We start from the raw sequence: 288,358 nt of genomic DNA, 5'->3' as shown, positions 1-288,358 counted from the left end.
GACCTGCTGGTCAGGAGATTGTCCTCTGAAGAGGACCGTGACATGCCAACAGCTCCTCCTTCATTTTCTTCCACACCTGTGGCTGCGAGGAAAAAGCTGAGCTTTCCTAAACGACCCGCTGGCGGGGATGCTGAGAACATCTGGTTCGGACTGAAGGACCTACCAACCATTGCAGACATGTCTACTGTCGCTGCATTGGATGCTGTCACCATTGAAAAAATGGTGGAGGATTACTTTGCTGACACCATCCAAGTAGACATGTCAGACAGTCCTTATTTTTACTGGCAGGAAAAAAAGGCAGTTTGGAAGCCCCTGTACAAACTGGCTCTATTTTACCTGAGTTGTCCCCCCTCCAGTGTGTACTCGGAAAGAGTTTTTAGTGCAGCGGGGAACCTGGTCAGTGAGCGGCGTAGGAGGTTGCTTCCGCAAAATGTTGAAAAAATGATGTTCATAAAAAATGAATTATCAATTCTTTAATCAAGACCAGCACTGACCTCCAGAGACTACAGAGGGACCTGTGGTTGTGGAGTCCAGCGGGGACAAATTGATAATGTGTGAGGATGAGGAAGTACACACTGAAGGGGGCGAGGAATCAGAGGATGAGGATGAGGACGACATCTTGCCTCAGTAGAGCCAGTTTAGTTTGTACAGGGAGAGATGAATAGCTTTTTTGGTGTGGGAGCCCAAACAAACCAATCATTTCAGCCACAGTAGTTTGGTAGGCCCTGTCGCTAAAATGATTGGTTTGTTAAAGTGTGCATGTCCTTATTCAAACAACATAAGGGTGGGTGGGAGGGCCCAAGGACAATTCCATCTTGCACCTCTTTTTTTTCTTTGCCAGCTCGTTTTGTGGGGGTCCAAGCAAAACAATCATTTCAGCCACAGTTTTGTAGGCCCTGTCGCTGAAATGATTGTTTGTTAAAGTGCGCATGTCCTATTTCAACAACATCAGGGTGGGTGGGAGGGCCCAAGGACAATTCCAGCTTGCACCTGTTTTTTGGCCATTATGTGCTCTTTGGGGCCTAGTTTTTCAAACTGCCATCCTGTCTGCCACTGCAGTGCCACTCCTAGATGAGCCACGTGTTTGTGCCGCCCACTTGTGTCGCTTAGCTTAGACATCAAGCTACCTCGGTGCAACCTTTTGGACTGAAAACAATATTGTGAGGTGTGAGGTGTTCAGAAAAGACTGGAAATTAGTGGAAATGAATGTTATTGAGGTTAATAATAGTGTAGGAGTGAAAAAAAACCAAAAATATGGATTTTAGCAGTTTTTATGCTTTTTTAAACGAAAATCAGACCCCAAAACCCAAAATCAGAACCAAAACCTTTCGTGGGGTGTTTTGGCAAAACAAATCAGAACCCAAAACCTCAAGCTAATCAGAACCCAAAACCCAAAACCCAGAACACCAAAAGTGGCCGGTGCACACCCCTAATAAAGACATATGAATTTTGATTCCTGCACAGCTTGTCTATTTAACATATTAACACTGGTGCAATACTTGTGATGACGATACTAGTAACGGCAATACTAGTAATATTAAAGCTGACACTCACTCACAGGATAGTGAAATCAATCAGCAGTTGCATGATTGTGGAACTACTTACTCAACTGATATCAGTGTTTTCAATTGGGCCTACATGTGTGTAAGTGTACCTTATTTTTAACAAAACATACACAGTTGAGGCACTGAATATTTTTGCTGATTTAATTTATGCTACACAATAAATATTATTTAAGAATTAATATCTGTCTTGTTTCTTTCCACTAACAGTGTGATTTAGCACAGAAAAATGGAAGAATAAGGCTTTTAAGTTGGAATGACAGTAGGTTATACATGTATTTCATAAGGTCTTAATGTGCACATTTATATTTAGTACATGGTAATGTCACATGACATTCACAAAGTACAAAACTATGGAAAAATTCATAACAATTAAACATACTTGCCAACTCTCCCGGAATGTCCGGGAGACTCCCGCATTTCGCGAGAGTCTCACGGACTCCCGGGAGAGTGTGGCAATCTCCCACATCTGGCAGAATTCTGCCTACTTATTGTGAAGTGGGCAGAATTAGATGAAAAAACGCAGTGATTCACCGGGAATTGCGGCGTCTGGCCCTGCCCCCTGTTGTCAAATGACGCATGTGCGCCATTCCGTCACAGGGGCAAGGCCAAAATTACGCGAATTTTGGAGCCCCGTCCCCATCACGCCCACCACTCCCGGAAGCCAACTTTAGCAAGTTGGCAAGTATGCAATTAAAACATAAGTAAACTGTTCTTTATTAAGAAACTATACAATTCTCCATGTACAAGTGAAATGACACAAAAAAACAACAATTTAATCACAGGCTTAAGGAGATAGATGGTAGAACATAGCAGCACAAGGAACACTTAGTAAGATAAGATAGCTGTGGCTGATGTAATGGTAATCTAATTAGACAAATTAAAAATTAATCATATTCAGACTGGGATAAAGTTGTTAACACCAGATTTTTCAATATTTTAGCAATTAGCTATAAGGCATGGGGTGGTCTGCTGAGATAATACCGTGAAGGGTTAATGGCGCACACTATGTAGGCGGAGGAATACCACAAATTAAGTGTTTGTAAAATCTCTTCAGAGATAAATTCTTATCTATAAAGATATATGTACAGAAAAGGGATAATACCAATCTCCGCTGCTGCACTGTCGTGGCTTATTGCACAACAACCACAAAAATACATAAATGTATATTAACCAGAACAGACAAGACAGGTTGCGCTGCGGAGATTAAATGTTGGTATAACTGAATAATTCAACTTTGAGGATCCATCCAAAGCAATAAGGAATATAATAGTTAATATCACACAGGTATATGTTTAATCGCAAACAATATAATAAGATAAATCGTAGGTATTACATATCACAATTTAAAAGTTTGTATAGCTGGCCAGCATATATTAAAGGGTACCGTAAATAGATAAATAAATCACCTAGGTGAAGATCCAATGCAATGATCGTACTTCTCACAGTTGATTGATATTATTGATCAAGAGCTCTTAGAAAACGAGCTTGTGTATATTCAATGTCACAAATAGGTCAATGATAATCACAAGATTCTCTTTCACTTCAAGTTGTGTTTAATAGTTTCCAATATATAACGATCAGCTTACCACTCGGCGTCTTCAACCCTTCGGAGGGATTTATAGTCAAATGGAAATACAGGGATTTCAGACCTACTATAATCACTGGTTGATAGTTCTTGTAGTCGGCACACCCAAAACAGGGTTCAAATGTTGCCCGCTCGTCAGCGGTAATGGATCAGGTTGCAATATAGAAACTCTTTCTTTGGCGCTGAATCGCGCTCGTCCAGTGAGGATTTAGTTGAAATAATCTCAAAATTATTGCACCAGTATATCCACGGTCCAAAAAAGGATCAAACTGTAGCCGACTATAGTAGGAGCATTATCTCCGTATTAGTAAGATGAAATCACAGACCTCAATCGCTGACGCGTTTCGTGCCCGCTGGTCTGCACTGAAATAAGATATTAGAACTGAGCTAACTATGATGTTCATCTATAGAAACCCATTTTCCAATAGAACTCAGCTGCCCCCAGGACTTAAACACATAGTAGCAGTATTTTATCTACAATGCAACCCCGTGGCACAACAAAGTGTAATATTGGAGACACAATAAACTAGACAACTAGGGAATGCTGAGAGATGTGATGGTTGGACAGAGAATATCAACCAGTGTAAACAGATCAAAACACAATGTAAGAGGTAAGTCGCAGACAGGTAGCATTGTTAGGTTCAAACACAGGTTCAGTGGCAGGTGGTAGGCAAATAAGCACAGTGAACAAACTAAAACACAGCAGACACCAAGTACAAAACCTATTAACAGAATTGAAAGCCGTTAGAGGCAGAATTATAATGCCATGGCACATGTGCACTCATGACTGGCTGGAGGATGATGCATTGCTGCAAAAACTGGCACACAATGACACCTCAGGTGGGAGTATGTTACGCCACCAATAGTGCAGATTTACAGAGGATGGGACTTTTAAGTTTTGACATTAGCTTGTACATTGCATAGAAACTAAAGGCCTGAGTCATTAAGGAAAGTAAGGCAAAAAAAGAGTGGATGTCCTCCGGGACAAACCATGTTACAATGCAAGAGGTATGTGATGTTAAATACTTTTGTGTCAAAAAAGACAAAAGTATTATAGAGTGATACCTTTATTGGCTAACCCAAAAAAATATTATTATATTTGCTAGCTCTCAGAGCACAGAGGCCCCTTCATCAGGCACCTTTACAAACAGTAAACACGAAAGTATTTAACATCACATAGATTTTTCTGGCTAACAACGTACTGCAATAATAATTATTTTTAAAATACAAATTATTTAAATATTGGCTGTTTTTTCACATAGCACACACATTTTTTAACTGAAATTTAAAGTTCATCTAAGATGTGTCCTATCCCAACTATAAATCTGTCCGCACATTTTAAATTTACCTCCCCCTCCAATACAACATGGTTTTGCCCAGGTGCAAAGTTACTCCTTTTTATGCTTTGCTCGCCTTAATGAGTGAGACCCTAGGTGTCCATATTTAACACTAAACTGTGCTGGATTATATACACAGAATAAGTTTGTTAGTGAATCTTATTATGCAGATTCTACCAATGTATTCTCATATCAGGATGCACGCTCATTTGCTAGAATAATTACCTTAACATTGCCACCTTAAGATGTCAATATTACAGTTAATATACTGTATATGTCAATATACAGTTCTGGGTATGAAAAGTTTATTAAGCTAATCATTATATTGTGATTGAATGTATTTATAATCCTAATTTGGCCATGTCTAAGACACCCCTTTTCTAGTGTAAACAACCCAATTTTTCAGGCTTTCTGTGCAACACAACCCTTCCATTCCTTCTATTAATGAGGCTGGTTTCCTTTGAAACTTCTTTAATGCTCTTCTTAAAGATAGGTGCTCAAAACTACACACCATATTTGAGATATGGTTTGACTAGAGACTTGTGACTTTTTATAAATTACAGCATAGTATTAGCCGTTGCAACAACTGCTTGGCATTGAGTGCTTCTGTTTCTGCCTATTAATATTCCTAAATCCTTTCTGACTCATATTCCCATTTAATATGTAAATTAAATATTTGTAACCACAGCCTACGTGATTACATTTATCTACATTAAACTTCACCTGTCATTTCCCTGCACACCATGCCATTTTACGTATATGTTTTTAGGTATAGGATTAATGTTAGAGCTAATTAGTGTGAGCTTATTGGTCATTTAGGACTTGACAGTAGAATAGGGGTTAAGGTTTCGGGTGAAAAACAAATATGATACTGGAGGTGAAAAGGTGATGTCAGATGGAATTTGTTTACTGCAAGAAGCTTCACCAGAGCAGCTGACATGTAGGCCAGAGGTAGTGGGGGATGGAACATAAGTGAGATCAGAGATCTGATAGCTGTTCTTTACAAGCAATTTATAGGTGAGCTATTTTTTCTTGATCTCATGACCAATAACCAAATGACTGCAATAATTTATCTGTATACCTATATCATCATCATTTATTTATATAGCACGAGCAAATTCCATAGCGCTTTACAATTGGGAACAAACATTAATAAAACAATACTGGGTAATACATACAGAGAGGTAAGAGAACCCTGCTCGCAAGCTTACAATCTATGTATATATATTTGCTATGTACTTAATGCACTGAAAATCAAAATCTTAATACAGATGCTGTTCAGCATTAACCCTACATTCCACTGCAGCCATGTTAAAAAGTTAAGTATCTCCACACTAAATATACACAGCTAAAGCCCCAAACACAGATTTTATCTAGCACAGGGCCCTAATGGTTATACAGGTAAAGAAGTGCTGACTACAGCCACTTCAGCTGTGGTAACATAACTGCCCCTATCCCTGGGTATGAATTTCCCAATATACTCTGTACATATCTACTGAGCAAGTTTGAAAGCCTGTCACTCAAAACTCTACCTACCCAGTGAGAGAAGCACCTCCTTCCTAACATGGCAACCTGTTGCAGATGGGGCATAGAGAATATGATGGAGCTGTTTAGTTTATTAGAAACACTTCAGTCATTTCATATCTATTATTCATCTCACTAATACACAGCCCTTGATATTTATTAATGTCAAATAGTGATTTTACCAGCTCTTTAAAAAAGCTAATGAAGAAAATTTTATGTCAAATGTAATGTAAAGAAAATAAGCTAAAATAAAACACTACAGACATATTGTTTGTTTCAAGTAAAAGTTTTCTTTTGGATTGGCAGGTGCTAAACTGTCATTTTGTAAATGGAGAAGGTCAATGCCCAAGATAACTGTACATGCTTCAAGAGATCCAAGTCATCTATTACTTCGTAAATTGCATATCAAATGCATTTATTGCAGAACATTTAAACATAGCACATTTGTTCTATAACAGTGCACCAAATTAGACATTTGATGTTAAAAACCCATTAACTTGAAACAATGGGTGAAAAAAAACAAATTCTATATTACATATATTCCATATGACAATCAAAAATATCTACAAACCTGACATACTCATAGTATTGCTTATATAAAGAAGTTGTAAGTTAGTATTAAATGACATGAAGGAAATGACTAAGTGCCCTCATGCCATTTTAGTGTACTCTCTGAGTCACTCCATTACTGACATGTGACTTCCTAGCATTGCTTTACAGCGGAAATAGAGGTGCTAAGCATCAGGGATCTCCTGCTATGCCCTGGATGCAGAAATGTCAATCGACAAAGAGGAAATCTCTCTATTTTTTGGTGTGAAAAGATGTCTCAAAAGTTGCACAAAAAGCATCAAAGAGAACTATACAATTATTATTTCTTTCTAAATTGTGATGTCTTGCATATTTTGCATGTTGTAAACAAGAAAACTTCTGGATTATTGTGGTATTATTTCATAAATAATGAAACCTGTTTCTGTTCCTTATCATTGGCAGAGTTAGCCAGGACATAGGTGGATCGGGCTGTTCCTAGTAGAAAGTAGGATATACTTATAAAAGCTCCCAATTGTACACACGGTTTTTGGAGGCATACCCAATTTAACAGTAGTCTCCAGAGCATTTTAGAAGCGCAAAACAGCCAAATACTTACATCACTTCAGTAATATTGGTAACCGGACCTCATCCACCACTTTCTGCTAAATGCATGTTACATAATATGGGGAAGTGCATTGATATGCTAAAAAAAACTACTGAGGTCAAACTGATAAGTATAAAGTTGTGACACCTGAAATAAAACAAAAGCAGTCTGAAACAGATCCAACCTGCAGGACATTAGACTTGCCTACACTCAGGGAAATCACTGATAAAAAGAACATCTAATAGTCAATGACTTGACAGATTTAAGGTGTCTTATTCTTAGAGGATAGTGGTGAAGGTTGCTGTTTGCAAATCCTATCTCTCTGAGTTATTTTTGTCAGGCCTGACTACTGACCCACAACCAGTCAGGTAACATTTCTTTGTAACCCAAATCTTACCCATCACTCATTTCAAGTTAAAACATTTCAAACATTTCAAAAAAGCAAAAGTATTTGTGGCATTGTCACACCTGTCTAAACTCCTGAAATATTTCACTTGGGGTAAATGAACCATATAAAAAATGACTCACAAAAATCCCCCTGAGAAATTTTGTGTCACCCAGATCTTTAATACAGCCCCCAGGCACCTCTTGGATAGGATAGATGATCTAACCCACATATTTTACAGTGGATCTCTGGTATATTTATAATAATAATAATAATAATTGTATTTATACAACACTTTTTTCTCAATTGGACTCAAACTGTACAATTGTAGAATAAAACACAAATGATACAAAAACATAAAAGTAGAGAGGCACATGAGCATGTAAAGGAGATAGCCAATGTGAGTGTACTAAAGTTTTGCAAAAATGGAAAACTTAATTAACGACTCAGACAAGACTAGACATATGAGTGAGACAAGGGGCTATGGGTGAGGCAGCCATCTTTGGCGCCTTTAGTTATGCAGAAAGAGCATAGAGGACAGGTTCCTTACCAAATGGACAAATCCAGTAACAGACATGAGACAGAATGTAAAGATTGACCTGTGTTGCAAAGTTGCAAGTTTACAATCTACAAGGGTGGTAATTGTTCACATATGTGGCGCTTGTGTCACTGGGAATGTAGATTATGGTGAAATCTGGTAGGCCTATGTGGTGCAGAGATCTAGATAAAAACTATGCCTTTTTATGTTTCTGAAAGCCGCAATGAGATAGCTCCTTGTAGGGTGGGCTCAGATGAGGAGAAGTGGCTGTATCCAGAAGAGGTTGATTTGGCTTAATATTCTTCTGGTAGTGGGTGTGGGTTCGCCCACAAAGCTGTAGGCCTCAAACACTGGCGGACCCTGGAGCAGGGTTGAGGAGTCTCAACAGGGGTCTACATCAGTGAAGGGGATGTGGAGGGCTCTGATGGCACCTGGTTCTGTAAGGATGGCTGAGCAGTGGATATAGGGTGCGTATGGACCATGAGGGAGGAGGTAGCAGTTGGTCTTGCAAAGAAACATACCAGCAAGCGGAAGAGGAAAGAGACGTTGTTTTTGTGCCAGATGTAGCTAAAACAACTACATATATATATATATATACACACACACACATATGCATCAATACAAACTACATTGCCAGATATATATGGACACTCCTTCTAATTAAGATTTGGCCACACCAATTACTGACGGATGCTTAAAGTAAAGCATAGAGCAATGAAATCTCCACAGTCAAACATTAGCAGTAGATTGGATCATACTGAAGAGCTCAGTGACTTTCACCATTTCTCTAAAAGGCAGGCCAATTTCAATCTTCAAATGGAATGAGTCCCCAAAACACAAACAGCATTTCCCAATCCAATAGATAATCCAAAATAAAAGAAATCTAGTGCAGCATCAGTTAATGAACTCCACCTGAAGGATATTATACTGGATTTTACCATTCTAGGTCAGTGTACCAAATTGAAATTCCGCCCAATTTCTTAACTAAGTCACCTACATGTTTATTTAGCTTAATATGAACCTTATTAAAAGCTATATATTTCCATAGCGTCTCTTAGGGGCATATTCAATTGTGTGCGGAGTGCCTCCAGACCGGGAGCGAAGGCACTCTGCGTTACTGCAACATTGTGGATTTCCCTTCGCCCCCTTAGGTCATACGAAAGGAGATACGCAATGTTGCAGTACCGTATTACCATAGAAAATGCCCAGCTGATCATCGCGTCTAATTGAATATGGCCTTTAATGTTAACATAGGAACAATTTTAAACCACACAATAATTGAATAAACAAATAGCAAACATTTTTTTCCAAGATCTCTTTATATATTTATAATTCCGCAGACCTGAGGCACCAACATGAAATAATATAATATTTGGACTTTTTCTAGATGTATTTCAAACCAATAATAAAAATATACATTGTGACTAAATTATGCCACAAATACTAAACCAGGTAACTATCTATTCTAAGTGTCCAATTTTGAAATTCTGAATGTCAATTCCACCACCAGCACATATTTTTTTTAATAACTTGATTCCCACATATCAGTTTTCGTAATTAGAATACCATTAATTCACATGCAAGCAGCCTCAGTGGCGGCATCTATCCAAAAATAATGTGAATATATATTAAATATTTCAGTACCAATTACCAAATTAATACATATTTTAAACATCTTAGCTAACTGGAGTCTTGTAAGGGATGATATGTCGGAATAATTAAGTAATGGTCCAGACAGGTTGGGTCTTATATTAAAAAAAGTTTTTGCAATGAAAATTAAAATAATTTTGAGCCTTTTAAAGAACAGATGGAAAACCATACACCATTACGTTTACTGTTAGTTTTGGATTTTCTGATTAGAAGTTTTAAATTATTTGAATCATGTCTTTAAATAAAAAGCATCAGGTTTATGCTTTGACTGGCTACTTGTTAACTAGTCTTAAAGGCTCCAAAATTGGGCCAATGCAAAGGCAGCTTTAACAAGTCATGACTCATTTTTAGCGAAGACAAATAATATTAAAGTAAATATTTTACTAACCATAAAATGAGCAACAAATATCCTCAAACATTTAACTATATACTATTTAGTGAAATCTGGATTGGAATTTAGATGAAAAAATACATACCTGTCAGTAGCAGCTCTACCTGGTTACCTGTTTACTCCCTGTTTACAGTTCAAAGTACATACCATGATGTCAATAGATGCTGTAAAATCCATTAAAGCTTTAGAATAGTATTTAAAAATATTTTAATTTAATTCTGAAAACGAAACGTTAAAACATCAGTTCCTAAAGGTTAGATGTTAAAGGTTACAATACCTCTACTTTGGCTTCCAGAAATAGCTGATGAAAAAGCTAAGATATCCTCTCAATAAAGCATCAGCAAAGGAGTTGCATTTACCTAGAATCTGAGCTGGTATAAATCATACAACAAGATCCACACATATCAATACCAAGTGGTATATAATTACTAAAGCTTCTAAAATGGAAAAGTGGATGTGTTACCCGTAGCAACCAATCATATTCTATGGCGTAAATGTAACAAGGAGCGATTTTTGCAAATTGCGGATGTTCAGCGACTTTGACAGCTAAATTTAAAACGGCAATGTGTTTAAAGGCAAGATTTGCCTTGCTGGTGTCTTTTATTGTAAACTGTTTGGGCTTTTTCCCTCTCTCTGATTAAACAGGCCCTCCATGACATCCACTTTCAATATGTTAAGGCCACCCCACGGTCTGGGGAGTACTCCTCTGGTGCTTCCTGGTAGATCCTATTGGAATCATGTACTCCTGGGGACCCCAGACCACACACCTACCTTCCCAGGTCCCAGATTAACAATGGCTGCTCTCCTAATATGCGGGGGAAACAAGGGTATTTATAGACACTCATCTCCCATGTGAGCCAGCTGCCAATTTTGTGCTACATGATTAAGCTCCGCAATCTACTATGTGAGGCACTAAACTCATTAAACTAGAATGTAACGCCCGGAGACCTCGCCTGCTGTCACCGGTTTAGGGGGAGGGCTAATGAGATAACGCATTACATATGCAAAGAGTTATGTCCCCCCAAAAATGCCAATACCAGCACTAGGTTATGCCAGCCTTACTGTACTTAGGCTATATTAGCATGCCCCTTCCCTCCCCCAAACAACCTTTCTAAGATACTTTCTGTTTTAAAATCAGTAACATTCTGTTTGGAAGAAACAGAAACCAAATTCTTTCATGTGTGAGACAGGTTTTTGCAATGTCAACCATATAAGACACATAATAATCTCACCTGATTTGCAATTTTGCAAAGGGAGCACTGAGTTATAGGAGGAAGTCCTGAAAAAATGATTTCATTCTTTTGAGCTTCAGGAGCAATGGTAATCACTTTGCATGCAGCAAATTAGTAGTCACAGAATTTTTATTAAATTATTCACAAAGCATGAATCCTGGGTAGAATGAATCAATCCCCCTTCTGATACAGGGATACAATAGAACGTCTGGTGTTATAAAAGTGTTATGTCTATATTTTTAGAATGCATTTAAATTTGCAACACCATGTGTAATTGTGACTCGAACACTGTTGACCACAAATCACTTTTGGTTTGCACCAGTGTGCTTACATGGTCCAAAAATGAAATCTTACTTATTCACTGCTCTGCAAAACTAGACGCCTCGGTGCCCTTACTTCTTAGTTAGCATAGAACACCCTTGCTTTGTCCAAGGATTCATTACGCGTTGCAAACTTCTGGCCTTCTGGAAATGCCAACATCTTGCTTCACAAACATATCCACTTAGGTGGAGGTGCGTTATGTCAAAGAGGATTTTGAGTATCTGGACCATTGCGCATTATAAAAATAAGACCGGGGGAATTATTTGGACAACTGACCTTTTTATTTCTGCAATTGACTGGACTCTGACAAACTATCCTTTCTCTGATTCCTGGCTATACGATTTTAAATTGAATGTTCATTGTATCCATGTGCATAAATCCTTATTCCCGGTGGAATTAACTGGGGATAGGGTCATAGCTATTAGGAAAATATTGGGGCTAGCACAATTTGTGAAGTTTTGGGATGACCATCATTTTGATTGACACATACATTTTTGAATGAATGCAAAAATACAATGACTGGCATGCTTTTATTTTGCAACTAAGGGAAGAAATTTGGGTAAAGTCATATTTATTTTTTCAAAGTTGCAATTGCATCTACATAACACTAGATTGAATACTGTTGGTGTCTGGATCATGCCTACGCTCTTACAGAACCAACCCCCTTTCACCCTACATCTTAAGAAATCTCAGGGATGTTATAGTGATATTACTGGGTTTCCTAGCAACTTCCCAGCACTGAATTCAAGTCTCATTGAGTATTGTGTTCATACAAACGAGAGGGTAGGAACTGAATATCACTCACCAGACTCTTGGACTTTTACTGACAGCCCAGGTCCGTTAGTGGTCACCACTGCTACTCCCAGTTTATCTATGTAAAATTATAAACTGATTAAAGCAGCATTTCAGTCTGGACCAAATAAAAACACATACTTATATGCACAAACTAAATCTCATCTTGTTAATTTGGACACCTTCCAATACTTGTGACAATGCCCAAAAAAAAAAGTTAGTGGTCTAAGACAGTATGACATCAGTAACCCTGCAGGTTTACAGCTGATGGAGGATCACATTACTTCTCTTCTATGGACAAAAGTCCTTAATAGCTAGAGTTTTAAAGGCATCCACGAATAGTACAGATTGTTACATTGGCTGCTAGAAAAGCATTAGCCTACTGGCTGAAACCTTATCCTCCTCCTCTGACATCAGTCTAAATAGTATTATATGACATGCTTTGATAGAAAGAAATTCTGCTTTTGTTAACAGGAGAACAATTGAAAAGATTAATGTAGTACCTGCTGCTGGTTTCAGTAAGCCAATGACTATGCTCTTTTTTAATAAACTAAGCAGTTTCTGGTGAGCCCAGTGAAGGTAGGGCAGGTAATTCACAACCTAGAGTCTGATAAAAAAATAAAACAATATATGGACATCAGAATAAAGAGATCAATTTCTGATGCTTTGCTGTTTAATAGTGTATACATGTATTATGTGAGCCTATTCGATTTTAAAACTGATAAAATACAGATCATAAAAAAATACCAGCAGCAAAGCCTGCATAAAGACCTATAACTAGATATGGACATATATCTAAATATGAAGAGTTTGTAAACACATGTACCATTGAGCAACTGACTCATATTATCTAAGGACTTTATTCGTAGTTAAAGAGAACAGATTGCCCTGTTCTTATATTAGACCTCTCGATTTGTGCAAAAATTTAGCAGCAATGATTTTAGCAATCAACCAGAAAATATGCTTGCTTTGCAAATACCCTTTGAAGCATAACATCACAGAAACATATTTCAAAGTACTTACATTATCACAAGCAAGTGTACAAACTGTCAAAACTGTTGGCCATGTAAACAATACGTTCATCAAAGGTTCATGCAAATATACATACACTCATACTTAAGTAGGACAGATTCATGTTATAAAGCACATATGATGATGTCATATATCTCAATGAATTTATTGTATCTTAATGAGACATTACATAAAGGTAGTGGGCCTCATATAGAGGTTTAAGTAAGTGCATTTTTTTGCATACAATAAACCTTCCTGTATCGTGCATGTGCATGAAAAATGCATAAGTTCCTTTGCAGATTCAAGCACTTATTATTCTGTCTATTACAAAGGTGGAACGGGGGAGGGAAGGGGCGTTTCAATATAGGGCAAGTACAGTAAAGGTGTGTTTATGTACTTGCTGCCGATGTTGAGTTTGAGACAGACGCAGATATGCCTGTCAAGAGGCGTATCCGTTGCAGGTGCTAGGCCCCTGGTGCAAGATATGTGCTGATGATGATGACTATCTGCACAGACATTGCAAGTGTTTTAGAAAACTCTCCCAAAAGTGATACCAGTTCTAGCACTCATAACCTAGAGTGGTAGAGGCAATTTCTAGTAGGGAAATTCTCCTGGGAGAGAGCATTTAATAAAGTGCTCTCTACGTGCTGTTCTCTCCCCCAAGTTCCTTAATTACACAGGTTTTCAACTACTGGCCAATCAAAATATTCAAACTTGGATAATTCTAACAGGGATTCCGCAACACTTTAGTATGCACCAAATTGTATATCTTCAATTTTTATATCATTGAAGTTTGCAAACAAAAGTTTTAAAACACCCCTTCCTACCATGTGATAAAGTCCGCACTTGTTATGCAAAAAGTCCATTGAAAGTACATTTTGCTGGTGGTCTACATGAGTGCAATTAGTCATTGCTATGGTGGAGGGCTGTTTAAAAGTTTTTGGGGGTGTTGGGTACATAGCTCTGCCTACATGGCAACCTCTGGCTATCACAGAGTTGTGGAACTACAAGTCTCAGCATGTCATGACCTTCAATGGTTGGCTGGGCATGCAGGTACTTACAGGTCTGCAACATGAGACACCTATAACTCATTGGCAGAATGGCTTTTTTCAAAATCTAAGAAAATGATGCTTCAGAACATGTGTGGACTGGAGGGGACAATAAAATAAAAGTCCAAAAAATAAAATAAAAATAATTACTTAATTAAAAACTAAATAAGCAATGCATCCAGATGCTGCTCCAACAACAAACACACACACACAAACACACACACACATATAACATATTTATAGGGCTAACACTTCACCAGGAAAGCCTAGCTATTAGACACCTGACACTCAGCATAGTCAATATTGTTATACTCTAGATATTCTGACCTTTTGCACTTTCAACTGGTTTTAACTACCATCAAACTTAAGACAATTTTTTTTTTACTATAACTTTTGACATGATTTGAAATTCAAATGAACTGAGATTGTAATGGAACTCTGAGCTTAAAAATATATTTACACATAAAGGGGATCATAGACATACATCAGTTTTTCTCTAAGTACTGTAAGGGCCTATTCATGGAAATGCAACTGCGGTTTTCCTGGGCACATATGAATATATGACTATTATTATATGGAGTCATCATGGATACTTCCAGTTGGACTATAACAGGAAAGGATATTTCCATTTGATTATATAAAGGACACTGTTCTCTCTTGTGTATATGATACGTCATTACATTAGTATAATATGTACAAATAGGTTAATGCATAACACTGTGAAGCCACATCTCTAAGCTACCTCAATGCTATCCCTACATTTTCTTTACGCTATCATGGGGCATAAGTATACACATTGTTACTCTTGATGTAAACCTGTCATATATGCTAATGATGTACAGTTAGATGCATCTTGAGATGCACCCAACTAAGAATATGTATGTAATGCGCTTTTCAATTACTATATAATTTCCCGCTTATGTTCGGGGCAAAAATACGTCCAAGTGTATATGAGCCTCAATGTGTAACATGTAATTCAATTCATTAAAAGAGCTAAGATAGAATGTAGTTCAGGAAAGGAAACTAAGTTAATGAAAGCAAATTAAATCATTTTTTTAGCAATGGAATATGACAGAACAAGAATCTTTTTATGATTGCATTCCAGGTATGATAACTTTATTATGTACACATGAAATATTACAGACCCAAGTTACCACAGTATCTAATAAACAAAAATAATGATAATATGTGAACAGTTTAATAAAAGAACTGAAAAAAAACATTCATCAGCCTTTGTCCACTTTAATTCTCTGTTCCCTGGGGTGAGACCACCAAATGATTATACCTCCATTTATGAATTGGCCCCAAAAATGTAATTTAGCATGTCTTCATAATCCCAGTTTGGAACCAGATTCCCAAGGTATCCCTGTTAATTAAATATGCAAGTAGGTGTTACTTTAGCTAGAGAGGCCAGTGAGTATTACAACAACTAATAAGCAAAACTCTCTCTGCAGATATAAATTTAGGAAAATATTTCCCAACTAAACCATATAATGATAATTGTATATTCAATTTTTGAAACCTAATTTGAAAAATATTTCCAGGCAAATAGTGCATTTAATCAACACCCCACCTCACAACAACTGGCATAACTGTCCCATTTAAGGGACCACCGCAGTTCAGAAGAACTAACCCCCACCAGCATTGCGCCAAGTCCTTCTGAGTTAACATCTCAGGAGATTTAAATTCCAAAAATTGCTGTTAGTTTCCATCACAGTATTGCTTCCATCTGCCTTTTGTTTTATTGTCGATACAGGCACAGAATCTGGTTCAGCATGGCGGGCATGAGATCTCCAGCACCGCAGGAGTACTTGGCATTTTACTATTTGGCTGGAGTTTCTTTTAACAGCTCTTTACATGCCAAACATTTGCCATCATGTATACATATCACTGTTCTGATATCTCTTAAATTTTCATATTGAGTTATAACCCCATTACATCAACTAAGAAGACTTAATTCACTAATATCAGATATATACAAATTGTACATGGAAAAGGCTGTTTTTGCCAGTGGAATTAAGGTACATGATGTCTTTGGACTTATAGTTTGACGGCGATGGACATGTAATGAACAATATTATGCCCCTTTTAGTAACACGTGAATAAAAAGATTTGTGTTCCCAGACCTTATTATTAATATGTGTCCTGATTACCCTTAAATATTATCTTTAAAACAGTACCAGGAACGTCTGACTCTTTCACACCTTGATTTGCAGTCCTATTATACATGCATTGCTGAGCTTATAAGTGGCTGTTTATTAACATGTGGTCCAGTTTTCCCCAAGACACCTCTCACTTTTGCCAATGGAAACCTATAACTTCCAGTGTTATTTTTCCTAGAATGCAGATTCTGGGTGCAATTGGCTTAACAGAGTCATTGCACTTAAGATCCAACACTTTTATGTTACATTTGTGTCCCAGTTTTCTTCTTTACAACTATGAGGCATAATTGAGTGCCTTGATACCAGCACTTGCACTTACTGTCCTTCCTTCTAGGAAAACCAGCCTGTGCTGAAAGCACTAGGGTTCTTCCCAAAAACCCCGGGGCGATGGTTGTGGGATTATACATTTTAAATAGTTAAATCAGTATTTTTTTTGCTGGTGCATTACACGTCCTACTAAGTGCCAGCATACCCATGGCTGCCACAGCATTCTGGCACTTGTAGGACTACAAGCGTGCGAATGGTAAACATGATGTCAGCGATTCCTTACTGCTCCTCAAGTTGATACACATCATTTGGAGCCCCACTATTTCTAGAAGAGAAATTTTTTTATTTTTTTTTATCATTAATGGCTCATTGTTTTGAATATTACATTGCTATTTTGAATTGTATTATTAAATGAGTCTTTATATGTATAAACAATAAGACAAAATTACTATTTACTAATCAGTAATAAGATTTTAAGTCATAAACATGCTTATTTTTATTGTAATGAAATGTGAGAAATATTAATATAAAACTAGGGGGGGCAATGGATTACTATCCATTTTGATTGATTTTGTTCTTGGATTGTACATTTCATTTTCCTCTTTCTAAATAATATAGGTAGTAGACATGAGAGAGGCATAGAAGTGGTGCTTGAAGGATCAGTTTGCATCACCAAGCAATTTTACTTCTGCTTAAATATCAATGCCTACTCCTCCCTTGTAGTTGTGTATAAGGATATACACTATTGTGTGTTTTTTGTATTATGTATTTTGTATGAAATGTTTTCTCTAATTTTCTCAAACCCTGACTAAGAACACTATAGGCGAATTTGATTTACACATCACTTATAATTATTGCCCTTGGTTACAGTTCTATGTTTAGTAAAAGAAAAAATTTGAGCACTTCCCTTGCAGGACTAATCAAAAACCCCATCACTCAAGTCTGATCCTCACCTAAATAAGGCGAGGCTTCATGATTATTTTATTTGTTCACCACATACAGTACGGTATTCTTTTTACTTCTATTTATCTTTTCTGTCGTACTATACCACTTAGATTAAGAGATTCACATCAATACAGAATCAAAATACCTGAGATAGTGATCCCCATCACATATACATTTCTCTCTTGAAGAGATGAGTATGGTTTCACTATATTTTTTTAATTCACCAATCACAGAGTATACTATTTTGTGTCTTTTCATTTTTAAGTAAATGCTCCTCTATTTGGGTTTGAATGATCCACTTTAATACATTATTGAAGCACTTGCAATAGTAGTCTGTCTGTGCCAGATTAGTTGTTTTTCACTCAGTTACAGGGCCGGATTGGCATTCTGGAAGTTCTGGCAAATGCCAGAAGGGCCGATTTGCTAGATAGTCTGGTTATAAACTGGCTGGCCCCATTACTCGGTGCACATACTGTCATGCCGGATTCCAGCATGACATTCTGTGTGCCTAGTAATGGGGCCGGCCCTACATTGACTTCCTGGTGGCCGCACGTCTCCCGTCCCATGTGTGAAGAGAGACTACAGAGCGTGCCTTGGATCAAACAAGGTAAGGGGAGGTTAGTTTGTGTGTGTGTGTGTGTGTGACAGGGTATAACTATAGTGTGTGTGTGACAGGGTATAACTATAGTATGTGTGTGTGGGGGCCAGTGTATGACTATAGTGTGTGTTTGACAATGTATGACTATAGTGTGTGTGTGACAGTATATGACTATAATTTGTGAGTGTGAGGGGGACAGTAAATTAATATAATGTGTGAGTGTGAGGGGGACAGTATATGAATATAATGTGCAAGGGAAGGGGGGGTCTTAATATAATGTGGGAGCTAGGCTATTAATCTAATGGGGAATTGCAGGTGGGAGTAATTATTGGGTGCTATTTTATTTGTGGGGTGATGGTGGGGCAATTTAATTTAATAGTGGGGGCCTATCAATTTAAGATGGGGTGATTGGATTTTTAATTTGAGGAAAATGGTTATATTTATTAAACGTAAATGCTATTTAATTTCTTGCTGGGGTTGTTTGGAGGGAGGGAAATAGGTTTATTTATTAAATGGGAATACTATTAATTTAATGTCAGGGCTAGTTGTAGGGAAATAGATGTATTTATCAAATGTGAATACTATTATTTTAATGTTGGGGCTGAAGGGAGGCCTAATTTTAAAACGTGGGTGCTATATTGATTTAACACAGAGGCTGGTTGGAGTTTTCTAAATTTCATGTACTCATTTTTTTTTCCAAATAGGGCCCCCAAAATTCCAGGATCCAGACAAGCAGCAACTGATCTAAAGACACCAGCAGTCACAAGTAATGAAAGTGACAAGACACGTAGGAGAGACTAGGACAGTCTTGCTTAGTCAGGATTTGGTCGGACTGCAAGGACAGTTGAGAGATATGTCTCGCTTCACAATGTACTGCTTGTAAAGGCAGAACTGCGTGCACGTAACAGTAGTGCACACAGTATTGACTGTGTATTTGTCAAATATGTGTCTAATACCCAAATTACATCATAGAAGCCCACCCAGTCTTAAGTGCCCTGGGCCCCCCGAGCCTTAATCCAGCTCTGGTTAGCAGGAGGAATCTGATAGTTGCTCCCAGCCCTGGACAGGACACAGCCTGCAGAGCAAGTCGAGGAGCTCTAAGTCTCATGAGATTTATTAATCTGGTGAGACAAAGAGCTTCCCTGCTCACTATACAGGAAGTTGCCACCCTGACGGATGTCAGCAGCATCAGAGCATAGATAAGTACAGTGGACTGGGGGTGTCGTAATGTGTCTGAGGGAGGGTGGCGTGATGGGGAGGGCCTGATAAATGTAAGGGGTTATTATAATGTATGTATCAACGCACCATGTTGACCATGCCCCCAACATAATGTGGCCACCCCTTGGCGGCACACAGGGTTTTTCCTACTCATCAACAGAGGTGGGCCCGTGTGCTTTAAATACCAGGGCTGATTTTTAGTCCCAGTCTGGCCCTGCTCAGTTATCTACATTGGAAGCCCCTTACTCTTGCTTGCAGCAATAAGACCAGTCCACATATTCAACCATAAAACCTAGGATTGTTCACACTAACATCAGACTGGCTCTGGCCTTCTTGAGTTTTCAAATTACATTTTATTCTGAGAAGGTTGCAGCTATATAGTTAACATTTGCTAATAGTATTAAGATTAAATGATTGTATCTGTGAGACATATTTGATAACACCTTTCCATTATCTCAAAAGAGGTATAGCCCACAGCAACAATTCAGATATTGTCTTCAACCATCCAGGGCAAATTAGATTAAAGAGATACTATGATTATTTGTTAATGTTTCATGTTTTTAATTGTATGACATTGTTCTATTATCAATGTCACAAAATGAAATGTTTTCATTTTTTACTGTTTTATTCCTTTGAAATCTCTGTATGCACAAGACCACTGGGTTTTTTTTTAATAAGAAACTGGCACAGCAGAGGGGTTCTTTTATTATATGTCTTGCTTCATTCATTTGGCTACACAGCATACAAATAATAATATCAGTTAAAGCAAATTAAGTATCTTTTAAGCCTGCAAATGTCATTTTTCTTAGCTATGCTCCTACAAATCATTACCTCCTTTTCAAAAGCTCTCTGGCAAATGCAAATGGCTGCCAGACACAGACTTTCAGCGTGTAATGGGATGGCAGAGGGGGGAAATGGATGATGTCACACTGCAGACAGTAATCAGAGGGACGTTCTAAAACTAGAGATGGTCACTGACCCCCGTGTTTTGGTTTTGGATTCGGTTTTGGATCTGGATTACCGTCGTGTTTTGGTTTTGGTTTTGGTTTTGCAAAACCTCCATTGCGTGTTTTGGTTTTGGTTTTGGTTTTGTTTGGTTTTGTTTTGCTATTTTTTGGGAAAATCCATGTTTTTGGGCCTAAATTAACCCAATTTAGTGCTCCAACTGTTTTAGAGACAAGTAATCTAATTGTTGAGGTAATAAATCATCCCAAAAAACAGTTTAATTCTTCGTTGGTAGGCCTATTCTACACACAAAACAGATTGTCTTCCTCTCCATCTATGCATATTGGCAATGCAGCCATCGTCTTTGAATGTATATTACACCCTACACTTATAGTTAAATATGTAAAGAAATGGAAAAAGCCAGTTTGGTTTCTGTCTCTCAAGGCCCCCCTCCACTTGTATAAAATACCAAAAAATTCAGCCATTATAGACTGTACAATATTAATTGACATGGAGAAAGCCAGTTTGGTTTCTGTCTCTCAAGGCCCCCCTCCACTTGTATAAAATACCCAAAAATTCAGCCATTATAGACTGTACAATATTAATTGACATGGAGAAAGCCAGTTTGGTTTCTGTCTCTCTAGGCCCCCCTCCACTTGTATAAAATACTAAAAAATTCAGCCATTATAGACTGTACAATATTAATTGACATGGAGAAAGCCAGTTTGGTTTCTGTCTCTCTAGGCCCCCCTCCACTTGTATAAAATACTAAAAAATTCAGCCATTATAGACTGTACAATATTAATTGACATGGAGAAAGCCAGTTTGGTTTCTGTCTCTCTAGGCCCCCCTCCACTTGTATAAAATACTAAAAAATTCAGCCATTATAGACTGTACAATATTAATTGACATGGAGAAAGCCAGTTTGGTTTCTGTCTCTCTAGGCCCCCCTCCACTTGTATAAAATACTAAAAAATTCAGCCATTATAGACTGTACAATATTATGAAAAATGGACAAAGCCAGTTTAGGGTCACTCTGTCTATGACACCCTACCCTTAAGGATAAATTGCCCTAACAGCAGCCTTTCAAGATGGTATGTGATATGGAAATGCCACAAGTCCCTTTCCTCTTTGGGGGTAGATTGCACCCTACACTTACATAGAAAGTTTTAAAAAGATGTTATCGGCATCATCTTCAGCTTCATCCTCACCCTCATCAGTGTTATCGTCATCATCACAGACTATCAATTCATCGCCGCTTGAATCCGCCATTAGAGAACAGTCAGTGCTTGCATGTCTTGGATGGTGAAGGCCTTCCTCGTGGAAGATGTAGTTCATTTTTATAAACATCATTTTCTCCACATTTTTGGGAAGTAACCTTCTACGGCGATCACTGACTAAGTTCCCTGCTGTGCTGAACACTCGTTCAGAGTACACACTGGAGGGTGGGCAGCTTAGGTATTGCAAAGCAAGTTTGTACATGGGTTTCCAAATAGCTTGCTTTTCTTCCCAGTAAGGAAAGGGACTGTCTGACATTTCCATATCAACTACCTCTTGAAAGTAATCCTCCACCATCCTTTGCATGTTTATACTCATATTGGATGGACTTATGGGCAAAGTGACACTTTTTTTTGAAAAATCCTTCAAACCAGCCCAGATGTTAAATTGTTCTCGTCTGCCCCCTGTGTCTTCCCTGCTTCTTTTTTGGAAATTTAATTTTTTACGAGCAACAGCTTGAGAAAGTGAAGGAGGACACGTCGTCAAGCCGAGGCCCAGTTCAGCGGCCAACTTGCTGAGCAATAGCTCCTTGCAAAAGTTCACATCTCGCTCATTTACAAGTAAAGACTCAATGTAGGTTTTAAACCTTGGATCAAGCACAGTGGCCAAAACGTACTGATCCGAGTTCAAGATCTTAATAACTCGAGGATCATTGTGAAGCGAATTAAGTACTTGATCGACAAGGCCAACATACTTTGCTGAATTGCTTGCTTTCAGCTCCTCCTTCATTTTCTCAAGCTGCTTTTCCAATAGTCTAATTAAAGGAATGACTTGGCTCAAACTAGCAGAGTCTGCACTGACCTCACATGTCACAACTTCAAATGGTTTCAGCACCTTGCACAGCACTGAAAGGATTCCCCACTGTGCAAGAGTGAAATACATCCCCCCTCCTTTCCCAATGTCATGACTTGTGCAATATGCTTGGATGGCTTTGCGCTGTTCCTCCATCCTCTGAAGCATGTACAGGGTGGAATTCCACCGAGTTACCACCTCTTGCTTAAGTTGGTGGCAGGGCAAGTTAAACTGCTCTTGGAGCTGCTGTAATCTCCTACATGCTGTGGCTGAATGCCTGAAATGGCCTGAAATTTTACGGGCCACCGAAAGCATCTCCTGCACCTCACGGTTGTTTCGTAGGAAGCTCTGCACCACCAAGTTGATGGTGTGAGCAAAACAGGGAATATGTTGGAAATCACCCAGCTGTAATGCTCGCACTATATTGTTGGCGTTATCTGAAATGACATACCCTGGGGAGAGTCCGAGTGGTATAAGCCATGCATCAATCACATCTCTCAGTTTGCGTAACAAATTGTCAGCCGTATGCCTGTTAGTGAAGCCGGTGATACAAAGAGTGGCCTGCCTGTGACAAATGTTACGTAGTGGTGTACATGCTGCTGCTGTTCCTGCTGGTGAAGGTGAATGACCAACCCAGTGGGCTGTCACAGTCATATAGTCTTTGGTTTGGCCACTTCCACTTGTCCACATATCTGTGGTTAAGTGAACAGTGGGCAGAATGGCATTTTTCAGCGCAATCTCTACATTTTTACACACTTTTTGGTATAGTTGTGGAATAGCTTTACGGGAGAAATGGTGTCGCGATGGAATTCTGTAACGCGGACACAAAACCTCAATTAACTGTGAAAAACCAGCTGCGTTTATGGTGGAGATTGGACGCAGATCTAACACTAACATTGCAGCCATGGCGTCTGTGATTCGCTTGGCGACTGGGTGACTGCTGTCATATTTGCTTCCCCTCGCAAAGGATTGTTTCACAGTTAATTGCTGAAATGTAGGACTGCTCATTTTATTCACCTGCCTCTGGGATGACGATTCACCCCCAGCAGCAGCAACAGCAGCAGCAGGACTAACGCTTTCTTCAGAGGAATCAATAATAGTGCCGGAGTCATCCAGCCTTAAGTGGGATGCCGGGCTAACTCCGAGCGCTACTGAGGATATTGATGAGGATGGTGTGGTGGGTGTATTTTGTGGCCGTCGGTATGTCGGTGAGCGGAGGGTCTTAGCTGATGAGGGAGTGCTTGTATTCTTTTGGGAAGAACTTTCAGCTTTTCCCAACACTTTGCCATGAACTCTCGTTAAATGGCGTAACATAGACGAGGTTCCAAGATGGTTAAGGTCCCTCCCTCGACTGACTGTGGCTTCACATACACTACAAATGGCTATACAATTGTTGTCTGGATTTGGGTAGAAATAATTCCACACATAAGAAGTGGATTTTTTTGTTTTATGCCCAGGCATGACAATGGCCTTTTTCTTGTCACGTGCCAGAACTGCTGCCACTGGTGCAGGACTTACACAAACAACCTCATCCTCATCAACATCCTCATTAGCGCCCTCGTCGCCTACACAAATCTCCCCCTCATCCTCTTCTAATTCCAAAGTGGCATCCTCAATTTGGGTATCACCGGCTACACTCGGGCTATTAAGGCACACATCAGCAGAATGCTCACGATTAGACATCCCACTGTTGGATGGACTCTCCACAGGGATTGTTGTCATTTGTGAATCAGAGCAAATATTCTCCTGTAATGCCTCACTGGTATCTTGCAGCTCAGCTTTGACGCGTAACAGTAGTTGTGCACCAATTGTAGGCTGGGTAACTTTTTGGGATCTGCCACTAATAGCCAAAGGTGAAGGCCTCATTCTCTCTTTGCCACTGCGTGTGTAGAATGGCATGCTTGCAATTTTTTTTTTATCGTCACTTAACTTTTGCTCAGTTACACTTCGTTTTCGCTTCAATACAGTAAATTTTTTTTTGGTTTTTGTTTTTTGCACTAATTTGAAAACACTCTGTTGTTTGACATCGCCTTGGCCAGATGACGTACTGGGAACACTAACATCAGGACTGGTGACAGAACCTGGTTGCTCATTTAGATCATATGTGGACTGCTTTGAATCCATTGCGTAGATACTGCTGACAGATATGACTTTTGACAGCCAGAAATATTAATGCACAATTAGGGAGGACACCCCAAAAACACTGAGGAGTGCTAAAATTTATTGAGTAGATACTGCTGACAGATATGACTTTTGACAGCCAGAAATATTAATGCACAATTAGAGAGGACACCCCAAAAACACTGAGGAGTGCTTAAAATTATTGAGTAGATACTGCTGACAGATATGACTTTTGACAGCCAGAAATATTAATGCACAATTAGAGAGGACACCCCAAAAACACTGAGGAGTGCTTAAAATTATTGAGTAGATACTGCTGACAGATATGACTTTTGACAGCCAGAAATATTAATGCACAATTAGAGAGGACACCCCAAAAACACTGAGGAGTGCTAACATTTATTGAGTAGATACTGCTGACAGATATGACTTTTGACAGCCAGAAATATTAATGCACAATTAGGGAGGACACCCCAAAAACACAGAGGAGTGCTAAAATTTATTGAGTAGATACTGCTGACAGATATGACTTTTGACAGCCAGAAATATTAATGCACAATTAGAGAGGACACCCCAAAAACACTGAGGAGTGCTTAAAATTATTGAGTAGATACTGCTGACAGATATGACTTTTGACAGCCAGAAATATTAATGCACAATTAGAGAGGACACCCCAAAAACACTGAGGAGTGCTTAAAATTATTGAGTAGATACTGCTGACAGATATGACTTTTGACAGCCAGAAATATTAATGCACAATTAGAGAGGACACCCCAAAAACACTGAGGAGTGCTAACATTTATTGAGTAGATACTGCTGACAGATATGACTTTTGACAGCCAGAAATATTAATGCACAATTAGAGAGGACACCCCAAAAACACTGAGGAGTGCTAACATTTATTGAGTAGATACTGCTGACAGATATGACTTTTGACAGCCAGAAATATTAATGCACAATTAGGGAGGACACCCCAAAAACACAGAGGAGTGCTAAAATTTATTGAGTAGATACTGCTGACAGATATGACTTTTGACAGCCAGAAATATTAATGCACAATTAGAGAGGACACCCCAAAAACACTGAGGAGTGCTTAAAATTATTGAGTAGATACTGCTGACAGATATGACTTTTGACAGCCAGAAATATTAATGCACAATTAGAGAGGACACCCCAAAAACACTGAGGAGTGCTTAAAATTATTGAGTAGATACTGCTGACAGATATGACTTTTGACAGCCAGAAATATTAATGCACAATTAGAGAGGACACCCCAAAAACACTGAGGAGTGCTAACATTTATTGAGTAGATACTGCTGACAGATATGACTTTTGACAGCCAGAAATATTAATGCACAATTATGGGGGACAACCCAAAAGCGCTGGGGAGTGCCAAATATGAAGAAAAAATAATAAACCTCTATCCTCCTCTCTGCACTAGCGATTTTGGTTAGAGCAATTGCAAGAACAATATTGTATTCTTTCTCTGTCCCTGCTCTAATTAGCCTATGACTACACCCTGCTCTCTCCCTCTGTCAAATGGCGATGGATTGCTGTGGAGGCGTGTATTTATAAAGTTGAAGTATCGCGAGAACCGAGTCCCGAGATCCGACGACGTCACAATGACGTTCGGCCTCGATTTGGATTCGGAATTGGCGGGAGAGTACCGAGCTGCTCAGCTCGGTACTCGGATACCCAAAGTTCGGGTGGGTTCGGTTCTCGGAGAACCGGACCCGCCCATCTCTATCTAAAACATCTCTGCTCACTAAACCATGTGCCATGTGGTTGCTTTGGTAGCCAATAAAGCATTTATCTTTAATAGCAGCCTAAAAAAAAAAAAAGGGTGAATGGTAAATGCCAACATTCTCATTATAGCCTGCCACAGTGATTTATGCAAATAAAATAAAAAATACACCTGAGTTTTTCATTGAATTGCTGTTTAATGCTTGATAATAATAAGAACCTCTTGTTTGCAATATAGTGAAACATTTTAGGCAATTGACAGTGAGTGAGAGATGCATCAGTTAAAACCAATACAGGTCAAGCAATAAAACAAAAATAATTGAGAATTTTGTACAGAATAAGCTACCAATGTTATGTTTAACCCTAAAATTAAATTATAAATAATTTAAACAACAGTAATTTCCTTTTATTGAATACAGTACAACTAGTTTAGCATGTATGTGCCTACATCGTGCATCACAAGATACCCACCCACTTCCCAGTTGGAGAATTTCCCACATAAAAATGCTGATGGGCCAAATGTGTAAAGCTTCACTGGCCTGCCTATTACCACTCTAAAGAGATATTAGTAAAGTCTTTACTACCCTGACACATATCTAAATGTATGTAATTATAACTTTGGGATTCATATGCATAAAATGCTCCTGGAAGGTGCAGGTGGGGAGACAAAAATCTGCAACCCACCACCACACAGGAAATGCCCCATAAGTCTGCACTTTCCATCCCCTGAAACTGCTTTGTTGAACATGGGTTTAATATTAGGCAAATTCCTGCACCAAGCCAGTAAAGCTAGTATTTGTCAGGGAATGCCTTGATCTGCCCATTTTCTTCCACCAGAAGGAGCTAGTATTTGCATCCCTGCATTTGCCGGCATCTTGATATTGACACCCAATCTACATGAAATCAATATCATACTTGCCTACTTTTCAAACTTCACTTCCGGGAGATCCCGGAAGAGAAGTAGTGTGGCAGGGGATAGGAGGGGGCATGGTGACCAGTATAGCTCTGCCCCTGTTAGGAAATGCGAAATTCACGGAATTTCATAGCAGGGGTCGAAGCTTAATGATGTGAAATCTCATCATTAAGCCCCACCTCCATCACATCCAGGAGGTTGCCTGCTCTTCTGGGAGTCTGGGAGGATTCCCTGAAATTTGGGAGCCTCCCAGAAATTCCAGGAAAGTAGGCAAGTATGATCTATATTAGTCAAAAGAAGCATATGATGTCACAAATCAGCATTTGCACTACTGGGCCACATCTTTGAAACTTCGTAAATTAGTCTTTCTGTTCATTTACTGAAAGCAAATATCTGCTTGTTTGCTACAGTTTATGTCATGTTTGTGCTACTTGCACCAATGTTTAAATACTTCCACTTCTACTGCAGGGATTTTTAACCTGTGGTAAACTCAGCAAGACCTCAGGCACATCTTAAGGCTATTTTAATCTCTTAAATGTAACTCAAAGTAATTGTACTATATTAATAAAGAGTACAGTATACATAATAGTCAGAAGATGTATTTCTGGGAAGGAAAAGGTTCTGTTTAACTTATTTAGGTTATTATAAATACATATTTTTATGTTTTTTCTACTGGAGATTTCAAAACCATCAATATCAGGTCATCAGAATCTTGGTGTATACAGAGGTCTGCAATTTAGGCAGAGACTACTCTTTTGCAAAACTTACATTGTTAAATATATTTTTGGAATAAAAAGTTGTCACAAAACCATTTCTTTGATACTCCTGCATGTAGCATAGAAGCGTCACGGAGATGTCAGGTTTTTGCTGACCTCTCCTTTTCTTACTAATGCATGAACATTTCACTACAATAAGTACAACTATAAGTACATTTACAGAGGGATGACAACCCTGAAGTTCCTTTCTATTTGTTATCATTAGTTATATAACACTCTCTGACAGTGCTAGTACCTGATGACTGCTCTCTTAACGGTAAAGGACGCATGCAGTCAGGGACCTTTAAGTCACCTACGTGAAAAGTTATTTATGAGAGTAATTTCACACCAGTTAACAATGGGTATGTGACATTGACATAAAGCACATAGTCTTCAGATAAAGGTGCTGTAAGCAGTGGCGGATCCAGGGGGGGGCAATCGGGGCATTCGCCCCCCTAGCAGCAAAAAGCTAGGTCCCAACCGCCGATCAAAACGGGAGGGGCGAAGCTAAGCGCGAGCGGGGGGCGGGGCTAAATGTGGGCCAGCCAATCAGAGTGGTCCCAGCCGGCGATCACACCTGGAGGGGGCGGAGCCAATCGCAGACGGAAGGCAGGGTTTAACGCGGGGCAGCCAATCAGAGCAAAGGAGGGGCGTGATTATGCAAAATCGCCCCCCCTAAACATAAAGTCTAGATCCGCCCCTGGCTGTAAGATACACTCTGATGGTGTATCTAACCAACAACAGGAAACAAACTGTATTTACATAATAGATTTAAATGTATATGCTTATTTTAGTTAAATAAAAAGGTCTGCAATCATAGCGATTTGATATTTAAGGAAATGGAAAATAATACAGCTTTTCCGCCTTTACAGCATCTAAAAAATACTTTGTGTGGGTTTAGTTTCCCACAATTGTTACTATGTAAACCTAGCCATCCCATTGGGGCCTATTTATTAAACAATTTTTCTCTGTGAAATCCCCGAAAAATGACATTTTCTCTGCAAAAGTAAGTGTAGTTGAGATTCATGAACATAGCATTGCATTTCCTTATGTTAAACAGTGCAGTCCCCATAAAAGTATATGGAGACTGCTCACTAATGTTATTTATCAACATTCACAAATGATTTAATTTTGCAGCTGAAGCTGGCAGCCATTTCTCTCTGAGCTGGACAGTGTATGTGTGCAGGGGCAAACGCAGGATTTATAGAGGGAGGTTTCCCCACCATGCCGCCAGTGGACATGACAAGCATGCGAGGGGGCGTGGCTAAAATTTTAGGCAGTGCTTGGCTACTCTCCAACTCTTCCTATCCCCATAATATACATAGGCAACGCAGCGTGCACTACTGGTGCACGCAGCTCTCCCTTTTCAAGCATAGCTGTGTCAAGTGGGGGAAGGGTCCAGCCACCTCAATTATACTGTGACCCAGGCTTGGTGGGGGTTTCCAGGCACTAGAAAACCCCCCTCGGTTTGCCTATGGTGTGGAGGGATCACATGATCCCACCTTGTCACATGATTCAAGTTCGTTCAGGGTTGTACAGTAGGGTTCTCTGTGCACATGTCCTAGATTTTCAGTCAGCGCATGTGCACAGGAATTGAAAGGAGGAAAGAAGATCACAATCACGATCGCATTGAGAAGAGGCAGTAATATGTAAGTTTTTTTACTTCACAGGAACAGCAGTTTATCAAAACTGCTGTTCTTGTGGAAGTTTTTTGATAAATATGAAAGATAGTTCAATCCTCATCTATGCGATAATAATTGAAAATTATCTTTCATAAAATGTAGCCATTAGCAAATAGGTGCCATTATACCTTAATTATCAGGGAAAAGGTTTAGATTAATACAAGTAGGCAAAATTGTTAAACACACATGTGTTTCACAATATCTGCATAGGCACTTAGTCGTCTTGTTGCAACCTGTGCATGAAGGCTAAGTAAATACTCTGGACTCTTGTGTAGACCTAGATGAAAGAGCTCAGAAGAAAAATAATGAAACTATATAAATTCTCCTCATAACTGTGTTTCAGCTATGGTGAGAGATGCCATACTTAAACCATGGCAATCATATATCTGTCACTTTCCTATAACATCTTACACCCTTGAGAATGCTGATGACAACAGGGAATAGGGAGAATTATGCAACATCAGGGAAAATTTACATGCTTGAGTGCACTAGCAACTTAAGTACATAAATAAAACAATGAGGGTTTGTAATCAGTTGCGCGATTAATATGGACATAATTCTTACCCTTTATAGTTTATTAAAGTATTTTTTTACTGGAATGTTATATTTTCCAGTAGCGCATAAAAATGATTTTGCCCCATTAATAATTTATTAAACTTTAAAGAAAATATGCACTGAAACACACTCTACATATTCAAAGTGCAACTTATGCATCTCCAAACTGTTTGTTTTGCTTTTCCATTTTAGAAAGCCTAATATGTATTTAGCAGGTTCAAAGATTACTGAAAGAGAAAAACTAATCGGACAATTAAGTATATAATGAATGAGTATTTTCTAGACTCAAGAAAGAGTACATGGACAATGTCTTTTGACATAGATTTTCATAGTGCCTTTGCTTAGATGTCAGAGGTGTAAGCCTTTCAAAAGAAGCCTTTTCAGAGATAAAAGTTACGTGAGATAAGAAGAGAGAATTTGCCTACAGGCTTCACAATAACTCACACAGCCAATCAGAAGCCAGAGAATTCCCAAAGTTAAGAACTATTTGCATCAAGCTGGCTGCTGTTGAATCCTGAAATGCTCCCAAAATCCGTAGTATACAGCTAGTTTATGAACTGCACTTATAAAGGTTCTTCTTGTAAAATAAGTTATAGTTTTTACATCCCGAAGCAGAAAGAAGTGCTTTATTTAATAGTGTTTAGTGTTGGTGAAATTCATACTACAACTCAGTGCAAAGCACTCACAGAAAATGAATTTGACCTAGATTCTATCACCCAATTTTTCACTGTTTAACTGTCTGTTTTCTTTTAACAATCTATTTCAGTTGAATTACTTTAATGTTGTCCAAAAAATTATGTAAAAATAATAATTCTTTAGTAGTAAGAAGCACTAGCTCAATGACGAGGCACATGGCGGGTGTAGAATTCAAAGTTGTAACTAGATTAAGCTAGAGTTCAGTTTAGTTCTTTACTTTTTCTTAAACACACGCGCACACTGTTGTCATCTTAAGCATTATTAATATTAAGTAAGGCCTTCTCATCTTCTGTTTCAATGCATGTTTCTGTTTTGTTTTCATGGTATATTTAACTTGGCTCCCTTCTTTGTCTTTTGGAGCCCCTCTTCTATTAGGACAAAGGCTGTCAGTACTCTGTTGCATAGCTTAGAACAAAATCCCTGGAACTTAAACTGATAGCTAGACAAGGTGATGAACATGAAGTATATGGAATCTAGAGGACTAGAACAGAGTTCAGGTAAAAGACACTGAAGAATCCAAACCAAATATAATTGTGAGGAACAAGCCAGGAAACATTTTAACAATGAGTTACCAGTCATAAGACAAAAGCTATATAAATCCTCCGATTTCAGGAAATACGGAAGTAAGGGTAGCTGCGTTTTGGTAATTCTGAGGATGCTCTTGTCTAAGAACTGAAAGTCCTAGGTTCAATTCCCTGGCCAGGTAATGATATTACAGGTGCCTGAAATATTGGACCTTCAAAATTAATCTTCATCATGAAAGGATGTTGGAAATCATCATCTCATACAACAATAACAATGCAATTTTGGTCTCATAGCCCTTATAGTAATCCAGGTATATGTGGTTAGTTAGTGTATACTAACAATAAGATTATTTAAATGCTAACTTATCTTCAGAATATGCTTTTTAATATGAAGCTAAATAGTTTTTTGTCTTAGCTATAATATTTAAGTCTAATTCCTTAATAATGTATATTTCTTTTCCTGAATTCAGTTTGCCCTCTATTGTTATAAACTGTGATAGCAGAGACATGTGTATCAGAGAATAGTTCACATGGGTGGAAAGAAAAAAGGGTACATTCAGTCTTCTAATATTACTATCTTGAAAACATAAGAATCTCTGTCAGTATGTTGTTGCAGGTTATGAAGGAACAAAAAATACTGAAGTAGAATATAATTTCCATACATGGGACAGATGGTAGACTCTGCTGAAACCATATCTTTGTTTAATGGCAGGTTTATGAATCCAGGTACAGAAATGTGAATGTGATACACTCCTGCTCAGCTGGTGGGTAATCATTAGGAGACATCAGAGTCTACATATCATCTTGATGTCTTTGCTCATTTATTCTAACTTCACAATCAAGATCTAGGACTAGATTTACTATCAGGCGTGTTTGTAAACCCGCCGACTTTCGGTTTAGCCATCGCCGGATTTACTAAGGCTAAACCCGGCCTCCAAACGGCCAAAAATGATGTTTCCAAACCCGCCTCTGTATAAAGCGCCATGACGGTTTCAACAATGTTCTACATACAAACAGCCGGATTTACTATTAGGGGGTTTATAAAGCCGCCGGAAAACCGCCATTCAATAGACCAAAATGAAAGCGCTGCTTGTGAGCAGCGAGATTGTTCAAACAGTGTGCTGTTTGAACTATTTAGCCATTTCTAACATAAGAGAAAGAGACATTTTGTGCAAAGTTTCCTCCTTTAGGATTGTATATGGGAAATGGGCAAACTGGCATGTAATTTGAGGTTTTTTGTTTTTTTTTCCCATCCTGTATTATTGAATCCTATTTACTGATGAAAAGGTTTACCGGCCACTCCACATGCATTCAAAGTGCGTATGAATCTGGAATCTTTGCCTGATGTGGATGTAGTACCAATGTTTGTACTCATGTAAACCAGGTTCCTAGATATATTTGGTGGGGTGCTTATGTATGCACCTGTTAAGTTGTCTGATATTATCCTGGCTTGCTGTCTGATACATAATCTAGCTTTACATCAACTTACCCCACCGATTATTGCAGTACACAGTGAACAAGTAGGGGCCCGTGTCCCATTTGGTGATGTGCAGAGCACAGAGGATAGTGTGTACTGTGAATGTTGTAATTGTTAAAATCCCTGTAAAGTGACAGTTAGAGGTCAATGTGTACGGGAAATTAGTGCATCGTTTTAAAAAAAACAGTATACTCTTGTTTAATGGGAAGAAAAGAAAGAATGATATGGATGAAATATAACTGCATTTATTGCATTACAACATAATAAAAGAAAAAGTATAACGCTTACACAAAACATTCCCCAATAATAAATTTTTTGCCCTAGCGCCGTCTTTTCGCTGGCATATCACTGTGCTTAGCCCCACTCTCTACCCTCCCTCGCCCACCCCTGGTGCGAGCACCTCTCCTTGGAGGAGTGCTATATATTGATCTGGTCGGCGTACTAGCAGTACTGGTGGAGGCCGATGAAAAAGGGGCCGGCAAGCGGGCAATCAGTTCCTGCTGGAGTTGGCCTGCCAGCCGGATAACATTGGCATTCCCCTCACGAACGGAGGAATGCATGGCGTCCACAGACCCAGACATTTGGGCCAGCTGCACATTCATCTGCTCCAAAGCGCTTGCCAGCCGGTTTATTGCAGCAGGGATTTGGCTAGTGGAGCGATGTATTCGCCTCAACTGGGCCGCAATTTGTGACATGTGGCCAGTTTGCCTGTCCATGAACAATGTCTGTTGCTGCTGGAATGCGCCAATAGACAGCGCCATTTCTCTGGCTGGGTCCATAGTTTCAGGTGCAGGTTGGTGGTGTGATGGTTCAGCAGGGCCAGGTGAAACTTCCTGGAGGCCAGACACAGGGGCATCCACTGTTGCCAGGGTGATGGTCGTTAGATCCTCTGGCTCAGGGGACATTTCCAGGGACTCCGCCTGAGGTGGCTGGTATGAAGAGGGCCCTGTGTATGAAAAATGACGGTAAGTATATAGTATATAATATGTTTGTATATTGCATTCTGAACACTGGATAGGAAAGAATATTCTTTAGCAACTACAGATTCTTTCACAATGTTTGCATTCCTGATTTCTAGTCCTATGCTACCTGCTTACGGATGCACTTATTATCCTTTTAATACCCATTATCATTTGGACTGTGTAGTACATGCTGGGTTATTTTGACTAAACTGCATGCTATAAAAAGTGGAGATGTTGCCTATAGCAACCAATCAGATTTTAGCTGTCATTTTGTTGAATGCAATAAATAAAGTAAAGGTATATTCTGATGGGTTTCTATAGGCAACATATCAGTTTAGTAAAATGTAGCCCTAACTTCTCATTGCAAACAATAAAAAAGAAAAAAAAAACAACATTGACAGCAACATTTGCACAGAAAATCAAGTAACTCCATTATTTCTCTCCTAAACAGAAATCATGCACCTGCTTGCTCGTCTGTGCCCGAATCTCTCGCTGAAGGTGGAGGTGTAGGTCTGGCACTGGGACTGAACTGCGGTCCTGGCGATTCTGGATGTATTAGAAAAAGCATACAATGTATTTCCAGAAAAAAACAATTTCCAAATATACTGTTTATTGCACAAATGTGTTTGCAATTTTTGTTGTTTTTTTTCTATGAGAAAAAAAATCCTTTACAAACTATTAGAGGCAAAAATACACTTTGAAAAACAAAAAAAAAAAATTTTAATAAAAAACGTTTTCAAAGAGAAAAGCAGCTTTAAAAAGAGAAAAGCAGTTTTAAAAAAAGAAAAAAAATATAAATACTGTTAGAGTAAAATATGCAAATAACTCACCAACTACTTGTCCAAAAGAAGGCGAATCCGTGTCTTGGACGTTTATCCCCTCGACAATCTCTGCCGGCATTATCTGGCGCAGCTCCTCCTCGTACGTGGTGTACTCCATACGAAGTGGGGGGCCACCACCCGTGCGCCTTGTAGACCTCCTTTCCTGGGCCATCTTCTCTTTAAGCCTCCTCTTAATATCAGAGAAGCGCTTGCGGCAGTGTGCCACTGTCCGCTTCAGTGGGCCCACCGCGTTCACGGCATCACAGACACGCCCCCACAATTGGTGACGCCGCCTTAGAGGAGTCCGGGCTGCCAGGTTGCCTAGGATGACCTCGTAACAGGGAACGATATTGTGCACCAACACACAATTCTCATCATGTGAGAAGCGCACATTCCTCCCTGTCTTGGTCTTCCTGCCCTGTCCTGTCTCCTCAACCTCTCCCTATCCCTCCTCTGACCCCTCAACCTCCATCTCCCTCTCCTCAGCCTGTTCTCCCCTCCTATCTCTGGACATAATGACAAATAAATGCCAAACACAGAAAACACAGAAAGACTTACAAACACAAAGGACAAACTACACTAAATACAGACACACTCTCCACACAGGCACACACAAGTAACACAGACAAAGCACAAGTCAAATACAAAAAATACAAGACAGAAAATAAAAGAGAAAATAAATGTACAAAACAGAAAAATACCACAGGACTACTCACACTTCAATCAGATATCGCTCCACCAATCCACCAAACTCCAACTCTCACCAACTCTCACAAAGCACAAACCAACTAACTCCTCTCTCAAAACTCCTCAAAACCCTATCAGAGAAAAAAGTGTCAGGCCAGTGGTTTATATAGGGCTTGTGATGTCAAATCTCCTGAGTTTGAAAATAGCCAATAGTAACAGGCCAGGAGACAGGTGTAATTTTCAAAAAAACCGCCTTTACACAAAAGCGCCGACATTTAAAGCAAAAGCGCCATGTTCTATTCAAAGCCGCCGGCGGCTTTGAGCATTACATCCCGCCGTGACATCGCCGGCGGCTTCAAATTGAAGCTGATATGCGCCCATTAGTAAATCCGGCTGTTTGCAATGCAAACCCGCCGGAAAACCGCCGCCATGCATCACGCCTGATAGTAAATCTAGCCCCTAGACTTTGTGGGCCTGATTCATTAAGGAACATAAATGGCGATACGTGCTGCATTTTGAGTAAAATCGCACTTTGCATACCCAGAAACAGACTACACGCCATTGAACATAAGAACATTCAATTCATCTTCGAATACAAAAGGACACTTATGACACGATTTCATGGGCAGAACGGGGAGGGGAATGGGCATATGCATGTAGTCAATATACAGTAAATGCATGCCTAGCTCGAACGCATGTACATCCATCCAATTCAAGCTTTGCGCATCTCTAAGGTATGTGTTTTTCTGTTGTATCACTTGCACCAGCTTCAGATATAAGTGCAGAGTGATAGTGATGATGGTCGCATATGCATGCTAGAACATGTGTTTGGAGGAGCAACTGTAAAAATACATTTTATGTACAGTGGACAGTATATAAAAATAAAATGAATGACTATGGGCCTGATTCAGTAAGGAAAACAAGGCAAAAAATGAGTACGTTTTCTACTGGACAAAACCATGTTACAATACAAGAGGTGCAAATTAATTTATTAGTTTGCACGTGAAATTTAAAGTTGGCCTTGACATGCCTTACCCCAACTATAAATCTGCCATCACAAATGTGCCTTCCCCTCCAATGCAACATGGTTTTGGCAAGGTTCAACTATCCCTGATGTCTCTGTGTCTCTTCATCTCTGGCATGTCCTTACAGCTCTCACAAGTATCTCCCTTGTTACTCTTACTTCTGACCCTGACCTAAAATGAGCCTTGGTACGAGCAGCATCTGTGCCCCAAGCCATGGCGGCTCATTGTATAATTGAAGGCTGCGTCTGGACTGGACACACACTGTCACTGGATTCAGAGTTTGGGTAACAGGATAAAGGTGATGACTGTTCTTGTAAAGCAGCTCTTCTCAGCCTGGGGTCCTCAGTAGCCCAGAGAAAATCTTAGCCCATTGTAGGGACTTTCGGTAGTGGACAGTGGTCAGCATGGGCACTCTGACCAATCTGCAGTTATGCAGCCCCATATACGCATCAAGCTGCGATGAACTGTGTGTTCTGACACCTTTCTATCATACTAGAGATAAAGATGACCGCACTAAGTGGGTTAATAAAATAAACAGTACTTAACCCCAATGTCACTACTAGTGTATTCCAGAATTATTTTCTTATCATAACTGGAAGGTGCTCCCTTATACTTGTACATTTAAATAGAAGGTCAAAGGAAAGAAGGTATATGTAGAGGCACTCCGGAGTATAAGATTAAAATAACATTTTATTGGTATGCATTAAGAATATAGGTTCATACAACTAGCGAAAATATAAATAAAAACATGTGTAGAGTGAGAATAAAATGCAGATCTAGCTGCAAAATCGCTGTGTTCTCACGTTATTTAAGTATACTATAGTTATATATATATAGTATAATTAAATAATGTGAGAACACAGCGATTTTGCAGCTAGATCTGCATTTTATTCTCACTCTACACATGTTTTTATTGATATTTTTGCTAGTTGTATGAACCTATATTCTTAATGCATACCAATAAAATGTTATTTTAATCTTATACCCCGGAGTGCCTCTACATATACCTTCTTTCCTTTGACCTTTCTATCATAGCCAGCATTAACTTTTTCAGCAACTTGTGCAATAGTAGCTCATCTGTGGGATTGGACCAGACGGGCTAGCCTTCGCTCCTCACATGTATCAATGAGCCTGGGGCGCCCGTGACCCTATAGTCGGTTAACCAGTTGTCCTTCCTTGGACCCCTTTTGGTAAATACTAACCACTGCAAACCGCGAACACCCCACAAGGCCTGGCATTTTGGAGATGCTCTGACCCAGTTGTCTAGCCCTTCCATTTAGTCCCTTGTCAAAGTCGCTCAGATCCTTATGCTTGCCTATTTTTCAAGAACTAAATGATCACTTACTACCTAATATATCCCACCTCTTGACAGGTGCCATTGTAATGAGATAATCAATGTTATTCACTCCACTTGCCAGTGGTTTTAATGTTGTGGCTGATCGATGTATGTTTGACAGTTACATGATCGCCATCATTATACAGTATAGACAGGGTTGGAAAGTCGAAAATAATGACATCAACAGTATTATTAGGTAGACAAATGAAATATTATTAGATTGACAATTTGAATGTAGACAATATTATTAGTAGAGATGAGCGGGCTCGGATATCTGAAATCCGAGCCCACCCGAACGTTGCCGATCCGAGCCGGATCCGAGACAGATCCGGGTATTCCCGCCAATTGCAAAACTGAAACCGAGGCTCTGAGTCATAATGCCGCTGTCGGATCTCACATTACTCGGATCCTATAAATTCCCCGCTAGTCGCCGCCATCTTCACTCGGGCATTGATCAGGGTAGAGGGAGGTTGTGTTAGGTGGTCCTCTGTCCTGCTATATCTCGTGCTGAGCTGTGCTGTGCTGTGCTGTGCTGTTCAGTTCTGTGCTGTGCTGTGCTGTGTTCTGCTCAGTCCAATGGTGCTGTGTCCTGTGCTCTGTCCTTCTGAGTTCAGTGGTGCTGCTGGGTCCTGTGCTGTGTCCTGTTCAGTCCAGTGGTGCTGTGTCCTGTGCTCTGTCCTTCTGAGTTCAGTGGTGCTGCTGGGTCCTGTGCTGTGTCCTGTTCAGTCCAGTGGTGCTGTGTCCTGTGCTCTGTCCTTCTAAGGGCATTGTTATTTCCCCATTATTCCCAAATTATAAAAAAATTCAAAAAAAGTTATAAAAAAAAATTTACAAAAAAAGTAATTATAAAAAAAAAAAAAAAAAATATCCCAAAACAATCCTGCAGTATAAGTCCATTGGTACTGCTATATTACAAAGTTCACTGATTCTGCAGTATAAGTCCAGTGGTACTGCTATATTACAAAGTTCACTGATTCAGTAGTATAAGTCCAGTGGTACTGATATATTACAAAGTTCACTGATTCAGCAGTATAAGTCAAGTGGTACTCTCGTGTGCCGCATATAATTTTTAAAGGCTTTGCCGAGTGTGTGTGGCTTAGGGGTACGCTCTCTTGTGCTACATATAATGGAAAACAAAAATTTGGAGGATAAAGTAGGGAAAGATCAAGACCCACTTCCTCCTAATGCTGAAGCTGCTGCCACTAGTCATGACATAGACGATGAAATGCCATCAACGTCGTCTGGCAAGCCCGATGCCCAATTTCCTTGTACAGGGCATGTAAAATCCAAAAAGCCCAAGTTCTCAAAAAGTAGCAAAAAGAGAAACTTAAAATCATCTGAGGAGAAACGTAAAGTTGGCAATATGCCATTTACGACACGTAGTGGCAAGGAACGGCTTAGGCCCTGGCCCGTGTTCATGACTAGTGGTCCAGCTTCACCCAAGGATCTAAGCCCTCCCCCTCCCCCCCCTACAAAAAATTTAAGAGAGTTATGCTGTCAGCAACAACAACAAAACAGCAAAGAACTCTGCCTTCTAAACAGATGACATCACAAATCCCCAAGCCGAATCCAAGGGTGTTGGTGGTTGTGAAGCCTGACCTTCCCATCACTGTACGGGAAGAGGTGACTCCATCCAGCATTTGCAGCACGCCCTCTGCATATGCTGGAAGGATCACCCACAGTCCAGTTACAGATTTGGCTAATGAAGGTGTGAATGTTGTACACCGGGAGGAGGATATTGATGTAGCTGGCGCTGAGGAGGATGTTGATGATTATGATGCAGACAGATACCAAATTGCCTTTCTCAATTTCTATTTATATTCTAGATTATATAACGGCTGAATAGTTTTCTATTTTACTCCTAGTGGAGAGGGGATCTGATGCAGACAGATACCAAACTGCCTTTGTCCATTTCTTTGTATATTTTGAATTTCTAGTTCTACAGTCTATGCAGGCTTCTTTTTTTATATTCAACTACAAGTGTAGGGCGGGGGGGGGCATAGATAGCCACCAAAGTAACGTGGTCCATTTAATTTCACTAGCTCCACAGTCTGTGGAAATCTTCAAAGTATTTACAAGCCTTGCAATCTAAATTAACTAGAGGTAGTGACGTGCTAGAACTCCACCCTCTATATGCTGCAGAGGATGGAGGAGCATCAAAAGGCCATTCAAGCCTACACAGCCACCTACGACATAGGAAAAGGAGTGGGGATGCGCCTGAGTCAAGCCACTGGAGAATGATTTCCGTGTTGTGCAAGGTTCTGCAGCCATTTGAACTTGCCACACGAGAAGTCAGTTCCGACACTGCCAGCTTGAGTCAGGTGATTCCCCTGATCAGGCTTTTGCAGAAGCAGCTGGAGAAAGTGAGGGAGGAGCTGGTACACCATTGCAATTCCACCAAGCATGTAGCTCTTGTGGATGAAGCCCTTCATACGCTTTGCCAGGATCCGAGGGTGGTCAGTCTTTTAAAGTCAGAGGAATACATTCTGCCCACCGTTCTCGATCCTCGGTTTAAAGCGTATGTTGTGTCTCTGTTTCCGGCGGACACAAGTCTACAGCGGTGCAAAGACCTGCTGGTCAGGAGATTGTCCACTGAAGAGGACCGTGACATGCCACCAGCTCCACCTTCCTTTTCATCACTGTGCAGTTCCAAAAAAGAGGAACTGTCATTTCTATTGCTACCTTCTTTCTTTCTGTATTTCCTGTGTCCTGTGGTCTGTTCTGCTAAGGGCATTGTTATTTCCAAGTTATCCAAAAGTTTAAAAAAATATATATATTTTTATAAAAAAATTTATAAAAATTAATTTAAAAAAATAAATAAAATTTTTTCCAAAATTAATTGGAAAAAAATATTACAAAATTTTAAAAAATCTAGCTTGTACTGCTATTTAAAAGTCTAACTATGATCATTCACTGTTGCTGTACCCAAAAATAATAGGTACTGCTATTTAAGTACAGTCCAGTGGTACTCTCCTGTGCCACAGATAATTTGTAAAAGCTTTGCCGAGTGTGTGTAGTTATGTATCACATGTTTTAAAAAGAGGCACAACACTGACAACCTGTTAGAGAAACTGAGGGAAATAATCTCTCTGTGGCTCACCCCACTTAGACTCTCCTGGGGATTCGAATAACTGCCATTTCTATTACTACCTTCTTTCTTTCTCTATTTAAAAGAAACTAAATAACTGCCATTTCTAGTACTACCTTCTTTCTCTATTTAAAAAAAATAAAATAACTGCCATTTCTAGTACTACCTTTTTTCTTTCTCTATTTAAAAAAAAAATAACTGCCATTTCTAGTACTACCTTCTTTCTTTCTATATTTAAAACAAAAAAAAACCTGTCATTTCTATTACTATGTTAATTGTTTGTGCAGTCACAAAAAAGAGGAACTGCGCCCTTAACTGCTATGTTGGTTTTAGACGTCCATCCGGTGTCCGCCATCTGTTCCCTGGAATTCAGACCAGTTGAGTTTTTTTTTATTATATTGTGGCCCCAGTATCAAATTGGGTACCGGGGCCACTCCACTACGCAGTCCAGATACTTGTTTGGTGGAATTCAGACCAGTTGAGGTTTTTTTTTATTATATTGTGGCCCCGGTATCAAATTGGGTACCGGGGCCACTCCACTACGCAGTCAGATACTTGTTTGGTGGAATTGAGACCAGTTGAGGTTTTTTTTATTATATTGTGGGGACCACTCCACTACGCAGTCCAGATACTTGTTTGGTGGAATTGAGACCAGTTGAGGTTTTTTTTTATTATATTGTAGCCCCAGTATCAAATTGGGTACCGGGGCCACTCCACTATGCAGTCCAGATACTTGTTTGGTGGAATTCAGACCAGTGGAGGTTTTTTTTTATTATATTGTGGGGACCACTCCACTACGCAGTCCAGATACTTGTTTGGTGGAATTGAGACCAGTTGAGGTTTTTTTTATTATATTGTGGCCCCGGTATCAAATTGGGTACCGGGGCCACTCCACTACGCAGTCCAGATACTTGTTTGGTGGAATTCAGACCAGTTGAGTTTTTTTTTTATTATATTGTGGGGACCACTCCACTACGCAGTCCAGATACTTGTTTGGTGGAATTGAGACCAGTTGAGGTTTTTTTATTATATTGTGGCCCCGGTATCAAATTGGGTACCGGGGCCACTCCACTACGCAGTCCAGATACTTGTTTGGTGGAATTGAGACCAGTTGAGTTTTTTTATTATTATATTGTGAGGACCACTCCGTCCACTACGAAGTCCAGATACTTTTTTGGTGGAATTCAGACCAGTTGAGTTTTTTTTTTTATTATATTGTGGGGACCACTCCGTCCACTACGCAGTCCAGATACTTTTTTGGTGGAATTCAGACCAGTTGAGGGTTTTTTTTATTATATTGTGGGGACCACTCCACTACGCAGTCCAGATACTTGTTTGGTGGAATTGAGACCAGTTGAGGGGTTTTTTTTTATTATATTGTGGGGACCACTCCATCCACTACGCAGTCCAGATACTTTTTTGGTGGAATTCAGACCAGTTGAGGTTTTTTTTTATTATATTGTGGGGACCACTCCACTACGCAGTCCAGATACTTTTTTGGTGGAATTGAGACCAGTTGAGGGTGATATATTGTGGCCCCAGTACCAAATTGTGTACCGGGACCACTGCACTATGCAGTCCAGAAAGCTACCTCAGTGAAACGTTTTGGACTAAAAACAATATTGTGAGGTGTGAGGTGTTCAGAATAGACTAGGAATTAGTGGAAATGATTGCTAATGAATGTTATTGAGGTTAATAATAGCGTAGGAGTGAAAATAAACCCAAAAAACTTGATTTTAACACTTTTTATGTTTTTTTCAAAATAAATCCGAATCCAAAACCTTAAATCCGAACCAAAACCTTTCGTCAGGTGTTTTGCGAAACAAATCCGAACCCAAAACCTCAAGCAAATCCGAATCCAAAACACAAAACACGAGACACCAAAAGTGACCGGTGCACATCCCTAATTATTAGGTCAACAATAATATCCCTTACCATAGCCATATAATACTGTCTACATTTAAATTGTAGACCTAATAATACTGTTTACAGGAGTTGTCTGGACTGGGTAGCAAGGGGCCATCTGGGCCGGTCCCATAGTGGGCTACCTTTTGCTAGGTCACTATGCTACCTGCATTCCCACTAAGTCCCCCACCCCCACCTCGGCTTAAATTTGACAGCCAGCCACTGACTCTCTACATTTTAATTGTTGACCTAATAATAATGTCAACATTTGAATTGTCAACCTAATAATATTGTGCTGAATATCTAGCCATCAACAGCATACCATTTTTATGACCTGCATCAGATTCTAATTGAAAACTTGCCTAAAAATGGAAAATCTTCATGTTGGGGGAAATAATACTTTTTATCATCAATAAAGTAGAGAAATTTTGCAAGGATATGGGGTACAGAACATAAAAAATGTGATTAAACAATTAAGAGGGGAAGGGGGGAGGGGAGACACACAGAGTCCCCCCACCAGGTGAGAGGGAAAATAGTTGCTCAATGAGTATTGTAACACAACATAATTTATCAATAATAATAATAATAATAATAATAATAATAATAACAATAATAATAATAAACAATCGAAAAGAAGAAACGTTGTTCAACCTATGTAGCAAAAATAAACATAACATAGCCAAATGGAAAAGTATAGACCTTCTGAGAAGAGAAAGTGGAAATATTAAACTACTAATCGACCTGGACGGGAATCAAGTAGGAAATAATACTTTTTAACAGAGCTGCAGTGGAAAATTGTACTATTGCTGAACATTGTGGGCCTGATTCATTTTAGTGCAACAATTGCATATGATTCATGTTTAAATGCATATGACACTTACTAGTGCCTACTACTTGAAGGGCAGAATGGAGGAGGGAAGGAGGAGACAATCTAAGGCAATGTACAGTTAGGATGTGCCGAGCTCGAGCACATGCACATTTGACAGATTCAAATTCAGGGGATCTTTTAGGTACATGTTTTTAAGCAGTATCACTTGCATTAGCTGCAGGGCAGTTCTAGTGCCGAATGATAGTGATGACTACACTTATGCATGCCAGAACATGTGTTTGCAAGTAAGAGCAACTATAACAATGCATTTTATGTACAATATGCATTAAAAACATCCTGATTTATGTATTTCATGTAAATAAAAATATGGAAAAAAAAATATTTTAAATATATTTTTATAAAATGATCATAATATTCAGAGTTGTTCATTTATTTTATAAACTATTTATGTTTGCATGTCTGATGGGACTTTATATTGTACATATGCAAATGCCTAAGTATGTCTGTCTGCACAAAACAAGTAACGTACAGCCAGAGCAAACTTGTACCCAGATTCAAATGGAAGCTTTTGAAAACAGGCGTACATGCATGCAAGTTACGTGCGGTTTTTATTTTGTGTTCACATTGCAATCAAAGATTAATCTGGCCTTGTATCTTACTTTCATGATTCATGTCAGTTTTGGGATTTAGCGTTCCTCGCAAATAAAGCATTAAAACTTAATTGGCTGGGTCCATTGCTGTACTACACCTACAACTCTCCCTCAAGGACTCTCAAAACAACAACTGAGTGATGGCTAGAAAAATGGTTGTGTTTTACAGAGCTGAGTAATATACATGGAATAACTGGAGTGTTTATAATTACAGTCCACCATCCTCTTTTAGTTGTCTTCAGCAGGTTGACATGTCAAGTCAGTGCTTCTCTAACAAAGCAGACAGGGAGTGAATGACAGCACAGCAGTCTTGCAGAAAGCACTGTGTCAACTGGATAATTCACAGGGCAGGGCCAGTGAAAAGGCAGCATCTTAAATAACTGTAATCTCAGCTGTTTGAACTGCATCAAATGCTATCTGGGCACTGTCCTTAATATTTGCAATGACAGGTTAAACTATGAACAGTGTCGCTTGCCTTCACAGTTCATATCTTAAAAACTGTGGACTACTTGCAGATTTGATGCTCATAAAATAAAGATTTTTGCAGTTTTACCAAAGCTGCCGTTTCCATGACAACTTTTTTAAAAAATAATGTGAGTGTGTGACAAATCTGCATGTTCATTGTCCTCTCTCTCTCTCTCTAGTCAATAGTCACTAGTCAATATGATGCTCAAGTTCAACTTGTTTATAAATCTATATCAACAAAGATCCATTTAATATATATATGTATATATATATATATATATATATATATATATATTGTGGCAATGGTGGTGGTTTACCACATACTAGTGCAGAAGAGACTAAGGGCTAGATTTACTAAGCTGCGGGTTTGAAAAAGTAGGGATGTTGCCTATAGCAACCAATAAGATTCTAGCTGTCATTTTGTAGAAAGTACTAAATAAATGAAAGCTAGAATCTGATTGGTTGCTATAGGCAACATCCCCACTTTTTCAAACCCGCAGCTTAGTAAATCTAGTCCTAATAGTTTTCCTGAGAATTTGCAGACTCAGGCTATAGACACACACAGCACAGGAACACAGGTGGGTCTAATTAATTAAGGACAAGTGTAGTGCTTGGGAGGAGGTTTAAATAGCTGGACTTTTGCTGTGGGTTGTGTGACTGATGCCAGCGAGTGGCCGGTGCCCAGTTAGGGGACTATCGGTCTAGTTAGCATTAGGGTCACATGACTTTGTAAATATTTTTAGTGTGATTGCTGAAACTCCTACTGTAGTTGTTCATTCCATCCTGACAAGCCTGAATAAAACACCAAAGGGGATCGGAAAGCCTGAGTCAGCAGCATTTGTTTGGCGTGCTTTTCACAATATACATACACACACATATATATATATATATATATATATATATATATACCTATATATATATATATATATTGTAATCCAAAGAAAAACTTTATAATTATTTTCGGAAGCACTCCCTTATATTAAGGTGGCTGCTCTTTTTTGGTTTCTCCTTTTTGTTCAAACAGGAATGTAAAACCTAAAAAAGAATAAAAGGAAAAGGCACCTCCAAGAGCAATATTTCCATCCTTTATGATATTTATCCAATAAAAACTCACGTACCACAGAGATATTCATAATAAGCTAAATCAGATAAAAACTTATCTGATCCCAGCTATATCAGGTGAATCTCTGGAACTGCATAAAGACTTAACACAGCTATAAAGATCCTAGAGATCCATACACTTTCTTTTCAAGTAGAGGGCTGAGGTTAGAAAAGTTAGGAATGAAGAGATATGCAATTTTGGATTTAAATGTTGGTACAGCAGAAATCTATGTTTTGATCACTGGTGAGTAGTAAAGTGGTTGGTCACAAACTTTTGGTGGTGTTAAAGGATATACACAGATGGCTCTTGGAAACATGTTACAAAACGGAGTTTTTCTGGTACTTATCCAGCATTTAAGTGTGTGGTTCAAGCATGAGACGGGAATTCAATTGTCGGTGTTGTGATGTGTGAACATCACGCCGCATACATCACTGGCAATTACGGTAAAAATCTCAGATCATTTTTCAAAAATGAATGGAGAATTTAAAGAAATCTCTGCCGTGAAGTGTCTCTGAAACATCTGTGAGACACTTCGCAGTTAATTGAATTCCCCCATTGGTGTTTTGTTGAAAAAGCAATATTGCACAATTGTGTTTTTTCCTTTTCTGTTGATTCTACGTGACCATCCCTCCACATATGGAGCAGACAGTTAAAAGACACAGTAGAGCATCATTATAATATACATATGAGCTTATTTTGATTATCTCTGTAGTACATGAGTTTTTATTGGATAACTATAATAAAGGATATATATATATATATATATATATATATATATATATATATATATATATATATGGCAGCATGGTGGCTAAGTGGTTAGCACTTCTGCCTCACAGCGCTGGTGTCATGAGTTCAACTCTCGACCATGGCCTTATCTGTGTGGAGTTTGTATGTTCTCCCCGTGTTTGCGTGGGTTTCCTCCGGGGGCTCCGGTTTCCTCCCACACTCCAAAAACATACTAGTAGGTTAATTGGCTGCTACCAAAATTGACCCTAGTCTCTCTCTCTCTCTCTCTGTCGTCTGTGTGTGTATATGTTAGGGAATTTAGACTGTAAGCTCCAATCGGGCAGGGACTGATGTGAATGAGTTCTCTGTACAGCGCTGCGGAATCAGTTGCGCTGTATAAATAAATGGTGATGATTATGATGAGAAAGATATATATATATATATATATATATATATATATATACATATATGCACACATACACAACTCACATCAAATCATCTTTGTGTTCCCTTCTATCCTCAATCAGTGGCTTTGTTCCTGTTTGCTGTGCCAACCCTCCTAGGTACAGGCTCAGACTGTCCTAATTTGCTCCTCCACCTCTAGCTATTGCAGAGCCCTATTACCTGACAAGCACTTTTTTTCCTGTTTGGTAGGGCTATTTGCTTGCTGTGTATTTTATTGCTTTGTCTACTTTATACTTTTTATAGTGCACCGTTTTTGCATTTCTTTCATGGTCCTATTCTTGCCTCGTACCGTTATACCGTATGCTCTCTGCATGGTGTTGCTTAGATTTTGTGGCACCTTAAAACAAATTATAATAATAATAATTGTGTCAAAGTTAAACTGAAGGTATATTCAAACTCAAATTCTTATTGAGAATCTCAGTAAGTGCCCTACATTATTCCCCCTTCTTTGGTGGAGGAGGATAAAGTATTTTTTAAGTAGCACCTAAATAAAAGACAAATACTGAGGAGATATAATAATTTTGCTAGCTCTCATTATTCATAGGTGCCTTTGCTTTTCTTTCTGTTGACCTGTATCTCGTCTGTCAATTTACCTTCTACCTGGCAACTCTTGGGGTATTTTAAGCACATGTCAAAATCCATGCATCAATCAGCAGGGCCCAGTGTTCTTTGCACCTTATTTTTCAATGATTTTCTGCGGTTGGAGTCACGTATTTTATGTTTTACGATTACTGACATCTGAAACATTTCTGTTTCTCACACTTGCCAAAAAGGAAATAATTGTTTAATTCATCCAATATCATTATATGTTTAATTCAAGATTACTATGTACTAAGAGGACCACTGATTCCAAAATATATTGCATTTTTTCTTAATACTGCCATGCTACTTTTAAATAAGCTTGTTTAGAAATCCGCAATCAAAAAAGTTATCTCTATATAAGTTAATTATATGAATATGAATACCAAGGTGTGTGACTATAATATGCCTGATTCATTAAGGAAAGTAAGGTAAAAAAAAATAGTTTTTTCTGCACATAAGTTAAATACTGGCTGTTTTTTCATGTAGCACACAGATACTTGATAGCTTATTTGTACACTGAAATTTAAAGTTGATCTAGGACATGCCCTATCCCAACTATAAATCTGCTTCACATTTTACATTTACATACCCCTCCAACATGGTTTTTCCAAGGTGAAAAGTTACTCATTGTTTTTGCCTTATTTTCCTTTGTGAATCAGGCCCAATGAGTTAAAACTGAGGAACCTGTCACAGGCAGCAAATTTTGTGGGGCAGAAAAATATATGGACATTATTTAAAAAAGCTAAATTTCTTTCTGCAAATTTTGTTGTTTTGAGTTTGTTGTTAGCTCTAATAGTTTAAAGAGAATACAATAATATTTTAAAGTGTCAATTTCTCTAATAGAAATGTTTATAGGAATTTATGGAAGGAACAAGAACCATTGCACTTTTTTAAAATAACAAGTTCCTCTAAACATAAGATGAAATTAACAACAGAATATGGTCCTGACTATTCTTTCACTGTTAATTTAAAGAGCATTTGTTTTTCTATTCTGAATTTAATACTGTATATAACTTTAAATAAGACTTAATATTTGGTAGCACACTTCTTATAGCCATGGATGGGCTTCTTGCACCTCTCCACTGGCAGTTTGTTTTGGTCCACTCTTCCACTTCTGCAAACTGCTCCAGTTTGTTCAAATTTCAAGTGTGCATTCTCCAAATTGTTGTTTTCAGATCTCTCCACGTGTTCTATGAGATTTGCTATTATGAAGCGTTACACTCCGTCTCCCATCTTGGTAGTGGTGTCCCCTATGATCTAGTGAAGACAGGAAGTCGGGCAGCCTCCAGCCATCTGCATCGCTCTACTGAGCATGTACGGACAGGAAGTTGAGCTCTAAGCAAGTTCTTCCACAGTTGGACTGTAAAGTGGTTATAATTAGAGCTGCATTCTTTTTGTGTAAATTTTCCTATATATAGATATATAAAGTGAGCAAAGGCACAAAATATATATGAGCAATCTGTTCTCTGACATTGCCCACAATATAAGCTTACTACCATATGCATATATTAATGTACTATAATAGTGTTAAGTACATTAACTGCATAAGCTTGTCATATATAAAAAAATAATTGAAAAAGTATAAAAAATATTATAGAGCAATATATTCTTGCAGTCCCAAAAAAGAGGAACTGCCATTTCTATTACTACGTTCATTGTTTGTGCAGTCCCAAAAAAGAGTAACTGCCATTTCTATTACTACGTTCATTGTTTCTGTAGTCCCAAAAAAGAGGAACTGCCATTTCTATTACTACGTTCATTGTTTGTGCAGTCCCAAAAAAGAGGAACTGCCATTTCTATTACTACGTTCATTGTTTGTGCAGTCCCAAAAAAGAGGAACTGCCATTTCTATTACTACGTTCATTGTTTCTGTAGTCCCAAAAAAGAGTAACTGCCATTTCTATTACTACGTTCATTGTTTCTGTAGTTCCAAAAAAGAGGAACTGCCATTTCTATTACTATGTTCATTATTTGTGCAGTCCCAAAAAAGAGGAACTGCCATTTCTATTAATACGTTCATTGTTTGTGCAGTCCCAAAAAAGAGGAACTGCCATTTCTATTACTACGTTCATTGTTTGTGCAGTCCCAAAAAAGAGGAACTGCCATTTCTATTACTACGTTCATTGTTTCTGTAGTTCCAAAAAAGAGTAACTGCCATTTCTATTACTACGTTCCTTGTTTCTGTAGTTCCAAAAAAGAGGAACTGCCATTTCTATTACTACGTTCATTGTTTGTGCAGTCCCAAAAAAGAGGAACTGCCATTTCTATTACTACGTTCATTGTTTCTGTGGTCCCAAAAAAGAGTAACTGCAATTTCTATTACTACGTTCATTGTTTCTGTAGTCCCAAAAAAGAGGAACTGCCACTTCTATTACTACGTTCATTGTTTGTGCAGTCCCAAGTTACCTGAGTTGTCCCCCCTCCAGTGTTTACTCCGAAAGAGTTATTAGTGTAGCGGGGAACCTGGTCAGTGAGCGTCGAAGGAGGTTGCTTCCGCAGAACGTTGAAAAAATGATGTTCATAAAAATTAATTATAAATTCCTCAATCAAGTACAGCACTGGCCTCCAGATACTACAGAGGGACCTGTGGTTGTGGAGTCCAGCGGGGACGAATTGATAATGTGTGAGGATGAGGAAGTACACACTGAAGGGGGAGAGGAATCAGAGGATGAGGACGACATCTTGCCTCAGTAGAGCCAGTTTAGTTTGTACAGGGAGAGATGAATAGCTTTTTTGGTGTGGGGGCCCAAACAAACCAATCATTTCAGCCACAGTTGTTTGGTAGGCCCGTTCGCTGAAATGATTGGTTTGTTAAAGTGTGCATGTCCTATTTCAAAAACATAAGGGTGGGTGGGAGGGCCCAAGGACAATTCCATCTTGCACCTCTTTTTTTGGCATTATGTGACCGTCCAACAGTCGTTTGCCATGAGCACAAAGTATGACAGTAGTCATCCTATGGCAAAGCGGATAACTGCGGCCTTAACAGCTATGTTGGTGTTAGACGTGCATCCGATGTCCGCCATCTGTGCAGTGGAATTCAGACCGGTTGGAGGAGGTAGGAGCAGCCATCTGTGCAGTGGAATTTAGACCAGTTGGAGGAGGTAGGAGCAGACATCTGTGCAGTGGAATTCAGACCAGTTGGAGGAGGTATTGTGGCCCAGGTACCAAATTGGGTACCGGGGCCACTCCACTATGCAGTCCAGATAGATGCATATCAGATATTAAAAAACGTTGACTGTTGCTGCCAAATCCAAAATTAATGAAAATGACCTGTCATCGTCAAAAACAAGAGGTATTGACGCGCTCGAACTACACCCTGTATATGCTGCAAAGGATATAGGAGCAGCCATCTGTGCAGTGGAATTTAGACCAGTTGGAGGAGGTAGGAGCAGACATCTGTGCAGTGGAATTCAGACCAGTTGGAGGAGGTATTGTGGGCCCGGTACCAAATTGGGTACCGGGGCCACTCCACTACGCAGTCCAGATAGATGTGAGGTGTTCAGAATAGACTGGAAATTAGTGGAAATGATTCTTATTGAATGTTATTGAGGTTAATAATAGCGTAGGAGTGAAAAAAAAACAAAAACGGGATTTTAGCACTTTTTATGCTTTTTTAAAAATAAATCAGAACCCAAAACCCTAAATCAGAACCAAAACCTTTTGTCGGGTGTTTTGGCAAAGCAAATCAGAACCCAAAACCTCAAGCTAATCAGAACCCAAAACACAAAACACTAAAAGTGGTCGGTGCACACCCCTAAATAAAAGCTTCTTGTGATTTAATATTTACCACCAATGCCACTGACACCTATTACGTATAATAGCATAAGTGCTGTTAAGCACTACAGAATCTGCTGGTCCTATATAAATAAATGTTGATGGTGATGTGGATGATGATGACAAGTGCCCTGATAATAGGCTTCTACCAATAGCATTTAAATGTGGACTCATTGCTGGCAAGTGTTTTTGGGTTATTGTTCTGCTGGAAGAATCATAACCTTTAATGTAGATCCAGCTTTATGACACTGGTTTTGACATTGAGCTCCAAACTTGCCTGCAAATCTCCAGACTTCATGATGCCATGCACACATACAAAACACCCAGGGCCAGATGCAGCAGCGCAACCTCAAAACATCACTGTATCGCCTCTATGTTTTAATGTAGGGAAGGTGTTTTTACATTTTGTTTTCTGTAAACATAAGGATAATGTGCTTTACCAAAATGTCCTAATCTGTCCACAAAACGTTCTCCCACAAGGAATTTTGCTTGTAAAGGTGTGGTTTGGCAAACTCCAGTCAGGCCTTCTTATGTCTCTCATTCAGCAGTGGGGGTCTTCTACCATCTAATCTCCTGGTGATGGATGGTGTGAGTACCTTGTGTCTGCAGGTCAGCGTTAATTTGTTTGGCGGTTGAACAAGGTGCTTTATTCAACATTAAAACAATCCTGAGCTGCACTCTTCAAGCTAGTCTTTCTTTCCAGGGAGGTTGGCTACAGTGCCATGGGCTTTAAACTTTCTAATAGCATTACATATGGTGTAATTGGGAACATCAGAGACTCTGGTGATTGATTTATAGCCTGGAAATTGTCCCTGCTGGGCTAAATTCTTCTGCCTGAACTGGTCAGAAAACTTTGGCTTTGTTTATTTTCTCTATTCTCATTAAAGTACACACAGTGGCACAAAAGAGTAGATTTAGTCCTTTTCTCTTTTTAAGCTTGTCTAATGAGTGATTTTTATATTGCTGGCACCTGCTTTTTGCCACAGGTAAGTTCAGTTCCAAAGTGAAGGAGAATCACCTGCTTGAAATCTAATTATTTCATTATTGTAAAAGGTGTCAAAAATTTGTCTGGTCCATTTAATGATTTCTGTGTGCAATGAGTTACATTTTTCTGATTTTTGCTTTTCCATCCACTGCAAACTAAAGAATTACACACATTCCAATATATTTTTTCATTACAAGAATTTTCTGGAAGAAATTATACATTGTCATGCCTGAAGATCTGACTGTAGCCGGGCTGAGTTGTGTCTCTGAAGCAGAACTGGTGACTATGTGCAAAAAGATGGGTGGCTTGATTAGGTTCCTTTGCATGGAAGAGAAAGGTCTGGTACATATGGTGGTTGCTGAGATTTCAGGAAACTAGAGAAGATGAATGGCACTGGAGACTAGCAAGTAGTGAAGAATAGCAAGACGGTGGTCAGATTTAGCAAAGGAGATCAGACTAGAACTGAAATTCTGGACGAGACCCGGATTTCAGACTGCACTGTCTAAGCAGGAATAACTTACTGAAAACTGCTGGGAACCAGTTGGCATCTAAAGAATCAACATTGCACTGGCAACAGGTTAACGCTCGAGGAAGTCCTTTTATACTATTATCAACTGATTGGAGGCTGCAGTCAGCTGAGCTGAAGCAGTACTCTGACTGACTGAAAGGAATCAAGTGACTGGTTGGTGGCGCCCAGGAACTGGTTTTGGGGGGAACCCTGGAGTAGAGACTGCTATCCCCTGACTGGAAGCTGCAGTCAGCTGAGCTGAAGCAGTACTCTGACTGACTGAAAGGAATCAAGTGACTGGTTGGTGGCGCCCAGGAACTGGTTTTGGGGGGAACCCTGGAGTAGAGACTGCTATCCCCTGACTGGAAGCTGCAGTCAGCTGAGCTGAAGCAGTACTCTGACTGGCTGAGGGAGAACAGGTGACTGAATCCAAGATGGCAGCGCCAATGTACTGATTTTGGAGGCATCTCTGTAGTGGAGACAAACTGCGCAGCTTCTTGCAGAGAGATCTTAGACCAGTAGAGACAACTTAAAAAAATAGCGAAGGGGTAGGTAACAGGACCTGAGAGCCTGGCGTGTGACATACATTATTTGAAAAAACTACAAGGGTGCCAATGCTTTTAGCTACAATTGAAAAATAGAAAAGACCAGCGCAAATTGAAAACCAGGAAAAATGAAGAATATAAAATATAAAAATGTAAAGAAAAAACAAATCAGCAACATTTCTTTACATTTGTATATTTTATATTCTTAATTTTTCCTGTTTTTTAATTTGCGCTGGTCTTTTCTATTTTTCAATAATAGAATGGGTATGCCATTCTCACTTCCAGCTGCAGTTACTCCAGGTATAAGTATAGCCAATACCTTAGCGCCTGAATTTTTAGCTACAATTGTAGATAACCCCTCGCCCTGTCTTAACAAGTGATGAAATAACACGCGTTATCTGGTATTTTCTTGTACCAATATTCTACTGCTGAACACTTTTAAAGGGGAAAACAGCAGATGTGTGTATGCAATTACATGTTATATAGAACATGTAACTTTCACATGCATTAATAACTGTCAAAATAATACTCGCCAAAGCCTGATTATCCAATAGGCTACAGCCTAGGTTGCCAGGCTTCTGGGGGGCACTAACTTGTGAGAGGTATAAATTGAAATTAATTTTAAAATATAAGGCAATCGTTGTGTCACTCCACGACCCCGCTGACACCCGCCAGTTTCCCCCGGTGTTACTTACCTCCTCCATCTCTACAGCAGTCGCTGTGGCTCTCCTCTTCAGGCGCCAACTTGCAGTATCTTCTGCGCATGCATGGACCCGGCAGCTGTCATTTATCCACTTGGTCTTCCTATCTACCTAACAGCTGTGCTGTTCCTCTATATAAGGCACCACCTGCACACCCTGGGTGCCAGATCTTCAAGTCTCATCTCGTGTATCAAGTCTCAGCTGTGACCCAGATTCTACTGTCTTCCCAGTTCACTATGATCTCTGTATCCTCAGACCTGCGGATAGGGAGCCGCGAAGTCTAAATTCCCTTGTGGGAGTCCCTGGTGAATACCTCCCTTTCCGCTAGCCTCTTGGAGGGTATTGCCAACTTGGGCAAACCGAGCAGGTGTGCTCCTGACTTCCTGAGTGTGATAGTAAGATCAGGCCATAACAAATGGATCCCGACCCCTGCTAAGGATTTATTGCAACATCTTGTGGGAAGAGCAGAGCAGCAAGATGTTACCCAGGTCCAGCTTCTACATTGTCTATAAGCTGTGGCTACCCGCTTTTAAGCTCTGCAAGCAGCCCTTCCTGGTCCCTCAACCAAGGCGGCTCCCGAACCTCCTGTTCCGGCTGCAATGGCTTCAACTTCAACCCTGACGTTACCTCCTCCTCAGAAATTTGATGGTGACCCCAAAGACCTGATGGGGGTTCCTCTATCAATGTTCAATTCAGTTTGAACTTCTTCCGCAAAATTTTCCTACTGACCGCTCCAAAGTAGCTTACATTATTTCTCTGCTTTCTAGACAGTCAGTAGCTTGGGCATCCCCTCTCTAGGAAAGAGACGACCCTGTCCTCTGTGACAGTACCGTCTTTATTTCTGCCTTCCGGAAAATCTTCGATGAGCCAGGACGCGTTTTTTCAGCAGCTTCTAGTATTCTTAGGCTTCTCCAAGGCTCCCATTCTGTCTCCCAATATGTAATACAGTTCCGTACTCTCTCGTCCAAACATCACTGGAACAATGAGGCCCTGACCGCTGCCTTTTGGCAGGGGCTACCTGACCGAATCGAAGATGTTCTCATTTCTCAAGAGTTGCCTACCTCTCTGGACATCCTAATCTCTCTCTGTCATCGATTAGACACCCATTTTTGGGAAAGATCTTCAGAGAATGATACTCCTCAACGCTCGACGTTCAAACTGGCAACCCGGTTGCAACCTCAGGGTCCTCCCAAAGAGCCTATGTAACTTGGTCGGTCTAGACTTTCTCAAGAGGTAAGGCAGGGAAGAATCACCAATAACTTCTGTATTCATTGTTCTGAGCCAGGACACCTCCTAGCCTCCTGTCCCAAACACCAGGAAAATGCCAGGCCCTAACCTGCTCCAGGCTGGGGATGTCCAAATCCTCTCCAAACCAATCATCCATCTGTTCTATCCCCGTTACTTTACTCGGATCCTCTACTCTTCTGGACTCCAGAGCAGCAGGGAATTTCATTTCTGTTTCCTTGGTGAAACATCTATCTCTGCTTGTTGAACCTCTTCCCAGCCGATAATAATCACTGCCATTAACGTTAGCTGTATTTCCAATGGAACTATCCATCACCCTACCAAGCCTCTTACCCTCCAAGTGGGAGCTCTACATTTTGAAACAATTTCTTTCCTCATTTATCTTCAAGTCATCTGTCCTATTATTCTGGGTCTACCCTGGTTCCAACAACATTCTCCGCACATAGATATCTTCCCAGATATTGACTTGGGGTCCTCACTGTCAGTCCCACTGTCTGGTTCAGGTTAAACCCCTCCATGAATGGCTGCAAGCCAGTGCTGACTGCATAGTTAGTGTGTATAGTTCAAAGTGTGTTAGTTACAAGTGTAAAAAATTTAAATAGCATAATTCGGAGTTATACCGGAGTTTTTATTAGTTATCTGTTACCTTTATACCAGGCTATGAGACGTGTCTAATCTCTGCTTCCTCTCTTTCATCAACAGGTAATTATTTCTAATGGTAATTATTTCAACCTCTTTGCACCAGAATTTGATCTGAATTAAGAAAGTGCATTTTTATTTCTAATGGTAATTACTTCAACCTCTTTGCACCAGAATTTGATCTGAATTAAGAAAGTGTATTTTTATTTCTAATGGTAATTATTTCAAGCTCTTTGCACCAGAATTTGATCTGAAGTAAGAAAGTGCATTTTTATTTCTAATTGTATGCTGTCCTTTCATCCACTTTGTGGAACTCCCTCACTCGCACAGTAAGACTTTCCTCTAGTCTTCAAACTTTCAAGCGTTCTCTGAAAACCCACCTCTTCAGACAAGCTTATGATATTCTTCACCCACCATCTTAATCACCCTATTACCACCCTCTACACAGCTAACACAACAATCAAGCTGGTCCATTGTGCAATATGATGTAGCTCATGACCTTGTGTTTCAAACTCCCATTGTCCTATAGATTGTAAGCTTGCGAGCAGAGTTCTCTTACCTCTCTGTCTGTATGTATTACCCAGTATTGTCTTATTAATGTTTGTTCCCTATTGTAAAGCGCTACGGAATTTGATGGCGCTATATATGTTAATATATAATAATAAATGATGATGATGATGATGCCATATCTTCTGATCCTGTGATTTCCAAGATGGGTTTGCACCCCATTATGCTGCTTTTTCCAATGTCTTTAATAAAGCCCGCTCTGAAACCTTGCCACCACACCATTTTGGATTGGCCCCTTCCATCTGGTCTTAAAGCAATCCAATGCTTTCTTGGCTTCGCCAATTATTACAGACAATTCATCCAGGGCCATTCTACGCTAGTGGCTCCCATTGTGGCGCTCAAGCGAAAAGGAGTAGATACTAGAACTTAGCCTCCTGAGTCTTTCAAAGCATTTGACATTCTCAAGAAAGCCTTCTCTTCGGCTCCTATCCTTAAACAACCAGACTCCTCATTACCTTTTTTCTTTGAGGCTGATGCATCAGCACAATAGTAAAATAATTGCGCTCAATTGTCTTACAATGGGTATGGAATATTATAACAATCGGTGGAAAATATCACAGAATAAAACAATACATTTATTGTACAACAGTTAAAACAACAGATAAAATTGAGAGTCCTTAATGAACAATAGCATAGCAAAGGTGATAAATCACACAAGCAGATGTAGGAAGTCCAATAGTATGTAAACAATAGAGGCTACTCCAATTCCTATATGAAGATAGTGGATCCTTGTCACCAAACAAATCACAAAGAGAACAAAGTCCAATCCACAGATAAGCCAAACCTTAACAATCCAGCATTAATTGAGTCCAGCAGTGTTTCCTAGTTTACTTACGGTGCAGGGATCCCCGTTGTGTTAATTCCAAATATCCAAAGAAACCTGGCCTTAGGTGTTCTGTGCCCACCTTTAGAAGGGGAAGTACTGTCACTCCACGATACTGCAGACACCCGCCAGCTTCCCCCCGCTGATACTTACCTCCTCCAATGCTCTGGCAGTCACTGTGGCTCTCCTCTTCGGGCGCCATCTTGCCGTTTCTTCTGCGCATGCGCAGACCCGGCAGCTGTCATTCATCCTCTCTGTCTCCGCCTTTACCTATCAGCTGTGCTATTCCTCTATATAAGGTATCTTCTGCACACCCTGGGTGCCAGATCTTCAAGTCTCATCTCCTGATCAGACCTGTGCTCCCTGGTTCCAGTTCTCCCTAGTGTCTGCAGAGCATTCCATCTGTATGGATTCTTGGCTCCAGTGTGTTTTTCCTCAATTGCAGCTGCAGATCATCGCACCATTCTGTGATCCTGACCTTAGGCGCTTCCCAGCTCCCCAGGATCTACGCGACAACCTTAGCTCTAGATCATCGCACCATTCCATGATCCTGACCCTAGAGGCTTCCCAGCACCCCAGGACCTCCGCAACAACCTCAACTGCAGTGTTTTTTCTCAACCTCAGCTGCAGATCAGTGCACCATTCTGTGATCCTGACCCTAGGGGCTTCCCAGCTCCCCAGGATCTACGCGAAAACCTAAGCTGCAAATCATCGCACCATTCTGTGATCCTGACCCTAGGGGCTTCCCAGTTTCCCAGGACCTCCGTGACAACCTCAGCTGCAGATCATTGCACCATTTTTTGATCCTGACCCTGGGGGCTTCTCAGCTCCCCAGGACCTCTGCGACAACCTCAGCTGCAGATCATCGCACCAATCTGTGACCCAGATTCTACTGTCTTCTAGGTTCACTAGGATCTCTGCATCCTCATCTCTCCTGATCTCTGGCTCTCAATTCGGTTTCGCTCGTAGCCCTCCGGTGATCTGCGGTTATGGAGCCGCAAAGTCCAAACTCCCTTGCGGCGGTCCCTGGCGAATACCTCCCTCTCTGTTAGACTCCTTGCCTCTTGGGAGGGTAGTGCCAACTCGGGCTCCTGACTTCCTGAGCGTGATACATTCTTCTCCAAAGTAAAAATAAATCATGAAAGGAAAATGTAGCAAGGTTTTAATCTATGTATTTCCATAGTAAAGTCTGAAGATAATGAGTCATCCTTGGGTGGGTGCTTGATGACATTTTGGAGTGACAAGGATGGCAACCGGTGCAGACGAGATAGTCCCCTTCCGCTTCACATTATCACTTTCAGTAGTGCTCGTTCATGGCTTCTTTCTGCTATACAATTCTGATTTTAATGAAAACAAAATGAGTGACAAAGATTTCTGTAACCCTTTTAGGTGGAGCTGAGCTTCCAAATACAGGAACATAAACCATTGGGGTGCTGGTGAAGGGAGATGGATTTTAAATTAAGGAAAAGTTTGTTTTTAGCTACCATATATTAGCCTAGGATGGCCTGGACCCTTAATCAGGCCGATACTCACTCTTGTCTATATGACATTTCAGTACATTGTTATATAGCGTTTAAATAGGGTACTGAGATTTTACCAATTACTACTAACACTGTCAAGCCACATTTCTATTCTATTGTGGGGCTTAAGTATATACACTTGTTTTCGTCTGACATATACAATTTTTTCTAAAATTATGTCAAATAATGAATATATATTTCTTACAATATGCTATGGATAGAAAGTAATTATTGGCAATCACAATTCCTGCTGTTTCAGTCTGGCATCTTTTATCTTTAATATCTATGTCATGTTCTTACTTTTTACTTGTATAGTGCTGTACAGTCTTTGGGAAATAAATAATAAATATAAAAATATACAGTGAAAAAGGTTAGTTTATTTAAAGAAAATTTACCCGTAAACACTATATTTATAAGCAGGTGATATTTCTCTTTAATGGAAATACCTGGTTGAAATATATTTCTTCTTGCTGCTGATGAACTGTAGCATAAGTCTGTTCAACACACAAGGCCAAGTTCTGTGGGAGTACTGCTTTGTTCTCTTATGAATGCAGTGCTAAAAAGCAACCAATTAACCACTACATATCTCAAATCCATCAGCTTTTATTGCCATTCTGGTTTGAATATTGTCTATATGTTCAGCTGACCTCATTTTTGATGGGCATCACAAAAACCCCTTGATTTTGCACCTTTTATACCTAAATTGTCCAATTGAGCAAATTTGATGATGCACTAATACTCATCGCTCTCTGGAGATGCCTCCGAAAACTGGAACTGTATCTAGGTTGAGCACTGTACAAAAGTGTTACTGAAACATTAAAGTACAATCTCTAAGACTTTAGAACCACCACTTTTATTAAATTTTGATGTTTTTCATCTAAAATACTGTTTGATTTACCATTTCCATTCTCTTGTGCTGCTACCCACTTATGAAATTCCCTGACACCCAGACTTTCCCATTGTCTTCAAATCTTTACATGCTGAAAATCCATGTCTTTGTTAAAGTTTTTTTTATTGCATGTCTTTGCAGGTTTCTTTTAAATTTGAACCGCAAAAAAATAATATATTTGCTCACAGAGGGCCTGATTCATCAAAGCACGCATACTGAGCTCAACCCGCGTTTAGTACTAAACGCACCCATTTAGGCTTTGCGCACTCCCGAATTCATCAATGCACGGATCTCGGGTTGAAGGTCTGGTGTGCTCTACTTCACAAGACGCTGCAGAATACGTCCAATACCTAGGTGGATTATAAATTTGCAAAAGAACGCACAGAAAAAAATGTATTGAATTAATGTCACCTGTTAATAATATAGGTATTAATGATTAGAGTTTCAAAAAAGTTTATAGCATGCATACGAGACAGTCATCACTACTGATCAGAACTTAGACTAGCGCTGTACTGGAGCAAGGGACACGGCAGAAAAACAAGTAACTTTGAGATAGCTAGAGCTGGATTCGAAGATGGCTGCATGTGTTTGAGTTTGGCATGCCTTTACTGTACAGTGACTACAGCAAAACATTCCTTTGTAAATTGTCCTTTGCATTCAAAGACGGAGCGCAGAGCTGCGTGCACAACCGTAACTCCTGGTTCTGGGTATGCGCAAACTGATTTTGCATACAATACTCAAAATCAGCAGATACATGCCTTGATGAATCAGGCCCAAAGTGTCTGGAGAAAGCCATCTAGAAAATGCTACAGAAAATATTGTGTTCTGCGAAGACTAAAGTGGAGTTTTTTGATCTGCATGCTGACCTGAGTACGAAGAAATATACTGATAGTAGAATAATTTTATGGGGATGCTTTTTTAGAGGCATAGACTGACAATCTTCTCAGGATCCCTGTAAGATAATTGGTACACATTATTATTATTATTTGTAAAGAACCAACATATTACTCAGCACTTTTTTTACAATATTGAATCATTGACCTCAGTTCTTGCCTCATTGGAGCTTACAGTTTAAATACACAAACAACACACAGACACTATGGTCCATTTTGGCACAATCCAATTAACCTACCACCCTCTCCCAAAAATATCAGGCTAGAGTGGAAATTTGTCATTCAAAAGGCAACACTGAAGTGGCATAAAATAAATAAAATGGATGTTCTTGAGTATCCCAGTCAGACTCCTGGGGTAAACTTCTCAAGCTGCGAGATTCTGGCGGGTTCGAAAAGTGGAGATGATACCTATAACAACAAATCAAATTCTAGCTATCATTTTGTAGAATGTACTAAATTAATAACGAGACTCAGATTGGTTGCTATAGGCAACATCATTTATTTATATTTAGTGCCAACAAATTCAGTAGAGCTTTACAATTGGGAACAAAGAGTAATAAAACAATACTAGGTAATACATAGACCGAGAGGTAAGAGCGCCCTGCTCACAAACTCACAATCTATGGGAACATCTCCACTTTTCAAACTCTCCGGAAACTTAAGCTTGATACATTTACCCCCTGGCCTTAATCCCATTGAAATTATGTGGCAAAATCTCAATCTTGCTGTCCATTGCCTGACTCATTGCTTGAGCAGGGAAATATTAGTCCATTTAGCTTTTTAAAGTTAATAGTGACTTATCTAAAAAGACTACTCACTGTAATAGCTGCCAGAGACAGTTCAAATAAGTACTGACCAAGTGGGATGAATACTTATCATATATTTATTTCTTTTACATTTTATTATTTAATGGCTTAATAATTATCCTTCTTTTTGAGTAAACTCTATGAAGAATAATAACTATTCCAATAGTAAACAAAAAATTAAAAACATATTTCAGACTGTCGGATTGTGAAAAGGGGATGGCAAATACCTCTACGCCATTGTAGTATACTAGGAGAGCTGACATAGGGAAGTGAGAGGTTGTAGAGAAGAGCTCTGACCAACATGACTTATGTGCGATTAGCAAATACCTATGTCTCTCATTTACATCTGTTTAATATAAATCATAATGTGGGAGAAATGGGCCAGACAGTTTGCTGCCCGGCTCAGACATTAGAATAGTATGAGTGGATATTCTCCTAATGTGAAAAGTTCAGGGGAAAAACTCCTCCCCTTTAAATTTCTATTTGCCTATAGTTATAGATTAATAAAAATAATGTGCCCTCCATGTGACAGGTCCTTCTTAAGTAAATATTTCATCATATGTTAAAATGGTTTGAGGTGTCTAGACCCTTTCTCAATAACCTTTTCCAAAGGTGCTACTCAGAGGGTTTCCTTCAGGTGCTATGGTTTCCTCTGACAGACCAAAGACATATTGCATTTAACGTCCTGGTTTGTTTCACATTAATTAACGTGCAAAAGTCTTTAACTAGTGCATTAATCCCATAAATCCAATAATAGAGAATACACTACTGAAGCACAGGGAAGCGCAATTTCAATCCATAAGATCCACTGTTGCCATGGTGATATGTCCATATAGGAAATGTGATGTTGCCATGGTGATAGATGTTCATCAGATCTGCAAAATAAAGACTACAAAAATTTAAAAAGTGTACTGAGGGATTTAAATGTTTCAACTAAGTACTGCATGAAAGTGAACTTTTCAGTAATTTAACTTCTTTACTGTTTCTTGCACCTTTACTTCATGAAAATTAAAGATTCATGATTTAAGATTCAGCAGGCATACTCGTCTTAAAAAGCCTAACAATGCTACAGTGAAGAACAATGAAAACCATCAGAAAGTACATAATTGGAAAAATTAATTTCTAGTTAATATTTTTTTTTACAATAGTGAACCAGATAAATCCTTATATGATGTTTGAAGACACCGGTGTTATTAATATAAACTCTGATCCAACAGGCAACTTGTACAACCACTCCTGAATTTTGCTGGATCCCAGCCTTTCTTGTCTCACTGGATTTACATTGTGGCAAATCTGTAGAAACTTATACAATGGTTTGGACACATTTCTGTGAATAAGATGACAACTAAGCATAAACAGTGAAAAGAAGTGAAATTCAATCTGTTCCATTGTTGAATTTCTTTTATTGTTGTAAACCATCCCTGTTTGGACAGAATTGCCCACCATACCCTCCATTTGTAGCATTGACATTTTCAAAATGGTTTCTTAAAGTATAACTATTTAGAAGTCTTGGAGGTCTATGTATCATTGGAGGGTAGTAATACTTAAGAATCTACAGAGAAAAGATATAACCCTGCTATTCAAGAACACTTACCTGCCCTGCGAGGCTTGGTGAAGAACCCTCTCCACAATGAAACTCTTATTTCATTGCGAAAGGGACTGGCTTCATTTAAGAAACGGAGTTGACTTACTGCACATGCGTCAATGTTTTGTTGTGCAAGCGCAGTAAAGTCAACTCTGGTCTATGAAGGGGAGGAGCATGCAGCTTGCAAAGAGGATCCTCTCCAGCGGGGCAGCACTCCATTGGAAAAGGAGACTTGTCATCCTGCGATGGGGTTAAGATTTTAATGCTAGTGGTGAAAAGTGGTCACTGATTGATGAATTGATTCAGTTCAGTGTCCCGATAGAGGTCTATGGGGAAAGTGCTAAACAGCTGAAGGATGCTTAAGGCCGTAGAAATCTCTGATGTCTCCGGTGTAAAGCCTTTGTTAAATGGGAGAAATCGGTGAAATAGCCTTTTTCTTCTTACAGATTTTAGGCTCTTCACCACTTCATAAATAGACCCTGGGTCATCAATGCAGAAAACAGCATGCTCAAACTCACTGAAGGAAGAGTTGTAGACTATCTCAAATCCAGTAACTTACAGGATCCCATCAGTATAGATTTACCGGGGGGATCATGTCAAACAAATCTTATTGACTTTTTTGACTGGGTGACTAAAGTAGTAGATCAAGGGGGGCCATAGATGTAGCTTATCTAGATTTTAGTAAATCTTTTGACACTGTTCGACATCGCAGACTGTTAAATAAACTTGAAAGCTTGGGACTGGATTCTAAGTTGGTTGAGTGGATAAGATCTTAATTGCAGGATAGAACACAGAGAGTTATACTAAATGGAATACATTCACAGGATGGAAAAGTTTCCAGTGGAGTACCCTAATGATCTGTACTTGAACCAGTGCTTTTTAATATCTTTATTTGAAACATTGCAAATGGCATTGAAGGGAAAGTATGTATTTTTGCAGATAACACAAAGATATGCAATAGGGCAGACATAACAGGAGGGGTAAAACAAATTATTGATGATTTAGATAGACTAGAGAAATGGTCAAGAGAGTGGAAACTACAGTTTAATGCCAAAAAATGCAAAATCATGCACTTGGGTCTACAAAACCCAAAGGCTAAATATATCATTAATGGCATAATAGAAACTACTGAAGAGGAAAGGGATCTAGGAGTCACTATTTCAGGTGACTTCAAGGCAGGTAAGCAATGTAACAAAGCAATGAGAAAGGCAAGCCAGATGCTTGGTTGCATTGGGAGAGGAATCAGTAGCAGAAAGAAAGAAGTAATAATGCCACTGTATAGGTCATTGGTACGGACTCATCTAGAATACTGTGTTGAAGTCTGCAGGCATATCTCCAGAAGGATATAAATACCCGTACATTAGAGACTTTACAAAGAAGGGCAACCAAAATGGTGCATGGCCTACAGCACAAAACTTATCAGGAAACACTCAAAGATCTTAATATGTATAGTTTGTAGCACAGAAGGGAAAGGGAGGCATGATAGAAACTTTGAAACATATCAAAGGTTTGAACAAGATACAGGAGGGAAGCATTCTTAAAAGGAAGAGAAGTACTAGAACACGAGGACATGCACTGAAACTGGAGGGAAGTAGGTTCAGAGGAAATTTGAGGAAAAACTACTCCACAGAAAGGGTAATGGGTAAGTGGAACAGCCTCCGATCACAGGTGGTAGATGCTAATACAGTAGAGCAGTTTAAACATGCTTGGGATAGACATAAGTATATCCTTATCAGGGGCGCACGGAGCATTTTTAATGGGGGGTTTCCCCTCCACGAAAAACCCCCCAAAAACAATGAGAAAGCTGCCGCGCATGCGCAGCAGTTCCATTTAGGCAGCACTGTACTATACAGCAGCCGCGGCGCTGTCAAAGAAGCGTCCGCGGCAGTGCTGTATACAATACAGCACCGCCGTGGACGCTTCCATGACAGCGCTGCGGCTGCTGTATAGTACAGTGCCGCTATGTAGGGCACTTTTTTAGCGGAGGGGAGGGGTTTCTGGAGACCCAGAAACCCCCCCCTGCGTGCGCCACTGCCTTATAGAGAATAAAGGATCAAATAGGGTTTAAGGTATCATAGATTAATAAATAAAATGGGCAGACTAGATGGGCCAAGCGATTCTTATATGCCATGAAATTCTATGTTTCTGTTTCAATTATTAAAAATAGGTAATCTTACCAGAGCACATTAAGTAATTATAAAACTTAATTGTAGCAAAACAGCTGTTATACTGAGACAAATACATTCTGTATATGGTTGTGTAAAAATGCTAAAAACCTGGATTATTCCATATAAATAATGCTTGCATATAGCACTTGCCTTATTTCTTCACCTACAAGTTTACCATAAATACAGATTCCAATGTGTTTCATACCTGTGCGGTTTCATTTTTTTATATTTATATTGAAAACATATTAAAATATCATGCAATATCCATCCATTTTCTATTGACATTAAAGAGAAAATGTAAATTGCACTAAAACATACTTAGATTGCTTGGTATTGAATATCAATATACATTTCTCTTGCAATTTTAATGTAACTAACAATGCTGGAAAAATACTTGCATGTGAAAAGCCCTTAAATACATAATTTTAATGCTGTATATGGTTTTGTCAGTTAATACCAATCTAACCTAATTTTGCAGTATTTCTTTTGTTATAATTTCTGTTTTCATGTCTGAATAATGTATTTTACATCTGTAGATGGGTTCATGTGTTCAATAACTAACAAAAAATGTATAAAAGTTTGGGTGAACATTTACTGTTATATTTCTTGGTACCAAAGCATGTGGGGATAAGAAAGCTTCTTCAAACTGAACAACCTATGGATGCTCAATGCTTTGGTTAAAAAAAAAAGAAAAGAATAAATGAGGGATTTAGGTGGCAATTGATCAGGAAACGATTACTGATCTACAAAACGGAATAAGAAACTCGAATCCAGACAACTGTAACTATTCTGAGCAGCAGAGATTATATGAGGGGGTTACTTCATATTCGCATAACCACAAATATTTTGCTTCTTAAAAAAAAAGAGACAAGCTGTCGTGGTCAACTTTCTGCTGGAAGAGGGACGTGTAAAGAATACGTAACCAGCTCTCATTTTACTGAAATACCTCTCTCAGCTCTCACTTTGGACTCTGATCGGCAGTGATTTACACACCGCCTCCTTACTGCTAGGCAGGATCTGGAGAGGAAGGATCTCCCGTGGACTTAGGACGGACTGCTAGAGCCCACGGTCGCGTCCAGTTGGTGTGGCAGGTCAGGGGGCCACACATGGTCCTTGGTGGGGTACCCACCAGCTCTCTGGTGACCTCTGAGATCTGTCTGGCCTGGCCCCTCCCAGTCGGCTCGGGTTCTGCGGCGCATCCCAGCCACCACCCCCTTCCATGCTCCAAGCATTGTGAGACAAACTGGGAGCCGCGTTGTGTTACATTACAGCAGCTGTGATCAGGGGACAGGGTGAGAGGAGGGCAGAGAGTTCGCCAGCAATCCCCACACAATCATGGCGTGGAGAAGGTCCTCTGCCTGTGGACTCCGACAGAATCAGGTCCTAGGATCTCCCTGTGCCTTGCTGCTGCTGCTGTTTCTCTGCAGGGTGTACGGTGAGTTTAGTTTCGGGGGAGGGGGCGGGGTTGGTGTATAGAGGGGAATCTCTGATCTTTAGTGACTGGCTTTTGCCACTTATCGTTCACAACTTTTTATTGCACAGTCATGTTACCCACAGCGTCCAGTTCTTAAACCTAAACCCCACCCTATGTCTTGTCTCTGGGGACTCTCATTTCCAGATGAAGAAATCTATTTTGCAGTCCCGTTGGCTTCCCACTTGTCGCTATATAAGAACCGTTACTTGCTGCATACTGCCCAGCGGGACTGATGTATGTTGCCTGCCTGTGTGCAGGAAGTACATGTCTTATTAACAACCCCACTTTAACATTCCTTTGCAAACAGTCATTACTCCCGGCGAGAGGATGGTTTCATATGTGCGCAAATGGAAAAAGACCCTTGGCATTACCATAGCAGTATCACTGGCCGCCCCTTCCATGCTTCATTCCGGCTTTTAAACTTTGTAGTTTGACGGGGTTCTTGTGTAGAATCCCCATTCTTCCCCCCTCCCCCCTTGCAGCCAATTGTCTGAATTGGGTATGGGCTGAACCAGCTATTTTATGTGGGCCCGTAATGTCATCGCCTGGGACTAGTGTTCTGTGGCAGGGACTGGCCACCTCACTGTGTGACCTGGGAGACCATAGCTGATGTCACTGGGAGCTGGAGGAGGCGTCTCGCTGGTGAATGGATTGTCATGTTGTATGACAATAGGGATTAACCTTCGCTGTGGTTACCACCTGTGCGTGCAGAGGATTGGCCAGGTTTTCTATTTTATTTTGGTCACCGTGGGTACTAACTGTATGGTCAGGATAACAATACCTGCAATTTAAACCTCCTAAAGTGTTTCGAAATAAATATTTTATATTGTTAGTGCTCGGTAGATTATCCAGCTGGGTTGGTATTTCCTTCCAATATGTGCTATGCAAGCATTGTGCACTATCAGGCTTATTTAATATAATCATACCTCTTAACTTTCCACTATTAGACAAAAATTCTGTTCTCCCTTATTTGAAATGAATACCTCTTTTGAGTTAGACATAATAAACTACACAGATGGCTCCCAAAAGTGACAGAATCATAAATTTATAAAAGTAGTTAACCACCCCTGCATATTATTATTAATAATAATAATAATATTATTATTATGTCTAAGAGTATATACAATACTAATAATATAAATAGATATGCAAAGTATGGTTACGTTTTTTTATATCAGAAATATACATTTTTTTTTTGCTATATAGTGCATTTGATCAGTTCACATTTGTAGATATGTTTAGAGGTAAAATTGCAAGTTATTTTGCAATAATACTCTGCTCCTGAACCTTACCCTTCCCTACCTAGTGCAATAGTGAGTACTGAATTGATTTTTTAAAATACCCTTTAATTAATAAATTCAACCCAATAAATACAATAAGGGGAATACATTGTAAACTTAGCTCACTTTTTGCATTCTGATCTGAGGTTACAAAGATGAAGGGTGTGCTGTTTGTTCAAACATTAATAACATGTTAAACATATCATGTTACTAAATGACATCAGAGATGTCTTTGAAGATATTGAAATATGAAATACTGCACTATGTTAATACCTTACTGTGAGCTATGCACCATAAGACAAAGTGCTAAATTGGGAATAACTTCAAGTATGCACCATAATCAACTTTGGTACATGATATTAATAATCAGGCGTGACTAACAAAATCTTCTTTTTCCGAGTTCAGGGACACTAAAAATTGCAACACGTTATTTATAAGGAGCTCCCCTATCTTTCCAAATCTTCATGCTTTTCAATAAACGCAAATTGCTGTACTCTGCCATGAATCCCCTTCATCTAGTCCAGGGCCATCTTAACAACATTATGGGCCCCCGGGCAAAGCAGTGTACACACAGATATAGATATACACAGATATAGAGATAGATAGATGTACTTGCTCAGTGACCCTTGAAGGTTTTTTATGCAGGTTTTTTTTTTTTTTTGCAGGATTATTTATTCTAATTAAGAGCCCTTCCTATGGGGCCCCCTTGCCCATGGGGCCCCCGGGCACCTGCCCATCGCGCCCAATGGAAAAGATGGCCCTGATCTAGTCATTCTAGGGATTAAGTTATCCAACTCATGAGCAAGCAGGGAGACAGTGATTGTCTGGGTGGGGAGAAAAATAGAAATACTGGAGAGCAACGGAAGACACAAGGCAGAATCTTGCACAATTTATCCTTCATGACTAGTGTGTATACAGTTAACAAGTACCCAAATTGCATACAGCATATCAGAATACATTTGCTCAGTCTTAGTTTAAATTTGAACAGTTAGGTGTGTCTCTAATTAGACCCTCCAACATGACCCATTTTATCCTGATAAAATGCTCTGTTTCCAAACTTCCCAAGAGCTGCATGCAGCGGATTTGCTCTAATGTGCCAAACGAATATCGTTCCCTATTCACTTTGATGATGTGCTGACTGAGTAAATCCACACTTCAGAATTCCACAATTTCCTGTTCAGACAGTTGTGGCATTCTAAGATACAGTTATGAAGATGGTTGGGACATTCAGAAGTGGAGCATTCTGTACCAGGTGAAATGCTGGAGTGTGAGGGTGTATAAATTACTACTTACCAAAATTTCCTTTAACATTTTTGCATACTACTATCTACTGAAACACAGTAATATTTTTTTCAGTCCTGTTTATGTAGGTGTGTCTGTTTAACAGACCTCTTGCAGTTTGGTAGTCTGGTTAATCATAAACATATTTGTGTATGTGAGCTGCGATTAGGTATTGTAGTAAATCTGTGTTCCGGATTGCAAGTCATTTACACACCCTCCACGGTGAAACTGCTGTTTTTGTACGCAGTCCAAGAAACAAATTGCTAGTATTACACCAAGTTCCAACAATACATAAAAGTATGTTTCATAAGCAGCATTCACAGTGATTAGCAATGCTCATGGGATGGAAACTTCATCGTCCCCCAGCCGGAGCTTGCAAATTCGCAGGGATGCCCCTTCGGGCTTTTACTACGCATGCACTGTTCCCTCATACTGATGCACTTATTCCAATCCCAGCTATGTTCAGAGCAGGCACTTGGTATTCCAACGGCCCTGCTCACAGGTACTAGTACCAGGGTACCTTCTGTATGATGTCATATTTGTGTGGCTTTCCTCCCACAGTACAAAAACATACTGGTTAATTAATGTTAGTGTGTGTGTTTATGTGCTAGAGAGTTTAGATCAGTGATATGCAACCTAGTATACTTCAGGGTCCTGTAACCTTCAACAGGGCTGCATATTACCCTTAATCTCAGTGACTAGTTAAAACTATGTTTACTCAAAGATAGACATGTATCAGTAATAACATATCAGCAGGCATTTAAAACAAGTGTTACAAGCTATAACAAACAAATCTGACAATAAAGCATAAAGGATGAAGGCTTGGTGGGCAGCCTGTTGCTCATCACGGAATTAGACTGAAAGCACCATTGTGCAGGAACTTTTGTGATTGATTAAACATTCTTTGTAAAAGTGCTGTGCGATATGTTGCCACTACATAAATAAAGGATAATAATAGCACTAATTGCATTTTCATCATGTTGCTTGCAGCAGCTGCAGGCTTATACATTCTTTGACGTATCCAGCAAAGAGGTACTTTTATTTTTCTTGCACAAGTCCCCTTTAATTTGGCTACTTCTTGTTGGTCCCACATTACTTTGGAAGGAAAAAGCTACTAGATCATCCCATAGCTGTCAATCTTAGTACTTAAGTGATATAATAATGTTTTAGCTTTTCATACTCTTTTCAATAATGTAGGTTGAATTTTTGAATCTCTGTTACCTCAGCCTAGGTGATTGCTATAGAGACAATTGTGAAAAGCAGGATTCAAAGTTGATCTCAATGTAAAAAAAAAAGTTAGGTTGGCGCGTATGTCTTCCACTAGGCTTGTAATAAATCATTGTGCGTTGTTTTTTTTCTGTTGTGTGTGTGTGTAAACCCATTGAATTCACATAAATCACTTTTATTAGGTAGGATAGGTGTGGACATACTTGAACTGGAGGTAGTTCAAAAATAAAGAATAAAGCTTAGTTGGAAACCTCCAAAACATGTTTTTGATGAATGAGCAAAATACTGATAGTCTCACTGCTGAGGTTGGTCATCTTTGTAGCCCCCTTTTCTTTACATTCTCCTATAAACACATATTTGCTAATGTTCTGAACTCAAGTACTGATGTGATAGTCCTTGGAACTTTTTCATTTAGCACCCTGGTCAACTGAATTCTGTTCAGTTCTGTTCAGTTTTGATGTTGGCTTAACTTAACTCTGCTTCTCCCTGAACCCAATAATGACCTGATTTCTTAAGGAGGACTATATTAAAAAAAGCAGTTTTTCCCTATAGACTCAAACAGCTGTCAACAAGGAATATGCACACAGATTGATACCTGTCATGGCAGTCCAGTCAAATATTTCTTTCAGTGCACATCCCTGTTGTAAACTGTTTGACTGTTACCTGATGGCACCTCTCCTACTGTTTGTAAGTTTCAGAAAGGTTATATGGCCTTCCTGAGTAAATTATGTGGTGTGTGATAGGTGGTGCTCCTTAGAGAGAAATTCTTTCCTACTAGAGTTGTTTTTTAATTTGTTTATCCTTTCTCTTCAGTCTGCAATAATTAATACATGCCGTTTGGGTATAATATATTTATTGCTATTTCTTAGAGTTTGTCTAACTGTTACCTATCTTTGTAAGTTTTCTGAACAAGTCTCTCTGTAAAATGCATATATTCCTGTTACGTCATAGTGTTGCTTTTATTTCATCATCAGCATTAATTAATATAGCGCCATCAATTATGCAGGACTGTACAGACAATATTACATTCACAGCAGTCCCTGCCCCATTCACGCTTACAGTGTAAATTCCCTAATACACACACACACACACACCAAGGTTAATTTTGTCAACGGCTGATTAAACTATCAGTATGTTTTTGGAGTGTTAGAGGAAACAAGATGAAACCCACGCAATCACGGGGAGAACACACAAACTCCACACAGATAAGGCTATGGTCTGGAATTCAACTCATGGCCCAGCACTCTGTTGCAGAAGTGCTAACCACTGTGCCATCATGCCTCCCAATTCTATTTTTTTCTTTCTCTGTGTGGCTTGCTTCACACATTATATAAGGGACGTATTAACATTGGATGATTTTAACGTGTCAACTTGTATATGATATGATAAAAGCTAGAGTAAGGCATTTATTTAATTATGTGAGCTTAGAGTCTAGCGGAGAAAGTAAGGTATTTTTTAGGAACCAATGTCACTGTTTATTGCATTGCTGCTGTGGTAGGAAGAGTGTCCCATATAAACGTCTTTATAAATGGTTTTAGTCTTTTCTCCACAAATCATCAACCACATCTAATTAAACTTTCCCTTGCCTAATTTGGTATTGCTTTCTATAACTGCTCTTTGTGTATTAAGGATTTATTTTTCTCTAATTAGGCAAGAACACTCATGAACAGAGATTGTACAGAGTATACTGCAGCTTATGTGCATACTTTATTTAACCACTTCATAGCCAGGCCAATTTGCACATTTTTGCCCTGTGACAGTTTGTCTAGGGTTAACATTGTTTCCTAGTCTACCAAAGTGTACATGATATTGTTTTTGTGGAAAGATGGGGCATTAATTTAGTAGCATATATCAATAAATATGATTTGCATTTGCGTAACTACATCTGTATAAGGAAAAAGAGCAAACATTTGAAACACTGTTATCCTTGATTGCACACATAACAGTGCTACTGTGAATGTTCATGTTTTTAATCAAGATCTGACAACATTATGTGGTCTAGAAAATTTTAGCCTTCAAAGTCTATTTCCTTTTTTCACACCAGGACATGACTGCAAAGGTCCTATCTTGTCACAACAGCCAAAATACACCTGTTGCAAACAACCCTCTCTGTTACTATATGAATATTTTGGACATTTTTAACTATTTCTTTTTGGCTTTGTTGAGTAAGGGAGTCTCGACCAGGGCTCCCAGATATAATTAAAAGAGACCATATGATATGGTCCAGCAATGATGGAGCACATTTAGACCTTCAGAAGGCAGTTACCCCAGAGATGATTTTCTGGCACCTTACTGTCATTGCAGGGGCACTGCTGTGCTAGAAAATTAGGAACAACCCCCAAATGAATTTTGTCTAGGTATTTTTCTATTGGTATATTGTGCATATATTAACCCTAAAACACTATGGGCCATATTTATTAAAGAGGTTATTTTTAACACAATCCCTTTCAATTCTTATCGCAAAGATAAGGATTAAAAGATTGTGTGTATTTATTAAACAACTTCAACAGGAACAGCAGTCACGAAAGGCTGCTGTTCCTGCAAATACCCCTCTCCTATCTTTCTATGGTCACTATTGCAGTGACCACCTTTACCATAGTGACCAGAGGGGAGAGCAGTAACATGCAGTGAGGTATCCGAAGGTCCCTCTACCGCAATGCTCTCCCTGTAGGAGCAGAGCTGAAAAATTACACACATGGTAATGTACTCCATCGCAGCAGAAATCTATGATATCTGCTGCGATGCTCTGTTAATAAATTTGCATATTACTTAGATATGTCTATTCCCCCAAAAACAGCCACTTTCGGGGGAATTTACTGGCAAAAGCTATAATAAATCGGCCACTATATCAATGATGGCTAACCTGTGACACTCCAGGTGTTGTGAACCTACAAGCCCCAGCATGCTTTGCCAGCTATCAGCTAGTTATCTACTGGCAAAGCATGCTGGGGCTTGTAGTTTCACAACACCTGGAGTGTCACAGGCTAACCATCACTGCCCTATATTATTGACTGGTCCTATACGCCGAATAAAAACAACTAATGAACATTAACAGACATGCTAATATTAATTTAATTCGCCCACTAAGTTGTATGTTGATTTTCAAATCAATACATGGCTAACCAATAAACTATAATAATGCTAAACTCTGTCTAAATAATAACATAAACTTGCCTGACTTCTAAAACCCACAAAAATAAGTGTCCACACAGAACCTGATATATTGGGCAATAAGGGATTAACACAGGGAACATTATTTTATTTTTAATCCACACAGTACACACTCCTTGATCATGGACCCAATGTGATGTCACGGACCTACTTATATAAACTTTTAATCAGTAGTTGATGGAGACTGGTATACGTTTATGCCACACCACTACTTCTTTCACTGCTTTAATTGTAAAACTATCAAATTCCATACCGCCATTTCAAAATTTCCACTTTAACCAATGTCTTTTAATACTTCAAATTTCTTTTTAATGTGCTGTCAGTGATCATATTGTCAGGAAACTACGGATTGGTTCCTGAGTGTTTCTAGTGACCAGAATTGTCTACTGACAGCTCGATTATAATTATCAGGAGAGCGAACCAAACATCTTCGGATTACGCCTTTTTCCGTAGTCTGAGCAACACGTTCACTGTCCCAATGTAGAAAGGCAGTGGGAGGATGGGAACTAGCATAAAAAATATTCCTTTTTTATTGAAAATCAGCATGACTCCTTCAGAACTTTCATTTAAAACTATTTTTGTAACTGTTTTAATTTTGGTACTACCATACCTGGGGTGTATCATGGTCTACCACTGACCATACTTTCAGGTGAATCTTATGGATTTAGTGCTTCTAGCTCCATAGGTACTGTGGATTTGAGTTCCTATTCATCATCATTTATATGTAAGGTGCCACAAAACTCTGCAGCGCTGTACAGTTGTAATAATAATAAATCATATAAACACAAATCATAGATTAAAATACAAAAGCACACACAAGGTTGATGAAGGAGGTGCAGACATTTTATAGGGGCAGCGATGGTGGAGTAGTGGTTAGTACTTCTGCCTTACAGCACTGGGGTCATGAGTTCAATTCCCGACTATGGCCTTATCTGTGAGGAGTTTGTATGTTCTCCCCGTGTTTGCGTGGGTTTCCTCCCAGACTCCCAAAAACATACTGGTAGGTTAATTGGCTGCTAACTTAAAAAAAAAATTGACCCTAGTTTGTCTGTGTGTATGTGTGTGTTAGGGAATTTAGACTGTAAGCCCCAATGGGGCAGGGACTGATGTGAGTGAGTTCTCTGTACAGCGCTACGGAATTAGTGGCGCTACATAAAAAAATGATGATGATGATGATGATGACATGAGACAGATGGTAGAAAGTGCACTGCTCATGAGTGCTCACAATGTAGAGGGAGAGGAAATTACTGAGACAATAGGAGTTATTTGGACTTTTAGTGGAGATTGGGATGGTATCTAACAGTACCCAGAGGCTGTAGTATTAGGGAAGGTAGGATATGTTATAATCAACAGATGGGTTTTGAGAGTGCTTGAAAAAAAGTTCTTGTAGGCAGGAGTGAGAGGTGAGTGGCAGGTCAGAGGCAGATCTAAGAGAGCTTTAGTGGAGAGTATTTTGTAATGAGGTCAAGATATCAATGAGGGGGAGGTATTGGTGAGTTTGAGTAGCTTGAATTGGATTCTGGAGATCATGGAGGCCAGTGTATTGATTTGTAGAGTGGTGCAGAGGACATGGATGAGTTGTCGCCCATTCTAGGTTTTAACATTACAGGCTGCTGCTAGAAAAGTCCATGTTGGCGGTTTTCTTACTTAAAAACCAGAATGGAAATGCCTGTTTTCTCTGTTTTCTCATTTTTCGGTTTTATTGAAGCACACAATATGTACTGATTTTTGAAGTATGTTATTGTATGTATTCTATTATCAATCATCTCATAGTAATTTTAAGGACTCCTATACCAGTGTTTTTCAAATGCCGTCAATTAACACATGTAAAATGCATGTAAATGGGTCTGGCATTATCCATTGTTTTTTGTTGTTGTATCATTTTTCAGAACGCTACTGGTTGCATTGTTTTGCATTAACCACTTATGAATACATTGGGAAATTCTCCTGTGAGCTATGCACTTTTACCAGCAATTAATAGAAGTAAAACAACAGTTGATATGAGGCCTAACAGTTTCCAGATCCTATAATTATGGTTGATAATTTAAGGAATTCCTGTTTAGAACTCTATTTTTTAGCTCCATTACTGCCACTATCTGGAAACTTCTTAAATATTTTGCTGGAGGTTTCCGTGGTGCAGTGCTTGTGGAGGTATGGGTTTTGTGAGCCTGTGTGGATTGAGAGAAGATGTGTATTGGGTGTGTGCTTACCTTAGTGATGTGTAAATCTAGGCCGATGTCCTGATGTTGAGACAGAGTGGTTATATGTTCTGAATGTTCACTTTGTTGGAGTCTATGGTTCGTTGTCATTATATCAGTTATTCTTGTAGAAAGAGTATTGCGAATATTTCTTGGGATGGATGTATCAGTTATCCTTGCAGTATCTCTCATAACAGTGTTTAGCTCATTAGCTGTTAACATTGTGCGACATACACATCAACTGCAAGTATTGCGGGCTATACATAACCACACAACCCACTGTAAGCATCAACACAAGCTATACACATTTTTTTTAACGTTGTGTTTAAAAAAATTAAAATGATCCGCACGGGTTTTTCATGTAATCGGATTCAGTTTGAAATCCGGTGCCGCCACCACGCGTTATCCATAGGTGTAAGCAAATTTTTAGGGGAGTGGAGGGGAGGGTTTAACCCAGCCATCTTGAATATAACTCTCATTTGCTGGTAGTTGTTGAATTTATTGGTGACTGCATGCAACTGGCTGTGAGTATTATGCATTGGCATAAATTGGCATACATTTGTATTGCATTACACAACCTTCTATTTTATGCTATCTACATACTGCACTTTTTTTTGCTACACTAATTTATATCTATACCATTACAAAGCACATTAGTACATACATACATACATACATTAATTAGTGATTATTATGTTTATTAATTTCCTTTTTTTAACATGCTTTTTGTACAAAAAAAATCACCTTTTCCATGATATACATTACTGAGAAACGTAATTTCATTATTACATGATTTTAATAGTTTTCTCATGTTTTCAATTTTTAGCACAGAGGTGCGAGATAAAATCGCCGATTTGACAGTTTACTGTGGTGCGTTAAAAAATAATTGAATAGCTTTTAACGCTTCTCCCTCCCTTCCTATACTTTCAATGGATCATCTAATTGTCCGCAATAGGACTGTTTTTGCAAACAAGATGGATTGTTAAAAATAGATTTGAATAATGGGTAAAGTTACGTGCTCCAGAAGGAGTGAAAACCGTGTTAAAATCACTTACCGCGGTGCTAAAAAAAAATTACTGCTAAGAATTTCCCAAGATATATCGACAAGACTTTCCCTACAAGGATAACTGACACATTTACAAAGCACCACTGGCCCCAACAAGGTGAGACTCTCACCCTCTCTTTTCTCTACAGAGCTCTACATGCACCAGGCTATATTCATTAGAGCAGTTGGGTTGTTATGAAATAGCTTTAATAGCAACCTTAATGCAATTTTGGTGCAGTTGGCTAACACATTTTGAGAAATGCCCTATGCAAGCTACTGCTTAGCAACCCAACTGTTCTAATGAATGCAGGCAGCCGGCAACTTAGCTCTGTGCCAGAATTCGGTTGGACTATGCAGCTATCAAGCGCTATTATTACTCATGTTCTCCTCACAATTAGCAGAAAGTTTTAAAAACCATTTTAATAATACTAATTAAAAAATTATCTTTTTTTTAACAGAGTATGTGATACCTTTTTATTTGTGAAGATTGTATAATGTTGAGAGCTGATATTTTGTCCTCCTGCTGAACATACTTGCAGACATTATTGGCTTAGATATGCACACTCAAGTGCTTGTGAAATTCAACATGTAGGCATTATGGAAAGTAAACTGCAGCCACTAATGTAAATGGCTGTAAATGATTTTGAATCACCCTTAAAGGCTACATATACGTAAATGAAGGGAAAATAAACTTTTTTTTTTCGTTCTAAATTAATTTTTTACCTGTAATGCTTTGTTTTCAAGATTTCCTTTCGATGTAAGTGTATTTTATGCCTGGAGTCCAGAGTTTTAAGCTGCTGGAGAACTACAGAGTGTAAGCCTTTGATGGACATCTATAGCAGTGTTGTATGAACATCCTGAAAGGCGTAGTTCAACAGCTGGGCTGCTTAAGGTTGATAATCCTTGGCTGGGCAGTATTTATTGTGTAATTCAATCACTTAACCCTCTTTCTGTTCATGTTTGTCAATATCTATTTAACAAATCAATATAAATACCTTGGACAACATAATCCCAAATTGTTCAGGTTATCTAACCTGCTAATGTTGTTTTCAATTTCTACAGCTACCTAAATGATATATTTTTGTAATTTTTATTTACACCCAAAGCTGAACATGTAATTTTGAGTGCAAGTAATTGAGCTAGAATAAAACTAGAAATATTATTTATCTGAGGTTTATTGATCAGACAGGAACCCCAATGCATGTAACAGCCCAGACTAGGAGACCCTTCCTTCTGAAAATCCCGATGTTAGTATAAAACAAGGCTATCCCACGCACAACACCTCCCCTAGGAATGTCCTATTCATGTGTGTAAGAAGATCACAAGGATGAGACTTTATGTACAAAAATTTTACTCTTAAGAAGCTTCAAATTTAGTCTAACACTAAGGGGGGGATTCAGTTGCTGGCGATATGCTGCGCGGACACCACCGCAAACATCCGGCTGCGCACATTGCTGCCATTATGGTAGGAACCTCTACTATTTTTTCTGCGCACTTCAGGGAGCGAAGAAAAATGTGTTGCAATTCTTGCCATAATATCAGCACTAGGTGCTTCTGTGGACATTCCGGAGACACATCTGAATTGAATCTCCCCCTAACAGTTTAGAAAAGTTTAAAAAAAGAAATGTGTGTGTGTGTGTGTCAGCATCAAAATCATGCACCACCGAATAGAGTTAGAACACAAAAAGACAGGGATGAGGGTTGCGCTGCTGACTGAACCAAAAAAAACAACAACAATCCTTATCCACATCAGTATTCTCTTGAGGTATAAGGAGAGACACTGGATGATAATGTACAAAAATATTTTTGAAAATTTTGACATCAGAAATTGGAAATGTACCGCAGAACATTACACATTAAAAAATCAATATGGAGATTCATACAACACGTATATAACACGGAAATATAGATTCCAGTACTAAATTAAAACCAACCGCGGCTGGAATTTAAAACCAATTATACACTGGAATGCGCAACCAGAAAAAAAGTGTGGCCATCACTAATTGATCCAGTTCGTGAAAATGTAAGCACATCCAGATAGAAACACTCACTGTGAGAAATCAGCTCACAATAGAAACAAAATAGATGAATAGTGGTATCCGAAGATGTAGAATCCTCCTTATGTTAATAGTAAATAAAGTAAATACTGTATCACCTGGATCGCGGTAGTCCGTCACACTACCTCTCACACTGCCTATGTTCGTGTCGTTCCCTCCTGGGATAGCCGAGCCAACTCCATGCAACACACCAGATAAGGTGGATGGTTCCAATATTGTGGTATCTCACTCCCGACTCAAGCGTGAACTATGCACTGATAATATAGAGTCCTGCCAGAAACCTTCAGGTTTAGCATGTGAGCCGGCAATAGCGATCGGAGCGTCCAGGCCAGTGATAAAAGATGATGAAAAGGTAAGTACAGAGGATACTCCCATGACCAACACAGATGGTAATAAATCGAAGATCAGAATAGGAGGCAGTCACATCCGGATCCAACTCACAGACACCCCCGCTGACGCGTTTCGTGCCCGTACAAGGCACTTTCTCAAAGCTGCTAGGGGTAATTGAGACTGCTTTAAATAGTCATCCAATCAACAGGTGAAATAAGTACTGAATAGAGTACTTACAGAAACACGTCAAGTGAAGGACTAGTTGGACTTACCCCATCAGAATCTACAATTCAGTTAGATGGTTTAACGCCTTCAGTTCTCCAGACATTTGCTGACCATTTACTGGACTGTGTCTCTGAATTGATAATGAGTTTGAGGAGAAGTGTGTGGGGGGGACTCGTCATTTTGGTAACTGGGAAGAGAGGGAGATTAGGGGGAAAAATGTGTATATGCTACATGTGGGTTGAAATAATAGCAAAATACATTTGACTGTTAACCGATTATAAAAGGGATGAACAATCTGAAGAAAATCTGCACTGTACATACTGAAGTAGACAAAACCAGAGAAAAATAAGCCCGCGCTCGGTATGTGCCACATTATATGTGGTAGCAGCTGCTTGGCAACAAGCCCGCGCTCGGTATATCCCATATTGTATGTGGTACCAGCTGCGTGGCAATATAAATGCCCATATATGTATACAAAACAGAAAGAAAGTTGTCAGCGCTTATCCTTTAAACTGCATATCTGTGTGTGTCTAGCAAAATGAAAACATGAGGTATTAGTTCATATTTTGATCAAAAGACTTAAGCCTGCATCCCACGTCAAGGGTACCTCATTATATGCAGGTCCTACACTGACCTATATGCTTTAAACACTATTAAAATGCAGTTAAAATCAGATGCACTCACCTCCCAGGTATAGGGGTTTACATCTAGCAAAGGCTGGCTTGTGAGCCACACCCAAATGTGCCTTAAATAGGCTTGATGGACAGCTGCTATGACAAAAAGGCAATATTTTGAAACAAAATCTGAGAGAAATAAGCCCGCGCTCGGTATGTGCCACATTATATATGGTACCAGCTGCTTGGCAACAAGCCCGCGCTCGGTATATCCCATATTGTATGTGGTACCAGCTGCGTGGCAATATAAATGCCCATATATGTATACAAAACAGAAAGAAAGTTGTCAGCGCTTATCCTTTAAACTGCATATCTGTGTGTGTCTAGCAAAATGACACAGATATGCAGTTTAAAGGATAAGCGCTGACATACTGAAGTAGGGTAACTAGTGTGTAAATGTTACAATTGCAGGTTCATAAGGGTACTGTAAAAATAAGATCTATATGCAGCAACACCAAATTGGGAGTGGTTTAATAATATACACTATATGGACAAAAGTATTTGGCCACACCTGATTACTTAATTGAGGTGTTTCGATCAGACCCGTTGCCAGAAGTGTATAAGCACCTAGCTATGCAGTCTCCATTTGCAAACATTCGTGATCCAAATTGGGTCGTTCTGAATAGCTCAGTAACTTCAAGCGTGGTACTGTGATAGGATGCCACCTTTGCAATAAGTTCGTGAAATTTCATCCTTGCTGGATATTCCACGGTCAACTGTAAGTGATATTATTAGAAAGTGGAATAGTTTAGGAACAACAGCGACTTCGCCACAAAGCGGAAGGCCTCGTAAAATCACAGTGCAGAGTCAACGACTGCAAAGACGCATGGTGTGTAAAAGTCGCCAACGCTCTGCTGAATCCATAGCTGAAGAGTTCTGAACTTCCACTGACATTAATGTAAGCACAAAAACTGTGCGGCGGGAGTTTAATGGAATGGGTTTCCATGGCCGAGCAGCTGCGTGCAAGCCTCCCATCACCAAGACCAATGTCAAGCGTAGGATGGAGTGGTGTATAGGACACGGACACTGGACTGTGGAGCAGTGGAAACGTGTTCTGTGGAATCACGAATCGTGCTTCTCTGTTTGGCAGTCAGATGGGCTGGTCTAGGTTTGGCGGATGCTTGGAGACCGTTAACTGCTGAACTGCATTATGCCAACTGTGAAGGTTGTTCATTTTGGACAATGTTATGCTTCCAAGTTTGTGGCAACAGTTTGGGGAAGGGCCTTTTTTATTCCAACATGACTGTGTCTCAGTGCGCAAAGCAAGGACTACAAATACATGGTTTGATGATTTCGGCGTGGAAGAACTTGACTGGCCCGCACAGAGCCCTGACCTCAACCCCAGCGAACAACTTTGGGATGAACTGAAAAGGAGATTGCGAGCCAGGCCGCCTTGTCCCACATCAGTGCCTGTCCTCATAAATGCTCTACAGAATAAATGGGCACAAATTCCCACAGAAGCACTCTAACATCTTGGGGAAAACCTTCCAACAAGAATGGAAGCTGTTGTCGCTGCAAAAAGGGGGACCAACTCCATATTAAAGTATATGTATTTGAATACAATGTCATTATGGTCCCTGTTGGTGTAATGTTCAAGCGTCTGAATACTTTTGTCAATATTGTTTATATAACATAACGTTAAAGAGCAGATTTGTGTAAATTTTACTTTTATTACTTATCACATAAGACTGATCCAATGCCTGTGCAGTCCTTCATATCACATAATCTCCCTCAAAACCATTTGCTCTAACATGGCTGGCTATTTATATGGCAAAAAGCAGGCCTTCTGTGACTTAGGCTGGGTATACACTACAGAATTTTCCGACCAATGTGTTCTCTACAACGATTTTACTAATGACTGAAAAAAACAAAAGTCCCGATCAACATGCTGATTCATGCGTACACACTGTACATGTTTTAAAAGATTTACCCTCAGATCTGTGCTCTTCATGCGTCATAAATGTCGGTTGAAAAGATCATGACTCTGTAAACCCTATGGAGATCCTGACCGTGAGTGCATACACACTGCAGGATTGGAATGACATTGGAACAAGATTTATAGTTCCGCTGAACAATCAAATGAAACGACGATCGGAACTTTGGAACGACTTATCGTTCATCATGTAAGTATACACACTATGCGATATTGCCTCGAACGGTCGTTTATCGCTCTATTAACCCAATAGTCAGATGAAAAGCCTGTAGTGTGTACCCAGCCTTACTTGAAAGCTCTATGAACAAACCAATGTTAACTCATTTAATGAATTGTTTTACTACTCATGGTTTTCCCTTTATTATAAGCTTTAGCAATTGTAAATTTTATATTTCACAATTACCTTGCTTAAATTTCAGTAAGCAGGGATCTGTTATGCTTTTTGTGATTTTATGTTTTCGCTTCTCTTTTATATACTTTCTTTTGTGTAAGGTATTTGCAAAGAAGTGTTACTTATCTACTTGCACATTTTATACACTGCTGTATACTGTATGTGTTGAAACTTCAGCTTAATAAATAAAAGAAAATAATCGCCTAAGCCAAATAAACCTAGCTATTTTTTTAATTGATTGTATTGGGGAATGTGTATATTTCATGATAACATGTAAATAATTAACATTTTGAAATAGAATAGGGGGGAGGGGGAAACTTCCTTTCGAATATGTAAGAAATAATACACCTTTCTGGAAGCACCACAAATTCTAACTATGCAGTCTTTGTTTAGAAAGAAGGACACCTGTTTAATTTTTATTGTTATTTTATTTCTTTTTTTTGTTTTTTAGAGGGAACTGTATCTCTGATCTTTGTTGAAACAGTTGCTCTTGGATGCTGGTTGTAAGCTTGCAAAGCAATAACACACTCTCATCTTGCTAAAAGTCGTGACCTGACGTGTGGCTGTACATTTTGAAAATAGTTCTAAAATTTCAACAGATGCTTGTGAAAAAGTTCTATGTATTATATTCACTCAGTATAAAGGCTTTATTAAGGGGATAGAGACCCAATATGGTTCATTTTTAACAAAGAAATCACAGAATACATAGGTTGCTTAGGAGTTATGCAATTTTTTTTTTTATGGTTCAGTGAATTATAATTGGATAGAGATTGAAGTCATATACTTTTAATATGAATAGGAATCTTCTAACATTCCTAAATGTACATCTTATATTTCTACATTATTACATAATATTACTATGTACATGAACATTGTATATTCAACACACGATTGCTTTCTGTAATACTCTGCAAGAGCCTCAGATCCTCCAGAGTTCTTCAGTAAATTTGCAGTAGGGCTAAGAGATGTTTATATAGACAAACCTGTATTAAAAATGTATTTTTTAAAAACACGTTTATGCTGTATGTGTAATTTTTAAACTGATCCATGCAATTATTTTAGCATGTAAAAAATGACATACATGGAAAAGAACAATACATGCAAATGTATGTAGAAGTCCACCATAAACTATATTTTGTTTCTGCAATTAACAGAAAATATCATTAAAAAACATCAGAAAATACCCTTATTTTGGCAATTTGCTCAATGTTCCCCACAATTATCTGCCATATAAAAATGTAGATGGTCTGGCCAACAGATGACCCTAACTTTTAGCAGTGTTATAGCCTGTATTTTCCCTCAGTAACTTCATACACTATGGGGGGAACTCAATTCCCCCAGAAGTACCGCCAGGTAAAAACTTTTACCGTTATTACGGTAATATTAACCCGGCTTTCTGCTCCCTGAGCTGCGAGCAAAAATCCGCCGTTAAAACTACCTTAATGGTATTTACGTGAACTATTACTGTAATAATGGTAACAGTGCGCAGGCCGCGTTCTTTTTTCAAGTAACGCTGCCAATTGAATTTCCCCTATATTAAAATGATTATCTTAAAGCACTACACCATGATGATGCAGAATTTGTTTTCTGGTGCTTACAAAAAAATTACCAGGAACTATTTGCTAAATAATTTACACTTAACTAGTACACTAATTTAGCTTCTCTGTTTTGGCGTTACATATATCAACGCAAGCTCCACAAACATGTCAATATATTGTATATCTACTTTACACAACTTGATTTTCATAGGTTTTATTGGGATCTTTGTCTTCATGCATGTATTCTGGAAAGAACAAACATTAAACGTCTCCTATACAATACAGGTTGTTGGTAGGATAGGATTGTCGGCTATGCATCTTAGGTGCCTGCATGGGCCCAGTTTTCCAAGCTTTTACACCCTAGGTCAATTCTTGACATGTGGAACTGACTCTCTTCCACAGTACAGCTGTACAACTCTAGTTGCTCAGCTGTTTTCTTAGTACCGCTAAGAGAATTGTGTGCCACGTAGACCTGAGCTGAAGGGCAGCTGGAGGACATTTTCTTCTTGTTTCCTTCCCAAGTGTACCCACCAATAATTATACACCGCCCCCCACTCCTCCTCCTCCACATGGCCACAGCTTTGTGGCAGAAGCACTACTATTAAAATCAAAGAGTAATTAACCTTGCCTAGTTATATGGGGGCACTATTATTGTCACGGGCACTAGGAGTCTTTGCCCAGGATATCACCAGATGATGGACTTACCAGAGTAATATAGTTGGTACTATGGTTCTCTGGTAGCAGGGTGACAACGGAACAGGAGAAACAGCAGATGGTGAGAGAATGTTCGAGGAAAGTCTATGACTAGCAGCAACTGGTAATGAGTAGATGAATGTACATGAGGAACCAGATGGACAAGGAAACGTGAGGAAAGTCAGTGGTTTGCGTATAGCAAGTTGTACCACTGCTATAGTGAGGAGGAATGTCCAGGAGTAGCGAGGAGGTAGTGAGAGTCAGTGGTCTGCGTATAGCAAGTTGTACCGCTGTCCATAGTGAAGGAATGGAATCCAGGTGAAAGTAGGTAACGGGGAAGTCAGTGGTCTGCGTATAGCAAGTTGTACCACTGCTATATATATGTGAGGAGGGGCACGAGGAGATGAATGTAAAGCAGAGTATACACGGGGCACACAGAACTGGATCCCACGATGATATCCACAATACAACGATAACTGACAAGCACTGCTTGAAGTATACAAAGTCACAATAGCTATCCAGGCAATAGGAAACAAAGTCAATGGTAACAATAGCTTCAGTGGATAGGAGGCTCCGGAGGAGAACACAACTCAGTCCACATGGATATGCAATACAAAAGCAAAGTCAATGGAAAGTATGCATACCGCGGTTCAGGAGAGCAGGCTGTCAGAGAGACGTGCAGGGATACCTGAACGGCTGAAGGCCGGCAGGAGGAGAGACCACTGGAGAGTGGAAGCAGTAATCGGGTTGGTGCAGCGCACGGCAGGTAATCCAGAATGAACAAAGCAATACTCAGGAAGCAGTAGTAAGTGGAACTGGAAACCTGAAGAACACGGGAGAGTTGAGGCTGTCTGGTATCCAGTAGTAGTGGTGGAGGCAGCGGAGAGAAGGCACGCTGAACACGGGAGAGTAGAGGCGGTCTGGAACCCTGTAGTAGTAATGGAGGCAGCGGAGAGCTGACACGATAAACCCAGGAGCGTTGAGACGATCAGGAACTCTGTAGTGGTAACGGAGGCAGCGGAGAGCTGACACGATAAACCCAGGAGAGTTGAGACGATCAGGAACTCTGTAGTAGTAACGGAGGCAGCGGATAGGAATCAGCTGAATGCAGGCACGATGACCACAGGAGAGTTGAAACGAACAGGAGTCCGGTAGTAATAGCAGATAGGAATCAGCTGAGTGCAGGCACGATGAACACAGGAGAGTTGAAGTGGTCTGGAAACCACAATAGCAGTAAACAGGAATCAGCAGGAGCTGAATACACGAGGAACACAGGAACACCTTCAGAGGCTCATGGGGAATGAGACGCCAAGATCAGGCAACCAGGTAAGGATCACAGGTGGTTTAAATAGGGAGGGTTGCCTGATCATCCAATCAATTAAAAGCAACAGGTACTGAAGGTTTGATAAGGGCTGCACATGCGCAGACCCTCAGGATGGCGGACGGCCACAGTTCCTGAACACACGGGAAATGGCACTCACAGTCCGGTGAGTGACAATTATTGTGTGTGGTTGTTTGAGGAGGACACAGATATCTGTGTGTCCTGTAAAGGTGTTTTAAATATATTATTATTCTCCTTCAACCTGTGTCACAAGCCGCAGAGGTGCCGACCCGGCTTCTGCCTCTGGGTTGCGTCCTGGCCATCGTCATGACAACCGGGACGCCGCTTCCGGTTTCTGTCCCGGCCGTGACTATGGCAATGCCGGAATGCTTTGTAACTCACAGCGGCCTGGGCAGCCGGGTGTGTGCGCAAATTATAGAATTATTGTTCTGGTGGGATTATCATCCCTCCTGTGCCTCCCTGTTTTTGATTGGTCCTTTCATGTATTTAAGGCAGGGAGGGCTTAGCCTCCCTGCTAGTTATAGCTTCTGCTGCCTGTGTGTTGCTGACCTGTTTGTTTCCTGACTATCCTGATTGACTCTTCGTTGTGACCTTGCCTGAAATCTTGGACCTTGGACCTTGCCTGGTTGCCTGTTGCCCTGACCTTTTGCCTGGATTTTGGATATTGCTTCTGTGCCTGTGACTGACCTTTTGCCTGAATTTTGGACCTGCTTGATTGCTGCTAGCCCTGACTTTCGACTTGTATTCTGACCCTTCTTCTGGCCACGGTTCTGTCACCCAGGTCTGGCCCCGGCCTCCACCTCCAGTCTCAGTTATCTTATCCTACACCGCGGTTATCTTGATAACCCTCTTCTACTATAGAGATAAGTCCTGGGGGCATTCGAGTACCGGCAAACAAGTAAAGTTCTATGGGAAAGGCGGCTGCTATAGGTGAAGATTAGCTGGGTTCTAAAGGCTTATCAGTGGCTGTGATCCTAGCAACCTGTTGATCATTTTTGCATCTAGCTTCAGTTATAACTCCCAATTCTTTTTTTTTTTTTAGATTACATTAAACAATACTATATAATATCTATAATAAAAAGAAGGAAGGGAAAGGGGGGCGGTAACAAGAAGAGATGCAAGATATAATATATACCATGTACATTACAAGAAAAAGTGTATCTTAATTCAGAAGGCAAAAAGATTACGTTCCTTAAATAATATGATGTGGTTCCAGTTCTGCTCTTATGGGATCCTGAAGAAGGGAGGCATATTCTGAAGTTATAGAAAAGGATTTCTTTTCAAAACTTAAGAGCCGGTGACCATCCTAGAGTGGCATATCTGGGAACTTCTCTGTGTGAAGAACCAAAGGGCTAGGAGAAAGCTAATTTTAACTTATTTAATTGCAATGCGATTATCTGAAACCTTTTTATTTAGCAAAATTGCTGAAATAAGGTTGCTCAGTGCAGCTGTTTTACTTTAACACAGGTTCTAATTAAGGTTGCTAATTGATCTAAATTGTTCCCTTTTGTTTGAAGTAATGGATTTTCTCTCCACTTTTTACCGGATGGGGTACGATAAAACGATGGTGGCAATTCTGACACCTGTCATGGCTCCAAAAAAAACCCCGAAAGAATAGAAAATCGACTTGAAAATAATTAGACTTACCTGTAAGACGACGTGTGTCAATCAAAATTGCCGCTTTAAATTTTGATTGACACACGTCGCAATGACGTCAGGCAGCAGAGACAGTCAGCTCTCCAATCGGAAAGCCTTCCTGTCATTATGCTGCTGTCTTCGGGGATCTCCAGCGTCGTCTTCAAGGTAAGTCTAATTATTTCCTAGTCGATTTTGTATTCTTTCTGGGTTTTTTGGAGGCATGACAGGTGTCGGAATGGTGGTAATCGTAAAAACGATTACCACCGTTTTTACCCATATCCGTTCCCCCTAATTACAAATGATTTTCATTGAAAGCTAATGTAATATTATGAGGATGGACGATCATGTTTTGTAAACATAAGGTGGTTGTCCACTTCTCAAAAAATACTTCTATTTATCCACACCCTCTCCCATATAGTCCTTCACTATAGAGCCACCTACCCAATGTATTTGCCTCCTGGACCACTGCAGAAAAAGAGAGAATTGTCAGGTGCAGTAGACAGAAACATTCACTAGGCATTGCTTGCAGCTGCTAATTGATTTGGCCTGGCTCATGCTCATGCTCATGGCCTCAGCTCCAATATGCTGTACCAGAGCTAGCATTTTAGGCATCTAATTGAACCATGCTGTCAGTGCTGCAGGATACGTTAGGTTGCAGAGAGGGGGACACAGAAGTACTGCATGATGGGGCTATGCAGCATAGGATTTTGTCAGGGGACAACCACGTTAAAAATAATTACATTTAAACACATCCTGTTTGATATCTGTTCTCCTAAGTGTAAAGAAATAAACTTGCTTGCAAATAAGTAGTCCATGTGAAACATTCTGTATATGAAACTAAAAATATATAAGAATAACAATTACGTACTTTGTGTCATGTCTAAAAGTTTTAGAACTGGTTAAAATGTTGTCAGAAAGTGAGGTCAGAAAAGAGTGGGTGCACACCATAAAGGCGTCCTTATGTTTACTGCAATGTTGTGTTTCTATTCTCATCTTGTCTTTGTTTTTTGTAGTTCTCATCAATCAGCAGAAATCAAGTATTGCATGTGGTATAACAGCTTGTGCCTTCATCTTAAAGGCTAATTTAAGTTACAGCTTGTTTTTTTTAAAAAAAAATATATATATAATATAATATATATATATATATATATATATATATATATATATATATATATATATATATTTATATTTACACACAGTATAATTTTAGTGTAAGTACAGGTAGTGAACAAAAAAATTGAAATGTAAATCTAAAGTCTTTTAATAGAGCATTGGACCAACCAGTATATTCTGCATATATCGTGGCATTGAACAATTGAACACATCAATGTGTGGGCGTGTGCAGAAAGCTTGCAGCACAACTCTCCGTAATGAACTCACTTACTGAACACTTGATTGAAGTTGGTAGAAAATATTGTCTCAGACTTCATCCCAGAATATCCCGTAAATGCTCCATTGGGTTAAGGTTTGGTGACTGAGAAGGCTGTGCCATTTGGATAACACGTTACAAGTGTAAGACTCATAAAACCATTGGGTGACTACACATGTTTTGTAAATGGGAGCATTTCAATCCTGTGAGACACTCCTTATGTTAGGAAAGAAATGCTGTAAGATGGGGTGAATATGATCACTTGGTACCATTAAGTAATGATTAGCATTAACCTTGCCCTCTAAGAAAAATGACTGTACCCAAGCCATTCCAAGAAAATGAGCCATACAATAATTGGAAACCGCTAGAACCCATCACTGTTAGAAACAAGGAATTAGGGATTTAGAATTATTTCTTGTTGGCACCATGCGTGCAATTGTCTGTTACAAAGTGTGTGGTGAAGACGAACAGCCCATTTGACCTTCCTACACTGCTTTCTAGTCCATTACCTGTGCTCTTTGCACCACTGTACTAACAAACCTGCATTGCCAGTGGCATTTCCTTCGGCATTCCATCATGACAGAGTTGCTCATGAAATATTAGCAAGCTGAGTTGTCTTTGTTACTGAACCTCCTGCCAAACATGCCTCAACATTAAATGAAGTCTACACTTCAACTTATGCTAGCCATATTTATAGGCAGAGTAGCCCAGAATATTTTTTTTATGACCCTGACCATGCTTGCATGTTTGGGTCAAAGGAAGGACAACTGGTGAACTGGCGACAGGGACATGGGCGCCCAAGAATTGTTGATGTGGGGAGCGAAGGCTAGTCCGTCTGCTCCAATCCCGCAGAAGAGCACAAATTGCTGAAAAATTAATGCTGGCTATGATAGAAAGGTGTCAAGACACAGCATCGCAGCTTGCCGGTCAGAGTGGAGGACCCAACTTACATTACTTAAAGCATCTGCTGCAAAAGTCTTGGTGCCATATACCACAGAACACCTTCAGAGGTCTTGTGGAATCCATGCCTTGATGAGTCAGAAATGTTGGGGCAAGAAGTGGGACCTACACAATATTATGCAGGTTGTGTAAATGTTGTGGCTGATCGGTGTGTATATACAATTATTACCCTTATTTAAGCCATTGACTGCAAAAATTTTCTTTCTAATGCTTATTGCATCAACTGTTCTGCTTGTCAAATTAGCATCTTCTGCGGCAAAATAGGAAATACAAACAATTATTATGAAACATTTAAACAAAAGCGTAAATCCATATCTAGAATGTAAATTTACTATCAGATTTGTCTATGCAGTCTTAAATACTAAAACAGTCTGGCCTGGATGAGCTACTGCTTTAATATTATATATAATATAATCTTTAAAAGATCTAGGGGTGAATTTACTAAACTGTGGGTTTGAAAAAGTGGAAATGTTGCCTATAGCAACTAATCAATAAATGGTAAATGGAATCTGTTGCTGTAGGCAACATCTCCACTTTTTCAAACCCACAATTTAGTAAATATACCCCCTAGAGTCAAATGAACAAAAGTGGTGTTGGATTAAAAAAAAAAAAATGCTTAAAAATGCACTACCATCTAGTTAAACATTTTTGCCAGAGCCCCAAAGTCTACTCAGTGAAATTGTTTTTCCTTCATGTTATCCCTCCAATTTAATGCCACAGCTTGTGAATATTAAACCAATCTGTTTTTAGAATAACTCCATATAATATAGGTAACTTTACATTAATATTTTACTTTGCTCTGGAGTTACTGTTTCCCAATTCTTAAAAGTCGTATGCAGCATTTCTAAATTTGAATATAAAATAGTAATTTTTAACATGGTCTTTAAAGACTGCTTTATCCCATGTTTGTATTGGTTTCTTGGGAATTTGGTCTTTAATCTTTAATGGGATCCATATTTTCTTGACCCATCTTTCCAGCTAGTTTAAGCCATTTAATATAAGCATCCCCAATTTAAGAAATATAATTTTGATTCCGTATTTTGCCTGAAGAGCTATTCATAACTTCAGGGTTGAAATATTTTTAGTGTTGTGCATTACATTGCAGAATCTGCAAGTGTTATGTGAACTCCTTTTAATGAATGCTGCTTGATCAGCATGAACTAATTCTGGAATAATGGACTCCGTATAGACGCTAGAACTTAGCAAATACTTTTCTACTCTTAGAGATGGTTTTCTAGTTAGTGCATGAATGAAGACCCTTTTTCTAGTGTAACTACAACAGAAGTTCTAACCTCTAATGATGTACTAAATGAACATTTAATTCCTCCACTTATGGAAATGATAATTAACTTCTAGTGGGTGTGTTAGGAATATATGCAGCTTTCTAGAAATTAAATCAACCATCTTCTCAGAGAGCTAAAAAAAAACATCATTAACTTTGTTACATGTTAATGGTGAACTGCAGAATCCAGCAGCTACTTTACTGTTATATTACTTTAAAACAGCTTGTGGGAAATAATCAATGAATGGTAGATTTTAGTAAATTGGTTTCCTGTATTGATTACCCTTTTGCCATCTGTGCATCTTTTTTTATTTCGACTGATAACTTGAACAGTCTGTTATAAATACATTAGAACAAGCTAATTTAATGCTCTAATGTAAATTGTGGTAACCTGCACTACTTTTATAGCATCTACTGAAGAAAGGTCTAAGAATAAATCAGAATTGTCTGCAAATGACTCTCTTGTAAGCAAAACGGCACTAAATTGTCTGTCAAACATAGACCTTTGGATGACTGCATCAGTTGGTGCATTGCTGTTACAGAGGAATTTTGATGTATACAGTAAATTGTTGTAATTGAATTAGAGTGCATATAATATACACCTGACACTGCAGTTCTAGGTCTAAGGATGGAATCCTGCAGGGCCCTCACACTCTGCATCAAGCAAAATGCCTTTACAGAATAGGTAGATTTTGCTCATAGCAGCACATTTAATTGGTTTAGGTGGACATATTTTTTGGGTTCTTTTCACCCAAGCAAAGTAGGGGCTACTTTATTCCTGTTTGAGAATAGGTTTTTGGCAACCTAAAAATAGCAATGCACTGCCTTCGCTCATTCCTAATGGAATAATTTAAAACAAAATAGTTTAATATGAACATAAAATATGTTAAATATATTTTTCCAATTGTGCCACAACCGGCAAATATCCATTCCACTTACTATGAAAGGTTTAAGCCACAGCAGTGTACTATAGAATAGGATACTGTCCATACTATATGAAGAAATACACTCTGTGGTTTCACGCTTTGGCCCATTTCCGGTTGAGGATGGGAAGTATTGATGTTAGTATTGATCGTTCATGAGTAGCTCCTCATGACTGATCCTGAATTCAGTGGTTTGTTCTCAAACCATTATGCAGAATGCCATAGAGCAATACATTCTGAATTTATTAAAGGTTGAACTTTATGGATCTGTGTTTTTATGTTTAGTTTTACATTTATTTATTTTTTACTATGAAATGGATTTCCTTCATGTTGATACATACTAGGCTAATTTTTCCTGCCATGTGTAAGGGATCATATACAGTTCCCTCGTGTGCTCAGCTCTCATAGGGCCCTTTTTGCAAACTGTTTACCACTGCCTTTTATTACAATTATTTAAGGCCATTTTCTGCCTGAAGGGAGAGAGATTTTCTTTTCATGTGAAACTGTTATTCAATAAATATTGACTCAAAATCCTTACATTATAATTGTACATGCATACTGTTTATTTTCAGATATTGTTGAAACATAATAATTATTGTTTATACACGCTCTAGGTCCTGTACTGCTATATTTGGTAACAAACTTTTTTCATAGCTCTAGAAAATACAATTATTAATGTCATTACTTATATGGTCTCTTCCTCAGTGAATCGAAAGCTACTACTTCTACCTTAATATAAAAGCAAACATCCTAGTCATCTAAATATTCAGTGCTTGTTAGTGGCTCAATATTAGATTTCCAAAGTGTTGCTTCAGTGATGAGATCTACAGTCATGGGCAAAAGTTTTGAGAATGACACAAGTATTGGTTTTCACAAAGTTTGCTGCTTCAGTGTTTTTAGATCTTTTTGTCAGATGTTGCTATGGTATAGTAAAATTACAAACGTTTTATAAGTGTTAAAGGCTTTTATTGACAATTACACAAAGTTTATGCAGAGTCAATATTTGCAGTGTTGACCCTTCTTTTTGAAGACCTCTGCAACACGCCCTGGCATGCTGTCAAACAAATTGTGGGCCACATACTGCCTAATGGCCGCCCATTCTTACCTAATCATTGCTTGGAGCTTGGATTTTTGTTTGTCCACCCTCCTTTTGAGGACTGACCACAAGTTCTCAATGGGATTAAGATCTGTGGACTTTCCTGGCCATGGACCCAAAATTTTTATATTTTGTTCCTCAAGCTACTTAGTTATCACTGTTGCCTTATGGCAAGGTGCTTCATCATGCTATAAAAGGCATTGTTCTTCACCAAACTGTTCTTGGATGGTTGGGAGAAGTTGCTCTTGGAGGATGTTTTGGCACCAATCTTTATTCGTGGCTGTGTTCTTAGGCAAAATTGTGAGGGAGCCCATTCCCTTGGCTGAGAAGCAACCCTACACATGAATGGTCTCAGGATGCTTTACTGTTGGCATGACACAGGACTGATGGTAGCGCTCACCTTGCCTTCTCCGGACAAGTGTTTTTCCAGATACCCCCAAACAATCTGAAAGGGGATTCATTCAAAATTACTTTACCCCAGTCCTGAGCAGTTCAATCCCTGTACCTTTTACAGAATATCAGTCTGTCCCTGATGTTTTTCCTGGAGAGAAGTGGCTTCTTTACTGGCATTCTTGACACCATCATCATCATCATCATTATTTATTTATATAGCGCCACTGATTTCGCAGCGCTGTACAGAGAACTCATTCACATCAGTTTCTGCCCCATTGGAGCTTACAGTCTAAATTCCCTAACATACACAGAGACCGAGAGAGAGAGAGACTAGGGTCAATTTTGATAGCAGCCAGTTAACCTACCAGTATGTTTTTGGAGTGTGGGAGGAAACCGGAGCACCCGGAGGAAACACAGGGAGAACATACAAACTCCACACAGATAAGGTCATGGTCGGGAATCGAACTCATGACCCCAGTGCTGTGAGGCAGAAGTGCTAAACACTTAGCCACCGTGCTGCCCATAGGCCATCCTCCAAAAGTCTTCGCCTCACTGTGCGTGCAGATGTACTCACACCTGCTTGTTGCCATTCCTGAGCAAGGTCTGCAGTGGTGGTGCCCCGATCCCGCAGCTGAATTAACTTTAGGAGACTGTCCTGGCGCTTGCTGGACGTTCTTGGGCGCACTGAAGCCTTCCTTACAACTATTCAACCTCCCACCTTGAAATTCTTGATGATCCGATTTAGGTGCAATCTTACTAGCAGCAATATCCTTGCCTGTGAAACCTTTTTGTGCAAAGCATTGATGATTACACTTGTTTCCTTGCAGATAACCAAGGTTAACAGAGGGAGAACAATGATCTCAAGCACCACCCTCCTTTTAAAGCTTCCAGTCTGTTATTCTAACTCAATCAGCATGACAGAGTTATCTCCAGCCTTGTCCTCGTCAACACTCTCATCTGTGTTAACGAGAGAATCACTGACCTTATATTATTAGCTGGACCTTTTGTGGCTGAAATACAGTGGAAATGTAGTTTTTGGGATAAAGTTCATTGTCATGGCAAAGAGGGACTTTGAAATGAATTGCAAGTCATCTGATCACTCTTCATGATATTCTGGAGTATATGCAAATTTCCTTCATAAAAACCGAGGCAGCAGACTTTGTGAAAAATAATATTTATGTCATTCTCAAAACTTTTGTCCATGACTGTAGTGCTGGAAAACCGCTATATTCCCCAAATGTGGGAAACCACTGTAAGGCTGTAATGAAACCCACAGTAGTACTTTCACTGTCCATATAGAAGCAGTACAGGTGTGTATTAGTGTGCTATGGAATTTGTTGGTGCTATATAAATAAATGTTGATGATTTATACTGGGTGGTGGGCATGAGGGCACCAGACTCCTGCTGTTCTGTTAATTTTAGCCAGTCAGTTTGTTTTGTCATATAACAAGAATTTATTATTTATTTTATATATTCTGTAAATTCAGCCCTTGAGCATTTAAAAGACAATAAGGAAGCAAATATGTGCTTTAAATGGTAAATTGCGACTCATGTTGGAAAATTAAATGCAGTAACTCATTTTCAAAAACTAGTCCCATATTTCAAATGTGTGTTTAAAACAATTCGACAAAAGGTTTTTCAACAAACCAAATGAGGACCTGCATCTTATTGTGCCCTTACATGATTAACAGTAGCCGACCTTTTATCTTCTATCCATTTACATATGGAGTCTGAAATGATCAAGGTCATGTGTAAGCAGCTGTATCAGCATTAAAGACTGCAGAGGTATCTTCATCTCATCAGAGAATCATGTCCTGCAGTCTCAAATGCTTATGCATTAAAATTCCTTTCCGTCAGCTCCATTACCGGGTATCGTGACTTACCAAGCGACATGATCAGCACAGCAGGGCACTTTTGTGGCCATGACTTTCATTTTTCATTTATTATTATTTAAAATTTCAACACCCAGTCATTTAATTTATTTGTTTTCACAATACAAGGGCACGAGTTATATTTGCTTAATATCTTGCTACATTGAATAAGCGTAAGGTTGTTGTTCAGTTAGGAGTCTGAATGGTAGCTTTGAAAGGACACTGTAATAAAGGAAACAATGCCTCTAAATTGTTAGCATATCGGAATCCTTTTTCCCAACGATTTCTTTGACCTTGATGTAGAAAAGTAAAGTGGTGCCTTTCATTAAAAAGTGTACAGCTTATTTTATTGCTTAAAACTTGACATTCAAGGTCACCGCCATCTCTTAGCAACCCACCTACTAATGCTGTCTCTTTTGTAGATTTTTTTTTTATTTCTAGCTAAAGTGTTGCTGCATAAATGTTAAAGATTGTATCTTTAAGAGTAAATACACAAGAGGTGAAATTGTTATCTCCTTACGATAGGTGTGCTACTGTGCTGTACTGCATGCCAACTACTGAGAACAGTCATTTTAGCTGACATATGTTACTGACTTTACTGTCTAGTGTTGGTAAAAGTGATCTGGTCCCATTTGAATCACAAAGTGATTTTTGCTGTAGTTTGCAGCCTTTTCCATTAAAGAATGTTTTGAGGCTTTAGGCACCTGCCTGAGTTGCCTGCTAGATAAGATAATCTGCACTTCATTTTGTAGTAAATTTAAGGAGTGCAAGTGATGTTTATTATAGCTCTTCGATGCAGCAATTGAGATTCTTGTTAGCAAAAAGAGTGACCGTCACAGATTTAAATGTAAAACAAGTTACGATGCAGCTTTCTTGTATTTTATTGTCTTATTCTGTCTCTACTTTAAAGCCCTTACACACTGGCATCACAAATCATGCTTTTATTAGCATTAATGCTAGTCAAAACATGCAAAGTGTATAGAACCTATTTGTTCCAATGACCTCATACCTGTATCGGGAGAGTAGCAGTGGCAGCATGTTATTTTTTTACTTGCGTTCTGAATCCGTTTTGACACCTCTATTTGTCTTTTAAGCTTAGATGGTTGGAAAATAACATGTAAACATTAGTTGACAGAAATATTGATAATGAATATCTAATTGTGTTTTCTGTCAGACGACCTCTTTGTTGTGCAATGCCATTTGCCAGGACAAATATAGCTGCTACATGTTTGTGTAAAATGAGTCTCATGCTGCCATTTAGAAACTAAATATTCCTATGACGTGAAGTATATAGATGCTTGATTATGCTCTAGATTTTTATTTATTTTTAAAGTAAAAAATCAGAAAATTGTTTATGATGGACTCAATTTTATCTATTTAACTCTGACAGACTTCAATGTTGTGGGAAATACATTTCAAGTTGTTGTTAGATGTTGATCCTCTGTGTCATGGTGTTAGAAAATACCTGTCTGAAACAAGTAAATCATGTTGTAAGCTATTCAAACTGGTTTGGGGGTCCTTGTAACTTCAACTGTAGAAATATCACAAATCCATCTTACTTAGATGACAGGAAAGGTTTGATCCATTTCCCTGGCTATTCCTGCTATGCTGCTTACATAGTGATCTGTCTCCATGTTTCTTTATGTTCATATTAAGTGCTGAATGTCTACTGTGCATTTGCTTACAGCAATGTTTGAAACAGTAACCTCCTTCTCAGGGCCATTAAAAATAGAGGTATATTGCCATCTTGTGGACATATCTTGGCATGAGTGTTCAATCGATTATTATCAGCTCTGTACTTCATACCATTCAAAACAATAGTATACCTCACAGCAATAACATCATGGTCTACTATGTTTCTTGTAATGGTAGCCATTTCTTTTTTTTTTTTTTTTTTTTAAATAAACATTTTTAATGAGTTTTACAAAAGGAAGAGCAAGACAAAAAGAGCCATGTATATATGGTAAAGTTGTGAAATGGAAGAGCGATGTACATAGAAGAGAAAACCAACAAGTGCAAGGTTCCAAATACTACAAACAATGTTTTGCGTAGGCAATACATCAAAGGGGGAAAGTGAGGGGAGAAGGAGAAAAGAGATAGAGGGAAGAGGGGGAAGTCACTGTTCACTATTAAGCGTATTGGTGCAGGTGAGCGTTTTGAAATGAGTACTGACTATCGGGAGGTCAGAAAAGTTAAAACGCTAAAGGTGGGGGAGACCCATGGAACTCTGTCTGTCTAGGGGCTCCAGACGCGTGTAATGGGAGCATGGATGTGACGCAATATGTTCCTAATATATTCCACGTGGTAAAACTGCCATGTTTGCCATTTCTAGTTGTACACTAACTGTATCTTTGCAGATTCCTCAGTAGAAAGTTTTCAAGGGCAAAGATGTATTCTATAGGAGTAGGTACTATTGATAGAATTTTTAGAGGGATAAATCAGTAAAGCATGCATAATTAACTGTTTGAAATGCACAGCAAAACTATAATGGTAAAAGTAGCATGGAATTTTAAATAAACCTGTGGAGCATGGGAAATCAGTTATGGGCTTAAAGCCGAAATGATATGTACACTACATAATGCAAAAGTATTTCTATTCTGTTTGCAGTTTGGGCTTGTATCACCATTATTTATTCTGTCATGTTTTATTATGTTATAAGAAGATTTAGTGTAAACATTAGAGTAATGTTGTATATGATCATTGAATACCCAGGATGATCAGCCAAGTAGGAAAACCTTTATCCAACCACACTTCAACAACAGCAAAAGTCATATAAGTGGCCAACCACTGTCTGGCTTCAAAGCTGCACACTGACAATGTTCTGCTGTCAAGTTTAAGAACGGAAAAGTTAGAGAAACATTGGTGCCTTATTGTTTTCCAGTCATCAGTGAACTTTGTTGCATAACCAACATCTATATCTAATATATAATGTGTGTATGTATGTATACCTTAATCTAACACCAATCTAAGAAATGTAGCCAAGCAATACATCACTTCGGTTGTGCTGAATATCACCTGATTACAAAGGCTGTGGAGTATTGGAATGGATAGCAAAGCGGCACTAGTAATGCTCTATAAAAAACAAAATTCAGTCCACTAGCTCTCGCCCAGAATTATATACAGTGACCTATGCTTGACTTTCAGACAAACCATCAAATCAATCTGTTTGCCATGCTATTTTCAGTTAAGCCATTCAAAGAAAAATACCCTAATAAAAAATAAACTGTGGACAATTGGTTGTCACAATAATGTCTGGGAACTAGGAGAATATTATATGATTTATAGGGCATTGTCGTAACTCCTCAATCTTGTGTTTTACCTCCAAAAAATATATCCATTGATGTATTAGAATGAGGTGGGGAAAACCTACTCTTCTAAAACCAAGAGTGAGCTTAAAGCACACACCGAACATCAGGTGAGATATCTTGGACCGTCTGGTTCAAAACTCTTCCATGATGCCAAACAGAACATTTGTAAAGATGATTTAGTTTGTCCTGTTTATTATTTAAATTGTGTGGATATTGCCATCTTGCTTCTTATATTTGAGTAAACACTTTATATTGACTAGGACTGCAATATTTAGGGGACAACTGAGGCATGGTTGCATGATTATATTTGTTTCTACATGAAAGGCTTCCAAAGTACCTGCACTGGTATCCAAATGTGATAAAACATGCAAACCATGTGTCCTAACTTAGCCTTTTCAACTGTAGTAGGGGTGGTTATCAAGGAGAGGGGAGATGCAGAGCTGACAACCCTGCACAAGTTTACAAAAATGCTCAGTGGAAAAACAACATGTTTTATTGGTAACTGTTTATATCCTGACAGGGATGTACCCCTGGTTCTGAGTTATGTGAAAGTCAACTACTTTTATGTCTAGTTGGCTTACATTAAGCATCTGGTAGTCTCTTAAATATTTGCTATGATGCTCTTTACAGGTTAAGCTACACTAGTCATTTGTTGGCTGTGACGTTATTAGCAAGACCTATGTTCTACCTATGTTCATATATAGGTGTTATGTTGGATATATAATGGCTACCCTGGCCATCAAGGGTTGCGTTACCTTGAGACAGTATGAACGTTCAGCAGCTTGCTTAAATGGATCACACTTCAATTTGTGGCAAATATTAACCATTGATTTTTTTTTCTCATTTGGCACTTCTGGCAGCTAATTATCTGCAGAGAGCAAACCAGGCACACTGTACCTGGTTCTTGTTCTGTGATGTGGTCAGACTAGTTCTCTAAGCCAGAGACTGGATACTATGCTTTCACAAAGAAAGCCTCTTGTGATTGGTTTGTGTGGGTGGTTTTTTGGGCAGTGTGCTTGGGTGTATGATGTTGAGGCATGCCATATCTATGGACAGCAGACTCTCCTGCACCTGCAACTCTGCTTTATAATACTTACTTGATCTAAAAAATAGTTTGATCCAGTTGGTTTCTGACATTTTATGTAGATTTGAAGCATGGTATTTTTTTAGAGACAGTAACTCTCATAACAAGATAAATATATTAACATTGTTAGTGTGCCATGTATAGGGCATACTTGCCTATTTTTGAAAAATAATTTAATAAAAGGAGATTGTGCAAGTAATCCTAGTTACTATTGTAGAGGGCGTTTCTGGCTCCGCCACAAAGGTTGTGTATCTAGGTCCACCCAAGGGAGTGTCCAATACCTCCAGGTGGAACCTATAGTGCCAGAGGGGGGTTGTGTATGTTCTGCTCACTGCTTCTCTGTCCAGCCTGCCTTCAGGGATATTGCCAAGCTCTCTTTGGAGCACGGGAGACCACCCACTATTTCTGGACTTTTCCGTACATCAGAGAGTTGGCAAGTATGGTATAGGGTGTTGGGCTTTTTTTTTTTTCTTTTTTTCTTCACAAATAACTTTCCAACTGTATTTTCTTCTGAAGCTTTTTTCAGGATACACCTCTCCTACTCACTTTCATTAAAAACTGAATGTTCAGTTTCTTCAACCTTTTCAGGAGATACATTTCTAGCACTGCAAGGATACACTGTAGAGCAGCCATTGCACCAATATACCTATTATCCTTCTCTGTATAAATGTAAGCATGTTAGTTCATTTAAAGCTTTGTGCAGATTACCCATTTTAGTTAACCTACAAGCACTTAAGCACATAGTGCAAAAATAATTATTTTTCTTAAGAAACAAATGTTCACTTAAGTTGCCAACTGAATTTTCATGTTGATAACCCCAGTATTCTAGTTAGATGACCTTCTGACATCTTTCTGGATGGCAAATAGGGAAGGAAACTGCTTCTATATTTTCCAGGAGCACAACTGAAAATAAGTGAGAATCATTTATTGCTCACCACCATGATCATTCACTTATGTCTTAAATCTACACTATCTAACTGATTAACAAACTTTCTTCCCTACCATCTGGTGGCAGACATGGCAGTACTATAACACATACAGGGGGCCTGATGGCAGTTATATCCTTTTGTCTCATTATCTTACTGAATATGCCATCTCCACAGAGTGAGGTACTGTTATGACCATGACCTGAGAATAAGAGAGTTTGGAAAGAGCAGGGCTTCACAACAGGCTGTGGTGATGTACAGAACGTAGGACAGACAGTTTGTGCCCATTTTTGGTAAAGTAGGGTGAATGAAGAGCCGCAGCTGCCGGGACAGTAGTGCAAGGTCAGTAGTTTATTAGATTAAGTATTTAGGAGTAAATGGTGGCAGGTTTAATGTATAACTGGCATGTTTTCATGTCCTTTTTTGACCCGTATACAAATATAATTTGATGGTAGGTCATATAGCAATTAATGTGTATTATCTAAAAATATCAAATATCTATAATCATTTTCTACTAGGAGCATCCATATTAAACTGCCACACCTAGCATACCAAACTATACTGCGATTGTTACACAGCCTAGCAGAATAACATTAACTCCGCACAGAGCATTATAGTTCAACAGCTTCATAAATTCTTTGTACATTAAAAATAGTAAAGTGCAAAATTGGATATTTGTGAGTATCAAATGTAGTGCTAATGGCGTCTTTCAGTTCTGATTGTTTAGGCACTTATGCCATTTTATTTTAATAGTTATGAATGGAGTTTATTCTATGATGTGTCTGCTTTGTATGGTTTATCATGAGGAGGTCCTCGCTTCACCATAACGGCATATTACTTTTTATATTTAGCATTGTGTATCTGGTATTGATTTGCAATTTTTGTTTGTTCAATAAAACTTTATGAACTATCACTCATTAAGGGACATCAAATGAAACACAAACCATTTCCTACAATCAAAGGTTAATTAAGAAAAATACTCTGAATCCTGCAGACACTATTGCTTGCTTTTATTTATTCATCTCTTTAAAAAAAATCAATTAGTGCTAATTGGAGAAGAGAGCATTGTGTTTTAAAAGCTCTGTGCACTATAATTATATCCTAAATGCCCTGAGGTCAATCCATGTTAAGGACATTATGAACCACGTGGTCAATTTCATTCATTATAAATGTAATGTTTGTCTTGGTTTAAATGTGAATTCTTTGTTTAGTATACCTTTTAATGTGTTTGGGAAAGTTTTTCTTTAATTTATTTGAAAAGCTCTTGCACCTGAGTTGTCGTGTTGTGTTTATTTTAAAGATGCCAGAAGGTTTTTGGCACATTGATCAAATCGGAGAGTTAAAGCTGCTCCCTATTGGGGGTCCTGACAAAGCCTGTTAATAGAGCCAGAACATTTCCGCAAAAGTTGTTCCTTGGCAGATCATTCCTATTATTGCCTCAAAATTGAGCTACTTCAATTTACTTAAATTAGACTGTCACAGTATGAAATGCCAAGGCGTTTTGCCATTTCTTTCAGACAATTATATAAATTATAATCTGCCATGTCCTTTCTTTTTAAAACAAGAATGAAAAAAAAAAATACAATCCATTGGCTAGGCAGGAACATTGATGATGGTACAAAAGTGCAATTGACAAAAAAGTGTATTTTAAAATAAGAAAATATGTGTTAACTACAAAAGATAAAATGTAGAAATCACACACACTTTATCTGTGGTGAGTTTAGGACATTGATATTTCTTTGGTTATTATTAGTGAGAAATAATATTGTTAAGTTGTATTGGAAGATTGGAAACAAATGTCCCCACTGCAACATTTTCCAAAGTAAGAGTACATTACTCTCCATTTCATATTAATGGAATGAAGATTATGTTGTATTATAGAATGAATATGGTATAAATAGTCTAATTGTTTATTAGTAACCCCACCCTTCACAATGGTTTTTATTTTGGTGCCCTTAATTTCTACAGACTAAGCAAAGATTATTGCACCCTTTGGCAACATTTTTACACACTTCATGTTGCAGGTCTACACGAAAATTAGCTTCTTTGGTTCAAAGAGACTCAAAAACTGTTCTCTGCAGATATATTTATTTTGTTTTGGGACCATTTTTATACCAACATTTTACATTTGAACACATCCCTAATGAAGTGGCACATTCAGTTGACCTATGTTTCCATTCTATCCTTCCCTTTAGATATTCAAAATGTGACAATGTATATGTAATGGTCTGCTGCATAGTGTAAGATTTCTTCATCTTCTTGTGCAAAGGGGCTAACAGTGATCACGTCAGTAGATGTACTGAACCCTCAGGAACATATCCTCCAGTTACTCACAGTGGTGTTGTCAGCATGTTGGCTTTATATGCCACAAGCTGTGGAGAGTACTGCTTTGTGACAGTAGAAAAATTATAATATTAATAAAATAATTGTATGTGTATATATGTATGTATACACACACACACACACACACACACACACACACACACACACACACACACACACACACACACATTTGGAGTATATGCAAAATGTAATTCTATATACAAACAGTGTTTTTCAACTGTTTATTCTTCCATGACGAGGTGTTCAGAATTGAAAGAATAATCAAGAGATATTTAAATGCAGAACTGTTTGATCGTGCCTCACAATCTCAGTTACTGTATAGTTCTGAAGAATTATAACTTATGTAAAAGTACTTATAACAACTTTTATAATCAAACCATAAAATCAATAAGTGATTTTGATATGTAAAATAGATCTATGTTCCAGTTTGTCACTGCATCCTAAAAAATATTTTTTTCAGATAACTATTTTTATAGTAATCTTGAGATCATTGATGTATATTTTGCATACAACATTATATAATTGCACATGAGGTTTCAAAAGCCTTTTATGTAACCTTTTTTTGTAGATCATTTTAATTTATTTAATAAAGCATTTCAAGACCTTTTTTGTCTTTTGTTTTTCCTCAGGTTCATTTGCTGGTCCGATACATGTGGATCCACATGGGACTGCAGTGTGGGGAAAGAACATCACTCTGAAGTGTTTAATTGAGGTCAATCAAACAATAATACAAATATCATGGGAGAAGGTCATTGGCAAAACTGCTCAGTCCATAGCGGTTTATCACCCATTCTATGGAACATCCTTTCGAGGATTGTATCAGAATAGAACCACGTTCAAAAATACATCATTCCACGATGCAACCATTGTTATAAATAATGTGGACTTTCCTGATGCTGGGGAATACATATGCAAAGCTGTTACATTCCCACTTGGAAATGTACAATCATCAACTACTGTGACTGTGCTCGGTAAGAATTTAATAGTAGAAAGTCCATCTCTCTCTCTCTCTCTCCCCTGTATTGTATGGCAGAACCGCAACGTTTGCGTACAAGACACTACAGTTATAGCCAATGTTCATGGGAATACACCTGGTACAGCTGCACCACACTGAGGGTAGACAGAAGTGTCACTCATCATTGTCCTCTGCTCTGTTTCCCATGTACTATATCATGTACTCCCTTACAGCATACAGGTTATTGGACCTGAGCTACAGCAAGTGATTGGCAGAATTAAGTGGAACTTGCCGAACCAGTAAGCCAAAATTTAATAACATTTGTTTCTTTTACTGGACTGAATTGAGGAATCATATGCTGCCATCCATATAGACAGTTTACATCAAAACATTCATCAGCAGCAGCTATTTATATAGTATTGTAAGGTATATATCAACATTTGGGAAAAACATAACACAATATCTTTGAAAAAAATTATCAGATAATAAGCACAGATAGGCCTGAGGTTTATTGTGTTGTTTTTCCATATAGTGGAAGTGTCTTGTAACCAGCTACTACCCTTCCACAAAATAATATATTCAATGCTGTCAGGTGTGAGCCTCATCAGTTTGAGTGCTCCATGTTTTATAATGTACTTTACAGAAAATACCACTCCTGTTTTCATTGTAATAAGCAGAAAGTATGGTTTGGCAGGTTTAATAAATGATTTAAGAAAAAGGTAGTGTCATGCTTAACACTGTATACCTAGGGATGGCACAAAATCATACAGTGTTAAAGTTTAGTGTTAAACACAGAATATTGTTCCAAGGGAAATCCGATTGCTATGGAACAGGAAGGAATTTTCTAAATAGCTTCCTCTTTCCCTTCCTGTGAAGAACAACATTAAATCTGCATGCGGGTGAACTTGAGCTTGTTGAGCAAACATTTAATCTATTTTTAAAGCATTTTACCGTCGCCTGTGTATGACATAGTTTGCTACAGTATATTGAAATAGCCTATTTTCATGTAATAACAAGAAAAATGAAATGCCTATGATTAGAGCAGGGATTTTCCACTGGCTCAGTGATTTTGATGTTCCCATTAGTTCAGTCAGTTTCCCCTTCTAAAGTCATCCGAAGCCAGGTTTGACATAAATTAATTTTAGTCTGGTATCAAGTTCTAATGTGGACATTATGACAACACAGATTGCTTTTGCATAAAATATATTATATCCATTTAGTTTTTGTCGGGAAAAGTGTTTTATTTTGCCACATTAGTTCTACATGTAAATGTAGGTTCTAGTAAACTATACACTCAGCACTTCAGTTGTGCATGTAATGTTTTTTTTTTGTTTTGTTAGTTGAACCTACTGTGAGTATAACAAAAGGACCTGACCCCTTAATGGATGGTGCAAATGAAACCATAGCAGCCTTCTGTATAGCTGCTACAGGAAAACCTGCTGCAGAAGTGTACTGGGAAGAGTCTCTTGGGAAAGCAGAGATGACTTCCACATCGTTTGTAAACAAAACTGTGACAGTCGTAAGCAAATACAGGCTGATCCCCACCAGATTTGCGAGAAGAAGAAACATAACCTGCATTGTAAAGCACCCTGCCTTGGAGCATGATATTAGGTATCCTTTTACATTGGATATACAATGTGAGTAAAGACTTCAACTGTTTCTTAATATAGAGAAATTAAGTATTTAGCAAAAAGTAACATCTGTCATGCATTTGTATGTTACCCCCACCTCTTCTGTTAAGGATTTAGTTGGTTCCATTAGGTTCCGTCATATGTGCGTTCACTGCTAACATGCAAGACATCAATGCATTTGTTATTATCAGTGTTAATGTTTTCATAAAGAGATGTTACTTCTACAGCTCATTATGCATTTGCTCACATAACTTCATGTGTGTTTCAAGTCCTACCCCAACCACACCTCACAGCTGAATGTATTGTCCGCCATCATCCCAGCTCCATTCATAGACTTTACAGTCAGCAAAATACAAATTTACAAGTGCAGAGTGGAAGGCATTGTCGTGTGAAGTGACACAAAAGGAAAATTTGGCTACAAATTAGTTTTCCAACGTTCTAGTTTAACTTCAGTCATCTCTAGTTTTAGCATATGACATGAGTAAGGAAACAGCGTTGCATTACACAGTGCCAGAATCCCAGTCCTCACCACCTCCCCCTAGTTTTAAAGAACAGAGGAGAAGTAAATCAGTACATTTTTTTGACAGCTTTTGTGATGTCGGCTAAGTTAAACACCACAAACTATGACTTCTTTAAAGAACCTGCAAGAATTTCAGTTTGGTTAATACTACAGTATATTAGTGTAGCATAGTTCTAATTTTAGATCAATTTACTGATCTGTTTTTATGACTTCTAGCCTGAGCTGGGTGCTATATGTTTTAGTTTGTTATGGTGGACATGTCCCCAAGCTTAAGATAGTCACCAATTGCAGACAAGACTCCTACAGATTGTTATTTGGGCATCATGTTTAAAACACTCAATTAAATTAACCATATTTATTTGTTTTTGCACATGGTTTTACTATTTTTCAACATGCATCATTTAACTGTACTCTTCATATATAAGCATGTTCTATTTTGCCATTCTATTCATGTATAATATATGAACTGTAGTTGCCAGTTTAAAGTAGACCCATCTATAATCTGTGAATACGTAAAGGCATACAGTTATCAAAACGTTGGTATATAGATTTCAGAAGGTTACAGTTAATCATTTTGTGAAGGGGTAATTTTAAAAATGAAAATATGCTGTACATAATTTTATTAATGGGTTATATGTTGATGGTGCAGTTATTATTTCTGTAGCGTTTCTCCCTCAGACTCAATAGCTTGTCACTTTTCTGTGTGCTGAAAAACAATACTTGGCTCTATTATCACTACACGTATAAAAGTTTGTTTTATAACTCATTGAATACATCAAATGTGCAATATATATATATATATATATATATATTTTTTTACTATTTCTTTGTCCCATATATTACATAATAAATATATATCTGACACTCAAATCAACACATATCTGCACGATACTTGTAGCTTGGGCTGGATCATCATGAATTAATTATACATCTAAGGATGATGCCAGCAACCCCATAAATTATAAGAAATATAATTTTCCATTAGTTTCTGTGTTAAAAAAATATGCTTATGGAATCTTATTTAAAAAGCTCATAAACAACTGCCTGTTGTGTATTTTCTGGCTTACAAACTGCAGGAACACTATGTGCTCCATGATGAAGGCATTGAATGTAAAATGGGTATATTTCAAACCTTGGTACATCAAATTGTTAACAGGAAATCAGCTTACATCACTTTATGCCACATGCAGCAAATAGAGGATCTTCTACTAAAACAGTGTGATTGTGAAATATAAATATTTGCTTTGCACTTTTCTGTAATCAGGTGTTGTCTGATAAATGACTACCTATTTAAAGTAGTTGACCTGAATTCTTTCCTTATTTGGTGAAAAGTTTAAATAAGTGAGCATTCCTTCAGGCTTTCCTGGAGTCATACAAAATATATAAATGGAAAAGTCTGTGTATAGACTATATTTATAAATTCCCACAAGCCCTGGTACACTGCTCATCTTTCCATGGTATATTGATGTGAATGACTGATGTGAATGATTGATATTTTCTATAAAGTGCTCCATGATATGTAGACGTTGCATAAATAATTGTTAAAAGAAAAAATATTGCCCTACATCTAGATATGCAGTTATCCCAACAGATGTTAAAAGCCTTTTCCTAGTTGAAAATATTCTGCCATACGCTGTTGAGTTTACTAACTGAGGCTACATTTTTCCATCCTCCAACTCGAAGTAGATGGAGGTGTTTGTAGCATATGTGTAGAACAATAATACTGAATATTATTTACTTGTGGTCCAGCGTTCATCCTGATCTGACAGGCCCTCTGTAATGGCCAGTGATGCTTTGTTGCTTGCCTGTTTTTAATCGAGCAGCTGTGTTGTCATTGTCCCTCCTTCAAGGGAATAAGAAAAAGTTCACTGAGTATTTAAATTGACAACACAATATATGAAGAGGCACTCCTGGAGATAAATGTGTTAACTTGCCTTTAAACACTTTTGCCATTTTAAATTTGCCCGGCAAAGTCGGCGATTATCCGCAATTTGCTAGAATCGCAAGTTAATACATTTCCCCCCCCAAATTCAATGTCCTACAATCTCCTAGAGGAATCCTTTTATTTACATATTAAAATATAAACGTTTTAAAATAGTATGGAGTATTAAAAATCAATCAATATATCTGACCATAGCCAAATATTAAAAAGGTATATGTGAAACGTACGATCATATGTGTGCTAAGAATTAAAGTCTTCTGTGCTTCCTTCTCCTTGTAAGCATATCTCTCCCAAAGAAGATGCAATAGCGAAACCTATGTTGGCAATAAAGGATGTCCTAAGTGACATAGATGGCGACCCAATACTATATGATCAGTGGTGTGTAACATAATGTATTTACCACAATCTCGGAATATAGATAGTCATGATATAGTTGATTTCAAGGTAGATATTTCGCTCTACCCCTTTTCTGGCACTGAGCCAAGTGCTCAGTGATTTTAGTTTTTGTTTTTTTGGGGGGGTTTAGCCCTCAATTTTTTTTAGAATGTTTGGTTTTAATGTTCTTTTTAAATGTGAATAGAGTGAAGTTAGAACATTTTAAAGTAGAACTCCACCTAAAACAAAAAAATATAATTTTGGCTGAAGTATAAAAGAATAAACATAAAAACAGAGTGCATGCACTCCATTAGCAGGATCAGACAAGGTCCATGACTGGTCCACTACTCTCTGCTCTTCCCGCTCAGCCTCTTTTTAAACAAGCTAAGCTGTTCTCCATGTACCTACCCAGTTCTATTAACAACTTCCTCACTCTTGGCTAACGTGTATAAAAAGAGTTCTCAGTTTCTCTATACACTTCACTGTTCACATATTTTTTTCTGGAGTTCTTTAACTTTTTATGCAACCCAAAACTACGTTTTCAGTTTGGGTGGAGTTCTTCAATGGCGTTGTGACAGGTACTGAAACAATAGCGCAGGCTTAGCCTTAGAATTACTGGATAAAAGATTGGACCACCGCCCTAACCATGGTAACACCAGCATAATTAAGATGGGAGTAGCACATTTGGAAAAACCATCTTGTTGGATGTGTGTAAATAACATCCTGTGTGGCTATAGCAGAGCACAGCAAGGTCTGAACAGTGCACAAATCTGAAGTGAAGTTCTTCTCTATTTTCTAGATGCCCCTGAAGTTTCAATAACTGGCTACGATGGCAATTGGTTTGTTGGAAGAACAAATGTCCAACTGAAGTGTAATGCTGATGCTAATCCATATCCCACAGAAATAAAATGGACCAGGTGAACTCATAACTTGAATATAAATAGTAATAAATGTTACATTATGTTCTTATCAGACAAAAATGATACAAAGCCATGGTGTTTGCAGTGAGTAATACATGCAACCATATCTATAAAGAGATACATTTAATATGGTGCAATTTAAGTATAAGAATGCTATGGATATCTTTAAAAAAAATACAATTTTGAATCCCCCCACCCTGAGTTAGGAGAAGCGCTATTCTCCAGGTGTAACCGTGTAGAGAATCTTGAATATGTCTAGGACTCTGCCAAGGTGTCAATTGAGGCTGGTTGGATAGTTAAAGCATTTGTTTAAATTACACTCCCTATTTCATCCTCTTCTTTACTGGTTTTCTGAGTGCACTTTCATTTTTTAATGAAGGGTTTAAATATTTAAGAAACTAAGTTATATAGATGCCTATAAAAGACAATAATTTGTATTTCGATAAAATTCATTGTATTAAGTATTTCTATTGCTATGTGTGGTCTTTTACATTACACTGTAGAATTGTTTTTCCTGCCCTTTATTTTTGATGTCAGTGGTATGTTATAATGTCTTCAAAAGCTACATCAACATCTTTGAATTACTTGGTCTTGCCTCTCCCCAAAAACCTGCCACATGCAGCCGTTTCTCCTGGGGTGCCGTGGTTAATATTGCAGCACCAGCCAAAATCTGATTTTGTTTGTCATGCTCACATATTCACATGTGCTCTGTGTAGAGCCTGTGCCCGGTATAACAGTTTCATGCCCACCATACACATCCTGGTCCATCATAGCAGCCTTATGCACATTACAGTACCTTGCCATCACCCTTTATACATATTTCCATAGACTTCCTACAATTGTATTCCCTTTCTTTCTTTATTTTGTAGTCGAAGAATGTGTGCTCAGTGAGGAATGTATTTCAAACATACATATAACACAAAATAAGAAGCCTCTCAAAGGGGCATGCTTAGCTTGGGACTGAACACTCTTTGCTGTACTGCACTTACCACATCTACCTCTCCAAGCACTCTGCTGTATTTATAATAAAGCTTCAAACACAAGGTGTGACAGGTAATAAAGACTGTCCTGCTATCCCCACACTATGATTACTTTCACATGTAATATTATTATTTTTATTTAATTAAAGGTGGTAGGTAGTTGAACACTCTTGATGTGATGTGTTAAATTTTGCACAGGGTATCTTTTCAGATTTATCTGCCTTTTTTTGCTTTATTTTTTACCCATTTTAGATCTCATCAGCAAAATGTGGGCGGATAGGATCTAGTAGATTAGCTAACCCTAACTAAACAATGTGTTTTACCTTTTAAGGTTGATATTTCAAATGGGGGGCTTTAGTTGTGCTTTTTTACATTGGGAGGAGCTGACCTACAGCCTAATTTAACAACAGGTATTAAGTTTGAGGGAATAAGGCATACACAAAATACTTTTTTTGTAAAGCATAATATCAAAAGTCAAAACGAACATTATGGTTCTAATGATCCTGAATAAATGTATATAATTAGTGCTTTCAACTACAAATATAAATGTTAACATTGCTTTCTTTTCTGGATGGAGGACTCTCCATTGCTCTACATACAATGTAAGTATGTAGAGCAAGCAGTGTCCATACTTGTTTACATGCTTCTACGAGGCTCCAAAAACGACAGTGAAAGCACAATGTTTGACACAAGTGGGTAAAGATCCTAATAATGAACACACACACACACACACACACACACACACACACACACACACACACACATATATATATATATATATATATATATATATATATATATATATATATATATTATAAATAAAATTAGTGCATAGAACTATGTTACATTTTTTTTAGTAGCATAACTTCATTCCGTTCCATATAATGTACATTGAATGTTTCATTTTTTTTAACCTTCTAATAAATAAAATGTGTACATGTTGTCCTGGACATCCTTAATTTAACATGTTTTTAACTCCTATTAATACAGGTTAGATGGAAACTGGCCTGATGGTTTATTGTCTGTCAATAATACACTACATTTCAACTACCCTCTAACTCACAATGTTTCTGGGATATATATGTGCAGAGTGGCCAATGCCCTTGGTCAGAAAAGTGACCAAAAGACCATCACTATTTTAGGTGAGTTTGTGTTTTGTAATGTCTGCTGGTATATATGGTATATTTGTTTTGTGTACATGCCACTATTTATTTTTTTTTTAGATTTTTGATGCATGCCAATTGGAAGGGGCCTATATGTTGAAATTGTAGTGCTTATATTGAAGTATAAGGGCTTGATCAGATCTTATGTCATGATATTTATTACTCTTTATAATAAATTATACACAATTTTAAAAATATAAAAAAACCAATTTGCTGAAAAGTTTGCAATAAACAGTAGTCAGTGGTTAGTCCCAGCTGTTTTGTGGGCCTCCATTTACACTTACTCAATATTGTGGCCATCTATCCCGAATTGCACCAGACTGCATTGTACAGGCTGAGTGACTTGTGTTATGGACTAAATATTTGCGTAGAGTGCACTAAGCAAGACAGATACTCTGGTGAAGCCTGCAGCTGTGGAAATCCAACTGAAAGCTGGGGAAAAACAAATCCCCATTATATGGGATTTCTGTGAATGTTGTGTCTTGAGATTCCTGCGGCTTTTTCTCTGTATAATGTGTAATATTGGCCACTAGTGAAATATAATTTTGGCTAAATCCATGCATATGTCATCTTTTCTATGGTTCATTATGTTTTATCACACCTAATGGGCAAATATGCAACTAATTGGCTGCATAGGTAAAGTGGCTTGCAGGGGTGATGCCTGGGTTAGTTGTCAGAACCTGTTGCTGTACAGGAGACTTTGGTTTGTTTGTGTGTGTGTTTGTGTGTGTGTGTGTCTGTGACGTGGAACAGACTGTGTGTGACTACCAAGGAGTAAAACTACGTAGTGTACACAGTATTTCATTTGCTCAATTTACTGCTCCTGTACCATGTCCTACCAAACATACGGAACAGGAATCCTCTTTACTAGCTTAACAATTCAAAAAAGCACTCTACTTACTAACTGAAACTCCTGTCGACTAGCATACTGTGGTAGCTGGGACTTTTCCTGGTTTGTTCTAGTTCATTTACTGTATTACAGCACCATCTAGCGATCTGTTCCAGGTAAGGAGGCTTAAAGATTGTTTGCTTGCCTTAGGCTTAGGATACTGGTTGCCATTAATTTATGGTTTGTATCCTGTGGACGATAATAGTGTGAAAAGAACGTCTGAAAGAACTTTTCCACTAGTGGAGAACACTCCACTTCCCCTGATTATTGTGTAACTACAAGTGAACTCCTAACAGAGCTCCATAATATATTGCAGTGGGGAAAAGTAATTTACAGTTGCTCCCCTGCAAATAACCATTGTGGAACTACAATTCCCAGCATGAGTGCTTCTGATTATAGCCATAGCCATGTTAGAACATTTTTAACAATTCCCATGGACACTTTACTTGTGGGCTTCCTTTATGTTAAGATGTTGTGTTTTGAAGGACATTCAAATATTTGGTTATTATTATTATTAATAATCTCATCATTTATAAGGTGCCACAAAGGTCCACAGTGGCAGTGGTAGGATACTTGTGGATACACATTAATACGGCAAATTATAAATATATGCAAAATAATTAATTTATATTTTCTAGAAGGAATATTTTAATAAGAAAAGGGAATTATGCATATTTTGAAATGTTGCCGATTAATTGGGAGTTGGCAGAACCTTTTTACCTGTGGGAAAACTGTTACTTTGAGGTGGTGGTAATAACTTTGTTTTCAACAGGATGTTTTTTGCTCAGGTTGGGCACATTTTATAGAGGAAGTACATTATTCGGTGCACTAAGCCAGCACACAAACAACAAACTCTGCAACCCAAGAGGAGGGAGACTTAATCTTATTGGTATTTAAAATACAATCATTCCATCAAAACAGTGCTCAGTGAACAGGTTATGTTAGGTAGTGTCATAGGAGACAACTTTTTAAAATGTTCATAGGTGTTCTCATATTACCCCAACCCCCTCCCCTTCATATATGACAACAATCCTATGCATAGACATGGTTAGCACTCAAATATTGGGAGAACTGTCTCCTATGGGTAGGGTGATGCTAGTTTGTCTGTCTACAGATCAGCCAGCATTATATCTCTAAGTTAACCTTTCCAGCACCAAAGCATTCTTGGACACAGTATTTAAATGGTGGAAACTATCTCACCAGATATGTTTTAATATGGCATGAATGCCAATCATTTTTCTGATTTCTAAACAAGAAAAACCAAAGAGCTACCCAATGGGAATTTTAGTTCAGGAATATCTAACAGTGTTGTTTTAACTTTGGATATATTGAAAGGGACCGTGCTAGTTTACTTAAGTGTAGATTGCAGCCTGTGGGAGAAATGTGGGGAACAAGTCCCAGTCCCCGAGTGGTTAATATAGATCAAAGATACTCCCTGGCGCAGTGATGTGGGTATTGTATATTACAAAATATATGTGAGTATACATTAGCCTTGGGATACAATTTAACCACTGGAAGGTTCATACAGCACATTTTAATGATAAAACATGATTCCAATCCAGGAACAGATTTGTTCTGTGATCTCACAGTGCAGAAGAACTGACCCAGTCCTGCCTTCAATAGTCCCTCATGAGCAGGGCCTTCCTTACCCTTGGGTAGGTACATAGTGGGCATGGTCACATTTTGATGGGGGTTGTGGTCACACCACTGAGGGTATGTCTAATGTTTTTGAAGCTCTCCACCCAACACCTTCACTGACATGCAGAGCAGTAGTGAACAGAGAATACTTCCCAATTATCCCACCCGCAGGACAAAGTTGTCCCAATTGGGATGGCGGGACAGAGCCCTCAAATCGGGACTGTCCCACCTAAATCCGGAGGAAATGCCGGCACTAAGCATGCCGACAGGACCCGCCTCCATTACTTTTTTAATGTCTGCATTGTGATTAGCGACACTGTCAGTGTGGCAAATCACACTAGCGACATTAGGAACCTACCAGTACAATGAAAGTCCCGGCATTTAGCCTTATGACATGAACATGTTGGCAGATTAAGTGCCGGCATTTCCTCTGCCAGAATTCTGACTGGTTGGGAGATATGAGTGTCCCTGTTTTATGTATATTCTGCTATTCTCACCGTCTGGCACTGTGACACCTTAGACATCAGCGATGATAATAATGAGCAAGCTATATTCTGTGTGATTTAAGAGGACATGACTTGGTGTGAATGGACTTCACGTAACAGAGGATGCCCCCCCCCCCCCCCCCCCTACCACCACCTACCTGGGACATGATGGGGTGCAGCACAAACTGAAGGGTGGCTGTCCAAATATGGACAAATGCTTTAAAAGTCACTGATTATACAAAAGTCACTGTGAAATGAGTATTAAAGGTTTGGAAGTGTTCCAAGTGGGGAAGGGAAGTAAAATGAGAACTCTTTAATGCATTCCCAGTTGTAATTAAAACAGCATTTTGTTCTGAAATAAAATTAGCAGCATTCTGTTCCATGAATAAAAGTAAATGTGTCAGTGTCTCCTAAAAGTCTAAATTATTTAGCAGTATATTTATAGCAGTCGTGTAAAGCAACCCCTCACACTTCCTTACATTACTTTGGAACTTTAATTACATTATCCCTGAATAATTTTAACACCAATATTTTCTACTCTCCATTTTAACTGTATGCTGCATATATTAGATAGTAGAAAATTATATTATGTATACTTTTAATGCATATATTGGAGTATGTATGTATGTGTGTGCATGTGTGTGTATATATATATATATATATATATATATATATATATATATATATATATATATATATATATATATATATATATATATATATATATATAAATTTTATTTATGTCATATATATGTGTGTGGATTTATTTAGACATATCTTTGTATAGAGATAGATATAGCTATATATAGATTTGCATTTACCTCTATAACTTTTAATTATCAGATTTACTAATGTTCTGACATTCAAATCTTAGCTATCCATTTTAGCTTTCAAAATGTATTTTTTTAGCTTGTGTTTGATTGGTCAAACTAACCAATTTTAAAGAATGAAGCTTTGAAGTAATAGAATGCACAGCATAGAGTATTTCAGCTCTTCACATCTGTGTCTGTGTAGTAGTAGTGCAGAGAGGCTTCTGGAGGAAGATTGTTGTGTTAGACACCAAGTTATGTCCAACATTTTTTCTCCATGACTGTAAAGACCCCACAGAGCCAGGAAGGAACATCTCCATAATCTATTCATCTAGAAATGTTAAATGGACAATCTAGTCACGAACTACCAAGTATTGCACGGTAGTATATGCACCCCGTAACAGAATAAAATGTTTATTAACCATAGTTTGTGGCTGTTATCATGGCCTACCTATTGTCATGTCTGCACAAGGACAACAGTCAGTATTCACCTGAAACTCCATATTCTACTCCTGATGTTTTCATCTCTCCCTGCCTACAAGCATCACACAGCAAGAAGACTGTTTTGGACTCTGATTTTATATTCTACTCAGCTCATGAAAGTTTGTTTTATCTGTCAGTTTATTTTACCTGCAACATCCCTTCCTTCTGTTTAATCAGCCTGCTGTGGTACTTGCTCATTCACTCCCTATCCATGCTACAGCTATTTCAGCCCTCTATCTCATCATTGTACTTTCAATTCTACTGAAGGCTTTGTCTGCCATCACAAGTATGAAGAAATGAAACGGAGTTTGAACCACTCTCCTCTCTCATGACTCTGCAATAACTCAGCTACTACATCACCTGTCCCTTATTACTCTCCATTCAACACTTCCACCCACTCCCACACGTGGCTCCCCACATCATTACTCCATGCTGTCCAGACATCCAGGAATAAACTACATCTACTGCAGTCTCACTCTGCACTACTTCTCTGCTTGCACAGGACATTGCAACTAGCTAATTCTTTTCCCTCATTTTTGCTATTTAACTCATAAATCCCAATGTTTGCCTAATTATTTTTCTTCCTCTCCTTTCATGGCATTATCTTTAGGACTATATCGTCCTTCACCCGTCCTGCAACACACATCTCTGTCCACATTGCACCTTCATTACTTCACTCACCTTTAGTTAATGTACATAAACTCTTTTCCTATTTAAATTCAATAACTTTAACAGCCTCACCCTGCCGCCAGAAACTAAAGACACACATATTACAATCATCTTTCCTACGTTTCTTCCTCCCTGCTTCTATTAGCTGGTGATATATTACTTAATCCAGGTCCCCCTCAATTCTCCCACACGCATAAATCTGAACACTACAGAAATCCAGCTAACCTCAAACGCATCGCCTGTCTCCCCTCTCTTCCAAAGTCCTTTAAATGTGCCCTTTGGAATGCACGCTCTGTTTGTAACAAACCTACCTCCGTACACAATCTCTTCCTCTCAAACAACCAGGCCCGGCGCTCCCATTAGGCAACGTTAGGCAGTTGCCTAGGGCGCCGGGCTCTGGAGGGCGGCACTGAAGCGGGGGACCCAGTGATAAGTTAGAAGTAAATGCTACCGCCCGCCCGATCACTATAATGCGGTGCTGCACTGTAGCAGCACCGCATTTTAAAATTTACCCGGCGCCTGGCAGCGTCGTGACGTCACAATGCTGCCAGTGAAGAGGAGCCGACAGAGAAAGACAGAAGCGAGGAAGAAGAGAAAGGAAGGAAAATGAAGAAGTTAAGGTGAGTACAGGAAAGAGGAGGCTACAGATGACAGGAGGGGAAGGGGGACGGATGCTATACATAGGGGGGAGAACGGAAGCTACAGTAAGGAGGGAGAATGGAGGCTATACAAAGGGGGGAGAATGGAGGCTATACAAAGGGGGGAGAATGGAGGCTATACAAAGGGGGGAGAATGGAGGCTATACAAAGGGGGGAGAATGGAGGCTATACAAAGGGGGGAGAATGGAGGCTATACAAAGGGGGGAGAATGGAGGCTATACAAAGGGGGGAGAATGGAGGCTATACAAAGGGGGGAGAATGGAGGCTATACAAAGGGGGGAGAATGGAGGCTATACAAAGGGGGGAGAATGGAGGCTATACAAAGGGGGAGAATGGAGGCTATACAAAGGGGGAGAATGGAGGCTACAGAAAGAGGGGGGAATGGAAGCTACAGTAAGGAGAGAGAATGGAGGCTATACAAAGGGGGGGGGAGAATGGAGGCTATACAAAGGGGGGGGAATGGAGGCTATACAAAGGGGGGGGGGAATGGAGGCTATACAAAGGGGGGGGAGAATGGAGGCTATACAAAGGGGGGGGAGAATGGAGGCTATACAAAGGGGGGGGGGGAGAATGGAGGCTATACAAAGGGGGGGGGGAGAATGGAGGCTACAGAACGGGGGGGGGGAATGGAGGCTATACAAAGGGGGTGAGAATGGAGGCTATACAAAGGGGGGGAGAATGGAGGCTATACAAAGGGGGGGAATGGAGGCTACAGAAAGAGGGGGGAATGGAAGCTACAGTAAGGAGGGAGAATGGAGGATATACAAAGGGGGAGAGAGAATGGAGGCTATACAAAGGGGGGGGGAGAATGGAGGCTATACAAAGGGGGGGGAGAATGGAGGCTATACAAAGGGGGGGGAGAATGGAGGCTACAGAACGGGGGGGAATGGAGGCTATACAAAGGGGGTGAGAATGGAGGCTATACAAAGGGGGGAGAATGGAGGCTATACAAAGGGGGGAGAATGGAGGCTATACAAAGGGGGGAGAATGGATGCTACAGAAAATTGGGGGGGGAGGAGGAGGCTGGAGAAAATAGGGAGACGGGGGATTACACTTAGAAATGTCCTTTGAGTTAGAGACTATGGGGTCTTTATACTAAAATAGTGCCGTGACAAAATGCAGCTATGCATAATGAAGCACAGCTTTAGTTCACCTTGCTGGGGCTACTCTAGGATAGTTAAGGAACCATTTATGTGTATTAGTATTTGCCCTCTATTTGGCTCTACTTTGTTGCCCTCTATTAGTATAATTAATTTTACATCTGCAGAATACATTAACAAATGCAAATAAAATAGAACGGTCTGGATTATCTGTCATTTAGATTACCTTTCTCTATTTATTTGCATGTGTTAGTATATTTAATATATCATCTACAGAATACATTAATAGACAGCAACAGAGGAGAGCCAAGTAGTGGCCAAATACTAAAAAAAAAGCCAAGTAGTGGGCAGGGGGGCATGTGAGTAAAGCTGGTGTCGCCTATGCGGCTGGCATATGTGACACAAGCTGATGGGCAAGGGGTGACATGTGAGAACAGCTAGTGGGCAGATGGGCATGTGTGAGTGAAGTTGGTGGGCAGCGGGGTACATGTCAGTGTGTAACAGGTGAGTGATGTCATGTTTTCTTTTCTTTCGTTTGTTTTGTTCTGAAGTCTAGCATTTGGAGCCTCCCCTCTAGATATCCTGTGTTTGCTCCTGGGCAGCAGTGAAGCCTGGACAGCATTCTGCATCAGACATCAGTGCTGCGTCAGACATCTGGACTGCATTGTAGCCAGCCAAGAGGAGGTAAGAGTTATTATTTTCAAGTGTGTTAGTGGCTGGGAAATTAGAATTTTTTTTTATTGGGTGGGGGGGGGGGGGGGTCGGGGCGGCAAGCTTAAGCTTTGCCTAGGGTGCCCGGCAACCTTGCACCGGCTCTGCAAACAACAACCTCATCCCTCTGGCAATTAACATGGCTCATGCAATCAGATATAATCTCACCTGCAGCCCTTTCACATGGTGGTCTCCATTTCACCCACACCCCCAGACCTGAAGGCAGACAAGGAGGTGGGGTTGGACTACTTCTTTCCCCACAGTGCACATTCACAGTTCTACCAAATGTCCCATCACTGAAGTTCACATCTTTTGAAGTACATACTGGTAGGATTTTTAACCCATTCTCTATGCGTGTTGCTGTCATCTATCGCCCCCCTTATCCTCTGACATCCCCACCATCATGGGTAATTTCAACATCCCTATTGCTAATCCACATTCCAATTCTGCTTCCAAACTACCCTCTCTAACCTCTTCACTTGACCTTTCCCAGTGGATTAAATACGCTACTCTTCAGGATGGCCACTGTCTTGATCTTATTTTCTCTAGATTATGCTCAGTTTCTCATTTCCTTAACACTCCTTTCCCCCTCTCGGATCATCACCTTATTAGCTACTCGCTCATCTCAAGTTCTTTTAGCCTTCCTGCTGTCAAACTCTTCCAAGCCTCCTCACACCCGGAGGAATATAACACTATTGATTTTCAACAGTTTTCCACCTCTCCAACACCTTCTTTCCCCAATTTCTACATTCTCCTGCCCTGATAGGGCAGTACCTAATTTTCACCAAACCCTAGCAACTGCCATTGATCAAGTGGCTAAAGAGACTCTTCATACTCCGCGTACACTTCATTGCGAAACGTGGCACAATAAGGTAACGCAAACTCTACAAAAACTTTCTCGTAAAGCAGAACGTCACTGGCGTAAATCTTGTACCTCTAATGATTTTATCACATATACTGCTATCTACCACTCCTATCGAAATGCTCTGGACACTGCAAAACAAACCTATGTCCAATCTCCCATCTATGCTCAGGCTTCTAACCCCAAATGCCTTCTTAACACATTTAAATCTCTTCTAAATCCTCCCACCCCAAATACTCCGACCTACCATCAGTGCCCAGGATCTTGCTTTCTATTTCAAGGAAAAAACTGATAAGATCAGAATTGAAGTGGTATCATCTTCTGCAATCAGCTTAATTCCTTTGTAACACTGTCTGACACTCTCTATTCATTTGATCCTACAAATAAAGAGGAAGTTTTGACTCTCATCTTCCTACTCTACCTTCTGTCCTCTTGATCCCATACCCTCACAAATTGGTAGATTCCGGTCTCTTGTGCTAATTCCACCTCTAACTAAAATCTGTAATCTCTTTCTCTCTATACTGGTATTTTTCCACCACTATTCAAGCATGCAGTGATTACTCCTATTTTGAAAAAACAAAATTCAGACCCAAACACTCTCTCAAATTACTGCCCCATCTCTCAGCTCCCATGTCCTCCCAAGCTTCTCGAGAGAATTGCCTACACTCGCCTCACACACTTTCTTACAGCAAACAACCTACTGGATTTTCTTCAGTCAGGCTTTCACTCTTAACACTCCACAGAGGCTGTGCTGACCAAGGTTGTCAATGATTTGAGAACAGCAAAAACTGAAGGCCATTACTCTCTTCTATTTCTCCTGGATCTCTATGCTACATTTGACACTGTTGAACACACTCTCCTCATACAAATGCTACAATCCTTAGGTCTTGGGCAGCACGGTGGCTTAGTGATTAGCACTTCTGCCTCACAGCACTGGGGTCCTGAGTTCAGGATTTAGATTGTAAGCTCCAATGGGGCAGGGACTGATGTGAATGAGTTCTCTGTACAGCGCTGCGGAATTAGTGGCACTATATAAATGATGATGATGAAGGCACTGTCCTATCTTGGTTCTCATCCTACCTATTTAATCGCTCTTTTAGTGTTAATTTCTCTGGATCCACCTCTGCTCCGCTGTCTTTATCAGTTGGAGTACCACAACGCTCAGTCCAAGGTCTTTTGCTTTTCTCCATCTACAACACTTCTCTTGGAAAACTAATAAGCTCTTTTGGATTTCAGTATCATCTCTATGCAGATGATACACAAATCTGTCTATCCTCTCCTGATCTCTCACCATCTGTGTTGTCTTGCGTTACTGACTATCTTTCTGCCAATTCATCTTGGATGTCTTCTCGCCAACTCAAACTCAATCTATCAAAAACTGAATTATTAATATTCTCACCCAAAAACAGAAGCTTCATGCCTGACATTGCTATTCCTGTTGATAACATGACCATAATTCCCACCCCGCAAGCTCGTTACCTAGGTGTAATCCTTGACTCTAAACTATCCTTTGTTCCCCACGTCGACTCTATATCTACACCATGTTACATACATCTAAAGAACATTTCCAGAATACGCACATATCTCACACAAGACACTGCAAAAACCTTAATTCATGCACTCATCATCTCCCGCATCGTCTATTGCAATTCCGTCCTTACTGGTCTTCCCAAAATCAGAATTGATCCCCTACAATCTATTTTGCACACAGCGGCTAGATTGATTTTCCTTGCAAAACTGTTCTTCCTCTGCTCAGCCACTCTGTCAGTCTCTACATTGGTTGCCTGTTTTTCAATGAATCCAATATAAAATTCTTCTACTAAACTACAAGGCCATAAACAAAATTGCACCGACATACATCTCCTCACTTGCCTCAAAATATCTCCCAATTCGATACCTCCATTCTGCACAAGATCTGAGTCTCTCTTCCACTCTCATCACATCCTCCCATTCCCGGTTACAGGACTTTTTTTCGGGCTGCACCTACTTTGTGGAATTCCTTCCCTCCAACATAAGATTTTCCTCTAGTCTTCAAACCTTGAAGCGTTCTCTAAAAACCCACCTTTTCAGACAAGCTTATGATATTCCTCAACCAGCATCTTAATCTCCTTAGATTACCCTATTGCCACCCTCTACACAGCTAACACAAGACAACAACCCTCTGACCAACATGACTGATCACACAGCCCACTCAATACTTATTACCTTTGTGTTCTAGCTGGACCAATGTGCAATATGATGTAGCACGTGCCCTTGTGTTTGGGACTCCCATTGTCCCATAGATTGTAAGCTTGCGAGTAGTGCCCTCTTACCTCACTGTCTGTCTGTATTACCCAGTATTGTTTTATTAATGTTTGTTCCCAATTGTAAAGCGCTATGGATTTTGCTGGTGCTATATAAATAAATGATGATAATGTCTTCATTCACAGGTACAGATGAATTTGAATGTACATACCTGGCCTTTACATTGCTAAGTCTAGAGAAAACCCATTTCAATATTAGGCATGATATTTTGTGAGCACACAGCACAGTCTTGCTTCTGACTACATGTAAAGGTGGGGGACCCAGGGAAGTTAAACTCCCCTTCTCACTCGCTACATGGACAACACCTGTAAAGTCGTTGATCCCACACTAGCTATATATGTAGTGTTTTACAGGATACCGTATATGTAAGATTGGGATCCAAAAGCCATATCATCCTTCAATCCAAAAGCCATAGGATATTCAAAACTAAATGCTATATGCTTCTAATTTTGGATGCACAGCACTTCTGCAGTAGATAGGGAAATCCTGTGACATCACAATGTCACCAACATTTAAAAGTTCAAAGTTGGGACAAATGCTTTACTTTACCCTTACAGTTTAATTTCTGCAAATTTGGTCTATTGAGAGGTATGCATGCTAGCTAATAGTAGAGTATGCATGAATCACGCAAACTGGATCTTACAGTAGTATCTTAGTTACTATTATATCTACTGCTGGCAAAGAGAGAGACCAAATGGAGTCTCTTATACCCCCTGATTTTCTCCTTTATAAAATTATACCAAATATGTTATGTTACTGAAATATACACACTTTGTATATCTCTACTTTGGGAAATATAGCTTATTTAAATTTAGGTAAAGTAATGGCCTAACCTATTTTTGTGAACATAACCTTTGGTGGAATTAATAGTGTTTTATCTTACTATTTTTCTCTATTATTTATCTGCATATTACAATTACATTTTAAAATGTATTTCGATATGCTATTAAAAGAAGACCCATTTGCCCCAATATAAAAATATTTCTCTTGGGTACAATTAAATTTGATTTAATTCCAGTGAACCAGTTGCAACACAAGTATGGAAAAATTGGATCTGGAAAACTGTTGTCATTAAGGAGTTAAAATACACTTTTTTTTATAGCTTGCTATATAGGTAGACCAAACCTCTAATGTGTCCATATGGAGTATATTTCATGGATATCATGGAAAGATACATTTTCTTAATTTCAAATGCAAGCTTTATATGCCCTGTCCTACCGACAGTAATACAGTTTGCTTAAGTAGATTAGAAAAATAAAAACTTCCCATTGAAGCAGACCTAATGCAAAAAAGGTTAAAAATGGATTAACCATCTCCTGTCCAATTCAACATGCACCTCTGGTAGTAAATGGGTCATTGTCTGTTTTATATGGTTATCTTGGCCCTGTTTGTAGATCAAAACAACTAGTTTGTCATATGCTAAATAGACCAATGGTAACGTTTTGCACTGTGTCAGAGACAATTTTTGTGTTTGTTTTATGTTTAGCAAATTGTAAAGCACAATGCCTCCATCAGCTTGTCACTATTGTGATTGGCTTGCAGTGCCGGATTAAGGGAATGGAGGCCCCTGGGCTAAGGGGGCCCCCATTCCCCGGTGAGGGCCCCCCCAGTGATCCGAGCTTACCCCCCCCCGGCACTTACCTCCTTCCCCGGCGCGCTGTTCGCTCTTTACTGAGGAGATCTTGTGAGAGTGAGATTCACGAGATCTCCTCAGTAACGAGACTACAGCACGCTGGGGAAGGACGGCAGTGAAAGTGCTCAGCAGCACTGATCGCGCCGGGGGCGCCTTCGCCCCCGACCGATCAATACTGATGCTGAGCACTTTCAAGGGCCCCCTGGATGCCATAGGCCCCTGGGCTGTAGCCCAGTTAGCCCTATGGTTAATCCGGCCCTGTTGGCTTGGGTTAGCAACCACATCAAAATAACATTACTTACGTTTTATCATGCTTCATATAGAATATCATATTTATTTTAATCTTACTAATCTCCCTCTGACCTGTAATGTGTTTGATAATGATGATGGCTGCAAAATATAAAAACACTCCACTATGGTTTTTAAATGCACAGATCCAGTCAACAGACTTCTTAACATGGAACATCCACCCAGTATCTACTACATTTAAGTGAAACATTCTTAAGTACAGTATCCATAAAAAATGACTAATGGTATGTAATGGTAACCAACTTTGTTACTTGATGCTAATAAACCATTTTGAATCGTATCAATTTATACAACTGTTGCCTTATTTTACTTAACTCTGATCAATGCAAGCTGTACCCTTATACTTTAAAACCTTCCACATGAGCAAATTGGAATATGGATGCTGTGGTTCAAAAGCCTACATCACAACTGCTCCTAATACAGTTAGGACAAGGTTTAGGGAAAGGAGTAACCTGCAACACACACACTCCTGGTGCATTATAGTGAATGTTAGGATATATGTATATACGTATATATATCGATATATCCGGCTTGTCAATTAACCCTTCTCCTGCTGAATCCCTGGCTTATCTGCAGCAACTGATCAACTGTGTACCGACCCGGCTTGTCAGTTAACCCTTCTCCTGCTGAATCCCTGGCTTAACTGCATCAACTGCATATAAAACATTATTTTATATGCCATTATTTTGTTTTTCCTGATTGTACATTTACAAGTTTCTACTTTTTACCTGTTATTATTCTACTATTTATATGCCTTTATCTTGTTTTTCCTGATTTTATATTTACCAGCAACTAGTTTTACCTGTTATTATTCTTGCCTATTTCCATTGTCCTTATTACCTCTCCTTCTATTATTCTTTGCCTTCCACGCCCTAATTGGTTATTGTCCTCCATCTTGCTATTGTCTCCCTGCTTATTCTTACCTGTTATCCGCTGTCCTTATTATCTTACTGTTCTGCTATCATTCTTACCTGTCTTCATTGTCCTTATTATCTCACTGTACTGTTGTTCCATGCCCTCCACGCCCTAATTCGTTATTATCTTCCACCTTTTCATTGTCTTCCTGCCTTTGTTCTTACCTGTTTTTCACTGTCCCCACTATCTCACTGTTCTGTTACTCTCTCTCCCTACTATGCCTCCCCGCTCTCACTCCATACCCATACTCTCCCCCCGCCCTACCTCTCCCGTTCCTCCCCGCCATCCCCCGCGCGCTGCTCATCTTGCTAACCTCATCCCCATTTCCCCCCTCTCCTCTCCCCCTTTCTTCTGTGCCCTCTGGAATGCCAGATCCGTCCGCAACAAGCTGACTGCTATCCACGACCTCTTTCTATCCAACTCCTTTAACCTTCTTGCCGTTACTGAAACCTGGCTCTCCGATTCTGATACTACTTCCCCCGCTGCCCTCTCCTATGGTGGCCTCTCCTTCACCCACTCCGCCAGGCCTGGTGCCCGCCCTGGCGGTGGAGTTGGCCTCCTCCTCTCCTCCACCTGTACTTTTCGTGTCATTCCCCCTGAACCCTCCCTCTCCTTCTCCTCTTTTGAAGCTCACTCCATCCGCCTCTTCTACCCCATCCATCTCCGCGTCACTGTCATCTACCGCCCCCCTGGCCCCACCTCCCTCTTCCTTGACAACTTTGCTAGCTGGCTTCCTCACTACCTCTCCTCCGATCTCCCCTCGATCATTCTCGGTGACTTTAATATCCCCATCGACAACCCCACCTACCCTGCTTCCAGCAAACTGCTCACCCTCTCTTTCTCCCTTGGTCTCACCCAATGGACCTCCTCCTCTACCCACTGCCTTGGTCACTCCCTTGATCTTGTCTTCTCCTACCTATGTAATCTCTCCGACTTCTCCATCTCTCCCTTTCCTCTATCCGACCACCATCTCCTCTCCTTCTCTCTCTCCTCTTCTCCTGCTCCCCTCCCCCTGCCCAAACCTACTCTGTCCATACGCAACCTCGATGCTCTTGACCCTGCCTCTCTGTCCTCCTCTCTCGATACCCTCCTTTCTCCCCTTTCCTCCCAGGCCTGCCCCAACCAGGCGGTCTCCCTCTACAATCACACCCTCACCTCCGCTCTGGACGCGGTTGCCCCTGCCCACTCCGTCCACCCCCGCTGCTCCAAACCCCAACCCTGGCACTCCAAATTTACCCGCTTCCTCCAAAAATGCTCCCGTTCTGCCGAACGTCACTGGAGAAAATCCCGCTCCCTGGCTGACTTCCTCCACTTTAAATTCATCCTTTCATCCTACAGCTCTGCCCTCTCACTCGCTAAACAATCTTTCTTTAAATCCCTCATCTCTTCCCAGTCCTCTAACCCCCGCCGCCTCTTTGCCACCTTTAGCACTCTCCTGGCCCCCTCCCCTCCCCCCACCCCCTCCTCCCTGACTGCCTCTGATTTCGCCTCCTTCTTCTCCTCTAAAATCGAGGCCATCCGACTTGAAATCTCCTCCTCCACTCTCTCTTCCACCCCTCCCACTCTTCTGTCCTCCCCCCCCAACCACCTTCCCCTCCACTCCTTCCGTCCCACCACCGGCGAGGAAGTCCACTCTCTCATTTTATCATCCCCCCCCACTACCTGCCCCCTGGATCCCATCCCCTCCCACCTTCTTCGCTCCCTTTCCCCCACCACCTGCTCCCACCTCGCTCACCTCTTTAATCTCTCCCTCTCCACTGGCATCTTCCCCTCCTCCTTCAAACATGCTCTCGTATCCCCCATTCTTAAGAAACCTAATCTCGACTCCACTTCTCTCTCGAACTATCGCCCCATATCTCTTCTCCCATTTGCCTCCAAAATTCTTGAGAGGCTCGTCTGCAGCCGTCTCACCTCCTACCTTTCTGAATACTCCCTCCTTGATCCTCTCCAGTCTGGTTTCCGCCCCCTCCACTCCACTGAAACTGCCCTGGCTAAAGTCACCAATGACCTCCTCTCTGCAAAAGCCAGGGGCCACTTCTCCCTTCTCATCCTCCTTGACCTCTCTGCAGCCTTTGACACCGTTGACCACCCCCTCCTCCTTCACACCCTCCAGTCTTTCGGCCTCTCCGGCCCAGTCCTGTCCTGGTTCACCTCTTACCTTACTCACCGTTCCTTCTCTGTCACCACCTCTGGGTCTCTCTCCCCCCCATCCACCCTTCCAGTCGGGGTCCCTCAGGGCTCTGTTCTGGGACCCTTACTCTTCTCTCTATACACCTCCTCCCTGGGTGAACTCATCAGCTCCTTCGGCTTCAGCTACCACCTTTACGCTGACGACACTCAACTATACCTCTCCTCTCCTGATCTCTCTCCCTCCCTCCTCTCTAGGGTGTCCGCCTGCCTCTCTGCCACCTCCTCCTGGATGTCCTCTCGATTCCTCAAACTTAACCTTGCCAAAACTGAGCTCATAGTTTTTCCTCCCTCTCATACCCCATCCCCTTCTGACCTCTCCATCACTGTCGACAACACCTCTATCTCCCCTGTCCCCCAACTTCGCTGCCTTGGTGTCATCCTCGACTCCTCTCTCTCCTTTGGCCCCCACATCCTCTCTCTTGCTAAATCCTGCCGCTTCCAGCTGCGCAACATCGCTCGCATCCGGCCCTTCCTCTCCCAAGATGCCACCAAATGCCTTATCCACTCTCTGATCATCTCCCGCCTGGACTACTGCAACCTCCTCCTCACTGGCCTCCCCCACTCTCATCTCGATCCCCTTCGATCCGTCCTTAACGCTGCAGCTAGGCTTATTTTCCTCTCTCGCCGCTCCTCTTTTGTCTCCCCCCTCTACCTAGCCCTTCACTGGCTCCCATTCCCCTTCAGAATCCTCTTTAAGCTCCTCACACTCACCTACAAGGCCCTCGCCAACTCCACTGCGCCCTACATCTCCACCCTCCTCTCTATTCATGCTCCATCCCGCCCTCTCCGTTCTGCCTCTGACCGTCGCCTCTCTTCCCCCCTTATAACCTCCTCCCACGCGCGTATCCAAGACTTCGCCCGCGCTGCCCCCCTCCACTGGAACAAGCTCCCTCCCTCCATCAGAACTTCCCCTAATCTATCCAGCTTCAAACGGGCCCTAAAAACCCACCTTTTTCTTAAAGCCTTTCTGTCTCCCACTTAACTTCCTACCTTATCTTCTGCCTCTGTCCCCCTACTCTCCCTCTCTCCCCTGCGTCTCTCTGTCTGTCCACCCCTCCCCTTAGATTGTACGCTCCTCTGAGCAGGGCCATCTCTCCTCCTGTTTCCACCACTTCTAACTCTGCTCTCCAGCTACTTAGCCCTCCTCCTCAAAGGTCCTCCACCCCACATCCACTTTCGCTCCCTCCTCCCCCTGGGGGTCTCCCTGTCTTCCACGCCCCCCTTCTTGGGCCCTGTCATTTTCGGATCCTCCCTCCCCCTTCCCCGCCCTCTCTAGCTGTGCATTGAGCGTACTGAGTTGCTGTGTTTACTGTACTGTGCTGTCTCCCATTGTATTGTGATTTTGTTTGTCTCTGTACGGCGCTGCGGATGCCTTGTAGCGCCTTATAAATAAATATTAATAATAATAAAAATATATATATATATACCGTATATATATATAGTGTGTGTGTATTAAAAGAGAGCAGTGTTTAAAATATACAGTTCAATATGTTTCAGATTGGTGAATTGTAAACCTTCATAATTGGTTCACTTTAAACTATGTCAATCATTAACCATTTTTAATGTAAACTGGATATGAATACACATCTATTACATACAGGATAAGCTATGGGATAAACAACTTATTTATGTGTGTGCATAAATATAGGGAATTTAAAGTCTAGTAAACAGTATCTATGAAATGCACTTATTTTCTGATAATGTGATTATTTGGTTTACACTTTATTTCAATTTGAGAAAGCCTTTGTTCAATTACAGGGCAAAAAAATAATTTGCAAGATTCACGCCATTCATCATGTCCTTTTATTAGGGTCTGCTATCCTATGAAAATACACTGCTATGCTCTCTAGATATGGGTTGAAAAGGGATAGAGAGTTTGGAAGTATAAGGCAGCTTCAGCCTAGTGCTCACCGATCAGCATACTAAATATAGTGAAGAGGCTAAAGATTCTAGTAAAATTAATTTAGATATCGCATCAAGATATTGTTCTCCATATACTTGTGTAAGCAGCTACATGTCAAACATTATACCACTTTTTTTAATTAAAACTGCAATGGACATCGAACCTGTTACCATATAAAGGAATGTACAACCAGGTTGCTGTGGTTCCAGTGCTTCATGTTTGCTGTTTACTAATTTGGGGAAAAACAGCATTTAATGTAGTGTAGGGTATTTGTGAAGCTTGAAATACATCTATTTGACATTGGTGCACACAGTGTCAGCTACACACAGTGGAGGCAGCTGTTATTTGCTTCTAGTACTTGAATCAACTAGTGGCATAAAACACAGTGGAGGCAGCCATTTTGTGTGTTGCTGCCAGTGTGTGTTGTTGTTAGGTGCACTGTACCCTACAGCTGCATATGATCAGGGTCAAATATGTGAAAATAAAAACTGCTAATTGCATAATTTTTTCTTTGCTGTTTTTATTGTTTTTCTAAAATTTTCAAATATAAGCAAGCCCCTTCCTATGCAACACCATATCTGTGCATTAAAAACAAAACACACAAAAAAAATTCTTTGCAACTAAAATGCTAATTTAATACCTTGTTCATTGTCATTATCAACCTTGATAACTAGCAAATATTGACATTATTTTCCTTTTGTATGTTTAATTCTTCCACTAGATCCTCCTGCTACTACTCCTCCTCCTACAAATCCACAGACTCATTCAACCATTGACGCAGACTTAGAAACGACTTCCAAAAAGTTCTATATTCCAGCTTCAACCATGGCAACCATTCAGGATGGAAATTTTGGCACCATTATTGGCAGCGTAGTAGGAGGTTGTCTTTTCTTGATCCTTGTAATTGTACTATTTGGAATTCTATACCATAGGAAGAAACAAAGGTTTCGTGGGGATTATTTTACTAAGAGCTACATTCCTCCTTCTGATATGCAGAAAGAGTCTCAAATCGATGTTTTCCAACCTGAAGACCTTGATCCATATCCTCAAAACCTGAAAAAGGAGGTTGACAGTAAAAGCAATGATCATATATATAATGAGTATCTTCATGATGATGACAGGTCTGATTGGAACCATGTTGGCTATAACAGATATCAAGAGCAGTTTGAGAGACCAGTCAATAATTATACTGAAAAAAACATACCTGTAGTTTCGAGGTACAATCAGAACTTTGACAACGAAGATGACTTGGTTTCTCATATGGATGGTTCTGTCATATCCAGAAGGGAGTGGTATGTGTAGAGACTGCTGCAAGAGGACTTAACATACATTCAGCAACATGATTGTCAGATTTACATTTCTGATCTTTTTTTTCTTTTATTTTTTTGCAAAGTTTTCATACTGGTTTTACTACCACTTTAAATTGGATTTGTAAAATGATCATTTCTTGCATCCACAAAATTTGAGCTATGTAAATAACATTAGAGCGTTGAACATTTGATTTGTTAGAATAGCAAATTCTCCATAAATGAAGTTCCACTAACAGGATAAATGTGCAACTGATCCGTTTCTAGGCTTGATCTGTGAAGTTTAAGTTGAACTTAAATGTCATGTCACTATAGGTTACAACACATTGGTGCTACTGACACCAAGATTTAAATAAGGAAGCTTTATATAGTAGCTCATGCAGTTACCTCAATAGTAGAGCAACATCCATTGTATAGAACTGTAATTCTGCAATAGCCCATCCATATCCATTGAAAATGCATAAGAAAGGAAACATTGCTGCTACCAATTAAATGTACAATGGTTCATTTACATTTAGATGAGCACTTAAGAGAACAATCCAAAACGTTTATTTGTTCAAGGACGCAATTTATTTTTGTAAGGTATTTTTTAGCAATTTTCTACTTTTTCTATAGCTCAGATTAAGTGCTGTATGTATAGTATTTCGCTCAAAAAATACATGTTTAAATATCCACACAGTGTAGATCAGATTTGTAATGTTTATTTAATTTTTTTTTTATATTTTCGTTGATGACCGTTTTTCGATAAATAGCTTATTAAAAAGAAATATTTTGTTTTAATGTAGCCACAGAGACTTTTCTTTTTCTTTCTCAGTAACCAATTGTCATTTTAAAAGGAAAACAAATACAATACCAGTGTTTTGCACTAAGCCATTCTGTACCATTTGCAGTGTGGAAACGCTACACATTGATAGAAATTAAGTTCATTCTACTGTCAGTTCAAAGTGCCCCTCTTATTTTGTGGACTAAACCAAATATCGTGAGAATGCAGTTTATCAATTCACTATGATCAAGTGCATGAAGTATATTAGTCATGACTTGACTTAGTGTTGTCACTGGTTCTAGAGAATTATTAGACATTATTCTGAGATGGTTCAGCCCACAAAATGGCTGCCTCCACTGTGTGCAGACAACAGGTGCTCTTTAACCATTACTTGCATTCAAAAATAAATAAATATATGTATATATGTCTGCATAAGCTGCATTCGTGTGCATCCCACTCTACATCAGCCCCTATATGTAGTGGGGAACTATACACTGCCTGATGAAGTGCATATGTTTTTACTGCTGTAAAATACATACATTAAGGAGCATAGTTTTTTTTCTTCCCTAAAGCATGTAAATGTTATAATCATTAGCCCCTCGTATTAATAATTTTATACCATTTTCCTGCTATTATATAGTTAACTAGATGCCATCTGAGCAAAATAGATAACCCCCCCCCCCCCCCCCATCAGCCTTCACTAACCCTGGTATTTCTGAAAGTCGTGCACAATCATTTGCAGAAAAAAGGTAGGGAAAGAAGCATGAATTCTAAAAATGCTTAAACAGTTGTGGTTTGGAGGTTGGAGCATTTAAATACTGGTTTGACTAATATGTCAAGGTTGTCATTCTCACACCAGAGAAAAAGAATAAAGAACAATTACAGTACTTCTGTATGGCTCCTAGGCTACAGAAGCTACAGCTTAGTCTTGAATTTATTATTTTCTTTATATCTTCTGAAGGATGAATTTTCATTTTTTTTTTTGTGTTTTCCAGGGTTAAAAATATTGTACTCCCCACTCCACCCACAAAATGAACGCACATTCACATTATATATTCCTGTAACAGTAAAAAAAAAATACACACTGATCATCTAGAAATATTGACATTATACTGACATATATTTGTCGTATATATTTGATGTGATCCATATTTCAGACTTTATATTTAACATATATGACCTTATAATAAATGATCACCAACAAATTTGGGGGATCAATTGGCCCGGGCACTATTACCGTTAGTGCGGTAATTTTAACTCTGATTTCTGCTTGCGGCTCTGAGCCGTAGTAATGGTAATAGTGCTCGAGAGTAACGTGGTCACGTTACTCAAGAGTAACGTGGTCAATTGATTTCCCCCCATTGAATACACATCCGTACATGGAATTCACTTGATAATAAAATGCACACAATCACACATTTAATACATTTCACACTACTCACTGTTACTAATGTCACATGCACTGAACAGAGGAGGGGCATCAGGTTTTGCTCTGGCTCTCCACCCAGGTGGGTAACAGTCAACTGTATGGCTTATTAACCACATGGCCACCAGTTCTGTAAGCAATAGGGCTGAAGCCCACGGGCCCAATCACATAAGCGACTTCTGGAATCCCTATTGCTACAACAGTGCATTCAAGTTACTGTATCCTAAATGTAAGTGTATTCATTCAGTTTCTGGTAGTATAAAAGAGGAGATAATTGTGAACGTATGAGGTAAAACCTCTTCCATTACAGATCTCATCACTGTTGCCCCAGTTGCAGTCATCACAGCATTAATTGGGATTTCTTACACATTAACTAAAGTTGGAAAATACTATAAAACTCCTTCCTCTAGAGCTATAGTCCATGTTTTCAGGATTTTTTTCATCATGTGCAGGTGACTATTTGGCTGGTTCAGTATCCCACCTCTTTCTACAGACAGAAATCCTGAAAACATGACCTGTTGGTAGCTCTTGAGGACGGGGTTTGAGCACCTGTGCTATACATAATGCACATCACTAATAATTATGCTTCATCAAGAAATTGGCTACATTATACATGACTAAAAAAAATAAACTTAATTAAAAGAGATACCTAATCAAATTTAAGTGTTGCATTTGTCTGACTTTATTATTTGGACACAGAACCTCTAACAATTGCAGCTGTGATTTTGCTGTGGCAGTCGGACTAAATGCCTAATAATTATGGTACTGTTGACACCCTAAACAAATTCTCCAATGATGTTCTGCCATTGTATTAACTACGAGTAATACGGCAGTGAGCTTTTTTGTGTAGTATGTTCTGTCCTACACTGGGCTAGAAGTTTGGGTTCACCTAGTATAAGCAATTTCGTCCAAGTGGTAAAGCCATATCTGTAGCCTAACCCTCATATTGATTCCATTGTATCTTCTCTTATGCTTTACTTTTATAATAAATCTGCATACATTATGGTATCACAGAATCATGTAACAAGAGAGACCATTATTTTCAAATATATGTCATACAAGTTGTAAAATATGGACGTAATAGTGAATACCTTTTCAGTTGAAACACAGCTACTAATGAGATTTTGTTTATTTTTTTTTATTTATGGTTCTAAAGAACACGATGGCTAAACTTGTTGGCTTCAATTTCTTAGTGCATTACTAGGTCTGCATTTACATTTAAGGTAATAAAACTTAGTAGTGATGTCAAAGTGTTTTGTATGTTTAAAAAATGCATGTTTACAGTGTCTTTTTCACTGTTTCAATACACAAGAATTTCTGAATGTATAAACGGTTATTTTTTGTTCAATGTTTTAAAGCTTTTTTACAGTTTGAAACCTACAATGTTGAGGTCATATTGACCCCTTATCTGCTGTAGTTTGCTTTTTTTACGCAGTAGCTCCGGAGGACTCTCGTGCACGTTTTTTTTCTTTTTGTCTTTAATAAAGGACATCAGTTCCTATGGAGGAAGGAAGACACTATGGGGGGAATTCAATTGACTGCGTTACTTGAAAAAGTAATGCGGTTTGCACACTATTACCGTTATTACGGTAATAGTGTGCGTAAGTACCATTATCACGGTAGTTTTAACGCCGGCTCAATGTTACCGTAATAACGGTAATACGTTTAACGTGGCGGTACTTCGGGGGGAATTGAATTCCCCCCTATATAAGTAATGTACATGTTTGATTTATCCTATAAAGTATAAAGCTGGTTACACACTGTCCATTTTGTACAGTATAACTTATTTTTTATTACCATTGAATTGTTGAAGAATAGGTATGTATGTGGATGAAACCAATCAAACATAGGATGTTACGATTTGAAATTCAGATTGAAGTGTGACTATTAAAATGATTTAATTCAACTGAAGCTACATCACACATGCCCTATATCAAAACCATTATGTTTGTGAGATGATCATTGAGGGGAAGGGGTTTAAAACAATAGGATTGCTAGAAATGTTGATCCATATATTGGTAAATTGCCTAGCAAGAAAATCACTCTACAAGGAAAATTACAATTACAAGGAAAATGAATGTGAATGTGTCCAACATAAAAGAAGAGAAGTTTGTTTTGTCTTATATGTCAGGGCTGCCCGACTGGAGGACCAGATGTTGCTCCATAGGTTTGTTTGTGGTTAGGTTGAGCTTGCTAATTCTCATGCATGGCTTCCTACACAATGTTAAAAAAGATCATTATATCAAATTGGTGGCTGTTGCCAAATAATTATGTTTTTAATTGTGCTATGATTGTATGGTGTCCTTTGTAAAAAAAAACAAAAAACAAAAAAAAAAACATAGTGCTGGCACTATAAACAGATTAAAAGTAAATAAGTATTATTTACATGTAATGAAAAATGTACAAAGAATTATCTGATAATTCATGTGAATATGTTTTAAAAGATCATTTTTGTGCGTTTTGCCATAAACTTTTCTTTTTAAATATGATCTAATCAAGTATCTTGCCTAAGCTTGGAACACTACAGGACCAGAACTGCATTGTGTTGCAGTGTGTGATTTATCTTCTGTACAGCCTGTCATAGCTCAGATTCACTCTGGGATAAAGAAAATTAATCATTGTGATATTGATTTTTGTCTAATAGACCCAAGTATTAAGCTCAGTGCAGTTTAACAGTGTCAATGTAAGATATTTGTCATGGTGCTATTATGAATGGCAAAAAAAAAGCTATTCTTAGCCAGAAATTAAAAATTGTCTCTGTCCCATGTGGATATTAAGCCAGGTCAGCCTGGGAGCATGTATTTATGACATCTATGCAGTGCAATGATGGGCAGCACTGCTCTAAATGAAAAGCATTTCAAATTTGAGCTCCTATTTTCAAGCTTATGTTGCAGGTTTACAGTGACCAGTGGTTTATACTACTGCTGTGAAGCATGATCTTTTCTGCAAACTTACTATTTGTATACCTGAAACACTTTTGTGAAAATGCTATTGATGTGCTGTAGAAGAAATTATAATTTTCTGATGCCTTTTTTCTCCAGTTTCTATATGTGCATAGTATAATGGTGCTATCATGTACAATGGGGATTGTCACAGCACCCAAAACATTTTGTAAGGCATTCATTGGTGGAACTGCTACTGGTGGAGGCCATTTGGGTGAGGTGAGGGGTGCGATGCTGGTCCATCCACTATGGAGACCCCTGCTTTGCTCTTATGGACCAGCATCATCAGACACACTCCCTGAATTTTGCAGTATTTTTGGAATTTTTTTGAAAGTTTAAATATAAAGGTTCATTTCCACCAAACTATTTCTCTGGGAAATCTTCCATGACTGGCATGTGTAAACAGTGGCCTAGTGGGAGTGGATTAAGGCTTCATACACATTGGAAAAGCCCTGTACTCACAAAGGAGTCGAGAAAATACTAAAATGTTTTCCAATCCTTGTACCGCATATAAACATCTCAATGGCATAATTCATTTTCACTTTAGTGATTTATATGCATACATACCACATTATTCATCATTCAGAGCAAAGAAAACCTGTTGTAAAAACTACACTACATTGCCAAACAAAGCCATGTGTATCAGATTTACAGAGCTTGCAAAAGGCAAAAAGCTAGACCTGTGATATAACATCAGAGAAAGACCTGTAATTATTGTAAGCATGATATCGTCCAGTTGTAAATAACCCCCACTAACTTTAGACTGTATAATGAAATTGTAATGCAATATATTATATTGGGTTAATGTTGTATAGCCTTGTATTAAAGGATTGTGTAGTGCGCAGAAAAGACAATATTTTGTTGCTAAACAAATTCTAATAAATAGATCCATATATCATCTAGAGGACTATTAGGTTGCCTATTGCCATTTCTTACTATCCATAGGACAAATATCTGTTACCGCTAGGACTGCACTAAGAATTAGCAACTGTTATCCCCAAAGCTGTATTTTCAAATTACATTGCCTGAAAGATCGCTACGTTTCATGCCACTAAGCAGTGTAATATAAAAATTCCCATGTCCACTTCTGGCTGTCTTGTGTCAGACATTTCAATTAAATATGTCAATTTAGACACATGCATTCATCATAGTATCTAATGCTTTCAATGCATCATTAATGTTATGGTGTTATGTTAAACTGAAATCAGTGCCCTGAAATACACGGCGGTCCAACTTAATAACCGTTACCAAATTCTGCAGCAATTCATTGCTGTATATTTCTTGAGAAACAAAATCATAAGTTATTGTTCTTGTATGTGTCAATTAAGTGCACTTACACTATTAATGATATTTTTGTTAGGTGTCCATAACTGGCACTGTTTGTAGCAATAACATTGGTTAATCTGTTAATCACTTATTCACTAAATACTCGTGATATGCATAATGTTAAAGTATGACTAACGTAACATGATAACTTGAGAACCATTAAGGGGCTGCTAATGTTCAGATATGGTCATTTGGCCGACTTGCAAATGGCTATATACGTAGCAGATTTGCCCGCAATAACCAAATCGGTTGCATTTGGTCATTCGACAATTGCGCCAGATGACTGTATCTGACATGGCTATATGGAACTGCCTTGTTCTGTTTATACAGGTGCCAATGTGCGTTATTAGCCAAATAGGCTTTTCATGCTGTCCAATCAATTAATTCTGATTAGCTATTCATATCACAATCCTGGCCTCATTTTTTAAATCAACTCGTTTAGCAAACATCATCTGTGTGTTTATGGGGCAGCTTTGGTTTATGCAGTTATAGTTAGATAGACAACCTACTTCATATCTGCTGTACAGGAATGAAGGTTGGCATTAGAATGTCTTTTAATTTGGGTGTGTAGATTTTAATCCATAAATACTAATTGTCCTGTTTAGTTAATTTTTCATTTTATTGTTTTACAAATACTGTAGTCAAACATCCTGTAATGTATCCATGTATTAATGAAAGCATATGCAAATAGTTAATTAAACGTTTCTCAGTATTATCAAAATATCCCTCTACAGTCCACACAACTTAAACTAATTGTGAAGATTGATATTGCATTTTTTAAATGTCCCTTTACACAGAGTAGAGACATTTTCTTGTCTCCAGTCTTCCAGACTTTATATTTCATTTTTCTTAAATGTAGTAAACATTTATAAATTTGTAGTTGCTATGAAGAAATGTGTTTCTACTTAAATAGTTCTAACATGAGAATGCAATTAGACAATTACTGGCATCTTAACTGAATTTGTGTTTACTAACATAAGTTCCCTGATATGAATTTTATTGACTGCAACACTTAAAGTATCAACAAACATAAACATAAATTTTTCCGTAACCGGCTTTAATATATATATATATATATATATATATATATATATATATATATATATATATATATATATATATATATATATATACACATGATTTTATTGATAAATATATGTTCAGGTAACAGACCTTTTGATATTTAAGTGCTATTTTTAGGCATTTTATTTTTATTGTACTCTGCTTAATATAACATGTGCTTTTAGATTTGTAATAAGTGGCTTATTTTTCTGTATTTTATACTTTGTATTTTATGTATGAGCATACATGTTTGCTAAATGCTGCTTTCAGGGATGTGTAAGAATTGAAATCAACCAAAATATCCTTCTGTTAATAAAAAGAATAGTTTGACAGAAGTATTAGATTATGAACTCTGTTTCAAAATGCCGTAAACTTTAGCATATTAATTGTATCTGCAATAACACATTTGGAGGTTAGATGAACATAATAAAATGTGAACTTTTATACATACATATATATAAAATATTTTACTTGCGCTTCTGGTAAGTGTTAGGATGTAATTTTCAGATTTTTTTTAGTTTACCAATTTTTATAATTTGCTATAGTGAACTATGTTTTTATGATAAATAATTTGTTATTCTTGCAAACTGTGGGTGCCTGCTGTGTTTGCTGTTAAGCAATGTTTATTACAATGACATTGTGAAATAAATTTTTATTAAATGATTTAAATTCCAATGATATCTGTATTAAATTAGCATTGTGAATAAGTAAATATCTGGATTGGTTATCATTTTAATTAGACTAGAAAGAGAGAAATGGAGAGCAGAAATGTGTTGTAGTGCTTTTTTAAAAATAAATCTAACATGTTTTGCCACTTTTGGAGTGTACGTAATACTACTACTAGAATAAAGACAAGTTTACAGTTAGCAAGGTTTAAGATTAATGAAAACAATGGTTTTATTTTAATAATATGGGATGGGGGTAGGGGGGGGGGCAGTCCCATAGTGAGCTACCTTGAGCTGGATCAGTGGGCTACATGCATTTTTCTTTCCTTTTAAATGTTCCTAATAGGCTGCTGAACAGAGTCTCTCCCCCCTGAGCCAACCCCTGTTTAATCATGTATCATGGTATATGGGTAAATATTTTGAAATAGTAGATGCACTTGTCATCAGAGCCAGAACAAAGGGAAGCACAGAGGCACGTGCCCTAGCACCTACCACTGTAGACAATTATAACCTGACTTCACAGACTGTCTAAGTATTCTAAGGAGACGTTAGGCAACCCCACAGTCCAGTGTGGAAGATGGGAAGTGATTTGACTTCCTGTCTGACCAGCAAGGAGCATGCCGCAGTGCTGCAAAACAATGCAAGTAGTCACAACAACTAAAGGTAAGTAAAATATGATGATACAAAGCTATAGGGAGGGGACTGTAATGAGAACTTTAGGGAGGGTGCTGACACTAAGCCCTTAACTTTAGACCATAGGGTGCCCCTGTCTAAGCGCCCCAGATTCCACAAACTCTTAATCCAGTACTGCCTGTCATTTTAATTAAAATTTATTATGATGTTTTTTCAGAATGTAACTTTATCCAAACAAAGTGGTGAGCCGGTTTATGGGAAGGTACCAGTGCTCTTAGTTGTTGTTTTTCACAAATCACCTATTTAACTTTTCTCAGACCTGCTGTGGAGGCAGCCATTTTGTGCACTGAACCAATACTAATGAGAATACAGCTTGTCAATCTACTAGGAAGCATGCCACGTGGATTTGGGGTTATGAATTTCCTTAGTGATGTCACAGGATCTGAATGAATGTTCCTGATTGCAAGTTCACATAAAGTTTGTGTCTTTATGTTTCTCCACACAGATAAGGCAATGGTCAGGAATCAAACTCATGATCGCAGTGCTGTGAGGCAGAAGTGCTAACCACTAAGCCACCATGCTGCCCCATCAACCCTATATCCTGTATTTCTTTTTGGTTTGGCTTTGGTTCGGTCTCCTGCAGTGCCTAATGAGTTAATATTCATGAAGGTTACTTTTTTGTGAATAAGAGGTTAACGGCGTAATTACTTACACAAGCATTTTCTGTATATTTTTTTTTTATCTGAATCTAGCCCAAATATGTCCGTGCCCCTCACACAAAAAAAAGATTTCAACCTGGTTTGATAGAGTACTGAAATGCGCCAAGGCAATACTATTAGCATTTTTAAACCCAGATTGGAATATTCACTTGGATACAAGAGGACTTTTACTACTCTGCAACTTTGAGATATCTCTACCAGATATGTCTGGTTCTACAAGAGGGAGACAATTCTTTCTAATCACTGACGACAATCGGAAGGGAGACTAATCTTGGAGATACATTGACAAACGATGAGACTATATATGTCCACACCTGAAGTGCTTGGATCACCTTCCATAACTGTGGGCTTATTACAACTACCGATAGTCACTAATTTTCTCCTGAAAGATCACAAGTTTTATATACAAACCTTCAATTAATTACTTGTTGCATAGAATTTCTGACTGTTTTACATCTGAAGTCTCTTTTTGAGAAGTGTGCACACATTTATTATTATTATTATTATTATTATCATTATTAGTAGTAGTACCTGCTGGTTTTAGGTGTTTTTAAATATACTTTTAATATACATTTTAAATGATTAATAATGAAGTTCTGCGAGTATCAGGAATTTGTTGATTGCAAGAGCAGCTTACATTTTTCATTTACATTCTAGTCCTCATTATTGTGAAGGCCACAGAGCCTCCATAATTGTCAGCTGCTCACGCTCAATAAACTTCTTAAGTAATAAGCATCAAAGAGTATTAGAAGTTCTCTTCCCCATTAAGGGGAAGCTGTAGACAGCATAAAAAAAAAAAAAAAACTGTGGACTGTGGAACTGTCGCTTTGTTTTACCACAGAGTATGGGAATTCTCCAATGGCACTCCTGTCAGAATAAGAGCAGTATTTTGAATTGATGTCTGATGTGGGAGAAAAGAGAAAAGGATAGGGGCACCATGTAAACACTGACAATATACAACCTTTGCGCTTTCTCCCCACAAAAGGGGACTTGTTCAGAGGAATTTTCCCAGTGGACTGAAAGAACTGATATGGGAGAATCTATAAATGGACTTGATGACACAGTGTCTGACCTGCACGGAACAGCATAGGTAGAAGCTGACAATAAATACAAGTTGCAAAATTACCTAGATTATCTAGAAAATAGTGGAATATACAATGATTTAAGGTTTCCCCTTGGTAATCTGCAGCAAACTTTACGTCCATTTTTCAGAAGTGTCTCGTGAAATCCAATTTTATAGGGCACACAGAGTTTTGGAAACTAGAGGTGGGATGTTCTAGTCTGTCTTCAACAATTAAAGGAAGGTTGCAACAAAAAACCCGTACTATATCATAATTCTGATGTGCACCTCTTTCAAGATTTATGTAGACCCTCTGGCAAAGGTGTGTGTTTAGCCTGCTACCAAACTTATTGAGAAATGCAATTGGCATACAGATGGGGATTCCTCTTCTCCCTCAGGATGAAGGGCGCAGATGGCAAGGGGTCCACATCGTCCACCTAAAAAATATAAACCCACATAATGCTCTGAGTCGAGATCAAAGAAAACAAGATTCTGAAGTGAAATGAGGGGACTGCTTCTATTTATATCAGTATATACCCATTTTCACCGGACGTGATCCCTTTCAATTCTTTCAAGGCCAGATATTCTCTGCACGGTTCCACAATCATACAGGTTATATAGGTCTAGTTAGAAGGATAGTGTTTGTCATCATTGGATATAAAGTAATATGCCATTGTGGCTATACAGTTAAAAAAAGACACATTTGGAAAAATAACATGTTTTGATAGTTACAATTCTCCTATAAGGAAACAGACCACACGTTCTTGACAGAACTTTACAACAACATACACACTTGATCACATTTTCTGTTGCATACTTATTTTTATTAACCTTTTATGTCGCAGAGTAGAGGTGGGTTTTGTTTTCATACTCCAATAAATAGACAATTGGCTAGAATAAGATTACACTTCTAGAAACTCACTGATATGGATTTTTCAATCTCACACTTCATTTAGCCACATATTGCCCATGTATGTAAAGCAGAGATAAGGCTATACTGTATATTTAGTTGCAGGATATTTTTCTTATCAGCATTGTCTTTCGTAATATTTTAAATATCCTAATAGTGCTCTTAATGTGTTAAATCTGGAAAAATATAATAAATCTATTAAGATGTTGAAGTCAGACACCACAAAGGTGGGAAAAGACCAAATCAAGGGAGTGGTCACTGTTGTGGGAGGGTGAGTAGGTTCATTGAGAGAGACCAAATGAGGACAAGAAAGAGAGAAGTTTGGAGGCTCTGAGATTTCTGGGATCATAGATCGGGATGTTGAAGTCTCCATGCATGAAGGGAGGGAGGTCAGAGGAAGTGTGGGAGCGAGGCAGATAAGTTTTATAAAGTAATTGGAAGATGGGCTCTGGGGGATGTTAGATGATGGCAGTGCAGATGTGGATAGGGTGGAAGAGGTGGAGGGAACTTCAAATGGGGATAAAGAAAGATGGATCAGTGGAAAAGACCTGGAAGGAGCAGCAGGGGGATAGCAGGAACCTTATGCTGCCACCTTTCAGGCCCAAAGGTCAGGTGGTGTAGGAGGAGGAGAGACCACCAAAGATAGAGCAGCAAGAGAAGTGTCTGTCAGGGATAATCAGGTTTTAATGATAGCGAGGTGTTTGAGCTGAAGTGGTGATGGATGATACTCACGCATCATCCATTTTATTGCAGACTGAACTGGCATTCCATAGGGCACAGTAGAGGGGAGGGAGGGAAGAGGAGAAATGTGTATAAGCTTGGAGGAGTTGCTGGTTTTCAGAGGAGGGCTGGTTTGGAGCAAGGGGTTTGATAGCAGGAGAGAAAGAGGAAGAAATTGGAATAAGGGGAAGGATGAAGGTAGGGCCAAAGGGTAGCATACAGTATGTCAAGCATTGGGACACCTAAGGTAATATAGTCAGTTCCTCCCTTAGCACAGGATACAATCCGCACTGAGACTAAATCACAATAAAAATGTATTCATACAACAGACATTGGGTCAGATATACAACCATATAAATATCTTGAAGAGGAGACACATAACATCAATCGGTGATAACTGAAACCAGTCGATTGGCTAATGCACCAACAGATACATATACTCCTTCCTTCGGAATATTAGCAAAGAGACGCACAATGCTATAAAGTCCCAATGATGTGAGCAAGAGAGGGTAGATCTCTAAAGGGACATAAACATAGTTGTACATGGATATAAAATATAGGTACATATAGAACCGGAAAAAAGAGAGAGGAGTATGGAAGTAATGATCAAAAAGCAAATGCATGCATGATTCAAAAATAAAAAATAAAAACCAACAATGAATATAATTAAAAACGTTGAGTAACGTATAGCATGGTGGAAGAGTTCGTTATTCCATTCTTGTTCACTTTGTGCAATATTGTTGGAAAAAGATCTATAACACTTCCAATTGATTGCATATGCAAAACTATTTTCCACCTACACATAGGAAAACACTGTCCCTTGGGACTCCTTAATGGCATTTAATCATGCGTGGAGCTAATGGTCCGCACAGGTAATTCCTATACGTGTTGAAAAGTAAGTATAGACAAGGCTTACCCTGCTTGAATCGATAGCCTAGGTGCTAATGTTTAGTTCCGTCTCGTCCTGGAGAGTTCAGTAGGTATATCGACTCACCCGGTCCGGAACTATGGTCTGGGGTGTGTTCAAGAGTCACTAAGACGTTCCTCCGCCTGTACGTATACAAGTAAACGCCCCTTTGTTGTCCGGAAACCAATACTTGGTAGTATTGGTTCCACTCTATTGTGGTATATGTTGAAGTCAAAAAGGGTCCATTGGTATACACTCTCCTTTGCCTCGAAAATCATAGGCTCTCCACACAGCGCTGTGTTTTGGGGAATGTAGGAGTATATTCTTGCTGACGCGTTTCATCCTATATACCTAGGACTTTCTCAAAGCTGGCAATCCTACATTTCTGACTCCTATTTAAGGAACAAAGGGGCGTGATTATTTTCCGGAAATTGGTATCTTGAAGTGAGCTAACCCAGGACGGGATGATTTGGAATCAACCAATTAGTGTTCCAAATTCCTCAAATGTTTAGATTTTCCAAGTTACAACATTATATGTTTCTTTAATGAGTACTTTTCTTTCCGACGAATCCAGCTGTTTTTAAATGTCAATCAATGTCCTCTTCTTATACATGGAATTAGTTCTTCAACTATGCTGGTAAGCTGTATTAAAAAATATAGCTATACTGGATTCCCATAAGGGAGCTCGTCAGTGGGTTAGTATATGATCTATTACATGAAGAGTAAAACCCGGATTGAGAATCCCCCTTCAGGGGCATATCCAATAAATTTACTAGAGAGAATGAAGCTGTTTCAGACCAGGTGAAGACTTGAAGTACCAGCAGTGAAAAGATGAGTGGAGGAGCCTTATAAAGGAGCATTGACCAATGGCTAGATAGGCCAGATAATACAGGTGAAGCATAGTACAGATGCAGACTGCTGCTGACAGCATGCACAACGAGGAGACTAAGGTGAGGGTATGTGTGCTGAGGCTCGGGTGGAGATACCCGGAGAGCGGTGTGTGACAGTAACCCCCCCCCCCCCCCCACACTTTAAAAGTGGTCACCGCCGAACACCTAGGACCAGGTTTCCTGGGGAATTTGGTATAAAATTTCTTCAATAGAAGAGATGCAATGACAGACATCAGATGCTCGCACCCACGATCGTTCCTCAGGACCAAAGCCTGTCCAGTCAACAAGATACCTTAGTACTGCTCTAGAATATTTGGAATGCAATAACTGTTTGATCTCAAATTCTTTGGCTTGCTGGATCTCAGGATGAGCGGAAGAAGTAATGGGAGAAGAAAAACGGTTGATGACCAAAGGCTTCAATAGCGAGATATGGAAGGTATTTGTTATCTGAAGAGCTGAGGGAAGCTGAAGTTTAAAGTACACTGGAGAGATGACTCAAGAGATCTTAAAGGGACCGATGTAGCGGGGAGCGAACTTCATAAAGGGTACCCTGAGACGAATATTCTTGGTCGACAGCCAGACTTTGTCACCAACCTTCAGAGGAGGCATGGCTCTGCATTTCCTATCTGCAAATAATTTATACCGAGAGGAGGATTTTTTTCAATGCCCTTCGAGCTTAGTGCCCAAGTAGAAAGAAAATCTTGTCTCATGGAGTTAACTGCTGGAACCTGGGTAGATGGTAGAGCCGAAAACTCTGGAATTCGCTAATGTACGCCATAGACGATGGAAAATGGAGTCGTTGAAGTGGATTCGTGAAAGGCATTGTTATGCACAAATTCGGCCCATGGTAACATATCGACCCAATCTTCTTGGTTGGTTGAGGAGAAGATCCTAAGGAATGTTTCCAAGTCTTGATTCACCCTCTCGGTTTGCCCATTGGTCTGGGATTGATAAGAAGAGGAGAACTTTAGCCGGATGTCCAGAAGATGACACAGAGATCTCCAAAACTTAGATACGAATTGAACCCCTCTATCCGAGACAATTTCTGAAGGGCAACCATGAAGGCAAAAAATTTCTTTCGCAAAATGTGGGGCCAAGACAGCAGAGGAAGGCAGACCAACCAAAGGGACGAAGTGTGCCATTTTGGAAAAACGGTCTACAATAACCCAGATGGTATTATAATTTTTGCTGGAGGGTACATCAGTGATGAAGACCATCGAAATATGGGTCCATGATTAGAAGGTACAGGAAGAGGGTGAAGAAGACCCAACGGAGGTTGGCGAGGGGATTTGTGTTGAGCACAAACCGCACAAGTGGCTACAAATTCCTTAACCTCAGATTGATACTTGGGCCACCAGTATTGAGGGGAAATTAATTCGAAGGTCTTCCGGGCTCCCAGATGTCCAGCAAAGTGTGAAGCTTGGAACCAGATCAACAGTCTCTTCCGTAGATAGGGAGGAACTAATGTTTTCCCCGAGGGAGGGGGGGAGTGGGAGGCTTAGATAGGATGATGTCATTGAGGCATTTTGGATTCAAAATGGGACGATCCAGAAAGTCTTCGGGTTCAGAACTGTCAATAGCCCGAGATAATGCCTCGGCTTTCTTATTTATTTGGCCATGTTTGAAGGTAACATGTAAGTTAAAGTGTGAGAAGAAGAGCGACCAGCGGGCTTGACGAGGATTCAGGCACTGGGCGGATTGGAGATAAAGGAGGTTTTTATGGTCTGTAAACACTGTGACAATATGTTGGACCCCTTCCAACAGATAACGCCATTCGCTCAATGCTAATTTAATGGCCAGTAACTCCTTATCGCCTATGAAATAGTTCCTTTTAGCTGATAGGAATATACGGGAAAAGAAGGCACAGGGATGGAGTTTCCCATGAATAGACTTCTGTGAAAGAACAGCTCCCACTCCCATTGTGGATGCATCGACTTCGAGAAAAAATGGGAGGGAGAGGTCGGGTTGCTTCAGGACAGGGGCAGTAGAGAATGCCTCTTTGAGAAAAGAAAATGCCTCAACCGTTTCTGGAAGCCAATGCTGGGTGTCGGCACCTTTTTTGGTGAGAGCCACTAGTGGAGCCACGATGGTGGAGTATCCAGAAATGAAACTTCTGTAATAATTGGCGAAGCCCAAAAACCGTTGGATAGTTTTGAGAATATTGGGACGAGGCCACTCCAAAATAGCCTGGACATTTTCAGGATCCATCTGGAGACCGAAACCAGACACAATATACCCTAGGAAGCAGGGCCCTCTTAAAAACATCCTGGGCCCCCGGGCACAGCAGTGCACCGGGGTCCCTATACATACAAAAAAAAATAATTATTATATATATGGGCCCTGTAGCCCAGGGGGGCCTGTCGGAGGCAGGAAAAAAAAATAACCTGAAAAAAAAGAAGAAAACATTTACCGTGCTGTCAGCTGGCGATCCAGCTCCCTCCATGGTCTCCTCCTCCGTCGCGCTCTGCAATGGATGTCGGGCAGGCGTGATGACGTCATGCCCGACATGCACTGCAAGCGCGATGGAGGAGGAGACCAGGGAGGGAGCCGGATCGCCAGCTGACAGCACGGTAAATGTTTTCTTCTTTTTTTTCAGGTTATTTTTTTTTTTGCTTCCTCCGACAGGCCCCCCTGGGCTACAGGGCCCCCGGGCACCTGCCAATTGTGCCCTATGGGAAAGACAGCCCTGTTAGGAAGGGCAGCTCAGCGGCTTCAAAAAAGCATTTCTCCAATTTACAGTAAAGGTTGTTTTTTCGTAATCGGGAAAGAACTTCGGCAAGGTGAAGGCAATGAGACTGGAGATCTTTTGAGAAGATTAGCATATTATCAAGGTATACTACCATGGAAGAGTACAAGGGGTCACAGAAAATTTCATTAACATATCTCTGGAAGACTACAGGCGCATTTCATAGGCCGAAGGGCATAACAAGATATTCATAATGACCATCTCGTGTGGTGAATGCAGTCTTCCGCTCATCTCCAGCTCGTATACGGATGAAGTTGTATGCCCCTCGAAGGTCTAGTTTAGAAAAACTTTTTGCACCCTTGATGCGATCAAATAATTCCGTGATTAATGAAATGGGGTAGCGGTTCTTCACCGTCATGGTATTTAAACCACTATAATCAATACAGGGGCGAAGGGTTACACCTCTTTTCTTTACAAAAAAGAAGCCAGCATCGGCTGGAGAGGTGGAAGGTCTAATGAAACCTCGTTGTAGGTCCTCCTTGATATAATTTGTGGTAGCCTTAGTCTCAGGCAACAAGAGAGGGTAGACACGTCCTCTGGGTGGAACTTTACCCGGAATTAAGTCGATGGGGCAATCCCAAGGACGATGAAGAGGCAAACGTTCAGCATAGGATTTGTTAAAGACATCAGTGAAGGAAGAATATTGTAGAGGCAGGACGGAGGTGCTTGAGTCTGAGGAAGCAAGAAGAGTCCTTAAAGGCTTGACTTGTGTGAGACATCTTCCCGAGCAGGCTTTACCCCAGGCTGTAATCTGAGAAGAAGGCCAGTCCAACTGGGTCGAGTGGAGGTGAAGCCAAGGTAGACCCAAGATGAGAGGACTGGTGGTAAGAGGAAGAACAAGAAAATATTGTTTTTCCCAATGGAGCGCTCCTACTTGTAAAGAGAGTAGACTAGTACGGTGATGAATAAGACCATTGGTGAAGCGAGCTCCATCGATGATGGTAATCATGATAGATTTCTCCAGCGGCACTGTAGAAAAGGCCAGTTGCTTGACAAGGTGTAGAGAGATGAAATTTCCAGCAGCCCCTGAATCCAACAAGGCAGTAGTATGAGCAGTTTCAGAGGCCCAGTATAAGGTATCAGGAAACGAACAAATTTGATCAAAAGAGAAATCCGGAGAGTGGTGAAACGCCCTTAGCCTGCCCTCTCCTGAACAAGCTAAGGTCTGGTGTTTCCCAACCGTTTCGGACATAGTTTAAGGACATGTTTTGCATCCCCAAAATAAAGACAGAGTTTATTCTTTATTTTCTTATCTCTCTCTTCGGGAGTCAGACGAGAATGGCCCATTTGCATAGATTCATCAGACAAACCAGGAAGTTGAAATCGGGGAGCTAGCCGAAAAGATGAACGTCTGGGATTCTCCTTCTCAGAAGACGTTTCACGGAATCTGATGTCCACTCTATTACATAATGAGGAGTCCAAGATTGCTGGTAATTCTTGAGAGAACAGGGTGTCCTTGACCTTGTCGGAGAGGTCTTGCCAGAAGGTAGCTACCAGAGCTTCATCGTTTCATTGTAATTCGGAGAATAAAGTTTGAAATTCGATTACATATTGGGCCACAGAGCGTGAACCCTGGCGTAACCGGAGGATACTAGAGGCTGAGGAGATGACTCGCCCTGGCTCATCAAACATCCTTCGGAAGGTGGTAATGAAGGCAGAGCAATCATTTAGAAGATTATCATTCCGCTCCCACAGAGGAGAAACCCAGGCCAACGCTTGCCCAGATAAGAGGTAAATGATATATGCAACCTTGGACCTTGATGAAGGAAAGTTCTGTGGAAGAAGTTCAAATTGAATAAGACATTGATTCAGGAAGCCCCTGCAATACTTTGGATTACCATTGAACATAGAAGGCGTTGGCAGTTGTAAAGCAGAGGGATCTAGAGACATCTCCAGGGCTACTGGATGAACCGCTGCAACCGTAGAGAAAAAGGTGGAGAAGCTTGTAAATTGTCCATACGGGTAGCCAGCGACTGTAGGCACTGAAGCAATTGAATCTGCATGGCATCTTGGCATTCCAATCTACCAACCAGATGTTGGAGTAAATCTTTAGCAGACGGTTCTCTTTCAGGATCTGTCATGGCTGGTTCTTACTGTCAGGTTTGTACACGAAGGATGAGTGAGATCCTGTTATTTCAGCTGGTATTTGCTAGACTCCCCCAGAGGCGCGGAGTCTAACAGAGTGGAAGGTATTCACCAGGGATCCCTGCAAGGAGATTTGGGCTTCAGCAGCTTCCACCCTGCAGGTCGCGGCCCTCTAGGGAAGTTCCCAGTGAGACAGAACAGAGAGGTGGCTTTAAGAGGCAACTTGACACTGAGGTGTAAACCCAGTGAAGGGCAGCTACATGATACCTTAGTAGAACACCAGAGAGGAGGAGATGCTGTGTCCAACCCGGGTAATCCACAAGGAGGTGGCAAGGCAGAGATCAGAGATATACAGTATATACAGTAGACGATGAACCACAGCTATTACCATTTGGAGGGTGGACGGATCAGCCAGATCAACGGTACATGTCGAGAAGATAGCAGACGATGATCACAGTGATTACCACTAAGGAGTGGAACATGTAGGCAGGGCTCGATAGAGTACAGGGTATGCAGCAGATGATGAACCACGGCTATTACACCTTGGAAGTGGAATGGATCAGCAGAGGCTAGCAGTGCATGTAGAATAGATAGCGGGCGTTAATCACAGCGATTACCATTAACGAGTGGAACAGGTGAGCAGAGATCAGCGGCATCCAGGTTATGCAGCAGACGGTGAACCACAGCTATTACCACATGGAGGTGGGACGGATCAGCGGAGATCAGCGGTGCATGCAGAGTAGATAGCGGGGGTAAATACAACAGAGAGAAGGAAGCTGTTTTAGACCAGGTGAAGACTTGAAGTACCAGCAGCGAAAAGATGAGGGGAAGAGCCTTATAAAGGAGCATTGACCAATGGCTAGATAGGCCAGATAATACAGGTGAAGCATAGCACAGGTGCAGACTGCTGCTGACAGCATGCACAACGAGGAGACTAAGGTGAGGGTATGTGTGCTGAGGCTCGGGTGGAGATACCCGGAGAGTGGCGTGTGACAGAAATTTAAAATTGATCTAGGACATGCCTAATTACAACTATAAATCTGTCCCCACATTTTAAATTTACCTCCCCCTCCAATACAACATGAGTTTGCCAAGGTGCAAAGTTACTCCTATTTTATGCTTTACTTTCCTTAATGAATCAGGCCCATGATCTATAAAAATGTTCTTGCATCGCTGAGCATCTCTGGAGGAAATCACGCTCCCACACTCATTTCCTCCACTTAATATTCATTCTTTCCTCCTATAGTTTTACCCTCTCCCTCTAAATAGTCCTACTTCAAATCGCTAATTGTCTCCCAATCCTACAACCATTGTCACCTTTTTGCCACCTTCACCTTTCCCCTCACTTGACTTTGCCATCCACTTTACCTCCAAAAAGAGTTCATTGGCTGTTAAATAAACTCCCATGTTTCCATTCCCACCATCTTCCGTCCACTGCTGGCATATCCACCTTGTCTGTGGATGAAGTCAGTGCCCTCTCCTACTTCCCTCTCTCCAACTGCACCCTTGTCCCTATTCACTCTCACCGCCTCTATTCCCTCTATTCTGTTGCTCTCTCCCATGTTACCCATCTCCTCAACCTATATCTCGCCTCTGATACCTATCTACTGACCCGTCTCTCTATGCCTGTTTGACTTAAAGATTCTTGAGCGGGTTGTCTACATCCACCTCACCAGCTTCACCTCCTCCCACTCCCATCCAGACCTGTTTCAAGCTGGCTTTCGAACCCACCACTCCACCGATACTGCCATCTCCTCCTGGATGTCCCAGAGCTTTCTTAAGCTGAAAAGGTCTAAAATAGAGATCATTGATTACCCCCTCCAAAGTAATCTAGCCTCTCCTCTCCATATACAATTCCCTATCCTTCAAGTCAGTTGTCTGGGTGTCATCTTTTCCTTCACCCACTCTTTCAGTCGTCCTCCCAATCCAGCTGGTTCTAACCTTTTTAATATATTCAGGACCAGGCCCTTTCTCACAACTAAAACTCTTATCCACTTACTCATTATCTGGTGCATTGATTACGTAACTTTATCCTCTCTGACCTTCCTTTCTCCTATCTCTCTCCACTTCAATTTGTCCTCAATATGAGAACTATTAGAAATTTTTGGGAGGCATATTGAGTCAAGTGAAGTATTTGATCAAACTTTTCGGTTATAAAATCAAATCAAAGTTAGTGTCATACAAATTGGTCACATGTTTGACAAGACAGTTGTTATTGCCTTCTATGAAGAGATTTAGCCTGTGACTTCAAGCTCTTTATAGACAGCAACATAGTGGTAAGGGCACATCAGGACAAAACATTAAATACAGTCCATGCTATTTCAGTGTTTGTACTCTAGTAAATCATAAAGTCACATGGTCACGGTACCTTTGAACGTGTACTTTTTATCCCCATGTCCCCCTAGAGTGTCTGCCCTAGCACACATTGACTGTGTATTGAGTATGTGTGTTTTCATTCCAATAGCATGTCTGTGCTCATCCCCATACTATGTTTGAATATTAGCTTTAAGATTGGTAATATATGAGATTGTGTCATATTATCTATTACACTGTAGTTGAGGTATTCATTCTATTCCTAGGGCTTCCTTCTGTTTACTTATGCCAAAAGAGTAAGTCTGTGTATTCTAGGGCTGCAGAAAAAATACATCAATAATGATATTATCAGGTAAATTGTGTAATGGGCCAAAGAGAATAATATACAATGCCCCATTAGTAATACAAGTAGAAGTATGTAGCAGGGAGATAAGGTCCTTGATGCTCCAGGACCAGGTGACTTTTATTCACTTGTCAGCATCCCTTGAAATAATAAAAAGAATCCCCCTTAACTTACCTTTTAATCGGCTTGTTCTCCTGTCGTCTTCTCTTCTTTTCTCCAATTCTGTGCTGCTAATTGTTCTTCTCGCGCGGGTGTCGCCTCTGTGCTACGCTCCGCAATGGATGTTGGGCGTGACATTCACTGCGAGCGCCGCACGGAAGAGGAGACAAGGGAGGGAGCCGGAGTACCAGCTGACGTGACCACAAGGTAAGTAGTTTCGTTTCTTTTTTTTTTTTTTTGCAGGATTTTTTTTTTTTACATTAAGAGCGCTGCCCCCTTGCCACAACCAAAACTCCTTCTGAGCCACTTTACGGACGTGATGGGCCGCATGTGGCCAGGTGGGCCGCGGGTTGGACAACCCTGCCCTAGAGTATCTGCCCTAGCACACATTATGATTGTGTATTCAGTATGTGTGTTTTCATTCCAATAGCATGTCTGTGCTCACCACCATACTATGTTTAAATATTAGCTTTAAGATTGGTAATATATGAGATTGTGTCATATTATCTATTACACTGTAGTTGAGGTATTCAGTCTATTCCTAGGGCTTCCTTCTGTTTACTTATGCCAAAAGAGTAAGTTAATGTGTATTCTAGAGCTACAGAAAAAATACATCAATAATGATATTATCAGGTAGACCAGACTATTGTTTAATAGAAACTGTCTTTGTTTACCTAAACAACAGGAGACCTAGCTAGCGGTAGTGTCCCCTCCTCTGTTAAAATCCAGTCAGACAAGTGTTATTTTTAAAACACAATGGAGTTAATAGTCACCATTACATTATGTTGTAACCTTTTATATAGATTGTGTATATTTGGCCCTGCTATTTACATTGCTAATTAACCACACCTTTACAGGCTAAAAATGAGAAACTGTAATATTGTGCTTCTAGCTACATCTGTAGGCAAACGAGATAATGTTTTGTAGTGTATTCACAAGCCAGACACGGTGGCTTTCTGTGTCTGATTTAAGAACCTTAATTAGGAAATGTGTATTCCTATGCCTTAATATCTTAAGACACAGCAGACAGTCAACACAACCCTACATCCTGAGACTATTCTGTGGGTATAAAAAAGAGCAGTGGAGTGTTAGGGGAGGTTGATGGAGGAAAGATCAGGCTGGTGTAGGAGGTATGGTTCCTGCCAGCTGACGGAGGACGGAGATCGGGAGAAAGACTGCGAGGACCCTTGTTCCTCTTCCTTTGGATAAGTTGCCCCAGGTCCTGTGAATCTGTGTGCTCGCCAGGTGACAGTGAAGCCGGACCACTGCCCTGCTGTCAGTCACTGGGGCTTCTCACTCCCAGGTAAGCCTAAGCCTATAGTCGAATTTCCCAAGATGGTCAAAATAGGATCGGTACTGTATTATTTGTACTACTCTCGTGTCCATTGTGCATACCTGTAATTGTTACTCCTGTACATTTGTTGGTTTTGTGCCTGTTGTTGCTGTTCCATTAATAAAAGCTACCATTGGTTAAGTTGGATATCTGCCTGGGTATAAGTATTTACTCATGTACAGGGAAACTCGGTAGGCTGTTCAGCCTTGGTAGACACCGTTCCCTCACACACATCACCATTTATTTATATAGAGCCACCAATTTCCCAGTGCTGTACAGAGAATGTCATCCACATCAGTCCCTGCCCCATTGAAGCGTACAGTCTAATTTTCCTAACACACACAGCAGCCAATTAACATATTAGTATGTTTTTAGAGTGTGGAAGAAAAACGGAGCACACGGAGGAAACCCATACAAACATTGGGAGAACATACAAATTTCACATAGATAAGGCCCTGTTTGGAAATCAAACTCATGATCCCAGCCCTGTGAGGCAGATGAGGAGGTTATTGCAAATTCAGTAGTATAAGTCTTAGAAATTATATCTGAAGGCATAAATAGTAGAGGATAATATAGGTGTGTTCCATTTTTGGAACAGGAAGGATTTTCCCCAATTTATTTTGCCTTTCTCCTGACGTTGAGAGAGAATTTTATAGCTGGAACCTTCCGAATGTTGTGAATATGAATGGGGTCAATGGCCCGCATCGTATTATCTCTAGCCTATCTACCTGAAACCCCCCTGGTCATAATGGATCAAGGATGGCATGATGGAATTTAGCCTATTGGCTAAGATCTTGGCATAGATCTTCAGATCATTGTTCAAGAGGGAGAAGGGATAGTAGCTTGCACAGCTATAGGGATCTTTACAGTCTTTAGGAATCATCAATATCCTGGCCCCCTGTGCTTCACTTGACCAAGGGGAACCAGCCAGAACAGAGTTAAAGAGAGTGTGGAGATGTGGGAGCAGGGTATTAGTGAATATTTTATAATATGCAGCCATAAACCCATATGGCCCAGGTGCCTTGCCAGACTTTTGTGCTTTAATGAAAAGTGCTATTTCTTCAGGAGAGATCGCGTCACTCAATCGTGCAGCTGCTGCCACAGAGCCTGTGGAGACGCACCTGAGAAAGAAAGCAATCATTCCCATGTGGGTTTCTTCAATGGTGGGCGAGTGGGGCTGGGGAAGGTTATAAAGGGTTGTTTATTAAGACTGGAATTGGGAGCGAATCTTCTGGGGGTCATACATCAGGCCACCGGAGGGATCCTTAAAGGCTAGGAGATTCTGAGTGGAGACATTGGCCCAAAGTTTGGAGGCCAGGAGTCTGTCTAGTTAGCCTCCCTTCTCATAAAATGTTTGCCATAGCCAGCACAGCTTATTGGCCGCGCGGGGAGATAGGATAAGACTAAGTTCCCCCTGGTGTCAGTAATGAGCTGGAGAGTGTCAGGATCCAGAGAGCTTTTGTGGAGGGCCTCTAAAGTTTTCAGGATATCCAGCAGTTGGGTGGTTTTATAAAGCATTTCCCTCCTAGCTCTAGAAGCCATAGACATCAGATCACCTCTAAGGACCACTTTATGTGTATCCCAAATAACCATATGGGAGACATTGTGGTTAACGTTGTATTCAAAATAATCAGAAAGGATGGTCCAGAGTTGGGTAACCAAGGAGGGGTCATGGAGAAGCGAGTCATTAAGTTGCCAGGTGGATCTCTTTGGCCTGAGAACCAACCTAGACAGAGCGTCTGTCACCGGGGAGTGGTCAGACCAGACCGCTGGGAAAATGTGAGTTTCATGGAGTTTGAGGGTGAGGTCGTGGCTGAGCAGAGCCATGTCTTATCATGAATAAGAGTTGTGAGGGAAGGAGTAGAAGGTGTAGTCCCTGGAGAGAGGTTCAATCACTCTCCAAAAGTCATTTAGATGGTGAAGTTTCAAAGAAAGCCTGGAGGGGTTCGGTATTCTGAATGACCACAACAAGATCGCTATGGTGGATGTGGGAGAGGAGATTTTCCTATGAATGTGGGTTGACCTGTATTGGGGATATAAATATTAACCTATGTGCAAGGCAGACTGTTGAACATGTCAACAATAATCAGGTAACGACCCTCTTTATCTTGGTGAATGGCGGAGGGTTCACGGGTGACATGGCGAGCAGCCAAAATCGCAACCCCGCATTTATTTTTCCTGGCATCACATGCATGGAACGTTACTGGATATTTTCGGGTGCGAAGTTGAGTGAAGATGTTTGATAAAGTGCATTTCCTGAAGAAGCACTAAGTCAGCCTTCAGGGTGTGGAGGGAGGTGAATAGCTTGGAACGCTTCTGGGGGAAATTGAGGCCCTTCACATTGTGAGAAAGTATGTGGAGTGTAATGGATGCAGAGAAAAGGGAAATGCTATCAAAAACATGTACGAACTGATGAGAAGGGGACTACCCGTGTTGAAGAACTGGATGTGTGGATCTTAGTGTGCAGACAGGGAGCATGGCACCCCAGGGAAAGAGAGGAAAGTGGGAGGGGGAGGGATGGGTAGTAGACAGCCAGGTGAGCGACAGAACATCTGTCAAGTGTGCTGGTTAAACAGGATAGGGAGTGCCAAAGGCAATATAGGGATCGGCATGGAGACAAAAGCTCCAAAGGGGGTGCATGGTGGCGGTGGAGCAGAGTCGCAGATGCACAGTGGCCAGAGAAAGGGGAGGGTGTAGGAGACTCTGTGGTGGGTTATGTGGGGAGATGGCAAAAAGGCGACGGGATTAGGGACAAGGAAATAACAAAAAATAAACAATCAAATAGTTGCAGGGAGAAAGACAAATGAAGCATCAGAGGGTGCCATGAACTATAGATTCCTTGGAACAGTAGGGATAAAAAATTAAGACACAGGCAAAACAGTGCAGGCAATGGCCCCTAAGGGCGACAAAAAAGTGCTTGCAAAATGGGCCAACCAGTGAACCAGGCGAAATTGAGATCCAGAGGCAGAGATGGCATCCTGCAGGGAAAGACATGGGAGCCAACTATTCAGCCATGTAAAGGCACATGTTGGCAGCATGTGGAATAATAAACTGAAGCACTGGTGGGCCCAACCAGAAACAACCTGCGAAAATATACACTATACAGCAATCATTGCAGGGGGACCAATAAATAATTACAGTTGAACATTCACAGTAAGGGTTCCCCAACAGTAACACTTCAAGCAAGACAACACTGCACAAATCAACAAATTATGCAGAGTAAACAGAAAAATGGGGGTAGGGAGAAAAGGAGAGGAGACAGCAGTGGAATACATCAAACAATCTGGTAAGGCAGTAATGGTACCAGGGTAAAGACCATAGATGTGACCCTCAGGTAATAGATCAATACAGGAACCTGGAGAGGGGCTCCAGGTGCGCTGGGCCACAGATACACTTCCAGTGGGTAAATCCAGTGGCAAATAGTCGGGCGACTTTGCAGAATGCGCAGATTGATACATTTACCCTCAACTCTTAGGTCCAGGAGAAGTCAGGGACACAGGAAGATGGCACTGGAGGCACAGGATTCAAGAGGAACCAGGAAACAGAGAGCTGCTGAAGGCAGAGAAGCAGCCCTGCCAATGGGAGAAAAGAAACCAGTCCAATCAAGTGAGTGAAGGAACCGGCAACAGTAGACTAATCACATCTGGAAGGCTGTTGGGCCTTAGGTATCATAGGAGCAGAAACCAGAGTCTTCGGTCAGGTAAGAGGGGGTATGTGGGAGGGAGAGACCAAGATGCTGGAGCAGGGCTGAGCTTCCGGGAGGGATCTCACTGAAAATTGGCGCTCTTAATGTCAAACCAGAAGGCGAAAAGGCAGTCTTCGGTGGTACCTGATATTGTCCTGTAGAGTGGTAGTAACTGGTTGAGGTCCCATAGTTTAGCCAAGGTAACCGGGGATAGATCCTGGAAAATGTGGAAAACATGGCCTATTGAAGATATTGCAGTTTCCTTGACTCCCTCAGGATCACTTCTTTGGCTGTGAAGAAGTAGTAGTAGTAGGCAAGGCTGGATCTTGAGAGCAGGGCCTGAGGGTTCTATGAGCTCTCTCAAAAAGTAGGTGGTTTGCCGAAACTTCGAGTGCCAGCAAAGTGAAAAGTTTTTTGAGGAGGTAGTCCAGGTGGACCGGTTCTACAGATTCAGACAGCCCCCTTGATCCTAAGGTTGTTCATCCTGGCATGGTTGTACATGTCCAGGATGGTAGCCAGGTCTTGTTTTATCTGCACCAGGTCAGTTTCTACAGTAGTGTGGTAGGTCTCCACCTTCAACTTGAACAGTGCGATCTCCGAGAGCAGAAACGTCAGCCTTAAGCGTATGGAGGGTCAATTGTACATCCGCATGTACAGAGGATCTCATCTCTTTCATCTTTGTGATAAGGGGCAGGAAGTACTTCTGTGTGATGAGACAGTTTGTCGTCATCAGAGTCTGAGTCACCCTGGCTCTGCGGGAAGCCCTGTCGAGATGCTTTGAGATCAGACGTGGATTTCCCAGGGAAAACAGGGAAATAATGGGGGAGGCCGTTAGAGTGAATAGTCTTGCCTTTAGGAATTCAAGACCCATTCGGGGTAATTTCGCAGAGGAGTGCAGTCCACAAATTCAAGAATCTGGTGGGTCAACAATGAGTCATAGACCAAAATGAAAAAATAAATTGAATGGAAGAAAAAGGGAAAGCCCACAACACAGGAGATGTTCAATTTTCCAGCATCACATCATCAGAAAACCATCCACCGCTCACATTAAGGTTAGAGAGAATGACATCCTAGGGAGAACAAACAGTATACGTCTTGAATGAGGGATGAGCGATGTGACCCTTAGCGGGGAAGACAGGAGAGTGCTGGGAGCGAAACGGAGGCACTAGGCACAGTTCTCCAGTGTCAGATGAAGTGCAGGGGTCCGGAGTCTTATAGGGGGGCCAGAGCTGAAGAAAAATTTACAACTGGCTAAATGGAGTAAGAGCAGTATGCGAGGGTCAGGGAGTGTTGGGCCCCAGTTCAGTAAGGAGGTAATGTGGGGCCCTGAGGAAGGGGGAAGGGGGTTAGTGTCCTCTAGTAGATGGGGAGCTATCACCTCTACTAATTGCGGTGTGGCAGAGGAGTGTGCTGGCAAGTCCCTGCAGAGCTGCTGGCATGGTGCTGAAGCAATATGGCATCGCACCTCAATGAGAGGCCAGCCAAACATTCCCACAGTTCAGGGAAGGACTGAGATCAGGTCGCAGATGTAGAGGGCAAGCAGAGAGCCGGAGGCTGCCAGAGCAGGGCTTAGGTGAAGTGTCCACCTGCTCAATGTACAGCACAGACCAGCCGGTTACAATGCCAATTGAGGCTGCACTCAGAGCCAGGCAGAATGTCTTCAGGCCTCGGAGCTCGTATGCAGCACATCTGCTCCACTCGCCGTCCCCATCTAAGAATTCTAACATAGGGTCCCTGACAAATTAATAGAAAACACTTTTTTCAGGTGTGGGAAAATCCTATATATTTTCTACCACTAGATGATGCTATTGTCCAGACTATTAAATCAGAACAAAAGTTTTATCAAATTATTTTTGCACTTTATTTCTGTTTGACGAAGTAGTTTAATTGAACTATTTAACTTTGCAGTGATAAAAAAAACAAACCAACTTCTATCATGTGATTTAACAAAGAGATGTCACCGGGGAAGCTGAGCAATACTTGGTTTCACAGCAATACTGGTTGGAAACAGTAAGATGAGTTTTAAAGCTTGCCAGGCCATGTGAATAAATAAACCATACCAAGCCAACAGGCATGCTCGGCTCATGCATTCACACTGCAACTGGAAGCCAGGACTTATGTTTTTAGTTTCAAATTCCATTTAAAAAGAAAAAGAGAAGAAAATGTAAGTGTTAGGCTGACCGGTCTTGTAATAAACTTACAGAACTAGCAGTAGAGGTCTTCGTCTATAGCAGCCGCCTTTCCCGAAGAGCTTGATGTGCTCACAGGTACTCGGATGCCCCCAGGTCTTAACTCTACTGTAGTGCAAATTTATTATCGAAACCGCAGCGGCAGGGCCGGAGGAAGCAATCCAGATGATAATGGATGGTCAGACATAAGACGAGGTCAGGGGTTCGAAGCAGGCAGAGAAGTCAAAGACAGGCCAATAGATCAGGGCTGGCAGCAAGCAGGGATATCCAAATAACAAGCAGAGGTCAGGGCAATCAGAGTTCAAGCAGGTCCAAAACAAAGCCAAGGTCAAAACAGGAAATCTATAAGGAGTCAGCAACTCGGCACAGCAGGTCAGCTATCCACAGGAATTAAACAATATAACCGGCAGGGAGGCTTAGCCTTAAATACTGAAAGGGACCAATCACAAGGGAGAGGAGAGAAAGAGTAAATGACCCTCAGGAGTGTACTAATAAATTAACTAATTAGCCCCACAGGTGTTTAGGCTAGAGTGCAAGCGCCTGGCTGTTAACATTGCCGGGATGCGGCGCTGACTTGAACAGGGCCCCGGCCGTTTCACTGGCAATGGCCGGGACACAGGAACCAGAAGTGACGTCCCGGCAGTTGTCATGACAACAGCCGGGACGCAGGTAGGAACGAGCGACTGCTCCCTGCTGCTCGTAACAGTAAGAAAATAACTTTATTTGCTTTATATGGGGAAACATCACTGGAGGCCTCTGGCGATGGCCTTCACCGCCCAGGCAAAATTTTCCAAGCTCAGTTTAATTACTAATAATAATGCTAATAGTTTACAATCACTTATAGTATTGCCTTGATGCTCTAGTATGCTCTTTCATCAGTGCATAATTAGCACTGAAATGCGTCAAGTTAATACTATGAGTGGTTTTTAACCCAGCTTGAAATATTGACTTGGATACAATACATCATTTACCACTCTGCAGCTTTTGAAGATATCTCTATGGCATGGTCTGGTTCTACAAGTGGGAGACAATTCTTCCTAATAACGGAAGGCCATTTGAAGGGAGACTAATCTTGGAGATACATGGATAAATGGTGAGACTGTATATCTCCACACCTGGAGGTGCGATGTTATATTCCTTCTTCATCAGTTCAAAGCTAAACTATATTAATAGAGCCTCACAACAAGATACCTGTACTGTATCAGAATTCTGAGGTGCACCTCTTTCAAGATTTATTTATTTATTAATTGTGTTTAGCCTGCTAACAAACTTATTGAGTGTCACGGGCACTAGGAGTCTTGCCCAGGAATTCACCAGATGACTGGGCTTACCAGAGTAGTGAAGTTCACACAACGGTCATCTGGTAGCGGGGTGACTAGCGGAACAAATATCACAGCAGATGGAGAGAGAATACCAATAAATAATAGGAAAGTCAGTGACTTGCAGCAATCTTTGGTCAATGAATCAGCGACTAGCTGATATAGTGGAAAGGCAGATTTGAACACGGAGATCAGGATAGACGTGAGTAGATGCAGGGAGGTAGCAGGGAAGTCAGTGGTCTGCGTACAGCAAGTTGTACCACTGCTTATGGTGAAGAGACTTGTCCAGGTGCAGGTAGGTAGCGGGGAAGTCAGTGGTCTGTGTATAGCAAGTTGTACCACTGCTTATGGTGAAGAGACTTGTCCAGGTGCAGGTAGGTAGCGGGACAGTCAGTGGTCTGCGTATAGCAAGTTGTACCACTGCTTATGGTGAGAAGACTTGTCCAGGTGCAGGTAAGTAGCGGGGAAGTCAGTGTTCTGCGTATAGCAAGTTGTACCACTGCTTAATAGGTGAGGATGTGTACAAGTGTTGATGAGTGGAAGCATACAAAGATAATAGGATGCAGACACTGAGAGCACAGAGGAACTTGATCCCAATAGGTATGCAGCGTATCCAACAAAGTCTATATAACGGTATGTGTGGCGCTGCTTGGTAGAGACTTGCTCAGCACAGATATGCAGGCCAATAATGGATAGTCAATCACAGTTATGCATATAACGACTGAGTAATACGGTAATTCCAAACAGGTATGCAGCGTAACAATAACAGTCTATAGCGGGTATGGATACCGCTGCTGAGCGTGGAAACTTGTCCTAGCGGATATGCAGAGTAAATGTAGAAAGTCAATAACAGATAGGCATACCGCTATTCAGTAGAACAGTCTGTCCACAGGGAGATGCAGGAACTGCAGAGACGCTGGACGGCAGAGACGAGAGTAGATCCGGTAATCAGAGTCCAGCTGAGGACACAAGCAGGAAACAGGAGACTGTAGTAGGTATGGAAACCAGCGATGAGTAGCACAGGGAATCCACAGGAACTGAAGACACTAGTAGTACACAGGAGATAGTAGCGGGTATGGAAACCAGCAATGAGTAGATCAGGAATCAGCAGGAAACTGAAGACACTAGTAGAACACAGGGAACACCTTCAGAGACTCACAGGGAATGAGACTCCAAGATCAGGCAATGAGGTAATGCACACAGGTGCCTTAAATAGGGAGTTGCCTGATCAACCAATTTGGATTAAAAGCAACAGTCACAAGAGTTCTTGGGAACTGCGCATGCGCAGACCATCAGGATGGCGGACGGCCGCGGTTCAGGATAGGTGCCGGCAGGGAGGCTAGTGAGCCACGGCACCAGCGCAGAGGCACTCACGGTCCGGTGAGTGACATTGAGAGAAATGAAAATGGAGTACAGATGGGGATTCATCTTCTCCTTCAAGGTGATTAGATAATGACAGACCCATCAGCCTGCCAGCTTTTTGCAAACAACTTCAAGTCCGTATTAAGGAGGGAAATGGACAGTATCGAACGCAGGAAAATGGATCTTTGTCTGATTTTTGAATAACCACAATTTTGACAGGAGTGTTGGCTCAGTCATATGTGGCTCCCTGGAGGAGAGAGTTTAAGTGGTTTGTCAAAGTATACTTTTTGTATTTTTTTATGACCGTAATGAATCCATCCAGATCAGGGGTTGGTGCTTATTTAAGTGATTTGATTAATGACTGTAGAGAAGAGTGCTTAGGTAGGGAACAAGTTCAAATAAATTTTAATCACTGCAAAGACATGTTTTAGACGGACACTTAAAACTCAGCAGTAATTTTGTTTGGGTCATATACTAGATGATATTGTTTGATTTGATGGTGGCTGCCACTTTGGTTGAGAGAAGAGTATTATGCTGGCCTTAAAGAGTCATCAACTAGCAACTCAGATGCTCGGATGATGTGTGCTGGTCTTTATGATGTGTTCAAGGATCTGAACTCTTTGCGCTATCACTATCCTGATTAATTTGCCTTGGATGACGGCCTTCTGAGTTTGGGGGCTGCAGTGGTTCAAAAATGCAGACTGGATCTCCTGTTGTAGAGACTTCTTAAGGTCCTAGACAAGGTTCATATTTAAATTTTTCATGACCAGAGGAGAAGCTGTGGAAGTAGGGGACCAGGCTGAAGGAATTACCAGTGTCTTGACTTGACAATTCTGTGTGGTCCCTTCATTTGAAGGAGTTAGTGGAGTCAGGTTTTGAAGATTGTTCCTGAAAGTCATGTTTCTGGAAGATTACAGTGAGTAGCTATAATACCCCCTTTCTTCTGCTAGGGTGTGTGTACCAATCTTTGTGTGTCCTGTCTGCGAAAGCGCTCTTTACTGTGTATTCATGTTGTGCCTCACAGTACTGGGGTCATGAGTTTGATTCCCAAACATGGCCTTATCTGCATGGAGTTTGTATGTTCTCCCCATGTTTGCATGGGTTTCCTTCGGGTGTTCCGGTTTCCTCCCACACTCCAAAAACATACTGGCAGGTTAATTGGCTGTATTAATTGCCCTTAGTCTCTCTCTGTCTGTGTGTGTGTATGTTAGGGGATTTAGATTGTAAGCTCCAATGGGGCAGGAACTGATGTGAATGAGTTCTCTGTACAGAGCTGCGGAATTGGTGGCACTATATAAATAAATAGATGATGATGGTGATGAACATGCTCCCTTGTCCGTTTTTCGTCCAATTTAACACGAATGCAGAATACAAATTACAACCCACTGCTCTCTCTCTTCTTCATAGGCATAAGTATACGGTCATTTTACTAAAAGCTGGCTCATCAACACACAGTTATAGGATTTCCCACAGACAGCTAAAAATACAGAATAGTTTGTGGCAGTTTTTCTCAGTTTTAAATGCAGTCTCTGTCCCCTAACTGTATGTCTCTACAATTCATCCTTGTCATTATATCACTGTCCCACAAAAGGGTATTTAACCATATTCTTCAGGTCTCCTCCCATGTTCCTTAACTGACTAGTAACACTATACTCAATCCAAGCAAGTCAATAATAAGGTAACATGGGTAACTTATCCTCATTGGTCTTGAGGATCTGCATCCAAGATGGCTCTTCTCTGTTTAGGTGTCAGGTAAGCTCTCTCAATAGGATGCCTTTTCCACTCTCCCCTTGCGTCTCTCCCTCTATGGGGTTTCACTATCATTGAGACCTCTGTTCAACTCTCCAATTGTCTTGCTCCAGAGGACTCCCTCAGGATATCTGCCTCCCTGTGGCCCCCTTAGAATTCTAACTGCCATTTTTAACTGCTCCTTCATAAGCTCCTCCTCCCCACTGAATGCCGGAAGATGTAGTTCTCTACCTGTAGGGGAGGCATCCAAAACGCATGTATGGCTCAAGTCGCCGTTGCAAGGAAAGAAATGGGAGAATGAGAAGGGTGGACAGTGTGGCAGAAAGGCCAAATAAGTCCTGCGGGAAAGTGTCTTACAACCTATATATGATTGAGAAGAGGGGCTAAATTTCAATGATAGACTATAACGGGCTCCAGGCAACTGGGCAGATATGTGCACTTTGTCTGGAAATATGTATGCTCAGAGGGAGGGGATCCATGACTCTGGCATGAGGTGGGTGCAGATACTGATTGAGGGGCAGCAAAGCAACATTCTAGGACCCGTTTGTCTAGTGGGGTACCGGGTATTTCAATAAAGGGTAAAGTGCAAACAATTTGAATTACAGTTGCAAAGAAAATAAAGCCATATTACAGACAAATAAAAAATAAAGAAGTGGAAGTTGCTCAATCAATTTATAGGCTACAGCAGGTGCTTGAAAGGGTGGGGTTATCCTGAAAGGAACAAACACACAGAGAAATCCCCCAGCACACTGCTATAGCCAGCAACAGATCTGCCATTTCTACTGTAGATAAAAATGCATAAGTCTTAGTTGCACACATTTACAAATGTATGTTAAAGCCACCCGCCACTCCACGGCGCTTTTGCTAATAGGGTGATCCTAACTCTAAACAATGATAGTCCCATATATTTGGGCCATACATATGTGTTTTTAAATTGAGAGCTAACTTACCAAAGAGGTACCCCAGAAACCTCCAAATAGCAATCCAGTGTCAGCACTCCCCCTCAGCTACTGACACCAACATGCCTCTCAGACAAATAAAGAAGTGGAAGTTGCTCAATTAATTTATAGGCTACAGCAGGTGTTTGTTCCTTTCAGGATAACCCCATCCTTTCAAGCACCTGCTGTAGCCTATAAATTGATTGAGCAACTTCCACTTCTTTATTTGTCTGAGAGGCATGTTGGTGTCAGTAGCTGAGGGGAGTGCTGAGGTTTCTGGGGGCAAAATCGCCGTGGAGTGGCGGGTGGCTTTAACATACATTTGCAAATCTGTGCAACTAAGACTTTTGCATTTTTATCTACAGCAGAAATGGCAGATCTGTTGCTGGCTATAGCAGTGTGCTGGGGTTTTTTTCTGTGTGTTTGTTCCTAGAAAAATAAAAAAGACAGAGGTCACAACAGCCAATTGTTTATAATGTTACCAGTCCAAAGAGTAGGGGGTATATTTACTAAACAGCAGGTTTGAAAAAGTGGAGATGCTGCCTATAGCAATCAATCAGATTCTAGTTAACAGTTATTTAGTACATTCTACAAAATGACAGCTAGAATCTGATTGGTTGCTATTGGCAACATCTCCACTTTTTCAAATCCGCAGTTTAGTAAATATACCCCTAAGAGTCGGCATCAGGATACTCAGAAGACTGCAGGCAGAAAGGAGGACCTCTGTCAATTACAAAGCAGCAGCCAGCTGACGGTTTGAGAATGTGGGAATCATTTCTTCATTCGTTCTACATTATGAGAGAATAGGTAGGCACATAGAAGTTTAATATGGAGGAACCAGTGGTCGTATTGGGCTGGTATACCGTGGTATGCCATACCGCCTCTTCTCCTACTGGCCTCATTATAAAACTAACAAACTCCATTTACTTAAAGTTTCCATACCATCCCTTCTAAATGTCAACTTCGACCACTGGGAGGCACTGATTGGGGAAATAGGAAAGGGACAAGAGGGTGTTGTAGGCCAGGATGAGATGGCTACTGATGAGAGGAATGACTAGGAGGAATTGAAAGGATAGGTCAAAGTTATCTGCAATGAAAATGCTCAGAAGTCACTTGAACTGACTGTTATTAGAGACAGCAATGTGCAGAATAGAGAAGTTTGATATTGCACAGAAAGTACAGTAAAATGCAGATTGCAGTGTAGATCAGTGTTCACTAGTATCCGACAAATCCTTGTCCGGGTACTCAGAAGACTGCATGTAGAATGGAGGGTTGTTGTAAACTGTGAAGAGGTGGGTTTCCTTCAGTTGTTGATAGAGGGAAAACTAGTGGGGACTTGTGTATTGTGGTACATGTTGAAGAAGTAATTAAAGAGGTGGGGAAGAGGGTAGGTTAGGCCAGGAGGGGAGGGGGACAGAGGAGAGATAACACAAGGAGGAATAGAGAGGGCATGTTAATGGAGCCTGTAGTGAAGAATTGTCAGAGGTAATTTGGAAGGACATCTATGGGAGTGAGCAATGTGAAGATGAGAGGTGCTGAATCCTGTGCACATGAAGGATTTGTGTAATTATAGCATGAAACCAGAATGCGGTGATGGATATGAAATGGGCGAGATGGGATCAATGTCTACTACTACAAAGAGAAGCAATGTCAAAGCAGAGGTTATGGAGCCAGGGATAGGGGATTTTAGAGATAACGAGAAAAGAGCTCTGCAAATTATGTTATGTCATTTTAATGCTATTATCTATTTTCTGAAAAGCAAGTGACTATACTTTATTATTTTGGCATGTTGCTCTCCTGCTTCAGGATAACAGCAGACCTTTTCAGTCAAAGGCTCCAGTAGAAGGCAAGGAACCAAGTTGCAATATCACATTAATAAGCAAACACATAAACAGATATGGATTAAAATGATTAAAGAAGATTAGTGGGATTCTGCATGTCTAACAGCACATAAATATGTTATTTTACAGATTACCCATTACTTGACACCTCATCTTTAGCTGCAGTTGGAGCAATAATCGGAGCTGTCCTTGCTCTATTTTTAATGACCGTTTTCATGATAGTCCTTCTAACTTCTGGAAAGAACAGGGCTTCACACCATAATATAATGTGAGTATTTATTATATATATATATATATATATATATATAAAAATCTTACTAACAGTAATGGGGTTGTTAACCATTGGGTAAAGACACTAAATATAGCAATATTTACTATTATACATTTGATACTTTACATTTTAACAGCACTTCAGTGACTACAGTGACTACAAGTCTACAGTGACATTCAGGAGAGCTCCATTGCTAATTCTCATTGCTGAAAAATACAAATACTAGTGCTGGCAGGCTTGGTGTAATTCTGCAGTCACATTCTACTGTGTTATATATGTTACACACAAAGAGGAGTGCTCCATTGATAATTGTCATTGCTGAAATACAAATACTAGGCCTGGCAGGCTTTTCTTCTAAATTTACAAGCAAAGTGTACGGTGTTATCAAAATGGATTCACAGCAGTACACAGAAGAGTAGGAGCACCAAGCAGCTGCTTCCACCAGTCATGATGATCGTAATCCCTCTATGTCATCTGGTAAAGCCTATGTAAAAGTGCATAGTGTTTTTATGTCAGGGAAACAAAAATGTAAAAAAACACCTTTTACCTTGGTCAAGAAAAAAAGACCTGTAATCCAGGCAAAGTTATCTGCAGAAAAAAATAAAATTGGCAACATGCCATTCTACAAACACAGTGGCAAGGAAATAATGAGGCCTTCGCCTTTCTCTATGAGTGCGAGTTCTGCAAATGTCAGTGAGGCATCTTCTTGTAAGGTCAGTCAAGCAAGACCTTGTCATTCTGACTCCAAAGGTGGTGTCCAAATACTTTTACGTGTAAAAGCCGAGCTGGAAGAAAACAGTAAGGCATTAGAGAAAAATGTATGTTCAGATTCAGAAATGACACAAATCCCTGAGGAGAGTCTATCCACGAGTGCTATGTGTAATCATTACCATTCCATAAAGAAGGCCCCTTTCTGCATTTCTGCAGATGTGTGCCTGAACAGCCCGAGTATAGCCTGTGATACACAAATTGCGAATGCCACTTTGGAATTGGACGTCTGTAATGGTGGATTCCAGTGGTGATGAATTAATAATGTGTGAGGATGATGACAACAACATCTTGTCACAGTAGAGTTCATTAACAGAACTGTTACCTTAGGTGCCTTAAGCCTATTGTTAGCTTTTTTTGTGGGGGCCCAAACAAACCAAGCACTTCAACCACAAGGAGTGGCACTTTTGTGGCTGAAGTGCTTGGTTTGTTAAAGTGTGCATGATCCAACATAATTCCCAAGGACAATTCCATCTTGCACCACTTTTCTTTTCTGCCACTGCTGTATGCCAATGTGTCCAGATGTGCTAGGAACTGCCGTGTGTTTAAGTCATTGCTCTGTCACTTAGCATCAAGACAGGTAGCTGCAGTATTTATCCGAAAGTATATTAAAATAATATTGTGACCTGTGAGGTGGTCAAAATTGATGGAAAATGACTTGATATTAGTGTTATTGAGGTTACTAATAATGTAGGAACAAAAAAAGAGCAAAATTATGTGATTTTAGCATAGACCTGGAGACGGTATGTGTGGGCTATGACGTGGGAACCCACAGAGAACAGTGTCATACGTCAGGTCCAAGAGGGACAGAGAGGCAAGGGGTTCTATTCCTATCTCTTTCATACAATTCTGAAACTCAAGGCTCTAAATCTACACCTTTGGGTGGACAAATTCCTCATGGAATCTATCAGATTAGTGATCAACGGATTGGAACCACTGGAGTTCCTGGCAACCATTGACATTCGGGATGTCTATCTACATGTTCCCATTTGGGAAGGCCACCAATCCCTGCTCTGGTTCACGGCGGAGGACTCCCATTATCAGTTCCGGGCTCTTCCCTTTAGCCTCTCCACGGCTCCAAGGATGTTCACCAAGATCATGGTGATAATGGCTGCACTGCTGCGCTTCAAGGGGGTCAGCATATTTTCTCACCTGGATGATCTGCTGATCAAGGCAGATTCGGACCAGCTACTAAGACAACATCTCTCTCTTACCATTTGTGTTTTGGAATAACATGAGTGGATAATAAATCTTCAAAAATAACAACTAATTACCAGGTTGCAAAAGATTATTCTTCTGGACACCAAAGTGCGCTCTCTTCAGAACTGTTGCGAAATTTCAGAGATGCCCGCTAACCGGTATTAGCGCAACTGAACAGGGAGGCGCGGAGTCTAACATATCCCTGGTATTCACCAGGGACCACCGCAAGGGAGTTTAGCTGAAGAGAGTATGCAGGTCGCGGTTCTCCAAGACAGTCACCGCTGTAGCAACAGTAGTAGACAGGCATAATCAGGCAGTCCAGGTCAAAGCCAAACGAGCAGTGCCATACACAGGGAGGTTCCAGAGAGAAGTCAGGTCAAGCCAAATAGTCAAACCAGCCGGGCAGCGAGGTACCAAAATGAAACACAGGAGAATAGTAACAGGAAGCTGGACAGAACCGAAGAACACTGGATCAGAAGTTCAGGAAGCGCTGGAGCGAACCAATACTCTGGCACCCAACATGTGTCAGATGGTGCTCTATAAACCATAAGGTGCATCCAGATTGGGTGATGGAGATTTGGCGGTCAGACATGCAGACCGACGACAGGTGATCGGAGATAGCGTCCCACTGCCTAGCAACAGGACGCGACTGAACAGAGCAAGCGCACGCATTGCGTGCAAGGAACAAGGAGCGTTCCGCTGCTAGGCAACGGGGCACGGCTGCCGAGAAGGTGTAAGCGTTGGAAATCTGATTTTTCAAAAACTTTGACAGCAGAGGGGGGCATGTAGGTCTTTCTTATCCACCCAGGACCTTTCTTCAGGGCCATAACCCTTCCAGTGGATGAGAAACTGAGTCTTACCATGAATGGATCGGGATTTCAAGATGCATTCAATCTCATATTCGTCGCCCAAGGCCATCTTGATAGGAGGAGGCGGGGGCTGAAGTTTGGAGAATTTGTTAAGAACCAATGGTTTTAATAAGAAAATATGAAATTAATTATGCACACGGAGTGAAGGAGGTAGATGGAGCTTATAGGTAACCGCACTAATAATATGAGAAATGCGAAAGGGACCAATATATAGCACTCCATCCTTGAGGAGGGGTCAAGGATCCCCGACATCCAGGTTTTCTAGGGAATTGTTTAAAGAATTCTTTGAGGAATTTGTCAGCGTACAGGCGCCTCTGAGGGACCAAAGAGCGTTCTTCTTGGCCGCAGCCCTTCCAATGTACTAAAAAATGGGTTTTTCTTTGGACTATCTTGGAATCGAGAATCTTCTCCACAATAAATTCGTTAGAACCATGCACATTGAATGGTCGAGGTTTAGATGGTTCATGAGTTTTAAACTTAGTAGTTGAAACAACAGGTTTCAAGAGAGAACAATGGAACGTATTAGGGATTCTCAACGAAGATGGAAGGCAACAGAATTAACCTTTTTAACTACAGGAAATGGTCCAATGAACCTAGGTCCCAATGTTTTGCACGGCTGTTTAAGCCTAATATTCCAGGTGGAAAGCCAGTCTTTGTCTCCTACTTTAAGAGAACGGTTCCTGCAATGACGATCCGCAAAAAAATTTGATCGAAAGGAGGCCTGGAGCAAGGCAGCATGGACCTTCTTCCAAATAATTCTGAAACTGTTGAACATATAACTGGAAGACCAGAAGAATTGATTGAGGAAAGTAAATTAGCCCTGGGATGGAAGCCATGGTGTTATGCGGGTGGAAGAATGACAGAAGTTATTATAGGCGAATTCGGCTCATGGAAGTAAAAAAGACCAGTTGTTATGAAATTTGGAGACGTATAATCGAAGAAATTGTTCTAGAGACTGTTTAACTCTTTCTGTCTGTCCGTTTCCCTGTGGATGATAGGCAGATGATAGACTGATGTTGATGCCAAGGTGTGTGCAGAAAGATCTCCAAAATTGAGCAATGAATTGAGAACCACCGTCACAGACAATATCTTCAGGCAAACCATGGAGACGGAAGATATGGCGGATGAACAATGATACCAGAGTTTGAGCATTCGGTAGCCCTGCCAAAGGAATGAAGTGGGCCATTTTGCTAAATCGATCTACCACCACCACCCAAATTGTACTGTGACCGGATGACCAGGGTAAATCCACTATGAAGTCCATTGAAATGTGTGACCAATGGAGCAGACAAAGGCATAAGTTGACCCGACGGATAGCTTCTGGCAGACTTGTTTCTGGCGCAATCCTTACAAGAGAGAATGAAATCTCTAACATTAGAGGACAAGGAGGGCAACCATATTGTACACAAGAAGACTTCAGCGGTCTTAAAAATGTCTGGATGTCCAGCAATTTTATTTTCATGGGTTTCAGACAATACGGTGTTCCTGAGATGGACTGATACAGACAACTTGTCCAAAGGAGTCTTTGGAGGAGCAATTCTTTTAAACTCGTGGAGAGCAGCCCCTAGATCCGGGGTCAACCTTGTATGGATAGAAGAGGGAGGAATAATAGGGAGCGGAACAGTGGGTGGAACATGAGAGGAAATAAAACTTCAGGAAAGTGCGACCGCTTTAATATTCTTGGAGCCAGGTCTGTAGGAAATAACAAACTTGAAGCAGGTGAAAATCAATGCCCAGCATGCTTGTCTGGAATTTAGGTGTTTGGCGGATTCAATAAACAACAGATTTTTGTGATCCGTATGCACAGAGGTAAAATTGAAAGCTCCTTCCAGCCAGTGTCGCCATTCTTCAAATGCCCATTTTATAGCTATGAGTTCACAATTGCCCACGTCATAATTTCTCTCAGTTGATTAGAATTTCCGTGAAAAGTAGGCATATGGGTGTAATTTGTGGTCCAGAGGATCCTTCTGGGACAAAACTGCACCTGCACCTATATCGGAGGTATCCACTTCGATGACAAAAGGTAATTCGGGATTAGGGTGTCTTAAGACTGGAGCAGAGACAAAAGCTGACTTCAGGGCTTCAAAAGAGGCTATAGCATCAGAGGTCCAGTTGACGGCATCAGCATCTTTACGGGTTAAAGCAGTAAGAGGAGCTACAAGGTCTGAGAAGGAATGAATGAATCTCCGGTAATAATTGGCGAAACCCAGAAATCTTTGAATGGCCTTCATATTAGTTGGGTGCACCCATTCTAAGATTGCTTGAACTTTGCTAGGATCCATTAAGAACCCATCTGGGGAGATAATATATCCGAGAAATGAGACCTTCTGGACCTCAAATTCACACTTCTCTAACTTGGCGAACGGTTGATGCTGCCGAAGTTTAAGGAGGACCTGTTTCACATGAAGGCGGTGCTGGTCCATGGATGGAGAAAAAATCAGGATGTCATCCAGGTATACCACAACAAAGCGGCCTAAGAATTCTCTAAGAACATCATTGATTAGGTCCTGAAAGACAGAAGGTGCGTTACATGAACCAAAAGGCATGACCAAATACTCATAGTGACCTGAGTGGGTGTTGAATGCGGTCTTCCATACGTCCCCATCTCTGATACGTATAAGGTTATATGCTCCACGTAAATCGATCTTGGTAAACACTGAAGCACCTCTGAGCTGATCGAAGAGGACTGAAATGAGTGGAAGTGGGTAAGTATTTTTAATGGGGATTTTATTCAACCTGCGGAAGTCTATGCAGGGTCAAAGAGTCCCCGTCTTTCTTGGAGACAAAGAAGAACCCAGCTCCTATAAGGGACATAGAAGGCCTAATAAAGCCCTTTTTAAGATTCTACTTAATATAATCCTCCATGACTTGCGTTTCCGGTACCGCGAGAGAGTGTAGTCTTCCTTTAGCGAGCTTAGAGCCCGGAACTAGGTCAATTGCGCAATCATAATCGCGATGTGGAGGTAATGTGTCAGCTGCCTGTTTGGAGAATACATCCCGAAATACATGGTAGGGTAGAGGCAGCTGATCTAGCGGGACCTGGAGCAACCGGACGGGCAAAGATAAGCAAGATGAGGAGCAAGAAGGACTCCAGTGTATGATGTCCCCTTTGCTCCAATCGATAACTGGACTGTGGAGCTACAGCCAGGGATGTCCCAGGCTTACAGGAACAGAAGGACAATTAATAAGAATGAACGACAAGGTCTCAGAATGTAGCGCCCCCAAGGTGAGCTGCAACAGAGGTGTCTGTGAACATATCTTTCCGCCCAGTAGAGGACCACCATCCAGGCCACAGACTCTGATGGGCGACTTAAGCTTAATGGCAGGAATCCTCAAGGAACAGGCGAAGTCAAGATCCAGAAAATTCCCCGCAGCACCACTGTCTAGGAAGGCAGAGACAGAAGTAGATTGTGCACCAAAGGAAATCACCGCAGGAACCAGGAGTGCATTCTTGGAAGATATTATCTGCAGACCTAGATGAACCTCTTCCACGTTCTTTAGGCCTGTTCTTTTCCCGACTTGTCTGACTTGTTGGGACAGCTTCGGAGGAGATGGCCCCTATTGCCACAATATAGACAAAGGCTTAAGGTACGTCTCCGTGTTTTTTCTTCCGATGTGAGGCTAGCTGCATGGGCGCAGCGGTTTAAAATGGTGCAGCAGAAGGAGTCAGAAGCGAGCATGAGGAAACAGTTGTATCCTTCTCAGCTTTTCTTTCTTTAAATCTGCGGTCAATTTTGATGACCAATTGCATCAGATTCTCCAGTGAGGTTGGTATTGGATATTGCACCAGAGAGTCTTTTATTTGTGCGGAAAGGCCCAAGTGGAACTGGCTCTGAAGTGCAGGGTCATTCCACTCACTGTCGGTGGACCAGCGCCTGAACTCCGCACAATATTCCTCAGTGGTGCGACGGCCCTGCTTCAGGCCCCTGAGATGAGATTCAGCTGAGGCGACTCTGTTCGGGTCATCATAGAGCAGACCCAAGGCATTAAAGAATACATCAATGGACTGTAATGGAGGACTAGCGAGAGCAAGACTAAATGCCCAGGACTGGGGATCACCTTCTAGAAGGGATATAATGATGCCAACCCTTTGAAGCTCCGATCCAGATGAACGAGGTGTAAGGCGAAAATAAAGTTTACAACTCTCCTTAAAGTTGCAAAATAAGGTTCTATCTCCAGAGAACCGATCTGGAAGATTCAATTTGAGTTCCACAGTAGGAGCCAGGGGAGCTTGCTGGGCTTGTAATGCTCTAGCAGCTTCTTCTTGTGCAGACAATTGATGCAACAGACCTTGGACCATCTGGGATAAAGTTTTGATTTGGCCCGCCAAAACTTGAGCTGGAGAAGGATTTGTCCTTTCATCCATGAAAGTGACTTCTTCCTCTCTTCACTGGCCAGTTATAATGTTAGGCTGACAGGTCTTGTAATAAACTTTCAGAACTAGTGGCATAGATCTTCGCCTATAGCAGCTGCCTTTCCCGTAGAGCTTGACGCGCTCACAGGTACTTGGATGCCCCAGGTCTTAACTCTGATGTAGTGCAAGTTTATTAACAATACCGCAGCGGAAAGGCACGAGGAGAAATCCAGATGATAACAGGTGGTCAGACATAAGCTGAGGTCAGGGGTCCAAATCAATTACAGGAGTAAAGGAACAGGCCAGGGCTGGCAGCTAGCAGGGATGTCTAAATAACAATCCAAAAGGTCGGGGTCACCAGAACGTAAGCAGAATCCAGAAACAGGCCAGGGGTCACAACGGGACATCCAATAACAGAGGGGCAGACTATCTACAGGAATCAGAACAGGAGCAGGTCAGCAACAGACATTATCTATGCTATAACCGGTAGGGAGGCTGAGCCCTCCATGCCTTATATACACACAGACTGACCAATGGAAGCGGAGTAGCCCAGCAGGTGAGTTATATGCCCCAGATGATGATAAATTAATTAGATGCGCACGCGCCCGGCTGCTCCTAATGTCGGGGCGCGGTGTTAGAAAGGACAGCGGCCCAACCGTTGCTTTAGCAACGTCCGGAGCGAATACCGGAATTGACATCCCGATCGTCATGGAGACGGCTGGGACGAGGCTGAGCAGTGAGTCGCGGTCACTAGGCACTGCCGCGACTCGTAACAGTATGCATGAAGCTTCTTGCCCAGATTTTCTGCACGTTTGAGACACTTCACTTCAGGATATTCCATTCACGAACATTTTAGTTGACCTGTTGAAGAAATAGACGGGCTCCACTATTCCCAGTTGATCCAGTTGTCTCAGGAATCCCGTCTGTCTCTTCGCTGGCAGCTGATGAAGGATCTTCTGTCCATGGGCAGTTCCTTTGCCACATGGTGTTGGACCATTGTCACAACAGATGCAGGCCTCCTAGGTTTGGATGCTGTGGTGTTACACTTACATCTTCAGGGGACCTGGTCGCGTCAGGAAACCTCGCTTCTGACAAATGTCTAGGAATTTAACTTTATGTTGCTAGCTCTTCAGTGGGCACAGCAAGTTTTGCAGGGTACACTGGTACAACTCCTGTCCGACAATGCCATAGACGTGGCATATGTAAATCACGAGGGAGGCATGCAAGTGGCAGCTCAGATTCTGGCTTGGCTGGAAAGTTTGCTCCGACCATATCAGCAGTGTTCGTTTCGAGGGAGGCGGACTACCTCAGCATACACGAGATGCTGCCTGGTGAGTGATCCCTCCATCCAGAGGTTTTTCAGTTGTTGGCCCGGAGGTGGGGACTGCCCGACATCGACCTGATGGCTTCTTGTCACAACAGGCAAGTGAACAAGTTCTGCTCGAGAACCAGGGATCCTCTGGCGGTAACAACAACAAACAGGCGGTAGCAGTGGACGTAATGGCCATGCGCTGGGAGTTCCAGGTGGGATATGTGTTCCTCCCATTCCAATGCTGGCCCGAGAACTCAGACGAGTGAAACAAGGAGGACTAACTGTGATCCTGGTGGCTCCATATTGGCCACGTCGGACCTCGTTCACAGACATTTTGCGACTGGCAAGTGAGCAAGGGCAGCGTCTACCACTTTGCGACGACCTGCTACTACAGGGCCCGTTTCGGTTCCAGGACCTTCATCGGCTGGCTTTAATAGCGTGGCTATTGAAGTCAGTCTTTGGTGGGCAAATGGTTTATCCACCAGAGTAGTGGACACTATGCTGCCAGCTGGGAAGATGGCTTCTGCCCGCATTAATCACAGAGTGTGGTGTATCTACTTCAGGTGGTGCAAGCGTTGCTCTTTCCACATGAGGGCTTTTTTACTTTGTAGGCTCTTGACCTTTCTTCAAGATTGTGTGTCTACGGGTCTTAGGCTTAGCTCTCTGAGAGTCCATGTATCGGCCCTCACTGTCTATTTTCAGAAGAAAATTGCGAGTTGAAGGAATTCCTCAGGGGGTCTTGCATATCCAGCCTCCTTATGTTCCGCCCACAGCTCCCTGGGACCTGAACTTGGCACTAACTATGCTTCAGAGCACACCCTTTCAACTATTGAGCATGGTCGAGTTCAGGTTCCTCACGTGGAAGGTGTTTCTCTTGGCCATAGCATCTGCACGAGTGTCAGAACTTGGAGCCCTTTCTTACCGCTCGCCCATGATAGGGTCCCTTCTTATCAACCTAAGGTGGTTTCAGGTTTCAATACAGATAATTATAAATACTTCAGCGTACACTGATATTATGTACTAATAAAAGGAGGCTGTGCAACAGGTCAAATTAAATGACTTGGTGAAATCACAATATCACTTAATATAAAAAATAATACCGCAGTGTGGGGTCCATCCAAGTTTGGAAGAACCACATGGGGTAAATAATAATAGCAACAGACTGGCTTATAGATTGATTCACATCGATATATGTGTATAGTCGCTATATTCAAATTATCATATAGAAATCGGAAAGTCTAAGCCGGCATAAAGCACTGTATTTCAATGAATCGAGCATGTGGTCCCAGCCTATAGATGGGCTTGATGTCCTTCACTCTAGGTGTATCACAATGTATAGTCCACCTTGGTTCCAAGAAACCGTGTGAGGTGAGTGAACAATGCTGACAACATCTATCTGACTTCCGAGTTGTTTATCACAGCTGTATGCGTATAATCACTCTACTTGAAGTTTCATATGGGAGTGTAAAAAGTCTCAGCCGGCATGGATTATTGTGTTGTTGTATACAAGCATGTGTTAACAACCTGAAAGCGGGCTCAGTTTCCTCCGCTTTTGGATATGAATTCTCGTAGGTAAGCGCAAGAGTCCTGGCTGACTTAAAACAATTGAATGTTCAAAAGAGGCAAAAAGGTTTCAGACCTGTGTGTTAGATTCGGTATCCTCCGCTCACAGCATAGATTTGAGCCTGTAGTCACTCTAATCGAGCCGGAAACAACAGTCCTACCCCAGGGTGTATGGAGTGAGAAGTTTTCAAATCTCCGGATGTTCAGTGTACACTGAATGGTCTGCCTGACGCGTTTCTCGGCACGTAGCTGCCGTTTCATCAGAGGCAATAGTTCTCACTCCATACACCCCGGGGTAGGACTGTTGTTTCCGGCTAGATTAGAGTGACTGCAAATTCAGAAGAAAAGCCTGCAAGGACTAGTATTTGCATTTCAGCATTGAGAATTAGCAACGCAGCTCTCCTTTTTGTGTTGCCTATATAACACACTTTTGGAGTCAGAACAGGGGCGGATCCAGACTTTTGCTCTACCCCGGGCGATTTTAGGGGGGTCGATTTAGGCCCCGCCCCCTTTCTAATTTCTAAGGCAGCCGGCGGCTGCACACTATGTGCAGGTCCACACAGCAGTGACAGTGTGCTGCCCCGCTGCTCTGATTGTGTTTAAAACACAATCGGAGCAGCCGGGCAGCACACTGTCACTGTTGAACGGACCTGAACAGTGTGCAGCCGCCGGCAGCAAGCCCCTGCTAGGGGGGGCGATCGCCCCCCCCCCCCCCTGGATCCGCCACTGAGTCAGAATGACAAGGTCTTGCATCATCATGACTGACCTTACAGGAAGATGCCCCACTGACAGTTGCAGAACTAGCACTCATAGAGAAAGGCGAAGGCCTGATTCTTTCTTTGCCACTGTGTGTGTAGAATGGCATGTTGGCAATTTTATTTTTTTCTGCACTTAGCTATGCCTTGATTACAGATGTTTTTTTCTTGACCAAGGTAAAAGGTGTTTTTTTACATTTTTGTTTGCCGGACTTAAAAACACTATGTACTGTTACATAGGCTTTACCAGATGATGTACAGGGATTACTATAATCATGACTGGTGGCAGCAGCTACTTGGTGCTCCTGCTCTTCTGTGTACTGCTGTGAATCCATTTTGATAACACCGTACACTTATTGGTGCAAATTCAGAAGAAAAGCCTGCAAGTATATTTGTATTTCAGCAATAACAAAATTACCAACGCAGCTCTTCTCCTTAGGTGTATAAAACACCCTACACTTATTGGTGCAAATTCAGAAAGAAAGCCTGCAAGGACTTGTATATTTGTATTTGAGCATTGACAAAATTACAAACGCAGCTCTTCTCTGGAAACCGAGCCCGCCCATCTCTAGTTAGAACCTGATAATGGGTTTTGATTTAGGTCATCACCTAAATGCCTAAAGATGTAAATGATAGTATGAAGTAGCGGTTCATATGATTTAAAGCCAGTATTTATCCAGTTGAGAGGGACTTGCCGAATATTGGTACCGTGGGAACATGAAGGTAATGAAACTGTTTACATTGGTGTGAGAGGATGGGCTGATTGGCTTTGTGGGAATAGCCACAGGGCCCAGACCTGAGTAAATCTGTTCTCTTTGTCATGTAGGTGGTATGTGATTTATGTGGATTTAATGTAGGATTTTTAAATGTAGGATTTAAGATAAGAAATTGAGGGGAAATTTTGCTGTTTCCATAACTTTGCGGTGACGCATTGCCACCAGGATATGCGAGGCAAGTTTGTGTCTTGTGACAGGACATAGCAGGAGAGAGGCCAGGTAGACTGAGATTTTTGGGAAGATCCACCAAATGTGGTAAAACGTGCCTTTCTGGCTGCATTCCCTCCAACAATTTGGAGTGGTAAAGGGAAACATAACATTTTTGGAGCTTTAGCCTGGTCTCTATTTATGTAGTTGTAGCTTTATAATTATATATTCTACAATTAACAGATTAATTGAATAATATTTATACCATATTCTAGAACATGGCAGAATAAATATATTGTATTGTATTTTTACAGATTTTACTTTTACATAGACAATCAAGTAAAAAAGCATAATTAAACAAACACATCTCAACTATATTGTACCTTCAAATGATTTAAGTATAATTAAAATTGCCCATAATACAATATTTTACTTCTTTACTTTTTAACAGAATTGAGTTGCCACCTACACATAAAGCCTGTCCTACATTTGAAGATCATTCAATTTCTGTTGTTGGTAGAGAATATCTTTACAAGGTAGGCTACAAAGTCTGTTCCATAGAAATAATATGCAATCATGCTTTTGGCTCTTCTGTATTTTTCTAGAGATTGTCGATGTTAGTAACTTTAATATAAATAGAAATATTGCTGTAAAAGACTTATGACTTGATAATATTGTTACTTATGAATGCTTTGTTAATGACATAGAATAAATTGTGTTTGTAACGTAATTTTTCATCGCTAATGTAACTCCTATTTGCTGTTGTGGTGGTATGTTATCCTCAATTCTTACCTTGACATGACCTTGAGTCAACAACATGATGTTGCCCAATCTCTCTCACCTCAGGCTATTGTAGCTTACATATTAGCAAATAGATGTCCCTGCATATACAGGTGTGAAGCAGATGCAGCAAGTGTAGTAGTGTACAGTTACCAGTGATAAAGTGAACAGGTACCAAATTGATTAAATACATTTGGTAGCTTATTTAGTCATTTATTTACATCTCACAATTTTAGTCTACACAGTCTAGCACTTAGTAACCTGTTGGTATGTAATCACTTGGCATAAGAGCCATTATGGAATTGTGACCCTTTCTTTCCTACTTCTCTGCCTCTACACAGTTGTGGTCACTTACAAGCATCCAGGTACCTGCTTCCCTTCCCTCTGTTCTCTGGTCATACTTGGGGTACTATCAAATGTAGTCTCAATCCTGCCATTGTTGCCTCTCTGAGCGAGCACCAACACTGACACCTCTTAACTCACATGCAGTACAGGTTAGCAGAATTGTGCCCTGACTGTATACTCCTGACTCTCCACAGCATCACCAATCTTTTTGGGGGTTTTGGAGCCTCCTTCTTGGTTAAATACTTGGGTTCTGGGTAACACTCTTAAAAAGGCCTTTAAAGGGGCCAGACAAATCTCTCACACAAAAGGGGCACGACATTCACTCAATTACACTTATGGGGTTGTTACACCAAGGTTGCTGAAATTTGTATTTCACAGCTGTATTTTATGTTTGGTGGCATGGTATGTAAGTTGTAAAAATAAAATATAGGTTATATGATTTTATTGATAATACATAATTACAGGTATAGGATTATGTGGAAACCCAGAGAGTTCAATGTGTCACTGTGGCTGTTTAATAAATAATGTAATGAAGAGGTGAGTATCAGGGTCAGAGTTTAGAAAATAAAAGAATAATTTTTAATGTAACTGATTTTAGGCAAGGTGCACCACCTAACAGAAAAAAAAACCTTATCCAGATTACCTAGCCCAAACATAACAGATAATAGATCACTTACCTGTACATATTTATTAATAAGATAATTAAATAGTTAATGGATGTGGCATAGATCTGCAGGAGAGTGGAAGCAGATGAAAGAGCTCCTACAGATTGTTCTTTTTAGTGTTACTTGGTGGAACCGCCTTCCCCAAAACTTGTAGGTCAACTTTGCCTGGCCTTCTAAATTCTTTCTAGACACTTGTGGAGCAGGACTCTACTAGTTCGAATCCACTGAGATGGTGAATCACCGTTTACCATTTTGCACCATCGCAGCACGATTACCATCAAATAGAAAATATTTGCTACCTATTCCTGCCATGATATATATAAATAAATAATGGCATTGCCAGTGAATTTCGAGTCAAACATAGTATGACCAGAACTGAATGAAGGCTTAGAAGAAGGGCCTTATTAGAGAGAGTAAGGCAGATAGTGTATATGGGTACTTTGATATCTCGACTGACACCAGGATTATGGTACAATATGATTTTATTATGAGGTCAACAGATCAGAGCTATACTGCACGAGACTCCAGACTAACTGAAATACCGGACAACTTAACTATATCACCCCAACGGTTTGAAACACTGGCCTAGTTGAACATTAACCAGCTGATTGTCATCTATCTTGTGCCCCTAACCCTTATAAAACCTATACTCTAATCTAACTTAACTTTTTCCTAGAGCTTTACTAAATACCTTGTATCCAAGGAGCTGCAGATTCTTTATTTGCTCACACCTTTACTTTGTACAGATATGGGGGTAAATCAATCAAGCTCCGATTTTGAATATCCAGTGATTTTCTCACGTGTGTTTCATCTCGCAGATGCATTAAAGTGAGATTTGATGTAAAATCGCCAGAGATGTGTTTCTGTCAAAATTGCTATCTACAAAATCGATAGAGATCAAAGTCCCCACTGTTTGCCACTCTGACTATACAAGTCTCAAATGTATGGAGCTGCGATTAAGCAAACTCTCCTGAGTTTGCTTTAAAAATCGCCAGATACAACACGCTGCATCCTAGCAGCGTGATTAATAAACACATCACTGTTACACTGCCCTGTATAACTACAAGCACCAGCATATCCATGGCAGCCAAGGCATGCTGGCACTTGAAGAACCAGAAGTGTCAACATGCCCTGACACCCATGGCTGACTGAGTGTGTACAAAACCACAACACCCTGTTTACAACCACACACTTTTAATAAAAATAATAAAACCCCAAAAAATACACAAAACACCTCATTCATACCACATACATTTATTAAAAATAATAAACCCCAAAATACTTACCAATCTGTTTTCTTCATCTTTTGTCAGCAGCTTTTAATCCCAAAATGCTTGAGCCATGTCCCAAATAATTTGTAATTCCAAAGTCATTGCATGTAAAGTCCTAAATAATTTGTAATTCCAAAGTCCCGGCTTGTAAATATCTTCAGTTCTTCTTGGCCAAAAAGACCCCCTTGTTGCTTGCAGTTTTCTTTCCTTTAGCCCAGGAGAGGCCCGATATTTTTAATCCAAATCCGGAACATGCTTAGTTAAAACAAAAAAGACAGACGACGCAGGAACAGCTTGTACACTGTACAAGCTCTGATACGCAATGAACTTGGCACAGGCGCAAGGTCTATTTATAGTATAAGGGGTTTAGCTAGCACAGGAGACAAGAGAAAATGTGGAGCGACACAGGGGAGAAGTATAACCTTACATCATATAACATGTTTTATATTATACTATATATTGTCTTAAAAGCATCTTGTGGAAAGGTGGTGGAAAAAGGTTGTGAAAAATAGAGCTGACCCTGCCACTCATTCACCCACGAGATCACCATATCAACAATAACTACTGAAGTTTAGCTTCTTATTCTGTCCCTGACTCACAGAGCTCATCAAACCTGCTGCAGAGTGCGCTCCGGTTCCTTCAGTACATAAGAGAGTGGTATCTGAGGGGAGTGCAGGTGGTAGGGGAGTACAGAGGAGGATATATATATGGACAGAAAATATAGTATGTATCTGAAGCATAAGGTGTCATATAGAAATAATACTTGTTTTAGAAGTACTTCATCTCACATTTGATAAATATAACAGATAGTGAATTATTGCTAATCTTTTGAAATTTGGAGATTTCCACACATACTAATGGCAGTTTCTGTGGCAGCAAGAATGAGAATCAAGAGCACTAAATGCATTTTGTAATGTCATGCACTTATTTTTGTACTATATAGAGAGATAAGGGCATGGCTTACCAAGTCAAAATATAAATCATCTGCGTGGTGCAAAATTAAGCTATGCAGATTAGAATGTTCTTTGCTGAAGGCAAACTAGGTGCTTCCTATTGTGTCCATTTACAAAACTGAGATTTTATGATATTGAACAGCATATTACAATGAATGGAAATAAAATATTTTGGGGCTGTTGCTGGTTTAGATGTGGAGAAAAGAGGTGTTTGCAGCCATCAAAATATACTGATATTTCTGCTTTTTTTGAGGCTTTGGCATTGTTTTCAATGGGACGCCTTTGCACCAACCAGCTGCACATAACACAGAAAAGCACACGTACAGGCCCATTCACTGCCAGCCAATCACAAGTGTTTTCCCACACTGGCTGCTTGTTATTGGCTGACAGTGGAAGCAAGATCCTGGCTTTGATCATTCCTCTTTAGTTACCCTTGATGTAATGGGTAGTGATCAATTTTGTTAATTAGCTTGGCCCCTGCAGCTCAGGGAGACTGCGATGAGGCACAACACTTTTCCCCTCAGAGCTGATAGCTTCTTGAAGGGGGTACATGCTGTTTATGCACCACTCCCCATAGAGTCAGCAGCCCAGCCCTTACAAGGTTGGAGCTGGTTTTCACTATAACACAGAGACTCCATGCTCATGGTCTCCGTTATACTGGACTGGGGCTGGTCGAAAAGTTTGGGAATGCTCACTGTCTGTGTTTTGATATTATTTATTTTTATTACATGGTGTGACAGCACTATACACAGAGAAAGAAGAATCATGAGTGGAACTTCTCTGCTTCTCTGCAAAACATCTCTATTTTTTGTTTTTTTCATCAAACAAATTTTATTTGTTTTCCGAGAAACAGTAATAGTCACATATTATCACCCACACAGGGGTATCATACAGGTATCATAAAGTATAGTAGTGTACATATAAGAAATAGTACAGTACAAAGATATAACTGTATTTTAGTTAATAAAGAATAAATTAAACTTTATAACCATATTGATTCTGTAGTGTTAATTCTATTTGTCATGAAGAATAAACTATATGAGAGTAAAAAAACAAAAGATATATCTACATATGATGTTCTGAGTAACCGGATACCAGCCCCGCCCCCTCATCTCTCCCCCCCCCCCCAGGGTTTTCACAGTTTCTCAATAACAAATGGTGATCTCCCCTATCGATACCAGATTTTCTCATATTTATCTAACTTGTTACGACTTGTATACATGTATCTTTCGTGGCCAACTATATCATTGACCAGATCCATCCAATCTCCAAAGGATGGAGATTCTGGCGCCATCCATTTCCTGACAATAAAAACTCTAGCTAACATAGAGTGAACAACAGCTGTCAAATTAGTTTATGTATATTTTCAGGTAGGCATAAACCAAATATACACATTCCCAGAGTAATAGATGGAATTCCCAAATCAAGTTTCATTATACAGTCCATGACTTCCCTCCAGAATGTAGCCACATGAGGGCAATCCCACAGCAGATGCCAGAAGGTGCAGACGAATTTGGAATCAACTTTAATGAACATTCTCAATTTGTTTACTAATATATTTATAATGGACCAGAATATCCATCACATTCTGGAGTCCTTTTTTACCTCTTTATATAAGTTATTTTATCAGTTTACTGGTTAACCCTGTTTGAATATTTCTGGTTTCATATTTGTTGTTTTTCTTTTTGTCAATATTTTCCAGTTACATCAATAACATTTTTAAAAAACTTTTTCTTTTAGATGAAAAGCCAAAACAATGTCACTGATGAAGGTGAGGTGCAGGACACAGGTCATTTTGACTGCAATCTTTGTTCATCATACAGTGTAGCACATCATAGGAATGAGTTTTATGAAGATCACAGGTCAAGACAAATTCACCTCATGGGAAGACAACATTATGTGTAATCTTTAAATTCTCAGAAAATTTTGGTGTACAGATTAGTGGTTATTAGCATTGTGAGCTTATTCACAAGTGACTTGAGAATATTTGTATTAACTGATACTGGCTAAATTAAAATTTTGAAGATTTCAGTTAAAATTTCTTGTGAATATTTTTTTCTCTGAGTTGATTGTGAATGGCTGATTAATTTTGCCTTGTATGTTTTCTGCATATAACACGATGAAAGAAACAAACAGTGACTTGTACATTAAAAAAGGTGTGTTCTCTTGAACATGATTCATTGTTAACATATTGTACAATGGAATGCATAACAATAATTGAAGGCAAAACACACCTACGTACTTGTTTGTTTGTAGCCTTTGAAATTTCATCATCAAAGTATGAAAAGTGTAACTTATTATAACAGATTACACAAGACGTATATGGCCAGTTATTCACTGGTGTTAAAAATCATGATTTTTCTACCTTTATTTAATAATTGGTGCATTCTATTAATGGATCCAGCTCTAGATTCTGTACTTACACAAAGAACAAAATGTATTTATACCTGAGCTCCAAATCTTAATAGTAAACTTCTGAATGTGGTTCTAACAAATTGTCCACATGTGGAAGGTGTAAAATATGTACCTATGGGGTACATGAGTGCACCAATTTCATTTCACACAATAATGGCCTCATTCATCTTTAACATTAATGGAATATGTATTGTAATATAACTCTTCTTCTGCATGTGTGGTGTGCAATATATAGGGCGAACAATCAGGCCATTGAAAGAGCGAATCAATGAACATCAGAGCCACATAAAAAACAAGAATGCAACACCTGTAATATACAGAGATTTCTCAGAAGTACACAATGCTAAACTCTTTGTTTTTAAAGATTTGTGGCATTGAGACTATTCTGAAAGACAATCGAGGTGGTGACAGTTTGGCCTACCTACACAAAAAGGAGAACTTTTTGATATGTTCCCTTAATACTTTAATATCCATGATGGCTTTGCCTTCAATGTCTTTCCAGGAAGCTAATATTAATATACAAATATGCTAGTTTTATTATGACTTTTTCATATTTATTTTGTTTCATTATATATGATCATCTTTTTATCCACAACTATTTAAAATGTTGCACTAAGTCTCTTGCACTAAGTTTTAAATATATTTATTTTTTGAATCAAATACAGAAGATGGTTATTAGGTTAATTGACTTAAATAACCTTGATAACAAATACATTTATATATGACATCAGCTGTATTGCTGTGCTTGAATTGCCTCTTTATTCTTTGTAGAAATAGAATCCAAATTGTGTAGCTAAGAGGTATACACCACAATCTGTCCAGTGCTATTCATACTTATCTGCTGTTTTATCACTTCACTAATGTAAGTGGAATTGTATGCAGGTGACATAAAACTGAATCAGCAGGCAGGGGAATAGTCGTGGAAGTCAAATATTCCAAACCTGTTAGCGCAGTACTAAGTTAGGATCCAAGTCTTGTGAAAATAGGAACAAGCCAGGTCCATAATCAGAAGTCATTTAGTAATCAGGATACAAGCTCAGGAGCTCAGAACTGCAAAGCTGGTACTCAAGCAGAAAACAACTTTTAGAGCATGTCTAAATACTGATTGGGAGTTAAACTCTCTGCCACTGTGATGCCAGCGACCACCTGATTGCATCTCACTGAACTTGCATCAGCTGTGATTGCCATGCTGTAAAATGAAAGAGATCTAACTGCTGGATTGCTGACGGTGCCCTCACACTTAAGGATTGACTCCAAACACCCAATAAAAAGTTTCCCCATATACATCTTATGAAATATTTTCAAGGCTCTAGGTGCATGTATGTCCGAGGCCCAAACCAAAGAATGATCCTCGGGACCGTATCCTTTCCAATCTACCAAAAACTGCAAGACACCCCTAGAGATGCTGAAATACACATTTGCTTAGCCTTAACTCCTCCTGTTGCCAAAAAATTACCGGAGGGGGAGGATGATAAGATGAATATCTGTTAATGGCTAATGGTTTCAACAGGGAAACATTAAAGGAATTGGATATCCTCAGAGCTGCAGGTAAATCCAGTTACTGGATTTATATTTTGAAGTATCTTAACGGGTCCTATGAATCTAGGTGCATATTTTATGGCAGGTATCCTAAGACTAAGATTATGCGTGGATATCCATACCCTATCGCCAGGGGACAAACATGGTGCCACACGCCTGTTCTTATCAGTCACTAATTTATATGGTCTTGAAGTCTTTTTCAATTCCTTCCTGACTTGAGCCCAAATAAATCTGCGTAAAGCAGAGTTCACTGCAGATTCTCGGGTGCTAAGAGTAAAGACAGCATGGTTAGGCACGGATGATGCCCATAAAGAGTAAAGAAAGGGGACCTAGCTATACTACCATGGGTATGAAAATTATGAGTAGACTCTGCCCCTGGCAGACTGAAAAATATTTGAACTTAATACCCATATTTTTGCATAGAGCTCATCAAAACTTAGATGTAATTTGTGTACCTCAGCCCAAAATGACCTCTTCCGGGCATCCATGAAGCTAAAAGATCTCCTAAATAAATACATAGGCTAGAGAGGCAAAAGAAGGTAAATCCATTTTAGAGAAACTGTCTACTGCAACCCATATAATAATTCATCCTCTACACCTTAGTAACACTAATTAATATCCAATTTTTTTTACACTGTGAAAACTTAAAATGAGGACTAGTAAAGTACACTATTTTTAACTTTGCTATAAAGCAAATAATAAATCCATTAATGAAGAAAAGCAATACCTGCTTGTACACCTGGTATTATATCACAGCTGCACAACCCACAGTCTGCTTAAGGCCCACAATGTCATGTCTAGCAGCCCTCAGGAAGCTGAACATATACAGGGGTATCTGGGATGCTGTGACAGAAATACTACAGTAATATTTTTGTCCTGGCATCCCGGGAAACACTCTGTATCTATTCTATTCTGCCAGGCGATTGTGGGGTTAGGAACTGTGACAATGAGGTCAGACAGTTTGGCAGCGAATCAGAGTGAGACATGATCAAAGTTTGGTGGGAGCCACCTATTCCTGGCCATAGGATGTGTAAGTAGAGTTATGATAATAATGTGAACAGCATTCCAGAAACATGGGGAGGAGAAATGTGCTGCAGGAAATGACTGAGGGTAGCTATGCACTACAGAGCAGAGGGAGGAGGAAAAATGTGTTACTGGGGAGAGGTTGCAGGTAAGATATGTGTTACAGAGGTGAGGGCAGGGTAATTGTCTTACAAGTTAGGGGCACCCTCCAGAGGCACATTGCTGCTGAGGAGTGATGCATATGTTTCTATCCCCATGGGGACTCTCATTGTGTTGAGAAATATGGCAAAGAGATTTGTTTTTTCTGCTATAAATTCTCCATATTTCAAATTTTTAAGGAAGTTAACCAAAAGTAAACTGCAAGCCCGACCTCCAATCTACGTAGCTGGAATGTAAGATTTAGCTCCTGCTTGTGAAATATTTACAGTGGGAGGATATGCTTTTTAATATCTACCTGTTGGATGATATGCGTTGTAAAGAAGCTGAAGAATGTGGTAAAACAGGTTAGGTAACCAGTAATCTTGCAGACATCTCTTAAATATGTAATTAGCAGCATTAAATTAAGGATAGTCTTTACGTTTGCAGAGATGAATTCAGGCAAAGTTAATTATACGATCAAAGTGCTATACTGTTATTTGAATTATTGGTTTAATATTTCACAAAGCATTTATTCAGTTGTTTTCTCAATGTAGAAATAATTAGTAACTACTCTGTGCCTGCTTTGTAATTACTACATGCTTTAATCTAAGAACTTTATATATTAGCAGTCACTAGCAAGAACTTAGTGACTTAGTAAACATTTGTATGATTAAGACAAGCATGTTATGCTTCCTTCAAAATAATTCCTTGGCAACAGTGTACGTCTGCCTCTTTCACATTCTCCAGTTATGATCAAAATTTTGGAGTAAATGTTCCCCTGTCTTCTTACAGAAAAATATAACAACCTTAAGACGAGATAAGTGGACGTAAGTTATGTTTGGAATTTATAGCTGCTGTGACTACTTGTGACATCAGATCATACAGGCACAGAATGTAAAGTGGTAATGCTATGACTACATTCTGAATGTGGACTATAGCTGGTTACCAATGTCAAAATGGAATAATGTCGCAGGGACCATATACAAACACCATACTTGCTATATTAAAGTTGTTCAAATATTTGCACAACAGCTATTTTCATATATTGCTGTGACCAGATGTGCTTACTTCACTACCTGTTCTGAGGACGAAGGAATGTTCTTTTTACACAGTGTATCTGGGTTTCTTTCTCAACGTTAGTAACCAACTGTTACTGACCACTCCTACTGCTACCACATTGCCACCAGACACTCGCAGACTGTGAATGCCAACTGCGCAATAGTTGGAGGAGAATATCGCTGCCATTAATAGGCTCCTTCACAGCACCTAAAACCGTTTACTTCAGAGTAACTGGTATAGCTGCTACAGCGCCTCTTTGCTGTGGGTTGGCTGGTACCTCCTGATCACTTACTGTGGATCAGGACTGCTGGGTAGCGGGCATAGAGTTGACACAGAGACACTGGGTTGAACACAGGACAGCTGGAGAATGGAGTACAGTGTAAGCTCTTATCTGTTGGTCACAATATACAGCAGGCAATAGACATCAGGCACAATCTACAAGCAGTGATGTTTATTGCTCAAGGGTCCTAACAAGGACCGTTACACACTTGTTAGAGGTAATAGTGCTCTCCAGAAGTTCAGATGGTATGATACAATTGAACACAAAATACAGCTCGTTATACCCTGTTTCTGCACATATGTTGGCAGAGAGTACCTGGTACCTCAAAGTCTGAAATATTGCATTCAATGTTTAGCATCAGGATGTAAAATGTTCTCTAAATTTGGATTTAACTCAATTTAAACTTAACAAAATTCACATAAATCTGTGATTTCCTAAATTACTTGCTGTTACATTATTCAGATAGGTTTCCTATCTCTCTAAGGATGAAAGCCTAACAACCCCCTCCTGTGCATTGAAGATGTGTTGGTCACTCAGGTGAAAAGGTCTAATTAGCATAGGACTTGCTTTAGAAAATTTACAAAAACAAATTTCCTCCAACATGGTATACTGTCTCAGAAATCAATACATTTCCAATACAAAAATCAGTACATCTGCAATGATATACAGCGGCGCACTGTGCCACTAATTGAAATAAATTTATACAATAAGTTATTTCCATGTGATCCAGCCACAATCGCAATGGGATTTCTATGAATTGTTTATTATATATATAAAAAAGATAAATTTAACGAGCTTAAAGAAGCATTAAAGCTCATAGACTGGGATAATATCCTTTCAAATCTGGCTCTTACTCTTTAATGCCACGTCAGTAAAGCTGGGTACACACAATGTGTTTTTTAACCAATTATCATGCCACTCACAAGTAAAAGACTGTTAGGTCTGATATCGCATTAGTGTGTATGCTCCCACGATCATGTTTTATCGTACCAAAACACACCGCATCTGTTGATTTGGTGTTATAAACGTCCTAAAAATCACTATCAACGATGGAACGATATCGGGCAAATGTGGAAGTGTGTATTTACTCACTGCCAGTGTGGACAGATCTCTATAGATTATGCAGAGTCACGATCTTTTCAGCAGATATTTTTGACAGATGAAGAGCACAGATCTTAAGTTATATTTCAGTCGTTGGTAAAATCGTTACAGAAATCACATCTGCAGCAATTTTCTGTAGCGTGCACCCAGCTTTAGTCTAAAATATGATGGCTTCAAATAGATCTGCCACAGTGCGTCCCCGTCAGATCACTTGGTATATAAAAGGTTTGTTTGAACAATAAAATTAAAAGAACACTTGTTATGGGACAAATGAAGAATTATAATTCTGATATAGCATGCCTGGTGGAAACACATCTTGTAGGCAGCAAGTTCTTGGCACTGGGTGGGCTGGTAACATTATGCTATGCACTCATCAAATTCCAGAGTTGTCTCAGTTTTAAATAAAAAAGCACATTTAGACCTTGAGCAGATTCAAACTGATCGATATGGAAGATATATCTCCCTCTCATAACTTTGGCTATTTATATACGATAATGAAACCCTTAAGAAGTGTGAAGAAGTGTGCGGCCTACATGGTATTAGCTCCAAATACTTCAGTAATGTGTATGGAGGGTTTTAATAGTTTCATGTATTTTGATTTGGATAGATGGGAAGGAGTTATCAACAAAGGTTTACACCACACTTGCCTACTCTCCCAGAATTTCTGGGAGGCTCCCAAATTTCGGATAGTCCTCCCACACTCCCAGAAGAGTAGGCATCCTCCCGGAGGTGAAATACATCTCCTACCAGGGAGCGGGCTACGGTGACACAATGGCATCACCATGCCCCATCTTACCCCCATTCACATGACTTTCCTCCCAGATCTCCCTGTCACGAGCCTCCGTGACTTACTTCTGTCCTGGGACGTCCCTTCCGGTTTGGCGACCACGCTGACACTATGGCAACAGCCGGGACACTCTGTAATTCACTGCCGTGGCCTGGGCAGCTGGAGACATGTGCACAATTATTGATAATTATTATCCTGCTGGGGATAATCCTCCCTCCTCTGCCTCTCTGTTTTCTGATTAGCCCTTTTATGTATTTAAGGCTTAGCCTCCCTGCCAGTTATAGCGTCTGCTGCCTGTGTGACCAACCTGCTTGTTTCCTGACAATTCTGATGGATTTTTCGTTGTGACCTTGCCTGATTGCCCGTTGCCCTGACCTTTTGCCTGGATTTTGGATATTGCTTCTTTGCCTGTGACTCTGACCTTTGCCTGAATTTTGGACCTGCTTGATTGCTGCCAGCCCTGACCTTCGGCCTGTATTCTGATCCTTCTTCTGGCCATGGTTCCGTCACCCAGGTCTGGCCTTGGCCTCTGCCTCCAGTCTCCCAGCTACCTTATCCTACACCGCGGTTATCCTAATAAGCATCTACTACCATAGAGATAATTCCTGGGGGCATCTGAGTACCGGCGAACGTGTCCAGTTCTATGGGAAAAGGCAGCTATGGTAATGAAAACAATGTCTTTATTGATAACATGGTTACCCAGGTAGAATTAAGTATAGTCGGTTAACGGCAACTCAGTTCTTAGAGACAGCAGATTCAAGACAGCAGGAAATAGCAAGTATAGCATGGATTACACAGGAACCAATAGATGCAATGAATGGTTAATCTTAATTCAGTTTATAGGAGCAGGAGGATCAAGACAGCAGAGATGGCAGGTGTAAGAATAAATGTAGGCTCCTAGACACAGAGGGCGAACTACAGCAGAGGGTAGCAGTTTTATCATGACAGGCTGGAGATGCAGGAGATAATGGATAAACCATGGGTAACAGGATTCAATTTTAGCCAGGAGGCACGAGGTACTGGATGATTCACAGGTGTCAGGAGTCCAGGTTAGCCAGGAGGCACAAGGCGACAGATGATCCACAGGTGTCAGGATTCCCAGTTAGCCAGGAGGCACACATAACTGGATAATCCATGGGTGTCAAAATTCCAGTTTAGCCAGGAGGCCTGAGGCTATGGATGATCCAGGGGTGTCAGGCAAATGGAGAGTAAGACAGGCAAAGGTCAGGAAATCCACAATGCCAGGGAATGAGCAGGAGCAAGGTCAAAATGAAGCCAGGGTCTAGGCCAAAAGAGGAGGTGCAAAACGGAGGGACTAGCAGGGGTCGATACCAAGAAGCAGGTCATGATCAGGTCACAAGAATGCACAGAAAAACCAGCAGCTGCAATGGCAAATAGTGAACTGACTCAGATTGCAGAGAAAGGCAGTCTCTTATAGGCCAGCCACAGGTGATTAGGATCCACATTTAATGATGAGTTAACCCCTTGTATTCAGGATCTGCAGTAGGCAAAGCAGCATCTATGGAGAAGATGCTGCAGTGTAGTCAGAGGCAGATAGTGACACCATGACTAGCCTGGCTATAGTGCCATACCGACTGTTGTCAATAGTGACCATTACAGGCAAAAATATGTCCTATAGAAGTTTAATTACTTAGATGTACTAACATTTCTATAGACAAACTGACTGGCAGAAATATATCCAGCTGGGTATCAGTTTCTTTGTCAGCTACAGGAACAAATACTTTGCAAAAAAAACCTCACAACCAGTACGTATAATTCAGTTTAGTTTTAACAAGTAAGATACTATACAATACCACTAAGCCACTCTCAGAAATGAGTTTCCAATTTATATCCAGAAATGTGTTGGCTTAATCTGTTACTATTTTAATGCTTTGTGTTTCAATGATCCTTTTATTGTATATAACTTGAGGGTTTATTTGGTGTCTGTGTGTTTATGTGCATTTGTGTGCAGAAATGTTTGTGGTGCTTGCGAGCAAGCATGAGCAAGATAGAAATAATGGTAGTGTATTATTATTTTTCCGTTCTATGTATCTGTGTCTACATGTGTGTGAGAGAGTGTGTGCAGGGGAAATGTAGATGGAAGTGTAATATAGAGAAAATAGGCATATTATGCAGTATATAGAGAGATGAATAAAGATTGGGTTACAGTATATAGATTATATATACAGTATATAGATTGCAGAGTTAAATTCATTGTAGAATTCAGTATATATAGTAGTATATAGATTGGCAGTTTAGTTAGACATAATATATTATTGAAGCTAAAGCTATTTGCAGAGTTATAGAGATTGCCGGAGAGATAAATATATATTGAGTCATCACAACTGAAAGTGCATGGCCACTACATATGGGCCGGCTCAATCTGCACAGTCGAAGTGGTACATGCCCACTGCTATAACATTATAGCGTGGGGTGGCAATCGCTGCTCTGCTCTAAAAACTAAGCAGAGCTGACCTCTTCCACCTCTGATATGGCAGAGGATTTTGCTGAACAGAGAAGGGAGAGAGGTGCATGTAATGATATTTCTCACTACCAAACATGGGCACTGTATCTCCACCCCAATTCCTCCTCATGCCACTCCCCCAGCAGACGGTCGCACCTTGTGGTGCATGTACTTTGGCAAAAATGGAAGAAAGAGTGGAAATGTGATACTCTTTCCTTCATATTTGCTGCAGGACATGACTTTTCCAAACTATTGGTATGGTTGGTGGTCCTATGACATTCACAGCTACCTCTAAAATCACTTCTCAATCTCAAGCAAAGGTATTAACAGGATTTTTCCAATATATTGAGCTGTTATTTATTATTCTTTCATTAGGCAGCTCCACTACATTAAACAACAATTCACAGTGAAAATTTAATAATTTAAATCAGTCCCTACTACACTGGAGCGTACAATCTAAATTCATGACTACACAAATATAGGGTCTATTTTGTCAGAAGCCAATTAATGTAGGGTTTTGGACTGTGGGAGAAAACTGGACCATGAAACCCTGCCCTGTTTGAATTAAACCCATGACCCTAGTGCTGTGTGACCGCAAAGCTAACAACTGTGCCACCCACTTATTGACAAGTCAATATCCATGTTAAGTCAATAAATCATAAAAAATAATAATGTACAATACATAATACATATAATACATAATAACAAAATAATGTACAATTCAGAAAACTTAGGCTTGATTCAATTTGGAATGTAAATGCTGATACGTGCCGTGTCTTGAGTAAAATTGCTCTGTGCGTGCTCAGAAACAGATAATACGATTTGGAGCACAGTTCGGGGAAGGGAAGGGGCATATGCACGTAGTCAATGTACAGGAATGACGTGCCAAGGTTGCGCGTATGCATATTCTTCTGATTCAAGCTCTGGGCATCTCTCAGGTATGTGATTTGTAGCCATATCACTTGCAGCAGCTACAGGTCAGGTGTATGTGCCAACATATAGTGATGATGGTTGTGTATGCTCGAACAGGCTTCTGTAATCAAAATCACTGTACAGTAGACACTAAATTCATTCATTTATCAAGATGTTGTTACTGTATGGACAATTAATATATTTATACACTGTGATCATGTTCCCTCTTCATTGTCTCTTCTCTAGTGTAAATTAATCTAACTTGGGCAGTCTTTACTCGTAACTGTGTTGATTACTACACCTTGTTAATTTAGTTGCCCCTTTCTGCATTTCTAGTTCAAGGACATCGTTTTTATGAGGTGGTATCCAAAACTGTAGTTCATATTCAAGCTGAGGATTCACAAGTGCCTTAAGAAAATGCTGATTTTCTTTCTTGTGTTATGGCCCTTTTAATATGATATTACTATGCTGACATGGATGCATTGTATACTATTGCTAAGTCTATGAACTACAATTGTAATAAAATCCTTCTCCATCATAGAATGACCTAAAACCGATCCACCTAAGGTTTAAGCTGCATATTTATTTTACCAAATTGAACCTCATCTGTCTGTTCCTTTGTCAGCTGTTTATATAGCACCACTAATTCCGCAGCGCTGTACAGAGAACTAAGCCACCCATGCACAGAGGAAAAGAAAATAATTGATAATTCTGCCTTCTCATTTTGCATACTGAGGGGTGTAAATACTAGCATGTCAAATGTTGATCTTGTTTACATGTTGCCCAGGATTGGGGTCCTGTGATAATCGTATCATGGATCCCAGACTTTGTGGAATTTTGTTACTGTACTGTTTGTTGTCTTTTGATTTTACTTTCGTTAGCAACTTGTTTTTCACTTTCATTCTAGACATCATCATCATCATCATCATCATTTATTTATATAGCGCCACTAATTCCGCAGCGCTGTACAGAGAACTCATTCACATCAGTCCCTGCCCCATTGGAGCTTACAGTCTAAATTCCCTAATATATACACACACTCACACAAAGACAGACAGAGAGGGAGACAGACAGAGACTAGGGTCAATTTTTGATTGCAGCCAATTAACCTACCAGTATGTTTTTTTGGAGTGTGGGAGGAAACCGGAGCACCCGGAGGAAACCCACGCAAACACAGGGAGAACATACAAACTCCACACAGATAAGGCCATGGTCGGGAATCGAACTCATGACCCCAGTGCTGTGAGGCAGACGTGCTAACCACTAGGCCACTGTGCTGCCCAATTTGTATTTTTCCACTATTGTTGCATTATTTGTAGTGCTCTTAGGGGCATATTCAATTGACGGCGGGATCGCCGAAAATCCCGCGATCCAAAAATATTACCGTTAATATGGTAATATCTCACTGGATTTCAGCTGGCAGCTCCCTGAGCTGCCAGCTGAAACCCAGCGAGTAAATTACCGTATTAACAGTTTTTACGCGCAGGATTACCGTATTAACGGTAATATTTTTGGAGCGCGGGATTTTCGGCGATCCCGCCGTCACTTGAATATGCCCCTTAGATTTTTTTTAAAAGCCTTTTTATTTGCATCTATTTCTTTTTTTTTACCTTTGATCTTTGACCTTTTATCTTTGACCTAAGCCATACAGGCTTTTGATTGAATTCTTTTGTACTTATTTCCCACATGAATAAATTGACAAATTAATTTATTTAAAATAAATGTAAATTCTATTTATGTTTTCTGTCTTTTCTTACTAAAACTTCATCCCAGTCTATGTGTTGTATTGATGACCTCAGCATGGGGAAACTTTGCCTCACACCTAGGTGATACGGTCTTTCATGTGTGGTACAAGGAGTAAAGTGTGGGGGGATGGGTGGGTATGAAGACTGCACTTTTAATTTTTGACTTGGAGAGAGTCTGACTTATTTATCGGAGCAGCCTGCATCTTGATAGTGTTGATGAATCACCCACACCCATTGTGGTGTGGCCTTGCCCCCTTGATGATGTGCGACAAACTCTACTGAGAGCATTTGGAGGGGGCCCAAAATGTTCCCGTATTGGGGCCCCAAAAAAGTTCCTCTATCGGGGCCCAAATTTACTCTTGGAGGCCCTGCACATACTTCAACACTTATTACAATAAATAATTATTAATAATTTCAGTTCTTTTTCCTATGGATGTACAATAAGGACTGTTGCAGATAAGCTTTCATTGATAATATTTCTTGTAAGCTGCTGTTTTCCTTATAATGAATAATATGTAAACAAATCATTAAATATCAACACTGAGTACTGCGATATTTAACAATTTATTGAATATCCAGCAGGGATGAAATTTCACGCACAGTCTTATTGCACAAGTGGCATCCTATCACAGTACCACGCTTGTAGTCACTGAGCTCTTCAGAACGACCCATTTTGTATCAGATTTTTTTTCGTAGGAATAAAGCGTGTCGGATTCTTCAGCAACGATAATACGTACCTAACCCGTTTACCACTGCAGTCATGTAATAAGCAAAGATAATTAGAAGAAACAAATAATACAAGCTAATTTACCTTTTTTCATCTTTTTATTAAACACATTTACCCAACATTTATTCTTTTTGTTGGAAAAAGTTTGCAAACTTAAACATTTAGGTTTCATCCATAACAATGGTATCCCTGGGTGTAAATACCAGGTTTAAATATGAAGATATGGAGAAAAATTGTCAGACTTTTTGTCATGTTCCCAAAAAGCCAAAGAAACAATCCATGTGGACATAGTCTATGGAACATTTGTGGATTTATCTCATTAGCCACATGGACTAACCACCATATGTCTAATCAGACTCCCTCCATCTTCTATAAGGACATAGATAAATATCAAAACACAATTAAATCACATGAAATCAGTGTAGATGTAAGTTTTATACTTCATTGGACAAAGTGAGCATTTATCTCTATAAACCCCCTGACAGTTTAGACAATATATTTACATTATAAATGCATAGATTTTATTAGAAGAGGAATCATTCTCACAACCTCACTTGTGTATCAAGAGTTTCTGAAAACCTAGAGAGATCGAAAATGAAGTCCTTCATTAGACACATTAAAGAAAGAGGTAGACATAAAAATAAATAAAACGGCAAGGATGTCCGTTATAAGAGTGTTATTTCAGGAAGAGTTGGAAACCATTTTTATTCCTATTTATACTCTATACAATGACAAAGAAATTATACTATAGGAGTTAAATTAGAATTGTTTTGAATTTCTTAGCTACCGTCTGTCTTTTTTGCTTCTTAATAGCAGATAGTTTAGTCCAATAACTGTTTCTGCAAAGTCAACCAATTCTACAAAATCTGACGTGATGATGTTAACACCCATGGCGCCTGGTTTCTGCATTTTCACCCAATTCAATATCATTGGAAGATTCCTAGGAAGAAAACATCAATAAACATGATATTATTTACACACAAATAATATAAATGATTGTATTGTTTCTCAATATTTAAAAGGAAATATATTAGCAATGTTGCACTGCATAAAGCCTGAAATGACATGTGCATCAGCCAAGTACTAGCTACAGTCCCGCTGAAGGCCTGAATTGACCACCTTAAGAGGAGATAAAGTGCAGTAGGCAGAAAATCAAAGTCTATACCAAACGCTCTGATTCTAAACTGATAGATGTATCAACAGAGTGACAACCATTTCTCAATACTAAGCAAGCAGGCAGCATTATATACTTTTATAACAGTATGATGGAGCTCTAGTCATACACAAAATTAGCAGAGACACCTTTCTTGCCAACCAGACCTTCTATTTAGAGAGAGTAAACAAGGCCAGGATGTCCTATATCAGCCTACTCCTTGGACAATGTGCCATTTTCTAGATCCAGCAGAATGTGGTACTACTTGAAAGACTTCAGGCAAAATTACACCCAATACTAATGTTGTGCCTGCAGATTTGGCTGCTAGAGTATTGGTAAAAGACATTTATGGCAATTATTGTAGATAACTATGTCCAAGGATAGTATATATATATATATATCTCACACATATTAGGACAAATAAATATATTGATGTGGTTTCAACAAACTTATTTGATATTTCTTTAAAATACTTGCGCATCTATGTATACTGTACATACTGTATATGTAAAACAAACTGCACTTTTGTGTACACTAAAAAAGCCCTGAAGTGCCGTATCATTGTTTTTTATACATTTCACAGCCATTACCACTTGATGAGGACCAGGCAGAGTTTTTGGTAACATGGTGCCCTGTCATATATTTTTTGCATACCCAGAATACAATTCAAGTTGCTTATCCTCACCTTTACAACCCTCTTTAACGCTATCCCCTCCTACATCTCCAACCTTCTCAAGAAATACTCCCCTTTACACCCACTCAGTTCTGCCGATGACCTTCCCCTCTCTGCCTCTTCTATTACCATCTCACACTACAATCTGCAGGACTTTGCTGCTCAGGGGAGCACCTTTGGAACTCCCTGCCCCACCTGATAAGACTTACACCCAACCAAAAATCTTTCAAGCGCTCTCTCAAAACTCACCCAACTCTTCACACTTGCCTACCCATTCCTCTTACCCTCATCTTCTCCATTTGTTTCCTCACCCCTCTAGAATGTTATCTCTCAAGAGAGGGGTCTTCTCTATCTCCCGTCTCCTGTCCTCACCTCCTTGTCCTCTTGCAAAATGTTTATTTATGTTATAAGTTATGTCTTCTGCTATCCTCTGTTCTCTTGCTCCAATATCTAATTTTATTATGTTCTGTTTGCGTATTGCTGAATCTACGGCGCTGTAGAATCTGTGGTGCCTCATAAATAAACAATGAGGATAATGGTAATAATCTTACTGTTTTAAGCTGTGTGGCTGGATTACCAGGAGAAACATTTTACATGTTTGTTGTGGGCATCCATGACAAAGCTGGGAAGAGCAAAAGGAATGACATAACTTCTAAAAACCATTTTTCATCACTTGTAACTTGTGCTGTCTTGTGTTTGCCTATTTATGAACTTCTATCTGTTGTCATTTTTAGTGCGTTACTTTTTACTTTTGTATTAAACTTTTTGCAATATGTTTTGCATGTTGCATCCAAAAATTCTAGCTTTTGTGGCAAATTTTGAGCAAACCGAAGTTTACCTCACAAAGATTGTGGATTTGTTTTCCATAGATGTCCATATACATTATATGGACAAAAGTATTCAGACGCTTGACGATTACACCAACAGGGACTGTAATGACATTGTATTCAAATACATATACTTTAATATGGAGTCGGTCCCCCCTTTTGCAGCGATAACAGCTTCCACTCTTCTTGGAAGGCTTTCCATAAGATGTTGGAGTGATTTTATACATTTCTGGCAACAGGTCTGATTGAAACAGCTCAATTTAATAATTAACAGGTGTGGCCAAATACTTTTGTCCATATAGTGTATGTTCACGTCTGAGAGAAATTTCAAAATCCCTATCCATAAATAGTCATTGTTTGAATCATAGTTGAGACAATTATATGCTTACCTTAAAGTGACTGAGTATTTTTTTTTTTTTTTGTTACTTCAGATAATTGTCATTGCGCTATATGAGTTTTTTTGTGGATTAATACATATTGCATAGTTAGCTTTTACATTATTTTAGTGCAATAAGTGCAAAACAATATGAATGTTCTTATGGGATTATTATTATTATCCTTTATTTATGAGGCACCACACAGTGTTCGCAGCGCCGTACATAGAACTTGGGGACAACAAAAAACAAAAACAGGACACAGCCTACAGGGCATGACAATAACAGAGTGCAGTAAACTATCAACCCAGTAGAGCATAGGACAAACCAGGACATGGCATACAGGGAAGCAGAAATTAGTAGTGCAGTGAGTAATCAATCCACTAGTACTAAGGAGGACTAATTAGAGGGCAGAATACTAAGAAGCTAGAGAGTGGAAGGGGGAGAAAACTGAAGCAAGCAAGAGAGGGGAGAGAGGAATAAAGTAAGCTTTACCTGTGCCCTAAGGGTGCAGCTAACAGGATTAAAGCCAGCGAGGTGAGAAGACAAGGGAGAAGATGAGATCAAGGATAGGGGCCTAGAGATGAGGAAATTGAGTAGGGTAGCTGAGGGGAAAGGAACAAAAGGAGGAGGACACGAGGATAAGAGGGCCCTGATCGCAAGAGCTAACAATCTAGAGGGGAGGGACAGACAAACAAGAGACACAAAGCAGGAAGTGGGGTGGAGGACTGGGGGATGAAAATTGAGCAGGTGGTAAATTGATCAGATGGGTATAGAGTGACGGAGGGTGAGGAGCACTAGGACTGGTGAAGAGGGAACATGATGGGGAGGTTATAGGATAGACAAAGGAAGGGTAAGCTTCCCTGAACACATGGGTTTTAACGGAGCGTTTGAAGGTGTGCAGGGTAGGCCTGATAGAGCGAGGGAGATCATTCCAGAGAAAGGGGCAGCATGGGATAACATCAAAAATCTACTAAAAGATACATTTTTAACATTTATCAAGTAAGTTGACTTAATACATACAAGTGCATTCATTTTTGCTTCTGACTTTTCCACTCTAAAATGTTATTTAGCTAATGCCTAAGAACTGTATATGAACCTTGTGGACTGTGGAATATAGAATTGTTAGTTGAACTATTTCTATGGTGATCTAGGCGCAGGCCCGGCCAACCTGTGGCTCTCCAAGTGTTATGAAACTACAAGTCCCAGCATGTCCTGAGAGATATCGGATAGCTATCTACTGGCAAAGCATGCTGGAACTTGTAGTTTCATAAACACATGAAGAGCTACAGGTCGGCCTAGATCATAGATGGAAGAAACAAAAAGTTACAGAATATTTGAAACTAATCATTTGGGTTTTTGAGAGTTTGAGCTTTGATGTACTAGAGAATGGGATATATTTTGCCAATGTTATCCTGAACTTACCTGTGAACAAGTGTATTCTTTAATCCAGATTTCAGTCCCCTTACAATGGTTTTAACTCGTGGCGTGAGAATGGCTTGTGATACATGAAATGTTCCTCGCTTAGAGCGCTCTCCGAGAGTTGTCTCAAGAAACTGAATCAACTTGTGTACATTTGTTGTGTTGGCCCATGGTGCTGGCATTTTATTTCCTGCCCACAAGAATGGGTACTCATTCCATATATGATAATGGTAGAAAACCAGAACCTGATTTCATGACAAACAGCAAAAAAATAAAATATTTTAATGAACAACATTTTAATAAAATATAGTGTGCTATTCTTTCTTATTTACAATATGACAAAGGTGATGGTTTGAGGCTGATACTTATAGCCCAGGGGGTAAATGTATCATACCCCGGTTTCTTCAACTCCCGCGAGTTCGGCGAGATGACAGCTAAAATTTAAAGCGGCGCTGCCTTGTAAAATTTTAGCTGTCATCTCGCAGAACTCGCGGGAGTTGAAGAAACCGGGGTATGATACATTTACCCCCAGATGTTGAAAGTAAGCAGAAAAAGCACTACACAAAATACAGTGGCAATACTGTGAAAGAACTGAAATAAAAAATTGTACAGTAAATTTGTTAAAGTCTCTAGAGCAGTGATGAGCAATCTGATACACTTTAGGGGCTGTATGGACGGCCCTCTAACCTTCTAAAGGAACGCACATTATCCTTAATCTCAGTAATAAGATAAAATAATACATTTAAGAAAAGAAAGAGACACCTATTTGTAATAACATATCAAAAGGCATTTTAATGTAAAATAAACAAGTGTTACAATCAAATCTGACAATGATTAAAGCAGGAAGGAGCTGGGGGCCGCGCGTGTAGGCTTGGGAGGGCCAATTGTTGGCCATCACTGCTATAAAGTAGAGATGCTCACTGTGTTTTGGTTTTGGATCTGGATTACCTTTGTGTTTCGGTTTTGGCAAAACCGCCCTTGCGTGTTTTGGTTTTGGTTTTGTTTGGTTTTGTTTTGCTATTTTTGAAAAAAAATACCATTTTTTTTTTGTCTAAAATAACGAATTTAGTGCTCCACCAGTTTCTTGGATAAGTGAGGTAATTGTAAAGCTAATAAATTATGAAAAAAACAGTTTAATCCCTGGTAGGCCGTCCTTAATTCTAACACTTGCCTGCAAATTATACAGACAAACCTGGTTGTCTTCCCCCTCCATCTTTGACTATTGGCAATGTAGCCATCATCTTTGGGTGTATATTACACACTCCACTTGTAGTTAAATAGAAAAAAAGCAGCCTGCATTGACTGTACGTTAAATAGAAATGGACAAAAGCAGTTTGGTATCTGTCTGCATCAGACCCCCTCTCCACTACTAGTAAAATAGAAGACTATTCAGCCATTATAGACTGTAGGATATAAAATATAAAAAGAAATGGACAAAGGCAGTTTGGTATCTGTCTGCATCAGACCCCCTCTCCACTAGGAGTAAAATAGAAAACTAATCAGCCGTTATAGACTGTAGAATATAAATAGAAATTGAGAAAGGCAGTTTGGTATCTGTCTGCATCATCCTCATCAACATCCTCATTAGCGCCCTCGTCGCCTACACAAATCTCCCCCTCATTCTCTTCTAATTCCAAAGTGGCATCCTCAATTGGTGTATCAGCGGCTACACTCGGGCTGTTCAGGCACACATCAGCAGAACTGCTGAAAGGGCCCTTCTTTATGGGTACACTAACAGAATGCTCACGATTACACATACCACTGGTGGATGGACTCTCCACAGGGATTGGTGTCATTTCTGATTCTGAGCATACATTATCCTCTAATGCCTTACTGTTTTCTTGCAGCTTGGCTTTCACGCGTAACAGTAGTTGTGCACCACTTTTAGACTCCAAATTACTTGGTCTTGCTTGGTCACGAGTGACCGTACAAGAAGGCGGCTCAGTAACATTTCTTGATCTGCTACTAATAGAGAAAGGCGAAGGCCTCATTCTTTCTTTGCCACTGCGTTTGTAGAATGGCATGTTGGTAATTTTTTTTTATCGGCAGTTAACTTTTCCTCAGTTACAGTTCTTTTTCGCTTCAACACGGTAAAAACAAATTTTTGTGTGTGTTATTTTCCCTGATTTAAAAAGACTATGTACTTTTACATAGGCTTTACCAGATGACGTACTGGGAACACTACCATTAGGACTGGTGCCAGCACCTGCTTGCTGATCCTGCTCATATGTGGACTGCTTTGAATCCATTTTAATGAGGCCAAAGCACTTGTAGTGCAAAATATTCAATAGATAGTGCTGCTATATATGACTTTTTGCAGCCAGAAAAATTATTGTTTCACACTGGAGAATATGAGACACCCCAAAGCACTTGTAGTGCAAAATATAAAAAAAATGCCTCCTCTCTTCCTGCTCTAACAATTGCTAGAAGAATTGCTAGCAGAATTTCAATAATAATAGAAAGAATAAGGTATACAATAATTGCTCTATCCCTGCACTAATACAGCCTGTGACCTAACCCTGCTCTCTCCCTCTGTCAAATGTCGATGGATTGCTGTGGAGGCGGGTATTTATGCATTTCAAATATTGCGAGAACCGAGCTGTGAGATCCGACTACGTCACAATGACTTTTTGCCTCGAATTCGAATCCGAATGCTCGGCTCGGTACTCAGATACCTGAAGTTCGGGTGGGTTCGGTTTTCGGGGAACCGAGCCCACCCATCTCTACTCTAAAGCGTGTTCACCCCCAAGATGTTTTTCTGGTGTTTGTGAAGTATTATACCATGTAACAACCTGAAAAATAGAACACATTATTCCCACCAAGCCTTGCTCAAAGATTTATATAAAAAGAATATAAATTATATTGTAATAAATAAATAAATATTTATCTGAAAAATAAAAAAAAGTTGCATGCCATAGTTCAGAAGCATATTAGAGCAAATACAGGTCTGCAAAAATGCTTTACAAATCTTCAAAAATGAGACTGAATAGCCTCAAAATAAATCTTTAAAAAATGCTTTTAAAAGCCAAGCTATACTCAAAAAATGCTCAATTATGATGTGAATGATCCTTAAAGGTTGGCATTACCCTTTTCAACTACTTACTAAGGGCCATTTATGAATTTGCAAAAATGTATTATGTATCCATTTTTATAAAGCAAGGGATAACTTTTGTATGAACTCGGGTGTAGGTAAGAATATTGTTAATTACACAAATACAAAATAAATTGAAAGAACCAAATGTAAACAATAATTCTTACAATAAAGACAGTAATGACACTATACTCTTAATTAATTTAAAAAATAATTGTTGCTCTAATCAACAGCATTTTAGGAAAAAGAAAAAGTTTAAATCAAATGTAGAGGGTGGACTCTTTCCACTATGTGCATTTTCATGTGTTCCCGCAATTCTGTAAAATGTATATGCATTCCAATTTTACAGAGGCAGCTCTCAAACGTGCAATGTGGGTTTTGCACCTTGTTATTTGGTGGACATATAAGTGGGTTTGTACAAACCCAAACGTAATGTTTTACACTTAGTAAGTGACACAAATTGAGAAATATATATTAATTTTCCAATGAATTCTTAAAAAGAAAGTCCACTTTTACAGAATTACCCCTGCTTTAAATCTGCTTCCATCGAGCAAACTGTGGGAATACAGTTCTTGAAAACAATTAATCGAGTTCCCTTATAGAGGAAGTTCACTTTTATCTAATCTGGCCCTCCCATGTTGCCAATGGAAGTGAGAAGCAGCCACAAGCTGATTGTGCGGTGTACTGATTTATTGCAATTAAATCTCACAAATAATTACTTTCAACTCTAGTCCTTCTCAGTTGTTCCCTGACTTGCCCCATTGTGTAATACTAGGGTAACTCAGGCAACCTAGGTGAAGTGTGGTTTTAATCGATCTGTTTAAAAGAAGACTGTGATATGTTACTGTTTTCTATGTGATGTAGATCAATGTTATTTGAGTAGATCATCATCATCACCATTTATTTATATAGCGCCACTAATTCCGCAGCGCTGTACAGAAAACTCACTCACATCAGTGTCTGCCCCATTGGAGCTTACAATCTAAATTCCCTAACACCCACACACACATACAGACAGACAGACAAACACACACACAGACTAGGGTCAATTTGTTAGCAGCCAATTAACCTACCAGTATGTTTTTGGAGTATGGGAGGAAACCAGAGCACCCGGAGGAAACCCACTCAAACACGGGGAGAACATACAAGCTCTTCACAGATAAGGCAATGGCCAGTAATTGAACTGATGACCCCAGTGCTGTAAGGCAGAAGTGCTAACCATTTAGCCACCGTGCTGCCCATGACTGATGCTTTGTATAACCATTAAATATAGTCTTTGATTTCTATTATACCTACCTAGGTTTGAATCTTATTCTGAATAGTGCAAAAGTGCAGAAGTAATAGGGGTACATGTTGCTATTGACTAAGAGTCTGTAACACAGAGTTAGAGGTCTTGCACTGAGGGGGCTTGAGCACGTATGGCTTGACGGAACTCCACCCGTGAGCCGTGACACATTATCCTTGCTACTTGTCTACAAACAGTAGCATGTTTTTTCTGTTACACAATTACTATTATACTATTACATGGCCACAGGGGGCAAAATGTCCCGCCAGGGGAAGATCTATAAAATTTCTATTTAAATATAGCAAAACTAATTTGATCTTGTTAGCTCGGTTTCCTTTCTGTGCCCTAGTCTTCGACTTACTTTCCTTCCCTTATAACTTGCCCCCTGCCTGTCAATGGGTGTATTCCTCATATTATGACTGCAGGAAGAGAGTGATTGGAGTGTGTGTGATAGGATCATTATGCCCCTGCTCCTAGAATCAAAATGTGATGGAAAGATGTTCTAGGGTTGATATAAGACCCGATCACATAGACACAACTTAGTTATAACTCCTATAATAACTGTAACTGTCAGAAAGTGATAATTATTCCAATAGACAATAGGTACCTACAGTCAAAAAGTACTATATAATAATAATAATAATTAATAATAATAAAAACAGCACTTTGTATTTAAGAGATTTGATATTTTAAAATAATTATAATAAAAAATACAATACCTTCTTTTATCAACAATATATATCATTTACTGATTCTGAGATTGTAAATAGCTACCTGGTACTTCTTTTCCCACAGGTACTGTAATGTAATGTTTTCAACACAATCAGCAGTGCAAAGTTTACTTCCAAATACTTCATGCAGCATATTCACAAGATACAAATGATGTTCATATTCCATCGCATAAAAGTGGTTAAAGTCCAACAAAACAACTTCTTTGCTGTGATTGGATAGAAAAGTATTTATTTCTGTCAGTCCATCCCATACTTTTATTCCGTATAAGCCATGTATGAAGTAAATCTCTCTTCCGGCCTCCTCTGGCTTTGAAGATACACGTAGGTCAAAATAGCGAATACCTGACTCCAACTGTTCCTTAAAGGTTAAATTCTGAGTAACAGACCACTTCTTCATGAGCTTTTTCACCAATGAGATTTTAGCTAAACGCTTGATTGATGTTGCCTGGTCTGGTGCAACTGGAGATTTTTCATCAACCCAAAAGCTGAATGAATCATGTGATCCTAAAACATAAGAAATAATCTTAAATTGTATATTGACATATATTATTAATAACCATAGAAGGTACATAACAGGCATGTAATCCTGGAGAAAGAATGTTTCAGTGGAGCACAATCAAACATTATGATACTGTTTCTTAACTACATCATAGACAGACAAATCCACTGTTGCCAACCATACCAAATTTCCAAGGGACAGTCACAGAGTTTAAAAATTTCTCCCTAGAAATCTTTCCTCAGGATATATGATGCAATTCTCACAATCCATTCATATTTTCTAAGCCCTATAAATTAGCATTAGTGCTATGCTGTTTGTTTACTCACACATGTGGAATTCATTCTGGTATCTGCTAGCTGTAACCGTTCACACATAACACAATCTTGTATTTGTACCTCACATTGCTATCTTGAAAATCACATTCATGTATTTGCTATTATGTTCAGTTGTATCCATGAATCTGTTATTATGCTTAGTGTATTCATATATGTCATACCTGTATGATGAATTTCCAGCCAAATAAAAACTAACTCTATAAATAAACGATGATGATGATTTGGATTCAGTGTTGTGATGACCAAAAGTTTGCAGATTAATCTTCAGGAGTATTTCTGGTTGATAGTGGGCATTTTCCTGTGTAGAGAGAGGATGGGATGGGGACGTTGGAGTTTGGGAATAGAGGGGAGGTAAAATAGGGTGTTCTATTGGAAATAACCCTGACGAAGTCCCAGACACAAAATGTGTTAGCCTATACCACTGCCCAAACTAACATCTGTGGCTTCCAATGAAGCACCATCAGTACCCAAGACCTCACAATCAAAACCTCCCACAGAGTGCACAGAAGTGGAACACAGCCTTGTTCCAACAGATGCTCAACTAGCAACAAAGAAACAGCAAACCTGGATCCATTCACTCCCAAATCTGAGATCCACTACAACAGTAAGCTGCAGTACATTCAACTGCAGATTTAAGAACACTTATAGCCAGCTATAAACTACCACGTAGCTATTTTAACTTAACTATCGTACTCAGAACTGCCAAACTATAGACCCTCACCTAGCCTCCCTCCTTACTGGCAAAACCCTACTGTGCTATAGAGCACATTCTCTGCTATAAACATCTGAGTACATCTCAGTATTCTTTTCAAACCCCAGAGTTTATCCTTAACGAGGCACCCTATGTTCCCTTCCCTCTATTTCCAGCTCCCTCATACACAACACCCCACCCTCTCTCTCCACAGGAAAGCACCCACCTCCTAGCAGGACTACAACAACAGAACCACTAAGCAGATTATATATTATAATTTCTTACATAACCCTAAAACAACACTACAACTGGCTCTGGATATCATATAGGTGTTTAATGTACTGTCAGGCTTTAGGAAAAGCCTTTACAAATCAGAAGCATTAATGCAAAGTGGCAAGGAGGTATGGATTTTGCTGCAAGAGACGCACAGATCATGGTTCTCCAAGACAGCTACCAGTGAAGTAACAGGTGAGTAAGAGTAGTCAGATAGTCCAAGTTCAAGATGATCGGGATTCAAGGTACAGAGGGTTAATCCAGGAGAGTGGTCAGGATGCCAGAGGTCAAATACCAGAAGAAGAAACAAAGCTAAAGGGAGATTCAAAATACATAGTCAGGAGCAGCCAAATCTGGAACCAGGAACTCGGTCACAATATAGAATTTAGAGGAAGAACAGGAATGATCGAGAATAGGGGATCTAATACTCTGGCACCCTAATGGTGTTAGACTCCTCCTTAAATAGGAGAGGAAAGCTACGATGATTACCCACAGCGGCGCACCAGAATAGTGTCCTGTTGCCTAGCAACGAGACGCATATGCTCAGAAGAGCTGCCCGTATATAGCATGAGTTAGGAGACGCAGGTATGGCATCTGACATAGTAGAGTTCATTCAGCAAATCAAAGGCAATTAAGGCATAGATTTCCTTAATGTCATGGACTTTAATCTGGCAGCTCGACTACGAGTGAAAGATGTTTGGCTGAAACATTCCTCAACCTACATCAATGTTGAGGTAGATCACCAATTCTTTCCTAACATGTCATGTCATGTTGTTTTTTAACACACAGGATTTTTTTGACCTGCATGATACAGTACAGGTGAGAAATTCCTGTAAATACAGTGACACAAGAAACAGTCTCTGACAGTACAGAAGGGTCATTATAGTAAAACAGTAGTTAATGATTCAAAATAGTTTTTTGCAACCTTCTTAGTAGAGGAGTGGCCCATTAGGTTTCAGTTGGACTGTGGATCTATCAGATTCACCTTTGGAGCAGATTGACAGTAATAAAAGTGACAATAAGATGATTCTGAGGGAGGAGCTCCACAATTCATTTGCTTTACATGTTTCAATGCATTCATTGAAACACAAAAAGCAATGGAATTAATGAGCTCCTCCATTGGATTTTCCCTATTGTCGCTTTAATTTCTGTTAATCTGCTCCTGTGACCGAATGTTCTACAAGCTTTTACAGAGTACCTGATTCTCATCTGTAATTATATTGAATTGGGCAATTATTACTTTAAACTTCTTGGCAAAGCATTGAGTCCCTGATTTAAACTGCGGTATTTACTATCCTGGATAAACTCATACATGCCAACTCTCCCTGAATGTCAGGGAGACTCTCTGAAATAGGGGTGATCTCCCTCACTCCCTGAAGAGTCTGGCATTCTCCCTGATGCTGAGCCAGTACAAGACGTGGTTGGCTTCGCCATCTGTGGCATGATGACACAGTTCAGAAATTGTGTCCTATGTCCATGTATTGATGCCTATGGAGGTGGCCATTTTCATGGAGACCAAGATTTAATCAAAGACTGACTGGTAAGACAACATGACTTCAGTAATGGAGACAGAAATGTAAAATACACTTCAGTCTCAAGAGATTCATTAGCTGCTTTTCTTTAACGCATAGTTGCCCACTCTCCCGGAATGTCCGGGATACTCCCGCATTTCTGGGAGACCTCCCGGGCTCCCGGGAGAGCAGGGCAACCTCCCGGTTCTTGCCTCCGCAATAGATAAGTGATGTGGGGTGGGGCTTAATGATGCAATTTGTCGAGCCCCACCCCCACACACCCACCTCCCCCGAGATCTCCCTGAAGCCAACGAGGAAAGGTTGGCAAGTATGGATAAACTTTATGTTAACATTAGTTCTGTAGTTTCTGGACTCCTGTTTTAATTGTTCCAAACTCCTACATTTTTTATGAATTCCAATTGCTTTGGAATTGTGGATTTAGTTCCTTATATAACTATAATTAGAGGTAGTCCGACGATTGCTTGAATATTTCTCTTATAATTTTTACATGTATACATATACGTTATTTATTTGAATTTGATATTTTTAGGCTTATATATAGAAAATATGACGATCTTAATTATAAGGATGAAAAGCAGTTTCAAAACATAATGATTCATCATGTCTCCGCAAGTTTTCAACACCTTGCAATAATCCTTTTAGATTTGCAAACAATTCAACTCCAATATTCAGGTGTATTTACAGGTGATGGTACGTGGAAGGCAAATATAAACTGAGCTTAGTTCAATGTCACCATAAAACCCACCAGAATACTCACAAGATCATTACCTGCATGTTTGATGCCACCACTAAAAGAAGTACTGCAGTACAACTATATCATAGTTATCACAGTTCAGAAATGCATAGACTGTATAAGCAACCTGGTGATAGTAAAGAAACCATCAGGCAAATTAGGAATATGCATTAATTCTTAAAACACGGCCCTGTAAAGGAATCATTATAATAATAATAGACAAGTTCTGGCAGATTTGTCTACCTCTAGAAAGATGTCAAATATATATATTCCATAGACAAAAAACCTTACAGTTTAACATGTCCGATTAAGGTTCCTTACACACCATTTAAACTGTAAGAAAACTATTGAAACTCTTCCACTCAAACTCCAAAAAGCAATGAAATTACGACGATTAAGGCAGAAGCCTTAATGGACGTGTTCCTTGAGCAATACAGACATGGTATGCCATCACATCCTGCGGTTAGCTGCAGATTCAGCACTATCATGTAGTGAGATTGCTGTCACTCACAAAATGGTGGATCTGCTAATTCACAGATTTGTGTGTTCACTGGAATATGCACATACAGTACTATTACATTTTCTTAGCTTAGCTTTATCGTAGTTTAGGGCCTGGGTGTCTTAGAAAGAGACAGTAAAGCAACTTCATAAAAAATTAGAACTACAAGATCCCTACAGAGCATTTCTTCTTCCAAGACTGTGCCTGCTTATTAAAGATACCTGCAGAACATAGCTCATCACCAAACAGTAGCTGCTCCCAAAAGATTCATGCAGTGCATTGCTCCACCTAAAACACTTCCTGCAGCTGACAGACCCCTGCAGAACATCCTTGCACTCAACATACTACCCCCTCCTGACAGATCAATAGTTTTCTTACAGAGCATTCCTCCCACCAACACTGTACCTGCTCCCAGCAGATGCCTACAGAATATCCCTCCTCCTGAAACACAATACTTCCTCCTGACATACCCCTGCAGAGCATTTCTCCCTCCAAGACTGTGCCTGCTCCTAAAAGATACTTGCAGAACTTAGCTCATCACCAAACAGTATCTGCTCCCGAAAGATCCCTGCAAAGCATCCCTCTACTCAACATACTACCGCTCCTGACAGATATTTGTAGAGCATTCCCCCCTCCAATATTGTGCCTAATCTTAAAAGATATCTGCAATACATTCCTCCTCACCAAATATGATTCCTGTGGCTGATGGATTCCTGAAGAAAATCTCTCTATGCATTTGGATTACACTATTGTGCAATTTACTAAAACAGTCTTGATGGCTTTATATATCCTTAAAAGTTAGCTTAGGGGTTGTGAAAGAATGTAGTGTCAGAAATTGCTTACTGAAAACCAAACTAAGTAGAGGCTTATATATCAATTTAATTTAACTCTATTGTTATTTTGTAGTTATAATTTTTTATGAAGTTGCTTTACTGTCTCTTTCTAAGACACCCAGGCCCTAAACTACGAAAAAGCTAAACTAAGAAAATGTAATAGTACTGTATGTGTGTATTCCAGTGAACACACAAATCTGTGAATTAGCAGATCCACCATTTTGTGAGTGACAGCAATCTCACTACATGATAGTGCTGAATCTGCAGCTAACCGCAGGATGTGATGGCATACTATGTCTGTATTGCTCAAGGAACACGTCCATTAAGGCTTCTGCCTTAATCGTCGTAATTTCATTGCTTTTTGGAGTTTGAGTGGAAGAGTTTAAATAGATTTCTTACAGTTTAGATGGTGTGTAAGGAACCTTAATCGGACATGTTAAACCGTAAGGTTTTTCTGTCTATGGAATTTCATGGCTTTTTGTAAAGTAAAAATATTGATAATTTTCAAATTCTATGTATCTTAATGTGAAATCACCCACCCTCTGCCCACTAACAATTCTCTATCATATGCCACCCTGCCCCCTAAATTATTACATGCCCCTCCCACTGCCAACCAGGTTCTCTCACATGACACCCACTTTTCTCACATGTCATCTCCTGCTCATCAGCCTTTCACACATATGGGCCCTTGCTGACCAGCTACTTTTTTATATGCCACCACCTATCAACTAGATTTTCTCTCACATGCCACTCCCTGACCATAAGCTTCTAATATCAGCCCGGCACACCAGCTATTCTATCACATGCCACCTCATAACCAACAGCTTTTCGCTCACGCTACCCCATGTCTACCAGCTTTTCCCTCACATGCCACCCAACTCACCAGCTATTCTCTCACATTCCAACCTCTGCTCCGCCAGTGACAACTTCACAACACAGAGAGCCATCCTCTGGTCCCTGCACAACACAGAGAGCCATCCTCTGGTCCCTGCACAACACAGAGAGCCGTGCTCTGGTCCCTGCACAATACAGAGAGCCATGCTCTGGTCCCTGCACAACACAGAGAGCCATGCTCTGACTCCTGCACAATACATAGAGCCATCCTCTGGTCCCTGCACAACACAGAGAGCCATCCTCTGGTCCCTGCACATCAGAGCCATCCTCTGACCCTGCACAATACATAGAGCCATCCTCTGACTCCTGCACAATACATAGAGCCATCCTCTGACTCCTGCACAAAACATAGAGTCATCCTCTTATCCCTGTACAACACAGAGAGCCATCCTTTGACGCTGCACATCACAGAGAGCCATCCTCTGACCCTGTACAACACAGAGGTCATCCTCTGACCCCTGCACAATGCATAGAGCTATCCTCTGACCCCTCCACATTACAAAGAGCCATCCTCTGACCCCTGCACAACAGAGAGCCATCCTCTGACCCCTGCACAATACATAGAGCTATTCTCTGACCACTCCACATTACATAGAGCCTTCCTCTGACACTTGCACAATATATAGAGCCATCCTCTGACCCTGCACAATACAAAGAGCCATCCTCTGACCCTGCACAATACATAGAGCCATCCTCTGACTCCTGCACAATACATAGAGCCATCCTCTGACTCCTGCACAAAACATAGAGTCATCCTCTGACCCATTCACACTACAGAGAGAGACTATAGAAGCAAACAATCGTGGAAATCACAAATATGCCGCCCCCCCCGGGTAAAGAATTGAAGACTTCAATCAACAATGGGTCCCCCATGGACAAAGAAATGAACAAATTACAAGCCAGGACATTTGGAAGTATAAATTTATTTTGGACTTGGTTTACAGCCATTCTTGGATTGAAAGCTGCTTGACAACAGAGGAAAACTTTATTGGTGAGTATTAGAGGATTTATTATTTTTAATAAAAATATGTGGTATCAAAGAGGGTGTTTACTGTATTTATTGTGGGTTTATTATTTTTTAATAAATCCTAGTGGTTGTAATGAGGGTGTGGTGGTTTTGTTAACATTTTGTTTTGTGGAACTACAGGTTGTAAACACATGTTATAGCATGCATACGATACTAACATCAGAAGGACTAAGGACTTAGACTAGCTCCATAGATGATGCAAGAAGTACAGATACAACACAGGGGGGGGCAAGATACAACACAGGGGCAAGATTCAACATAGGGGGGCAGGATACAACAAAGGTGAAGGATACAACACAGTGGGTCAGGATATAACATACGGGGGCAGATACACGGGAGTAGTATATAATACAGGGGGAGCAAGATATAGATATATATATATATATATATATATATATATATATGGGCGGGCAAAATATTACACAGGAAACAATACAGAAAGGGGCAGGATATAACACACGGGGGGAGCGCAGTCACCTATCTCCCTGATGCTAGTAGGGGAATATGGAGCAGTAGCTGCGGTTGGTGGGTAACGTGACATCACCGGTGTTTGGCGGTTGCTGGCTGACCAGGTCTCTGTATCGCATTCATAGCAATATATATATAGGAGCAGAATACAACAGGGGGTGCAGAATCGGAGGAGGAAGAGAGGGGGACAAGAGGATAGGGGGAGCGCATGAGAAGAGGGACGGAGGAGAGGGGGAGCAGATGAGAAGAGGGACAGAGGAGAGGGGGAGCACATGAGAAGAGGGACATAGGAGAGGGGGAGCGCATGAGAATAGGGACAGAGGAGAGGGGGAGCGCAAGAGAGGAGGGACGGAGGAGAGGGGGAGCACAAGAGAAGAGGGATGGAGGAGAGGGGGAGCACATGAGAAGAGGGACAGAGGAGAGGTTGAGTGCATAAGAGCGACGGAGGAAAGGGGGAGCGCATGAGAAGAGGGACGGAGGAGAGGGGGAACGGTTGACGGGAGGGACAGAGGAGAGGTGGAGTGCATGAGAAGAGGGACGGAGGAGAGGGGGAGCGCATGAGAAGAGGGACGGAGGAGAGGGGGAGCGCATGAAAAGAGGGACGGAGGAGAGGGGGAACGGTTGACGGGAGGGACAGAGGAGAGGGGGAGCGCATGAGAAGAGGGACAGAGGAGAGGGGGAGCGGTTGACAAGAGGAGAGGTGGAGCGGATGACAAGAGGGAAAATATTGCCGTATAGTTAAAGGGCAGCGCTGGGAGGAGTGCTGTAACTGAAGTATATGATACAGTGCCTATACCTACAATGAATGTTTAGACTCTCGTGTATGGCGCTAGGTATAAAACAAATAACTGACACTCCAGGGATAATCATCCGGATGTACAGGATTGTGGCTTCTCATTGGTACTCCTCAGACCCCTCTTCAAAACATCACACAGCCCTGGGGGTCTAACCACGGATCCCCAGGAAAATCACCTGCAAGGTGCAGCTGCTGGTGCAGCAGGGAGGGTAGGGGGGGAAGCTATAATGAGCCAGGGGGTACTGCAATTTTAAGAGGACAGTCTGAGCCCCCTGATGGGTCTGTTGTGAGTGTGAAGGCCTGTATGTATATAGAAATAGAATATATAGATAGAATCTTGCAGCGGAAGATTGTTAATTTCTAGCTGCCTGTGTGTGGCTACTCCTATCCACATCGGAGTTTAATCTAATACAATCAAGAAAACAAAATGCCACACAACACGCAGCGCTTGAGATGTTATAACCGTACTGACATACAATCAGTAATCAGCTTTCCTATGCACTTAAATCATGCAATATACATAGAAAAATAAAAATAAACAGATGTGGTAATCCTTCTCATAAATTCTGGAAATCAGTCAACCTATATAAAACGTTTGTTTAAAATGAGACAGAAATCAATCCTTCAGAATAGTTCTCACTTCCAGTAACATATACTTCGTGACTTCTTCCTACAGCATAACAGCCCCTCAGGGAAATAAACTTACTAGATTTCCATAGTTAATCAGCGGAAACATCGCCACAGCAATGATTCTGCTCTGTGGACCACGGCAATGATTCTGCTCTGTGGACCACGGTAATGATTCTGCTCTGCGGACCACGGCAATGATTCTGCTCTGCAGACCACGGCAATGATTCTGCTCTGCGGACCACGGCACTCGGGACCCGATATCCAACCCTCGTGTGAAGTGAATCTCTTGTTTCCACCAACTGACTGCCAGATATCCGCAACAACGGCTCCCCACCAAGAGAGCCTGTGTCTTCCGATGTAGCGATAGCTGGTAATTTGTACCCTCCTGCGGTCACTGTTCCGGTGGATTATATATCCAAAAAAGTATCAAACCAAATCCACGATCCCCATTGATGTAGTGAATATCTTGCGATGAAGGTCGCTCATATGTAACGGAGATAGTGGGTGGAATAAAAGAAATTCCAATAGTGCATTATCTCCTGATTTTTTATTTGTATTTATTATGCTATTTCATTTAATTGTTTTATTGCAAGTGATGCCGTGTTTGGCACATATGTTCACCACTGTATAATAAATGTATGTACATCATTTAGTTTAAAACTATATTTCCACACTTTTATCACATTATTCTATGGTCTAGTCATATCCATATGACTCCAATCTGACATCAGTATAGGGTTCATTCCACTATAACAATCTTTTAATCAATATTTCAATTGATTAAACTTTCATTAAGGACCATGGTTGAGATAGGTAGCTGTATTTGAGTGACCACTGTCATTGTTGGTCATTCGATCTATGTTTTGCACTGTTCGTTTGGTAGTACAGGGAGCCGCATCTGAGCAACACAAAGCAGTTTTAAACTTCCCGCCTCCCCCTTCAGTGCAGTGAATAAATTATGTGACGTCACTGAGGGGCGGGAAGTTTAATAAACAGGTTCTTTCACACAGCCGTTTTGGCACCAAACTGTGAAATAAAAGCGGTACCAGGTCCAATAACACTGCAGGGTGCCCCCTCTCACTCCCAAAACACCAAACAGGCCCCGTGTACCAGTTAAATATGTCTAATTTCTCCTGCTCACAGAAGAAAAATTTCTAAGCGAGAGGATCAGTCAGCCATGTTTGTGCTCTCAAGTGAAGCCATTTTCAGTACACCCAGCACAAGACTCTATCAGACATGCGCAACGTTATGACATTCTATGAAATCCCCTATCTTTAAAATGCATGTTTTACCAAATTGTAAAAAAAATGTAACTTTCTCAAACTTGTGAACCCTCAAAGGCACTTCTCAGCCCTAATAGCTTTCTAACAAAACTTACCTCGTGTCTTTAAACGCCCTGTACACTGAGTTACGCACCCCCAAAAAAAACATAAAATACGGTGACTATTGCGAAACAGGAAGTAGAAAAAAACTGGACAGATTTTGAACTTTAGATTGTTCCTAAATTGTCATTTTTTATTCTTTTTTTTCTGAAATTTCACATGTGGCACCTGTGGACAGTTCTCCATTCGCATGCCAAATTTCAGTTTAATAGCTTTAGTACTTTTTAAAATGTAGACCCTCAAACACCATGCCCCCCCTCTCGCAAATTCCCTATGGGAGAATGAAGTTTTTCAGATGTAACCTTAATATAAGGGCATGACTGTGCCCTTAAAATATATTTCTGGTATGTGGAATTAGATGAGGAATCAAGTTACTTGACCACATTTTCTACTGCCTCTGAAAGACATAGATGGGAATATATCGAGCAACAGAAGTGTTTCAACAAAATCTATATCAAGTTCCTGAAGAGGTTTCCAGGATACAAAAAATAGCAGATTATATACTTATTGTTGGGAAAGGTAATGACCTGGAATCTGCAGCAAAGGTCCATAATCTGACACTGATACAATTTTTGGATAGATGTAGAAAAACTGTGGCATACATTGGGCATCTTCTGACCTCAACTGGATTAATAGCCCGTCTTGTCCCTACAGGTACATGTGAAATTCATTGATCCATGGGTATGGTTGATTACCATTCCAAATTTTTTAGTCATTTGTCTGGTAAGTGTGAATCCCTGAGACAGTTAATAAATAAAGATACCCTCTGGGATTGGACTATAGCACAAAAACAGCATTTGAGTCAATAACATATAGCAGACAGAGCTATTTTCAGATAGTATAATTACAGTCAGTCTCTTGTACTACAATGTCAATCAGGCCTTACGCTAATGCAGATGAACAGTCGATAACATTTGCAAGCCGAATCCTAACAAAAACAAAGTTATGCTGAGATTAAAAAGGAACTGTTAGGTTTTAGGGTCCGTTCCTTTAATGTAAAAGGATTAAACAGTCCCCAGAAAGGAAGCAAACTTCATGCCACCCTTAAACTTCATAGGGGAGATCAAATTTTCATACAGGAGACTCATATTTTGCACGATTCTCACCCCGAGCTCAGCTCCAAGCTATATCCCAACTCGTACCCTGCTTGCGACCACTCGGCTAAAAACGAGGGGTCTTGATCTTATGTGCACGTCACCTCACATTTGAACTTGACAATTCTTTCGCTGACAAAGACAGACGTTACCTTATTTTGATAGGTAAACTAAACAACAATCTCTGTACGTTAGTAAACATTTATGCCCCTAATCAATGCCAACACCGCTTCTTCACTAAGCTAGATGCCCTACTGACTCGATTTAGACAGAGAAACCTTATTGTAGCGGGTGACTAATACTGTTCTGAACACTGCTATGGATCGTTCTGCCCCGACGGCCACTGCCTCGCTTTCAGGTGACCCACAATCCACCAAATCTCTCCTCAGTCTCATGAAATCCCAGCTTCTTTATGACTCCCGGAGAGTGAAGGAGCCATCTACATGCGACTACACATTTTATTCTTCACCCCACCAATCATACACCCGCATTGATATGATCCTGCTCAGCCATGACCTGCCCCTAAACCTCCAGATGGCCCAGATCCACTCATTGCCCTGGCCTGATCATGCCTCCTTTTCTATTGATATCTCGGGCCTCCTATCCTGACCCACCCAATGACCTGGCATCTCAATGACTCCCTTCTTCACAATGCAAAAATAGTTTCTCAGATTAGAACAAGACTGGAGGACTACTTTGAGCTAAATGATCTTCCAGAAGTCTCTAAATCCACACTGTGGACAGCCCACAAAGCGGTCCTAAGGGGGCACTTGATCAGCATGGCCTCCAGACAGAGAAAAGAATACCTCGCCCGAACCAATGAGCTCTCCGTCCAACTCCAAACCCTGGTAGCACAACAGCGTCCTGGACCCTACAAACCTTACGGCCCTCCATGAAATTAGAGCCAAGCTAAATCTCCTCCTCTCTAAACAAGCAGCCAAACGCCTTAAATGGCTTTGTCAGACCTTCTATGAAAAAGGAGACAAAGCTGATAAAATTCTTGCATCACGCCTACGTGCAACCAGCCAGGGATCTCTTTACCCAACTTATTTGCCATGCTCCAAAACTACAGTGATGTTTCGGGATATAAGATGAACTACACTAAATCAGAGGCCATGCTGCTCCACGTCCCCCCTCGGGATACCGACCTTCTCCGGTCTAATTTTAATTTCAAATGGCAGCATAGGAAGATAAAATACCTGGGTGTTTTCCTCACATCCAGTTTTGACCTCCTCTTTTGTGAGAGCTTCCTACCTCTTATTTCCAGGATGCGGACTGATCTATCCTCTTGGAACCGCCTCATTATCTCATGGCTGGGCAGTATCATAGCTGTCAAAATGAATATTCTCCCCAAATGGCTATACCTTTTCCAAACCCTACCGGTAGCTGTCCCTGCTTCCTTCCTTGCCAACAGCCAGAAGGCCCTCACCCGCTTTATCTGGAATCATAGACCCCCTAGAATTTCAGCCAATATCCTAAAACGTCCTATCACTGGGGGGCGGCTTATCACCTTCCCGCTGCCCCCCAGCCGTTAAACTGCTCCCTTCCATCAAATTTGATGCCATGCTCTGGGACTCCCACTCTTCCAAACTAAAACTCTCAACTGTGATATCCCCTTTGACCCCCATCTGGCACAATCCAGTGTTTTCTACCGGTTTTGCCACCATGATACACCGCAGCTGGACTCGTGAAGATTTTATAATCCCAGTGTATTTCTCAAAACAAGGCTGATGGCTTTCGCTTGCAGATCTCCAACCCCAATCCCCGTCCCAAACCCTCAGTCCCTTTGACTTTTTCCAAATTAACCACTTTTTGCGATCCCTACCGCCAACATATGTTCTTAGGGATCTTACTCCTTTCGAGTCTCTCTGTAGGTGTCACGCCTTGGACAAGGGCATGATTTCTCAAATATATGGTATTCTTTTCACTTCGGCCCTTCCCTCTCCAAAACCTCATGAGGAAGAGTGGGAAAAGGACTTTGCCCCCCCCTGATGAGGAGGCCTGTGAGGACATGAGACTGTGGATAGCTCAATATCAACTAAACTCAAGGAAACTTCTTACAAAATCTATTACCGCTGGTATTAAACCCCCACAAGACTCCATAGACTGTTTCCTTCTTCCTCACCCTATTGTTGGTGGGGCTGTGGCCATAAGGGCACAATGCTTACTATTTGGTGGACTTCTGGGACTCAGTCCATAGTTTCTTAAACACCATATTTGAAGGCCCCATACTGACAGATCCGTGGGTTTTCCTTTTGTGGTACCCTCCCCAAGATTTGGACAAATTCTCCAAGAAACTAACTGCCCACATCCTGACAGCAGCCAAATCACTTATAGCTCTTAATTTGAAAAATATCTCACCTACGTCCCTTTTGGCCATTAAAAAGCAGATCTGGCATGTGACCGCCATGGAGGAGATTACGTACTACCTTCATGATAGAGGCCATGTCTTCAACCAAGTTTGGGCTCCATGGCTAAGCGCGGAAAACACGTTTCCCCCCCAACCTGATCTTCCTCTGACTTGACCCATGTGCGATGACCATAGCCCCCCCAATAGACACCTCTCCCTCTGCTCTTGGTTCGTTACACCCTAACTACCCTCTGAAAATTTGCAGTGTTTAACTTCGTGGTCCCCCCTATCCGCTCCCCCCCAATCCCTTTTGTTTCTGTACTCTACTTTTAATATCGCACTCTAAATTGTAAAAACTGGTCATTTTCTTTTTTTATTTATTTATTTTCTTGCCTAATGTCTTCATCGAATTCGACACTTTGAAATAACTGTTTTGGTTTTACTATGTTTGTTACACAGTATTATCGTCTTCATGTATGTATTTTCTTGATTGACCATTGAAAATAATAGATTGTTAAAAAAAAAAGGAACTGTTAGTTGTTAGTTGTATATGGGATGGAGTAATTCCATCAATACACCTATGGAATGGTGCATTCTAATTGCAAGCCTGGAGAGTTTTACAAAGAAACCAGTATTAAAGGCCCAAAAAGTCTGCAGCACATTCATTTAAGACTTGAATGTCTCTGACCTCTGTTGCTTCACAGGAAAATATCTACTTATTGCAAATACTCTTAGCAGGGCTTACCCAATCAATATGATTGAGCAAGAATGTGCAGAAATGTCCACCCAATGTCAGAAAAAACTAACTACAAGAAATTCAAGCATGCACTGAAAATAATAGCCTGCAAATACATTTTACATGGCTAGTTCAAGTATTAATAGAATGCGTGTTTGAAAGCCTCTCCTTTTCTACACAAAATAAATGAACTGTCTGAACAACATGGCATCATCTTCAAATGAGAAAGAGTTCCAGGGTATCTGAGGAGAGACATCTAATTGGAAGGAGTGAAAAGAATCCACTCCTTCCAATTAGGTGTTGAAGGATGTCTAAACTGTGCATGGGAATGTGTATATTAGGCTGAAATTATGACTCTGCCTATACTTTTTATGTGGCAGCAGTACCTCAAATGCTGCTGTTCTGCCCCTGAACTTTACACCATGCCTGTAGGAGTTAATCTCCTTACCTGATTAGAACTGCACCTGTCTCACAGCTTCTAATACCTGCCTCAATCTGTGCTCTGGGCAGTTCGTTTATACCTGGCTGTTGCTTGTCTACTGTTTATTCCTGTTCCATTTTGCTTTGCTGCTGTCTAATCTCCTGTTGTGACCCTTTGCCTGATTCCCGATCCCTGCTTGTTTGCCTTTTGCCCTGACCTCTGCCTGATTACTGGACTATGCTTGTTTGCTTGTGACCCTGACCTCTGCTTGAACTCTTGTTGCCCTGACCTCTGCCTGGTCACTGGACTCAGCTAGTCTGTTTGCTTCCATGGACTGCTTTGTGCCTTTAGCAATCTGGAATCCTGATCCCTGCCTCCTTAGTCTGGAGCCTCGTGCCTCCTGGCAATTGGGTAACTCAATATACTTGTTCCTGCATTTAAACTGTATTTGTCATTGCTTGGAACCTGTTGCTTCTGTGGACTATTAATGACATTCATCACACCTCTTCATATTCAATGCACTTGTTCCTGCATTTAAACTGTATTTGACATTGCTTGGAACCTGTTGCTTCTGTGGACTATTCATGCCATTCATCACACCTGTTCATATTTGTGTACTGGAGTATACCTGTTTATTCTGCTACCTGAAATCTGAATATTTCACGAACGGAATCCTTGTTCGCATATTTTGCCTAAATAGAGATACTTGGTTTCTATACTTCAGCTGCCTCTTCCTGAATTCGCTAGGAATCATAACAGAAATGAATGACCATATAAGAACTCTATACCAAAGTGTGGAATGTGTACATCTTGGACAAACAGTCAAAGGAACCTTTGCAACCACATGAAATTCCAGACAAATAATTGGGTGACAAAGAATTCTTTATAATAGTGGAGTACTATTCTAATTTATGTGACGTGATTGATTTTCAAGATACTAGAGCAAAGACTGATTAAAAAGCTAAAAGCCCACTTTTTTTGAGGTATGGCATTCCAGATAATGTGTTTCTTTGATAATGCAAACCAGTTTAATTCAGAGGAGTTGTAAGTCTATAACAGATTAATAGAGTGTCATCTCCTGGAAATCCTAAGAGTAATGGTAAAGCAGAGCCTGCAGTAAAAAAATAGAATGTCAAGAGACTGATACAAAAAGCAAAACAAGCAGGTATATATTGTATTTGGATCACCGAAACAAAGGACTCATGAGTAGATAAACAAGGACTCTTCTACCAACCACATGTCTTCTAAAACCAAAACTGGTGGATAATGTCAGAGTAAAACAGAAGGAGAGTCAAAAATGTATGAAAAACCTAGGAAACTGTTATCTGTAGCTTATCATGTTGCTCTGTATGAAGGGAAGTGTCTGAGGAGAAACAGGAGACATTTATGGAGAACGGGAAACAAGGATGATGACAAGCCACATTAACAATATAATGAAGCTACAACAGCAGACACACCAGTAGAAGAAAAATCTGAAGCTGAATGTGCCTTTACTGTACTTGGCCTACAGTATTCCGCCTGTCACTCACTAGTCTGTGAGTGCTTCTTCCCGTGTGTTTAGGAACCGTGGCCATCCACCATCCTGAGGGTCTGCGCATGTGCAGCCCTTTCAAACCTTCAGTACATGTTCCTTTTAGTTAATTGGCTGATCAGGCAACACTCCCTATTTAAAGCACCTGCTGTCTATACCTCGTTGCCTGATCTTGGAGTCTCATTCCCCATAAGCCTCTAAAGGTGTTCCTGTGTTTCCTCGTGTATTCAGCCCAGCTGATTCCTGTGGTTTCCAAACCACTTCAACTCTCCTGTGGTTTCCAGACCACTTCAACTCTCCTGTGGTTTCCAGACCACTTCAACTCTCTCGTGTTTCTTAGAGACTGCACCAGCTGATTCCTATCCGTTGCCTCCGTGCACTACAGTTACCAGCTCACTTCAACTCTCCTGTGTTTCATCGTGACTGTATTAGCTGATTCCTATCCGCTGCCTCCGTGCACTACAGTTACCAGCTCACTTCAACTCTCCCGTGTTTCATCGTGACTGCTCTAACTGATTCCTATCTGCTACCTCCGTGTATCTGCAGTGTCCTGCTTATCGCTACCCTCCAGTACTCCTCGTGTCTGCAGCCAGCTGATCCGCTCTCCGTGCTTCTACAGTGTTCCTGCCTGTGTCAACTCGCCTGTCTGCATTGGATCAACGCTCCGCTGCTGTCTTCTCTGCCATACCACTTTTACTCTTCAGTGATCTCCAGGTGTCCAGTTCTATATACTACTGCTTCCTGAGTATTGTTTCCATCGTTGCTGGTCTACCTACCTGTGCGCTGCACCTACTTGATTACCGCTTCCATTTTCCTGGGACTTCGTATCCTGCCGCCCTCCTGCCGCTCAGGTATCCCTGCACTCCTTTCTGACAGGCTGCTCTTCTGAACCACGGTATGCATACTTATCATTGACTGTGCTCGTGTATTGCATACCTTGCTGGACTGAGTTGTTCTTCTCTGGAGTTGCCTATCCATTGAGACTATTGCCATCATTTGACTGTGTTACCTTGTAGTCTGGATAGTTCCTGTGACTTTGTATATTTGTGCAGTGCTGCTCAGTTATTACTACGTTGTGCATATCATCGTGGGATCAAGTTCAGTGTGCCCGTGTATACTCTGCATTACATTTATCTCCCCGTGCTCCTCCTCACATATATATTTCAGTGGTACAACTTGCTAGTGGCAGACCACTGATTCCTGTTTCCTGTGTCACCTGTTTCCAGTATCCTTCCACATAGCAGTGGTACAACTTGCTAACGCAGACCACTGACTCTCATCACCTCCTCGTTGCTTCTGGACATTCCACCTCACTATAGCAGTGGTACAACTTGCTATCAGCAGACCACTGACTACCCTCTCGTTTCCTTTGTCCATCCAGTTCGTGTACTATTACCTATATATTACCAGTGCTGCTAGTCATAGACTTTCCCCGAGCATTCTCTACCATCTGCTGTCTCCTGTTCCGTGATCACCCCGCTACCAGAGTACCATATTACCACCTATACTGCTCTGGTAAGTCCATAACCTGGTGATCCCTGGGTAAAGACTCCTAGTGCCCGTGACACCGCCCCTTTCCTACCCCGTTCCGTCTTTCAAACTACAGAGAGTCGAAAGCATCTCTTGTGTGTGTATATTGATTGTCTGCAATTGCGCTCATTTGCATACTGTCCGTTTTTGGGCATGCAAAGTGCGGGATCACGCAAGATACGCTACATAGATGCATGGACATCCGAATGTGAATCAGAGCCCAAGTGTCTGACAAATCTAATTTCATGTTACAAATAACACATAACAGATAGTACTTTATTATTATTTACTCAATAAAAAATAAACTAATATGAAGTAGTCATGTGTGAAAAAGTAAGTATACTCTTCCTGCTTCCATAACACAGAAGACCATTTGAATCAGGTGTTGCTAATGAAGTGCACGGCATTATTTGGTCATCAGACAGTGCTATTACCTCTATATAAAAGCAGAATGATTGGCATTTGAGTCTAAAACATTCCGATTATAACTTCATACCAAGGAAAAAAAACATGTGAAATCATCTCAGAGAAGCAATTATTGCTTATATATTAAACACAGTTGCCATTCTTCTGAAGATGCTCTAACAAATTGCAAAGAATCTAAAAGCTAAATCCAACAATCTACATGCCTGTTAAATTTTACATAAATGTTAAAGTTCACGAGTCTACTAAAGAAAAAAACTGAACTAGTATGGCTTTAGTTTAAGCATAGCCAGTAGAAAGGAACTTCTCTTCAACCCCTCCCCCCCCCCCCCCCTCCCCGAAAAAACCCACAATGTAGTGCACTTAGGTTTGCAAAATCGTAAAACACAAGACTTCTGGGCCAATGTCCCTTGGACAGACAAATCCAGGGTGGTGTTAGTTGGTCTTCATGTATAACGCCACATTTATTGCAAGAACCTCAGGTTATCCATCAAGCACAGTGGTGGGGAGATGATTTGAGTTTGGTCTGCAGCCACAGGACTCCACCATGATCTCCTCTTTATATAAGATTGCTATAGAGGAAAACATTAAATTCCTCAAATACGATGTAAGAGACTGATAAACTCAAGTTATTGCAGCTAAAGGTGATTCTATAAGCTGTTGAATAATTAGATGTACTTACTTTTTCACACATGATTTTATTTTTTTGCTGAATAAATAATGACAAAGTAAAATCTTCTATGCGTTAGGGTGGTAACCCGCTGACATTAAGAAAATGTCACTGACACTTCATGTCAAACCTCATCACTTTAAACAAGTGGGGCCTTATTCATCAAGGCACGCATAATGAGCACAACCTGTGTTTGTTTTAAAACACATGTAATTTCGGCCATACGTACAACTAAATTCAACAAGTAGTGGATCTGAAGACACGCGCGTTGATGAATTCGGGTGTAGGTCTGCTCAGCTCTATTACACAAAATACTGCAGAATACATCCAGTACATATGTGAAATATAAATTTGCATATGAACACACATAAAAAAAAATCAATTAATATTACCTGTTAATAATATAGGAATTAAAGATAAAACAGTAGGTTTTTTTGTATATATTTTTTTCCATGAAATTAATTTATTATGATGTTCTTAATGTCTACTGAATATAAAGTACATTTTTACAGTTGTTCCTGATTTCAAATACAAGCTATAGCATGCACAGGAGACTATCATCCCTAGTAATCAGGACTTAGACTAGCCCTGTATCTGGAGCAAGAGTTACGAAAGAAAATCAAGTACCTTTGAGATGCCCAAAGCTTGAATCAGACGTGGCTGCATGCGTTTGAGTTTAGCATGCCCTTACTGTACACTGACTGCGGGCAAACTTCCTTTCCCACCTGTTCCCTCCCTGAAATTGTAAGCTGTAATACGTGTCTGTTGCGTATGACGTTGAATTGAATGCTGCTGCTTTTAGTTGCGTATGGTCTGGTTCTGGGCATGGGCAGATCAAATTTGCGGATTATACACACAAAATCGGTATTTACGTTCTTTTATGAAACAGGCCCGCGGTGTGTAACCAGTTCTTAAACTTGCAGGGGTGGGCCAAAGGTAGATACTCTATTGCTTTAATTGCAGTGAATGCAAGTGAATAGAGTAGGCAGCCTCCAAAAGATGCAGTCCCACTATCACTACTCTTAACTGGAAGCACAAGATTAAGTGTGTATGGTGTTATTGGAACCAAAAGATTCCATCTCCATACCACTGATAAGGTTTTACTGGCTTTAAAACACTAGTAAAAGCATGTGTTGTATTGCCAGTGGGTAAATTAGCCTTATTTGTCAGCTGAGATTAGATTTATAAAATGTTAAGATTTAATCAGAAATAGATGTTTGTTAACTATGTCCTCATAAGCAAAAAGACATTTTAAAGAGTGCATTTTCTTTATCAGGCTACTCTGGGAAAGTCTGAAATTGTAGAGTTATGCATTCTTAATTAATTAAAACCACACATGGGGGTATATTTACTACACTGTTTGAAAAAGTGGAGCTGCTGTCTATAGCAAACAATCAGATTCTAGTTATCATTTATTTAGTACATTCTTAAAAATGACAGCATCTGATTGGTTGCTATAGACAATGTCTCCACTTTTTAAAACCTGCAGTTTAGTAAATATACCCCATGAAGCTTGACCTCTTTTTTTCCTGTTATTTCTTTTTCATTATTGTTGGTATAGTACCTTAATTTTTATTCTGTTTTGCAATTGCCCCTGAATCCCGCTCCCTCCCTATCCCAGTAACCCTTGAAAAATCTTACAATAATGTTTAACCCTTTGTAAAAAAAACATTATAGAGCTGGCAGGTCCTCACTTTGCCCCCAAAATACTAGCAATGTAACTGTCGCTAGTTGAAGTGACGTCACTCTGAGTGCCGGCATGTTCTACAGTCGGGGTTAATAGCAGGGTTGACAGAATTCCCCCTTGTCACTTTTTCAGTAAGTCGCTATTTCCTACTTTTCTAAATGAAAGAAATTGGTATTCTTTTGTCAAAGTTACTGATGTTGGAAATCTCTTATTCGCACCAATGACTACCACCAAAATGGTATTTGTGCAATATATGGCTAGCAAAGGATATGTATTTCTCTGCAATAGGTGGCTGCTGAGGATACTTTCCTCCATCTATTTTCAAATCTATCTCTCTGACTTTTTCAATCATTGGCTGATAGTGGCATGAGCTCCTGTCCTACACTTAACTCTGACTGACTGCCAGTACAGAGCATTAAGAAGTTCTGCCAGACAGCAGGCAGATATCCTTCTGCTGATTCCACTCAGAGCAGCTAAGATTGTGGGGATTGGGAATGGTAAATACAGTTTATTACCAGACTCAACATTACTTGGCATCTGAAATATCTCAGTATGTTTTGGAGCTGATACCTAGATATTTATATAAAGCCTGTTCATATTGTTTTATATGTATATTTATTTACTCAGTATGTCTTGTATTTTGCTCTTCATGTATCATATAATGTGTAATGGATCACTGCTTTCTGTATATGTCATGTACAGCGCTACGGACCTTTGTGGTGCCTTATACATAAAAGATAATAATAATAATAATAATAATAATAATAATAATAATAATAATAATGTTGTAAATGACTCTGGGACTATATACTTAGCTCCAGTTCTGTGAACATATAACAAATCCATGAGGGACTGTGGCAAACTTGCAAGTAAGATATCCAGCAGGAGCTGCTAATCACTTTTTAATTCAGCAATGGATGAGTGGGCTAAGTTTTTATAATTGATAACATATTACGCAGTGATGTAGGTTGCGGGTATCAGGAACCAAATTACATTACAAGACATGAAACAGAAGGTTAATTTGACCATGCCCACATGAGCTTAAAATCTAAGCGGTGTGGAGAACACTTGATACATAATGCAGCGAAATATCAATTGAAGATTCTTATCAGCTGGCAATAATAAGTCCGTTATTGGCTGCTGGCTTTTATGTGCAACTGTCATTGGTGCATTATAGTTTAATATGGAGCGGCAGAGGAAAGTGAAAACACGAAAAATGAAACAGTCAGCTAATGTCGATGATAACTGTGCTTTACTATTTAATCCAACTGAACCTCCTTGCTCTTTTGGTTTTAGAAAATTATTTTTCTTCCGTGCTGCACATGATCTATTGTATTTATCCACAAGTTTGGAGTAGCTGTGTCCCTGATATTTTTCTTTACTATCATAACGCATTTTCCCAATGATGTTTAGCAGCAGCTGCTGTCACCAAATGGCAGTAAAGATCACCAAAGGAAGAACAGAGATGGCAGTTGTGCTGGGGCCAGCTGCTGTACTGAGATTCCAGTAGATCTTCTGAATAACCCTGATCTTAGGGTGATGTCCTCGGCACTCACCATGTAATTTCTCACTCATTTTAGCAGTTTTAAATTTGTGGGAATATGAAAATGTGTGAGGCACAGGGGTGACCCAAAGTGCAGCCATCTTCAACTGCCACAATGTCAAGTTAAAAGCAAATAGAAAATAAATGGGTGGTCCGTTAAATGGGTGATTTTTGCAGAAGGTTTGTTTAATGTAGATGCCAATGTGATATGTGCAATGGTGCATGTGGAACTGAAATGTGCATCAGGTCCTACATTCACTGCATAAGGGGCCCCACCATAATTTCTGCCCAGAGTTTCATTTAAAGACATGACTTTATCCAGTAATAACCCAATCATAATAAATTGGATCATTATTGGGCATACTGAAAAATGTTGTAGGAAGATGATAGTTATTAGACTATGTGTGCAGTCATCTTCTAACCTCATATACAGGACTCTTTGTACAGGTGGAAGTGATCTGGATGTTTAGCACCACTCACAGTTGTTGTCAAATTAGACATTGATCATCTTGTTTGGCACTGAGGCCAAATGATATGATTAGTCCTTTAGCTGGAGAACCATGCAATAGGGCACATGGTGCCACGTATAGCCTCAAAAATGCCTCTGATTTGTCTGGATTAAATATTTAAAAGGATTTCTAAAGACATTCGAAGAGCAGGTGTTGTGTAAATAAACATGTGGTATCTTTTCACGAGGATTTTATGCTTACTGATTGTATATTATTATGGATCAAACATTAACTCGAGCGAGTTTTGAATTTGCTAAATCACTTTAATTCCACAATTGGAAGTTTACCAAACAATGTTGCCAGTGAATAGATATACAGAGAAATATCTTACGTTACTTATGGTATATGCTTTCATTAATATATAATACTAATTTCTTAAATACTACAAAGAATTATAGAGGCAAAGCAAACCGTACATACAAAAAAGGTTCTTGAATTCAGGTCACTAACAATCTACAGTTAATCCTCTAATTAACAGATTAACTTCTTAGACAATCCTCTTTAACTAATCTTGTCACAAAAACCTGATGTTCTAACATGCAACTTGAAAATAACATTATGTTAAATACAGTCCTATTTAATTCATTTCTGGAAAATGGACATATATTTATATAGAGCAGCAGAGAAAATGGAGCTATCAGCACTATCACCCCAGTCATTTTATATTGTTATCATTATTGAATTTTAGTGAATTAATTAAATCTCATAAAGCTGTTCACATGAGTTCTAAAAAAACATGTTTGGTTTGGTTCAGAAAATAATTCCACAATATATGTCATTTGCAAGTTGCAACACACATGTCGCACCATCATCACATTGCTATTTCCCTAAAGTAGCAATGTGACGGGGAAGTACAGGCAGCAAGAGAAGGGGGAGCAGGAGCTGGCTAGGATCATATCCAGGAGACAAGGTGAGAACCTCATCTTTGCTGTCCATTCAATTGTGTTTTGACATGGTTTTGTGGGAAAACAGCTTGTTTAAAACTCACTTTTTTCAATTTGTTATTCTTCACATCTAATTATTTAGGGAAAACACATTTTAAGCTACAATTTCAAAAATTTCACTTAAAATATAATCTTCTTTGTGAGGGACTGTAAATCAGTCTATAAGTTGATTTAGGACATCCAACCAATCAAACTTTAACAATTTCTCCTTGGGTATTTAACATAATCTAAGCAGATTTTCAAAACAAAACCAGGGACACCATATTGTGCCAAAGATTAATATACATGCTTGAGGCATTAAAAAACAGGAGAACATTAAAGCCGCAATCCCAGAGAAGTATTTTTTTAAAAAAATAACAAGTATCTTTTAAGCATTCATTTCATAGTAATGTTTCATAGCTGTCCTCCTACAAATAATTATCTATTTTTCAAAATATCTCTGGAGGGAAGACAAGTATGGCTGCCAGACACTCACACAGACTCAGATTCTTAGTATGCCATAGAAGGCAGCAGGGTTACATGGGCCTGTAGCTAAATGATGGGCCTATTGTGAGCAGCACCATGCAGCTGGAAGGGCTGAGGCCAGCAACAAGGAGGGCATGTATAACGCCTCCCTCCAAATACCTCCATCTCTCTCTCAGCATACTGGTGGATGGAGTTTGGACTCCCACCAGTTGAAAAGGCTCCCTAACAGTAAAAAATAAAAAACACATTGCTCTGACTACCTGTGTGCAACACTTTAGGGTGCCCCAACCATGGTGGTGTGTGCCCTAAACCTCATGAAGGGGTTTCACCCTCCCAATGCCCTCCAAATGCCATCTGTAGCTCTTCTTGGGGTTAGGGGTGGGATTTTAAAGATGAAAAAAAAAACATACTTTTAAATAAAACTGTGATTACTTGTAAACACTCTAGCACGAACAATTAAAAAAATGTTTTTTTCAAAATTAAACAAAAATAGCGCAAGATTTACTGCAAGGTTTATACTCTTATGCATGATAATTTGGCCAGTATTAGTGATACATATACAATACAGAGAGTATCTTAGTGACTGCTATAGAATACATAGAGTATTCTATGTGTGCCTAGTGTCTGTCCCTCCATATGTGTGCCCAGATTGTCTGTCCCTGTATATGTATGCCCAGTGTGTCTGTCCCTGTATATGTGTGCCCAATGTCTGTCCCTGTATATGCGTGCCCAATGTGTCTGTCTCTATATATGCCTGCCCAGTGTCAGTACATGTATATGCATGCCCAGTGTATTTACCAGTGCATGTCTACCCAGTGTCTGCACCTGAGTATGTGTGCCCAGTGTCTATACCTGAGTATGTGTGCCTAGTGTCTCTACCTGTGTATGCGTGCCCAGAGTGTGTATTAGTGTATGTGTACCCAGTGTCTGTACCAGTGTATGTGTGTCTAGTGTGTGTACCTGTAGTTTCTGAAAAATGACTTACCATAAGATGTCCAGGGACAGCACAGCCTGGCCTCAATGCAGAGCCTCCGCAGCCCCTATTCCACTCAGCATCAGGCAGCTTCACAATCGCTGCTTGTTGCTCTCCACTGATGGCACTGCCCCCTGGCAACAAAGGAAGCCGATCCCTAATAGACTGTAACTCCTATGATCTCCTTTGATCGAAAAGTTTTGTGATTTTCTACACACATTTGAGATTACAGTAGGACATATTACAATTCTTAATACACTTGTCCTATTAAACATTGAGTGAACATTATTATAATTATATATATCTATATCTATATATATATATATATATATATATATTTATTATGGACGATAAACCTTATGGTTTAACCATACTTGAAGACTTTTAGACATCGGCATCCGCGAGCTGCGTGGGGAAGGTGGTTGTTTCGGGTGTGGGGCCCCGTGACGTAATGACGAACCGCGTCATTTATCTGCGGGGGGGGGGGGGGGGCAAATGCGGCCATTCCATAAGAATCGCTGCATTTTTATCTAATTCTGCCCACTTCACTAGGAAGTGGGCAGATGCGGGTGGCTGCCATACTCTCCTATGAGTCCGGGAGACCTACCCGGAATCCAAAGTCTCCCGGACATTGCAGGAGAGTTGGCAAGTATGGGTTTAACATGTCCGATTAAGGCTTGTTACACTTACACATCATCTGAAATTTAAGATTTTAAGAAAATTATTGAAACTACTCAAACTCCAAAAAGGAGTCAAATTACGATGATTAAGACAGAAGCCTTAATGGACGTGTTCCTTGCGCAATACAGCCATGGTATGCTATCACATCCTGTGGTTAGCTCCAGATGCAGCACTATCATGCAGTGAGATTGCTGTCACTCACAAAATGGTGGAGCTGCTAATTCACAGATTTGTGAAATCTAACTATAGGGAGGGGGGCTGCCGAAATCTAAGTATAAGGAAGGGGACTGCCGAAATAAACCTATAGGGAGGGGGACTGCTGAAATATACCTATAGAGAAGGGTCTGCACAAATATACCTATAGAAAAGGGGCTGCACAAATATAACTAAATGGGAATTCTATTAGCTTAATGTTGGGGTTGGTTGGAGGAAAATAGGTCTATTTATTAAGCGTGTATATTTTTAATTTAATGCCGGGGCTGGTTGGAGTTTCCTAAATTTCATGTACCCATTTCTTTTCCAACATTCCAGGATGCAGACAGGCAGCAACTGATCTAAAGAAACCAGCAGCCACAGATGGTGAAAGTGACAAAAACAGGTAGGAGAGAGCAGGACAGTCTATCAACTGTCCTGAAACTGGTGGGGCACTCCAGAATTTGGGTGACTGTCTTGCTTAGTCAGGATTTGGTCCGCTTTAAAAAACAAAAAAAATCACGCATGCAACCGACGTCATTTGGAAGTGTCGCAATGTCCTCTCATCGGATTTCCTCTGTGTCTTTTTACTGGTAAGTAGTTATGTCGCTCTGTTCATTATCGGAATAATTATGTAGGAGTAAACAGTGTCGGTGTTTACAGCACTGATAACTCATATTACACGCCCCCTGTACAAAGTCACTGTGTGTATATGGACCCCTGTACAGTTTCACTGTGTGTATATATACCGCTGTACAGTGTCAAAGGGCTGAAATGGATAGTGTCACTGTGTAGGACACTTGTATAGTGTCACTGTGTGTCTATAAATCCCTGTATAGTGTCACTGTGTAGAAGGACCTTTGTATAGTGTCACTGTGTGTCTATAGATCCCTGTATAGTGTCACTGTGTAGAAGGACCCTTGAATAGTGTCACTGTGTGTCTATAGATCCTGTATACTGTCACTGTGTGTATATCGAGCCCTGTATACTGTCACTGTGTGTATATCGAGCCCTGTATACTGTCACTGTGTGTATATCGAGCCCTGTATAGTGTCAATGTGTGTATACGGACTCCTGTATAGTGTCAATGTGTTTACAGGGACCCCTGTATAGTGTCACTGTGTTTATACGGACGCCTGTTTAGTGTCACTGTGTGTATATGAATCCGTGTATGGTGTCACTGTGTGTATAATGGTTCACTGTATAGTGCCGCAGTGTGTATATGTATAGTGCCGCAGTGTGTATATGTATAGTGTCGCAGTGTGTATATGTATAGTGTCGCAGTGTGTATATGTATAATGCCGCGGTGTGTATATGTATAGTGCCGCAGTGTGTACATGTATAGTGCCGCAGTGTGTATATGTATAGTGCCGCAGTGTGTATATGTATAGTGCCACAGTGTGTATATATAGAGAGGCGCAATGTGTATATGTATAGTTCCGCAGTGTGTACATGTATAGTGCCGCAGTGTGTATATGTATAGTGCCGCAGTGTGTATATGTATAGTGCCGCAGTGTGTATATATATATAGAGGCGCAATGTGTATATGTATAGTGCCGCAGTGTGTATATGTATAGTGCCGCAGTGTGTATATGTATAGTGCCGCAGTGTGTATATATATAGAGGCGCAATGTGTATATGTATAGTGCCGCAGTGTGTACATGTATAGTGCCGCAGTGTGTATATGTATAGTGCCGCAGTGTGTATATGTATAGTGCCGCAGTGTGTATATGTATAGTGCCGCAGTGTGTATATGTATAGTGCCGCAGTGTGTATATATATAGAGGCGCAATGTGTATATGTATAGTTCCGCAGTGTGTACATGTATAGTGCCGCAGTGTGTATATGTATAGTGCCGCAGTGTGTATATGTATAGTGCCGCAGTGTGTATATATATATAGAGGCGCAATGTGTATATGTATAGTGCCGCAGTGTGTATATGTATAGTGCCGCAGTGTGTATATGTATAGTGCCGCAGTGTGTATATATATATATAGAGGCGCAATGTGTATATGTATAGTGCCGCAGTGTGTACATGTATAGTGCCGCAGTGTGTATATGTATAGTGCCGCAGTGTGTATATGTATAGTGCCGCAGTGTGTATATATATAGAGGCGCAATGTGTATATGTATAGTTCCACAGTGTGTAGAGGAACCTTGAGCACTGTGATGAAGATCTCCAGACGCTGGTTGTCTATGCAGGTGTGGTTTCTCATTAGCTCCCATTTCTCATTCTGTAAGTTGAGGTCAGGTGCCGCTCAGCTTCACTCTTTAGAGCCCAAAAGGCTGTGTCTTCAAGCAGCAGGTAACATAAGTGTATGATGAGAAGGATCAGGGTGACAGATACCCGGAAGAGCTGTTTTTAAGATGCAGACGATGGCCGAATCAGGCACTGTAATGTTGTTAATGTCCCAGAAGAGGGAACTTGGTGGTGTCGGGCTACTGCTGTGGAGGGGTGAGGTATAGGACTGCTGGCTACATTCTGTGTGACAGTCATTAGAACACTGCATCGAATAGTATGACAGGTGGCGCACCCCTGTGGCATGGCGCTCCCTACTGCAGCGCTTTCCGCATTACAGCCCTGGGTGAGATGTTATGGATAAAGGTAGATGGAGGAAATACTTGGCTAGGGAGTACTAGGGGCAGGGGTGGCGGAGGTCTCTGAGTGGTCCATCTTGCTGGAGCCATCAGTGGAGCAGCAAAGCATTCGTTCACTTTTCCATTGGACATCTTGGACTCACTTATGGTGTGAGGTAGGTAGCCCTGGCTACAGTTAGTCTCCTGTCCTCAGCTTTTTCCCTTTTCATGGGCAGATATTCCCCGCAGTGGTAGAAGACAGCCCAATCAATTGCTGCACCCTGTCACCTTCACCCTAATGGAGCTGCTAACAGGATGGAGAGTGGTGAAGCTAATCTGCTCCACGATTGGGGGTGAATATAGACTGCTGCACAGGAAGTTCACACTACTATGCTCCCATTAAGAAAAACAATAGTTTCACCTCTGGAGTTCCCAAAGCTGCTTACAAGGTCATTAGTTCACCCGCCGTGACGTCATTGCCAATACATGGAGAGAGAGTCTCTGCTGCTGCATTCATGGATTTTTGGTGGCTTTCCCTCCCAGTGAGTATAGCGTCACCTTAGTTATAATGCTCTCATCAGTCCCAGATCACACATGCCCAGAGAGGGAACCACGGAGTAGAGACAGTATTATAGTGCATGATCCCTATGTGTCCCTAATCCCCTGCACTGATCATCACTCTGTATGAGCAGTGCAGGATCCGCGGCACAGAGCCCCCAGCTCAGTGGAGTGAATAAATTAACTGATATCACTGAGGGGCAGGAGGTTTAAACGGGCTCTGTTACACAGCTGCTCTGGCACCGCACAAACCTGTTAACACTTTACAATGAATGCAGTGCCAGGGCTAAAAATGTTACTGTGTGTACCCCACATCCCCAAAACCACAGCCATCATCCCTGTATCTGGCAAATATGGCTAATGGCTAATTTCTCAAGCAAACAGAAGGAAATTTCTTAGCCAGAGAGGTCAGCCATATTTGTACTCGCAAGTGAAGCAACATAGACTACACCCAGCACACACCTCTATTTGACATGCGCCTCTGTTCAGCATCTCTGCAGATGGGTGGATGAGCAGCCCAAGTGTAGCCAGTGATGCACAAATTGAGGATAACACTTTGGATTTGCAACAGGATGAAGACGGATATCTGTAGATGTTGACGGCCGTTAATGAGGATGTTGATGATGATGTTGTTTGTGTAAGTCCTGCACCAGTGGAAGCAGTTCTTGACAGTGATAAGAAGAAAGCCATTGTCATGCCTGGGCTTAAGACCAAAAATTCCACCTAATATGTGTGGAATTATTTTTACCCAAATCCTGACAACAATTGTCTAGCCATTTGTAGCATTTGTAAAGCCACGGTCAGTAGAGGTAAGAACATTAACCATGTAGGAACCTCATCCATGTTGCGCCATTTGAAGAGAATTTATGGGAAGCTTCTGGGAAAATCTAAAACTTATGCTAAAAAAATAACAACAAGCAGTCCAGCATCAGCTAGCTCCCTTCTATCACCTAGATCACGGCACCTGCAATCTACACCCACAACACCTTCCTCATCAATATCCTCAACAGTGATCGGAGTTAGTCCTGCATCCAAGTTGCTAAGGCTAGATGACTCCTCCACTATCCAGGATTCCTCTGAAGAACTCTTGAGCGTTAGTCCCACTGCTGCTGGGGGTGGATCTTCATCCCAGAAGCAGACCAAGAAGAAGACTACTAGTACTGTACAACAATTGACTGTTAAACAATCCTTTGCAAGAGGAAGCAAGTATGAAACCTGTCACCCAGTCGCAAAGTGGATCACAGACGCCATGACAACTATGCTAGTCCAATATCCACTATTAATGCAGCTTGCTTTAGACAGTTAATTGAGGCCTTATGTCCCCGTTACGACACCATTTTACTAAAAAAACTATTCCTTACCTCTACCAGAAGGTTCATAAAAATGTGATTATTGGGCTACATAATGTTATTCTACCCACTGTACCACTTAACCACAGATATGTGAACAAGCGGAACTGGGTAAACTAAAGATTATATGACTGTGACAGCCCACTGGCTTGGTGAATCGCCTTCACCAGCAGGAACAGCAGCAGCATGTACTCAACTATGTCACATTTATCAGAGGCAGGCTACTCTGTGTATCACCCACTTCACTAAGAGGCATACAGCTGACAAAACTAAGGGATGTCATTGCTACATCTCTTATCCTACTTGGACTCTCCTCAGGATATGTCTTTCTAATAACGCCACCAATAGTGTGAGAGCATTACAGCTGGGTGAATTCAATCACATTCTCTGTTTTGTTCACACAATCAAGCTGGTATTGCAGAGCTTTTTGAAAAATGATAGGGACGTGCAGGAGATGCTGTCTGTGGCCCGTAAAATTGGAAAAGCAGCTTGAGAAACTGGAGGAGGAGATGAAACAAAGTAATTATGCTAAGTATGTCGGACTTGTAGATCAAGTACTTTATTTGCTTTGCCAGGATCCAAGAGTTATCAAAATCTTGAAATAGGATCACTACATTTTGGCGACTGAGCTTGATCCTAGGTTTAAGAGCTTTGCCTTCTCTTTGTTTCCAGCTGACCCAGATCTCAAGAGATGCAAGGAGCTCCTGGTGAGCAAGTTGACATCTCAAGTCGTACAAGACACTCCTCCTTCAGTTTCTTAGGCAACTAGCTTTCCCAAGAGACCCAGGAATGATGCAGATGACTCAGCACAACATTTTGATATCGGGTCTGGTCTAAAAGAATTGACCAAAAACTGTGACACCTCTGCCGTAACTCCACCTGATCCTACTATCAACATCCAAAGAATGGTGGAGGATTATTTTAATGACAGCATACAAATAGACACGTCAAACAGTCCCTTTACATACTGGGAGGAAAAACAGGCAATTTGGAGACCCATGTACAAACTCACTTTGCAATACCTAAGCTCCACCCTCCAGTGTGTACTCAGAAAGAGTTTTCAGCACAGCCGGGAACCTTGTCAGCAATTGCCGTAGGAGGCTACTTCCTAAAAATGTGTAAAAGATGATGCTCATAAAAATGAACAACAAATTCCACGAGGAAGGCCTTTATCGCCAACTAAATCAAAGTACAGAGACTTCTGTAATGGTGGATTCCAGCGGGGATGAATTAATATTGTGTGAGGGTGACGTGCACACTGATGAGGGTGAGGATGATGACAACAACATCCTGCCACTGTAGAGTTCATTGATAGCACTGTTGGGCTTAAGGCAGCTAAGCTATTGGTAGCTTGTTTTGTGGGGGCCCAAACAAACCAAGCACTTCAGCCACAAAAGTTGCACTTGTCCTTTTTAATATCTAACATAAGGGTGGGTGGGATGGCCCAAGGACAATTCCGTCTTGCACCACTTTTGTTTTCTGACACTACTGTGCTATGAACTGTCGTGTGTTTGTGCCGTTGCTCTGGCGATTAGTAACCAGCCAGCTCGCTGCAGTCTTTGGCCAAAAGTGGATAAAAATAATATTGTGACCTGTGAGGTGTTCAAAATTGTCTGGAAATGACTGAAAATTAGTGTTATTGAGGTTAATAATAATGGAGGGACAAAAAGAGCAAAATTATGTGATTTTAGCATATTTTAAAAAAAAAATACAGTTCCAATACACACAAGGTCGGTTTTGCCAAAACCAAAACGCGAAGCTTATACAGATCCACAACTAAAACCAAACCACGGGGATCAGTGAACATCTCATAATATATATAAGTAGATATAGATTGGATGTGGGGAACAAAGAATAATTTTGAGTCAAGAATACCTAGGCAGCGAGGTATGACTCCCGTGAGAATAGGGTCACCTCCCGGGTCCAGCTCATCTCGTTGGTGAAGTGGGCATCATCCTGTCCTGCTCCCACCCACCGATAGGCTAAAATTGACAAATATTAGCAGGGTGCGTGACCTAACGACGCAATTTGCGTGGTCACACCCCATGATGGAGCCCCCTCCCGGACATATGGCTGCCTAAGTTGGTAAGTATGACATATACAAATGTATATCATATGCATACATAAAGTCTATGTGGTTTATATCCGCTTTTACATGCGTCTTAACATGCATTTAGAATACGCATGTGTTAAAGGACGTGCTCTTTCCACTCTGATAGCACTGAGGGTCTAACAGTGAGGCAAATATGCTAATGGCCATTTTTACATTATATTACTTGCCTGTATTATAACTATGTACAAGTACTTTGTGAGTACTTATCTCAGGACAGAATAGATATGGGCTTCATGTGTTTTGGGGAAGGGATGAAATGTGTGTGTGCCATAATCTAATATCTAACACAATTAGCACTACAATTTTTATTCACACATCTACTACAGTCCTTATCATTAGACATTACAATTCACAATAAAACTCCTATCTTACTCCATTACCCACAGCCTTACCACAATTACCCCATTATTAATACAACTACAACTTCCATTACGACTAACGATTCCTATCATAATTCTATATGTAAGCACCCCTTATTGTTTTAACCACTTCGATAATCATCATAACCATTTATTTATATAGCGCCACCAATTCCACAGCACTGTACAGAGAACTCACTCACATCAGTCCCTGCCCCATTGGGGCTTACAGTCTAAATCCCCTAACACACACACACACACACACACACACACACAGACTAGGGTCAATTTGTTAGGAGCCAATTAACCTACCAGTATGTTTTTTGGCCACTTTTGACATTGACCCCATACTATGCAGAGCCAGTAACTCCATAGTATGCAGAGCCAGTATTAATCCCATATACATCATTAACCCTTTGTAGCCTTAACCCCACTTGTAGCATTAACCCCTTGAAGTTTCAATTAACCATCACTAATGTGCAGCAGGCATTCACCCACACTGGGAAAGAGGGGGGCATGGGGGAAATAGGGAAGAAGAGTAAGGATATTTGCGTTTGTTCCTGTGTCCATGATTAGAATAGACTGTACAGCACAGAGGCACTGGCTGTTATAAAGCTCAGGCTCTTGTGACTCGCTGTGCCCTTATTGTCCACATGCCATCGTACCTGATCAGCCAACATAGGTGCAATGGGGCATGTACTATGCAGCAGTCACAATAGGGTGTCCCGAAGGTCTCCCTTGCGGCTGGCATGTCCAAATGCCATGTCCTCATCATGGGGCATGTGCCCTAGTAACTAGTACACACTTCTTCAAATCTGTCCCTTATTAGGGGGCAGCAATTTTCTTAAAGACTCACTCGTTCATAGCATGTCAAACACCAATGTATATGAAGCTTAATCCTGAAGGAAGCATGCGTGAATGATTTATTGAGAAAGAGATAAGGTAAACATGTCTTGCAATATAGTCTGTCGATGCAATAATACACAATTTCCCCAATTTTCTAAGAGATTAGCATTCTCCAACATGGTGAAGAGAAACACCAACCACAGAAGTCTCTAAAGGGTCTTGAACCTTCTTTTATATTTAGATTTCAAGTGGGTTATCAGAAAGTAGGAACTTACACCAGAAACAAAACAAATACTATCATGTCACAAGGATGCCATGGCAAACCCAAAGCAACAATGTGTGTACAGGTACACAAATGCATGAAAAAAAAGTAGTGCTTAGCTGTCTGTAGACATGGAGTGTTGACTGTGGGTGGTGGTTATGGCTTCTGTTGTATAGGAATAGGGGTCTGTCGATGTTTGATGGGGGGGGGGGGGGGGTACTGCCTGGGTCCTTAGAATGGGAGAGAAGAGGAGACACAGGCTGTAGCAGGAGTTACCTATGTATAGTTTCCTCAGTGGATTCACTCTCAAGAATTTATTGAAAAGGAGCCCACAGAGGAAGCCACACACCAGTATATATCTGCAACAATGTGCAGTCCATCTACGCCGCTCTCTCATCCACCATCTGTGGACCGAAGCTGTATGATTTATACATTGTCAAACCCCTGACAATGTGACATTGGATTCTGGATAACAGAAACCATGACCATCGCCACAAGCAGCTCTCTATGGCTATGGACAACTAAGTATTCCAATTCCTTCTGTAATAATATCAACCAAAGTCTTTTCCCAGGTCTTCTCAAAACTGCATGCCCCTCTCTACCACTTCTCCTTCCTCACAACTTACAAAATGTAAAATATATAAAATAGACAATGTAAATCTCTGTATTTTCTTATCATAGATCTATGTACAACAGTTTATTTTCGTTGTCAAGGGTGTATTACTTTATGTTGAAGGGGTATGTTAGGGCAGGCTGAACACAGCAGTTGATATAAAAAAGAATCACAAAATATGGCTGTGACCTTCATGTGGAGTGGAAGCCACTAAACAAAAATTCACACGTAGAGAACTGCACAAAATGCATTCAGAAAAATATAACGATCAACTGCTTATAAAGTCAAAGCGCTATCTTCAAAAATAGCGATCACATGTTGTAATATTGACAAAAATCAGGTAATCAGTACATTTTGTTGCATTCGTTGTCACTTTGTCGTAATAGATGCTCTAAACATTTTCAAATAATTTACTTCAAAAATATTCAATACTAGATTAATAAAACTCAGAACCTGAAAATTAGTAAGCAGCTCAGGCAGTTGATACACTGCATTTTTAATCCAATTTAGTTATTGTCTGGTTCCACATATGCCTCAAATACAATAATTATTTTGATCACAATGTTAATACTATGCTATACTTAGTGATTACTGCTTTTTTTCCCCTAGAGTTCAAAATAGTAAACCTTTTAATGTAACTGTGCTCTTTTATATAAGTAAAGAAACATAAAAAAAAAAAAAACCACACATACCATGTAAAGGTTTTACTTTCGAATAACATGAAAATAATTACATTTACTTTGTGACCATGTACGAATAAAAAAAAACACTTAACAGAGCTGCTACTAAATTATGATAGTACTTTAATCTGTGAGGTCAGGCTATCGTGAAACTGAAGAGGAGTATGCATGCACTCCTTTGCATCATAACCTCCATATGATTTCCATGTATAATAAATAGATCCTTTCCAGAAGACATAAATTGTACCATGCACTAAACTGAAATATAATAGTAACACTAATTTATACACATATCACGTAATATGTCCACATTGGTACACCCTAAATACCACACATTATACCTTGTTGTTATTTGTTTAAAATAGAAAGGCTGGAAAATATACCTGGTATTGCCAAGTTGGCCAGCGGTAATGTACTTAAACAAACCGGCAGAGCACCCATCCAGTTTTCGTTGCACTTTATAGCCATCACTTATGACTTTCCCCCCAGCCTGCTAGATAGATCGATCATAATAATTACACTGAAGACCACCTCAGTGTATGTTGCATGGATAATCCCACATCTCTGAAATCGCCAGTTGATCTATGCAGTTGAGTAAAGTTGTCTTCCTGTGACACTGCAGCAAGTCTTCCGCATGCTCGGTACAGCTATGTGTGAGTGACAAGCCATGCAAAGCGTTTTATGTGTCATTGCAGGGTAAACTGGGCTGTCCCTTTAATTGAGTCTGTCAGATGTGTCTGACCATCGCGAGGATAATGTGCCTGCTGCCACGCCACCTTGTGGTGAAAACAAGGTTGTTGCAAGCATTGATATGTCAATTGAAGATAACAATTGCTCTTTGATACTATGAAACTATCCCTTACTCCCCACCAAAGAAATCCTATTCGCCTAATTATTCAATATGATTTTCTGTTCGTGATATAGTTTTATATTCTATGGTATATGGTTCATTATGTAGAAATATTTGTCTAGTCACAAATACCATACCCATCAACTCAAAACAAGATCACTCATGTCTATACATTATCACAATGTTCTGTAGTGGTCTTACGAGTCCCAGTTTCCCGAGGAGAGATATGATTTATTGTAAGTATTTAACTACTAATCATGACCATATGATGTTGGTGGCCAGCAAGGTAACATAATGAGCTCTGTTCTGCTGTCTGGCTGCCAACACCACAAGGCATTTGAAGTCTCAGAATGTTGTCACATGAAAAGTCATTCTAGAACTTCAAATTTAAAATCTGCTTGGAGGTAAAGGGAACTCTAATGTTCCCTATTCTGAGCAGGATATGCAGAGAGGTGCATGGTAATTTAGGGGAGGAGTGGGCTCCTCAAAAAATTGCTATGCAGTCCACACATTTCTAGTTACACTCCTGCTAGAAAGATTATTTCCCTAGAAATCGTGGAAATTCTGATGGCTAACAGGGTTAAATCAGTGTTGTTGTTGTGTTTTTTTTCTAAACTATAGTTGATATTAACACATTTTTATATTGTGGGTAGCTTAGTGGTTAGCACTTCTGCCTCACAGCACTGGGATCATGAATTCTATTCCGGACCATGGCCTTAGCTGTGTGGAGTTTGTATGTTCTTCCCGTTTTTGCGTGGTTTTCCTCCCACACTCCAAAAACATACTGGTAGGTTAATTGGTTGCTATCAAATTGACACTAGTCTCTCTGTCTGTGTGTGTATGTTAGAAAAGTTAGACTGTAAGCTCCAATGGGACAGGGACTGATGTGAGTGGGTTCTCTGTACAGCGCTGCGGACTTAATGGCACTATATAATAGCTGATGATGGTGATGATGATAGTGATGATTCATTTGTCTTCTGCAACATAATCTTAGCTTCTCTGCATCACTTTCTCATACTGTATTCTGAGAGAAGTGATCTGAAATTCTGCAGTCGCCATTGACTTGAGCTGACCATGGCTTGCCTGCAGGAGCAGAACTATTGCGGTAGCAGAGGATGCAGCTGCAAGTTGGGAAGGCAGCAGTAGTGGGACTGCAGATAATGGGCCGCATGGGTGTGCAGTAGTTAGCATTGGTGTCATTGGTTCAATTCTGTCCAGAGCCTTGGGTGGAGATTGTATTGACTCCCTGTGTTTGTGTGGGTTTCCTCCCACACTCCAAAGACATACTGACAGGTTACTAGGCTCCCGACAAAATTAACTCTAGAGTGTGTGTGCTAGGGAATAACGATTGTAAGCTCCACTGGGGCATAGATTCATGTGAATGATTAAATGTCTGTAAAGCACTTTGCAATATGGAGGTGCTATATAAATGTCAATAATAATAATTAAAAAAAAAAAAAAAAAAAAATCACCTTCTCCAGCTGGTGATCAGGCCACAGCTGCTGTCATAGTAACCTAAAGGAAGCATGTGATTGGTTAACAGTGTAGGCTGGTAATAGCAGCCAAGAACTGATCAGCAGAGGACACTAAGCCAGAGGAGTTGAGAAATTGTCTGCTTCTTGTACATTTCAAATTCTAGTCAAGCCCTTGCTTGCAACCAGGAGGTGGGAAAAAAAAACTGCTGTTCACCTAAGCAGAATACATACTATTTTCTTTTCTCAAGCTTTAGTACGTATGGACGGCAATATGAAAAAATGCATCCAAACTAACTCTTTTACAGTGAGCTACAACAATGTTGCAAAGAAGTAAAAAGCTAACAGTTGTCTGTGTTAAATCTAGAATAAAACAAGAGTATGTTCATATTTGAGAAAGATTTCCTTCTAAATTTAGCACTTGATTTTCCCTAGCAATTCTTAAACTTATAACATAAATAGGCACTTTTCCATATAAAACTATTGGCGTTTTCTAATTTCCCCTTGACGAGAAATAAAACTAGTAAATGGAAACAGATCCTACTGCAATTTTGGTACATTTACAATGTAAATGTGAAAAGTAGGAGTGAAAAGATACTTAACACAAAAGGATGTTTGTAGATACAGCAAATTGATAGTTATAAACCTCAGCAAGGGATGGGAGGATACCAAAAATGGTTTTGTTCAGTTCTGGTCTTGTGTCGTGTGAAAGTTTTCTTATTTTACATTCTCGTTAGCTGAGCACTATTGCATTGACACAGGAGATCCCAGTGAGGTCATTTGGGATTTCCTCTACGGACACAGGCTTTGATCCTTGCTTGGCTTGGATAGTAAGACCATGAAGGATAGAAAGTCAGTAGTCTCGCACGTAGAAAGGTTTCCATGATTGAAGGAGAGTAGCGAAAAGCTGAAGAGAGAACCAATATATTTTATTAAAAGTCAAACTACTTGTCTGGAGGATCTTTAAAGAGTGCATCTATTTTGGACAATGCCTCAAAGACAGCATATCATAAACACAAAGCTCTGGGTTCAAGAGTTTTGATTCCTGACCATGGCCTTATCTGTGTGGAGTTTGTATGTTCTCCCCGTGGGTTTCCTCCAGGTGCTCCGGTTTCCTCCCACACTCCAAAAATAAACTAGTTGGTTAATTGGCTGCTATCAAATTGACCTTTGTCTCTTCTCTCGGTCTGTGTGTGTATATGTTAGGGAATTTAGACTTTAAGATCCAATGGGGCAGGGACTGATGTAAGTGAGTTCTCTGTACAACGCTGTGGAATTACTGGTGCTATATAAATAGCTGATGATGATAATAGAGCGGTAAACAGCATGACAGGGGACACCATAAAGTTAATTCTATATAATAACACCTATATTGCAGAAAAAAGACTATATAGCCAGACCTTCACGGGTTAAAGGGATTTCTGCAACTATTATAATATCGGTATTTGTTTCTGTAAGAAAGAAGAGTTGCTTAATCACATGTCTCTTCTTCTATGTTCTACATATAAAATAAGTCTAATGCTTTCAAGATGAGAAAGTTGAAGCTCCGAAATGTGACTTCTGCAATTACCAAGAACTATTTACAGAGAACTGTTTTTCTGCTAAATGTTATTGTTCCTTGTGCATTAAGCAAATGTTTTTGTTTGTTTTTTCCATTGTTTCAAGGTATGAAAAGATTAGTAATTCCATCAGTAAGATGTGAGGGCTCTTTAACTTGCATGGTGAGACTATGCTACAGTGAGTATGCTCTCTCTAGTGTGTACTCAATTTCTAAATAAACCAGACACTGATTATTCTCCCTTTATCGAATCCTCCAGGTCTTGAATTCTTTGGAGCTTGATCCAATTTCTGAAGTGTATAAAATGCTTTGCTTTAATATACATGTGTTACGTTATTCTCAACTACCTTTATTTAGCTTTCTGGCAATTCAGATACTGGTCATGTTGCTCAGCTCCCTGTTCCCAGTCCGCAAGGAAACTGATTAACTGGGATATTGATCCCTATTTATTTGCATGTCTCCTATATACACTGTAATGTGCACATTATAGTGCTAGGTGTCACTATAATAAGCTATTGAATATAGAATATTAGAGTATGAGACAGGTGATTTGCATGAAGCGCTCTTTACTGATGCTGTCCTGCCTCAACTTAAGATACCACCAACGCCCCTGAAATACAAATAGATAACTAAAAAGCCTAGGCCAGTGGATTCCAAACTTTTTCAGTTCAAGGCACCTTTAGGGTGTCCAAAATTTTTTCACGGCATCCCTAAGCCAAAATAATTACCAAGTAGTCCCCTGCCTTGCCTACCACTGGCTCTAGCCGAGGCACCCCTGTGAGATCTCCAAGGCACCTCAGGGAGCCTAGGTGCACAGTTTGCGAACCACTGGCCTAGGCAATGGTGCGTCATTAAATAACAATCTTAAAAACCAACACAATAGGAGTCCATCAAAAGCTTAATAAAAATTAAAGCTTAAAAGTGATTGTTTTACAAATCTTATTTATATTCTGTTACATTGTCTGAAATATGATGCTCTCTTTCAGTTGTGATGGTGTATCATTTTGAAAAAAAAATAAATGAAAAAAATTGAAATAGTGTAGTATATTTGTACCAAATGACGCTCAAAACTAAAGAAATACTTCACAATACGTGACATGCATATAATAGGATATGCAATAAGTGTAGTGAACCACTACGTGCCCATAAAATGACAAAAACCTGTGGGGAAGAAAAAACAAAAAACATGACATAGTCTTTAAAATTTATATTGTTTTGTTTCAAAACCATATACATAAATGCATTGTACATGGCTTGTGATTGTTTTTTGTATAACCTTCAACTTTTTTCCTAAATAATATTTTTTCTGATCAAACAGAACGATGACATCTGAAGCCTGGCAGCTTTAGTGTATGGTATCCAGTTTGTCAGCCCTAACTAAACATGTTGAAAATATTCTATTTTGTATAACGGGACATAGTAACTCAGCAGAAAATGAGTATAAGCAGTAAGAATGCACAGATACATAAGAAAACTGTTCAAAGGACAATCAATTATATTTATAAATAGCAGTGTGCTGTAAACAAATTTCCGAGACCAAAATGTGTGCCTTTAGTAATATAATAGACTATTGTAAATAAATGCTACTTAATGAAGTAGATATATATTATTTTATTTTTGTTAGAAACACATGGCACAGTGTTAAAGTGATCATAACAAATTATGTACAAGTCAAAAACAAATATTCACATTTACTATAAGGGAAGTAGAAAAAGGGAACATTTGGGCAGTAGAAAAATGCAGTAAATACCAAGCCAAAAAAATAAAACGTTTTTCTATATAAACATAACCATTTGTAGCTGAATTGTGCAAAATATCTATGGGAAGTACAACAGGATAACACTTAGGTGAAGCTTTTGGTTACTATACAACATATTTTTAATTTACTTTAAGCCAAAGTTGTAAGTTTATCAATTAAATCATCAATTGTGTATACAAGAAGTTTCATGTCATCTTTTTCACTCATCCGATGCTGACCATGTTTGCGGAGAATGACATCTACATCCGTACTAAGCACACAGTCAGCAATCTGCATTGACACATGCCATGGGACGTCCTCATCTTTCATGCCATGAATCAGTCGAACAGGGGAGGTTATGGGTATAGGGCTATTTAATAAGCAGTGGTTTTCTGCTTCTTTAATAAAAGAATAAGGGATATTATAAAAGCCATCGTCACTGTATTTTGAGGGAAGTTTTAATTCACCGTTTTCCTCAACTGCTTTCTTTTCCTGTAAAAAGAAAAGTAAAAGTAAATATATCAGTCCTCTCTGTTATTACAAAGTTTAACACTTTGCTCAAATTAACGTTATTTTTTAGCTTATTCAAAGCACCTAAGATCAGTGGTGGAACTGCACTGGACCTGGGTGTGATTGTGACAGGGAATGCTGGGTCCTCCCACTGATCAGAGGTCCCTGTTACTCCCTTTAAGTTCCTGCTATAAAAATGCTCATAAGAATGCATAGTCATTGAATGTACCGTCATGTTCAAAAGTTTTGAGAATAACACAAATATTATTTTTCACAAAGTCTGCTGCCTCATTTTTTTTTTATGGCAGTTTGCATATACTCCAGAATGTCATGAAGAATGATCAGATGAATTGCAATTAATTTTGAAGTCCCTCTTTTCCATGACAATACACTTTATCCCAAAAACAACATTTCCACTGCATTTCAGTCCTGCCACAAAAGGACAAGCTGACGTCAGATCAGTAATTTTCTCGTTAACACAGGTGAGAGTGTTGACGAGGACAGGGCTGGAGATCACTCTGTCATGCTGACTGAGTTAGAATAACAGACTGGAAGCTTTAAAAGGAGGGTGGTGCTTGAAAACATTGTTCTTCCTCTGTTAACCATGGTTACCTGCAAGGAAACACACGCAGTCAATACTGCTTTGCGCAAAAATGGCTTCAAAGGCAAGGATATTGCTGCTAGTAAGATTGCACCTAAATCAACCATTTATCGGATCATCAAGAACTTCAAGGAGAGAGGTTCAATAGTTGTGAAGAAGGCTTCGGGGCGCCTAACAACATCCAGCAAGCGCCAGGACTGTCTCCTAGGGGTTGATTCAGCCGCGGGATCGGGGCACCACCAGTGCAGAGCTTATTCAGAAATGGCAGCAGGCAGGCGTGTGTGCATCTGCACGCACAGTGAGGCGAACACTTTTGGAGAATGGCCTGGTGTCAAGAAGGCCAGCAAAGAAGCCACTTCTCTCCAGGAAAACATCAGGGACATACGGATATTCTGCAAAAGGTACAGGGATTGGACTGCTGAGCACTGGGGTAAAGACATTTTCTCTGATGAATCTTCTTTCAGATTTTTTGTGGCATCTGGAAAAGTGCTTGGAGAAGGAAAGTTGAGCGCTACCATTAGTCCTGTGTCAGGCCAACAGTTAAGAGACCATTCATGTGTGGGGTTGCTTCTCAGCCAAGGGAGAAGCAACCCTTTGGCTTCACTCACAATTTTGCCTAAGAACACAGTCATGAATAAAGAATGGTACCAAAACATCCTCCAAGAGCAACTTCTCCCAACCATCCAAGAATAGTTTGGTGACAAACAATGCCTTTTCCAGCATGATGGAGCATCTTGCCTTAAGGCAAAAGCGATAACTAAATCAAAATTTTGGGTCCATGGCCAGGAAACTTCCCAGACCTTAATCCCATTGAGAACTTGTGGTCAATCCTCAAGAGGCGGGTGCACAAACAAAATCCCACAAATTCTGACAAACTCCAAGCACTGATTAGGCAAGAATGTGCTGCCATCAGTCAGTATGTGGCCCAGAAGATTGACAGCATGCCAGGGCAAATTGCAGAGGTCTTTAAAAAGAAGGGTCAACACTGCAAATATTGACTCTGCATAAACTTAATGTGATTGTCAATAAAAGCCTTTGACAGTTCAGTATACCATAGCAACATTTGACAAAAAGGTTAAAAAGACTGAAGCAGCAAACTTTGTGAAAATCAATACTTGTGTCATTTTCAAAACTTTTGGCCATGACTGTACATCTAAAGAGAAATATATAGGTGATTTTCTCATGCTGCTTGTCAAGATAAAAATAGTGTCGGCACCATTTTCTCTGCTACTGCATGTGGATATTTTGGGGAGTGGAGAAGAAAAAGAATACTAACACGCTATTAACACTTTACAAAAAGTAATGATAAGATGAACACTGTCTACTGGTCCAAGCACAGTTTTAAAGAACTAAATATAATTTAAAGGAAGTTTAAAAATTCTAAATTAAAGTAATTTACAGCTCTAGACAAAAATCAAATAGATATGAAAGTCAATAACAGTGAATGAAGAATAAAAGCAAAGAACAAAATACTGTACTGATAAGAAAAACATTTGTTCTCCTATACGAATTACGCAATAAAGGGTATTTCCACTTTTATCAAACAGCCAACATTCTAGACCTATGTAAGCATGTCCATGCTCTATGGAAGTGCATACATTTACCTCTAACGGAAGGTGATTAAACACTGTCACAAAGTGGTCTGCAGCTGGGGCAACACCAACTAGAGCGGCTATCTTCTCTGGTCGTGCTAGTGCAGCAAGTAGCATAAGCCATCCTCCCATGCTTGATCCAACTAATATCTTCAAAGAAACAAAAATAAGGGGACAAAGGGTTATGGTAAATACAATGCTTGCAAAATTGTGTCTACAAATTGCACAGTTTTAAAATAAAGTACAAAGGGCTGTTTCATGACAATGGTGCCTCATCTCAGAACAGTACGAAATGCCAACAAACTCTGACCCTCTATATACAAAATTTTATTTGCTAAAAAAAAAATGGCATTACACAAACATTTCAAGGATAGGCAAAACACAAGCAGTTAAAATTACTCATGTCCCATTTGCAAGATCACATATAGTATTCCACTCATATATGGGACATCCATTGACCAAAACTGAACAATATGTATGCCAAGTTTAACAGCCCCATTGCTTAAGATTTACTACCCCACTGTTCATTTGCCCCTACTCTATTTGATATTGCCAGGCTACCAACACATTTCAAATGGCAGAGTAAAAGACTTATTGAATGGAACAGTTATTTCCATTAAGGTTTTAGAATAAGATCTTGACTTATTCAGGCATAGGCAACACGTGTTATTTACACATCATTTAAATACTTCAAAGGCCTCAAACATGTACCAGAGTGTGGTGCTTAAACTGTAAAAAGTCTAAAACACTCCATGTAAGGTTTGCGAAGTTATAATTGAAATCACAATTTTCAATGACTAATGTATTTAATACTCATAAAAGATATATAATTCAGGAAAAAAATATATACCCCAAAGCTTGCACTCACATCGTAGTACTGTCCAATTGTTGGGGTGCTTTTTTCCATAACTCAGTGGTTTTATAAGCCAAACATTTTATGGTAAAGGAACCAGATCACAACACTTAGGTGTATAATGATTGACTGTACACACTCTTCCCCCTCTCATAATGAGATCCTATAAGGTCTCATTTTGTCAAGAAAAGAGGATCATTGGAACAATTATGCATACTTAATGAATACAATTATTTGGGCATGTTCTTGAAAAGGAGGTCAAAGGGACTCAATTCAACAGGTATTCAAGTGACTTGTAATATAGGGTCAAATAATGATTAAAAAAAACAACAGTCCATAAAATTTTCTTGATTCTGCCATGTGTATTCCAGACATTTACAAGGCTGTGACCAACCAACCTTAAATAAAAATTAACAGGTAAGCAATGTTCCATTGTCCCTTCACTCCTGCATGGCAGCAGTGGGCCTGGGCCCAAATAGTTAAATTCACTTCTGGGTTGGGGGAACTACAGCTTGCAGTACTTGATTGCTAAAGTTTGCCTCTGCCAAAGCTGCTATGTCTAGCCTATAATGTTTACCAAGTATGCAAGGAAAATTGTGCCGCTTTACATACATTTTCTGACTTAGCCTGAGCCTTTTTCAGGCCATGAAGAAGTTATGGCTTTTGTAGTATAGGCATTCAGAATACCTGGTCACTGTTTCATTTTTGGCTTTGTATGTTTCAATAATGCAGTCTCTCAAACATGCGGCTAATGTGCCTTATCTAAGGTTGTAATTTACAAATTCCTCCTGTTTGTCTCAATGACTCAATTGTATCCAGTAGTCAAAGTGGAAGTTTAGAAGTGGCGGTATGGAGAATATATGTGAATGTAAATTGACAGTTTCACAATGGAGGTAGTAGGAGAAGTGGCGGTATGGCATACCACCGTATACCAGTCCAATTCTACCACTGATTGCATACAGATAAACTGAAAGTGCGGTCACTAAATCCAAGGAGTGCAAAGTCCGCCCTTTAGAGTTGTTGGGAAAAAAATTTTAGAAATCACTTTTGTTAAAACTGAAGATTAGTTCATGAAACAACGTTAAAAATGTTTAAATAAGGCACCCTAGAACCCGAAGCTTTCCAATCCTACAAGCTGAAATTATCATCACCAGAAACAATAAAACAGCCTCCAATAGGGGCTCAACAGATCCTGTCAGGGCACCGAGGACAAGACTGAAATCCCAAGCGACTACCAGAGGACACACGTTCCTACTGCCTGTAGGAATCTAGCTATAAACTTATCTCATTACCAGATTTACTTGTATGAAGGAGCTTGGTGTAAAAACATGAACTTTAAGGAAATTGAGGGCCAAGCATCTTGAAGTCACCTTGTAAATAACAATCTAAAATTAAACAATTATGTGCTAATCTATGTATTTTACTTTTCTCTGTACACTAGAAAGACTTTTTCCCCAAAATGTAACATAACCTATTGAGGTGCAGGTCTTCCTGCTAAATCAGACGGAATGACCCCTATTTAGAGTACCACTGTACATACAATCAGGCGCAGACCTACGATTATTTTTCTCGGGAGGGGAATTTAGAGCCCCGGCCCATTTATCTTTTTTTATCCCGACCAGAGGATACACCACTGCATGAACTCTGACTCTGGTAAACAAGCATGGAGCTCTGGAAATCCCAAAAGCTGGTGAATTGAGAATGTAGATTCAGGACACATCTATAATGTAATATTAGAATGTAAATATGGAGATAAGCATATCTTAAGTCTACGGAAGTCATATATTCACCTGGCTCTAGAACCACCAAGAAGGTCCTCGGGGAAACTTTTTTTTTCGCCTTCATAAAGTTGTTAATATGTCAGATATCCAGGACCCTCCTGAAACTTCCTATACTTGTTTCTACCAGGAACAAGCAAGTATAATTCCTGCCCCTCTTTCTGATGAGATTACTTTGCTTCTTAAGACACTTTCAAAGCTCTGTAATAGAGCTACAATCTTTTCCTCCTCTACTTGGGTCTGACATGCTAAAGACTTATGCTTGCTGTCAATTGTCAACCTCCAGAGAAGAGCCTTTATTGGTAATGTGTTGGATTCATAGGCCATTTGCTGTTTGGGTTCAGACTGATTTCAACAGAATCGACCTACCTCCTACCAGCTGAAACTCTTTGGACTCCCATCATGTCCTTCTGAGGAAAATTTTGACTGTGCCCTAAGTACTTTTCCCCTATAGGCACTAAAATATTATGCAGTAACATGTATTTGGCTCTGTCTGTCATAGCTTATACTTAGCTTCATTAAAACAAGGTACAAGTCCTGCCTTTTATTCTGTTGTGAGTAACCCTCTGCAGCCATGAATTATTACATCTAAAGTTTTGATCAAAATGAACTCAGCCCCCCTTACCAGTAGGGAAAAGGGGTTATTTCAAGATTGGGAAACTGCAGCCCTGTGTGACAAAAATTCCTCCTTGCCACCACCATCTGAAACATAGCTGCACCTGACAAAGTAATAAAGATTTTCCTGCAAAGCTGGAGTAAGAAGCTACACAGTATTGAGAGTTTTCCTAACAAGCTTAATGACAGAGACAATAATCACAATATTAAAGGAGGACCCCTGTAGGAGACAAAGTCCCTTAGCCCTTAAAGGAATACTCAGCTGAGACAAGGAATTTTTTTGTCGTAAATAAAAGTTTCCCCTTAATGAGAAATGTATCTCCCACTTTTTTTTCGCACACACTAACAACTGTGTATATTGTTCAGAACCATAAAAAAAATATAACAATAATAATTCCTCAACTATACTGAAGAAAAACATCATTCTTGGATGCCAGGCCTCCACATAAAGTCTACTGGAGGACTATAGTAGGTATGCAACAAGCCTTAATCCTCTCGACTAGGGTCTCCTCCAGGTAAATCCTATGTAAAACTATAGCCAGGGATTACTGTCTCAGCTAGACAACGGAGGAAGACACAAGAGGAAGAAAGAGGTGGCCTTAAATACTTCCAGTGTAATCTTCCTTCCTTTCTAGCTTCATCAAGTAGAGAATCATTAGTGACTGCTGCCATGAAGGGGTGAAAGAAAAAAAAAAAAGAGTAAAAAAACAAAACAAGAACTTGTGTGCGCCATAATGGGAAGTCGCCACTTCTGTGCGCAACTCTTGTTATCTTACATTATAAAAGGAAATTGAAACAAGACAATGAAACAAACAAAAAAAATGAAAGAGAGAAAGATAACCTGAGGTCCTTCAGACACGGTATCCAGAATAGAAAGTACATCCTTCTTCCATTTCCCAATTGTACATTCTTTCATATCTCCCTCAGAGTTTCCACATCCAGTGTAATCAAACCTAAAAAGGGAATATTACAAAGTTTGTTTCTCATTTTAACAGAAATTAATTTATTAACAAAAAGTTAAGAGGACAATGCATGTTCCTTATACAAACGGTATAAACAGCATTAACAAAAATGTATTGTTACCATACCCTGACACAGTTTGAGATGTTTGTCACAAAGTGCAATCTATTGTTCTCAATTCAGCAAATTTTGGCAAAAAGCAGCTAAATGCATTGTATTCAATGGGATTACGGACAGGGAACCTGCTTTGGTTGGAAATCTCAAGTATCTTCAGTACAGATAAGCTCCTGAAACTTTTACATTAGTGAATGCTAAAAGTACCTTATCAGCCCATAACAGCCTAGGATAGCAGAGAGCTGCAGCAATCATTATGGTTCATGGGCACATTGCAGCATCCAATTCAGGACAAATACAAAAGTACAGGAAGACACTTTAATAAAGCCTCCCCTGCTACGTACCATTAACAAATCTATACAAGTTTGGTTTGTCGGTTCCTGTTAGATACAGTTTAGAATGAACTCCTGTGACTTTTCAAACCTCTAATCAAAAGTTTCTGGAAATTCTTGCACAGTTGTTATTTACCGGATAAATGAGTGTCCAAGAGATTTGCAGAAGTCTTCAAGGGCTAGTGCTTTCTGACCATTCATATCTGATGCATAACCAGGTAAGAAAATTACTCCAGGGCTTTTGCCTTTTAGTTTTTGGTACGCCAATTTAGGGAGATCCTGGCGTGTTAGATACTGTATGGATGATTTCAACCTGCAGGCTTTACATGAAAAACAAAAAACAGTTATATACAAATATTCAAAAATGATGCAAAATCAAGACATAGCAGATTATGAAAAACACCCTAGAGCTTATACATACAAAAGAGATCAAATGCAAACTATACTGCAGCTACAATCTATATTCAGTATCACCCGTCTATGAAAAAAAAGAACCCACAGCCCCATATTTTAATATTATACATAATTAACTTAATTTAAAAATGATTACTACATTACTAGCTTTTACAATTTTGTATGCTTCACCTAATAAAGCTTGTTGGAAATCAACAAATTCCTGTGTAGAATTTCAATTTACTTTTCTAGTGGCAAAAATGAAAGGGCTTCAAAACATTTGAATTTGTTGCACTCTCCATCTTTGCTTAAGAAAGTCCAATTTATTGTTTTACATATATAAGTGCCCACATTACGCAGCCAGTTGCTGAGCCGAGTTTATTTGCATATTGAAAATGATTACAGCACACTGAAATATGATAAACCCACATTAAAAAAAATTATTTAATTCTGCAGTCTGGTTCATATAAACAAACATATGACCCCTTATCCGTAAAAAGACTCTATCCACTAGTATTTATGCCTGTATGTGGGAGTGTTTACGTTGCTGTGTCGATTTAGGGACAATTGCAAGCTCTATTCACTTGTGATGGTGAATTCATTGTGGTCAATATGGTAAGTGCTGTCACCACATCATGCAAACGCGATCACATCTATCATACGGTGTCACTGGCGTTTAATGCAACTACATTGGATAGTCAGCCTACAATAAGTCAAGTACAATTCACTATCTGCAATAAAAAAAAAAAAAAAAAAAAGGGTTTCCAATATTTATTGGATAGATGGAATATATTTGAAAGCATTCTTTTTTTCATTCCCTATTTAAAATTAACTATAAAATTATGAAATATATAGTATTATCATGAAATTAGTAACTACAGAATTAGTAACTACAGAATCTCCATGAAGCAAGTAAGAGGTTAACATCTTCCATAAATATCACCAAATTCTTATTATGCAAGAAGAAAATCATAATTTAAAGCAGCAATATCATGAAAAGAAAATCAAATGTGTTTTGGTTTTTTTCCTAACATAAATCACTGTGACAGGATGTAAGAAGTATGTTGGTATTTAACATTTTTCCCTTGTTTCTTTTCTTCAGGTTGCTATTAATGATTTATGATTCTGGATTACTATGGCAACCACATTGACATGGCACTTGATGTAGTGGGCAAAGAGGCTTCTGAACACCCCTCTGAGCACTTTCTGCACAGTGACATCCTCCTTTTCCCCTGGCTGTCATCACACAACATACTGGGAGCTGTGAGCCAGCGTCTATTTAGTAAACTGACAGTGTCAGACATATTTGTTTGCCCACCAGAGTACTTATTAAAAGGAGTCCCCACAGAAACAGCAAATTGCCATACATTGATTGTAAACGCTAAATCTTATACATTTCCAGAAGACTGCACACATATGTATGTGCATGCATTAAGAGCCTAGTTATCTACTTATGCCTATAAATAATTTGTAGGAGGATAGCTAAGAAATATGACTATAATATGAATTCTTAAAAAAGGTACTTAACTTGCAATTTAAAGAAAACAAAAGTTCTTTGTGGTATTGCTTCTTTAAGCATTGGTTTTATTTTTTACTTGGCTTTTTACTTTATTTAATTTTTTTTAAGTAATGGAATCTTTGATCAATGTTCTATGAGTTTATTATCACAGGGTCAAAACCATATTTCCAGTGTGTGCTTCTGACAAAAACTGTCAGTTTAGGAATATTTAGATTATTCTTATATGTCCCAAATTAAGCAATGATGTGTGACTGGAGCACTTTTCCCATTGTAATCTGGCTGGACCAATATGCTATCTGTGGCATTTAAAGTCTTTGGGGCATAATCAATTGTTGGCGAGGTTGAAATGTCCCCGCCGCGGGAAAAAACCAAAACCCCGTGCTCGTTTTTACAGGTTCGAGCAGCCGTTTTTAAAAAACTCGCGCAATTCCATTCCAAATCTTGCAAACACCACCTCACGCTCTAACTATTGTTCTTAGCGAGTTTTAGTAAAAGGAATGCGGCTGATCTTGTTTTTGTTTTATCTTCAAGCAAAGTAATCGTGGATCTTACAAATATGGTCTGCAAGAAAGAATGCCCCCCCCCTTGCCAGAAGAATTGAAGATTTGTCAGGGAGGAACATTTTGGAAGTACAAATATTTCTGGGACAGTGGGCAATCTGGACATTTTGGAAGGTACGAATATTTGGGGACAGTGGGCAAACCAGATATTTTAGAAGGTATAAATATTTTAGTGGGCCTTTGTTTACATCCGTTTGGGGAGCTAAAGCTTCAGACAACAGAGGATTTCTTCAATGGTGAGTATTTTGGGATTTTTTTATTTTTAATAAAAATCTATGGTTTTCATAAGGGTGTTTACTGTTTTTTTGTGGATTAATTATTTTTAATAAAGATTTGTGGTTGGAATGAGGGTATTGTGATTTTATTAAACATTTTGATTTGTGGAACTACAGGTCCCAGCCAACCATGGGTGTCAGGGCATGTTGACACTTGTGGTTATTCAAGTGCCAACATGCCCTGGCTGCCGTGGGCACGCTGGTGCTTGTAGTTATACAAGTAACAGCATGCCCAGAGTATTAAGGCCAACATGGCTGGCTGGAACCTGTAGTTCCACAAAACAAAATGGTGTCCATTTGTTTTTTTCAAAATAAATCGCCGTTTATTACCCTACTACCCACAGCCCACGAGGGTAGGAAGAACCCTAGTGCTATCAGCACTGGGCTGGATGTCCCTACGGGGGGGCCCGCTGTTTTTTTTCAGCAGACCCCACTCCATGGGGAATCCATCCCAGCGCTGAACAGTCTGGGGTTGGTTAGTCATTATGGCAGGGGGACCCCTGCTGCGTGTCCCACTGCTATAGTGCCGCCAACCCCGGCTGGTTTGCCTAGTGATGGTTCAGTGAAAATAGGGGGGGCCCCACGCAAAATTTTTCCCCCATTTTCACGGAAACAGCAGTAGGCTGCCAATATTAGGGTTAAGACTAAATAGAAGGGGGACCACACGCTTTTTTTTTTTTATAAAACAAAAAAATTTAAATCTTTTTTGACAATTTTGATAGCTGCCTATGGTCAGGCAGCCACAAAAAAAAAAAAAAAAAAACAAACAAAAAAAAAACCACTGATGTTAGTTTTCAAAAGGGAAATTGGTAAACTTTATAATATTTTTTTTTAATGGATTTTTAAAGAAATTTTAATCCTTTCTAATTGCAATGTTATGTTAATGAAACTATGTAACAATTTTTTCCTGTTTAAAACCTTTTTTATGACCTTTAAATAACTTTTAATTTTTTGGAGCATACCAAGGAGTTGTGCGAGATGAAACTGACGATTTTCCGGTTTCACCCGCTGCGTTAAAAAACAATTGAATTGCTTTTAACGCACCGGGTTCTCATCCACCCTATAATTTTGCATTGACAAACGCCTGGAGCGCGAGAACACCGTTTCGGGAAGAAGAAAAAAACAATTGAATTGCGCGAAAAGTTTCCGAGCTCGAAAATGCTGGGAAAAAAACCCCAAAAAAACAACCACACGTAACTCGTTCGAAATACAGAACTTGCCAACAATTGAATACGCCCCATAATATAGCAAACTTTTATTTTCTTATAGGTTGTAAGCTTGTGGTCAAGGCACTCCTACCTTTGTCTGTTGTTAGTAACCAGATTTGTTTTATTACCATATTTGTTTATATTTGTAAAGCCCTGCCAGAGTATGCTAGCGATATATAAATGTTAATAAGAAAAATAATAATATGCCCGGTTTTCTTTTATATTTCCATATGCAATACAGCAACGAACATCATCACACAAACCTGGAGTATACTTTTACTAGAATAAAGATAGCTTACTTTACCATTAGTGTAACTTTCATAGTAGCAGGCTAATAAAGAGCCTGTAACTGGGGAAGGGGCACCTGTCAAACACTTGAGTGGTATATGGAGGCCCTTACAAAATGTTGCTCCTGGGCCTACACATGTCTAGTTATGTCCCTGTGTGGTTTGCCATATTTTTAAAGACAGATGCAACATTGCTATTCTGTACAACAACTGAGATTCAATGATGTAAAAACATTTTTTAAAACAGTATTCAACAAAATATTTTTCAGAATATCTTAATTAATGGTCATTAATCACAGATACAGTTGTCATGGAAAAACGCAACATCACAACTTATTTCACCAACATGGGCAGATTCAGGTAAATAACACTTATTTTATGCTATCCAAGGTTTTGAAATTTTGGAATCATAGCTTCATATCAGAGGTAGACAACTTCTAGCACTCCAGTTGTAGAACTAGCAGAGACAAATTCCCGTAATATGTAACAGCAAACCATATTTTAATAAACAGCATGCTTAGGAAACATGCAGGTGTCCATCTGTCCTAGAATTACAAACATAAGCATACCCAGTCACTACCAGTAGAAAATATTTATATGCATTTCACACCTATATAAAGAAGTGTGAAATGCATATGTGAAAAAAAAACCTATGTTTTGTGTCATTTGTTGATTTACTTGCTCCTTAGGTTAAATCTTTCAGTACCTTTAGAAGTGAATATTGCAAGGTAAAAATAATTAAAGTGGAAAAAGCCTTGGTGCCCTGAGCAGGCCGCAGGCCTCCTCATCGAGATCAGGGGTTGGCAACCCCTGGCACGTAGTGCTGTGTTGTCTGGCACGCAGGAACAGCTGCGCATGCACAACAGTTCCTCCCGGGTCCTGCTGCTCAACTGATGACTTGTGAGCTGATGACATGCGAGGCGAGTCGCAACACAGCTGGCTATAATAATATCAATTGGGTGCACTTATGTGTTGCATAATATCAATTGGGTGCACTTATGTGTGGCATAATATCAATTGGGTGCACTTATGTGTGGCATAATATCAATTGGGTGCACATATGTGTGGCATAATATCAGTTGGGTGCACATATGTGTGGCATAATATCAGTTGGGTGTACTTATGTGTGGCATAATATCAGTTGGGTGTACTTATGTGTGGCATAATATCAGTTGGGTGTACTTATGTGTGGCATAATATCAGTTGGGTGTACTTATGTGTGGCATAATATCAATTGGGTGTACTTATGTGTGGCATAATATCAATTGGGTGTACCTATGTGTGGCATAATATCAATGGGTCCCACTTAGAAAATATAAATTAACAGTTAACTACTGCTTGAAAGTTAATGATTTATTTAAGCATAAGTGATGTTTATAAGTGTACTTTTCATAATCTGTGTGATAAATATAATGTTGGCAGATATTTCATAAAAATAATAGCATTGCATTGCAAAGTGTCTTGCAGCAGCTGTACATTTTTCTCTTACCATATCAATTAGGCACCGACCAGTCTGGGAACCATATGGCAATGCTGTGAGAGGTGCCTATGTATTTTGCAGAGTCCCTCGCGCCAGAGCCAGATTAAGGGAGGGCCCCCGGACAAGGCTCTGTATGGTTCTTGGTGCTGCCCCCAAATATCGCTATACAGAGGGGGCAACACAGGGTCCTCCGTTTAAGTGCTTAGTCTGCACTATGCGCCTAGGGTCCCATCAAGCAGGTATTATAGTAATACCATGCTTGGATGCAATTTTGTTTTTTAAGCCTTCTGGGTGTAATGATGACTCAGCTGCTACCACAATGCTGTCACTGTGAAGAGAAGCCGCTCTGTCTCCCGGGCTTTAGATCTGCAGCTGAGGGGAAAAGTGAGAATTGGGAGGTGGTGGTGATGGTAGTAGAGCTAGGGGTGGGTCTGTGTCTGTCTGTAAGACATTCAATGTAAACCTTAAGGACAACCCAGGAAGGGAAACCAAGTTGATGAGTAGGGAAATGAGGTGAAAGTGGAGACAGAGAAGGGGATTAAGGTGGCAATGATGATGCTAAGGAGGTGGGGAATGGGTAGGAAGAGGGAAGATAGAAAATATACTTGAGGGGGACAGAGGAGTACGATGAAGGGGATTGAAGAGGGGAACAGAGTTAGGATGTGCTTCTAAGACCTGGATTTTCTATTTGCCCCATGGCAGTTTTTATTGTGGACCCTCTCTCCCTGTCTCTGAAAAGTATCATTTAAAAAAGTGGGCATTTTCAGAGACTGAAGAAAATCACACAGTAAAATTACAAAGTTACAATTGAGCCATGGATGTTGACTAGTGTCTCACTTTGTGTAACCATATGGACAATTGCACTGCCTGTCAGAACACTACCAACCACAATTTACCACCTGTTTTTACCGATAACTCGTTCCATTAGCTCCTCTCGACATACATTAGAAATGATTGACAAGGGCATGTATAAATGTTAATATTAAACAAGCAAAACAAAAATTACATAAGACACCTTCATGCTAACTGTTGCCACAGACATTAGCATGTTGCCTTGCCACACTCCATGCCTGCAAATGCTTAGTTGGACTAGGCTGTTAGGGATTACCAATATATACATACACATACTAAGGTAATTTGATAATTATATGGGTCACTTGTAACGAAGGAAGACGAGCTGTCTGGGTGCAGTCTGCAAAACAGGCCAACAGGAGTGTGTGAGGGAAGAGTTCTTAATGTAATGTGGGTGGGCTATTCATTTAATGGTGGAGTTTGGCTGAAGGCTAATTATTTAATGGTGGATGCTATTAATTTATTTGAGAGGTGATGGTGGAGTATTTAATTTAATAGTGGGGAGTATTTAATTTACGGTGAGTTAATGGGACCTTTAATTTAATGCTCTGCTGCTTTCGGGCCTATTAATTTCGTTTGGGGAGAAGAAGGGCTACTTATTAAATATGAATATGAATTATTAAATGTTGGCAATGGTTGTGTGAAATGGGTTTATTATATGTAAATTCTATTCATTTATTGCCAGGCTGTTTTATGGGGAGGGAAATAGGTTTATTTATTAACTGTTAACGCTATTAATTCAATGTCTGGGCTGGTTGGCAGAAATAGTTCTATTATTAAATATTTTATTTAATGTTATATTCAGGGCTGGTTGCAAGGTGGGAGGCCTACTGTTTCAGATTTTCACAAACATTCCAGGATCTACACAAGCAACAGCTGAGTTTCAGACACCAGCTGCTGCAAGTAGGGAAAGCGGCAAGAACAGGGAGGAGAAAGCAGGACAATCTGCCATCTGTCCTGAATCTGGTGGGACAGTCCAGAATTTGGGTGACTGTCCCACTTAGTCAGGATTTGGTCTGGCTGCAAGGACAGTTGGGAGATATATCCCACTTCCCTGCCTGTGAAGAAGGAGCTGCCTGCACCTAACAATAGTGCATATAGTATTGCCTATGTATTTGTCTAAAATTATAGCCTTATTACACCATAGCGCCCCCCCCCCCCCCCACACACTCTTAAGTGCCCCAGGACCCCCCAGAGCCTTAATCCAGCTGTTCTACCCACCTATGTAGCGCTGCAGAACCATAAAAGATAATATGTAATTCTGACATATCTGTCATAATGAAGTGTGTTAGCTTAACACAACCTGTTACTGATTTTTAAAAGGAGCAGTTATTGATCAATTAGAAGTAACACAGTTATGACAGTATGTGAAATGTTACCATATTGCAATGGTACAGATACTGCACTTTTGGTAAAAGACAAGGAAGACGGTCCCACTCGTGTGACAGCTGTACTTGGGGAAGTGGTGTCGCTCTCTCACCTGCAGGGTGCATGGTGACTTTGGGCTGCATGAAGGCAGCATTATGTGTGCAGAGCGCCAGCGTCCACATGCGAGGTCTCCCCAGCGCTCGAGACGCCATATCCTCTAATCTAGTCTAAACCTAAACCAATCGCACTATCTGATCGCCAGACTTGCTCCAGTGACGTATCCGGAAGCTGAGCTCCTGCCCTCTCGGTGACAGCTGCAGCACGTGACACAGCTAGTGGACATTGTACGGAGTTGACGAGTCACGTGATACAGCTAGTGGACATTGTACGGAGGTGACGAGTCACATGATGTGCTCACCAGTTGTTCTGTGCTATAGAGTTCTACCGAAATACATGTTATTTTATTGTTACCGGTTACCGGCTTTTCATCAATCATAGTACACACAGCCCATTAATGCAGGAGTTATTAACCAAATCTATGGATGGGTAGCCTTCCGTTTCATAGCTGGACTCATTTTAAGTTACTAAAGTATCAGCGCTTATTCAGAAAATGAAATCATTTAATTGATAACCCTAAAAAAAATCAGGATCGACAGGGTTAATTTGTTACATTAATATTTTTAAGCGGAAACAGTTTTTGAACTGTTTCAAGACACACTTTAACGCAAATAAAACGTAAATAAGTTTTATTGTCTATTTTGTCGGGAATAACTTTTTTTTGAGAGGGGGGGTTGGAGAGATTGATCAGGGCTTTCTTTTGTTACCCTACTGTGCGATAAGGAAACATTTGCAGATCTCCCAACTATTCCGAATTGAGAGCGCTGTCCTGATCTGGATGGAATTTAGGGACAGCGGTCAGAGCAGTGGTGCGCACAGCAATAAAGGGATCTTTTGAGGGTAGTGAAGGGATCTAAGATGCTTAGGAGTTAGCATGCTGATAATAGTCTAGTTTGAGTCTCTCCTGCATTAGCATGGTGATCCTCTCCACTGTGGAGTAGTCCTTGTTACATTACTGCATTGATGTCACAGGTTTACTTCTTCAAATGCAGAAGCTCTAGCGGTCTAGGCTGCAACTGGTTAGGAAATATTTTCACTCCCAATGTTATTTAGGTACTTTGTAAATTGTACTACACTACACTACAGGGCCAAAAGTATGTGGACACCACTTCTAATTAGTGTATTTCACCATATCAGCCACACCCATTGCTAACAGGTGCATACAGCCAAGCATACAGCCAGCAATCTCTGTAGTTAAACAAGAGCAGCTGAATGGGTCATACTGAAGAGTTCAGTGACTTTCAAAGCGACACTGTCACCTTTACAACAAGTTAGTTTGTCAGATTGTGCCCTTCCCCGGTCAACTGTAGCTACTGATATTGTGAAGTGGAAAGGTTTAAAAAGCACCAACAGCTCAGGCAGAGCTGGCTTAAGGCTTTGGGGGGCCCGGGGCACTAAAGACAGGGGGGGGGCACTAAAGACAGGGGGGGGCCCTATGATGTCACATGGTTATCATTTTAGACAAATACACAGGCAATACTGTGTGCACTACTGTTAGGTGCACGCAGCTCTGCCTTCAGGAGCAGTACACGGTGAAGCGGGACATACTTCCCAACTGTCCTAAGTGAGACAGTCACCCAAATTCGAGACTGTCCCATCAGATTCAGGACAGTTGGCAGACTGTCCTGCTCTCTCCTACCTGTTCTTGTCACTGTCACCACTTGTGGCTGCTGGTTACTTTAGCTCATTTGCTGGCTGTCTGGATCCTGGAATATTGGAGACCCTAATTGGGAAAAAAAAATGGGTACATAAAATCTAGAAAACTGCAAACAGTCCCAGTGTTAAATTAATAGCACTCACGTTCTATAATTAGACCTTCCTCCAGCCCCCAACATTAAAATAATATTATTCACATTTGCTAAATAGATTTCTTTCCCTCCAACCAACCCTGACATTAGATAGCAAACACATTTAATATATAAACCTATTTCCCTCCCTCCAAACACTACATTCATTCACTGGCCCCCACACACACACTACATTCATTCATTCACTGGCCCCCGCACACACACACACACACACACACACAGTGCATTAATTCACTGGCCCCCACACACACTGCATTAAATCACTGGCCCCCACACACACTGCATTAAATCACTGGCCCCCACACACACTGCATTAAGTCACTGGCCCCCACAAACACACTGCATTAAGTCACTGGCCCCCACACACACACTGCATTAAGTCATTGGCCCCCACACACACACTGCATTAAGCCATTGGCCCCCACACACACACTGCATTAAGTCACTGGCCCTCACACACACTGCATTAAGTCACTGGCCACCACACACACTGCATTCAAATTCTGACAAACACACACACACATATATGCTGATCACACACACTCTGCATTGACATGACATAACATAAAACAAACATAATATAACACACACTAATAACACTTACCTTTTTCCATCCACGCCGCGCGATCTCTGCAGGACTTCACACGTGGGACGGCACCTGTCATGTGGTGCACGTCCCATGTGACACAAGAGCTCTCAGTGATAGGCCGAATGTTTGGCCTATCACTGAGTGGGAGGGAAGGATCACATTCAACAGTAGGGACGCTGCATCTTACAGGTGAGGTGAGGTCATGCGGGGGGCCCTTGGGGAGAGGGGGGCCTGGGGCACGTGCCCCCCTTAATCTGGCTATGAGCTCAGGCACAAAGAGGTATGCTATGCAAGCTCACAGAACATGAAGCATAAAATGCATAAAAATTGTCTGTCCTCAGTTGCAACGCTCACTACCAAACCACCTCTGGAAGCAGAATCCCACAAAAAAACAGTGATAACCCACAAAAAAACAATCCAAAAAAACACAAAAATTCCAGCGCAAGATAGGTACCAGGCTAGAGTGGAAAATCTGGTAATCGAAAGACAATATTAGGAGTGAACCAATCAGTAGAAAATGTAAATTATATTTATTTATTTATCTAAAATCATTTAACACATGCACATAATATATAATCCTATAATATACCAATAGGGATAATTGTGTCACAGTAACAACAGTTGTAACCAATGAGGTAGATAAAATAAATTCAATATAGCATATTAAAATGACAAAATCACATGGATACAATTATAAGCACTGCTAATAAAAGTAGGGATCCAGACCTTAATGAAAATATCGGACTCACATTAGTACTCCATTAGGGAGAAATGTCCCATGTAAATTAAACAGTTGGGTACTTTTTTCCCAAGCTTCTAACCCCGACAACAGTTACCGCAACATCTTCACTCCGAATGCTGAGGACCCCGATATATACTTCATCTCGAGTGTTCAGAAAAATTCCTTGAAGTAAATGCGATCCTTTAAGAGCCCGACAGCAGAGAATGACGTTGGTGTGTATGCTGCATTATGTAAGCCGTACTAAAAACATTCTCTTTCAAATGCACCCTTAACTGCAGTAATAATAGTGTTGGCGTACTAACCAATGTCATTCTCTGCTGCTGGGCTCTTAAAGGGTCGCATTTACGTCAAGTGAAGATGTCGTGGTAACTGTTGTCGGGGTTAGAAGCTTTGGGAAAAAGATTACCACTGAATTAAAATACCATAGAAGTCACAATATGTAGATTGCATGGAAACCAACGTACAGAACTCCGGAATCAATGGCCTCTAAGCAATCCGGTTACAGAGTGTAGAGAAAGTAGGTGAACAATACCTCTCACAATCTTCACTTGCAATTGATGAAAACGGGGCTCCCCGGCTGTAGATGATCCTGGTAAATGCGTAGAATAGGGTGTGCACCACTGAAACAGTCCAGACATAAACTAAATCATCAATTGGCAGTTCCACATGAAAAAAGTTCCATCCTTAGTACTTGATATTAGAAGCAGTCTATTAGATCCACACTTGAAGCAGACAACAAATCAGCACATGACGCGTTTCGTCCGCTTATGGCGAACTTTCTCAAAGCAATGAAGTGATCATTACAATGTCCATCTAGATAAAGTTGTCATGCGGCTTCTGATTGGTGAATAGCTTATTAATTAATTCTAAACATCTGAAAGTTCTCTAACGAGACAAACAACTTCAAAGGGGTAAATTTAACTCATTGGTAATACCATATAATAATGGTAGAAAAATGAATAATAAATAATAAAATGACACATATCTATTTGTATATACTAAATAAAGACCTATATTGTGCAAATCGAATAAAACAAATATATACATATAATAAAAATAAAAATCTAAAATTAGTATGCAAAAACACTAGCAATAATAAAAAATAATAAAAAATGTATAAGTTAATATATAAATAAAAAATCACATAAAATATGCCGATTGGGCCATCTCCCATATACCTAACTATCATGCATCTCACCAGTTTCGCCCCGTGTGGTTCACTGTGTGCTTTGGTTTCCCTTGGGTACCGCTTTCTGCTGTTCAGCCTGGCATTCCTCTTTCATCGGATGCCATCTTGCCTAGTGGTCTGCGCATGTTTCCCTGGGAACCTCCAAAACCTCTGCTCCGCAGTGATTGGATCATCTGCAGCCAGTTCCCTTTATAAGGGCCCTCCTACCTTTAATGGGTGGCAGATCATCAGGTCTCTCTACCTGATAGGACGCATTTCCTCTGACTCCTGTTGTTCCTGACATCGTGGATGGTGCAGCTTGTTGCTACTCAGAATTTCTGTGCTGCTTACTGCTTCTCAGCAACTACCTGTACAATTCACCACTTCTGAGCATTACCTGTGCAGCTCAGAATACCTGTGTTGCTTACTGCTTCTCAGCAACTACCTGTGCAGCTCACCACTTCTGAGCATTACCTGTGCAGCTCAGAATACCTATGTTGCTTACTGCTTCTCAGCAATTACCTGTGCAGCTCATCTCTACTCAGATATTACCTGTGCAGCTTATCCCTACTCAGCAATACCTGTGCTGCTCACTGATTCTCAGCAGTACCTGTGCAGCTCATCGCTTCTCAGCAGTTACCTGTGCAGCTCATTGCTTCCCAGCATTATCACTGCAGAGCATCGCTCATCATTGGTCCTGTTCCAGCGTTATAACACCTGTGTGGATCTCAGTGCTCTTCCTCTCTGCAGCTCATCGCTTCACTGCCATATTGGTTCAGCTTCCCTCACAATCAAGACCTGTAGATTCACCACAGAGCATCGCTCGTCATCGGTTCTGTTTCAGAGTTACACACCTGTGTGGACCTCAGTGCTCCAGCGCTCTGTCGTGCATCTCTTCACCTCTACTATTGTTCTGGCTAACAACTACTTGGTGGATCTGCGCATTCGCTGATCTGCGCCCCCTAGAGGACCGCGACCTGCGGTGAGGAGCAGCCAAGGCCATATTCCCTTGCGGGAATCCCTGGTGAACACCTTTCCACCGTTAGACTCCGCACCTCTCTGGGGGTAAGGTGTCACTTTAGCAGCAATCAGGTCCATTCCCATAATCCGCCTTTCGTGACACTAACAATCCAAATTATTTATATATTCAGATCCGACTTCTCCCATATGTAAAATATACCATATAAGAAAGGACAAAAAAAATACAAACATGAAATATATCCATGCTGAACAAGATTATAAAAAAACCAGGGTCATAAATGAAATAGTAATCCATTTATACTAAAAGTATGCCATTAGTTGATTCATCAGGAATTACTCTAATAGAATCTAACAATACTCAACAGATTAAATAAAATTAAATAAAAATAATAAAATGTGAAGTGACTATCAAAAAATACTATATGTACCATTGATAAGTCATGCAAAAAACACTTTTTCCCTTTCTACCGTCTATAAGAGACGGTAGAAAAGGAAAAAGGGGAATATGTATACTAACAATGCAAACTACAGGGATAGGGGACTTGACGTGTAAATTTCCGCTTCCATAATAAAATAATAAAACAAGCGGAACATTTTTTTATTTTTTTTTAAATATTACAAATACCAGTCATTAAATTCTATTGTTTCATTCAACCCATCGAGGGATAGAGTTTGCAGCTTGAAGATCCAAGAAGCTTCACCCCGGCATAAATTCTTATAGTTATCTCCCCCTCTAGGGGTATGTTCAAATTCCTCAACTCCAGTAATGGTTATCCCTATTGGGGAACTCCCATGTTTATAATAAAAGTGTCGAGAGACACTATTTGTTAACAAACCCATTAAAATATTAAGTCTATGTTCGCGGAACCTGGTCTTTAGGGACCGAGTAGTGCATCCAACGTACTGAAAGCCACATGGGCTCCTCAGTACGTAAATGACGAACGTAGTATCGCAATTGATAAATTGTATAGTTCCAAATTCAGACCCATTACTTGTACAGTTTATAACCTTCTTTCCGTTTTCCAAAAATTTACAGGTTAAACAGACACCCTTATTACATCTATAACATCCACTTAATTTAGGTGGCAACCAAGGAGTATTCCTTCCATTACTGGTACTATTATGAATTTGTGGTTTTCTTATGAAACTAGGAGCTAAAAAAAAATCAGATATTTATTCCACTTAAAAATAACTCTCAGTTTGAATTCCAAAATTTTCCCTAGAATGGAATCTTGTTGTAAAGCTCTATGATTTTTAGAAACAATATTTTTAATCTTGTATGATTTACTACTAAATTTAGAGATGAATACAGGCAAAGCATCCTGTTTGGATGAAAACTTATTCTAAGTTAATTTATTGGGAACTAACAGATTATATCTGTCTTGTTTCAATGCAAAATGCTTAGCTTTCTTAATTAGACTATCCTCTCTCTAAGAAGTTTTGATACATGTCAGCTTGTATGTTAAAATCGTTAACGTTTGTATAATTTCTTCTTAGTATTTAGGAATGTTGATTTATAATGACTACTGATATAATATAAGTATGGAACTGGAATCTACCAATTTATTGTAGTTGACTGATTTAATGAACCCATCTCTCACTGAGAGGGTGACATCAAGAAAGTTTATTGAATCCAAACTAAATTGGTGTGTGAATTTTAATCCATATGAATTGGTGTTAATGAAATGTACACACTCGCCTCCTGTGCCTCACTGTCGTGGTGCTGGGGACCGGCTGGGCTTGCTATGCCACCGTTCCCTTCTTTTATCCCAATTGTGCCCCTCTAAATGCAGTAGGAGGGGCCCCTTAGCCCCAGTGAAGGTAAATCCTAATGCAACAGCATACAATCACATTCTAGAGAATTGCATGCTTACAACTTTTTTGGGAACAGTTTGGGGAAGGCCTTTTCCTGTTTTAAAAAAGGAAAAAATATCAGGCTTTACAATGAAATGTACACATTCACCTGGATCTAACTGCAGTTGGATATGGGGATGTGATAACCCACAAAAAACAATCCAAAAAAACACAAAAATTCCAGCACAAGATAGGTACCAGGCTAGAATGGAAAATATCCCTATTGGTTTATTATAGGATTATATACTATGTTCATGTGTTAATTGATTTTAGATAAATAAATTTCATATACATTTTCTACCGATTGGTTCACTCCTAATATTGTCTTTCGATTACCATATTTTTCACTCTAGCCTGGTACCTATCTTGTGCTGGAATTTTTGTATCTTTTATTGTTTCAGCAAGACAATGACCCCTGCAAAAATGGGAAACCATTTTTTGATGGATCTCGAAGTTTGGTGTGAAGGAAATTGACTGGCCTGCACAGAGCCCTGACCTTAACCAAGTCAAACACTTTTTGGATGAACTGGAACGCCAACTTTGAACCAGGCCTTAACAGCCAACACTAGTGTCCAATCTCACTAATGCTCTTAGGACTGAATGGATGTGAATCCCCACAGCCATTTTACATAATCTAGTGGAAACCCTCCTCAGATGAGTGGAAGCTGTTATTGCAGCAAAGGGGGCAAACTCCATATTAATGCCGTTGGTTTTGGAGTGAGATGTTCATGTGTCTACATACTTTTGGCCATGTAGTGTAGTGTGTAGTGCATGATGGACTAATTATAGTTTTCATCATTGCAATTTTTTGGAATTTGGAAAAGTTTCCTGTTGGTAATAATTAAAGATAAAAATTTCTGCCAAAATAGAGATTTCTCTTTGTTTGCCGTAGGTCTACATGGGACTTTAAAAGAATAATGTAATAATTTCAATTGTTTGTTATAAAGTAAGATCCAAGAACTCGTTAACTTGGCTCAGCTCATACAAGGTTGTCATTTCTATATAACTACAGAAGTGAAAGCCACCCATGCCTGGCTGGTGGCTTTAACATACATTTGCAAATGTAAGACTTTTTTATCTACAGTAGAAATGGCAGGTCTTTTGCTGGCTATAGAGGTGTACTGGGGGAATTTTCTGTGTGTTTGTTCCTTTTAGGATAACCCCACCCTTTCAAGCACCTGCTATGAGCCTATAAATTGATTGAGCAACTTCCACTTCTGTATTTGTCTGAGAGGCATGTTGGTGTCAGTAGCTGAGAGGGGGTACTGGCGCTGAATAGCTATTTGGAGGCTTCTGGGGTACCTCTTTGGTAAGTTAGCTCTCAATTTAAAAACACATATGTATGGCCCAAATATATGGGACTCTCACTGTTTAGAGTTAGGACCACCCTATTAGCAAAAGCGCCATGGAGAGGCGGGTGGCTTTAACATACATTTGCAATTGTGTGCAACTAAGACTTTTGCATTTTTATCTACAGTAGAAATGGCAGATCTGTTGCTGGCTATAGCAGTGTGCTGGGGGAATTTTCTGTGCATTTCTATATTACACCTGCACTACACAATTATGAGAAGCTCTTTCCAAAGTGTACTTGGTTTATAGCTTTCAATAGAATCCATGACTTTAAAGAAACATAAGAACCAGTACCTTAGTGGCTGCAGGTGCTTTACATTTCAGTGTAAAGTTGGGTACACATTTCAGAAACTTTCCATCCCAATGTGATATCTGTAACGATTTTACCAATGACTAAGTCCAGATCAACAAGCCAATTCATGCATACACATATGATTTACTGCCAGATCTGATTTTTGTCTTTCATAACCATCGGCTCAAACGATCGTGTCTCCATACACACTGTACAGATATCTGCCATCCCTGCATCAATATGCAAACATCATTTACATAAAAGGTTGAAACTAAGCGCACTCAACACCCTCAAACATCCAGGAAGAGGAAATATCATCATCACCATTCATTACTTTGTTTTGCTTTGCATACAATGTAGGTTTGGCAACTTTGTTCACAATTGTACACTAGGGCGTAAATGTATCAACATGCGGGTTCTTCAACACCCGCGTGTTCAGCGTGTTCGGCGATTAAATTTCAAGCGGCGCTGCATTGTAAAGGGAAACTTCCCTTTACAATGCCCTCGCCGCTTGAAATTTAATTGCCGAACATGCGGGTGTTGAAGAACCCGCATGTTCATACATTTACCCCTAGGGGTGATTTATAATTATATAATGACCCATTTGAACAAATGAGAATCTTGTACTTTTTTGCATATCACCATGGCATTAGCGCTGCAAACACTTAACCGGAAGGAAAGATGAAGAAAGAACTGGGCTTGTTGGATCAAGGACTGGTGGCTGAGGAGAGACTTCTTTTTCACATATGCCACTGTTACAGGAGATACGGGAAAACAATCCTGATGACTACAGGAATTTCATCAGGATGAATGATCCTACATTCTAGGAACTGTTTTAACTGGTCACCCCACTCATCTAAAAGGAAGACACCCGGCGCCACAAAACCTTATAGAGGCATGGGGTCCAGCCATTGCCGCCTTAAAAGCGGCAAACATACTGTCAGCAGTGGGAATGACGTGCTTAGCAGACTGCGACTTGTCTTCCAGCGGAATTGTCACGTGACGACTACAAGACCTGTCGCAAATGCTGCACATGTACATTAAGGTATGTAGATGCATACTGACCGTCGTAATCCTCGTCATCGTTAGCTTCATTCTTGTCGGTCTGCTAGTCATCGGGTATGTGTACCCCACTCCTATAGCCAGTAGCAGTCCCACCAGGTGATGTTGCCTGTGGGGAGGGAGCTAGTGTACTCCATGATTTCCCCCATCTGTACCCTATAGAACACCTGATTAATTAAACGGTCTACTTCGAGTCTGCCCCCAACAGGCAGACGTTTCATTTTTTGGTTTACTGATGCACCCAACAAGGAACATTCATCTTCCTCTTTTTGCATCAGCTTGTTTGCTGATTCCAGTATCCTATGTATCATGATCTAGTTGGGTTCCAGTTGAGGTCCCCTTTTCTTCCCCTGACTGCAAGGTTGTTGATCTTGTTGCTGGGTGGCTTGCTCAGTGTATTCTTGGGTGGTGTGCTGTGTGGTTTGCTGGCTGTATTCTATATGCTGGGTGGCGTCATCACTGTATCCTCTGCTACATCACACAACCCCTCCTCAGAGAAGACAGATGGCTGTGTAATAAAAATATAAATGCAAATAGTTAGTATGATAATAGATGCATCTATTGATTTAAAATTACAACAATCCTTCTTTGCAGTTCTCATAGACAATTGAGGAATGATAAGTTATCGCAGAAGAATTTGACAAATTGTGGAATTTCACAAACTGACTTGGCCATAGATGGCTAACGTCAGAATTATGCCACCCTGTAAAAGTGGATCCTATTTCTACAACTACAAGGGATTCCCCAGCCTTATCCTAATTGCCATAGAGGATTCCAAATCTGAATTTATATTTGTTGACATTAGAAAAAATGGCAAAGTGTCAGATTGTGGGTATAACAGGATGGACCTCCTATGCCACACTGTTGTGGTGCTGGGGACCGGCTGGGCTTGCCTGCCACCGTCCCCTTTATTTTTTCCAATTGCACCCCTCAAAATGCAGTAGGAGGGGCTCTGCTGACACCACTAGGCTCCTTGGTACTAGACGCTCGGTCCCACCCTAAGAAAAGCCAGATAATGGATTAGATTGGTCTAAACTGTAGATCTCAGGAATTAAGCAAGTAATTATGTGTCAAAGCAGGATTCTTAAGCAGTGATGTTTATTAGCTGAAGAGGTCCAAATAAGGACCGTTTCACACTAGTTTGAGGTACTAGTGATAATCCAGAAGTACATATTGAATAATACAAAATGTTGTCAAACAGGGCTATTTTTATACAGTTTTACACACATTACCTGGCAGGAGATAATCCAACCTCCTGCCCCTTTAACCAATTCAGGCTGATTCATGCAGCCTGCACGTGACTCAACATTTTTACATTGTTGCCATTGGCAGGGGAGAGCATACTTTCTCCCTGTCCATGAGCTGCAAGCCTACTCTCCTCACCTGGTGCCATGAATCCAGGAGAGGCGCTGCTTCTCCTGGTTTCATTTGAATGAATCCTGGACCATCATTTGTCATGTGTTTTGATTTTCTTTATACAGTTTTTTTAAAAAAAAGTTATAACAAAAGAAAGTAACATAAATCATGAAATATGTTCAGAAAGGTACCTTTTGTTTCACTGTAAATTACTCTATGCTACACCTTTATTTCATTTAATTATTCTACTATGATACTCTATTCTTTGGGGGTATTCAATTGTTCCTCCGGGCGCCGCTGGAACGAGCGCGTTAAAACTATTACCGTTTATACGGTAATTACTCGCTCAATTTCAGCTCGCAGCGAGCTGAAATTGAGTGAGTAAATTACCGTATGAACGGTAATTACGCGCAATATTACCGTATAAACGGTAATAGTTTTAACGCGCTCGTTCCGGCGGCGCCCGGAGGAACAATTGAATACCCCCCATAATGTTGCATTTTATGCTGCACCTTTACCTCATTTCATTACTCTATTTGATATCATTCTCTGTTAATTGATCACTATCATATTTCCACTGTCTCCCTTGCTCCCCCTGCCCCCCCTCTACCCTGGCCATTCTCACACCCAGTGACTCACTCGCCATCCACCCCTTACCCTCCATCACTCTCTCGCTAAAGCCTGCTTTTTCTAATTCTTCTTTCCCCTCCTCCCTTTCTTCATACCATTCTTGTTCATGTCCCATACCCTTAATCTCCCTCTGCCCTATTCTGTATCCTAGACCCAGTACACCCTGGTGCTCCTGTAACCCTGCCAATCTCATCCACATTTCTCCACTCCTCACTCTCCCTTTCTCCTGTGCACTTTGGAATACCAGATCCAACTGCAATAATCTGCCCTCTGTCCAATATCTCTTCATCTAACTCTCTTAACCTCCTTGCCATCATCGAAACCTGGCTCTCTACTTCTGACACTGCTTCCCCTGCTGTTCTCTCCTATGGGGCTCTTCCTTCACCCATACCATCAGGTCTGGTGACTGTCTTGGTGACAGCGTGGGTGTCCTCCTTTTCCCCACTTGCTCCTTCCGTGTAATCCCTCCTGACCCTTCCCTTACATTCTCCTCCTTTGTGATCCACACCTTCCATTACATCTGTGCTTTTCATCTCTATATCACTATCTTTTACCGACCTCTGGCCCCACCTCCCAATTTCCTGATAACTTTGCAGCCTGGCTCCCCGCTACCTCTTGTCAGACCTCCCCTCCATCATCTTGGGCGACCTGGTCTGCACCAAACTTCTTGCTCTTTCCTCATCTTTTGGCCTATCATAATGGACCTCCTCCCCCACTCACTGTCTTGGTCACTCCCTTGACCTTGTATTCTCCCACATTTGCCCTCTCTGACTTCTCCAAATCTCTATTCCCTCTTTCTGAACATCATCTCCTTCAACCTCTCCTCATCTCCCTTGCCTCTACCTTTTCCCAAACACACTCTCTGCATAATCTTGACTCCCTTGACACTGCTGTATTTGCTTTCTCCCTTGAAACACTCCTATCCTCCTTAACCACATTGACCTGTCCCAACCTGGCAACCTCCCTCTACAACCGCGCCCTCTCTTCTGCCCTTGACTCTACCTGCACTCTAAACTAACACATTCCCTTAAAGTATGTTCACATATTGCTGAATGCCACTGGCAGATTTTCATTTTAAGTTCATCCTCTCCTCATACAGCTCTGTCCTCTCCCTAGCCAAATAATCCTTCAAATATCTCATAATCTCTCAGTCATCCAACCCTCATCGCCTATTTGCCATTTTCAATTCCTTACTCTCCCCCTCCTTCCCTTCTACCCTCCATCAATGCCATTTACTTTGCCACATTCGTCACCTCAAAAATAGATGCAATCAGAAACAATATCTCCTCCTCCTATTTCTACATCTGCCTCCCCTCCCTGTCACGCACTATTCTGGCTCCCCCTCCCTTAAACAATCCTCTTCAAGTACCTGATCCTCACCTACAAAGCCCTCTCTAACTCCACTGCTCCTTATGTGTCCAACCGCATCTCTATTCATACTTCTTCTTGCCCTCTACGGTCAGCCAACGACTGCTGCCTCACCTGTCATCTGGTTACATCTCATTCCCGCATTCAAGACTTCTCCCGTGCTGCCATCCTTCTATGGAACAATCTTCCTTTTTTTCTATCAGGCTTTCCTATAACCTGTATAACTTCAAAAGATCCCTTAAAACTCACCTGTTCAGAAAAGCCTACCCTCCTCATCCTTTATTCATAATCCTTCTTCGCTATCATAGTATACCTCACCCTCATTCTCCCTCCGCTTGTCATACTACCTGCTATCTCTCCCTTCACATTCTAGTTCCCTCACCCATATATGTACATGTGTTTACATTTCATAAATACACTTTTGTCCAAATAACATGAGCCATGGTACAGACACAGGTGTAGGAAACCTATTGACTTGACCATATGTTTGATACTGGCCATAATAGGTTACAGCATTTAGCTTCAGATTGGAAGTCTATAGTGTGCATATATATATATACACACACATGTAATAGGCAAAATAACTTTCCATACAGGAAGATATTAGCGGATTGAAAAAAAGTCACTTCAGTGAAAAAATTTGCTATTAGTGACAATATTTGTTAATTCAAGTTCTATACAGATGTCATATATAGAGCATGTAAAATAAGGGGTTATTGTTTATTAACTACAAAAGATGACTATTCCAATGTGCTTTGTTTGTCATTTAGACAAAACAGCACGTAGAAGACAACATCATTATAAATATGCACGCCCACAAAGACATCGCTGTTGGAGGAACTATCGGCAGAATTGTCGGACATATGGTTGTGATTATGTATACACTTCAGAATTAGTACAACATTGTTCCATTGTTTATAGTGATTTTTAGTCAGTTTATAAAATCAAATCAAACAATACGATGTGCTTTGGTACAATAAAACATGACCTAATGATCGTTCATCATTTAATCAGCATGATAATTTGGTGAAAAACCTGTAGTGTGTACCCACCTTAAGACTATCACTCTCTTACAGGCATAGAGAGATAGGGGGTAACAAGTATCTAAGCCCGGGCCTGCCTTATGGGCAGACAACGACAGAATGTAATTGGGGAGAATGGAATAACCGTTCCCAACCCATCTGCCCTATGACTTAACAGTACTTAAGATATTTTACATTGAAATTAATTACACATCTATGCAATTATAGTGCAGATCACATGATTCGCAACTGTTTGTTCAGATATGACAAGAGTGTGTACACTCCCTCGAACATGTTTTATTGTACACATCGCATTTATTGATTTGGTTTTAAAAACTTCCTAAAAATCATGATCAACGATAGAATGATGTCATGCAAATGTGAAAGTGTGTATGCACTCGCACCCAGCAGTGTAGACAGATATCTGTAAAGTGTGTAATCACAATCATTTCAGCAGATGGTCATGACAGATGTGGAGCACAGAACGGATGGTAAATTGTGTATGTATGAATTGGCATTCTCATCAGAACTTTCAGTCATTGGTGAAATAGTTTCAGAAATTGAATCTGAAGTAAGATTGCGTAGGTGTGTACCCAGCCTTACATGTGTTGCTCACTATTAGTAGCCATCTCAGGGAATGCTAACTGTTGTTGTCATGAGCCGCGGCAGTACGCCGCATCCTGGCGTGATCTAGCAGCCGGGCGTGTGCTCTAGTTTCTATGCTGTTTTTATTCTTTGGGATTATCCTTGTTGCATAGATGTAGGAGGGTGTAGGGACAACCTCCAACTCCAGGGGGAGCTCTCATATGATTTAAACTGGTTCATTTATATTTTTATACATGCTTCCTGGTTATGTTATTACCTATGCCAGTTCTAGCTAGTAATTAATTAGCAGCCTCCTGAGGCTGATTGTCAGCCCTGTTCTCCTCTGTCCTGATTGTCTCTCAGTACTATTTAAGGCAGTGAGGTCTGAGCTTCACTGTCGGTTATAGCTTTCAGTTCCGTCTGCTAACCTGCTCCTGTGCTGTTTGGTGTAAACCTTCTGGATTGAACGAATGTGTATGACCTTTGCCTGTTTCTGGACCTTGAACCTCTGCTTCTGACCCCGACCTATTGCTTGAACCTGGATTTTGAACCTCTGCTTGTGACCCCGATCTTACGCCTGTCTCTGGACTCAGAACCTGTGCCTGTGGCCCCTGACCTTGGTTTGTTCCTTGGATACGTTGTCTGCTGTCGGCTGACCCTTGCCTGGACCCCACGCTGCTGTTTGCTATAGCACTCTCTTTCTGTGTTCTCCTTGGCCAGTACACATCTCACGACCCTCTGTCTGCAGCCAAGTCTGTCCCCACCACTAGGGACAACAGTGAACACCAGACTTCAGAGCAGACTCCGGGTTTTGCTGTACTGGCTGGAGGGGTTCCTAACAGTTGTGTCCATTAATAGGATTACTGTCAGGAAGACTAGGAAAAGGTCTCCACCCCCATGATCACAACTGGTTTTTTTTTTAATGTCATTTTCTACTTAGTCCTTGAAATAAATAAAAATAAAAAATAAATAAATATATATATAATCTATAAAACAGGAAACCTTTTTTTCTCCACCAATCTCAGATTTCATTGACTTGGATTTGTACTGTTGTTTGGAGTGTTCTTAACTGTGCTTTTTTTTTAAAAAAAAAAAATTACTTTTTTTATTGGAGCAAATCAAGTTAATACAATAAAAGTATTGAAATAATATTGATTTTCAATAACACTGAATATGTTCTGGAATAATGTGCAAATAAAATGTAATGTTTATTTAGTAAACATATAGACATAGAGAAAGGTAAGTAAATCATATTCCCAGGCATGGTCAGCATTGTCTAATTATATTATATTCATTTGGATATGATTATTCAGTCTACACACGTAGACTAATTATATCTTATTTCTCTCACCTATTTGAGGCATTGCCTTTGAGATATAATTGGAGAATTGTTAAGAATTCTGGTATCAACTCATGCTTGGTTTTAACACAAGTGTAAATTTGTGATTTTAAAGTATATGGCAAAGTATCAATAAAGCCTTCTCAGATTTCCAATAAAAAGCTTTTTTTTTTTTTTTTAAAGTTTTATTTTTGAGAAGGTCAATAATGAGCATCAGTCCAAGACAAAATCTGTTACAATCAGGTTATGCATGTTCAGGGACTAATACAATCATTGTATATCATAATAAAAAGAGTTTTGATATTGACCAAGTTTTAACTATAAGAATAGAAGCAAGAAGAGACAGAAAAGAAAGGATAGTCAGAGAAAAGTGGGCAAGATAGATTAGGAGGCGGTGTGGCAGGCCGCCAAAAGAAGAAAAGAAAAAGAAAGCAAGAGGTAGAAGAGAAGTGTGGAGGGGGGGGGGCAGGGGGGGGCGGGGGATGGTAGCAGGTTGAGGGGGGATATCAAGTGGAATGTTTTAGAGGGGTCATAGAGCAAAAGGAATTTGGATTTGAAAAAATGACATCCACGGCTCCCAGACTTTGTTGAATGATTTAGAGGTATTGCGCAGTATGCATGTCATAAACTCCATTTTGTATGAGTGCCAAACTCTATTAATAATTGTCTGCATAGTAGGCGCTGAGGGTTGTTTCCAATTAGTGGCAATTTGACACAGTGCTGCAGAAACTATGTGGCGGAACATTTTTGTTTGATGTTTAGTTGCGGATGGAACTCCAAGTGGGAGAAGGAAAAACTTGGGAGAAATTGGGATGTCAATCTGTAGAATCTGAGATGCAAAGTTCCGTAGTTCCAACCAGAATGGGGCAAGCTTGGGGCATTGCCACCAAATATGGAGGAAGGACCCTTCCGACGAACATCCTCTCCAACATGAGCTTGATGAGTCCGGAAAGATTTTTTGTAATCTGGTCGGGACCAAGTACCATCGATAAAGAAGCTTATAGGCATTTTCTTTCAGCTTCACACAGATTGAACTAGAGGCCGTGTTGGCTTTTATTTCATCCCAATCTTCCCCATCCAAGGGACCTCCCAGATCCTCCTCCCAGGCTCGCTCATGGGGATCTTGGGTGTCTGAGTCAGGGACTCTCAGCTCTCCATATAGTCGAGATATAAGGCCATTGGTAGAAGATCGCCGGAGAAAAAGTGACTCGAATGAGGTCAACGGCCTGATTCTTAAAGATGATTTAGTGGTGGAATGAAAATTTCTTAGTTGCAAGTATTGAAAAAAAAAAGTGTTGGGAATATTGAATTTGGTTTTTATGTCTTCGAATGAGGGAAATGAAGCGTCTGTAGTGATATTATTAAGATAGTAAACATCGTTCCTTTTCCAAAATTCAAAGGACGAAACTATACGACCCGGTGGAAAATCTGGGTTATCAAAAAGAGGAACAATTGGACTAGTAGCCGGGGCGAGATTAAACTTTGAGTTTGCTCGGTCCCAGAGAGAGAGCGAATGCGATACAATTGGGTGATTAAGAGCGGACCGAGGACGTTTAGTGCGAGGGAGCCACAGGAGAGAGGAGGCGGAGGAAATACCTAAGCTTTCGGTTTCGATCGAGACCCAAACTCTGGAGGAGCCCGGGGAGTTCCATAAAATACATTGGGAAAGTTGCGCTGCCAAGAAATAGTTTTTAAAATTGGGGACTCCCAAACTGCCCTCCTGCGTCGACCTTTGTAGGACAAGGAGCCGAACTCTTGGACGTTTTCTACCCCATATGAATTGTGAAGTATAATGTTGCAAAAATTTGAATACATAAGGGGGGATGCGTATGGGAAGGGCTTGAAAAAGATATAATAACCTGGGCAAAATGTTAATTTTGACTGAGTTGATTCGCCCTATCCAGGAAATTAGGTTTTTACTCCAGGTTTCTAAATCAGATTTAATTTGGGATAGTAGTTTAGGATAGTTAGCTTGGAAAAGCTGACTATATTGTTTAGTTATGTAGACGCCTAAATATTTTATCTTTTTTTGGTGCCATTTGAAGGGGAATTGTTGAGTGAGAGAAGATTTCATATTTTCTGTGAGATAGAAATCCAGAGTTTCTGTTTTTTGTGGATTGATTTTGTATCCCGAGATGTAACTGTAGGTTTTGATGTCTGCGAGAAGGGGGGGAAGAGAAACAGCGGGATCCGAGAGAGTCAAAAGAACATCGTCAGCATATAATGATATTTTATGTTCGGATTTCCCTGTTTTAACTCCGTGTATCGCCCCGTTAGATCGGATTTTTGCTGCTAATGGTTCAATTAACAGGGCAAAGATTAAAGGGGAAAGTGGGCATCCCTGCCGCGTCCCATTAGAAATTGAAAATGGGGAAGAGGCCACTCCGTTGGCCACTACCGTTGCTCTGGGAGACTGATACAAAGCTAATAGGCCGTCTAAAAACTTACCAGAGAAACCCATCGACCCCAAAACCCTAGACATAAAGGTCCAAGAGATGCGATCAAACGCTTTTTCGGCATCAAGTGCCATGATTAGTGATGGTGATTTACCAGAATGAATAGAATGTATGAGGTCAATAGCCCGTCTGGTGTTGTCTATAGCTTGGCGGCCTGGTATAAATCCGACCTGATCTGGGTGGATCAGGGAGGGGAGAAGGGTGTTCAAGCGGTTAGCTAAAATTTTGGCATAGATTTTGAGATCCACGTTTAATAAGGATATAGGCCTATAACTGGGACAGGAGGTAGGATCTTTATCTGGTTTTGGTATAACAACGATAGTGGCCAAGGTCGTCGCCTCATTAAAAGGTGAACCCATTAAGATGTTGTTAAAGAAATCTGTCATATGTGGGGCAAGGTCTATGTCCAATAAAAAGCTTTTAGTGTGTGCTTCTTTATGTAAGGAAGTTTCTATTCAATCTGTTCGAAAGGCGCAGAGTTCTTCTTAAATTCTTGAATACTTTTCCTAGCTACTGCAGATACAATCAATAAAAGCTTTTTACTCCCTATAGCCTATCTTGAAGATGTAGTAATTACGCCTAAAATTATTCACTCAGGGAAAAAAATTTAGTTAGTGGGTAGATGCAAATAAGGGGACAGTTGGTGCAGTGTCAGAAATGGCATCTCTTGCTTGACGTTTAGGACATAGATTTGTATCCGATAGTCCAATTATAAATCTATATTGGCGGGGAGGGTAATCCCTATGGCATTTAGAATAAACATTTTTCCATACACACTAGCTTTTAAAAGATGTGGAATCTGATGTTCTTAGAACTTTATCTTTCATGAGAGAAAGCTTCAAACTACAATCATATTTCTGTCTTTATCTTTAAATGATTACGATGTACCCAACATTCTATAATCAGCAGAAATGTTTCTTTTACCTGCCAAAGGTCTAACCAATACTAGCCCATTTGGTCCAATGCATTGGACCAATCTGCTAGTGATATTTAATCATTGAATTTACATAGTCTTTCGCCTGATAATGAGGTCATATTTTTATAAGGCTTGTCTAATAATCATTGACTTTTTAGAAGAGATATCCACAAAGGACTTATACTGATAATTATTCATCCATGTAGTAAATAGCTGTAATTTTGAAATGCAGTGTTATCTACCAATTGTAAGAAAAGTGAGGGACGACTGAAGTTTGAATTTGTGACGGCTGAAATGCCAGACTTTCAGGGAAGAGACCAATAAGTGGTTCCCAAGAATATCTTCAGGGATTTTTTGTTTTAGTATGTAAAAAAACAAAACAAAATTAAATTAAATTCAACATCTGGTGTGTATTGTAGTTTTATCAATTTTTGTCTAGGGTGCTTGTTTTACCAGATACATCTTCTGAATGCACCACTAATTACATTTTCATCCTTTGAGGGTAAATAATAAAATTGAATATCTTTCTAAATATATCTGGGTCGAGATAATCTAGCCAAAATGATTAGAACAAAATGTGTTTCCAGCTAGTCATCTCTTCTATTGCAACTGTAAATTATATATCATTTTAAGATCATATACATTATGGGGCAGATTCAATTTCCCATGTTGTTCTTTAGAATGCGGGCTGCACTCTATTACCATTACTATGGCAATAGCTGCACATTATTACCTTTACTACAGTAATTTTAACGCTGATTTTTGCTCTCTGAACGGTAATAATGCGCAGCCCGTGCTGTTCTAAACAACAATGCAGGAAATTGAATCTATGAATGTTTTCTGGTAGTTCAATGCCTAAATATGTATGCAACTTATTAGCCTGAGCCAATTTAAAAATTGTACTCCAAATCTGTTACATTGTTGGGCCTAGGGACGTAGATATTGATTTCTCTTTGTTAATTGGAAAACCTAAAATTTCCATAAAATCTATATAATCAAATACTAGTTGCAAAGTTTGGTGCATATTACAAATGTACAATGACCAATCATCCACAAAAGGTTTATTTTATTCATATGGATTACAACAGATCAAGAACAGAAAATTATTCAAAAGTAAATATATATCAACACAACAGAAAACATTGGTGCAATTATTTTAGTTTTGAGCCAAGGCATTATTTATTAATTCTATAGTGTCCATATTAGTTCTTTATTTAAGCAACAGGAACACCAATAAATATGTATTTTGAAAATCAGGGCCTAGTCGTACCAGTGCTACTTAGCATTGGGCCTGGCCTCTCTAGGTACGGGTGCCCAAGTTTGTCCCGGCCTCCACCTCGAGAACCAGGTCCAATGCTGGGCTGTTTTTTTTTTTAACACATAGCATTGATTTATCCTAAATTGCAGCATTTTAACTTTTCAGCCTCCAACTGCTAGAGAGTAAATCGAGGAGCTTGGTGGAAAAACGTGCAGGAAATATGGGCCATGTCAAAATAAATTTATGGTCATGCGCAGAGCCTCTGCTGGTCTTGGCTCCATAAAGTCTGGAGATAATGGGTTCACTGTATGGTGGGAATGGAGGGAGGAGGAAAGGTCTTGTAAACAATTTGAGATGGTGCAATTACAAGTATATGAGTTTGTTTATTTTTTAAAGCTTATCTATATCATTCTTTTAAAGCATTTTCCACTGGTGTGTGAAAGATGTGTATAAAAAGAATGATGGAAGAGAGCCCTATGATAGCACAATGACTTCACAAAAGCCTTTATAGAGAAGAAATACATGCTGCATACCAAATTATTTTACCCATGTCAGTGTTCTGCTCCCATTCTTTTCAGAATTTAATTCGGCCCTGGTTAATAGCAGATTTAAAAAAAAAAATTAAAAAAAAACAAAAACTTGAAGTAGGTTAAACAAAATAGACATCTGTAAAATCTGCAATATGACAGTTGTGGATCAACCCATTTTAGGTTTAGTGGCCCTTGAACCTTTCTGAGCTTATATAACATTTTCATACTTGAGGAAGATAGTTGGTTTTTATAAGATATTGTTAGTGTACTTAGAAAGTGATTAGAATGATTGTAATGGAAGATAGTAGAATGTGTGATTTAAAGATGGCTATATTGTTCTTGTAATGGAAGTTAGTTTGTAACAGTACTTTGGTTACATGGTGCTTGTAAACTCTGAAGTGAAGATTTTGGCAACTGTGACTTAGATAGGAAAAAATGACTTAGACGAAATATACATATTTACATTGTTTGTATGGAAGTGAAATTGTAAGCGAAGATTAAGTGATATTGCATGGAAGTTATCAAAAAGGTAATTGTATATATATTTGTGTGGGAAGACGTTTGTCGCCATCTTTAAGCATGTGTGGCTATAAAACAGAGTCATAGGCCATAACTTTTAAAGAGGTGTTATTTTGTAAGAGTGATTGGATAGTAAGTTTGTAGAAAGAGGGATGTCCACTCAAATAATATTTAATTCACCAATTAGCAATATACTGCATACTATATTCAGCAACTGACTGGTATCAACATATTTAGTCCTAAAATGAGTGTAATGGCCATTACAAGCTTGAACACTATGTGTTAGAAAGAGGACCATTATCAGTCTGTGTGTGTGTGTGTGTGTGTGTGTGTGTTTTAATCTTCTGACTACTTTAAGCAAATACATTTACTTGTTCTAAGCACTGAACTGGCTGTTCTTGTTCAATCTGGCCACCTCTGACCAAACTGGATAGTGACCATATGACCAACTGAAAGATTATCCGTTTTAGAGTTGGAAGAAGTTCCATAACAGTACATAGGGAAGGGAGGCAAATACAAAAGACACCTACACTTTTTTTTTTGTTTTGTTTAAACAAAAAGTCAACAGTAAACAAAAAAGGAGAAAATACCAGCGCTCTCCGTACGAGTCCTAAAATAAGGTGCCAAAACCTTGGGGAGATAGAGAGGAGATTCCTAGTCCTCTCTAAATAAATATACTTAATTGAGTTTTTTTTACATATAACTAATTTCTCAATTATGCTAATTAGTATTGCTTATGTAAATTTATTTATTCAACTCCATTATTATACATTTTTTGTTCTTATCCTTCTCTTCACACAATTGGTGTTCCTATGTGATTGAGGACCAGTATTGAAGTACAAGACTCAATGCTGAAGAGCATTGAATCTGCATTTGGGTTTGTCCTATTGGACTGTGGACCTGTCCTTCATCTAGGTTTCTCCTTATTGGTAGCTTGAGTCCAGGTCCTACCCTGATTTTCCTTATAAGAATACTATGGATTCCAAATGAACCATTTACATTCCCTGAGGAAGCCTGCCGTTGGGCGGGTGAAACACGTTAGATCGGATTTATACATATGAATTTATGGATGAGATGGTCTTATTTCTGTTGCCACAAAGACAGAGCGCAATTATCTCATAAGCCTAATAGGACCTAAGACGGAGGTGTGTGCATATCAGTCCAGAAATGGCCACAAGTGAAGGAGCATACAAGGGAGAACACAGTCGGCCGGCGGTTCTCCAGTTCAAGTAGCACAAGTGGGAGATCGGTACTGTTTCTGGACTGCTGTTTCTGGGCAAATTATACACCTAAGGTACCCATTTCCTTTCCTCTGCCTGGCACAGCGATTCCAGGACTGTTTTCCTGTTGGTTTATAGGACAGATACATGGAGGTGCTTACATACATCTAAGACGACTCCAGTGTTCAATTTTTAAGATATACATAATGACTGCATTTGCTTGATCTATATAAATATATTATTTTTTTTGGACTGTGTTTTTAAACTCTATTTTTGGCTGCAGACAAATTCTTTTTTATATGTTAATATGTCTGTTTGCGTATCTTATAAGTATCAAGCCTTTTTGTGGGAATATTTTGGTTTATTTATCTTCCTTTCATTTATATGGTTATAAACTTTTCAACCCTTATCCCTCTTGACTTAGTTCCATTATTCTTTATTTAGCGCCCGGGAGTTCATCTTTGTTTATTCTATAAAAAGTCAACAGTAGCATATAAGAAGAAATGTCAAACTCACAAATAGACATGCTAAACAAAACTTAAACACATGCTTATTTTTTCACTAAAATGCAGTTGTGAATTTCAGGCACTTTTGGGTTTTTTGTTTACATGTATGACGACTTCTCATTTAACAACATGCTGTGATAATGCTTTCAAGTCTCAAATCACACAATTCAAAAATTAAACTGTAAACTAGTCAGCATAACTAAAAAGAGTGGCAATTTGCCTATGGGAAAAAAATCAAATCAAATGTAAAATAAACATTCTCATCCTATTCGGTTAGATACATGAAATTTTATTTTCCAATTACAGATCTTAAATTCACAATATTCTAGCTAACTTTCTATAAGTTTTAAATCAATGGATCTCAGATGTGTACAATTATATGACTGAATTATGTAATGTACCCTCTCACTAAACTCATGTGTATTTTGCCAAGACTGGATACATATAAATCCTACTCTAAGATATGGAGTTGGCATTTAGTGTTTTAGAACCATATTTCCTTCAGAGTCCTGAGTGAACATTTTGCGCAGAGAAACTTCATCACAGAAAAACTGATCACTTCCTTTCAACGGACTTGCAACATCCAATGTGACATTAGTCCTATCCAGAAGTGGTAGTGCAGGGTAAAAATTTCTTTGTTGGCTATTTGCAAACTTATGACAGATTACTCTGTTTCCCTGTGTATCCTGAGTGAACAGCTGACTGTCCAACAAACAAAGAGAAGGTCTGTTATCGACTGTGTCGTACTTCTCCTTGGGACATGTAGAGTCAGGTAAACAGACTGGGTTCTTATTACAGTTACCAGAGACCCAACAGTTGTTAGACTTCACAGAATTCTCTTTGGTTTTAAACAGTGCATGGTGGCTAAAGCAGCTCATTTGGTAACCAGGTTTAACTAGCACACAACTAATTTCTTCTTTTTCACTTTGTTCTAAATGTGCTGGTTGCTCTATGTCTTTGTATGTCTTAAATGAATTAACATCCTCCGGATATACAGCGGGTTCATCAACACTATACTCTTGCTTCAAACATGCAGATGTTCCTGAGGGGCAAAAAAGAAGAGATTAAATTATTCTGATCAAGAAAGTGCTACTTTGTGAAAATTTGATGATTTAATACAATCTTTGGTTTGATATGTGTGAACTAAATATGCCCTATACCACTATACTTCCTTCATCCTCCACAGATCAGTTCCATCCATTTAGCACTGGGTCAGTAATAATCTTACCTATCTCTATAGACAGAAATGCTATTGTGTGTAGTCAAGGACTGAATCTGGGAAACCCTGTTCAATACAATTAGAAATATGAACAACAGCAAGCGATTTAAAAGACAA

The 288,358-nt window shown here is 40.1% G+C and overlaps 4 protein-coding genes and 1 long non-coding RNA gene across 7 annotated transcripts in view; 1 reads left to right on the top strand and 4 right to left on the bottom strand.

The window, feature by feature from the left end:
- Window positions 1-61,393: 61,393 nt before the first annotated feature.
- On the bottom strand, window positions 61,394-66,526 carry LOC142138710 (uncharacterized). Its single transcript, XR_012688100.1, has 2 exons — window positions 66,424-66,526; window positions 61,394-62,599 (listed from the first exon to the last, which is right to left on the bottom strand). It is a non-coding gene; the product is annotated as an uncharacterized LOC142138710 (long non-coding RNA).
- A 262-nt stretch (window positions 66,527-66,788) lies between these two features.
- Window positions 66,789-184,908, top strand: NECTIN3 (nectin cell adhesion molecule 3). 3 transcript variants are annotated; one of them, XM_075195561.1, is made up of 8 exons: window positions 66,789-66,912; window positions 104,159-104,500; window positions 105,825-106,121; window positions 109,752-109,869; window positions 111,843-111,994; window positions 167,096-167,234; window positions 179,433-179,517; window positions 184,736-184,908. In XM_075195561.1, exons 1-8 carry the CDS (start codon window positions 66,813-66,815, stop codon window positions 184,898-184,900), a joined length of 1,398 nt encoding a protein of 465 aa, XP_075051662.1. In that variant the 5' UTR covers window positions 66,789-66,812; the 3' UTR covers window positions 184,901-184,908. The 3 variants fall into 3 exon arrangements, with proteins under 3 accessions (XP_075051662.1, XP_075051663.1, XP_075051661.1); XM_075195562.1 differs by lacking the exons at window positions 167,096-167,234; window positions 179,433-179,517 and having other exon boundaries at window positions 184,736-184,821; XM_075195560.1 differs by lacking the exons at window positions 167,096-167,234; window positions 179,433-179,517; window positions 184,736-184,908 and adding an exon at window positions 130,296-132,960.
- A 12,356-nt stretch (window positions 184,909-197,264) lies between these two features.
- Window positions 197,265-243,127, bottom strand: PLCXD2 (phosphatidylinositol specific phospholipase C X domain containing 2). The gene is made up of 4 exons (XM_075195558.1): window positions 242,823-243,127; window positions 206,785-207,245; window positions 201,638-201,879; window positions 197,265-198,125 (listed from the first exon to the last, which is right to left on the bottom strand). Exons 1-4 carry the CDS (start codon window positions 242,905-242,907, stop codon window positions 197,969-197,971), a joined length of 945 nt encoding a protein of 314 aa, XP_075051659.1. The 5' UTR covers window positions 242,908-243,127; the 3' UTR covers window positions 197,265-197,968.
- A 4,783-nt stretch (window positions 243,128-247,910) lies between these two features.
- ABHD10 (abhydrolase domain containing 10, depalmitoylase) lies at window positions 247,911-263,652 on the bottom strand. Its single transcript, XM_075195557.1, has 5 exons — window positions 263,467-263,652; window positions 255,549-255,732; window positions 254,848-254,959; window positions 250,773-250,910; window positions 247,911-248,549 (listed from the first exon to the last, which is right to left on the bottom strand). Exons 1-5 carry the CDS (start codon window positions 263,564-263,566, stop codon window positions 248,208-248,210), a joined length of 876 nt encoding a protein of 291 aa, XP_075051658.1. The 5' UTR covers window positions 263,567-263,652; the 3' UTR covers window positions 247,911-248,207.
- Window positions 263,653-287,295: 23,643 nt separating this feature from the next.
- The window catches only part of AUNIP (aurora kinase A and ninein interacting protein), a 20,199-nt gene continuing 19,136 nt past the window's right edge, over window positions 287,296-288,358 (bottom strand). The window contains exon 4 of the mRNA XM_075195559.1: window positions 287,296-288,064. Coding sequence (XP_075051660.1) covers window positions 287,499-288,064 — 566 coding nt within the window. The 3' untranslated portion in view covers window positions 287,296-287,498. The remainder of the gene's footprint in view (window positions 288,065-288,358) is intronic.

This window comes from Mixophyes fleayi, chromosome 2 (genome assembly GCF_038048845.1).
Source record: "Mixophyes fleayi isolate aMixFle1 chromosome 2, aMixFle1.hap1, whole genome shotgun sequence".
In the NCBI taxonomy this organism is placed as follows: Eukaryota; Metazoa; Chordata; class Amphibia; order Anura; family Limnodynastidae; genus Mixophyes; species Mixophyes fleayi.
Note: the sequence above shows the minus strand (reverse complement) of the source record. Positions and strands in the feature narration are given on the sequence as shown.

Bases quoted from the DNA above. Each gene is read 5' to 3' on its own strand.
- NECTIN3 (XM_075195560.1), top strand. From the start codon at position 66,813: ATGGCGTGGAGAAGGTCCTCTGCCTGTGGACTCCGACAGAATCAGGTC. The intron at 104,501-105,824 runs GTAAGAATTTAA...TTGTTTTGTTAG, and splicing joins AACTACTGTGACTGTGCTCG to TTGAACCTACTGTGAGTATA. The intron at 106,122-109,751 runs GTGAGTAAAGAC...TCTATTTTCTAG, and splicing joins TTTTACATTGGATATACAAT to ATGCCCCTGAAGTTTCAATA.
- PLCXD2 (XM_075195558.1), bottom strand. From the start codon at position 242,907: ATGGCTATAAAGTGCAACGAAAACTGGATGGGTGCTCTGCCGGTTTGT. The intron at 201,880-206,784 runs GTAGCTATTTAC...TCATGAAATCAG, and splicing joins TGTGGGAAAAGAAGTACCAG to GTTCTGGTTTTCTACCATTA. The intron at 198,126-201,637 runs GTAAGTTCAGGA...TTTTCTTCCTAG, and splicing joins AAGAATACACTTGTTCACAG to GAATCTTCCAATGATATTGA.
- ABHD10 (XM_075195557.1), bottom strand. From the start codon at position 263,566: ATGGCGTCTCGAGCGCTGGGGAGACCTCGCATGTGGACGCTGGCGCTC. The intron at 255,733-263,466 runs GTGAGAGAGCGA...TTTCATGTAAAG, and splicing joins AGTCACCATGCACCCTGCAG to CCTGCAGGTTGAAATCATCC. The intron at 250,911-254,847 runs GTTATCTTTCTC...GTTTCTTTGAAG, and splicing joins CCGTGTCTGAAGGACCTCAG to ATATTAGTTGGATCAAGCAT.